Raw genomic sequence first — 288,358 nt, forward strand, 5'->3', positions numbered from 1 at the left:
CTCCTTAGTTCTTGCTTCGATGGCCACCTCCCAAGTTTGTTCTGAAGTGGACATGGGTCGTGACTGGTGACTGAGTTCTGGGAGAACTGTAGATTTAAACCCAAGAAACATTTGGGAACTGGGTGAAGAGTGGCACTATTTTGCATAATTGCATAATGCAAGGCTCATTTATCATCACTGGTGAAAGTTAAGTGTAGATGACGCAACCTCAGCCTCTTCAGCTGGCCCGGAAAGGCAGTCTAGACCATTGTGTCATCCCTGCTAATTCCTACCTTCACTGCTGGGAGAGAGAGCTTGCTGCCTTCCCTGAGTAAAGGGTCTGCATCTACGTATTTAGATTGTCCAGTCTCTAAGATGTGAGGATTCCCAAGACTCAACTCCTTTCAGAAAGACGTGCTAGGCAAAGTTTGTCTGACCGGAAGAATAGGCAGCACTCTTCACTGGGCCCTGAGAACTACAATGTTGATTGTATATTGTGCTTGTATTAAGTCTGGAAAACCCAGACTGATATTTAATGTTTGGCTATGATAAACCAGGACACTGGCAAGATCTCTTACCCTTTTTTGTTACTTCAAGTAAGAAAGAAATCATCTGGGTCCATTTGGAAATTTGCAAAGTGCATGCAGAGGTCTGTGATACTCAATATTTTCTTATTAACAGAAACTGATACATTACCTAACTCTAGCACCAGCTAAAATAAGATATTTAAACCAGTAATAACTACAAATCTGTCAGTCTATTTTACAAATATATAAGACTGTTTTTTGTTGCTATAACAAAATAACCAAGGCTGTATGTATACTTTACTTAAAAGGTTTATTTAGCTCACAGGAATTGGAGTCCAAGAGCCTGATGTCATTGGGTCTGGGGACACAGGCCTATAATCCCTCTACTGTGGAGACTGAGGGCTGGCTGGAGTCACAAGGTCAAGGCCTGTCTAGCTACTGAATGAATTCAAGGCAGTCTTGGCAATGTCTTAGAATAAAAGGAACATTGGGGATATAGCTGTGTGGTAGAGCAGTCACCTAGTATTCATGTATAGGTTCATGAGAAACTACTAAACAGTGTGTGACTTCTACTCACCTCTGGGGAGAGGCCCCATGGCTGGGTCACATGGCAGATGGCAACATAGTGGAGTATTCAAAGATAGATAATGATAACATGTTAAGGTAGGAAGTCAGAAAACAGGGAGAAAGATGTTTTGTGACTTGCTCATTTGTAACACAGTAGAGACCATGGCTGGAAGTATGCCCACCAGCCTTCATTTCCTACAGGAAAAGGTGTGTATATTGTGTGTGTGTGTGTGTGTGTGTGTGTGTGTGTGTGTGTGTGTGTGTGTGTGTGTATCTATAGGGAGAATGCATAGAGCCCAGTGTGGCAGTGTGAGAAGTAATGAAACGTAGTAAGAAGAAATTAAGTCATTAGAGAAATTGGCCTCTGGAGAAATTAATGCAGGTATGTGCAATCCTGATTAGCTCTCACAAAAGAAGATTCTCTCTCTCTCTCTCTCTCTCTCTCTCTCTCTCTCTCTATATATATATATATATATATATATATATGTGTGTGTGTGTGTGTGTGTGTGTGTGTGTGTGTGTGTGTGTGTGTATTCATTATTTTTATATATTCATATATATTCATATTCATTCTGAATCAGATTAAGGACATAGATCCTCTTCACACTGCAAAAAAAAATTGCATTAATTTTATCAATGTCTCATTTTTAGTCTTGCTACTAAATCATGGTTAAGTATGCTTCTACATTTCACCATAGGTACCAGTAAGGGTAAGAGCCTTCCCTTGTAGAAGTTTTGAAAGCAGTACATGCCTCATAATAGCTGAGATAAAGCTCTGGAAAGCACAAGTCACAGGCCAGATGTTCACAGTGTTGCTATAAGGGCTAGAATTGGCTTCCTCTGGGTGGGTCATGAGCACTGTTAGACAGCTAATTCCTGCAGGCTTCTTATATTTTTGTACTTTTCTGAGAAAGGTTTGTAATCCAAGAAAATGTCTGCAGGTGAAGATTAGGAGTGACTGAAGAACTGGTTAATTGATCTTGCCAGTTACTTGTTAACTGCTGTTAACTTGCCAGTTGCACGTTACTAAGCAGTTAAGAAGCCTACAGGCTTTCATGTACCATATAACACAATATTGCAGTTTAAAAAAGAGAGAGAGAGACTTCAGTCTAGGTTGAGAATTTCTTTCTGAGGAGCCCATGGCCTTTCCTGTCTGACCTGCTGCTATTTCCCTGACTTCCATGTGTCCATCTGAATTTGTGGAATTTATTGTCCACTGGATACATTTTTGTTAGCTTTCTTTAACTGACTGACAGCTGCACACCTTGGTGATGGAATTTCTAGAAAAATAGAAGAGTTCCTTTTGTATGTGTAGACTTGATTTTTATCACTGTCTTAAAACCTGCCACACCAGAGCAGAAGTTCAGATGTGCTATTTCCAAGTCTCATGATGACTTTGAATGGGCTGTTTCTGTGGTCACAAAGTGGGCCTCTGCCTCAGGGAATGCTGATCTTGTACAAAGTAGAGCTCTCTGGGTCTCGGTGTTCAAACTTGCCTTTTCTCAATGCTTATTTGTAGAAGAAAATGATAGATGTGTAGAATCTCAGAAAGCTTATTCATATAATTACATCCATGAGAGGAGAGAGCAGAACGATCAGTTTTCAGTCGGTGACTTTTTGCAGAGCCTACAGCAGACCTGTAACTCTTCCTGATTCACTGAAGGGAAATCCACTAAGATTCCTCCACTCAGGATCTTCAAAAGGGATTTATTTCAAGTGTATGTTCTTTACACTTGTATAGTTTCAGGAAATAGCAATCCCTCACAGTTGAGAAATTGAAGTTAATCGATATTCAACACTCAGGAATAAGAGATTGCCTTCCTGTGACAAAGGTATCTTTTCTTCAACTACCATACCGACTCACACCCTGAAAGAATTTGATGAGAAGAGTTCACACATGGAAAACTCTCTAGCCTGGCTGATGAGGTGCCCTGTCCAGATGTTCAGAGAGCAGAGACATCTGTGCAGGCAAGTCAGTTTGCAATCATGCCCTTTAGCCTGGCCCCACTGTAATTTTACCTTATGACCTATCCAAGTGGCTCATAATCATTTTCTTCCCAGGCCTCCTTGTCATTTGACTGAACTTTGTAGATACTCTTTAATTTCCTCCTCACTCATGCCTTCCAGTGTTTTTTGAAAATTTGACCCAAACCCATGATGGGAGCAGAGCCGACAGTATCCCAGAGTCCCTCACTCAGGAGTCTTTCTCTGGAGCTTCCTTTCCACAGCTTTCGCTGGGACTTTGTTCTTGCATTGTGCTGTCACACCTTTAATTTCCCATTCAGTGTAATTTTGTCTAACCTCCAGATCCCTATCATCCTATCTGCAAATACCAGCTTTGATGTCAGCACCTGTACACGTGTGTGTGTGTGTGTGTGTGTGTGTGTGTGTGTGTGTGTGTGTAAGGGGAAGTTAGTGTTTTATTTTCCCAGTGGTTCTTCCATGACTTCAACACAGAATACCAACTGGGCATAAACACTCTAATTTATATGTCCCAACAGGTATTTACTGTGCCAGCATTGTGGGAGATGCAAAGACACAGTCTGTAGGCTACGGAGTGTGCCCTTCAAAGAACAGAGGAGACACCAATTCAAGCTAAATACATATGCAACATAGAATACCACCAAATGCCACAAAACAACTGGGGATGTGTTGTTCAGGTGCCCACAATCCACGAGGGAAGCCATCTTTACATGTCTTCCTGTTCACTGATGCATCTCCAAGGGCTGTCAATAGTCTCTGAGGTCAGCTGTAGATAGCAGCTCAACAGATGTGTGGATCACAGCGTGGTCTACCCTGTGAGCACAGAACCATTGTCTACTATTGCAAGGACGTCTTCACAGTGCGTAACAAATGACTTCACCCATGACTGCTTCTACGTAGGGAGGGCTACTAATCAAATGGAGTTATAAGTGCTTCTTCATATTCAAATGTTCCTGGCACTTTCGGTGCCACCAATGGACAAGGGCCACCAAAGTGTGGGGTTGGGGTGGGGGCCTGGACTGTGTGTGGTTGTGAATACACAGTGTTAGATGCTTCGTTGTCCTTTGTGCTATTTGGAGTTGATTTGGCCAAGTGCAAAATCCTTACAGGGTTTATAGGAAGAAGGTGCAGGGTGAAAGTTTCTCTTTTTAAATTTGGTTCTGTGTTTCTTCTCAACGCAGTGACTCAAATAACTCTCCCACAATTACCTTTATATATTTATAAAAGTACAGTCTTATATTTTCTATAACATTTATTAGGAATTTAACAGTGTTCATAAACTCTGTATGCTCCTTTGAATATTTTTGTTAATTTTCTGCTTGTAATGCTACGGAGGTTTTTGAATAATTTCTTCCTAACCTGTCAGCCCTCCTGTTATTTCTAGGATGTGATTTTGCAGAATAGAGAGAACACTTAACACTCTTTTGTAGTAGACTGTCACCTTGCAAGCTTCTTTTTCAGTGAAGTCAAGGATTCTTCTATGGGAGATGTCATGGGAACAGCATCAGCATCTTCAGCATGGATACAGGCATGGGTCCTTCTAGGACCCCATCTGGACAGACCACCAACATCAAGAAGCATTCCTGCTTGCAATTGTAGTTAATTGGTGGTAACCTTTCTTTGTGAAGCATCTCAAAAGGTCTCCATTTTATTTGTATGTTTTCTTCACAATCAACAGTCACGGATGATTTAACTTATGCTATCTTCAATACTGTGAGTGGGCCAGCTGTGGGATATGGTTTCAGTAGTGGAGTTTTCCAAAGAAAAGGCAAAAAAAATTTTCTTGGCAAATGTCTCAGATACCTTCTCACGCACGAAGTGGCCTGCTGAGTGGTGTTCTAGAGCCATTAACCTGTAAGGTTGTACAGATAGGTGCAAGTGCACACAGCCAGAGATGGAAAGCAGGGGGTGTCACTGACGTGGACAAACCCAGGTGCGTTTGGAAATAGCGGGTCAAAGTGCAAAGACTCCAGGAGAGGAATCCCAAACTGACTAAGTCTGTGCCTTAGTTGATAGAAGCCTCTCAGACAATTGTCTGAGAGTTTGGGGGGAAATTTGACCGGGCTGGGGTGGGGGTGGGGACAAAGGAAGATTTCTTGGCTGAGCTCTGTCCTTACACAATCCTTATACAATGAATGCAAACAATTAAGCTCTTGGCTGTTTGACTCTGTCTTTTGCTCCTACCCCTGGGAGCGGCGAAGGTGAGGCGTTTGGGTCTTCCTCTCTGGACAAGGATCCCTTTCAGACTGGCTAAAACGCCTTCGATATCTTGAAAATTATCTTGAGTGCGGGGAGGATGTGTCTGGACCCAAGCACCTAATACTCTGGGAATACTCTGTGACTGTTTGGACTGTTTCCACAGTTTCCCCAGTTAGAGGGCAGGACCTGGAAAGTTGTGTCTCCCAACGTCCGTGGGGAAGGTACCGCAGCCCCCTCTCCAGCTTGCGGTTCTCCAGGGCCGGGCACCGAGGTTCTTCCCGCCCCGCGGGGTCCGGTCCGCGATCGGGCGCCCCAGAGACCGCTCCTCCAAAGTGAGTGAGGAGGGGACCCTCTCGCGGGGATCCCGCGTCGCCCACACCCTCCCGGCCCTGCAGGACCCTCCCCGCCGGAGGCCGGGCCTCGCCGACCCCTCCCCGCACGGCGGCCGGAGGCGGGGATGCTGAGTGGCAGCGGCCGGCCTGGGCTGCGAGCTTCGGCCGCCTCCTCCCGCTGCGCCCGCCCCTCGGCCTCCGCCCCGGCGCCGCCGACCCTCGTCTGCTCCCGCCCTCGCCCCTGCGGGTTCGCCGGGGCCAGACCGAGGCGGCAGCGAGGAGCCGGCACCGGAGAGCCCGGCTGGAGAAGGCTGGAAGCGCCCGGCCCGGAGCGTCCCCGGCCAGGTAGGCGAGGCGCGGGGAGCCCGGGAAAGGGACGGTCTCCGACAGCTCACGGGGGCGCGGCGGGACGGACGGCGGGTGCCCGGGCGGGAAGGATCCGCTGCAGCGCCCGCCGCAGACGTGGAAGAAGTGGAGCCTGGAACAGCTTCTTCTCGGGGAGCTGCAGCGGTCCCCAGCCAGACCGGGTCCGTGCCGCGTGGGTCTCACCCGCCACAGACCCCAGCTGCATCTCAGACCCGGGCTGCATTTGTTTGTGGCCAGCGCAGAGATCGGGGGTGAGGGCTGGAGAGGAGGTGGGCGGGGAGCGGGGGACACCACATCTGGGGTGGGTGAAGGACTCGGGGAGACCGGCTTTTATGCAGTCCCTACCCGCCGCCCGGCTCCCTTCTCTCTGCGTCTATTCGCGGGCTCGTGCTCTCTGAACTAAGAAAAGCGGAACGATTTTTCTCCAAGCCGGCTCAACTTTTCTGTTATTTCAGGAAGTTCAGAGGTTTCTATGGAAGACCGTGAGGAGCGAGAGGAAGGCTAAGACTCTCATCCTCACTCCCGATCCTGGGGAAATACAGGGTATTTTTGTGCCTTGATTGCGTTTGTGCTTGTAGATTACAGCTGGTGACCCATATGGAAAAGTGGAACCACTGCGGGCGAGTGTGTGGAGCCAGAGGGCGGCAAGGTGTGGGGGAGCCATAGAGTAACCCAGACTTTCTTGGAAGGGACTTGCATTCTCTGAGCGCTCTCTCCGCCCAGGTTGAAGAGAGGACGGGGAACTTATCTTGCTCTTTCTGATGCTCTCCTAATCATTTGAAAAACTCCTTTTCAAATTAAGAGAGAGAGAACACGTACACGACGATTAAAATAGTTTAAAGATAAGGAAGACAAAAACCCCTCTACAGTCAGACTGATTAGCCTATGTTGGAAATCAGATCCTGATGAAATAATAATATTCGAAAGGTTTAAAGCAATACAAAACAACATCTTATTTTATAATAGTTACCTCCAAGTGGTCACACCGAGCAGACAGTGTGGCTTGTGGTCTGTGGCAGGGTCGCATTTCATGGCGGGAGGTGGGGCATTGTGGGTTTCAGGAGAGGAGGATGGGGAGGGGGGCTGCTCATTTGTCTTGGAACCAGGCTAGTTAGCAAGAGTAATTACACTGCAATGAACATTTGTGAATATGATTTGAGTCATGATACATGATCCAGTCATTTGTCTGCGGGGAAAGAAGGATCTTTGTAGATGAGAGCAAAGCAATGCCTTATGGGAAAAATAATACAAATTGTTTAGCCATGTGCATGGCTCAGAATTGATAGCACCTGCTAACAACAGAGATATGGATGCAGGGTTTGAGCAAGGCAGAGTGGTAAATCTACAGCAGGAGATGATCACAAAACAATGAACTGAAAACTTCAAGTGTGTGTGTGTGTGTGTGTGTGTGTGTGTGCAAAAGTTGTGTCCATCTTCTGTATTATCTTTACTGCAAAGAATTGCCAAAGTAGGAGGATTAAAATTGAGGAGACTCACAGGGCTGGAGAGATGGCTTAGTGATTAAGAGTTCTTGCTGCTCTTCAGAGGTCCTGAGATCCCAGTACCCAAATCAGATAACTCAGAACTGTCTGTAACTCTAGCTCCTGGGGATCCAGTGCCTCTGGCTTCCAGGGGTACTTGCACTCACATGCACATACCAAAAGGCAAACACACCCCTAGACATAATTAAAACTCAGTCTTAGAAAAGGTCTTTAGGAGACTCAGATTCAGTCTGTTGAGTCCCCATTGGGTGAAACACTCTGTGAACATTTGGCAGGCTATTTTCTTGTTCTCAGCCTCTGTCCCCGTGTCTGTAAACTGATGGTGGGGCTGGAACAATGACCCTGATGCTAAAGAGCTCCTGTTGCTCTGTCTTGTGGACTGGGTGGGGCTCTGATCCCAGCACCTATATCGGGTGGCTCACAGATGCTTATAACTCCAACTCCAGTGGATTCCATGCTCTCTTCGGACCTCCAAAGGCATGTGTGCATGCACTTTGATACACACACACACACACACACACACACACACACACACACACACACACACACACACACAGCGATAAAAATAAACCTCTTTGATGGCTTGGCAGTTAATTGTACATACTGCTTTTCTAGAGGACTGGTGTTTGATTCCCACCAGTTGGAAGCTCCTAACTGCCAGCTCTTAGGGATTGGCTACCCTCTTCTGGCCTCTGCAGGTATTGCATTCGTATGCACAAACCCACACACTGATAGACAGATCTACTCATAATTAAATGCTAGTAGTGAAATAAAATATTCAAAAAATACTTTTGAAAATGGTGACGGCAAGGGTCCGGCTGCTGGTTCATCTCCTGGGGTGAGCTTTCCCTAGAGAGAGTCCACGGGGATCGGGACCTTCTGGGGGGCAGCACTTGCGAGGACTCCGTGTGGAGACAGATGACGTAGAGTAGTTGAATTCAGTTGAAAGGAAAACTGAACTTAAGCCTTCCAGAGAGATGTGCAACCTAGTGTTGGCTGCAGCGACAGGCAGAGAAATTGGATTTCCAGATAAATGATCAAAGAGGGCTCTTGACACAGTGGTGTCACGTGGCTATAGGGCTGCAGCCTCCCTCCCTTGCCTGGTCAGTGGAGAGCAAAGTGAACAAAGACATTCTTAACAAAACAGTTATTTCTTGATCAGGTGACTGCCTTGTGTTGCTCTTTCGAATTTGGGGGGTCTGCCCATTTATCCTCTCGTTCAGCTAATGTCCTTTTTAGTGCTGCAGGAGAGTCGTTTGTGTCCTTGCGACTGAAGCTTTTGAAATGTTGTCTCCTTTCAACAGGCCCAAGTGGGAGCGATTAAGCTCCTGACCCTTGGCCTCAGTGGCCAACCTCATACTGATGCTATCCTGCAGACTTGATGGGATCTGTTACTTTGAACTGGAAGACCTATGATCCACACAGAATGGTTCTGAGTGTGTTTTGTGTTTAGTAGTGAGGATGTGTAACTAATGAAATGGATTCCATCCCCGCACATGTATGTTGTGGCAGATGTTTGCGTGTCCCTGTATGTAGATGTTGAAGCAGGCACCATGAAGGAGGGCCTCCAGGAGGGGATCAGGTTTCAGTGAGGTGCTGAGAGTGGGTTCCCCATTCTGAGCTCTTCTTTCTGAGGACACAATGAGGAAATAGTGTGTATTTTTTTTAGAATACCAGGTCTGTGGTAGTTCTTGATAATAGCCTGAACAATCTAGCACTTGTGCGCATGCACACTCACACACAGTCACACACGATGACCTTCACAGACTATGAATATGCATTAGTTTTGTGCACATCTACACTACCCTGAACGTAATTTAAAAGGTATGTTATCTGCATGTTTTCTCAACTTAACCTTAAACCATCACCTAGGTCAGGAAGAAACACCCAGCTCCATGTTAAGGCTTGGCTGGCTGAGATGGGTGGTCTTGGCGGCGGCGGCGCATGCCTTTAATCCCAGCACTCAGGAGGCAGAGGCAGGTGGATCTTTATGAGTTCGAGGCCAACCTGGTCTACAGAGTGAGATCCAGGAAAGGCTCAAAGCTACACAGAGAAACCCTGTCTCGAAAAAAAAAAAAAAAGGCTTGGCTGGCTGAAAAAAGAACCTTGGTGAATGTTTATTATTCTTCATGTGGGTTTGCTCTGATTTTGATTCAATACTACATCTTATTGATTAGGTAGTTTTTATGGACACTAATCAAATATTCCCTGAAACTTAAAGAGGACTTGAAAGCCGTTTGCTTGGGGTGAACTTGCTAGGTTTAACAGAACTTTAAAAACTTCATGTGGTTTATGAAACAATAGGCTTGTACTTGGTTATAACACTTAAAGGATGAACATTGGGTTTTTTTTTTTTTTTTTTTTTTTTTTTTCCGAGACAGGGTTTCTCTGTGTAGCTTTGCGCCTTTCCTGGAACTCACTTGGTAGGCCAGGCTGGCCTTAAACTCACAGAGATCCACCTGCCTCTGCCTCCCAAATGCTGGGATTAAAGGCATGCGCCACCACCGCCCAGCGAACATAGGGTATTTTGAATCATTCCTAAGGAATAATGTCCAGCGTTAGCGAGGTGGTCGCAGCAGTACAAACAGTGTTTATACTTTCTTCACAAGGAGAATTTCAGCGAGGCATAACCAGACTGAGGCTTTGGAGCCCTGGCTAACATACATGGTAGTTGCATGTTGCAATGTATGTATCCCAGTGAGTGGAAGACTAAGGATTGCCAGCCACTATTTTAGAAGTGCGTTTCCCATGCCTCAGTCCCACCTGCTCTACACATCCATTCTCCTCCACATTTTCTCTCCTATGGGCAGTGCCAGAGTTCTCCAAGTCTCTTGTTCTGGAGGGGAACAAGCTTATCAACTGCTTTTGGGGGGGCGGGAGGCAATATTGCTTCCTTGGAGGGGTATTGCCGTTCATTTAAATTTCATTCGTTTTGTGGAATCATTGAAAGTGTGCCAAGTTGACCCCGATGACTGTTGGATCAGAGGCATGTACACGACCATGACTCCTCACTGCTGTAGAGTTAGGGTAAGGCCAGCAGGACCTGATAAATCATTGCCTGTCTGGGTAACCCCTGTGGCCCCTCACCTCCCTTGCTCCACTGGGTTGGTAGGATAGAGGCTAGAGTTTTAACTGGTTATCTTGGTATTTCTGTCTAATTGATAAAAAGCCCTGACTTAAGTATTTTCTGGCAAGTTAGGGGTTTTGGTGGGGGGGGGGGGTGGGGTTGTAATTGCTGTGTTTTTTTTTTTTTTTTTTTTTTTTTCAGTAGAACCTGAAGCAGCAGAGAGGGTCTGAAATAGCTTTTGCAGTGACCTCCCACATGCCTGGCAGGTTTAGAGGGGCTCCTTTTCCTCAGCTGGTTCTATTGTTCAGCATTTTCTTTCTCTCCTGTGGGGCTGTGTTGTCAGGGGCTCCTGGAGTTCAGGCTTCCTTTCTCTGGGCAGGCAGCCCTGGGCTGTGCGACCATGTTGTTTTCTAGTGTTGGGGGCAGCGAGCCAGGTGTTTAAAGAAGGCTCTGACTGCGTTGACCGTAGCCTCTTTTATCTGCAGATAAGTAGCATCTGGTACACACTGATTAAGGCCCAAACGACTTCTTCAAAAATCGGATTTTTTTTTTTTTTTTTTTTTTTCCGAGACAGGGTTTCTTTGTGTAGCTTTGCGCCTTTTCTGGAACTCACTTGGTAATCCAGTCTGGCCTCAAACTCACAGAGATCCGCCTGGCTCTGCCTCCCGAGTTCTGGGATTAAAGGCGTGCGCCACCACTGCCCGGTTAAATCAGATTTTTTTCCCTTTTGCCTATATGGATCAAGTTTTAGTAAGTGAAAAACCATACATTAGATCAGTGAGCAGTGTCTTGCATTCCTAAAGGCCTGCCATCTGTCTATATACTAAACACAACACTTTGGAAAAACATGGCTCACAACTTTGAAAATCATTTCAAATCATGCTCCTTTCCTTGAACTGGCCAACAGTCAGTCCATTTTCGAAGATGATTCCACACAGTGGGGCCCATCATGGATGTTCCTAACATCACTCTTTCTCACAGCCATCTTTCAGTCTTCCCCTGGAGTGGAGCTCCTAAGTTACTGACTATACAGATCCGTGCTGTGTGGGGCACCCTGTGCCACCTAATCAATAGGGGTCTGTAAGTCAGTTTTCATCCAAATCTTAATTTGATAAGTGGGTATGCTTCGGGTGTCGGGTCTGTTCATGTGGTTTTTCCTAGCATATATGTAGGTCCGGGGCTCTTCTCTAAATTAGTGAAGGAAGGGCATGTCAGAAGAAACAGAATGGGTGTGTGGAATACTTGATCTGTGATACAAAGTCAAGAACTGTAGGTAGAGACATAGGCAAAGAGGCCACACCAAATAACCCCGGTGGTGGTGACGGTGTCGAAGGGGGTGACTGCTCTCTGTGTGTACCTTGCGTGACTGGCTGGCCAGGGGTGGTTAGGATGGCTGATTGTCAGATGTCACTGCTGTGACAGCTTTGGCAAAGAGACTCACAGGCTCTAAGAAAATGCTGGATTTGTCACCAGCCACCTTTATCAACAAAGCTTCTGTGATTTAAAACATTCAGAAAAAAAAATTGAATTGTGGCCAAGTTAGCTTCCTTTAAGTTTAGATACATATGTTTGATTTTTAAAAATCTTGGCCAGTCGATTATGACCTAAATACATTGTTATTCATGGTTATTCAAACAAACAAATAAAAATCAAGTTTTAGAAATCTTGGCTACAAGACGTCCTATTTCTTCTCGTAAATTTTCAGGTTTCTCTGTTCTGTTATGTCTAGCCTGTGCTGATAATTGGTCTGACCTTGGCATCTTTCAAGTCAGCCTTCCCTCAGGGCTGTGTGTATTTCCTCAGTGAATGTTGCTTGTTGGTCATTGAGGTCCTTTGAGACCTCCCTTGATGCCTCTCTGGGTCATTCCATTCAAGTCCTCTTAGTAACCCAGGGGACATCAGCCCTTGCAGGCAGCCTGAGGGCAGAGGGCTGAAGTCTGTGCCAAGTTACAGAGGAAGCTAATCATACCCGTGACCTCGACCTCATTAACATTGTGCTGGAACCAAAAGACCCAGCATTCCATGGTATTGTTTGACTTTGGATTGTCTCTGCTGATTTATGGTCATGGTCTGTAGTCCTGTCTCCTGAGGGAGGCAGGGACGTAGAGCCAGAGGCCAGTGTGACAGACAGGGGGCCCTTCCTGACTCCTTTTAACTCCCCAACAATCGGACTCTGGAGTGTCATCTAGTCATTGGGCCCTACTGATGGGGATTTGGCCCCAAACAAAGCAGGAGTGACAGACCTGTAGTGAAGAATGAGGGGAACAGTGGAGGCCTGGGAGAGCTGGGTGGGCTGATAGTCCACAGGGGTGTGGGTGGGAGAGGGACAGCCCTAAAACCTCACCAGGGTACTCTCATCCCTTCAAGCCGGGCTTCTTGATGTCTTGTTGAAATATAGTCTGGCCCAGCGGGTCCAGTGGGGCCTCAGATTCTCTGCATTTCTAGCAAGTTCTCTTGGTGCTGCATATCTGATGTGGCAAACCTGAGTCTGGTAAAGGCTGCACCTTGCCTGACAGCCAATGGAGTCTGGCTTGGAACTGTTGGCCTGTTCTTAAAGCTGGCTTTTACCTCCCACCCCCACCTCCCACAAAAATAATTAAAAAATTAAAAAAAAAAAAAGCCAGGCGGTAGTGGTGCACACCTTTAATCCCAGCACTCGGGAGGCAGAGGCAGGTGGATCTCTGCGAGTTCGAGGCCAGCCTGGGCTACAGAGTGAGATCCAGGACAGGCACCAAAACTACACAGAAAAACCCTGTCTCGAAAACTTCCCCCCACCAAAATAAACAAACAGACAGACAGATAGATAGATTAAAAAAAGCTGGCTTTTACTGGCATGGGGTTGAGAATCTTTCTTTGGGGCCCTGTGGGGTGCCAGGAGTAGCTGTGTAGTAATTTGTCCTTATGGTAGGGCAGGGCAGTTCTGGGGTCTTTGTGGTATAATATGGCTACGGGGCTTGGTTCTGGCTAATCCCGTTGTGGTGCATGATGGTTGTACCTCAAGTTCAGATAAAGAAGATTCAAAGTTCCTTCAATTAAACCTGAGTCGTCCCCCCCCCCCCCACACACACACTGTAACTTTGAAGTTATGTGCTTACAAAGCTTTTAAAAAGTTGCCAATTGTTTCTCCCGAGCTTTGTTCTGAACCTTGCTGAGCTCTCCGCTGGGTGCTGGCTAGGAATTTGCGTTCCTGGGCCCTCTCCTGGGGTTCTGACCTATAGTTTTGGACTGGGTCCTGAGAATCCACGTTTTGTAAACAAAACTTCTAAATGGATTTTAGAATCTGGCAGAGCTGGTGGTGTTGGCTAGGCATTGGGCCGGCCTCACCTGCTCCTCTTCAGGTTGGGAAGAGCTGGCCTGTCCCAAGGGATCAGTTTCCGGGTTTTGTTTTGACACATTCGTCCTTATGAAGAGGCTGCTAGCTTGAGTGGTTCCAAAGCAGAGAGAGACCCCTTTGCCAGCAGTGTTAGAAGTCGGTTCCCCAAAACCTTTATTTTTTAGGAATGTTTAGGAATAGACACCGATTATAAAAGGGCTTTCAGGGCTGGGGTGGGTGCCATTCTTGGTGATAACTGAGTTGTAAGCATTGGGTCTCTACAGGCTTTGAAGATTGTCTCATTGCCGAGTGCCCCATTCCCTCCCCCATGTTGACCCAGACCCTCGAGATAACTAGCATCTCCATCTGAAGTAATGGGTGGACAGGATGGATATCAGAGGACCCTCATCCTCCATGGACCGGCTGGGATCTGATCTAAGTGGGCTGGGGGCAACTGAGACAGCAGCCTTGTCCATCGTTATAAAACACCAGCCTCCACTTCTACAGATCCATGGTACACCTCGACTGCACCTAAGGACAGCGGCAGCCTTAGGAAACATCTGAAGCGGGAAATAGTCTGTGTGGTGGGACCAGGGTGCATGGGGCAGGAAGAGTGGGTACCACAGTGATCAGTGCTGGGGGCCAGAGTCGGAGGGCCTCTGAGCTGCAGTATGCAAAGCTCCCATGGGCGGAGATCTGGGTATTAACAGCATTCATTCCTTGATGTGTCCTGGGTATCCTCGCTGCTACTACACTGCCTGTGGACCTGTAGCACACAGCGAGGTCCTTCAGCTCTGTCACCCACGTGACCAGGATGGGACAGCCATTCTGAGGAAACTGAATATCAGATCCACTCTCCTCATGGTCACTGATGATCTGAGTGTTGTGTGTATGCTTTGGATCCCATTTCCCCACTTCTCATGAAGACGAGCAAGAGCCGTGGAAAATGCAGATGCAAGCATTGGCCTCCATTTTAGAGGAGCATGCTTTGGTCATGGGTGAGACACGGTAGAAGTTTCTAGAGTGAGACAGCTAGCCTGGGCTCTTCTTGGTCCTGGAATGCTTGGTAGATCCTGGACTTTGGTGTCTTTGTCCAAGTTGTTGGAGCACTCAGATTCTGTGCCTAGGTAGAAGGAAAACCATCACCAGGGAGAAATGTCAGCTTGCTGGAAATGCAAAGGGAAGGCTTTGCTTGGGAAGGCGAAGTCCCTGCAGCCCTGCTTCTCCATGACAGGGGTGAATGGGGCTTTTCTGGGCAGTTTTTCTGCAGACCTAGGAACTGATCCAAACCTCCAGAAAACCAGAGTGTGTTTTCCTTGAAATAGAAGTGGGTTTCAAAGGCCCTGACAAGTGTGAAGTCTTGCCCTCAAAGGCTGTATTGGCTATAGACAGGCCAGCTCTGGGGCCTGCATTTAAGATACCATCCCAGCAAGCCTAAAATAGCCACGGGGGTTTTTGCATCTGCAATGCTGTTTGGTTTGTGACTCACTTGTTGCTTCCAGGGCATCCCATTTTGCCACTGTTCCTTTTGCTGGCATGCCATTGGCTTTCCTTTAGTTTCTTGGATGCTTGCTTGTCACGCCCGCCTCGGCTTAGCCCTCAGGTGCTCTGGAGAGGTTCCCCCGACCTCTCTGAATCAACTCTGCAGATTCCCGTGTCTTCACTTTGGCTTCTGTCCACTGCATCCAGGGTCCCCAGTGCTGTCTCTTCCCTTCTCTGGCTTTGTGGCCTGTGAGCTCCCTCAGGACAGGAAACCAGTTCATTTCCATGCCCTCAGTCATAGTGACAGTGAAGTGCAGATTCTATCAGAGGCCTCACTCCCTGAAACTTCAGGGAATGAAACTGAGGCACAGGTAGGCTGAGTACTAGACATTGAGCTAACATCAGGACTCTTACCTTGGTCTCTTTGATCCACCCCTTCGGTCAAGTGACACTGGCCAGATTTTCTGCTCTAAGTCCAAGAAGCCATAGCCATGAGCTGCAAGTCTCTACTGGGACCATTAAATGAGATGTGCCAAGTTAACACACGTGGCCCTTTCCACTGTTTTTCAGGTAAATGAGGAAGCAGATGCTGGAGTTCACAGCTGGCCTGGCATTTCTGCCATTAAGAGGCACTTTGTATAGATAAGCGTTGGTTCCTGGGTACACTCATGCATAGCTAGGTTGTCCCAGAATAGCATGTCAGTGTAGCTTGATAGTCACCAGAAGTTCCCATTCACTGGGAAGAAATAGTTAAAGGGAGGGTAACATGCCTGCTAAGAAAACTGGAAAGTGGTCCTCAGCCCTTTCCAGTAAGTCACCTGGTGATGCTTACCTCACTGGTTGTTATGGGTTGAAAGTAAAATGTGCCCCTCAGGCTCATGTGTTAAACAGTTGGTCTAACTAGTGGCTGGCCCTATTTTGCTAGGTTCTGGAAACATTAGGAGGTAGAACCTAGCTGGAGAAAGTAGGTCATTAGAGGTGTGTCCTTGTAGCCAGATGTTTCTTTCCTGCCTGCCAGTTCCCAAATAACCAACACAGAATCTTAATAGTGCTTGTAAATAAATGCTCAGCCCATAGCTCAGGCTTAGTACTAACTAGCTCTTACAACTTAAATTAACCCATTTCTATTAATCTATGTGCTACCATGCGGCTCGTGGCTTTACCCATTCTCCAGCATGTCTTGTTCCCTTTGCGTCTCTTGGTGACTCATCTGACTCTGCCCTTCTTCTTCCCAAAATTCCCCTAGTCTGGCTCTCTTATCCAATCTCTCCCTCCTGGCTATAGGCCACTCAGCTCTTTATTAACCAATGAGAGTAATACATATTTACAGTGTACAAAGATCGTTCCACAGCATGTCCTTGAGGGAGAAATCTTGTCATAGTCCCTTCTGTATCCCCTTCTTTCTGCTCTCTGTCTGGCATGGGTATACAGCTTCCTCCTCCATGTGTTCCCGCCACAATGGTGTTCTGCCATATCTTGGGTCCAGGATCCATGAAAACAAGGACTGTGCTCTGAAATCTCTGAAACTGTGAACCCAGCTATATCTTTCTGCTCTTACATTGTATCTGTCAGGTGTTTGGTCACAGCACCAAAGTGAAAAATAAAATGTCTAATTCACTGCTTTCTCCTTGGCTATGCCAAATTCCTCATTCTTCCCTTCGTGTGAGGCAGTGCCTTCGTTTCTACATTTAAGATGCAGTCAGAATCTGACCTACTCTCAATCAAACTGTCCAGAAAAAGGTTCTTCAGTGTGTGGCCTTCCCGAGCTGTCCAACAGAATAAGCTGGTCCTGCATCTCCATGACGCCATGCCCTTTGCGTGTGAACTCAGCTTCCTGTTCTATTTGCTGACATCATCACCTACTGTGGTTCCATGTCAGGAACCACATAAATGAGTAAGTGATAATCAGAGGAAAAACTAAGGTATAAGCACCCTACCCTACCAACTACAAGAAACAATGTGTTTTTAAAATAAATAATTTGTAGAGTGTCTTGTGGATTGATTACTTGGCTGTCTGTTCACGTCACCCTTAATTGAAAAACTACCATAATCTAGTTAAATCAGGAAGAGTTTTGAGTCTTACCCTTATTGGGAAGGATGAGAGGTTAGGATTTTGTGTATTACCTAAATAGTGTGACATTAGGTCATGGGGCAAGATGTGGCCATAAGCAGCCAGCCCTCTTAACTGACCTTGAAGAAACAACCATTGTCAGTCAAGACCCTTAAGCTCCGTCAAGCATTGACATGCAGACCACCATTCGACCCTGTGTCTGAATGTGGAGGCCAATGGGAACAAACGCTAGGCTTTCCTGTTGGCTGCCCAGGAAGACATAAAACGCCCTTCAGTGGCTCAGGCATGTTTTAAAGTATAGTTTAGATTTTGAGTGTTACCATAGAAGCATTGGGACAGAGCTTGTCAGGTCCTATACTTCTCAGTGTGTTGAATGCTCTGAGACATACAAGACACCTTGGGACTAGGCAGCTTAATCCCATGAACTGGGAGCAGAGCATTCCCAAGTGGCTCACCTGAGTGTTGGAGTCAGAATGGGACCAGCATCCTTCCAGGAGCTGGGGATGACTGAGCTCGAGGACGCGTGAAGGGGAACGTGACCTTTAGGTTTTATCCATTCTTCTGCCTTCTCATCCTGCCCTGCAGGAGCTCCACTCATGGTCCAGCTTTCCCAATTGCTTTGCTGGGTGTGTGCACCCTGAGAACAAGAAAGGAGTTATCTGCTTACTTCTGTGGGTGCCCCCCACCCCCGTACCTCCCCACTGAGCTGTCTGGCCAGTGAGTGGCAGCTGCAATAGAGCAGACATGTTGTACCCATGGCCTCCTCTACTGTACAGCACCCCGAAAGAAGTTAGTGAAAGACAAGGCAGCAGCAACAATTTGACTCCTGGCTCTTTTCTTCATGGTTTTATTGTTTTCTAGGGCCTGAAGAGGATGAGGGTTTTATCATTGCCTGGAGATTTCTAGTCTCCATGCAGTGTTTGTGTACTACATTCAAAAATATACCCAGAAAATAAATTGAAATGAAAAGGTCCGGGTGTTCAAATGTGAGTGGGTTTTGGACATCTTTGGAATTTGAGATATTGTTAAAATCTGTCCTATACTATCTCTAAAGAAGCTGTGTGCAGGGGGTGGGGGGGTGGGGAGTGGAGGGAGTGGGGGGTTGAGGGTGTGTGTTTGGGGTGCCTGGTCTCTACCCTTTGTGTCACGTGGGGAATGTTTGATAAGTTATAATGAGTAGTGAGCATCTATGGTGGGGGCTGGCTTTCAGAGACTCTTGTTGTGTTCATTAAGATTCTTAGCAGGTCAAGAAGACAATCAGCCGGGCAGTGGTGGCGTACGCCTTTAATCCCAGCACTGGGCAGGCAGAGGCAGGTGGATCTCTGTGAGTTCGAGGCCAGCCTGGTCTACCAAGCGAGATCCAGGAAAGGTGCAAAGCTACACAGAGAAACCCTGTCTCGAAAAACAAAACAACACAACAACAACAACAAGACAATCAAACAAACCAAGGCTGGGGAGATGGCTTGGGAGTTTAGAGTGTGTACTGCTCCTGCAGAGGACTGAGGTTTGGTTCCCAGCACCCATATTGGACAGCTCACAACTGCTTGTAACTTTGTCTCCAGGGGATCTGATGGCCTCTTCTGGCCTCCATGGGCATTGCACTCAAGTGCACCACCCCACACGTACACATATGGCTAAAGAAATTTAAAATCTCAAAAACAACAAAGTAGGTCAAACCTTCATATTAATGGGGCTGTCTTTCTCACAGGGCTGGCTTCTTGATGTACCTGGAGGCACACTTCAGCTAGATCGCTAGTTGACTCTCATATCATTCTGATTAGAAAGTCCAAGTAATATATCTAGTTGATTAATTTCTTGGAGTTTGCATTTGTCCTGTGTGTTTTGGACTTGTATGTACGATGGAACTGTTTGCTCACGTAGTGAAGGCTTTCAAAAGGTGGGGCTGTGGGGGCCGGGCCAGTCAGATTCGCAGGTCAGGATCCATGCATTTCTAATATGGCTGTCCTGTGCTTTGACTCAAGGATGTTGTAGTGTGGACCCTTTACTGCAGGAGAGGTGTTTGGAAACAATCAAAGCCACACTAGTTAGTAGATATAACAACTAGTCTGCTAGTCTTAGGCTCCAGTGTTACTAACTGATGGGCTCTGATGTGTGTGGGCCTGGGGGGGGGGGGTATCAGCACACACATACATTCTAGCATATGTACTATATACATACATACATACCTAAACTGTATCCCTTGCCACAATCAGACTTCATGGTTGTTTTTATTACTTTTTATAGTGTGTGTGTGTGTGTGTGTGTGTGTGTGTGTGTGTGTGAGAGAGAGAGAGAGAGAGAGAGAGAGAGAGAAGACAGAGTGTGTGTGTGTGTAAGAGAGAGAGAGATAGAGACAGAGAGTCAGAAGCAGAGAGAGAAAGAACTTTTAGAAATCGACTCTCCTTCCACTATGGGTCTTGGGACTTGAACTCAGGTGGTTAAGTGTGAAGTAAGTGCCTTACCCACTGAGTCATCTTGCTGGCCCCTTTTTAGTTTTTTTTTTGTTTTGTTTTGTTTTGGTTTGTTTTTTTGTTTGTTGTTTTAAGATATGGTTCAGGCAGAGAAAGCAGTCTCCCAAATAGCCTTTCACGAGCAGGGCAGAGCTGGCTCACTGGTTGACATCTCTGGGAATCTACATTGCCTCCATTTCCAGATCACAGTCAATGCATGCATAATTGAGGAGCACTTTTCCCTGAATCAGGTAGCTTGTCAGCTGTCATTTTTGGCTGGTGTCTTACCCACTGTTGGAGTTTGTTGTTGATTGAAAGATTTGCAGATCCTTTTTCCAGGAAAAGCCCAATATGCAATATGTTAAGCATTTTGCTTTGTAAAAGACTCAGGGATGCCACTTCTTGCTCTCTCCCCTCCTCCCTCCCTCCCTCTCTCCCTCCCTCCCTCTCTCTCTCTCTCTCTCTCTCTCTCTCTCTCTCTCTCTCTCTCTCTCTCTCTCACACACACACACACACACACACACACACTGTCTCTCTCTGTCTCTCTCCTCTTCTTTAGGGTCTTTTAAGATCCTGGACCTGAGCAGGAAAGAGGCCCTTTGGAGAACTGACTCACACCTTTTCTTGGGAGACGTGAAGAGTTTAAGGCAGCCCCAGTTACATAGCAAAACTATGTAAAAAGAAAACAATCCTAAATAATAACTTTTTCCCCCGTATCTTCTTCCACGTCAAGGAGTACACTCCTGCATTTTGTATAGTTCTTTTTCCCTGCAGAGTAGATCATTTTTCTGTGTTGTAGGTTAGAGCCCTGGCTTCTCTTGGATGGTTCTTCAAAGCAGGGAAGCCACGGGCCGTCCCAGGAGCCTTGCTGATAACTTGTGGCGCCTTGCCTTGTTTCCCTGATGGGCAGCGCTGTTGTCCACATCTACCACCAAGCTCCCTTCCCCTTGTGACTGCAGTCTGAGAAAGGGAACGGAGAGTTGGGAAACTCCTATTGCAGCCCAGCAGGCGGGGGAAAGTATTTCTCTTTCTCCTTCTTCTCCGGTTCAAAGTCCACTTGCTGTTGATGGGGGCGATCAGCCCTCCTGAGCTGCTGGCTCTAGGGGGCCTGTGATGCTGCCTGGTGGACAATTAACCACGCTGCCCCTCCTCTTGCCTTGGCCTTTCTGGCTGAGTTGACGCCAATGCTTTGAGCCAGAAGGGGGCAGCTGTGCTGGTGGGCAGAACAGCAGGCTGGGGTGGGGAACCATCTGATCTTGTTCAAAGGGGACGCCTCTGAAGCATGAAGATTGAACTGATGGTGACCCCACCCGGGGGAAGAGGAAGGTCCCTCTGGAGAGCGGCTGAGAGGACGAAGCCATCAGTTACTAATCCCATTGGCCTGTGGGTCTTCGGGGTCTCGGATCCGTGTAAAGGATAGAGAATTGGGGTTGAAAGCAATAAAGAAGGCTTAAGGGAGAGAAGCAGGGGTCATTTCTTCTAATTTTGTGGCTATTACTGAAGAATGAAAAGAGAGGTAATTTCATTAGGCCCTTTGAGATCTCTATCACAGTGAGATGGCACTTAAGGAGGCAGCAGAGCCTCCCAGACTGTCATTTCCCCCTTGTGAATCTAGAGCTGGGTCCCCACAGAGCCGCGGAGGCCTTGGGAACTACAAGATCTTTCCGGGTGCCATGGGCAGGAATGCCAGTAAGTGAGAGGTTAATGACTGTAATCCCAACGGGTGAGTGCTGGAACATGGCATGACCTGAAACTAAGTCCTGCAGGTGCCCCTTCCCTCTGAGGAAGGCTTGCTAGTCCTCCTGAGTGGACATGATTCGTCCACAGCACACTGATCACCCACCATAGACCTTTGAACTAAGCCTGTTGGAAGTTTTTGACCTACATGGCTGGGCCTCGGCTGAGCAGTGAGTGTCAAGTTGTCGGCCTGGTCTGTTCACAATGCATTTTCTTATCTGTTGCGTCTAGTGGTCTCTGATGGGTGGGCACGGGGGTTCTTCTCCACATTTTCAGAGGAAAGAATTGTGTCTGCAGGCCCCCGACGTCAGTTAATCCCTCGGAATCATCACTAGAGGGAACAGAGAAGAGGGGAGAACGTTCTGAACTCTTTCAAGAGGGGAAGAGAGAATGGTCACAGGGAGAACAGTGGACAGTTCTCTGTACCAGCCACCAGCTGGCACCATTCCCCAAGGCAGCTTGCTTTCTTCTCACGAGCTTCAGAGTGACCAAGGGGCAGGGAGAGGAGGCGAGGCAATGAGCTATGGGTGGCAGGAAAGGCTGTCTGTATGTCTGACACATTCCTAAGCAAAGTAATAGGCACTTCCTAGAGGCTGTCTGTGGTCAGAATTGACAGCAACCCTCACTGTCCACCTCACTGTAGCTACTACATTCTAGCTGTCTTGGATCTGATTGTTTTTTAGTATATCGTCAACCGTGGCCACTTCTGTTTTGTATTTGGAGTTAGGACTGAAAGAGAAGCGTGCTAATAGAAACCATAGGCCACTCACTATCAAATGCATTCAGTTGGAGCTTAGATCTGGGAGTCCCTATCAAAATCTATTGACCCAGTTAACTCGGGAGCCCTGCAAGTTGGCACTGGAGGATGAGGACACCTTCCTGTCCCGTGGGCACAGTGTCCTTGGGAACTCCCAGAAGGTGAGACAGTGGCCAGATGTTTTCCTGAAACGAAGGGCCTGCTGGGGTGAGGGTAGAGAAGGCAGGGTGTCCTTGTTGCATGAATTCTGACCACATGCCTTGGCTCTGCCGTCCTTGGAGGTGAATGTCCCCTTGCTTGGTCCATGTGCTATCCTCTCCCATCAAGACTGTGGCTCATCACAGGTTGGCGGTACTTCGGGGGCTCTTGAGAGCTTTTCTCTCTGACTGTGTTCAGGAAGTTAGAAGGGCAGTGTCAGATATGATGTGAGCTTGACGGAGATACAGACAAGACCCAGGCAGCGTGTGAGGAAGGCCTGCCCACGCTGTTCCTGTTTCGCTTCAGTTGTGACCCAGAAGGAACCAAGTTTCCTCCATGGAGAAGGGCCCCCAAGAGGTCTGAGATGTACACATCAGTGTGTCCTCCAGGCCAGGGTGCTGCTCTGTCTGATAAACCCCAGGATGAAGACAGGTCGTTCCTGGGTGGCAGGATGGAGATAAGTCACATGGCTGCAGCCTGAGCTATATGAATGTGGAGTTAAAATAGCATGTGTTCCAGGAGGCAGAACGTTCTAGAATGCTGTTTTTCTCTCTTGGCACCAGTGCTGAGTGGTAAATAGGAGAGCTGGGAGGGGTTGGTGGGCTTCTTGTCCAAGCCCTTACTTTTAATGTAAGATATCAGATGGCCAGGCATAAGCCCCTGGGGGCAGCGGTGCTTCCCTGCCCTGCTTTCTCCCCCAATCCCCGTCCCCTGCACGCCTAGGGTCTGCTAGTTGCTCAGTGGGCATTTTTAGGTGCACAGTTGCTAGAAACAAAGCTTTGACTGCTGATCAATCCAGTGCGCCAGGACGTTTATAATCTGTAAGTGGTGCCAAGTGGCTTTTATAGAGTGAGATACTGTCTTGAGAATATTTACACATTAAAAAAACGGAGACATAAGAAGATCAAAGCGGGTTGTGACTTTGAGGGGGCTTGGGAGGCAGGGCCGCCATAATGCTATGTGCCTGAGTCCCTTTACATTGGATCTGTGGGAGTGGTCTCTTTAGGATAGGGGTGATGGCCTCATGGCTTAGTGGCCCTGGAGGAGTCTGGATGACGTTAGAAATAAATAGGCTTGGAGTTCCCTTTTCTCCTTAAGTACACTTTTTGTTTTTCGAGACAGGGTTTCTCTGTGTAGCTTTGTGCCTTCCCTGGATCTCGCTTGGTAGACCAGGCTGGCCTCGAACTCACAGAGATCCTCCTGCCTCTGCCTCCCGAGTGCTGGGATTAAAGGCATGCGCCACCACCGCCCGTCCTTAAGTACACTTTTTGGCACCTGGTCATCTCATCTCTCATCTGCAGAGGGATGGGTTGCTTGTAGCATCAGGCCTGCACCAAATGCTGCAGGGTGATCAGGAGGTCAGAGAGAGAGAGAGAGAGAGAGAGAGAGAGAGAGAGAGAGAGAGAGAGAGTGAGTGTGTGTGTGTGTTGCATGCATAAATGTACACCGAAACCAGACATCACTGGGTGTCTTCCTCAGTTGTTCTCTGCCTTGTTTTTATCAAGCCAGGGTCTCTTACTGATTCGACAAGTCCAGGGGATGCATCTCTGTCTGCCTCCCCAGTGCTGAGATGGCAAGCCTATGTTACCATGCCCAGCATTCCATATGGGTTCTGGGGATCTGAACTCATGTTTGCCATTTCCTCAGCCTCCCTGGTGTGTTTGATTACTTCAGGGACAGAGCAGGGGTTACATTTTCCATAGGGTATCCACGGCTGTCCACACCCAGCTTGGGAACAGTAACCTTGCTGTTGCCGGCTGCCACCAAAGGAACCAGGTCTTGCAGGGCGCTTCAAAATCCACGGTGGTAAACCCAGCGTGGTCAGAGGGCACACCGCTGCTTTTAGGCTGGCCTCTCAGCCTGGCTGTTTGTTTATCTCCACTGTTTAACTTGGTTAACACATAAACCAGGGGAGATTTATGGTGACAGTACAAGGGAGTTACGATGTTTAGAGTGCTTATGGGAGATTAATTAAAGATGAAAGGCTGACAAAGAGAACTTGTAAAGCCAAGAAACTTCCTTTAAGTCCCTGTTGACCCCAGGGCTCATGCTTGCCTGATGCTTGGTGGGTTTCATCTGCTAACTGTCATCCGTTCTTCCAGCTAAGTTAAGTACTTGCCCCTCTAGGTTAAGCGTTAGGCGTCACTACTTGGCTGCCATGGCTAGGGACCAGTTCTTCTTTGCAACTTCTGTATTATGTGTCCTGAATATTTCCCCAAGGCTCCCATGTCAAAAGCTTGGTCCCCGACCCGTAGTGCTACTAAGAAGAGACAGAGCCTTACGAGGTGGGGCCTAGTGAGCAGTCTTAGGTCACTGGGGTGATATGGGTGGAATGCCAGGGCTCTAGCCACCCTTGTAGCTCTCTCATGTTGGCCATGAGGTGGACGGCTTGGTCTATCACATGCTACTCTCAGCACCTGCAGCCTTGCCAAAACCAAGGAGGCTAACAGCAATGCATCACAACCTCTGAAACTGTGATCCAAAATGGACGCTCTTTCTTAGTTCCTTATCGCTGGTATCTATTACAGTAATAGAAAGTTGACTCAGGCAACTGACCATGCTCATGGGGGATTTCTGTGTCACCTCAAGGGGGAGAACTCAGTTCCTCCGTCTCCAGCTACTGCCAATACTGCCTCAACAGGACTCTTCCCTCTCTCCAGGACATGTGGCTCAGAGGCCTGGTTGTACTTAGCCCTCACTGACAGCTACGGAACAAGCTTGTCTAGAGTGTAGATCACAGGGCTTGTGGAGAGGAAGCAGGCAGGCTTGCTGCAGCCCCAGAGGTGGACCTGAAAGACAGCCCTGAGAGGGGTCGTTAATGTGTTCTGGGTTATTAGAGCTTGAACAAGGAGAACAGACTTCACCTTGCTCAGCAGCATTCATTGATAGCTTCCTTCATTTAAAACCAGGCCTTGGGAGGTAATTTGATTTTTGTGATGCCATCCTTACTGCCTGGGGTTTAGACTTAGATTTATTTAGACATCCACCTACCCACCCATCCATCCATCTATCCATCCATCCATCCATCTATCTATTTATGGTTTTTAAGACTGGGTTTCTCTGTGTAGCCCTGACTGTCCAGGAACTTCCTCTGTAGACCAAGTTCCTCCTTGAACTTGGAGATCTGTCTGCCTCTGCCTCCCGAGTGCTGCAATTAAAGGCTGTGCCACCACTGCCTGGCGAGAGTTAGACTTCTTACGGGGCCTGTCATTGGCACTGAGTTGCAGTTGCTTATGATCTGTGTTTGGGAAGAGGATAGTAAATGTTTACATGATCTCCAGATAGTCTGGGTGCAAAACGAAGCAAATTAGAAACTAATTAAGAACCATGTGTGTTGATAGAAAGTTGATGTGGAAAACCTTTCATCCATTCATTCACATGTCAGGAAAGCTTGATTCTTTCCCTCAGGGTTTGTGAAAGTAATAAACAAAAACTGGGCGGGTGTTCTCAGCTTCCTCACACATGAACCCAAGCTTTAATGGAGGACATTTTATAATAGAAAGCATACATACTCTTCAGAGGAAAAGTGTTCCAGCGTTGCCTGCTCATGAAGGCACCTTTTGTTAATTTAATTACTTATTTTATTGTATATGGGGTTTCTGCACAATTCTGTCCCCTGCCCCATGCTCTTTGGGGGTCTGTAACTATAAAAAAGTGAATGGGGATTTATGTCATAGTGTATATGTTTACATAACTAAATTCTGGGGATATGACAGGGCTCTGTATTCAAGGGATCTTAACTCGTCATTCAAGATGAAGGTTGTTACATGATTGGTTTTGGATTCCATATGTAAAGGCATCAGTAGAGTTATTAATTACTTCCCAAGGAAGCTCCCAGTTTCCAGGATGCCCTCTGTAGAGAAGGCAGTCTCGAAGGTTACATATTCACATGCATTGGCTTCTACTTTCACAGCGTGGAGTCAGAGGCCCTTGCTGTGGTTCCTGCTGTCTTCCGTTTCTACCCTGTGTTTTCTCTAGATCACCTCTTATGGTGTATGTGTGGATTTTGTTTTTTCCCACAACCAGGATAAAATCCCTGATTATCACCTCAAGTTCCAGTTCCCTTTTTTCCTAAGGCTGGAACTGTTGGATCTTCATGAAAGAACCAAGTTCTTCGTCCAGTTCTTTTTCCCACGAGGCCCCCAAAGGGTCTTAGGCCATAGCTTCAGATCCTTTCCGGGGGCCCTCTGTAGCTCACAAGCAGCATGACTCTGCAGGGCATGCATTTTCTGATTGATGCTAATGACCACGTACACACAGTTAGGGGTGTGTTTGTGTGTGTTAGTTTGTGTGTGTGTGTGTGTGTGTGTGTGTGTGTGTGTGTGTGTGTGTTTACTATGTACCCCTTTAAATATTTTACCAACTAAAAAACATCAGAAAGCTTGTATCAGGGTCATTGGAGGAAAGGAATTCTTGGATAGTTCCCATCCCCTTCTCCAACCTCTGCTGGGTCAGGATACATGCAAGGCAGCAGACTGCTTCAGTCCCAGACTGTGACCTCAGGCAGGTTGGCCAAGTTCCCTCATCTGACCAGTGTGGCTAATCATTCTTGCTCTGTATAACCCTCAGGAATCAATGAAGCCAGAAGACTTACAGGTAAGAGTTGATGCCTGGAGCAGTCAGGTTAACCTGCTCCCTCTCCTCTCCCCGCCCCCCAGGGTGCATGGTAGCTGGTGTTGTTTTCAGGCATGTAGCATGTACTACATTTACATACTGTCCTGACCTGTCCTCATCAGAGTGGAGCTTGCTGCTGGCCAGTGTCCTGCTGTCCTTGTGCTGATTCTTGCTTCAGAACAGACAGAGATTCTGGAAATTGGCATGTACCAGACCTTCCTTTGCCTTTGGGATCAAGGACTTCTGCAGTGTGTACATTACTGTGGATTAAGATTAGTGACCACATAACAGATTAAATTTGCCCTGTGGTCAGATTTATTAGAGAGCGTGTGTTTCTTGGGAGAATTGCCTTCTGGTTGAGCACCAGTGTTTGTGGGCTTACTTCTTGGGCTCACATGTAAGTTGGGAAGGGTGAGACGAAGCCCCAAACCTGGGTAAGAAGTGTGTACGTTTATTTTAGGAGAACCAACACACCACATGCCATTTACAGGGCTGGTCTGCTCACCGTCCTGCACTGCAGCATGTACCAACCTAATAATGTGATTTATTTCCCTCAGGGAAATGTGGTTTTATGTGCTGTGTACTGGTGTCATTGAAACCTTCTTTTAAGAGGAAAATAGCAATTAATGTTTGGAAATAGGAAATAGCTTTACAGATTTGTAGTGGAAGAGGCCCAATAAAAATGACTATCCGACATTCCCCTGAAGGTGAGCGTTAGCGTTTATAAATGGTGTTTTCTGTCTGGGAGTCTCACAGCATCTGATGTGTAAGCATTAGCCAGTGTATGCCTGCCACAGACCGCAGGGCGTGGGAGATAGGGCTAGAGTCGGGAGCAAGCAGTCACATAGTCACACAGGCCTGCATCTGTGACTTCTCAAGGACAGGTGGCAGAGGTTGGGGGCCTGTTAGGTCAGATGAGGCCACGTCTGTGGCATTGCTGTTATTGTTCTCCTGCTGGGAGATGACAGGTGGAAAAGCCAGCTTGAGGAAGCCGCTGTTAATCTGTAACCCTGGGCTTGCTGGCTTGCCTGCACAAACATCTCAGCTCATCGTTTGAAGAGACAAAGGGCGGTGGTGGGAAGTCTCCTTTAAGATGGTGCTTGTTTTTAGCATCACTAGTGAGACTGGGTAGTCTTCACCGTGGGAGTGGGGACTTCAGGCTTTCATCGGAGATCTCTTTAAAATGAGGTATTTGTGTGGAGCCACAGCATGTACACCTTAACTCAGAACTTTGACTGTGGCCATGTGGTTCAGAAATGGAGACATGATGATGAGCCCCCTGTGGCCCTGCTTAGCTGCCCTGTTCCGGTAGAGTGTGCCTCGAAGCAGGGATTTTTCAGTGCCAGCGCTATTGGTACTAATGACATTAGCATTGGGTCACTCCTTGTTGTGGGTGCCCTCCTGTGTGCTCAGGATGTTCAGCCGTATCCCTGGCCTCTACTTACCAGAAGGCAGGAGCTTGATCCCCCAGCTGGGGCCATGTGAGGTGTCTGCAGACATTGCTGACCGAGTTTGTCCTTGAAAGGGGAGGAGAGCACACTAGTTTTCCAGGTTGAGACCCACTGTGCTGGCTTATGAAAACACAGATGACAAATTCCTACCGTATATGGATCTGGTTTTAGAAAACAACTTTCTATTAGTTGCTGGACCCTGAGGGCTTTTCCAAACGTTGTATTAGTTTGAGCCATTTGACAATGCAAGGTTTGATGCAGGAAAAGTGAAGGAATCTCTTATTTCCCTCCCACCCTCCCTTTCCTCCCTCCCTCCCCCCTCCCTCCCTCCCCCCTCCCTTCCCTCCCTCCCATTCTTCCTTTCTCTCTCACAGGGTCTCATGTAGCCAGGAGCCTTGGACTCACTATGTGGCTGAGAATGACTTTGAACTTCTGATCCTCTTGCCCCCACTTTCCAAGTACTGGGATTATGGGGATGCACCACTATGCCTGGTTTGTGCAGAGCTGAAGGTAGAACCTGGGACTTCATGTATGGTAGGCAAACTTTCTACCAGCTGAGCAGCTGAGCCACACTACCAGCCCATAATCAGGGATTTCATAGCTTTAAATGTCTTGGCATTCTTTCGTTCTCTTTTGCTATTTGTTCTGATGGTTGGGACAGGGCTGTCTCTCCTCTCGTTCTTGCTGACATCACCCCCCCCCCCAACCCCGGGACTTTTGGAAAGAGAAAGGGGACTGTAGAGTCAGGGTCCAGGAGCACACTCCCTGCACACACGTTGCTCCTGCAGTGGTTATACTGCCGTCACCCACGATGGAGGGGAGTCAAGATCCATCTGCAGCATATGCTGGAGAAAGCCTTGATCTTGATTTATAAACTGGGGCTGACTGAGATAAAACAAGCTAGTGGGATCAAGTCGCTGAAATCCCGGGCTTAGGAGCCTGACTGCTCTAACATTTGTCAGCTGAGAGCTCTCTGGGAAATGATGTAAAGTCTCCTTCTTCAGCCCCTCACCAAACACTGGAGGCTCATTGTACCCGCTGGGCCTCTATGAAGATCTTGCTGTGTGTATCTTTGCTGTTCAGCGGTTACTTCTCTTTGGGCAGACAGCACCCTAAATGGTGTCTGTGCTTTCTTCTCCCCCTATTACAAATCTTTTCATCCTTTCCACCCCCTTTTTCTCAACTTGAGCTGCAGTGATGCCCATATTTGTGGAAGCCACACAGACTCCATCATAATTTTAAGTTCGGATACAGCAATATCACTTTACCTTCTGATGACTTGAGAGGGAATGGCTAGAGTCTTTGGTATGTCCATGGACATGGCAGGTGTGTGTGTGTGCCAGGCCCTTTGAGGAACCTTTGTGTCTGTCTGAGTTGCTTTCTAGTCCCAGACACGGGGCTCAGAAGTGGATTCCTTTTCTCCAAAATGAGCGAGCTTTCCCCGAAGGCTCAGGCGCTTAGTGTATGGGTGACATCTTCCCACATTCCTGAGACCCAGTGGAGGGCCAGAGCAGGCGAGGGGAGCTGTTCTAGATTTATGTCTAGGGCATGCTTCTCAAGAGACCAGCTGGAAATGATCTTGATAAGTTTGCAAGTTCTCAGGCAGACCAGACCCAGTCAGGCTTCCCCAGGCCATTGAGGACGGCTGGCATAGATTCAAGGGCAGCATTGCACAGATGAATGGAGCCTTTTCAACTTGGAGGTAGGCATGTGAGGTGTCTCAGTGGGTAAAGCCATGTGCTGATGTCCCAAATTCAATCCTCAGAGCCTACATGGTAGAAAGAGCAAGCCCAATGCTGCATGTTACCCTGTAATCTTCACACGTGTGCTGTGGGCACACACATATGCATACACACAAAATAAGTTTTTAAAAAAGTAATAAAATGTGGAGGTAAACCCCGCCATCCACTGACAACATTGGCACTCAAATCAAACATTATTTCCAAGGCCCGTTCTTCAGTGCTGTGGGGTTCTCTCTGAAGACCAAGGGAGGGAGGTTCAATGAAGTGCCAACTGCCGAGCCCTTTTTAAAAAGGTCAGTTATTTTTCCCACTGGCCCCCAACAGTACACCCTTTGATGGAGATATTAGCTAGCCTCCACCATCACACCCATTCCTACCCTTTACAGCTGAGTCACTGGGTTGGACAACTTTCCCAAGATGATGGAGCTGATAAGTAGTGGGACCGCTTAGAACAGCTCTGCCTGATCAAAGCTGTTGAAATCGGCGTTGGCCGGGCTGGCCTTTCTCTCCAGTCTGAGAACAGTAAATAGGGATGGAAGCATCTGTTACTAGGAGGAGGCTGACTTCATGCGAACTGAAAAGAATAACCATTGGCGTCTACTTCATGCTGTGCACAGTACATTCATTAACATACCTAACCTCCCACCCACCCTAGTGGGGACTAGAACCATTCTACAGAAGAGCCAGCAGAGGCTCTGGGAGTCTGGGTAACTGTGTGAACAATGTAGCTAGCAGATGGCAGAACGGGAAGTGAAGCCGTGCTGTGGAAAGACCTCCTTGCCTGGACTCTTCCAGTTATCTGTCTCTTGGCTACGTGGGATAATAGTGGACTTAAGAACCAGGAAAAATGAGCACATGCTCCAAGCCTGTGAAGGCCTCACAGAACCAGCTTCAGCCCTCTCATCCCAGCTTCTCAGTGGCTTGAGAGAGAAGAAGGAAGCCCACAACAAAAGTAGAAGGCAGGAAAGGAGACATGACCTCTGCCCCTTGAGTGCACCTGGGAGAGGGCTGAAGAATTGATATCCTCTTCTGTGCACAGCTGCCCTCCCACAGAGACCTTTGCCCCCTGTTGCTTCTTGTCTGCAGATGTGCACATATTGGATCACTGGGGAGAGAGGTCAGTGAGTCTCCTGTCTTCGGGCTCTTTGTGACTCAGCCTGGGGCGTTATGAAGGACGGCCATCCCTCCATCCAGCCTTTTCTCATTAGATCATAATCCCTAGCACATTGCAGCCAGCCTTAGGGCTGCTTAAGTACAGGACCAAGCGCTACTGCAGCTTGAAGTCCAGTACCTTCCAGGCAGCTGCAGGCCCCAGGCCCTGGGCTCTCCTTTCCTGGGGCTGCTTTCCCAGGAGTAATTCTGGGTGTGGGGCAAGCAGAGGCAGCCTTTGTGTGGGGGAAATGTGCCACAGGTAGCTGGCTGCTGACTATTAGTTTACTCTTTCAGTCAAATTATTTTTGTTGCTGTTAAAAATTAATTTTAATAATTGCTTTTGGATCAAGCTGCTGAGTAGCCGAGCCAACTCTTCATGCCCAATGAACTTTTATAGCAAACTCTCCCCTCTTTATGGGGTAATTATGAGGATGATATTTGTAAAGCATTGTAACTACTGACAGGAAGGCTCCAGATACATGGGAGTCATATTTTCAGAGTTCTGGAGGACGGATTCCACAATGGCATTCCACATACGAAAGATGCCGGTCACGATTTGCTGTGGCAATTTGCTTTGGTGCCTAGTTGCCTGCTTTGGATTTCTTTTTTTTTTCTTTTTTTTGTTTTTCGAGACAGGGTTTCTCTGTGTAGCTTTGTGCCTTTCCTGGAACTCACTTGGTAGCCCAGGCTGGCCTCGAACTCACAGAGATCCTCCTGCCTCTGCCTCCCGAGTGCTGGGATTAAAGGCATGCGCCACCACTGCCCGGCCTGCTTTGGATTTTTAAAGAGACATTTTATGCAAAGGCTCAGTTGACTATTTTATTTTTAGACCATTATCCAATTAATTATAGGACGTCTTTGACTCTGTGGATAAGCATGTTCACAGTATTGAAGTTCAAATAGTTATGGAGGGTTGGAAATTCACTACTGTGACTCAAGAGCTAATTTGCTTAAGTTAGTAATAGATGTTACCATCTTTTATTTTAAAGTCAAATACTGCATGATTTCACTTCAAAATGTTATATATATAGGCTGGCAGCCATCTCCTCCTCTTTCTGCCTTGGCATCTTCAGCCTATCTTACTGATGTGCACCGCCACAAGTGGCCAGTCTTTTATTATAATTTTTTTTTTTTGTCTGTTCTCTTTCGTCTTTGGAGGAAAAAACCAAAGAAACTTATAAAGGAAAGAAGAGTTGCTTTGTTGTTCCAGAAAGCAGTTCATTGCCCAGAAGAGGCCCAGCCACTGTGGACTGTGGGCTTTGAGCAGTGTGTGGGGGAGTGTGTGTGTGGGGTGCAGTCTGTTGCTTTTCTGTACATGCTCTCTGCAAGCTGGGCTTTAGTGCATGTGGGAAAATGGAATCAGGAAGACTCCCTTTGTGACTCTGGCATATCCTGGATTTTTGCACTGGATTTTCAGTGAATCTTAGGGCTTGAGCTCCCACAGGATCCCTTGAATACACAGCCACTGTCAGCGTTATTAAAGAAATAAGTTAGGCTGTAAACCAGACTATAGTGACTTCCTTAAAATCTTGCAACCTTTCCCCATCACACTAGGTTGAAGTCCATGTTTCCTGTCAAGACCTACACAGCGTGATCTGATTTTGCCCACTTCCCCAGCCTTACTTGTAACCAGCCCTGTTCTCACTTGCCTCCAGTCTTGAGGCCCCTTTGTAGGTCCTTGGCCCCCCCAACTCTTCCTTCTCAGGGCCTTCACAGGGGTCTGTTTTCCTGGCATTTGGGCCTCTGGCCAGTGAGGGGAAGATTTGAGATCACCTGCTAGGACTCTTGCCAAGTTGGTTATGGAGAAAGTAGCCAGGAATGCTCATGGGCCAGATGGTGACTAACCCTGCCAGAACTCGGAGGTGGACATGGGTAGAGTTGAGGTCCAAGTGGAGTTCTGTGTTGACAGCCTTCTCTCCCATCCTTCAGCCTGTGTGGATCTTGCCTGCTCTGCTCTGTCCTTACAGCCAGGCCATAGTTCCTAGCTCTTTGTTCAAATGTGCTGCCTTGGGCTAGGTGGGCTCTCATCCTGGAAGGCAGGATAGAGACTGTTCTACCCTGCAGAGAGAGCTCTGGCATATGTGTGATTTTAGATTAGTGTCTTAAATGAATGAAAACATCTTCCATTTGTTTCAGAGAACGTCTTCCACTGAATCAGAGCTATACCTCTGTGTTGTATCACAGTTTCTTCGGAGGCTTGAAACACTCAATCCTGCCGGAAGCTTCTTAAGCAGGAAAGTAAACAACTCAAAACAGAGGCAGGAAGTTCCCAAAACTGAACAGATTAACTAGGCCCCTCCCTGCCAGAGTAAACAATAAAGCTGAGAGACCCCCTCAGACTGAAGGACGTTTAGCTGCCAAGAAGACTCTCAGAGGAGAAAGGCTGCTTGGAAGAAGCAGAAACCAGCAGAGCTGCTGAGAAGAGGTTGAGGTGCATGGAAAGGACACCCTCCAACCTGTTGAACTGCCCGCAGACTGTGCAGTGTGCTCCAGGTTCAGTGTGAGCTGTCCCCCTGTGATGGTTAACATGACACTTAAAGTTTAGACTTACTTTGCTGAGAGTTCAAAAGTCAAACGTGCCTCTAACGTGTACCTTGTACAGCCTGTACCCTCACAGCCCACTTCCCTTTGCCCCCATGAGATGTTGAAGACTGTTCTTAAATTGACTGACCTTGTAAAAACCGCTGTTCTAGCAAGATAGTAGGTCACAAGACTAACTGCTATTTCTGCTTCTGTAACCAAACTTGCTTACTCAGCTCAATGGCTTGGACAGCTCTAAGACATATATGTTAAAATTAGACCCTGCCGACATGTAAACAGAACACATGTAATCTTGTGGTTTTTGACTTTATAAGCCTTGGGCTGATACGGCCAGCTGCTGCCTCTGGGGAACGCTCTTGGTGGCAGTCCAGGTGCCATGAACATCAGGCACCAATATTTATAAATCCTCTTCTTTTAAAACTTTATTCATGGTCATAGTGAATCTCTGAATGACCCCAGACCCATAACAACCCATGTGGGGGTGGGCCTTGGTGATGCAACTGTCTTGGAGTTCCTTCTACTCCTGTAAGTAACCACATACCTATTTTCCTCTGAGTAACCCCAGTAAAACTCACTGGTGCACCAGGTTGGATTTTGGCGGTATCTGGACTTGGGTCTGTCATAGGTTCTCTCTCTATGCGTGTTGTGTCTCCCCAGGAAAAGTTCTGTCACGGAACGCTCTGCTTCTGGCATTTGAGATATACTTAGCATCCTGTTAGTGTGCACACAGTGTGCCTGTCTACTTGCTGTCTACTCCTATCTTTCCTTCACTTCATATGTCTTGGGATATCTGTGTAGACTCTGCATGTGACTTCAAACCACATTTTCAGTGTGGACAAATAATTATTCAGGAATGCACAGGGCAGGAGAGCCCAGGGCTTGGGAAGGGAGGGAGTGGGACCTGGGGGGAAGGGAAGCTGGAGGAAGGGAAGCTGGGGGGAGGGGTTAGAGTAGTGTTTTTCTCTCCTGCTTGTCTGGAGACTGGCTTTTGAGGCTCCTCTACCTCAGAGGTCTGTTGATGGTGTGCTATGCCTGCAGTGGGTTTGCGCTTAGATTATTAGTCCCTTTGCTTGGTGTCTTACTTGCTGCTGCCCCTTGTTCCTGGAATCTGGCAGGTAAAGGGGAAGGCTCCCCCCACCCCACTGTTCTGGATCTGGACCCTTTGCTACTGTGTGCTGTTGTCTGGGTGTTTGCTGGGCATGTGTGCTGGTCTCCAGATAGCCTTTCCTAACTGCCTGCTGGGTATCTTGGATTTTCTGTGAGTTTCATTCAGTAATTGTTGCCTACTCGGGGCCCTTTGTTGAGTTCAGAGGGTCCAACAGGGTTTGAGGTATGGCCTTGCTGTCCTATCCTGGTCCTCATAGAGTCCCGGAACTCACCCAAGGGAACCACCTAGGCAGGGAAGCAGGCAGGGGCCGATGTTCAGTGGGTTCAGGTAAGGTACAGGCTGGATGTCACTCTGTCTTGCTCTAACCTCTACAATCCGGGTAGGTGACTCTGGTCATGTTAGGAAGGTCAGAGGTGCTTGACAGAGCATCAGCCTGCTTCCGCTTGGGAGCTCTCAGAGGATGGTAGTAACTTTTCATAAAGAAAGGATGACCGTTGCTGGGCCAGCAAGATGGCTCAGTGGGTAAGGCAATTGGCCTCACAGGCCTGGGACTCACGGAAAGCTCGTAGGTCAGACCGGACTCACCCGCTGTCCTCTCACAGGTGTGCTGTGGCACGCACGCGCGCGCGCGCGCGCGCACACACACACACACCCATCATGTACACATGCGCTCACACACACAATAAGTGAATTGAAAAGGATGGCCGTTACTCTCTCCACAGAAAGATGATTTTACAGAAAGAAGTGCATTAGTGTTTCCCCGATGGCTTAAAAAGATCAAATATCCCCAAGTCTTAGATAATTAACTGTTTTCCTTTTCAAAGAGAGTTCAGATCAGTGAAAATTTTTGATAATTTTAAAACTCCAGTAGTAAAAAAACAAAAACAAAAACAAAAACAAAACCTCAAACTGTCTCTTATCTAGCATTCATTTTCTTTATGTTATCCTGGTGTGCAGTTTTTTGTTTTTTGTTTTTAACTTTGATTTCAACTAATTGTCCCACAAAGATTGTATGATTAAAACAATTCCCCTTCAGTCTCTGCTCTGGACAGTCTTTGCAACTCCATAGTTCCATGTTATTTCTAAACTTTACTTAAGAGAACTTCAGGTGGGAAGAGTAGCCAGTACTGCCCCTGACATTGGATGGGGATTGTAAGACCTGATGCTGCATTTTGTTGTTGTTGTTTTATTTATTATCTATACACAGTGTTCTGCTTGCTTGCATGTACCTGAACACCAGAAGAGGCACCAGATCTCATTACAGATGGTTGGGAGCCACCGTGTGGGTGCTGGGAATTGAACTCGGGACCTCTGGAAGAGCAGCCGGTGCTCTTAACCACTGAGCCATCTCTCCAGCCCCCAATGCTGCTGTGTTCTTATGGGAAGTTTCCCTAGCGCTTAGGAGGGAACACAGCTTTCATGGCCATCTCTGGCTTCTTCTAGAATGCCTTCTCCAGGCATCCCAGCCTGGGAGAGTCTGCCCAGTACTGTGTGATTAATGACCCGTTGTCCCCCTCTGTGAACTTTATCTCCTTGATCTCATCTGTCCACCCCAACCCCCATCCCTCACCCCCCCCCCATGTCACCTGACACTTTTCACCAGTTCACGGGGCCCTGCTTAACTCTCTTTGACACTTTCATCCAATGATGAGGATATCATGTATCTCCTTTAAAAGCCTTTTCACTGTGTGCTCTTTTTACTGCCCAGAGTGATTTTGTATTAACATTCGTTACGTGCTGCCTTTGTCTGGAAGTTCCATGGAGGGGCTGTGGATGGAGTTTGCCTGTTATGTCCATCGAAACAAGACTGCGGTGCCTGTCACTTTGGGAGGCAAAAACCAAAACAAACACTGCCAACTTGTTTCCATTGTCAGCTTCCTTGGAATCTGAAGTGGTGAATGGGGAATTTAAGGTAGCTATGGAGTTTTTCTTTTCTTTCTTTCGATTTAATAAAGTTTTATCTTTCCGATGTACAGCTGATTTGAACCTGTTCTTGCATCTTCGCCAGCAGCTGGGGCATCTCCGCCGTGTGTTTCTGGTGTAAATGACTTGGGCTCTGTGCTTTGAAATTAGCTTGATAAATCCCTTACTAAGTAGCTCCTGGAGGCCTGCCCTAGCCAAGGAACCGCGAATCTTCAGTCTCTCAGAGACCACAGCTGGAGTGATGAGCTTGTAGTTGGGAACTTCCTTACAGAGTTTGTCATATGTAGCTTTGTCAAACAGGACCAGTGTCGAGCTTGTCCGGATCTCTGCCTTTGGGCCACTTCTTCTTTTTGGCCTCGCCACCAGACTGATTTCCTGGGTCTTTGTCTTTTTTTGGCTGACTTTCCAGCATCTTTCTTTCTTCTTCTTCTTCTTCATCCTTGGGCGGCGTGATGAAGCTTGGAGAGAGACGACCACTGCAGCCTCCCTGAGATGGGGGGGGGGGCGGGGGGGGCGGGGCAGCTGGAGTTTTTCATTGTTTAGTCTCATCAATCAGGGAAAGCCTTCTTGGGAAGATAGATTTTTCTTAGTAAATTTTGATTGACATGACTGGGCTTTCTGTCTGGAGGGAAGGGACACAATGGCTGTGGAGAGGACATTCTGGGGTTAAATGAAAGTGGGAGGTGGAAACCAATCAGATGGAGAGAATCAAAGACACAGCAAAGACATATGGCATATTTTAATATCTGTGTGTGTGTGTGTGTGTATCTGTGTCTGTGTTGTACATCATAGGAATTCTGGGGGTACAGATATGTTCAATGATGTCTAGCTTTTAACCAGATTGTGACTTAATTTTAAATGTCCTTTGTTCATGTGTCCGAATGGCAAAAATAAATTTATGAGAGAGGATGCCCTGGACCTTTGGGTGTGATTGATACTTAAGAAAGGCCTGTGACAGGGCTGTTCCCTGTTATACCTGTAGTCGGGCAGCCTGATGAACCAGACCTCAGCAACTTCCAAGGGAGATGGTTGCATGAAGTATTTGTTCAGCTGCATAGCCAAATCCCAGACTGTGTGATGATTCACGTCCCCGGCAACAGCCAGATTTCCCCAGGGTCTGTGTTTGCTCATGGCAGGCCACATGGAAATGCCCCCGTCAGGATACCAAGGTACCATTTAATGAACTGTTCCATTAGTGCTATTTAATAACCAACAATCCTAATGCAGTGAGTGGTATTTAATTACTGACTTTTTGAGCCACCAGGGAACCATTTAGTAATTACTGCTTCATTGTCATTTAATAAATTTCACTCTTGTACATTAAATAGCACTGAGCAATAATTCACTGCCTAGTCCCCAGTGGCATAAATAAGTTAATACTTCTTGTAGAGATGTGCCTGGGAGACCAGATGGCCACTTACTCATTGATAGAGTAAAGGTGCAATTTAATCTTTGGGATCAGGGGACCCCTGACTTTCAGATTTCATAGAGCAATTTAACAAAATGCCCATAGACTGACAAAGGGGTTGTTGACTTAATTTTGTCAAGTTTTATTTCCCTTAAAAAACCTAACTCAGGAATACTTTGGGGATTGTGGCCACTGAGCAGGCATCGCCTGAATTGAACTGATCTCTGTATTTCAGGCCCAGACATTTTGCTGTTGACAGATACTTAATTTTGCTATTAATTCATAAGACTTTATCCTGGAGATGCTAATTCTGGATGTGTTACTGGATGTGGCTTCTGGAGATGTCTTACATTGTGTTGGGATTGTGAGGATTAGATTAGCAGCATAGTTCATAGCTGCAGAAGTCTGGACTAGATTGAATGGAGTCATGATTCATCCTTTGATTATATGAAATTCTGAGTGGTTTCAAGATACAGCAATGATTAACTCAAAGGTAATCAGTCTACAAGTTGTGGTGTCCTTATTACTGAGTTAACTGTTGAGACAGGTCAGAGAGACCATGGATCAGTAAGAATGATTGATTTTTACATTGATACGTTAAAGGCTGGCCTTCTCTGGTATTGTCAGGTATGTTGGAAAAGGTTTGCTGGAATTCCATTTGGTTAAGACAGAGTGGCTGTGGGAGCCATGACATGACCTAGATATCCCAAACCTCCTGGTGTATCTCTAAGCACCATAAAGGAAGAGTTGACAGTGCATGGCTGGAAGACAGAGCCCTGGGCTGGCCGATGCACCTGCCATACCATCTTTTCCTCCACTGTGTCCGGTCGGGGTGTCTGTTCTTACCTCCCTCCTGCTGCCAGATAGCTTTTAGGTTGTCTGAATCCAGAAAGGTCCCGGAGAATGCTTGCTGTTCAGCATGCAAGAAAAGTAGATCAAGTCATTGTAACATCCTTCATTTAACTGCTTCCCTATGTTAGAAATATAGCTTATACCCTGATAGCATGATTTGTATGTCTAGATTTAGGAGCTCACATGACATATTCAGACTAAAGTAGGCTGGACAATTCTTTTTAGGGCAGGAAGGGAAATTTCTCATTGTCTTCTCTGATAAAGCAAAATTTAGCAAATGACTTTTCAGGCACTGTGTGTGTGTGTGTGTGTGTGTGTGTGTGTGTGCACTGCGTGCATATGTAGAGTATGTACGTTTATATGCATGCTTGTGTGATCATGTGTGTGTGTGCATGTGGAAACCACAGTTTGACATCAGGTGTCTTTCCCAGTCTCTCTGCATCTTATTTTTTCAGGCAGGGTTGTGCCTGGAGCTCACTGGTCCAGCCAGCCTAGCTGGCCAGCAAGAGATCATTAGGCATGTGTTTGTACAGGTTAATTTAGTACCATGTTAGGCTGCAAAACTGTAAACACATTGCTCAGATGTAAAGTTAAGTTCATTCTGGTCGGAAATTCACCACATCTTTAATCCTAGCCGTTTAGTGAGATGGTTTAGGTTGGAGGGAATTAGAGCATCACTAAATGCAGGGCATAGTCAACATGAAGGATGAAGGGAACACCTCCTGAATGGTGCGGGTGCAGAGCTGTGCACTGTCTTCTCCCCCGGGGATGCAGCTGCCTCTACTTTACAGTCAGTCTTCTTGAGCTCAGAACAACAGGTATCATCTCAGTTTTCAGAGTGTGACGTTGTATTGAGTCCAAGTTTCCTTGAATTCATAGAAAACCATTTATAGTCTCTTGTGACTTTCCATCCGGCTGTTTTACTGGGCATCTTACAACTTGAACAACAGTGGACGGTGGCCATTTCCGTCATTGGTTTTGATGCTATGTCTCTGTAGGAATGAATGTTTCATCGTTTTAAGTGGTGGGTGAAATGACTGCCTGTGGTTTGCCGTGCCATATTATTAACCACATTCTGCTGACTTTGAACAGCTCAGTTAGTGTTTCATATTTTATATGTCATAGTGTGCTTAAACCACTCCCCACTTTGAACTCTTTGTAGATTGGGGCTGTCATAACATCTATAAGCCAGGTGCTTTCCCCATCCCCCTTTGGGGACCCCTTCCTGGGAATACACTTCTCCAGAGAGGAGTCTGATAAAGGGTGTGGACTCCTCTGCAACTTTTGTTCCTTTCTGCTGCCTCGTGTTTTCTTCAGGAGTCCTCTAAGGAGGTAGCGGGAAGGAGAAAAAAACATCTAGAAGGAAAACAAATTATCTTTGAGGCTTGCAACCTTTTACTGGTAAGAAAACAGGGGGATTTTAGATATCGGAATCAAGATTATGTTTGCTGTGGGCTAATCAATCATTTAAGCAGTTCTGTGTAGTGGTTAAAAGCACAGGCTGTGGAGTTCAAATCCATTATTAAATGCCCCTGAGCCTCAGTTTCCATCATTGGCAAGATGGATGTGCTGCCACATTCTGTGTGGGTGGTGTTGAGGTTTAAATAAGATAATGTACTTATAGGAATCGATTGATGGGCATGGAGTCCAGCTCTTAGTCAGATCTCATAAACTAGAGCTGAGAGGTTTGTTCTGGCCTGGGGCCCATGGCATCAGGCCTCAGAGTTTGGCTTTGCATAGGATTGGCAGCTCTGCTCCTCATTACGTCCTCTCAGTGTGTCCACTGAATTTTGGGTCTGAGTTGCTCTGCCCAGGACAAGTTCTCAGGCTTGTGTGTGAATTAATACTGATAGTTAAGGGTCTTTATGAGCCAGGCAGACTCCTCTGCAGAGAAGTACTTTTCCTTTAAGAACAAAGAAATAAGGATGAAATCTAGTAAGAGTGTCAGCCAGGTCTATGTAGCAAGCACACACCATGCTCTCTTGACACCAGGTTGTTTTATTTGGGCAAAACAGAATGGAGGCTTGAAGCCGGGTGGCAGTGGCGCACACCTTTGATCCCAGCACTCAGGAGGCAGAGGCAGAGGTAGGAAGATCTCTGAGTTCGAGGCCAGCCTGGTCTATAGAGTGAGTTCCAGGACAGCCAGGGCTACATAGAGAAACCCTGTCTGGAAAAAAAAAAAGAAAGAAAAGAAGGTTTGAGAAGTTTGTTTATGTCAACCATGTTGTTTCATTAGCTTGAATAAAATGTTTCCAGAAGGAGCCAGGGAGCTTTCTAGGGTCAAGAGACTTACTGATCTTCCAGAGGACCTGGGTTTGGTTCCCAGTACCCATGTAGGTGGCTCACAACTGCCTGTAACTCCAGGAAGATCTGACACCCTCTTCTGGCCTCCAGGCACACCTGCACACAAGTAGCACACACTCACACAAATACACACGTCTATACAAATATGAAATAAAAATAGATCTAAAAATGGTCTCTACAGAAGATGATAGGCATGAATCTTCAGTGGCTTGGGCTTTGCAAATGCTATAGTTTTTGTTTGCCTGTAACAGAAATCTGAGGACCAGATAAAATTCTGAAAAGCCAAAGAAGCCTCAATTCCTCTCCCTCACTGACAACATTGTCCCATGTAACTGTAGGTGTGTATCTACACCAGTGATTTGGTACTCCTCAGAATACAAGTCAGATGTATTTCCCTCTTTTGGAAACTTCAGTGGACCTTCTTAAATACAGCATCCCAGTTCATGAGCATTTGGGAGCGAAAAGTCTGAAGTCATGTCTGTCCTTTCCTGCAGTCACATGGGTAGTATTTATTTCTGTTTTATGTGTGATGTGTGCCTGTGTGTGTAAAAGTTCACCACATATATCCCTTCTATCTATGTAGGCCAGAGAGGGCGTCCCACCCCCTGGAGCCAGAATGGCACCTGTTTTGAGCCATCATGGTGGTGCTGAGATCTAACCTGAGTCATCTGCAAATACAATCAATGCTCTTAACTACTCACCTATCTCCCAGGCCTCAATATTAACATATTTTAAAGACCAATTTTTATTTTTATTTTTTGGCTTTGGGGAGAGTTTCTCCATATCCCCTTTTCTGTACCCATTGAGGTCTAGCCACGGTGCTTATGATTGTTGGACAGTGTTTAAGACTACAGGTGGGTTTCCATGGGCAGATGAACTTATGATCTGAGGGAAGTGACTTTCCCACAGGAAGATGGAAAGGCTGGAGGAAGCGTCTCTCAACCTCCATGCCACAACTCCTCTAGCTTCTCTTCCCTCCCAGCTGGGTAGCTATTGGCTTGATGAGAATGTGGCAAACACAGGGTTTCCTGTGTTCGGTCCAGCCCTGCTGGATGCACGTGAAGAGGTGTGTAGCTGGAGAGCTTTTCTCCAGGTCCACCAAGCCCCAGCAGTCTGGTAGCCCACTTACAAAATGAACACACAGACGCTTATATTACTTATAATATAACTGTATGACTGTGGCAGGCTTCTTGCTAGCTAGTTCTTATGTCTTAAATTAACCCATTTCTGTTAGTCTACAAGTTGCCACATGGCTGGTGGCTTACCTGTCCCTTACATCTCGCTTGTCATGGCGGCGGCTGGCTGCTCTCTCTGCCTCCGCCTTCCATTTCCCACACTTCTCTCTTTGTCCCTCCTGGACTTCCTACCTGGCTACTGGCCAGTCAGTGTTTTATTTTAACCAATCAGAGCAACACATTTGATGTAACTTCAACATCCCACAGCGGAGGTGGAAGGATTTTCTCCTCCTGTAGTGCTGCTAGGGGTTGTGTAGATTTGCTACACGTTTCATGGTCTTACTAGATGTAGTCTGTACTCGTTTACTGTGGCACATATCAATCAATCAATCAATCAATCAATCAATCATCTATCTATCTATCTATCTATCATCTATCTATCTATCAATCATCTATCTATCTATCATCTATCTATCAATCATCTATCTATCTATCAATCATCTATCTATCTATCTATCAATCATCTATCTATCTATCTATCAATCATCTATCTATCTATCAATCATCTATCTATCTATCCATCCATCCATCTATCTGTCTATCTATATATCTATCAATCATCTATCTATATCTATATATATCTATCTATCAATCATCTATCTATCTATCTACCTATCTATCTATCTATCTATCTATCAATCTATCTATCTATCTATATCTATAGATATAGATAGATATAGATCTCCCCTACTCATAGGAACCTTCACCATCATGAATTCACATTGTTAGAGAGGACCTACACCAGGTGGGGGATTCTGTCAATGCTCCATGACTCCAAATTCTTGGTCCCATCTGCCCTGAGACCTGCCTTCTCATCTGTCATTTTGTGGACATGGCAGAGTCATCTCAGCTCGGTCCATCTCCAGCCACACCACATCACCTCTTGAAGAAAAGATGATTGTTGTGTCCTCTCACAGAGAAGTCAGGGGTCCGGCTTTTAATCATTCTCCGTGACACTTCCTTTCTCCTTACATCCTTAGGTCAAATGGTCGGAGCGGTTTACTTCATTGTGTTTCTACAGTTTCTCCTCTGAGGTTTCCCTGCCTGCTGATCTCAGACTCCAGTGGCCCCCTTGGCCCGTGAGGTCATTTTGGATGCAGACTTGGAACAAATGACATGCTTGCTGGTCAAGTATTGGGCGGATTTAAATGTGATTTCCTTTTACTTTCTGGTGTTTTTGGAGTTGGAGTTGACTTTTTTTTTTTTTTTTTTTTTAAATGGCTAATTTGAGTTCACACACAGGCCAGAATAAAACCTTGGCCTGGTCATCTACTATTTTGGTTCCATTGTGGAAAGTGTTTTCTCAGTCAGAGCATGTGTTTTAGTTAGCAACTTCCTAAACTGGTAACCTCTCTGGCAGGGTAAGTGCATTGGTAGCACCGGTTAGTTATTTGCTTCCTTGAAACCTTAGGATTTGAAGCCTGAAAGTCAGTAAGGAGAGGACTTATCTTTTGACCCAGATTGTCCCCCAAGCCTGTCCTCAAATGGAGAGCTTTTGATTGGCCCTTGTGCTGAAGTTTTGCTGTGTCTGTGCCCTGGGAGGATAATATGACTTGTTACAAGTCATGTTTGATCATTTAACAAGAAAGCATGTGTATGATTTCGTTTGTCTGTTTGTATTTAAAAGATTCAAGGTGGAAAATGACTTAGGAATTTAAGAGGTACCACAATATCAACTAGAGTTGGTCATAATAATCTTCCCACATGAGCCGATGGCCGCCCCCTGCTTCCCTGGAATGGCTATTTGAAGACTGGGTTGTTTCTACCTTATTCATCTGAGTGAAAGGTGGTGGTGCAGAGGCCACAGGTCATGATTTCTGTGGTCTCTTTTGGACAGAAGTTTTGCTCAAGACAGTCACTTTATCTTGTCTCTTCCGGTTCCCCAAAGAACTCTTGTAATCACCCATAATTGGTAGGCAGTTTGAAAAGCCTTGGATCTTAAGGGAAAGGGAGCTTTTGTAATGGCTGAGATAGTTACATGTGCAGATAGTTATGTCCCATTGTGGCCGCTTTCCTCTTTCATGTCATTTCCTGTGCCAGCCACAACCAGGCAGAGTCCCAAGGCTAGGCAGGAGCCTTGATCTTGATATTCAGCGAATCTTTAAACCTATGAGCAGGACCTGTGAGGAGACATGGTAGTCTCTTACGATAAAATTCTACCAGGCTTTTATTTTCTTTTTGAGATGGTATCTCACTAAGTTGCAGAGGTTGGCCTCAAACTCCTGAGCCTCTGGTAATCCTCCTGCCTCATCTTCTTGAATAGCTGGGACTACTTATGTGTACTACTGTAACCTCTGGTCACATGGTATAGGGTCCCAGGTCTTAGACAATCTTTGTTCTGTAAGACTAAGTCAGGATGACCTCAAGGGATCCATGTGTTTATCAACATTATTCAAAAGTCGCCTTCCATTGTTATTTAGCTTGTGGTCGTCAAGGTCTAGTGAATAACTCCCTCATTAGTAAGCTGGGCATCCTGGAAGCTGATTCATTGTGTTTGGGATGAGTGGATGGAATGACAGTGTCTGTATGTTTTTAACAAGGTTGCCTGGAGATATGAATGCATCTTGAGCCTAGGGCCACTGAATTCCTCCACGGTAGGTGACTCACGGCTTCAGGTATTTGTTTTGTGTTGCTGTGGTTGAAGCATTCTGTAGGGGAAATAGAAGAGCCTGTTGTAAAAATACAATCCATCTCCAGGAAGGAGCATCCCTGTGTCCTGACTGGAGGCTGGATGTCGGCTCATGACTTTCCCCCACTCTGCCTTAGATCCTGGTTTAAAGTGGATCTGGAAAATGTCCATCAGTTCATGTTTAGATGGTGTTGCTAATTATTTGTATATTTTGAATGGCAATTCAAAAGATACCTGGTAGGGAGTTTTTTTATTTTTTCCCCCATGTCTGAGAGAGAATGGTTGGCAAGGGGGATAGGTTAGGAGGGCCTTCACCCTGCTCTGTGCTGAGGGAGAAGAAAGAGCCTAGAGTTAGACCCCGCTCAGCAGCCTGAGTTCATCAGCTGGCTTTTCTCTGCAGTTTGGATGTGACAATGCAATTTAGATTCTTTCTTTGGAGGCGGCCTGTTCTATATGTGATTTAGTAATTTTGGAATGTTTGGCCCTCTAGAATCAAACAGACTCTTGTAAAATGTCAGGTTTTTATACTGTCTTTAACTTTTGCACTGTGTTTTGAAGTGAAACGTTCTGCTAACTTGTAAATATGTCCCCTTTGTCCTTCGTGGGTCTTGTTCTTACACATGCCAGGAGAGCATTTGAACTATGGAATTCCTTCCCAGTGAAGAGGGAGACTGTTCAGGATTTGCTGGGCCTCTTTGAACTAACACTGTTTAAACTGTTACCATTATTATGTTATTAGAGAACTTTGGTTAATTTGTTAGATGGCGATTGTGTACCGGGTAGCTGGGTGAATAGTAGCTTCTAGTTATGTGTATGAGTCAGAAGGGGTTTTATTGGTTTATGCCCGGGTGCGTGCATACGTGCGTGCATGTAGGACAGAGGTAGACATCAGCTGTTTTCCTCACTCTTTTACCTCCTTATGTTTTGCAGCTGGGTCTCTCACCTGGAGCTCCCTGATTCGGTCAGACTGGCTGGCGCATGAATTGCAGCAATCCTGGCTCTGCCTCCTCAGAGTTGGATTGTAAGTGCACCCCACTGCACCTGGCCTTTGTGTAGGTGCTGGGGATCAATTTGGGTGCATGGCACGCACTTTGCTGAGCCATCCTTCATCCCCAGTTGTATTTTGTTTTCATGAATACACTGCGCAGGACATCCACACCATACAATGAAGAACTAATGCTTCATCTGATGCTTTTGTAGTTAGTAGGTGGCTGACTTAGCCTGAGTCCCTCTGACTTGCAGGACTATACTGCCCCTCCTTAGAGGGCCAGAGTTCAACTGCTCCATAGAGCTGAGGGTCTCCATCACCCCGTGGATGTCTAGGGGTGTATAAATATCCATTCTCTCAGAGAAGTAGGGTTACACAGTTGTCAAGAGCAGGGCTTGCAAGTGTCTGGCTCTCACACAGACGAGCTCTGAAGCATTGGGCAACTTTCTTGAACTCTTTTATGCCTGGTTATCTCATCGGTGGGTGAGATTGTGCCTGTGGTGGTCAGGTTTTGGTGACTTCCTGCCACCGCAGTTATGAGATGGTTCATGATAAACTCTTTGCCAGCATTTGCTGATTTTGTAGACTTTCTTGGAAAGGAATAGGGATGAGACTCACTATCTTCTTACTTCCCGGGGCCACGTGCCCTGCATCTGCCTGCGGAACAGGAAGGACTGGGGCACAGCTGTGACCAGTGTTAGAGGGTAAGCCTTGGTGGACACTAGTCCAGGTTTTCTATTTTCTCCTCTGGGCTGTGCACGGGACACCTGATTTCTACCACACACACTTGTGTGTTAGTCTTGGGTTCTCTTTCTTCTGCAGGTGTTGCTGCACACACACACACACACACACACGCACACACGCACACACCCTCCCACCCCCATCTTCACCTGTACCATATATACCACAAAGACGTCACTGCTCATTCAAACATTGATTTAATATCCTAGACCATTGCCCATATGTTTCAACTGGTGTGACCACCCTGGTATATTATGACTTGTGGAGGCGAGGACCAAGTCTGAGGGCCTTGTAGAGTGTTTTTTAAAAAGGCACTTTTAGTCCTGAACATTAAATGGGGGTGCATGCAAGGTGCCTGAGAAAAATAGCTGGTGTCTGTCACAGCCCAGGCTCAGTCTTAAAAGTATAGAGAGGAAAACAGCCGCAGGAATCTCAAGGGACTTGGCGCTTACCCTTCACACTTCCTGTTCCCTAATTCTAAGGCCCTGGAAGTCTCGCTCCTTGTCATACTACAGTAGTGGATTTTTTTTTTTTTTTTTTTAATTTCCATGAGGAAGATAGGTGAGTTCAGCCTCCTTGGTGATCATTGCTCTCCCCTCAGAAAACTTGCTGTGAGGAACAGTGGACACCCCCTTCAGTGCCCATGAGACTTATCTGCCTGGCAGGGACCCAGCATGGCCGTCGAATGATGCTTCCCAACTGGCGAACTGCAGCAGCTGAGATTATCTGTAGATGACCAAAACCAGGTGTGGAAACTACCTGCTGTCTCTTCTTCCTCCCCTCTCCCCTTCCTCTTCCCCTCCCCCTCTTCCTTCCTCTGTCTCATTATGGAGCCCAGACTTGATTTGAACTCAAGATCCTCTAGTCTGAGCCTGCCAAGGGCTGGGACGGTTTTCATTTTCAGTGGGGGTAAGGACACACGACATGTAAGCCAGCATCCTAACATTTGAAGTGTGTGGTCCAGAACTTGCAGTAGATGAACGTAAGAGTGACAAAAACGGACGATATTTTTAAAAAGAGCTCGCGGGAAACTTTGGGTGGAGACAGACGACTTAAGAGCTCTGCTTCCCCCACGAGGTGGAGACCTTAAGCAGTTTATTCTAAGCAGCAGACATCACAGGGGCAGCCAGCCTGGGTTGGCGCTAACTTTTGGCTGTCTTCATGAGGGAGAGATGGCCTCGGCAGCTCTTCTGCAGAGCGCTCTCCTGTGTCTCTGAGCAGGGTGCTGTCTGTATTGCTTGAGCTGTAGGGAAGGAATATCTTGCCATCTCTGGGAATTTCTAGACTTTTCCACAGTCCCACCACTGGGATCCTGCTACCATGCGTCTCACTGTCCTTTGGCCTGTCACTGCAGGGTCGGTGTTGCGTGTTGAAAAGAATATTGCCTTACTTGCTAATTCACTAGTATGTCTGCTTGACCACTGTGAAAAGATCCCCAGAGGGCAGTGGTCTGAAGGGAAGCATGGCTTCTGAGCTGCTTTCCAGATGCTGTGTGGGTGTTTCCTTCACAGCTGTCTTGTGTGGGCTCTCGGTCTTGGGTTCACATAGGAGTCAGCTCTCGACCCACCAGTCATGGTTCATGCCAGTGGTGTGTGCCCAACAGAACTGTAAGAAAATGCAATGCCTTCTGCCTGCTGCCTTCTGTTCCGACTGGGTTCCGCACATGCCTTGAATTTGCTTGCACTGTCTCAACTAACAAGTTTCTTTTCGCTCCAAGTCCTCAGATGGAAGGCTTCCCATTGGCGTCTTATCCTGCACAATACTCATTTTTAACAAGCCTAATTATTTCAGAGGCACATCTTATTTAAAAATCACCAGAAAGCCAGTCCCCCTAAGAGCAGGAAGACAGAGGTGGAGATGTTAGGGACTGTAGGACAAACAGGGTTGCAAACGTTTGCTTTGCCCTGGCCTTTTTATTAGTAGTTTGAACTTTCCTTTGTCTTCCTATTTCTAACCCAGCCAACACCGCCTTGCCTTTCCCAGATGATTTCATTGAAAAGCAATGGCAAATTGTGGCTTGCCTTTTCGACTAGGACCTTCACAGATAGTTTATTCCCAAACGTAAACATCTTAGTGAGCCTTCTGTTTGGTGACTCATTAGTTTGATGAGGAAAATGCCCTAATAAAGATAAAGAAACTGTAAACCGTTTCAAAAGCTGCAGAGGGAAGAATGTCGGGGCACTGGAGGTCAACCGCTTCCCTGTTCTTTGGATTTCGTTTGGTGTTTGCTCATGGGAACAGACAGATCAGTCTCGGGGGTGAGCTGTGTCTTCTTTCTCTTCCAAGCTAACCTACAATTCATGGATGCTTCGTTTCCCGAATTTCTTTCCATATAGGCAGAGGCTGCCTATGGGATTTCACAGAAATAACCATCAGATTTCCCTCTCCCTCCACAAGTGAGTACGTCACATGTGTCCCAAGGTTGGCAGTGAGGACAGTTTGATTTTCTCAGAAGTGTCCCAAACCCACAGATGTAAAGGGTCAACGATGGCCAATCAGAGACTTTCATGCCTGGGAACTCTCTAGGCTGTAAGCCTGTGGTTACATAGGCAGAATCGGTATTTTCCACTGGTACAAAAATCTCTTCGCACTAGTATGATTTTGTGTTGCTCTTCAGAGTTTTGCTAAAGCTAAATGTTCCAGCGCATTTGACCCAACTGCTTCCAGACTTGGTTAGCGTGCTTGTCAGGTAGGAAATAGCATCCAAATGTAACAGTCATTGCAGCCTATCTTTAAAAGTATTGCCCCCCTTTTATTTTTGGTTGTTGTTACTGGCTGGGTCTTGCTGAACTGGGGAAAGATAAAGAAGGCACACAGAGAGTCATAGTGAGCCACTACTTTGCATAATGATGCAATAATGTGTTATAGGAGATATGACAAGTTGTTTCATAAAGATGAAAGTATATTTCAGTTAAATAGCTGTCTGATCTCAGCCACTAATGAAACGCTTTATTTTTTTTTATTTTTATTTTTTTTTGAGACAAGGTTTCTCTGTATAATAGCATTGACTGTCCTGGAACTCACTCTGTAGACAAGGCTGGCCTCAAATTCACAGAGATCCACCTGCCTCTGCCTCCCGAGTGCTGGGATTAAAGGCGGGTGCCACCACCGCACGACCCAAAATCGCTCTTTCTAAGATGTATAATCTTGCCTGTAATACAGATCATATTCTGAAGGAACATTCTACAAGGTCCAGATGCAATTCTGGGCCCCTTTAACTTGCAGTACTTGGCAGATGAGCCTGTCCTCAGGGCAGCAGGAATGGTGTCCCAGCAGCTATCTAAGGCATTCATACATGCAGTCAGCTAATGGTCTTGTGTGTCCTGTCTGGGACACAGGAGGTGAGCCAGCACATGGTGTGTTGGTAGAGACAGGCCAGTGCTGCTCAGAGTCTGCAGAGGTTGGGAACGGAGAGGAACCTACCCATCTGTTCATGTCAGGGCAGGTTGAGGAGGGGCAGGGCAAAGAGGTCAGAAGACACCATCCAAACTGAGCCATGACTGAGTCAGTTCATGTCTGTTCGGAACCACACACCTATGTAAATTAGTGGACTTTCTAGCTTTGTGGTGGCTTGAATCCCCTCCCCTCCCCCTTAACTAGAAGCTGATTGTGGTGAGAGCCATGTCTGAGTCACTCAGACTGACTCTGAGTTCTGGTGGTCACTTAATAGCCACTTGACCTCTCTGAACAATTCTGTAAGAAAGATAATAAGATCTTCCACAAGTGGCTGACAGGAATACGTGAGATAGGTAACCACATTTATCTAATGCCCTCCCCCCTTTCTTTAGCATACTAAAGGTGATTGGCTTGAAAGTCGAGGGAACACATTTTGAAAAATACCGCTCGAAAACACAAGAAGCCAGAGTTAATCGTGGATATTGGGAAGTTGCCCTTTCTTTGTTAACAGTGCCAGCATCATCTTAAAATGCTTTCTTTCCATTTGCTCACTCACACAAACTGTGTTATTAGTTCATCCTCTCCTCATAGTTGAGAACTCCAAGGCTGCAGCGGCTGCGTAGCTTTTATTAGGCATGCCCATGTGGCGCCTTAGCTTTGAACTGTAGCTGTGGACCCCAGCAGTGATACCTCAGATTCTTAGGCCTTCGTCCTTGGGAGAACCCTGCTACCTGTCACCTTTGTTCCTCAGAAGGAAAGACAGGAGCTGGCTAGAGACTGAAGTAGAAATCCAGAGATGTGAAATTACTTGCCTGGGTTACTAACTCAGTATGTGGCCAAGTTGGTCCTCAAACTTTCCCCCCATTGACTTGTGTTTATACAGATCAGGGATCCTTCTTCTCCTTCTTCTTCTTTTTAAATGGTCTCTGCTAAAATTTGTTAATGAGAACCAGATACAAGGATGTTAGCTGTGTTGCTCAGAGTCTCAAGTCAGGCTAGTAGTAGCTGATCGGAAGGGCAGATGCAGCCCTGAGACACTTGTCTCAATTCTGATAGCTCCAAGTGAGCTGGAAAAGGACCAAGGTGTCTATTTTCTGGGCTCTTGGAGCTGGGGTCCATCTCCACAGTTCCTCCTGAGGTTCTAGAACTACCAGGGGGAAACATGAAGTGGCCAGGGCATCCTCACTTGCCTATGAAGCGCCTTTAAAGGTGGGCTGTGGAGGTCACACCTGGGAGGAAGATAATAGGATCTGCCCTGGTTCTAATTATAGGATGGTGAAAAGGTTTTTGGGATGCCTTCTTCCCAGCCTCCATTATAGGATGGTGAAGAGGTCCTGGGATGCCTTCTTCCTGGCCTCCATTATAGGATGGTGAAGAGGTCCTGGGATGCCTTCTTCCTGGCCTCCATTATAGGATGGTGAAGAGGTCCTGGGATGCCTTCTTTAGCACTAGTTGGCTCCCTGGACATTGGAAACTCAGCACAATTTTAGAGTGTGAGAGAGATGAGAAGCCAAGGTAAATATTGCCCAGTGGTCTCCTGGGGTAATGTGGTTCCTGTGATTATACCTTGCCAGCCAGCTGTCAGAGAAATTGATAAAATCTCCAAAGGCTTCAGAAGAGCATATGTGGAATTAAATTCCTACAATTACCTGCATCGGCTTACCTGCGGGCAAGAAACATTTTGGACTCAGGCCCGAGTCCCTCTATTGTTTTGGACCAGAGGTATGGAATACCCAGACAGAAGTAAAGATCAGAGGTATTGGCCTTTTCTGTGGCTCTTTTTGTTTCATTTATTCTCGGCCTCCAGGCCCTTTAAAATGATGACATTCTTCCTGAATGGTTTGGTGGCATCATCTACCCTACTTAGTAAGAAGGATTTGATTGGCTTCTTTGCCAACAGGCATCACCGTACCAGCGGAAGGAGAGAAGAAAGCAGGTCTTTGTGACCAACTTTAACTGACTGTGCGGCAGACATTTTATTTTAAACTGGTATATTGCTCGTGAAGTTCAAGGTCTTCGGGCTGGTCTTGTTTTATATGTGCTTCTTAAAATTCTTGTGTCAAGAACTTTCAATGACTATAAGAAAACACTTTCATTGCTAATAATGAAGGTCAAGGTTGAACGGAGTGGTTGCAATCATCCAGCAGTTGCTTGTTACTGAAGCAACAGCTGCTAGGTTTCTTCCCACCACAGATGAAAGAAGTAAGTTTATTGAGTTTAAAAGCCATTGAGCTCCCATTAGGTTGTGGGGAAAAAAATAAAAGAATATTCTAAGTGTTGGTGTATAGCAAAAGAATGTTCCAGTTCTTTGTATTGAGATGCCCTTTCCCGGAGCATTCTGAATAACTGCTAGAAGGTACGATGTATGCTATGTGAATAAGAGAAGACCCTAAGTGGCTGAATGTAGTAGGGCTTTGTAATGTAATAGGCCTTTCATGGAATCACTATTAGGGCACATGGGCCATGTTCAATGGTCACACGTCATCCCAGACACAGTTCTGAAGGTTGAGACTTTGTGATAACTGCAACACAGGGCAGAGGAAAGAAGTCTGTGAGGTGTGAGCTGTGTACGACAATGTTTTCATAGCCCTGGGCATTCACTACTGTGTCTGTGAAATGAACATATTACTGCCCCGTGTGCTTCTGGAAGACCTGTTCAAATAACACTCCTCTGAAGGCAAGACAGCTTGGCAGTGAAGGGTGATAAGTCAAGCTATGGTCAGTGTGTGTGGACTGCTCTGTCACCAGGAAATCTCGTTAGAGCTACCCAGTGAGGTGGCCCAGTGACCATCCCCATGTTAGACAAGACAAAAACTAGCCTGCCCAAGGAAGATAGTGTGAAATGGAGGGTTGCTGACCCACTGTGGGCCCTGGGTGCTGAGCTAGGTCATGTGATTATATTCACACAGCAAAGTGGAGAATCGGGTGCTTATTAAACCCAAGAATGTGAACTACAGGATTGGTGGTGGTCTTCATTCCCCAATCTTTTAAAGAGGTAAAGCATTTTGTGTAAAACGTGCCTTTGTCTTTCCTTCCACACTGCGCTCTGAGCTTCCTGGCCTTTTAGACCACTGGGAGGTGTGTGAATGTGAGTTATACTGCTGGTTGGTCAAGCTACTCCCCAACTCATCTCCAGCCCATAGTGTCTCCGCCTGGAAAACAGCCTGACTCGGTAAGACTTTGCTGCCTGGTCCACTTGTGTAGTCCTGGTACCTAGTAAGAGGTCAGTCCGTGCACAGTGATGAAGAAGAGGACCAGCGAAGGGGCTAGGGATGATGGATGGTGCTGACATGGTTTCCAGTGCTCTTGAGGGGTTTCACCCTGGGAGGGTCTGCTTCCCTGAACTCACGGGTGGCTGGCTAACTTCACAACTGAACACACACTCTTGAACCTCTCCTGCCCCACACTCTCTATAGCTTTCCAGAAAGACCAGCTTTGGGGGTCTCGAGTTTCACCTTTTTCTCTTTACTCCACACACTCCAGTTTAAGCTTTCACGATTATTCTGCCCCCTCAAACAGTGGAAGTCCCTGGACCTGCGCAGGCTCCATGGCCTCTGAAGGTCAGTGGCACCCCACAGCCTCTGTCTAGAGTGAGCCCTTTAAGTCATCATTTAAAGATGTATAAATGTGTGTATCCCCAGCAGAACCAAGTACTTTAACATTTAAAAGTGGTGTGTGTGTGTGTGTGTGTGTGTGTGTGTGTGTGTGTGTCTGTCTGTCTGTCTGTGTATGTATGTGTGGGTGCACGGACCATGCCAAGTGTGTGGAGATCAGAGGACAACTTGTGGGAGTCCCCTCTTTCTACCACATGAGTCCTGAGGATCTAATGAAAGTTGTTAGGCATGGTGGCAATTGCCTTCACCCACCAAGCTGAACTGCTGACCTCAAGTAGTAATAATAGTTGTTGTTGTTATTGTTGTTTGATTGTTTCTCCCCCTCCTCCCCCTCTTCTTCCTCTTCCTCCTCCTCTCCTCCTCCTCCTCTTCTTCTCCTTCCTTCTTTTTTCCTCTTCCTCCTACTTTCTTCTTTTTTGGTGTTGGGGGGCAGGATCACACATCTCTTTAGATGGCCTTAAAGTTAATACGCAGCAGGAATGACCTTGAACTTCTGACCCTCCTGCCTCTACCTCCCAAGTGCTGGACTCTAGGTATTTGCCATGCCTGTTGATGTGGTGCTAGGCATTGAAACCCAGACTTCATGCTAAGTGAGCACGCTACCAACTGAACCTTAACAGACCCAAGTACTGTCTGTCCCTCTGTGTCACTGGACCAGATGCCATCACTCTGCATTTCCTTGAAACAGGTAGAGAAGGGCTACTGAGTACTCAACACTGAAGGCTCTTCCTTCACTTGAAGTGGGTGGGATCTGCTTCCCAGCAAAGCTGTTGCTCTGTTTTCCTTTGTCTTCCCTTGGGAAGTTACCGGTGCCAGCTAACTTTCTTCCTCCGGTACCTTGTATGGAGAACTGGGGGGGAAAAAAATCTCAGGAGGCTTCTGTTAATTTAATTTTAATCAAAACTTTGTGAAAGCCACAAACCCTTCTCCCTGACTGCTATTTGAAATTTAGAAATACCACTGAGTGGTGACACCAGATAACTTCATCCTGCACTAAGATTAAAGAGCTTATTCACCATCTAGAAGTAAAACCCTTTGTACAAATCATTACCCCTTGGACAGTAAATGGCTTTGCTGTGTGAACCTGGCAACCCAAAGTTCAGTCTTCAGAACTCATGTAAAGATGGAAGGAGAGAGCCAACTCTATAGTGCTGACCTCTGACCTCCACATGTGCACTTTTCATCATGTGGATGTGAACACACAGGCAGTTAACAGCAACAACAGTAACATTTTAAAAGACATTGCTTAGCCAGTAAGACTTTGAATGGGAACAGAATACTTCTCTTATTTCATCCTGGGGCCCCTGCTTATAAAAAGTAGCCCAGGGCTAAGGAAGAATCTAGTCTGAATTGAGCTAATGGCTTGTTTGCTTCTTTACCTGTTGTGGTATTTACTTCATATTACTGCTAATCCTGTGACTTCCTCTATCGTTGCTGTCTTCCAACAGTTAACTTCTGATTCACACCGATGAGGAAACTCCAGTAATTTGTTTTTCCTTCCCCTAAAGATCCCCTTAGAGTCTTTGGTTTGAAACACTGAGCTGGAATATAAGTGAGAAGTTTTCTTAGTAAATGAAATTTCAAGGCACAGCTTTTCTGGGTTCTGATCATCCAGTCAGGTCTGTTGTCAACAGTAGTTGAGCGTTTGGTGGTGGGCACTTCCGGTTGACATGCCTCCTTCTGATGTGTTCCTGACTGGTTCGGCCATGGCCTGAGGCTGGTGGTTAACCTGTAGCTCAGGGAAAGGGCTAATTTCCCCAGGCAGAAGCCCCTTTGAGAGAAGACTGGAGTGTTTGTCTCTGTGCCTGTCTCTTCCTTTCCCTCCTCCCTGCTCCCCCCTCCCTCCTCTCCCTCCCTCCCTCTCTTCCTCCCCTTCCCCCTCCCTCCCTTCTTCCTCCCCTTCCCCTCCCTCCCTTCTTCCCTCTCTCCCCTCTCCTTCACTTCTCCCCTTCACACTTTCTCCCTCTCCACAGATGTATCTCAGCCCTTCCTAAACATGCTTAAATCCAACCATTTTAAATGAAATTGAAAAGCAAAACCTAACTCTCCACAACAGAATATTTCCTCTGGCAAGGAAAGGAAATGGTCAACTAAACTTCTTCCGAGGGTCCCTGGTAGGGAAAGCTAAGCCAGCCGCCCTTAGACTCTTGTTGGAAGAACCCCAATATTTTCATTCCTCCTTGCTCTCCCCCACTCCCCAGTACGATTGTTTTCTCTGTGCTTGTATGTTCACCCACGTGAAGGTCAGAGACGTCCTTGGGAGCTTGTCCTGCCTTTTGCCTCACGTGAGGTACCCTCTGAGCTCTCCAGCCCACACGTATCTGAGGATGCTCCTATCTCCGACCCCATCTCACCACAGGGGCGAAACATGCTATGCCATCCAGCTTTATGTGGGCGCTGGGAATCTGAACTCGGTTCCTCATAGTTGAGAGAGAGAAAGAGAGAGAGAGAGAGAGAGAGAGAGAGAGAGAGAGATCAGAAGATCCATTTATTCCTGTGATTGACACCTTGGTTTTGTCTGTCAGAAAAAAATAAAATAAATGTGCTGGCATGTCCTGTCTTTAAATCAATTCTTTCTGCAGGTGAAATGCAGCAGCCATGCCAGAGAAAGGGAGTATAATTAATACCTTTGTGAGTCTGTCCAAGTTCTGAGAAACTATTCGGACTCGGTTGTGCTGGTGTTTGCCAGCTGAGGGCCAGCCAAGCCTTGCGCTTGTCTTTCCTTCCCAGAGGGCATGACAAGGAGGAAGAGTTCAAAGAATGAACACCAGAGAACTCATTCGGGTAACATTCGGGGGTCAGGTAAACATCGCTTTCGAGTTTCATTGAAAAATTCCAGGAAGCCGAGGGCAAGGTCTCCGGAAGACTTGTTACTGGAGTGAGGCACAGTGGGGAGTTCTTCTTTTTAAAAAATGTCAGGAAAGGTACTAGAACAACACCACTTAGGGAACTGCCAGCCGAAGCAGAGAAGGATGCTAAACCCAAGGTTTCTTTCTTCATCTGAGAAATAGGGAGGATGCAGAGGAGCTCTTCCCTAGTGAGCAGAGTCCATTTCTTTCTTGCACACTGGCCGCTTTCCCTCTAGGAGCTGTGTGTAGTGTTGTTCACTGAGCTGGGGTTTAAATCCAGAGAGCACAGACCTGCCCTGGAGACAGCAGCATGCGTGTTCTTGGGAAGCCAGACACCTTTCGAGGCCCTGCCATTAAGGGTAGAGGCTACCTTCTTTCTGGCTGTTCATTTGGATGTTGTTTCATGCCCGGCTGCAGGAAACATCTCTTCCCTCAGTCAAGGGAGCCAGGGTTAAGATGATGCAGTTTCTCTGGAAAACATCTTCCAGGAACCATTTTGGTGCGTAGCTTCTGATACCACTGCATTCCACTCTGTCTGGAACTCTTTATTTCTCACTGACTTTAAAAAGAAGTTGAAACAGTCCCCATTGACGAGGAAAGAAATGAAGCCACGGGTTAAGCAACTTGAGGAAATCATGGAATTTCTGTCCTGGAGCTCTTCAAAGTAGAATATAAAAATTAGGTTACTTAAGTAAGTCTGCTTGGAGGGTGACCAGAATGGCCTTTTGCAGTGTTCCAAATGTATTAACCATGCAGGTTAGTATTCATGTATCACCAGAGAGGCGGAATGGTCAGTCAGTGGTTTGTTAACTTTAAATACTTGAGTTCTGGGGATCTAGAAATGGCCGTGCCCTCTCTCCTGCCTTGGGTCGTGGTACTGCTTTTGAACATTGAGAGGTGAGCGGGAGGGAGAAAGTAAGGGGAGTTTTCCTCTTAGAAAATGGCATGTGACCCCTTCAGAGGAGGCCATGAAGAGGATGCTTCGATTATGGGATGGAGCAGAAGGAAGCCACCAAACAGCCACATTTCAGTGTCGGGACACTACCCATGAGGAACTGTTGCTGATCATCAGGATGTTTAGATCTGTGCCACAGGGACCTCTTCACTTTAAAGAGTTAAGCAGATTATCTGGAACAAGCCTTTAAACTCAGCTGGCTCCAGTATGTGCCTAGAATGATAAAAATTGAAACGTCGCAGAAAAGGTTCTTTGAGGAATGCCAAACCACAGTGAACATACTTCTTGGTGACTTGCAGAATTCCCACTGTCCCCAGGGCCATTTCCTTCTCCTTCTGCACATTGCAGCCAGCTCTACCTCCTACCACACAGTGGCCAGCCCATCTGCCTCCCTCCCACTGACCTTAAAGAGAAACTTCCAGGGCCTCTGAGCACTCACCAAAAACCATGTGGAGGCTTTCTTAGCAGTGGAAATGGAAAGCCATGGAGGTCCTCAGCAGAGAACAGTGCAAATGGTAAACGTCTTAGTTTTTATTTTTATGTTTGTGGGTAATTTTGAGAACTCTGAAGTTTTCCCATGTTTGGGAGTATGTGTGCGTGCAGATTTTGGAATTTTATTTATATCTTTATTTTTAAGTCTTTTAAAATTTGTTTTATTTTATGTGCATGAGTGTTTTGCCTGAATGTATGTACACCACCATATGAATGCCTGGTGCCCATAGAAGTAAAAAAGAGAGGGTTGGATCCCCTGGAACTGGAGTTAGGGATGGTTGTGAGCTGTCGTGTGGGTGTTGGGAATGAAGCCCAGGTCCTCAGGAAAGAGCAACAAATGCTTTTAACCACTGAGCCTTCTTGTTTATTATTTTTGAGACTAGACCTCTCTGTGTACTCAAACTGGCCTGGGACTTTCCAACCTCCTGCCTCAGGCTTCTGAGAGGTGAGATCACAGGTGTGAACCAGTCTACCCAGAAAGATTTAGGAACTTAAATTAGGAGGTTAAATGTCCATCATGAATCTCTCTGGAAATGGCTCAGCTGATGGAGTGCATGTGCTGGACTTTCTTAGGGACCTGCTTCTATCTTTTTATTCTTTGTGTTTATTTCTCTATGTTGCTGAGGCTGGTCTTGAACTCCCAGCCTTAGACAGCTCTTCTGTTCAGCCTTTGGAGTAGTTGAGACTATAGGTCTGTATCTCTGGGCTCCACTTTCTCTGTCTTTTCCCCCTCCTTGGGCAGGTAAAAATAAAGGCGAGAACTCTTGAGCTACAACATGTGGTTTAAGTGCTGGTTTCTTTCTTTAATTCAGCTTTTTAGAGCACACTCAATAAAATGAGGCCGGGAGTTGAGTTCCTTCTCCTTTGCAACTTCCTGTTTGTTTGACGTGAGTTCTGCCATGTTGTGTTCCCACTACATGGTGTTTGTTTATTTACGGCAGGGCCTTAATTGCTTGTGTGACCCTGATATAGGAAACAAAGAAGGAGGCACCATTGTGTGCTTTGTTCTCAGGGCCCTCCTGGCCCCAGCATTCCCCAGGCACATGGGGTCCACCAGGCCCGGAGGGACCTGGCTTGTAAAGTGATGCCAGGAACACAGAATTAGGAGGATCCCAGTGACTGGCTCAGCTGGGTCAGCCACTAAGACTTTATGGCAGTTGTTGGTCAAGAGTTTGACTGTGGAGCCCAGGCTGGATTTGAATTTGTGATCTCTCTGCCTCAGTTGTTGTAGTATGGGGAGAACATGTGCACCAGCATGCCTGGCCTACGGGGATGTTTTGGGTCACCTGGGTTTCCTGGACTGCAGTTTGCTCTCTGAAGGAATGTTGTCTCCATCAGCCTCTCTCTGAGTGTGTCCTTGCTGTGACAGCAGGTTTGAGTTTGTGACGGAGAGTGCTGAGGTACTGAGGTGTGTGGTGATGGAGGACAGGCCCAGGTGGTAAGGAAGAATCGGTCCATCCTGCCACCAATGGCCTTGCTTCATTTAACAAATGGTCTGCCGTCTGAGCGGAAGGGTCTCTGAGGAAGATTTTCAGAGGCTTCAACCAAGCACCTGCAACCAACCCTCTGGCATCGAAGAAGCCTGTGGAGAAAGAGGTTTAAACCGGGTGGAGCTTATTTACCATTGACTACAGCCAATCTTCTCTAAGTCAGGAGCTATTAACAAGTGAAGATTTTTTTTCTTAGTGGGAAAAACATTGTGGCCTCTCACTCTGTTCTGTGACTGCTGATGGATGAGGAATGCATCCAAGACCTTGTTCAGGAATCTGCAGCCTGCTAACACATTTGGTCTGAGAATGGAGGTGGTCAGGCCAAACTCAGGGTTCAGCCACTGTGTGGGCTAATCAGTTGGGTGGTGGTGCTCTGTGGCCAGACTGTACTTATAACCCTGACCAGTTGCTTCTTATGTGTGCCATGGGTTGGTCACAGGAGGGGTTAGAGAGATCACGGAGGAATAGTCCAACTCAGCCTTTCTCCTCGGGACCACGGAGAGCCTGTGTCCTAATGGAGGAGGGCTTGGCATCTCCTCAGGACCATGGAGAGCCTTTGTCCTAATGGAGGAGGGCTTAGCATCTCATCTTGGTGTATGGGAGACCTATTTGGCATCTCGATACTCACTGTCAGTGGGTCTCCTCCTTTTAAAGGCAAAACTGCATCCTCTAAGTTAAAACGGAGCCCAACTGTTTCGGGCGAATAGTGCTCTACAGGTCTTGGTATGGACATACTCCTCCCCCACAGTGGGGAGTTGGAAGAGGACACACAGTTAGGAAAACAGGTTCTGTTCTTACTTCATTATGTTTTGTTCTAGTTTCTCAGTTTGTTAAATGTCATCTTATAATTAAAATTGGAGGCATTTGATTTTTTATTTGATAGCACACAATATTTAAATTTAAAAAATTCTAATTAAGTATTTTAAAATTTTCTATTATTATTTTATGGTATGTGTATGGGTGTTTTGCCTGCATACATTCCATGTTCTTCATATATCCCTGGTGCCTATGGAGGCCAGAAGAGGGTGTCCGAGCCCCTGGAACTGGAGTTACAAACTGTTGTGAGCTGCCGTGTGTGTGTGGTGGGGGGGGGGGGATTCAACCCAGGTCCTCTGGAAAGGCAGCCAGTGCATCTAACCTCTGGGCCACCTCTCCAGCCTGGCACACAGGAATTTTATGAAAATTGTTTGGAAGAAGGAAGGTACAAACAGTATGTTCAAATTTACAATGCTCAAAATTCTGCGGGAGTGGATCTTTACTGCTAACATGGGTAGTTCCTCTGTGTCTCAGCAGAAATTGTAATTACTGTATAGGGCCTCAGCAGGGTTCCATCCTTCCCTGGAATCACCTGGATTCAGTTATTTATATTATATTACATTACATTTTTTTTTCTGTGAAATTAGCAAGGATGAGTACTCTGGGGTGAACTGTCTCAAAATGAGAACAGTATTGGTGTCCTTTCCACAAAATGTGAACATTACAGAATTCTAAAGCTTGCCGATCTCTGAGCCTCTGCCCCCATGGCCCCGACCAGAACCAACTCCTAGATAATCCTCAGCCAACTGGAGAACTGACCACAAAAATTAGGATTCCATTGCGTTAATTAGTTCAAGGGCAGTGGCTTCCAAAGTCTTTAACTGTGGATATTTTCTTCAGAATTATAAGTGGAATTCTAATCCTGGGAATGGGGGAGATGAAAGCAAAACTGTCCTGGTGTCCCTCAGGAGCAGCTCTGCCTCCTCCTGTTCTTACTCAGCCAGACTCTGGTGCTGGCCACCCGAAGAGCCTCTGCCGGCACCTGCAGCGGTGGAGTGCCATTGGTGTCGGCATGGACCAGCCTGACTGCTGTAAAGGGATTTCTGTTGTGGTGTCTGCTTCCTGTCACTGAGGTCGGCCGATTGGGTGGGGGGTGTTATCATTGAGCTCTGTGGTCAGTTGCAGACTTAGAACCTCACCACCTCAGCCAACCAGCGCCTTTTCGGGCTTGAAACTTTGACCTCTACATTCAGCTCAGCCTCTGACTTTGGTTCCAGCACCACATCTGTCAATTGTGTGTGCCAGGAAGGTTTCCTTCTAGACTTGATTTGTAATAACTCATGGTGGTTTCTGCCTCACCACTGGGAGGTGTTCACATGTCCTGTAAACAGTTGGTGAATACTGGATACACAGAGTTATTGGTTCACATGTCCTGTAAACAGTTGGTGAATACTGGATACACAGAGTTACTTGTTCACATGTCATAAACAGTTGGTGAATACTAGTTACACAGAGTTGTTTGTTCATTGTGGGAGCTTGTTTTCAGGTTCCTCGTGGCTTTACCCAGCAGGTCCGCATAGAGGATGATTGGGCCACGGGCCTGAGTGCAGGGGTCTGAGATGGTCTGCACTTGGCTGTGCTGGGGGAGGAGGTCTTTTGCTCCACCCCCTTGGCATCTGTATAAATACCCTAGGGCAGAGACAGTCAGGGCTGGTTGGAATAGGTTCCAGGCCCTCTTGAGGCTATCCTTTATTTTCTGTTTATCTCTGCACTATAAATCCTTCTATCTAATATTTCCTGCTGCTCATGCTCAAGAAAACTCTGGGGAGCTGTGGGGTTAGTGGGTAGCTGCCCCACAGATCATATGTCCTGTAAACAGTTGGTGAATACTGGATACACAGAGTTATTGATTCACATGTCTTGTAAACAGTTGGTGAATACTGGATACACAGAGTTATTGGTTCACATGCCCTGTAAACAGTTGGTGAACAGTGGATACATTGAGTTATTTGGATAATAAGCCTGGAAGAGGTGAGAGGGAGCAGATTTTCACCTGTGCCCTCTCCATCAGTGAACACATCTGTGAGATTGGTACTGTTACTCTTTCTATTTACAGCTCTTGCCTTTCTTGCCTCACCCATGTCCCTTGACCCCTGGCTCAAGTCACTTCTCATGTGCTGACACATTTTCAGACAAAACTGCCTGTTCTAGACGCTTTCCTAAGTTTCAGACCAGCTGCCCACCAAAGGTCCCTTTAACAACAACAGGCTTCTACTGCCCCTCACCCTCACCTCAGCTCTGGATTTCCTGGCATCTGCCTATACACGTGCTTATTAGTTGATGCTTACTGAGAACTTGGTCCTTCTCCTGTGCTAGTCCAGGTGTGTTGGAGTCATGAATCACAGGCCAAGCACACAGAAAAGAGCATCCTAGTGGGGTTAGTGTTCCAGGAGATGGACAAGCCCCTAATCTGTGAGGTGTTATCTGTAAGAGAATCCACCTGCCCAGGCAGCTGTTTAGATCTAGCTCATTCCAGGGAGGACCAAGCAGCCAAGAGAGCAGATGTCAGAGACCCAGAGGGCCTGTGCTCTTTCAGTGGGGGGGGGGGGGGGGGGGGGGGGGAGTCGGGGGAGGAGGTGACATTTGAGTGAAAAGGGGAAATACATATGAATCTGGGTTTGTGGGATTCTGCTTCACATATGTGACTTTGGAAGGGTCTCCCTCAACCTTTGTTGATCTTGCCTCATCCACAGTTGATTTGGGGCGAATTTTGTGGTGTTTGTTGGGACAGCTCATTAATGCTGGCCAAGAGATCGATAGCCTGGGCAGGGGCAGTCAGGCAAGGGCCCAGGGTGTGCCCAGAGTGCCCAAGCTCTTGGTTACTGCACAGGGTGTGTCGGGAGGCCTGGCACAGAGGAGGCCTAGGCCCACATGGAAGAGGAAGTGCAGAGGAGTTTGCAGGAGGCTAACACTAATGTGAGTCTCGGGTGAGTTCGTTCCTCGTCAGCGTTGGGACAGATGGAGAAGCAAAGCGGTCATGGAGGAAAGGACCTGGGCCCTCAAAACCGAGGTTGGGAGAGGTCAGTGTTTGAGGTGAAAGTAGAGACCAGGAAGGCAGGGCGACCCCATGGCTTATGATGGGGAGTATCCAGCAAGCTCAGCACCAGTGAGTGGCGGCAGGCATGCTGCAGGAGGACAAACTCACTTCCCTGACTGCGAACTCCATCCTTGAGAAAGAAATGAGGGAGAAAGACCTGTTGCACGAACCCTAAATGGTCTTATAATAAAACCTCCGAGCCAGATGTTGGGGTGAATGCTGAAAGTCAGAGAGACAGAGGAACAAGCCTCAGCCACGTCTCACCTTGCCAACTCCACGAATCCTCTGACTAATGTCTCTGAGTCCTCAGCCAAAAGGCTCTAGTTCCTGTCTCCTCCGGCCTTATATGCCTTTCTCTGCCCAGCCATATCACTTCCTGTCTCAACCTTCCCAGTGCTGGGATTAATGGCGCGTGTGCTTCCCACATACTGGAGTTAAAGGTGTGTGCCACCACTGCCTGACCTCTGTGTTTAACTCTGTGGCTGGCTCTGTCCTCTGATCTTCAGGCAAGCTTTATTTCTTAGATTACAAACAATGTACCACAAAGACCAAGTATTTTCCCGGTTCCTCCTCCTGAGCTACCTCCTTGGGAGCCTCTCCACATCTCCCGTGTCCTTTTCTGATCACAGAAACAGTTGCCATAGGATTCATGTTCGGAGTGCTGTTCCAAAGCCCCTGCCATTTCACACGTTCTAGAAAAGAGTAATGGCATGTTACACTGTCAGGAAGGGACTGGACCAGGAGGCCTGCACATTTGAGGGAGAGAGGTTGGCTTTTAGTCTGTGCTGCTGACCTAAGACAAAGATGGGGGAATCTTGAAGAAGGGATGGGAAGCATTTGCTGGGACTCCATTAAGTGAAGGGATATGGGTTTAACGATGACTTGGGTACTCCAATGTGGGTGAACATTGATGTAGTATAACAGTAGTTACCTTGGAGACTGAAACATTCTATCCTGCAGGAATCTTCTTAGGCAAGGAAGGTAAACAACTCAAAATAGCTTCAGGAAGTCCCTGAAGCTGACCAGATTCACTAAGCCCCTCCCTGCCAGAGTAAACAGTAAGAGCTCAAAGTTTTTCTCAGAGAAGAGCTGAGGCTTCAAAGAGGGAAAAAAAAAGCTGCAAAGATGACTCTGAGACCAGACTCACTGCCTGGGAGAAGCAGAAACCAGCTGAGCTGCCTGGAAGACCAACTGAGGCACCCGGAAAGGACACACTCCAACCTGTTGAGCAGGCTGTGCAGTGTGCTCCGAGCTGTCACCATGCTGGGGTGACTTTGGGGATGCACCTGTCTGTGTCATTTCTGGTCCTGTAAGGGACACCAATAAAACACATTGGGTCACCAAATTGGACTTTGGTGGCATCTGTACTTTGGTCTGTTGTGGGTGCCCTATCTGGGGTTAGTAGACGTGGGTGTTGCATCTTCCAGGAAAAGTTTTGTCACACAACAATTGGGGATGAAGTGTGTGTGCTAAGGGACTCTCCAGGAAGCTCTGGTAACTTCCATGTATCCCTTGGGTGTAACTTTTTAGCTTACTTGCCTTCATTTTTTTTTCTAATTTGACATAGCCTCCTACCTACTTTTCTGCAGGAGACTGTAAATACGGTGGTTCACTGTGGTTCTGTTATGTGTTACTGGTTTTAGTTTTAAATAATACATCCTTTTCTGTGGCATGATATTCCTGGTTAGGCTGGCGAGTTGTTCCAAATGATTTTTCTGAGTAAATCCTCATTTCATTGTGTCTTTTGAAAGGGACGACAGATTTGTCTTGTTTTCTTATGGTGTGCCTGTTGTCTAAAGTGGATGTCACTGTAAGTGTCATGGCTGAGAATGGTTTTTAGGATTTATTTTTATTAATAAAGTATAGTGAAGGTTATTAATAAAAGCACTATCATGGGCTTTATAATACTGTTTAAAGGTTCAGAGGTCCTTTTTTCTGTTCTGCCGCAGGTTTTTTACTTTGTTTGAGACAATGTTTCATGTATCACAGGGGTCGGGGAAAAGGGAGTGAGGGGGTGGGAATAAGGGTCAGGGATGAGGGGGTGGGGGATATCTTCCATTCACTATGTAGGCAAGGATGACCTTGAACTACCTTTCAAGTGCTGGGATTACAGCTGTGTTGCCATGTCTTGTTTATGTGGTGCTGGGGCGTCAAACCTAGGGCTTCGTGTATGTTAGACAAGCCCTCTGCCATTGAGCCGTACCCCAAGCCCCTGTGGGACCTTCTGTATTTCTTGAGCTTTGTGCTTCTGAAAGTGGTAAAAGCTTAGTCGTAATGCTTCAGGGCAAGTGGTATGCAAAGGGATTTACTCCTCCTGACAGAGACAGTCAAAGGGTAAGGCATTTCTCAAATGGGAGCTGGTGTGTCTCCATGGTGATGGTTTATCTTGGTGATGATGGTGTGTCTCCATGGTGGTGATGGTGTGTCTTGGTGATGGTGTGTCTGGGTGGTGATGGTGTGTCTCTGTGGCGATGCCCTTGAGTGTGCTTTCCCTGGGGAAAGATCTCAGATTTCCAGGAGGAGCCATGCAGACAGCATGGTCTCTAGATAGTAGTTCATAGATTAAACGGGCTGTTCCTGGACTCCAAGATTTATACACGGCAGCCATCTTGGAAGCACCATCTCTACTTTTGGGATCTATGCCTTGGCGTATGCGTGTGTCCATAAGTCCCTGGCTTGGAAATCTTTTTAACAAGCGAATATTCTTTATTTCCACGTTTAACCTTGGCATCTGTTTTTGGAAACATTGGTCTGTTATTACTTAAAGTGTATGCCTAGGTTTGGAATGCAGACTGCTGGGAAATGTTAAACAGGGAGAACCTGTCAGCACTTACAGTCCACATGACTCACTGCGGCCACCTGTCTACCTTGGCGCGTTCCCCAGGTGCACAGCACCCACCTGTCGGCCTGTAGCAGCTTGTGTCTGTCCAGTTGAAATCACGTGTTTTGAACATGTAGTTGGCATGTTCGGTGAGGTGTGCACATGGCTGATGATGGACAGTACAACAGTTCTCATTTCAAAATGCTTCTCTATTTATAGTCGAGGATACGATGAGGCGAGGCTGTTAAATCATCACCTCTGGAGGAAGGCTTTCAGAATTACTGTGCACACTGGCCCCTGCCACTCTCCGCCCTGACACAAACTAGAAAACTGTTGGAGGATAGAAGTTCGCGGAGGCTGGTCCAGACGGACACTAGCATTGTGGAAACACGCTCATTTTAAGTTTCCCCTTACATGACTGTAGGATAGTCCTTACCCACAACCCTTTGCTGCCTGCTGGTTCCTGCCCGCCTCCTCTACCTTCTCTTTATTCCACAATTCTTGAAGTCAGCTCTGCCTCCTCATTTTCTCCACTCCTAGGAAGTCAGTCTCTCCCCCGTGCCGGCTCTTCTGTGGATTGTCTGCAGGAATTCTTACATAGTTGTAGCTGTGGTTTTTTTAATTCATGTTTCTTCTTCACAAATTTAAATATTCATGAGCTTCCTGTTCTGCTCCATGTGCTGTATTGTATGTGAGAAACAGAGAGAATGCCAGCGGGAGGCAGAGGCAGGTGGCTCTTAGTGAGTTCGAAGCCAGCCTGGTCTACAAAGAGGGTTCCAGGACAGCTAAGACTGTGTAACTACAGAGAAACCCTGTCTCACAGAAAAAAAAAAAATAAAAAGAAACAGAGAAGTCAGAATTGTTATATTCTCATGCATTTATAGCCAAATATTAGAAAAGGAGTCACAGCCATGTGTGTGAACATGATCCCACCTATGTGTAAACAACTGTGGTGTGATGCCCAAACCTGATGTACTAAGCCACAGTCTGAGTGAGTCTCACTTGCTGCTGCGAGTGGGTAGACTGTTCTGAGGTATCCAGAGCTGGATGCAGACATACTCTCTTGCAGGTCCATGCTGATACCGAATGCAGACATACTCTCTCTCAGCTCCGTGCTGACATTACCACACTTGCTCCAAGGAGCTGCCCACCTTTAAGGGTAAAAGGAAGTGTTCATGATTTCCAGACTTGACTTGGAGTCCACAAGGTCTTGAAATTGAGTCATCCAGCACTGAGCCTGAGTGGCAGGGCAGGCGCTGTGGAGGTTCAAGTTCCCAGCATTTCACTTGAGTGAACACAGCCAGCCCTGGGCAGCCTGCCACCTGCTGTGTTTGGTAGACAGGTTCCTGAAACTTGACACTTCCGTGCTTTTCTGTAAAAACCCTGCAAGCTTCAACATCCCTCCAGTGACTGACCCATTTCTTCTCTTTTCTTTTCTTTGCTTTCTCTCTCTCCCCCTCTCCCTCCCTCTCCCTCTCCCTCTTTTCTTTTTAGACACTACATGTCAGACACAGGTGTGAGTTTGTTGCGGACTAGTCGGAGAACACACTTGACTAGTGGAGAACACACTTGAACAACTCCCCGCCTACTCTCTTCTTTAATAACTACCAGGCTGAGCTTTGAACCACAGTTTATGCTTTGGACACAGAACTGGGGCACTGTTCTATGTGTTTGTTATGCTGAACTGCCCTTAAAATGTGGAGAAACTTCCCCAAGCATTTGTTTTACCAACAAAGCCCAGTAAAGTAGACTTTGGATAATTATCCCTTGAGTTGACTTGTGTAAACAGAACTGTAGAGAACTTTGCCGCTGGGAATATAATGAGCCCTTCTTTGTTAGGGAGAAAGGGTAGCCTTTGAGAGTTTAGGAACCCTTAGTGTGTTCTGCTGTTAGCTACACGCCTTCAGTATTCCCTTCCATGCTATGTGTCATCCCGGTACATGTGAATATGTGTGGTGACTTTAAGTATCACATCCTGGTTGTTGAAGAATTGTCTCACTGAAAATTGACTGGGCTTGGTGTCAGAAAGTTCTAGACTGAGGGCTGGGGAGCTGGGTCAGTGGGCAAAACTCATGCCATGCCAGTATATAAGGACCTGACTTCACACCCCAGAGCCTGTGGAAAGCCAGGCATGGCAGTGAACCTCTGGAACCCTGAGTTCCTTTAGTGAGATGGGAGGTGGAGATGAGAGAATCCTTGGAAATATGCAGGCCATCTAGTGGACAAGAGTCCTTGTACCAAGGTGGAAGGTGGAGACTGGCACCAAGGTTGTCAGGTATAAATACACACACACACACACACACACACACAAACATACACACAAACACACAAACATACACACACACAAACATACACACAAACATACACACAAACATACACACAAACATACACACACACAAACATACACACACACACACAAACACACAAACATACACACAAACATACACACACAAACATACACACACACAACATACACACACACACACACACACACACACACACACACAGATTTTTTTTTTTCAAGACAGGGTTTCTCTGTGTAGCTTTGGGCCTTTCCTGGAACTCACTCTGTAGTCCAGGCTGGCCTCGAACTCACAGAGATCCACCTGCCTCTGCCTCCCCAGTGCTGGGATTAAAGGTGCGCACCACCACTGCCTGGCATTTTTTTTTTTTTTTTAATGTAAAGAGAATGTCCTATTTTGAAGCCCAAATTGTTCCATGTAATAGTTTTGTGACCCAGTTTAAACTGCTCACCTCCCTACTCTGAGAGGTAGGAAGGAATAATAAGTGATGTGCGTCTCCACCCACACCACAATCCCCTTTTAAACATAGCCTGGTTCAAATGAGAAACTGCGCTGGACGGGGCCCTGATTGTCTGCAGTGGAACACCCGCCCTTGCCAGGGTGGATGGAGTGAATTAGCTCAGGTTTCAGGAAAAGACTCCCTGTTCAAGGACAGTTACTCAGACCTTCCCTCTCTGTGGCTTCTGGGATCACAAACAGCTGCCTCTTAGCCGCCCCCGAGCCAGACAAGCTGGACCACTGTGGGAAGCTGTTCCTCACTGAGTTCCTTTCTCATCAGGCTGAAATGTATTCCTTGGGACCGCCCGGGCAGCTTGCACTGTTCAGTTCTGGTTTTACAGAGTAACATGAAGCAGTTTGGAGTCGGGGCATTTCAAGTCTTAGCAATCTGTGCGTGAGAGAGGGGCCCTACAACGCCGCTTCTCACAGTTCACTACGGTCAGTGAGTGCTGGTGCCTGGCTCAGGAGGCCTCTGCATGGGCACACAGGGCAACTCCTGTCTCTCCTTCTGATGCCCGGAAGTGGAACAGGGGGCCACGCAGCCCAGATGGAGATGAGTGAAAGTACTAGCCTTTTAACTCCTAATGTGAATAACCATGGTGGTTTTCATGTTATTTACGATGCCTTCTGGTGTAAATGGTGCCCACATTTATTGGGCTATAAATAGTTTAAATGGTTGACCAGACTAATAACATAGAACAATGTAGGTAAGAGAATGGTAACTAATGAAGACGGATATTTTCACTTCCTATGAGAACCTGTGTGGTTAATAGCCTGTAAGTGAACAGACATAGTTGCATGTGGAATAATGAAAAAATGGTGACGTGCAGGGTGTCCGTGCCTTGGTGTGATGGTAAACTGTGAGAGGGTTTCAGTGTCTTCCCAGTGAGCGAAGGCATCAAGTACTCGCCACATGGAGTTGCATCTTAATTCATAGAATGTGCACAGAGGTCAGCTGCTGGAGAGCCCGTGCTGGCCGTGGTGTACAGTGCCCTGTGAGCTGGTCTGACTCTTGCTGCCAGTCAGCAGCGTGACCTGGAGGATCGGACTGTGCTACTCAGAACCATTATTTCCCTCCACTTGAAAATGAGCCTAAACTTTTCTCCCCTTGCCTATGTGAGTTTTTTAGGATTAAAGGTGAAAATTGGTTTGGATCTGAGTCTTTTTGGTTTTTTTTTTTGTTGTTGTTGTTGTTGTTGTTTTGTTTTTGTTTTTCGAGACAGGGTTTCTCTGTAGCTTTGGAGCCTCTCCTGGACTAGCTCTGTAGACCAGGCTGGCCTCGAACTCACAGAGATCCACCTGCCTCTGCCTCCCGAGTGCTGGGATTACAGGTGTGCGCCACTACCGCCTGGCTGGATCTGAGTCTTAACGCTGCTGCTTTGGGGTCATATAACTTTTGGAAGGTTCCATAAGCCTCTCTGTTCCTCATCTAGAAGGTAGAGGTGGTACCAGTGCCTCTCCCAGGGTTTTTGTAAGAAGTTAATGAGTTAATTCCCATGTAGGATGTAGAACTGTGACTGGCTGTTAATGCCTAAGTATTCAATATCTATTGTGAGCTTTTTTTTTTTTTTTTCTTTTGGTTTTTCCAGAAAGGGTTTCTCTGTGTAGCTTTGCACCTTTCCTGGAACTCACTTGGTAGCCCAGGCTGGCCTCAAACTCACAGAGATCTGCCTGGCTCCGCCTGCCGAGTGCTGGGATTAAAGGTGTTCGCCGCCATCGCCCGACACTATTGTGAATTTTTGAATACTACATGACAATGTGTATTTATAGTGTCCTGTGTGTTTTTGTTTTGTATCTATAACTTATTCATAAAGGATAAAAATATCACCTTCAGGAGCTGAAGCAATGGCGTGTCAGTTAGCAAATGCGTACTGCTCTTGCAGAGGAACTGACTTTGCTTCCCAGCACCCACGTCAGCCTCCAGGGATCTCTTCTGGCCTCAAGAGAACAGCACTCAATGCACAGAAACTTACACACAGAAACACACATACACATATAACTTAATAAAATATTTTTTAAAAGAGAGAGATACACATAGACATGTGACCACTAAATAGTCACACAGGACACACACACACACACACACACACATACATACACGTACACACATACATACACATAGACACATGTACACACATATACACATATAAATACACACACATACATACATGTACACACATGTACACACACACATGCACACACATACACACACATGCACTCTAACTCTTTAAATAATATCAGCATTTTATTTACCAACAAAGAATTAATTGGCTTGACTAATACTTCTGAGCCCCTTGACTGGTTAAACATATGTGACTTTACCATGAGAACTGAGTTAGAACACTGAGGACTTACTCCTAATTACCTTCTGTCTTTGGAGCTTTGGGTTGAATGGATTTCTTCTAGGGATGCTCCTTACCAGCTCTGTGAGTTTAGGAAGCTGTGGGTGGGGATCATTGACCCATCCAGTCTTCTCTAGCAAGTACTACTGTGGTCTTGAAACTTTGTCCTGAGCTTGGCTAGTATCATATTAAAAAGAGGGAATTCAAAAAATGCATTTGAGTTTTCAAGGTACTAAGATTGTAGTACTTCTGTGTCTCATTTAGATTTTAAGGAGCATAAAATGCTGATGAAGGCCTCTGCTTATCAATGGCCCATTCATAATAGCTGTAGTGGTTTGTTTCACAGAAGGCATATCCAGATAAACATACTGGTGATGACTTACCATGACTTCCCCTAATAAAGTGGTGGGGAATGCTTAGAATGTAGCTAGCAATTAGCTTACAAAGAGCCATTGAGTAAAGAAAAAACTTAAAATCTATTATAGCTAAGGACTTTATAGATGCAAAATTATTTTATGCATTTATTGTTTTACTAAATCTAGGTTACTGTACAGTATCTTCATTTCTTAGCTAAAATTAATTTTTTTCTTTTGAAGAGCAATTTATTTGCCTTTTCTGTATTTTACTTGCATGTATGTTTGTGCAATACCTGTAGATGCCAGAAGAGGGCAGTGCATCCCCTGGAACTGGCGTTGCAGGAAGCTGTGAGCTGCTGGGAATTTAACCCTGATTCCCTGAAGAGCAGCCCGTGCTCTTAACTGTTGAATCATAGTAGTGCTCCAGCCCACTACCAAGAGGCCTTTGAGTCACTGGTTCTTCGGGCTCAGGAACAATTTGGATTAACATGGGCTTTGCTGATATTCATCTACAGCTGGATATAAGCATGGGTGTTTATAGCTTACTATTACAGATTCTCATTACCAACCCCATTTGAAAGTTTGATTATAGAAGGGCATATGGACTTCCTGTTTCCTTGTTCAGTGGTACAGTTGAGGTGGTGGAATATTTTGTTTGAATACCCCATATGGAATTCAGTGTATTTCTTCACTTCTGGTTATATATTAAATATTTCTTGAACTCTAAATTCTTAGTTTCTAAATTTTTACTTTTATATAATATTATAGTCCTATGTAACCTTTTCATTTTCAGATGGAAAAATGACTTGTAACTATGCAAAGAGAAGAAATGAATGCGGCCCGCTAGCCATTTGATTTTATGGAAGTTTTGCATTAAGGAATGCCAGGTTTCTGTCCAGGGATGTGATACATGTGCTTTACAGAGTAGAGAGGAACGTGTCAAGAGTAAAACAGTCTGTGACGGGCACGACTCCTTGACCCTGGGTCTGTGTGATGCAGGGAAGCGCTTTGCTTTAACAACAGATTCCTCATTTGTTAGTGGGCATAGTTGCCTGGGAGGTTGTAATATGGTAACAGCATAAGAGGTATAATACATTTTCTAAATCTATATTTTATTTTACAATTTCTTCCATTTATGTTTAATGTGTCCGAGCAATGCTGGACAGATATTTGGAGAATCTAGGTTTTCTAAATGTATTTCTAGACATACCGTTTTCTAAGGGTTACCTAAAGGACATTAAAATGATCGGAAGGAATATTCGCTTTCTGAATTTAAATATTTCCTCCCAGTATCTTGCTGTTATGGTTTTACTGTTCCTTTTCCCATTTTCCTAGTTTTTTTCTTTTTAATATTTTTGTGAATTTAGCTTTAAAATAAGTTAGAGTAGCTGGTTAGAATAGGTAACTCATGATTTCATATTCCTTAGTTAGAGTAGCTGGTTAGGAGAGGTAACTGACAGTTTCATATTCCTTTTGCTTGTTTCTGCCTGCCTTGTCTTGCATATAAAGTGGTCTTCTTTGCACATGCATTTTGAGGTTTGAGGGGAGGGTTGTGACTTGGTGCCTGGGAACTGCACATCTCCCACTGCCCCCTCCCCACCCAGGATGAAGGGGCTGTGTCTAATTCTAGCTGCACTGTTGATGTGGGGATCAGTATTTGAAGAAGCATCGTACCTCATAATGAGATATAAAGTTGCATGGCGGGTTTTCTTGGTACTTTAAACAGATATCTAATGTTTTGTTCAACTCATTTGGTTTGTCTCTGGAGGTGGTGTTCTTCTGAAGTTGCTCATCAAGACTTCTCAGCATCGCTGCAGAGAGAAATAGGTAAATGACCTCAAAGGTCCTTATCCTTTGCTTCTCTTTGTTTTCCTTTTCAAGGCAGTGTCTTGTTCTGTAGCCCGTGTAGTCTTGAAACTCACAGCAATCCTCCTGCCCCAGCCCTCTGTGTGCTAGGTGTGGGCCGTTGTCCCCAGCTTGATACTATTATTGTTGGAAGTGTTTTCCAGGTGGGAAGCATTTTTGAGAAAGGTATAGCTTTTTACATTTTGGGATCTTGCCTGGTGTCTTAGTGACTTTTCTGTTACTGTGATAAAACACCGTGACCCAAGTGACTTAGAAGAGCTTATTGGCTTACAGTTTCAGGGGGTTAGAGTCCAGGCTGGTGCAGGGAAGACATGGCAGCCAAAACACCTGAGTGCTCACATCCGGATCTGCAAGTTCGAGGCAGAGACACAAATGGGCCTGGCACGAGCTTTTGAAACCTCAAAGCCCCAGGGACACATGTCCTCCAACAAGGCCACGCCTCCCAATCCTTCCTAAACAGTTCCACCAACTAGGGGCCAAGCCTTTAAACATACGCGGCGATGGGGAGCATCCTCATTCAGCGCTCCATGCCCGCTAAGCACTAGTTCATTAGGCTCGCTGTACCACTTGGGTAGCATCAATCATTATTACGATGGACTCACTTCCTGAAGTTGAATAAACGGCATTGAATTGAATTATTCTAATTTTTTTCTCCAGTTTTGATCTGCTTTGTTCTGTTCCTGCTCGGGAACAAGTTTCAGAGATCTGCATTGTGGGGACAGCCTTTCCTTTTTAGCCTCTCTGTAGACCATCTCGACTTTTCTGTATCATTTCTCCCAGAAAGGGGAAGTAGATGTGGCCAATTTAAATAACCCAGATTTATTACTTGATGATCACTCACACAGAGGGATTGCCAGAAAGAAAGTTGGATATGATTCAGTCGCAAGTGATTAAAGATTGAGTAGATTTTAATTTATGAAGGTCACCTTTGGAAAATGTTAGCAGTGGAGGTTGAATATTACCTCCTGCAGTATGCATTCAGGAAAATCAAGGCAACTCACTAAAGATTGCTCCAGCTATGTTTCTCAAACCAGAGAGGCCTATTCACCTCTGTTCTCCAGGGCCCTGTTAGTGTTATAACCTTGGCAGTGAGCTTAGATCAAAGGAGCCAGGGCATGGTCCAGATTCTCGTCCTACTGACAACTGTCCAGTAGGGTCTGCTGCACACAGAAGGTTTAGGCAGTGCATCCCCACAAATACCATCCCATTTGTAGAAAAGCCGTTGTTTTGGTTTAAAGATTTTGAGACCAGAAATATTTTCCCATGTTCCCTTTTGGGATACTGACTTCTCAACCGTTCCTCGGTTCTACCAGTAGTGCTGTTCGGGAGACTTGGACTCTTTAATGAGAACTTCAAACACTTGTGAGTTACGAAACAATTTGAGCAGCAGCCTTCTCATGGGAAAACAAGGGCTAGGTGGTATCCTGGGCAGGGTAATGTTTGCACCTTATCAAACTGCTAATCTTTAAATATATCTGTACCGTATTTGTTTAGTGGAGATGAGAGAAGCTGATTTTTCTATTAACAAAAATTATTAAACCAGGCATGTTAGTAGATATGAGTAATCATAGGAGGTAGAGGCAGGGAAGAAGAGAAGTTCAAGGTCATCCCTGACTACAATGACTTAGAAGCTAGCCTGGGCTACTTGAGAGCATACCTCAAAATGTGTGTGTGTGTGTACACACACACACACACACACACACACACATTTTGTACACACACATACACATATATAACATGCTTTCCTGTGTGTTAAAGAGATTTATTGTACAGAATTTCATTCATAAACCTTAGAATTTATCTAGTGATGCCAGTCTGCCATGTGTTGTTCAGATCCAGAGTGTCACATTAGCCAGGTGATGGGAGCAGGGTGGGGATGGGCAGTGAGGCCTGTGTTCACTCATAACATTCCAGAGGAAAATATGCTCACCAGGAGGGGGTTCTGTGCTGTGAGGAACCCGTATGTTTTCACTCTCTTCAGAGGGACCATCTGCTTGAGTTCTCAGGAGCGGGAGCCAGGCCGCGCTGCCTACGACGCAAGGCGTCATGTGAAAACCCTGGCTAGGTGCCCCACATTTTCTGTGTGTTCTGAGGTGGTTTGGTTTCCCCACTGTGGGATGTCACCCTGGATCACTGCCGGGCTGGCCTGTTTAATCCCGCTTTGGGGAAAAGCCAGTTCTATTTGAGGAGTCAAGTCCTGTTCGCCCTTGAGACCCCCTCTAAACCAGCCTCCTCTGTGTCCTTCATGTTAGTTTTAGCCGTGAATTCATCTGAGACCAGCAGGTGCAAACGTGATCAGTCAGATGAGAACAGCCATTCGGGTCAAAAGGACATCTGAATTGAGGAGAAATGCAGCCCTCCTTCCTGTTTCCTACAGTATGTCTATGTGGTAGCAGGCTTCTCTTGAGCAGAGAGAACAATTGTAGTTTGAGGTGACTCTAGGCAATCAGCTGTCCTCAACATATATATCCCCCTGCACGGGACACACATGGGCTGGAGTCCCAGCTGAGGGGCCAGGTGGCTCTGTACCCAAGGCAGGATTCTAACCTCCTGAACTCCACCTCTGTGCTTGGGGATGGCTTCTTCCTTGTCACTGATGGAAGTAAATATGGGGTGGCATGTGTCGAGACAGTCAAACAGTGTGTCCTACCTGGCTCCCTGCCATTGTGGAGAGTTGCTTGGGTTGGAATCTGAGAACCGACTTTCCCAGCCTCTGACTGACTCTTTGGACAAACTTTTCACCCCCCCCACACCTCCTTGGTAGGGAGGCAAGGTATCCCTGCTCTGCTCCTGCCCTGCGGGAATTGTGGCAAGGCTTTAAAGAGGACAAGTTCAAGTATGTGGTTAACATCTGAGAACTTCTGTTGGCAGCCCTTAAAAAATAAAAGAAAGGAAGTCACACTTTCTGGGCTTGAATCCCTATTTATAATTAGCTGTGTAACCTTGACCGAGTTGTATCTCAGGCTGCTAGAAAGGCGTCCAGGTACTATATGTGTGCCGAGCGGGATGTAGGGAACTGACGGACACCTAGTGAATCTTTTTTTAAAAAAGATTTATTTATTATGTATACAGCATGTATGACTGCAGGCCAGAAGATTTATTTATTATGTATACAGCATGTATGACTGCAGGCCAGAAGAGGGCACCAGATCTTGTTACAGATGGTTGTGAGCCACCATGTGGATGCTGGGAATTGAACTCAGGACCTCTGGAAGAGCAGCCAGTGCTCTTAACCTCTGAGCCATCTCTCCAGCCCCAACCTAGTGACTCTTAAGAACCATGCTCATAGCGACATGGAGGCGCAGGAAGGAGGAGGAGTTGTGAAGTATCCTCAGTTTAAAGTCCCTTGCAGCACCTGGTCGTGCTCGCTTGGCCCAGGGAAGACAATCACATGGGGAGCCGCTGTCTCTGGAAACGGTACGGTACGGTGAGACTTGGTTTTCTTCCTGATTGGAACTGAGTTAACCATCCAAGAGAAAGTGACAGCCTGGTGTGGCCCCCATGGTAGCCACACCCCACACTCAGCCACTGAGCCCTTGAAAATGGCCAGTGGCACTGAGGCACTGAATTTTAAAAATTTTATTCAGTTTTCATTATTTTAGAAGTTAGATAACTGGTGGTTCTTATTGAGAAATCGTTCAGTGCCTTTAGAACAACTTGGGAACCTGGGTCTGGTTTCTCGACTGTAAATTTTGTGATGAATGTTTCCTTGGCTGGAAGGGTGTTTTTTCCTTGTGTGCTTTTAGCTGTTAGACTACTGATGCCGTCCCACAATGTAGAACTCATTTACATAATCAATCTGGAAGTAGTTAAAGGGAGTAGAGACGTGTTTATTTAGTGAGCGAGGGTATGACAAATTCCTTCCTTTACTAAGTGTGAACTAAACCAAATATATCATTTCCATGATAATGACAGCCATCTTCATGGTTTGAAAAAGGCCATCAAAATCATGAAATACATAGGAGTTTTAAAGTTCTGATTTCTCTTTTATTCTTTTCATAATTTAATTCTAAAAAATTTAATTATTTTATATTGCATGGGTTTTTTGAATTGCATATAGATCTGTGCACCATTTTTGTGCCTGGTACCCAAGGAGGCTGGAAGTGGGCATCAGGGCCCCTAGAACTGGAGTTACGAACATTTTTGAGCCTCCATGTAGGTGCTGGGGATCAAACCTGGGTCCTCTGGAAGAGAAGCCAGTGCTCTTAACTGCTGAGCCATCTCTCCAGCCCCTCCCCCACCTTTGTTGAGTTTGAGTTAACAACTTGGTTTTCTTTTGATAAGGACCTCTGGCTACAAAAACCTCCTAGGAACTCTCCCTTCTTTCCATGACAAGCTTTCCTGGACAAACTATAACTTTTAAGAGGAAGGCCTGAACCTTGTACAGTGGCCCTCAACCTTCCTAATGCCTGCGACCCTTTAATACAGTTCTTCATGTTGTGGTGACCCCGGAGCATACAAGCATTTTCATTGTTACTTCATTACTGTAATGCTGCTACTGTTACAAATCATAATTAAATTTCTGATATGCAGGGTATCTAATATGTCACCCCTGTGATGAGAGCATAAGACCCTCAAAGAGGTCACAACTGATGAGGTTGAAACTTGAGAAAGGCTGTTTTAGGGTATCCTCAGCGATGTAGGTGCCTGATGAATGTCAGCCGAATGACGGAGGGGTGGTGGTATCGGTACATTGTAGGGTACCCAACATTATTGCTGGATGCGTAATATGTGTTCGGTGAATGCTGAGAAACGGAGGGGTGAGTGTGGACTTGATGTGAGTTCCAATTCATAAAAGAGTTTTACATTGTTTTGCATTGTATTGTGGTGCTAGAGAATCAAATCCAGGGCCTCATGCATGCGAAGCAGATACCAAGGGACCTGTATCCCCAGCCCTTTAAAATGAGTTTTAGAGAATGACTCACTTAAAACTTGGGGAACCATAAAGGTTTTCTTAAGCTGAGAAGGAAGCTCAACTCTAGCTGTCTAGCTAAAAGCCATGATGTCTTTGTGTGGTTGAGGTACCAATGGGAGTATCCGCTGTTGGAGCCCAATCCAGAAGGCAGGAAAACAGGCAGGAAGATGCTCATGGCTAGAGACAGAGGGTCCAGAGGGCAGGCAGGGTGGGCAGGGCCTCAGCTAACTGCTGAGCACAGGCTGAGGAGGCAGGAGCCCATGGGTTAGCAGAGATAGGCGCAGAGGTAGGCGTGTAGCATGAGGAGAGCTGGATGGCCAGATGCTTCAAGTGCAGTGGACAGATGTTAAGAAGAAACTCATGTGTGACCTCAGATCTTGTGAGGAGTAGTAGGGACAGCAGCTGCTCTGAGGAGAGGAGGTGAAGCTGGAGGATTAAGAGGAACCCTGTGTCAGTGAAAGAGTCTCATCTTCCTACCGCCATCGCAGAGTGCCCATCCTCCTGTGCTCTGGGTCTGATGGATTGTTCATAGGGGACCATGCCCTCCCTCCCATGGGATTATTCACAGGGACACTGTGGATCTCACCGAAGGATAAAACGGCATGGTTTTCTTGTGGTTGAACCTTGAATTCTTTTTTTTTTTTTTTTTTTTTGTTTCTCTGTGTAGCTTTGCGCCTTTCCTGGAACTCACTCTGTAGACCAGGCTGGCCTCAAACTCACAGAGACCCACCTGGCTCTGCCTCCCGAGTGCTGGGATTAAAGGCGTGCGCCACCACGTACCCACCCCCCTCTTTTTTTAAATCACTATCTGCAGGCATTGCAGCAGGCAAATCTGGCTCTAGTTGATGGGTTTGCTGTCTCTCATCTACATAAAGGACCACCCCTCCGCCCCTCTGCCCCTCATGTTCACGACCTGGAAAGCTCGCTTTTTCTTTCTTTCTTTTGTGAGACCAGGGGTTTATGTAGCCCTGGCTAGCCTGGAAATGACTGTAGCCCAGGCTGGCCTCACAGGCAAAGAGATCTGCCTGCCTCTGCCTCCCATGTGCTAGACTTAAAGTCATTTGCCACCACACTGAGCTCTAGAAAGCTTTTCACTTCACTGGTCCACTTTTTCAGTTGCTCCGTGAAAGGAAAGTATGTTAGTTCCTTTCTCATCATTATAACCAAAATACCAGCAGGAGCATCCTCAGGGAACAAAGGCCCTTGATTCCAGTCCAATGTGGTGGGGAAGACCTGACGACATGTCACAGAAGTGTGAGGCAGCTGGTTTGTAGCAAACACAGAGAAAGCAGGCTGGGCAGGCGTGTCCTTCAGACCACCTTTACTGACCGACCTCCTATTGCCAGGCCCTGCCTCCTTCTGGCTCTGGAGCCTTCCAGATGGTACTGAGGATCAGGCACTCAAAACATGAGCCTGTTGGGGACACTTCAGATCCAAACTGTAACAGAAGGAGGTAACCAGATTGAGTGGAATGAGCATGCACAGGGCCCGGGGAGAGACAGCTTCTCATAGTGACCATAAAACGTATGAATGATTTCATATGAAAGCCATTACCATTGCCAGATTCTTAATTTGTGGCCATACACTGGAAAGACACAGTGGAGGGTGGTGTATCTGTAGGTGCTTTTCTTTTTTTTTCTTTAAAGAAATCACGTTTTTATGCCAAACCACAGCAGTCCCCATTCACCACTACAGAGGGCAATAGCATGCATCTCAAGTTCCTAGATCCTGCCCCATAAATCCCCTCTCTGCTCATTGGAGATTAGTTGTGACTCCCTAAGTGAAACTGGCTTCTTCTGAATTAAATATTGATCTCACCTGCATCTCCATTTGGACCAGTTCCATCACCACCATAATGTTTTTATAATCTCTCCCTCTCTAGGGCTCCATGCTGGGTAAACCACAAGTCATTCATTCAATGGTACTATCTTTCCAGGTATGCCCAGCACCAGCATTCCCCAATCCACAGACCAGCCACTCAACTGCATGTCACAAGCAAGGATGTCAGACACTGTAAGGAAAACTCTTCAGGCCAATCGGCAATCTTGGGTGTACTGTTCGGTTTACATGATTTTGATGCAAGTTACTTGGTACACAGCCAAATTGTGTCAGGCATCCAATTCCTATCCCCAGGTCAGGTCATCTCGGCTCTCCGTGTTAGGAATCCAGTGTGATTCCTGTGAAAGAGCTGGCCCCCTTGTTCTTTTTACCCGAGTTATCTATCGTTCCATTTTATCAGTAAAGACTCGGGAGCCAGATGCTGGGGTGAGAACCTGCTAGCTCAGAGAGGCAGAGGAAGCACCTAGCTGACCTCCTCTGTGTCATCCCAGAAAGAATTTTCTACAAAAATTCCTCCAACTGGATGTCCCTCCCTTCTACTTCCTGTGCATCTCTCCCTGTCCTTCTGACTCCCTCTTACTCCCCATGGGTTTTTTTCTTAATAATCTTATGTTCACTTCTAGTCAACTGGCTGCTTGCTCTTCCTCTAGACCTACGGTTGACTTTATTTAATCCTGTTTAGAACAGAAAGTTCTTTGGATTAAAGGCACGTGCTAGGATCCCCACCACAGCTAGAAGCAGGTTTCTCCAGTAAACAGTGCAATCTCTGGTTCACAGTGTGATCACATATCTCACAACATCTTGTTGTCTCTGAAACTCAGAAGTCTTGTCTATGCACAGACTGTTCCAGTGATACAGAAGAGTGTACTTCCAGTCAGTTTTCTCTTAATATTTATGGAGCACCCATGGATTGGAAAGACAGTGTAGAGTAGTGATCACATGGTCCATGGACTCCTCATTTTTCAGCCAGAGTCACCAGTTTGGGGTTGTATATATCCCTCCATCAGGTATTTTGAAGACTGCATTTGGACATTAATAAGTATTTGAGTAAAGGGGGGCATTGCATGTGGCAAACCCTACAGATACGTTGTTTTCTAACTGCTGTGATTTTCTGTGTCATGTGACTGCATGTTTACAACATTTCTACATCTCGAAGTAAAGATAGATTTAACCTCACCTTTCAGTTTCCTTTTTGTCACAGAACACTGAGGTTCACTCTTGAAGCCCAGCAGCAACCTTACACTGTTCCTGTTATGGTTGGACTAGAACTTCCAGGAGATATTGTGTGTGTCTGTCCCCACCTTTCCAGATAACCTGTGTTCATGCAGAAAAGCAAAAACGTGGGGCAAGACAATCCCATGGTTTTTAGGGGTTGCTGTTAATGGCCAAGTTCCTAAGAATATCTTTTCTTTCTTTCTTTTTTTTTTTTTAAAGACTTTATTTTTATTTTGTGTGTACATGTGTGGGTGTGTGCACATGAATGCAGTACTCACAGAGGTACTCAGAAGAGGCTACCAAATCCCCTGGACCTGGGGCTGTGGGCATTTGTGGGGGGAGCTGAGCTCAGGTCCTCTGACAGAGCAGAAAGCTCTCTTGACCACCAAGCCGTCTCTCCAGCCCAAGTGTCTCCTCTCTTGTCAGAATGTTGCATATTTTTTTGTCAACATAAGTTAATGTCATCCGAGAGGAGGGAACCTCAATTAAGAAGAAAACTTCCATAAGATGGGACTGTAGGTAAGCCTGTAGGGCATTTTCTTAATTAGTGATTGATGGGGAGGGCCTAGTTCATTGTGGGTGGAGTCAACCCTGGGCTGGTGGTCCTGGATTCTATAAGAAAGCAGGCTGAGCAAGCCATGAGGAGTAAGCCAGTACACAGCACCCCTCCATGGCCTCTGCATCAGCTCCTGCCTCCAGGATCCTGCCCTGTTTGAGTTCCTGTCCTGACGTCCTCAGTGATGAACAGTGATGTGGAACTGTAAGCCGGGTAAAGCCTTTCCTCCACAAGTTGTTTTTGGCCATGGCATTTCATCACAGCAGTAGTGACCCAAACTAAGGTAGGCGTATAGTTGAGCCCTTAATCTGTGTACAACTTTACATTTAGTTACTTTGGGGAGGAGGAGGGTACATGGTTAGTGTTTTTCCATATCATAAAAACTTTCTTATTTTAAAAAAGCATTTTAAGCTGGGCGGTGGTGGTGGTGCACACCTTTAATCCCAGCACTCAAGAGGCAGAGGCAGGTGAATTCTCTGAGTTTGAGGCTAGTGTGGTCTGTTCCAGGACAGAGTGAGTTCCAGAGCTGTTACACAGAGAAACTCCGTCTTGAAACACAAAAAACAAACAAACAAAAAAGGCATTTTACTAACTTACTCTTCCATCCTATAGATTTAAATCAGTGTAAGCTTCTTTTTGACATTTGCATGTTTTTTGCTTTCTAGCCATTAATTATAAGTTGAATATCTTTTTAAAAGTAGCATCGTTCAGTTGTGAAAATGTTTCCAGGAAAAACTAGGCCTTAGTTGGTAGTATAAAAGAGGGTTTGTTTTATGACACACTGATCAATAAGACATTGAAGGTGAGAATGGTATTTTAATTTTTGCATGTGTGTTTTCAATAAAACTATGTTCAAAATGGGCAGCATCTGGGTCTGGCCCATGAGCCATAATTGGCAATCTCCCATTGGGTAACAGGCAGAAGGGTGGGGATGCTGGAGAACACAGGTGATAGCTATCATTAATACCTCTCCCTTCTCTTCACCTGGCTTCCTGGCTGCACAAACTTCTGGGTTTTTTTTAAAGATATACTTATTTATTATGTATACACTGTTCTGCCTGCATGTGTGCCTGAAGGCCAGAATGAGGGTCGTGAGCCACCATGTGGTTGCTGGGAATTGAACTCAGGACCTCTGGAAGAGCAGCCAGTGCTCTTAACCCCTGAGCCATCTCTCCAGCCCCAACTTTTTGTCTTTAATGACGATCAGCATTAACTTGCTTTTCATAAACTGAATAGCCCCTTGTATTTTCTCTTTTATAAATGGTTCATGTTCTTTCAACCGTGTGCTACTGTCATTTAGGATAGTGATAACTATGACACTTGAGACCTGATCGTATTTTCCTAAGATCTATAGCTTGGTTTATATTGCCTCTCAGAAATTGTTAGTGGCATATAAAATTGTCCTGTATTCAGGGGGAACTCTGGTGTGGACAGGTTAGAGAGACCAGAGTTCTTGTGTAGTTTCTTGGTTGTAACTACTAGCGTAGGGAAAGTCACCCAGGAAACACCCCTGTCCCATCTCATAGACCTCATGAGTACCTGTTCTACTGTCACCTGCCCTCATATTTGTAACTGCTGTGTTTCCGGGCAGATGGGTGTAACTGAATAAATGTAACATGCTGACTCTCTGGAAGGACGTGTTCATAGACTGTAAAGCCCTTACCGGCTTTCTCCCGATTTCTCTCTCCGGTCCGCTTGGATGGCTCCTTGACTCCTTGGCCTTTGGCCCCGTCTCTCTGTGGTCCCCTGGCATTCTCCGATGTAGCCCACCCTGTGGCTTGAGCTGCCACCTGCAGTCTGGCCCTTCCCATACCAAATCTCTCTTCCGGACTCTGGACGTATAAAGCCAACTGTGTGTGTTCTGTCTCCCCGCCCCCCGAATCTTCCACTGCCTCTTCTAATGCAGTGTGCCCCCAAATTAACCTCCTCTGCCACCTGCACCCCCATTCCTCCACCTTGCTTCATTTTCCTGAAGAAATGAACAAAAGTATGTTTTCCCAATTAAATGTATTCTAACCAAACAGGTACATTGGATTTCTCCAAATATACTGAAGCTGGAACTTTGCAAGTTGTACTATTTCAATGGAATCTGTGAATTTGGTATACACACACACACACACACACACACACACACACACACTAGGAGGATAGTAGTTTGATGTTGGGTATCTTTCTTCCTTGATTTTTTTCCTGCCTTAATTTTTTTTGAGACAGGGTCTCTCATTGATCCTGGAACTCATTGACTTGGATAGACAAATGACTGGTAAGTCTCAAGAGTTCCCCATCTATGCTTCCTCAATGGTGGAGTTATAGGTACAAACTGCCACACCCAGCTTTTTATGTGAGCAGTGGAATCAGATTATACTGGGGTCTCCAGGTTGAGTGGCAAGTACTTCATAGACTGAGTCATCCTGCCCCAGGCCCTATTTATGAAATCTTTATATGAAGTAAATCCTTAACTACTAATTTACCATTTATAGAAACTTGGATTTTTTTTTTTTTTAAAGCAACTTGCTTAGTTTAAAACCGAATACACCCTGAAGTGAATCTGGTGCACATTAGTGAAGTGAGAGCCATCTCGGCGCTTTCTGGTTAGAAGGCTTTTGCCTTGAGGGCTTAACAATTTTTTTCTTTGAGTCTTAATTATTTCCATATTCCAGTGTGTATTGTTTTGGTCATACTGGAATTATCCCTTATTAGCTAGGTTTTTTTTTCTTTCTACAGTTTACCTCCCAGGGATCTCAGACAAGAAATACAAATATTTTCATAAGATTCTTTGAGGGAATAAGATTAATAGTTTTGAGAATGAAAATATGGTGACTTGTCTCCTAAGGATTGGAAGACTTTATTAAGATAGTAAAATATCCCTCCCTGGGGTAAAGGGTTTTTTTTATTTCTTAAAGGGCTTATTGGCAATATGGTGCTGGAAAGAATGAATGGAAATTTAATCCCACAAAGTTGGAAACGGCCTCTGAAATCCAATCTGCTTTAGAACACACAGAGCAGGCTCATTCCCAGAGGTTTGAGATCGTTCATTTCTTTTCCTAATGCTGCCAGGATCATTATAATGGTGACACAGAAAGGTGCCTCCAAGGGGACACGGTGTGGCAGTTTTCATGAATGAGACTGTTTTCTGTGCCTCAAGGTAGGGTATCTCTCTTGTAGGCAGCCTTCCTCACTGTATCAAGTGGCTTGAGTTCTTTAAATTGAAGTCTACTGGTCCCCAAATGGGAAGGATGCTCTAAGGATTCTTAGGAGAATTTCTAAGAGGTAGTGTTTTAGTTAGGATTTCTATTGCTGTGAAGAGACACTCTGACCATCGCAACTCTTAAAAAGAAAATATTTAATTGGGGTGGCTCACTTGCACTTTCAGAGGTTCAGTCCATTATCATCATGGCAGGGAGCATGGTGGTGTGCAGGCAGGCGTGGTGTTGGAGCTGAGAGTGCTCCATCCTGCAGGCAACAGGAAGTCAACTGACTCACTGGGCCGTATCCTGAGCATAAGAAACCTCAAAGCCCACCCACACCTTGACACACTTCCTCTAACCAAGCCACACCCACTCCAACAAGGCCACACCTCCTCATAGGGCCACTCCCTATGAGATTATGGGGGCCAGTTACATTCAAACTACCACAGGTGGCCAAATGATGTTCCCAGATGACTCTGTAGCACATGGGGACACAGGCTGAGCCTAACAGGTAGAGAACACTGCAGTGACAAGGCTGAGGGGGGGGGTTCATGTTTCCTCAGCCCTAAGCAGCCTTCAGAGAGATAACAAGACCCGCAAGGAAATTACAGCATTTTTCCAAGCACTCAGATCTGGAAGAAAACAAAAATCTGTCGGAAATGTGTGGCCAGCCAAGTCTCAAACACAGACTTTTGATGACTTTGGGGAATTCCTAGGGAGCAGAGACCGTGAGTGGACCTTAAAAGGGATCTCCTGTGCTGTATGTTTAGCCCTGCTATTACAGTCATGTGCAGGCATTGTAGATGCATCTTAACGTAGATGGTGTCTCCCAGTAGCCTGTTGGTTACTTTCCTTCCTGTCATTTAGAGGACGAGGATGAGATTGTGGCTGTAGATACCTAGTCATTTTAGCCTGTGGTGTGATTCTGGGGTAACAGACAGTAGAGTGTCCTTGTCCTTAAAGAGCTCCTGATCTAGCCAAGGGTGGGTAAGCCGAGATGTCACCGTGGTAAACCAGTTGTACTGAGGACAGAGGACAGATGACAGATGGATGAATTCTTCTTTAAGACACTCCAGACCCGTGATGTATAAATTGGGTCTTGAATATTTCCACTAGGAGAAGTCAGGTAAGAAATGCGTATGGGTGGCAGGTCACAGGGGGTGGAAGTTTGGAGTGTGACAAGGAAGCAGGGTTTGGAGGGACTTTGATAGGATGTGGGGGGGGGGCAGCTGAAGTCGGTCGTGATTGTCCTGAGCACCATGCATGTCCCGCTTTCACTCTCTGCTGTGCACGTGTCCACGTAAATATGTGCTATGTTTGTGGCTGAACTGTTTGTGTTGACTGATAAGCAAGTCTCCAACAAACGTTCTGCCATTGTTGTGACAACTTAGGTGCGTGGTGATGATGGCTCATAGAGCATCTACTGGGGTTACCAGTGAAACCTTTTGGTGGTGATATGTTTTGTACCTGGTGGCTGGTGAGTGATCTGTATGGCTGTGGGTGCCTTCCTGAAGGCATGTTCATGAAGGTGGCCAATATTAGATAGAAACTATCACAGTGTACATTTCCCATGTGATTTCTGTCTCTACAGCAAATCTCAGCTGTTTAATATTTTGTTGGTATTCAGCTATATTGAAAGACCTATTGTTTATTAAATTTATGTGTATGTATATGAGCCTGCATGACTTTACAAGTACCATATGTGTGCAGGAACCTGAAGAGGCTGTTAGATCCCCTGAAACTGGAATTACAGACTGTTTCGAGTCCCCCAATACAGGTGCGAAGAACGGAACTGGAGTCCTCCGCAAGAGCAGCAGACTGTACACTTTTAATGGCTGAGCCCCATATTCACCTGCATTTAATAGCACGTAGGCTTAATTGCTGGTTTTTCTTAACTCCTCAGCTGTAGCTGTGTCTCACCCTTGATGTTGGTGCTGTTGGATCTCTGAATCTCATAGTGTATGGATTGGGGAAGGGAACAGAACCATACACCAGCATTAAGTGTTCCCTCATAATTCACTACCCAGCTCAGCCCCTTTCCCTTGTCTCTTTATACCTTTTTGTACCTGACACAATAGCTAGATACCTTAGGGTTGGAGGCTCAATATGTGGTGTCCAGGATGTGGGGCCGTTGCTAGAAATCATGAGGAGCAGGAGCTGAAAGGGACCTCTAGATCCCTTTCTAGGCTCCTTAAGAATGGTAGATCACATCCCATCACTCCAACACTTGGGCTGACAGAACTCTTGCTACTTAGATTAAAAACTACCCATTAGGTCTGGGGATGTAGCCCAGTGGCAAAGCGCTTGCTTAGCACACACCAGTCCCTGGACTCTGTCCAGGAACCAGAGCAAACAAACCACTGCACAGATGTTGTGTTCATCCAGTCTCACAAAGGCTCTCAAGTGACTACTGTAGAGCAGCCACCTTGTTTATGTCCTGGCCGGACCAGGGCACTCAGCGGTGCTTCCCCTCACCGGACTCCCGACTTCCGCTTTTCTCGTTGGCAGAGTGTTGTTTGCCATGGAATTCCCCATTCCCCTTCAGATTCACTTTTATCCCAGCTTTTGAAATTGCAGTTCGGCTTTCAGGATATGATTTCACAACACAAGATTGTGAAGTCTTAAGACTGTTTTACACCAAAAAAAAAGTAAGTGTGAAAAATGCCTTGAGGAATGTGGCCACTGACCATTGTGTCTTGGAATGAATCACTGTCAGTTACAGAATGAATACGAGAATAGTTAATTCTAATAAACGGCTCCATCAGCCAGATGTGATGAGGTCCATCTCTGTACTATTCCCAGTCACTCTCTTGAATGTAAGAGTAAGTGCCAAAGTAAACACGATACTTCCTCAGCCTTGGATTTGGCACCCAATAATTCAGTGTGCTTTTTGGCCGTGTACAGCCTCCTCCGAGCACAGGGACATGGCCCTTGAATTTGAGGTGACTGCCCTTCACCGTTCTGGCCCTCAGTGCTCTTGTGACAACAACCCAAGGCTTGATTTGATTTAACTCTCTCTACCATGGTCTCATGACGGGTATAGTAATCATTTCTTCCAACAGCATGGTGGTTCTTGAAGGGTGTACCAACTGAGAAACCTGGTTCTGAAGATGGACAAGAATTTTCTTTTCATTTTGGGGTGAAATGTATGGGAAATACAGGCTGGCAGCCAGCGGGCTGGTAAGGAATACAGTGGTCCTTTAGTGGCTGGTTATCCCTTTTAGGAAAACTGTCGTTGGTTTCAGGCTCTGCTCTTGGCTGTATGATTGTCCTTGGGTTTTTAAACTTAGGAAAGTTAACCATGGAGAATTTTAATATTCACTCTTTAAGAATCAGTACTTCTCTCGGTATTTAGAAATATTATACCCAAGAGAAAAGGCCTGGAATCATTGTGAATACAAATTTAGCAACAGTTTTTTTCCTAAGTACCTGAGAGAGAGAGAGAGAGAGAGAGAGAGAGAGAGAGAGAGAGAGAGAGAGAGAGATCGATCTGTGTGGAGAACTCTACTTGAGGATTTGCCAGAATCAAGGTCACCTCCCTGCAGTAGAAGGTACTTTTAAACACACACATGTGATGTTGACAATGTTTTACAAAAGAGCATGACAAAGTTAGCTCAACTAGAACTGTTCTAAAAGTCTAAAATTTCTGACCAAGCTTTCCAAACGGGATTCTAGGACAGTGTCTTTCTCTGCACCATATGTATGTCTGTTAGTGATTGCACAGAGTGGATGGATTTATCTTTATTTTAGGACTGTACAGGGACTTCAGCATGTGTGTAGTGTCTCTTTGAGGGTCAGATACAGGACTTGGTTTTTGAACTGAGATCCCTTTGGTCACAGAGGGACCATGGCCACATCCCACAACTCATGTCATTTGGACACAGTCAGGGAATACTGACATAAGGTGATTTAAAATGCTAACAGATTCTTTTTCAGCTCTTCCCATCTCCAACTAGCTAGTCTTATGTCCCCATCCCTGGAGTCTGGACTAGCCTTCTGACCTCATGGATGGATGTGACAGAAGTACCGTGTGAATGCCACAGTCACAGTCTCCATGTCGTTGACAAATTCTGCTTTTACCCTCTTGAAGCACAGCTGAGACCATGTGACAAGGATGCTGGCCTAGACCCAAGAGGATGAGGAGAACATATTAAGAGACTACCTGTGGGTACAGGATTGAAGCTTCCATGGGCCTTCTAGAACAGTGGACCTGCCTGATGGTAGGCCCCAAGCAAGTCTAGGTCAGACCAGCAGCCAACCAAGAGAACCATGATAAAGCATTGCTCTCTGAAGCCACTGTGGCTAGAGGTACTTTGCCATATACCAACAGTTAATGGATACCTAACATAAGTAATAACATTCACTAAGAGCTCTGAAACCAGACAGAGGGAAAAAATATGTTTCAAAAATCTAATCTGATCCTTTCTAGACTTCTCTGGTTTTAAACTAAATTTCTAGACAGGGGTTTTCCTAAGTCTAGTGAATAGTTAACAAGAACATAATATGTTTGGCATGTAATGAACAATGCAAGAAAATGGTGCTTAAATCCAGAGTGAGTGACCCAGCATAGCTGAGCTCATACTGCCTGGGAAAGGTGGGAGGGGACTTCCCAAGGCCTGTGTGACAGCTACCTGTGAGGGTGACCAGTGTCATTTACAGCTCATTCATACAGCTTGATAATAGGACTTCAGCGGACATCTGACCCACTGGAATCTACCCCATCCGCTGTCCAGCTGTCGGATATGAGCCTTTCCCAATGTTCCCGCCAAGAGCAAGAGCAGGCTTCATTATCCCTGACTCCAAAGGAGCAGAGCTGATTAGCAGATGTGGGGGCGGGGGGGGGGACGGGGGGGGGGGGGAACGGGACTGTTTTTAGTAGGCACCTGGTGAGATGGAGATAAGAGCATAGATGGGTAGCCAAGCCTGGCTAACCAGGGTCTGGGCCAGCAGCACCAGGTCCTTGGGCATGACCTCTGCTGTTTTCCTTGGTGCCTGAGGCCAGGTAGAGCTGGCTAACATGGAAGTCAGGCTATGGCTGAGTCTCCTCAACCTGAGGTCCATAAACGGTTATATCGAGGCCCGGAAGCAGTCAAGCCAGAGGACCCTGACAGTTGTACTCAGACCAAGCTGTCTGGGGGTGAGTTGGGAAGAAGCAAGGAAGAACCGGGAATCATGGGAGTTGGAACTGGAAAAGGCTCACTTGGTCTTGAATCATCTTCTGTCAGTGACCAGACCTTCCCCCTGGGAGCCCCCTGTAGCACTCTGTAAAATGTGTTTTCAAATGACTCAGGCTGGGAGTCTTCCAGTCATCCCTGGGGAAAGAGAGCAGCCTTTTCTGAGAAGGAAATATTTTCCTCACAATTGGTTGGGATTTTTTGTCAGTTGGCTCCAGCCCCATCACTCCTGGCTGGTCTCCCTCAGACCACCCTGAACAAGTCCGTCCTCTACCTCTTAGATTCCCACACTTAAACCCATGACATGCTTCCGCTGAGCCGCAATTAAGCCGGGAGGAGGGGCCTGCTTCCTGGCCTTGTGTTTTCTGGAGTACTGACTTTCCCCAGCTGCCTCGGCTGTCTGCTCCCCGCACCACTTCATGTGTGTGGAGGCTCTACTGGGTTGATGCCTCACCAGCAGCATTGTAAGGGGTGGATCTTCCCCCAGGAAAATGCATTTTTCCTGAAAACTATTTGGATTTCTTCTGTGAGCTTTTGATAGACTCTGTTGACCTTGGTTCATATGCCATTCATTACCCAGTGTTGACAAGGGACCATCAGTGGAATATGGCTCCTCAAGAAGCCAATAATGATGACATTGTAAGCCATATCTCCCATCTTACAGAATGGGAAAACAGTTTACCAAGTAGACATCTGGTAGATGGTTTCTATTTAGAATATACAAAGAATTCAAAAAACAAAAACAAACAAAAAGAACAAAATGGAACATCGAGAGAACAACCCAATAGGCAGATCGTTCTTAGAAGATGAAATTCAAATGGCTGAGAAATGCTTTAAGAAAATGTTCAGCAGCCTTAGCCGTCAGGGAAATACAACTTTAAATTGCTTTAAGATTTCATCGTACCCTAGCCCAAATGGCCACAATTAATAAAATAAAGGGCAGCAGGTTCTGGTGAGGACATGGGAAAGGGGGACACTCTTGCATTGCTGGAAATCAGTGTGGAGTTTCCTCAGAAATCTGAAGATCCAGCTATACGACTCTTGGACATACATTCAAAAGGACTATATCTTACTACAGAGAAGCCTGCTCATCATGCTGATTGCATGTTCTAATGTCATCTTTCTCTCTCTCTCTCTCTCTCTCTCTCTCTCTCTCTCTCTCTCTCTCACACACACACACACACACACACACCACACACACACACCCACACACACACACACACACACACACACACACACACACACCTCTTTCCCTTATGGTTTTTAGCCTCTAAGGATAGTAAGACTGAAACAGTGTCCTTCTTGCCATATCCCATACATGCAAAGATTGCTCAGATAAAGCTGAGATCTCACACTGTGTAAATGGTCTTCCCTAACAGAAAACCGCTGGAGAAAGGGAGCCAGCAGCATAACCTCACAGTGTATACAAGCAGCCAGTGAGCAGCTCTGAGAGTGTGCATGTCTGACATCACTGGCCCTCTGCCACTCTAGAGCCTATCCTGGCACAGAAGTTAACAACTTCTGATGCCTCAACAGCAGATGATATTGTCAAAAGGGATGAATATAACTGTGTGTAGGCTTTGAGTTTGTAGAACACGGGTGTCTCTTTTTCCATTTCTGTTTTGCTTTTTGATTTTTTTGAGACAGGGTTTCTCTGTGTAGTTTTGGTGCCTGTCCTAGATCAGGCTCTATAGACCAGGCTGGCCTCGAACTCACAGAGATCCTCCTGGCTCTGCCTCCCGAGTGCTGGGATTAAAGGCGTGCGCCACCACTGCCAGCTTTTTTCTCCCATTTCTGCCTTAGCGTCTGTGATGCGTTCTCTCCCATGGACCTCAACAAACACTGATGAGTTAAGACACACCTGCATCTCAGAGTCCACCCTGACTGACTCCAGACCCTCCCACTCTACTCTTGCATTCTCTTGGCCAGTTGCCTCTACTGGAGCAAAGTAGGTCTCGAAGGAAGTAAGTTGAGCAGGGCCCGGGTTTGTTTCTGTAGGTGCATTTGGAAAAGTTGGGGCTGTTTGAGAGAGACTGTCACAGAACACCCAGGTGACTTCCGTGATCTGCCCGCACACACCTGGGCACCATTTTCAGCAAGATTTAAGTGTGTCGTGTGGGGAGTTTCTCTCAGGGAGCAAGAAGGCCCCGTGGAAATGTGAACCGATGTGGGTGTTTGGGAAGTGTTGAGTAATCAATTACTCGTAAGCCATGAGGACCTTATCTGCCAGACAGACACTTATGAATGGTACCCTGGTAGCTTGAAAGAGGTCTTGTTCCTTTCCAGGGGCCTGTCTCACTTCCTGCAAGTAATGTTTTTATCAAAGGGTTGACAATACTGGAGTTTTACAGAGAAACTCATGCACGGGAACTCCCATCTTGATTCTGTAGCGGATGATGTGTTGGTTAAGGAGTCACTGTGAAGGGTTGCTAAACAATTGCTGCCTGGGGACTTAAGTTGGTTTACAGAAGGGAATTCACACACACGCACGCACGCACACACGCACATGCACGCGAATGAGTGTTCTCTCTCTACCTCCCTCTCCCTTCTCGCTCCCTGTCTCCCCCCAAGTGCATGCACATAGACACACATTCACAAGCACACACTCCAGGCACAGGCAGCCACAGACCCAGAGGCAGGGAGGCTAGAGAGCATATGTTATCCGCATCACCGGGACAAGCAGCTTTCCAAGACATCTGTCTCCATGAGGCTGTTGGAATTCCTACCAGGGGGGTGTCTCCACTCATTGTCCCTGAGAAACGAGAGTGAGTGGGAGGAAGCAGCCATACACAGAGAGGAAATGAATCCACTCTCCACTTGGGATTGCAATGCAGATGAATTCCATATTTTCGTTAGGGATTTTTTTTTTTTTCTTCAAGGGGAAAGCAAGGCTAAGTGACTGACCTAGTTTCTGGGACGCAGACTGACATACAGCTACAGCCTGCTGGGGTGCTCAGTTTGTTGCTTGTTTTTAGTTTGCGTGCATGCATGCATGCGTGCATGCATGTGTTTAAGAAAATGGCCCAGAACCTACTGGGTTGCCTCTTTGTCTGTGGCTTGACTCTCCTGCTAAGGTGGTCAGAGCTGCTGACGGGCTGCTTCAAGACTGCTGAGATCAGCAGAGCTGTGGACCTTTGCTGCATCTATGTGGACCCCTCACTTGAGGGTCCCAGCAGATGCAACAAGCCTCCCCTGCTAACAGCTGCAACAAGTGCCGTGGGGCTGCATTTCACTGTGAAAATGCTCATCTGTTTTTTTGTTTTGTTTGCTTTTGGTTTTTTGAGACAGGGTTTCTCTGTGTAGCTTTGCGCCTTTCCTGGATCTCGCTCTGTAGGCCAGGCTGGCCTCGAACTCACAGAGATCCACCTGCCTCTGCCTCCCGAGTGCTGGGATTAAAGGCGTGCGCCACCACCGCCCGGCACTCATCCGTTTTATATACCTTCCCCTGTTTCCTACCGTGTAAGCCTAGGAATGGGAAGGCTGATGCTGTCTATTCAAAATGGACTCTTTTCCTCTGAAGTCCCATTCAGCCACACTCATAGCAGTACAAGGACATGGTGTGTGGATAGGACCACACAGTCTCGGCCTTTGTGAGTTTATTGCCCATAGCTGCCAGAGCAGTGGCGCTCCCACAGCCTGGAATCCAAAATAAGGGAGTCCACTCCCCCCCCCCCCGGGGGGGGGCTGCTGTGGAGGGAGACTGAGCTGGCAGGTCAGGCCTGTTCATCCTGTCTGGGCACTAAAGTGTCCTCAGCTCTCCTCAACATTCTTCCCACGAAGCAGAGAGGGAGAGCATCTGCCCGATTCTCCCACCTGGCCCACTGGAAGTAGACCAGCCTCCAGCATCTGAGCCCCTTCCATTTTAGGTATGAAACAAAGGCTCTGAGTCCCCTGGCTCCTCCCCAAGCTACCCTCGGTTTGTCTTTATGACCATGGCCATATCTCACTGTGACCCTTGAGTCCTCCAGTTCTTTGTAGCAGAATGTGACCTGACTACATGAAAAATGCCTTTTCTATGTTTCTGCCTGGACCTTGCTGTCCCCTGGAACTCCTGCCCCCGGTGGCAGCTGCCTTGGGCATTCCAGCTCTGTACCCGCACCCAGGAAGCTGTGCTCTTGAGTCTGAGGATTGGTTCTGGGGGCAGGACTCTCCCACTGGACTGCACGCGCGCGCGCGCGCGCGCACACACACACACACACACACACACACACACACACACAAGCCGAACAGAGCTCTAGGGAGATTCTTTAAGAAGCTGTCCCTGGGTGCTTGTAGGCAGCATGGAAATATGAGGGTGAGTCCAAAAGGACTTGGCCCTTGAGGGGTATGTGTACTCCTGTGAAGTGAGGGAGAAGAGGCCTGCTCTTAAGTCCGCTAGACTGGGAAGGAGTCATGGTACTGAAGTGGATTGGGTAAAGACCAGGTCCTCCTCAGAAGAGCAGTAGTATAGAAGGAAAGTTCCATGGCTGTGAGCTTGATCTCAAAAGGACAGTTAGGGGGTAGACATGGGGATACCAGGATAGAGGCACCAGTGTGAGCTAAGCAAAGGATGGGCCCAGCCAGGATCTCAGCTTGGCTGGAGAGCAGAAGGAAGGATCAGGTAGGTATGGTCAGGATGCACACAGAGCAGCCATGGCTAGGAGGAACCATCTAGGGGTCCCCGGGAGCCCCAGATATCAACTCACAAGTGCCCTTTTTGGTGGATTGGAGGGAGGGATCAGGGCACCTGTAAGGAGCAGTGGCTGTATCTGACCCAGTTCCTGATGGCCACAGCACATTTCCCATTCTGAAACCTGAGCCTCCCGGGGCGTCTGTGGGAGAAAGCAGGCTGGGGTGATGGGAGGCCTGTTAGGAACTGCTACCTTCTCTCCTTAGGATGAGGCGGAGCCATCACAGTGGTGTGGAATTGACTTCAGAAGAGCGTGGGAGTAATTGGACACAAGCTTAATGACAATAGCCATTTAAAACAATCGAAAAGTGGCAGAATTACATCTTTCTGAAACTTCAGGATTCTGGGAATTGCAGAGTGTCTCCCCCATTTTTCCAACTCAGGAATATATTTTTAAAAGAAAGGTGCTTTGGACAGCTTAAACACAGTGGTCTGGTTTCTTCCCCATGCATCCTAGGCAGGCAGGAGCTGAAAGACAATGCCCATGGGTCCTGTTGTCCAAGCTTTTTTGGGGGGGTGGGAGGTACTAGGCTCAAATCCAGGGCCTTGTGCATGAAAGACAAGCTTGCACCACTGAGCCCCATCCCCAGGCAATGAAAGCTGTTTTGTTTTTTTGTTTTTTAATGGGTTTTTAACAGTCATTTATGTGTTTATTTCCTATTTCTCCCTTTCTTGTGTGTCCCTGAATCCCCCACTCTTGGAGGGCTGGGAACCTGTTTTAGTAACTCATTTATCTGGTACCTCACTGCAAAAGCACATGTAGGGGACCCCGCTTCCTCCCAGAGCTTTGCCACTTACAGAGGCAGGGAGCCTCGGACGGAGCGGACAGGCCACAGCAGAGTATGTCTGACATGGCTTCTCACATTTAAAACGGGAGCTTTCTGGCCTCCCAGAGCCACCAGGGTAAGTCAGGAGTGAGGGGGAAACAGGAGGCTTTGCTCACTGGGCCCTGGCCCTGGTGGGTGTGTTCTGGTTGGTTAGTCAAGGAATAGTTGGGAAATGCTATCTCCCACCACCCCCAGGCATTCTGCCTCAGGGTACCCACTCCTCCCCACCCAGGGGCCCTGCCAAATGCCTGTTTTCAAGGCAGGTCCTGGGAAAAGGCACATACACAGAGCTGAGGTGAAGCTGGGGTGCAGGGGTGGCTGAGAGGCAAGATTGCAGACTCAGGGGTGATATATCAAGCAGTTAGTTAAGGGTCAGGCTTCCAGCTTGCTCTAAGTGGGAGGCTGAGAGTTTTCTGTTGCTTTGTTCTTCATGCCAATATTGGTGCTATTTCCCCTCACGGAGACCTCAGGCTCTGCCCAGACATTTCTGTAACTCTGTTTGCTGCTGCTAGGGGTCGGCGATGTGCCTTTCCCAAGGCCATAGGACCATCACAGACGTTGGAGGATTCTTGTTGCGAATGGCTAAGAATATGGAATAAAAGGCGGGAGAGAGCCTGTCTGGTGGGACTGCCCACCCTTGAGAACCCCTCTAATAAGGCTGTGTCCAACCCATAGAGCGGAGTTGATTGCTGTGATAAGATACCATGACCAAGGTAACTTACAAAAGAAAGCATTTCATTGGGGGCTGCCTTACTGTTTCAGAGGGTGAGTCCTTGACCGTCATGGTGGGGAGCATGGCAGCCAGACCAGACATGGTGCTGGAGCAGTAGCTGGGAGTAGTTGTTCCATATTGGGACAACAACCATGAAGATGGGGTTGGGGGCATGAACCAGTACACTAACTCGGGGTGGTAGGGGGCTTTTGAAAGCTCAGAGTGATGGCAGTGAATGAATGCTTAAAGAGGTACTCCAGACAAGAGCTCTCCTTTTTTTTGGGGGGGGGGGGCTGAGAATTGAACCCAGGGCCTTGCGCTTGTTAGGCAAGTGCTCTACCACTGAGCTAAATCCCCAACCCGACAAGAGCTCTCCTAAACACCTCAGAGCCCAGAGATGCCAAATGACATGCTGCTGTTGGCCTTGTGCATTTTGAAAAGGACAGCGGAGGCCTGTTGAAATCAGTGACGGACATTTGGAACCGAGAGGAGGAACTTGCACGGAAACCATTTGGGAAAGGCTTGTCATCTTCCTTCTGTCGGCTTTTTGCAGTGTTGGCAGATAAAATTCTGCAGCCTCAGGATCACCAGTCAGTTCCTTTTTAAGGAAGGAAACAAAACAGTGACCTGGTTCCATCCCTTTTCATTTATAATACTGTGCGTGGATCAAACATTACCAAAGACGACTGGAAACTTTCCATGTTGTGGTTTAGTTAACATAAAATGTGACTCTTAGCACATGGGCATCGGGCATTAATGTGGATTATGTTTGTCCCATTGCTTAGCATTTGCTGGTATAAAATGAATGCCCAAAATGGGGGGGGGGGTCTGTTTTACCTAAAATAAAGTGAGGAGTAATGTTCATCTGTGCATTTTAAAGATCACCTGTGCTAACCATCTTTGGGCCGCTCACAGTTTTTCTGGAAAGTCACTCAGTATGTGTGAAATCCCGAGAGTTCATTCACTGCTGAGCTGTGTGGTCCTGACCAAGTGCTGTGTGAGATCACAGAAGGGAGAGGCCTGTGTGGGCCAACACGGAATGAAAAGTACTCACTAACAATGAAGAGAGACAGATGAAAACTGTAACTTAAAAAATAACAACAAGGAAGTGTTTGGCAGGTTCTTAAAGAAGCTCAGAGGGGTGGGGTGGGGGAGCACCAAGCATGGATGTAGCAGCTGGAGGGTTTTACAACTTACTGCTCTAGTCTGTATCCTTGGCTGCTGATGTGCACAACCTGGCCAGAGCCCACCACAGGCAAAGGAACTTTATTTTCTGCGGCAGATAATGAACATATGGCAGACCTTTTTCAGAGAGGCTGAGGGCAGTAGCCAAAGGTGAGAGAAAAGTAGGTTCAGTAATGAATATATTCCCTAAACCAACTGTCCCAATGAGTTCCATCTTCATTGAGCACATTCTAACTGTCCATGGTGCCAAGCCCTCCTTTACTTTGATTTCTTATAACTCAGTGAAGGAATAGGTTAACTGATACGGAGTTCTCTCTGTTTTAATGTTGTTACTATAAAAATATACCTTAGCGCCGGAGGTGGTGGGGGTGGGGTGGTGGTGGTGGCGCACGCCTGTAATCCCAGCACTTGGGAGGCAGAGGCAGGTGGATCTCTGTGAGTTCAAGGCCAGCCTGGTCTACAGAGCTAGTCCAGGACAGACTCCAAAGCTACAGAGAAACCCTGTCTCGAAACCCCCACCCCCAAATCTATATATACACACACAGCTTAGGACTGGTGATGTAGCTCAGTGGTCACATGGTTACCTAGCATGCCTAAGGCTCTGGATTCAATCCCTACCATTGTAAATCCTCCTCCTCCTCCTCCTCCTCCTCCTCCTCATCATCATCATCATCATCATCATCATCAAATGAACAAAGGCTTTAGCCTACCTACATAACAGATAAAGGACAGAAAAATATTCCCACAGCTCTGAACACTGGCAAGTTCAAGATCTAGGTGGCAACAATGGTACCTCCTGTGGCTGTGTCTCTGCTTCCAGGACAGGACCTTACCATTGTGTCCTCACTTGGTAGAAGGTGGCTGTGGAAGAGAGCTCCCTTCCACCTGGAGCCCTTTTAGAAGAGGATTAATCCACGTATGAGAGCAGAGCCCTGTGTGGTCATTCAAACCATGGTAGAGGTCTAACGGCATCCCGTTGTCATTAATGACAGGGCTAGACATCTGAAGTAGGATGGGGATGGCTAGCGCCTGCTCTGAAGGCCTTGGCTTGCTGGGGTAAGTCTCAGGTTGGGGCTGATGGAGAATAGGTGGCTTCTCCTACAAGTTTTCCTCTCCCCAGATATGTCCCCTCAATCGGGAACCACAGCCAGTACAGGTGTGGCTGCTAAGAGAGGAGGGTGATGGTGGTGTGAGCAAGGAGGTACCAGTGGTTTTGGGGAGCAGCTGTAGTCTGCTGTGGGGGAGTCATATGTTCAGGCAGTCAGAGGAGCACAGGCTATGTAAGGCTGACAAGAGGGGTGGCTGCTGGGAGGGCCAGTGTCCTCTCCAAATAGGTGACCGCTTCTTAGCTGCCCATTGTCATGTGCAAATAAGGGTTTGGTTCTGTGTGGGAAAGGCTGTCTTTCAGCCTGAAATCTGGATTTTTCATATTGTCTTCTGTTTTTGAACGTTTATTACTAATGTAAGCTGTTTTAATGGGTCAGTTGTATAAGGAGCCTCCAACTTGGAGTCTCTGGAATAAGTAGAAACTGGTGTGTAAAGGTTGGATAGCTCCAAACAGTAGCCCAGGACAGCTTTGTGGATCCACATCAGTGACAGCAGTCCACTTGGTATGTGTATGTGCTCATGAGCTCACACGCGCACTCCCACATCCTGTGCTGTGGGCTCACGTTCGTGTGCACGCAGAGGGCAAAGGATAACAACCTCAGTTACCATTCATCCTCAGGTACTGTCCTGGTGTCCACAGATATAGGTCAGTCATCCAGCAAGCCTCAGGGATCGACTGTCCTGCTTCCTCAGTGATGTGAGTACACCCTGCCTCTCCTCTTCAGTGATGAGATTACAGGCATGCTCCACACCTGGGTTTTTTCACTTGGGTTCTGGCCATCAAAGCTGGTCCTCTTGCTCACATAGTGAGTATAGACTGCGCTCTCTCTGGTCCACCAGCCCACTTCTTAGTGCACAAATGAATGAATTGTCTCAGGAGTTTGAAAATGTGGACCCTGATTGCGGGGTTCAGGATGGATTTGGTATCCTGCAGGGACTAATCAGTAGGTCTTAAGTGAGGAGTCTTAGAGCAGCTGGGAGGCTCAGTGGGGAAAGTATGGTGATGGATGAGTGCCCTCTACTGTGAGAAAAGAAATGGCCACTCAGGCTACCATCCCTAAAGTATGGTTTGGTGACAAGGTAAACTCCCCTTAACAGGCAGAATTCAAGAATGCAGCATGTGAGAAACTTCTTTATATCCATTGTTTCATACCCCTCCACATTAAAAAAAAAAAAAAAAAGCATAGATATAAAGTCTCCGTATCATCTGGAAAATTGGGGTCATTCTGTTAAGCCTTCAACTTGGGTGGGATAATAGAGTTAATGGGTGGCTGTCCCTTTCTCCTGCTGTATTGTGGGGGTGAAAATAAGTGTCACATACATTGGTGCTACTTCCACGAGGCTTTGGCATCCCTTCAGCATGGGGTCTGTGGTGGGAGGAAAGGGTGGGTGCTGAGGAAATTGCTTTGAGCAGAAATCATCTTGTTTCCATTCTCTAAGAGCTGTTTTTGGAGTCCTTCTCCTGGTCCCCTGCTTGTGTTCAGAAGCCCTTGGAATTGTATGCCAGGAAACAATATGATCTTTCTAATTGGGCAAGTGGGAGGAGAAGGACCCCATGAGCCAGGATGTGCTGGCAATTGATGCCTAAAAATAGGTTGTTTTCCTTATGAATAAACATTTTGGGCGGAGCAAAAAAAAAAAAAAAGCTTGCCCATTTAAAACCCTCCTGGACTAAACTGGCCTTGAAAGCCAAGGAAGGGGGCCGAGGAGGCCGGGCACAGCCAGGTGGGTGTAATGCCACTCAGATTGAGATTGCGTGGCAACTGGACTCTTTGGAGAAAGCTACCTGGCCTCCAAGGGAGGGTGATGTAAGAGATGAGTGAGACAGTCCAGGAGCAGGGCTCCTTAAACTTGACCGTCCATGCCAGTGAATGTGCAAGATCCTGATTCAGTGGGTCTGAGCTGGAACCCGGCTCCGAGGTGATAGCTGTGGGCTAGTCCGGGGCCTGGAGTGCATCTGTGAATTAATCTTCTCTGTTCTATGAAACACTCTGAGGGTGTTTTTGTTGCATGGTGGTAATGAAACTATCATGTACTGACTGAGATTCTGAGCATTGCACATTGGTAAAAAGGCCTACAGAACTGGACAGAATCTGAACATTGTAAATATGATGACCAGCTAAAGAAAACACAGCCCTGGGCTGATCAGTAGTTGAGGTTCTTGTAACATTATGGAGTAGACATCACCAAAACCATAAGGATAAAGACTAGCCCAGACAAGATGTCGAAGCCATGAGATTAAAATTTCCTTTGATCATTTTTCAAGCTTTCTTGAGGATATAGATAGTTTGAAACTTGGGGAATTGAAAAAGCATTCCCTTGGAGGCCAGCGTCCTTCTTGGGCTCTGGATCTCCTGGTTGACAGAGCAGCCTAATTTTGTGCTGATGAAGTGTTGGCAAGTTATTCTGGGGCACTGTAGATGCTTCTCTGGTGGTGGTGGGGGGGTAATTTTTCATTCCAGCAAAGGACTGTGTGTGAACGGTAATGGCAACAGCTGTGTGCAGTGTTCTGGCCAGATGCCACTGTGTCACAGCACCCTCCCCACTCACCCACTGAGCTCTTCCCCCACGTGCAGTCTTTGATTCTTTCCACCCTCCATGTTGTCAGCTTTGGTCGCCATCCTGTTTTCAAAGCCTGAAAGGGTTTCTGACAAACTTGAGCTTATCTGGGTGATCTCACAGGGGAACCCCAGCCAGCTCTATTTTCACAGATCTCCAACATCCCGGAAGGGCTCTGGCACCTCTGAGGAGAAATGTTGAAGTCCCTCCGAGGGTATGGGTAGCCAGTCCGATTTTACAACTCTGACACCAGAAGGTTCCAGCATGTGACTCTAATTATACCAGAGATATTTATCATGCCATGTCAGAATCTGGTGCTTGCTGTCATGTGCACATGTACTGTTTGCAATATGCAGGAGCTTGCAGATGACCCACCCCTGAGGTAACATAGCCCTGTGATCATGCAATATCAACAGTATGTCTGGTTGACGCTCAAGAGTTCCAGAGACAACCAAAGCCCAAGGCTTGTCCCAGGAGTAAGGCTACAGCCTCCACAACTTCAAAGCATGGAGCCTGGGAGGCATCGGCCGAGTGGGGAGGCCATGGGTTAGAAGCAGGTGTGCGGGCCTGGGGAGGTGAGAGCTGTCCTTGCTATGATGGATTTACCGTTCGGTCTGGCACCTCTCCTCAGCCTTGGATGAGCAAATTTTGTATGGCTGTGGTTGGGAAATCATCTTTGCTTTCCTTTACCCTTCCCTGTCACGTGACCACCAGGGACAGTGCCCTCTTCCCTCTGGGGAGCACTGTGAACAAGAGACAAGAGAATGCAGGAAGTGGATCCGGAAGAGAGGTTCAAATGAGGATCCAAGTGTCAACCATATCTATTTCTCCAACAGTTAGTGTCGTGGGTGAGAGGTCTATGGAAGGTCAGGGCCCATCTGCCCTTATGCTGAATGGGATGCCTCGGTGTAGGACTATCTCCATAATGTTTTGGCAGGCTATCATTTCCTACCGGGTCACTCCTGTGTCTGAACCCTGTGGTGTGTCCTTGGGGTCAGATGAAGCCTCACTTCCTTTTGTGAGATCCAAACAATAGAAGTAGAACAGTAACTGTTCCTGGACATGACGATGGGCTTTTCTTCTCCGCCCAAGGAGTCTGTAGTTTTTCTTCTGATAGCCTAATAAACTTGTTCAACTTTCAGTGAGATGCCACAGAAGATTTTAAGCTTGTTGTCATGGTTTTATAGGAGAGAGTAAAACCTCTTTGGGGGACCTGAGACGCTGCTGTGGTGGCAGCTGTGGATTTGATGCTGTTTTCTCCTTGGGTCTTACCCCACCCTCTCCCTCCTGCCCCTGTGTGTCAGGTTTGTGGACAGTAGAAGTATTTTATGGCACCATTTACTGCTCATGAAAACTCCTGACGAAACACAGCCTGGGCAAAGGCTGCCCTAGGCCTTGGGTGGCCACCTGGGAACTAAAGCTTAGGTTGTGGCTTGCCCTAGATGTCTGAATCCATTTTAGTGACATGAGGAACGGGCATGATGGGACCTCATCTGGAGTTTGGCTTTTCCATTCCTGGTTTGCTTTGAATCAAAAGGATGGTCAGGAAAAGAAGTCACCAAGCAGTCACCAAGTGGTGGGGTGAGTCAATGCCACAGATGGGTGAGGCTCTAGAACACAGTCATAGTCATGGCTTAAGAGTCAGAGCTCTTAGGCCCCTCAACAGTGCCCTTGCGGATGGATGGCCTCATTATTTGTGGTGGGACTCCCTGAGCTCCCAGGGAAGGAAAGTGGTCTCATCCAGGACCTACAGCTGGTTTCTGGATTCCTAGTCTGGACTTCCCCGCTCCACAGATAGCTATTCTCAGGGATGCTTCCCACTTCTGGTTGTAGCCAGTGAGCTCCTGCTGAGCCCAGGCATGGAGAAACTAGCCTGTTCTAGCCTCTTAGCCTTTGACCTGCCAGCCTCAGTGAAGGATCCCAGTGCTTTTGAGCCAGGCATCTGGTTCCCAGAGAGAGTCCACTCATGCATTGGAGGGCCCGGGCCCTTATATATTGTCCCCTCTACCACAGTTCTTTATCCCTCAGTTGGATTGACCACAGCCCCCAGCTTCTCATTCCCAGAATGATTCCTGCTCTCCTGATTTCCCAGAAGGCCATGGAGGTTCCCAGCTACAGCGTTTCTTGTCTCCACCTCCACCTGGCCTGGGGATAGATTGCTGTATGAATTCAGTGCCTTCATTTATTCTTTCTTTAAAGCAGTGGTTTAAATTGGAGGTCTGGGAAGAAGCTATGGACCCAAGGCTTAAAGTTTTTAATAAGGCTGCTTGCTCTCTGGGAATGAAAAAACCATTTTCAGGTGTTGATAAGCAGTTAGCCGAGTTCTCGCCTGCCTTCCAGAGCTGATGCTGCAGAGTAGGGTTTTGACACACGGTTTATTACTTAACCTACATGCAGGTGATGCCTGCTCTCATGCTGCTGAAAAGAGGGCTCTGCCCTTTGCTCAGGAGGCTTAGTTCAAGCATTCACATTGGCTGGACCATAAAGGGCCCTGCCCCCTCTGTGTAAGGGCCTGAGAAGCTCTGAGTGTGCTCATCTTTCTGCTCACACACTGTGCCTCCATTTCCCGCTCCCTCAGGGTCAGCAGCACAGAGCACACCCTATGGTGCTTGTTGATTATGCTTGGTCTCACGTGTGTCTGTCACAGGTCTTCTAAGGAAATGCACCAGGCGGCATTTTGTTCATATGGTTTGCATTATTCTTGTAGGGCATAGAACAAAGCTTCATTTGTTCAAACATATCCCACAGTGAAGGCTTAGTGCTCAACACTCTGGAGAATATCCTAATACAGGGCCATTCCTCTGTTTCAGGAAAGTATCAGGAATGGGAAAGATGACATCTAGATACTTTATCTTGACCTAGACTTAAGTGCTTGCCCTAGTCCAGCGGTGGGCCCTAGTGTGCTAGGCAGAGGAGTCCAGTCAACTTGGCTCATGGGTACAGCTGTGAATGACAGAGATATAAAATGCAAGCCCCTGTGATCAGCTGACACACCATCCGGCCTGCACCAGAATGGCTGTCTGGTACCTTGGCGTGAAGTGATGCACCCATATTGTCAGTACATAGCAGGCATTAGTGCTCCTTGCCACTGGCCAGAGGACATTTCTAATTGCTGGCCTTCCAGTAATTGTCTCTGTCCCTCTTTGGAAAGGAAATGAGATGGACTTGGTGGTAATACGTTGACTTGGTTTCCATTTGTAAGAAGAGAAGCACTGGAATGTGCCGTCTCTAGGACAGCCCTGTTTAAAGTGGTGACTTCATCATTGTGTTTGGGCTTTTTGATATTTATGTATCCATGAAGAACTGCACTAATCAATTATTAACTAAAGCCCAGCTGCCATGCTTTTAGCAATTTAAGTGTGTATTGCTTTTAGTTAACAAGAAATCCTGCAGAATCTGGACCAAGATCTTAGTTCTTTGATGTCACCAGGCTCCTTGTGTCTCTAAAATACCCACCATGGTTAGAACGGGGTTTGCATTTCCTCTGTCCTCCATCATCATGAGACAGGCCCTGGGGCCATTATGGTCCCGGAGGAAAAAGAAGGCCAGTGTGAGCATTGAGTCATGTTCTAATTAAGAGCTTTCCCAGAAGCCCCTTCTCAACTCTTCTAGTGAAATCTCATTGACTGCCCACCTGCAGAAGAGCTATGGAGAGCTCAGCTGGGCCCATTGCTCCTTCCCCCCAAAACCAAGACTAACACAAAGGTATCAAGTTCAAAGGGTGCCAGAAATGGCCAGTGTTCAGTGCCTTTCACAGTGCCATGTTGGAGGCTGAGATAAAAGCAAACATTGAAAATGAGAGTCCTGTCTTCATTTACAATTTTGATATTTCGTTCATTGTCGATATTTAAAATTTTATTTTTAGGAATACTGTATTGAGATATTTATCACGATCAATCCATCTTGTACCCCCTTACATTGTGTCTTAGCTAAGTTACCTCGCTCTTAGCCAAAAAGAGGAGAATGAATTGGATGGGAATGTCGGAGTCTGTGCCAAGGAATTGTCACCTTGAGTCACCAAGACCTTATTCATGGCTGGTTATGAAACGAGTGACCGTAAGGCCGAGGGAACACCATGGGGAGGCCAGCAACTATAGGACATTATTCTTAAGGACTGGTCAGAGGCAGTCATAGCTCTCCAAGAGTATACTCATTCTTACACCACCCCCACCCCCACCCCCAAGCTATGAGGAATACATCCCAGACTCCAAGTGAATGTCCAAAACCTCAGATAGTACCAGAACTTCTATGGAGCTCTTTTTTTTTTCTTCTGTGTACAGACATGTATGTATTTAATTTACAAATTAGGCCCAGGGAAAGGTTAACAATAATGAACAGTCAAATAGAACACTGGAAAGACATCGTAATGAAAATCATGTGTCTCTCTCTCTCAACATTACATTGTATACTCTGTCAGGAAGGCACCATATATACTATACATACCCCAGACAAAGGGAAGTCCCCCTCTTCTGGTAGAGACAGAGTAGGCTGACATGACATTCCATCATGCCACTCAGAATGGCACACAAATTAAAGCTTGGGAGTTATTTCTGGAACTTTCCATTGAATGCTTTCAGGCCATGATTGACCACAGTTAACTGAAACCACCAAAAGCAGAACCAAGGCTGTGGAAACAACTGTGTTTGCATACGGGATTCTAGGCAGGCAGAGTGCTGTCGGAGACCAGGGGTGAGTTGCTGTGGCTTAAGTGTTGTGGTCAGTTTGAGGTTCGTGCTATAAAAGTAACAATAAAGTCTGACCCGGTAGGTTCAGAGTCAGTAGCCATGGAGTATGAAAGGTCTAGGGAGGTCCACTGACTTAGAACACCTGATTAGTTGCATAAAACTCAGGGCAAATGATCTTACTACATAATAGAGTCGTATTAGGAAGTGAATAAATAAATCCCATGTGGCAGGGAGGTGATCTTCAGCTCCCTGTGACACATACAGACTGACTCCTGGAATGAGCGTTCATGGGTATCTTTGACTTCCTGTAGACTTTCTTAGAAGTTATGGCCATTTACATAACACGTTGAAGAACAACAACAGAATAAAAGCTGCCAGTAGACACCAAACATAGCCACTGATATGATTACTAGAGACTGCATGTGGGGCTTCGGTTCATAACTTAATTCAGAGAAGCACATGTTTTAAAATTTCAAATAGTTTCTAACTTATTGCTAAAATTGTTTATAATCTTGGCAATATTGTGCTAGTGGTATTTGGTTTTATGTTGGGTTGTCCTTGAATAATTTTTTTTTTTTTTCAAATCAGGGTTTCTCTGTATAGCTTTGGAGCCTGTCCTGGATCTCACTCTGTAGCCCAGGCTGGCCTCAAACTCACAGAGATTCGCCCAGCTCTGCCTCCAGAGTGCTGGGATTAAAGGCAAGTGCCACCATGCCCAGCTTGAATAATTATATTAAAAATAGCATGTGTGGTGGCTCTTGTGACTTAGGCTGCTCTGGGAAAAGTGGTTCTCTCTTGTGTTTTCTTACTTTCACCCAGTAAATTTTGTAGATTTGCTTATTTTTTTATTTTAATTTTTGCTTTTTTTTTTTTTTTTTTGAGACAGGGGCTCATTATGTAGTCCTGCTTTGCCTGGAACTCACTGAGACTTGCCTGCCTCTGCTTCTGCCTCTAGCGTGGTGCTGGGATTAAAGGCATGCCCCCACAAGGTCTGGTCTAAATTTTGTAATGTCTTAAATCAAACTGTTCAATGAGCTAATATTGAAATGAATGACTAGCGCTTTTGGAAGAGCTGCCGCATTCATGAGGTTGGGTTTTGCAGAGACAGCCAAAGAGAGCAGCATTTTGTGGCGATGACTCACACCTCGACGGTCTTGTAAACGCTTGCATTTTGCTAAGCCATGATTCAGTCCGTCAGATGATTTCCCCTCCTGAGACTGTAGCGTTGCAAAAGTCCAGCCGTTTGTTTCACAAGTCCTTCCTTCTGCGTCTTCACACAGGACCTCCTGTTTCCAAAGCTGCGCGCTTTGCCCAGCCAGCTCCATGCCAGTCTTTCTGCATGGCCTAGCTTCATGCTACACTAACCCCCATTGCCTTCAAGATGGAAGAACTCTCCAGAGGCCTCGTGTGGTTTTCTGCTTCAGGGAGCAGCGCTGCACTTCATCACTTTTATCTCAGTCTGTCACAGGAGTGCTGCGCCATACAGATGAGGTCACCTTTTAGTTTTATGAAGACACCTGCCCCAGAATTCCAGGTGTTGACACTGGTAAATGCTTACTTTTGAAGAACAGGGACACTTGCCTGTCTGCGGGCCTCTGCCAGTCAGAGTGAGGCTGGTTGCTTCCAGTCAGAGAATGAGTTTCTGAAAAGTATGTCATCATTGGTTAACATTAAACTGGCAGAAATGGAAGTATCTTGGTTGCCAGTATTCATCAGCGTCTTTGAAAAGGATGCTGTATCTTGGGTGCTGGGAGAGAATGTTCGGTATTTATTGATTCACTTATATGGCCAGCACTTAAGGTCTCTCCTTTTTGGTTTTTCAAGACAGGGTTTCTCTGGTAACAGCCCTGGATGTCCTTGAACTCTCTTTGTAGACCAGGCTGTCCTGGAACTCAGAGAAATCCACCTGCCTCTGCCTCCCAAGTGCTGGGTAAAGTGTGTACCACCGCCGCCTGGCAAGTCTTCCGTTTTTTGACACATGATAACAACAGGTATCTGGAAGCTGTGAGGGATTTTGCATTTAGGACAGTCTGAGGGAGTAGATGGGCAGTGTGGGCACAGGGCTTAGCTGGGGCAAAGGAGACCATCTTGGAAGGAGAAGCCCACAGCAGGTACAGTTTGGTAGTTAATTGCTCACGGGAAACGTGCTGGTCTTAACACATTTCTGTGCTGTTCTCTGTGTGTCTGAGGACACAGTTACCCTGAGGAGTGCCCACTTTGGGACTGATGAGAGGGAAAGTCCCTGGCAGCTTCAGGGTCAAGAAGGAAGGGGGATGGTCATGGCAGAGGACAGAGGAGTGGACAGTGGAGCTGGATAGCCCTGGACACTGTGCTCCACCTCCACCGTTCCAGAGCCCATCCCTGTGCTCAGGAGTACAGCGGTGTTCTCTAGGCAGTTCAGTGAACAAAGTGCATCTGAATAGACAAGACTCAGGGCAGGCACCGGAAGGGGGATCATTTCTAGTGGTTGGATCTCCCTTCTGATAGGCTAGAAGCTTATAATATTAAAATTTGAAAATTTGACAGTCTTTTCTCACTGTTTTGGTATGAATGAAGTAATAGCTAAAACCCATCATCCCTGGCAGGGCACCCAGAAGGGTGATGAATTTGGCCTATTACGCTTATTTCCAGGCAGAGGACATGCTCTCCCACATGTTCAAACACAGGAGAGCCAGGTCCAAGGACATTTCTGACCCTTTTGGGTGAAATACTCTTCCCAAGCAGCGGGAGGGTAGACCAGGCTATCCAAAGTCATGTTGCCATCTCCTCCTTTCTCTCTAGGCTCTCTGGGGCTTTTCGTTTGAACTTCTGAGGTGGGAGGGCGCGCCACATGGAGAGCTTCCCCAAAGCACCATCATCAGGCTCGTTTCCTGATTTTCAGACAGAATTGAGTTAAACCAGAGTAACAGAGTCCATTTGTTTGTATTGGTCTCCAAGATGCCTGGCCCCATGGTAATCCTCCCAGCCAGGGTGGGAGAGAAGCCGTTGGTTACTCACGCTGAATGCCAATGTGAACTCAGTGCAGACATTGACTTGGCAGAGGGCTGGGGATGTGCACTGTGCTCAAAGCCGCCAAGGGCTTCCCAAATTGATCCTGACAAAGTGAGCTCAACACCCAGCCTTCTGGAGTTTCTCAGAATAGCTCAAGAGGTTTTCTGGTCAACTACCTATGTGTTGCCTTGCTTTTCAAATTTCTAACCTCTGTTAACCGATTACATTTACTTTTACCTGTTCCTTTACATCAGATATTTTGCTTTCCTAACTTGTGTTGAGGAGGTTTTCATCTTGTGAAGATTACCCTGGAAAGTCAGTGTCAGAGTGATGTCCTTGATTTGGGGTCGGGGTCCCCTAGAGAAAAGAATGCTGGGTTGTCTTATTTCCATCCCTTGGTTTTTAAGACCACATTCCGCAACACGTGAGCGTGAATGGAGCAAAAGGTCACTTGCCTCCAGTGGGATTTTGCAAAAGCACGACGTGGCCTTATTATTTCGTTGCTACTTCCTAACTGTGGTTTTGCTACCATCATGAATCATAATGTAAATATCTGATATGCAGGCTATCTGATCAGCGACTCCTTTGAAAGGGCTGTTTGACCCAAAGGGGTCGTGACCCACAGGTTGAGAACCACTGACTTAGATGCTTTGTCTTACAAAGATTTGGGTAATTTTTGGAAAGATTCATTTGGGTATTGCATTAAGACAGAAATTCTAGGTGGTGTTTTGGTTTTTTAAACAGTTGCAGACTCTAGCTGAAGTCATTGGGGAAGTCACAGAGTGTTTTCCAAGCCCAAGGTCTGGGTACTGATACTTCCAGCACCCGTTCTGATGATTCTGTCCGTGTCCAGCCTGTACATGAAGCAGGGCTGAGGAAGGTGTTATCCTGGTGTCCTGAGGAAGTGTCCTGGGTCTGGTTCTTGACAGTGGATGGACCCTGGCTGTCTGCCACTTCTGTAGATTCTGCTGTGTTGACAGGAGGAAACTGGGGACGACTGTTGGCCAGAGTCTCCACAGCCCCATTCTCCTCCGCCTCTGATAGTTGGCTGTTTTATTTTCCCCTCTTGGCTATATCAAGAACGTGCTATTGGAGTAGCAGTCTCTAGCTCTTCAGATGCTCACCATTTTCTGTTGTCCTAGCTGCTCTTTGGATCCAGACTGGTTAGTTTAGCTAGTAGCTGTAAGAACGCTTTACAGAGTATACAATTTGACCTTTTTTTTTTCCCTTTGCATCAGGATATTTTTCCTTGGTCTATAGCTAGTTTTTCCACTTATTAATTTTCTTTTACTCCTGTTTCCCCTTCAAGGAATTAAAAGAACTTGATTTCTATCAAGCTTAATATTAATGGGTGCTATGTGTCTAAAACATGAGCCTTGGTACCAGCCCTAGAGACAGGAACTAGGTGAGCTGTTTGCTTGGTGGTTGGCTGGCTAAAGGTTTGCTCAACTCTGTCTCCTAGGGGCACAGGTCTAGGACTCTCTTCTTTAATCCATTTCATTGCTACCATGCACTAAATGCCTACTGTGTGCCAGGCTGTCTACAAAGCATTGGCCTGTACCTTCTGAGTATCTTCAGATCATTATGTGCAGTTGGCAGTGTTATTCCTGTTTTGCAGCCGGGGAGATGGGGGCATGGGAAAGTTGACTGGCTTTGCTGTGTTAGTGGGAAGCATCGCCAAGTGTTGAACTCTCCACTCACCCCAGCTTCTGTATCTTTCCTGTCCTCAAGTGGAACCTTCTGGAGTGGATGTGGTTTCCAGGGGCTTAGTGCAATGCTAAAGACTTTTGTTTCTTTTTTATACATCTGGGAGGGCACTACTGGCATAGAGTGGACAGCAGCTCGAGGTTCTGCACACTGGACACTTTGATGACAAGCCCCACAGCCAAGCATTATCCAGCTGCTTGTGTTTAAAGTAGCAGTGTTGGGGCACTGTTGTATAGAGTACAGCCGAGCATTTGTGTTTAACAGTCAAGTGGTGCACCATCCACACAGTGTCTTCATCTTAATTGCTTCAAGAAATACTCTGTATTTGCATAGTCATAAAAAATACATTAAACTACTTATCGGGGAAGACATGTAACTATAAAATTAGAAAAAATTTTATGTGACTTTTAATTCTTGAAATTCATAGGAATCCAAACGGCCCTGCCACCTCTGGTGTGATATGTTTATTGGGACAAGGCATGCCATTTGGGTAATTGTGCCAGCTGGGCTTTCTTTGGTTCCTACTGAGAGGCTGCATATGCATAACTCCTTGTTAGATGTCAGCAGGAAATTTTAGAATTGTGAAATTTGCTCCTTTGGCCTTGTTTGGGTCCCATGAGTGGATGTCACTCTTATGGTCCCACAGACCATGTGCCCCCCCCCCCCCCCCCCCCAGTGAACAGCCTGGAGAGAGGCCTGGAGGCTGAGGAGCATAATGAGGAGCAGGACCCAGCCCCTGGGGAGCCAGGCTTATGGTTTTCTGCAGAGGAGGCTGGATGGAGGTTTTGTGTGGAGTGGTTCTTGCAGCCTTAATCACAACCTTCTGTCTCTGTGCTCCAGTCATGTGCTCGGCCCCTCTGCTCATCGGGCAGAACGGAGCTTTCCCAGTTGGAGAAGTTGAAGGTCTTCCTGTTTGTCTGAACTCCTGGCTGCGAAAATGGAGACATCTGTGCGTTTTCCTGCTGGCTTCCTTCCCCGCAGCCCTCCGAGCCCCTGGCAGTATCTGTGCTATTGTACCGTTCCCATTCCTCCTCATCTTGACCTTGCGATGCCTGTTTACTGGAATGGCGCCTCAGATAAAGCACTCCTTGGGACTTTTTTTTTGGTCCACTACTTGGAGGTGAAAGACTGAGGGGTCAAGCTAAAATGCTGCACAAGACATTTTGAAGCCGTTCCCAGGCCCCTTTGAGCCTGGCTTTGATTCTTGCTTATCATTCACATTGACCCTTCTTAGGGTAAAGTGTTTTTGTTTTATAGGACACAGATGTCGGGGTGGCCTCTGGTCTCTGCTACTCATTGCTGCACACCCCTCCCTTACCCCACTTTGCCTTCTCCTTCCAAAATACACCACACTCCCCTCATTCTTTCCCTTAGGTCTCCTTGGTCTCCCCGGCAGGTCCCTTGCCTGTCCTGAGCTGGTGCTACAGAGGGTCCATCACTAGCCCTCTGTCATCTTACAACACACCATCACTGTGGCTGAGCTCCAATCCCTTGGTTTTCCTCGTTCCCATAGTTCCCATCTTTCCTGAGTGTTTAACACATGTCTATAAGACTCTCAAGTTCCTGTTGACATGAACCATGACCTATGTAAATGTTGCTTATTTAGAAGTAGTCACATACGAAATCTGGGCATGATCCTTGACTCCTAGCTCAACGACTTCTGTGGGAAGAAGATCTCAAGTCTGACTGCCCATCCCAAATGTTTCTTGAGCCTCCCTCTCTGCGGTAGTGACCAAATTACTTAGCTTTCCTTCCCTGGACCACAGTAGGAGCTTCTTGACCCTCCAGGGTACTCCTTGTTGTTGGTAGGTATCCTGAATCTGGTTCCACAGCCTTGAGCTACCTCTTGATTATGGCTCTCCCTGACATCTGGCTATCTCTTGCATGCTTGGTGCTATGGAGGTCAGGAAAAGGTGTCAGAGACCCTGGAACTATGATTATAGATGGTTGTGAACCACTATGTGGGAGCTGGGAACCCAGCCTGGGTCCTCAGCAAGAGTAACACACGTTCTTAACCACTGAGCCTTCTCTCCAGCTCGGATCTAGTCACTTTTATACAGGAAAGTATTATAGTCCCTCCCATCATAATATAAGACAACATCAACAATCCTAAACACATATCCAGCCCCCTTCACTATGGCGGCTCCTTCTCCTTTCTCCTCCTCCTCCTCCTCCTGCTCCTCCTCCACAGGTCTTGCTTCCCAGCTCCTAACAGAGTGTGTGCTCACCATTTGCTGTCCATGGTGTCTGCTTTCTCCTACCCAGGTAGCACAGAGCATAGACAGCTCTGGTCTATAACCAGCCCTGCTGCCTTATCTATGGTCCCACTATGCCTGGGACCCCTTTGAGGATGGAGAGCTGTCATTTTGCTGTCTAACCCTTGCCTCAGAACCAGGCACGTGACCAGACTCTAGCGGCTCCTGTGTGTGGTATATGAACGTGGTCTACCAAACACTGTCCAGGGCCAGAGCTGAGATCTCAGTCTGCGCTTCACACACACAGCTGGCCACGTGGTTTCTGGAGATGGTGAGAGGCCACTTGAACTTTGCTTTAATTATGATGGAGGAATAGAGTGCCTATGGTGAGAGCTGAGTGTTCAGTGGGAAGGGACTGACCACAAAAGGACTTTACAGTCACAAATTCATTCCCTGGTAGGGCCATTTGCCTGAGCCATGTATAGTGAGTCTCTGTTGTACCAGGTGTAAACCTTTTTGGATGATTACAGGTTCAGTCTGTACCAGCTTCCAGTCACTCTGCTGTGTGTCCTGGGGTCACTCTACCTTCCCAGTCCACCCACATTCAGGCCCCATGGCCCACAGGGTGTGTTCTCTCTTCAGACTGCCTGACACCCCACCCCCTGCACTGCTTCCTGGGAGTTTTTTCCTTCACAGGATTTGGATCAGAACTCAGGACTCGTGTAAAGGCTACCCTGATTGCTTGAAAAACAGTGAAGAGAGTTCACAAGTGATTCCATGAGTTAAAAAGTGAATTTGTGGGGCTGGAGAGATGGCTCAATGGTTAAGAGTACTGGCTGCTCTTCCAGAGGTCCTGAGTTTGAGTCCCAGCAACCATATGCTGGCAAACAATCATCTATAATTAGGGTCTGTTTCCCTCATCTGGCATACAGGTATACATGCAGAGCACTCATACATAAAAAGTAAGTAAATAGGATGTTTTAAAGAGTTGAAAAAGTGAATGTGAATAGGTAAAAAGAGCTTTAGGAACACACAGTTTTAATTTCATTTAAAACTCATCATGCTAAATAGCTAGCAAATATGCCCTGACTATACCTTTCTCTCTCTCTCTCTCTCTCTCTCTCTCTCTCTCTCTCTGTCTCTCTCTCTCTCTCACACACACACACACACACACACACACACACACACACACACACAGAGTGCAATTTATTCTACCTAGAGCATAAGCCATGTGGGCATAACCTATTCCTTCCAACTTGTTTTAGAAAGGGTTTACCTAGCCTTCAGGGTTGCTCAGTAGGAGCTGGAAAACACCCTCCTTCCTCCTGAATATAACTCCCTGCTGCAATTAGCCATCTCTTGACTTCCCATCAAGTATGCTCCTAGCAAGACTCCATCATGTTCTCCTTGGGATTCTCACCCATTCCACCCAGAGTTCGCAGGGGCCTGCTCAGGCCCTGGCGCATTCCTGATTCCAATCCTCCTGGCTGCTCCCCAGGTGTAGTGCAGTAGGAGGATAGAGCTGTCTCCTCCCACCCATCTGCCCCATTGCCCACACTCTTTTCTTTGGATTTGAACAGTCCCAGTGTGTAAGGGATTTCAGGTTGCCCAAGGTTTGTGCCAGGCCTCGCCTCCGTAGAACCTTGGGGTGTGGCTCAGAGTAAGCTGTGGTACTCACTGTACAAAGGTCAACAAAGGCTCAGTAATATAATTCTCTCTTTGGGATCACTGCACCAAGAGACTTCCTTTCCAATGATTTTGTTTGAGGAGATGCTTGATGAGCAGGATTCTCAGGAAGAGTAGGAGTTAGTGAGGAGAGGAAATGGTCAGATATGGTGGACGTGGAGAGTTCTTTCGCAGTGATAGTGTGGTTTTATTCCTTGCCTCAGACGTCCATTACCTGCACTGTCTGGAGGAATCTGAGCACCTCGATTCTTCAGGTAGAAGTAGGACCAGTTATTGCTCCCTGCACATAGCAATTCAGCAAGGCCCCCATTCTCATCCCGCCATCCCATGACATCATGAAACCTAATATGGTTGGTTGGCTCTTGCTATTATAAGTGCCACCCAAACCAAAGGGCAGGTTGGGACAGAGGCCAGGAGGTTAGGCGACATGAAACTAAACAGGATGGGAACAGAGTTTGATTTTCCCAGCTCCAGCACATGGCCCTCCTACGTAGCTGACCACAAATACTTGGTCTTGCCAGAGCCTGTATCCTCTGGCCTTTGCTGTCCAGGATCATCATGTTGACAATCAACTTTACCAAATTGTAAAATATTGCCTTTGACCAAAATTTTAAAAGCAAAAATTTAAAGCCTACCCACGATCTCACTGATAATGCCAAATAAAGGTGAAAAATTACATTAAAGTCAGCTGGGTAGCCTCACCCCCCAGAATGTTGGGTTTTTAAGTGGCATTTGAATCATATGGCTGATTATAACTAAGATGTTTCATTAGATTATTAATAAAAATAATTAGAGGTGTATTCTGCTGGATAGATGTAAATGAACCTTGGGATATTTATGACCAATGAGAGAATTGCACTGCTTGATTTTAATAATTTACCAAGGAACTGGAATAAATAGCAAGCATTAATTTTACAGGACAGTTTCATATGGTAATGCTGTGAGATTAAAAAACAACAACAACAACAACTTGACTCTTGCTGGAAACCAAAGGATTTAAAAAGGAGTCCCCCTTATTGTTGATCTATTGTCTGGAATGTCTTAATATGCATTTATCCATTATTCCTTATCTTTTGTGACATAAGATGAGACCAATACACTTTTTTATTGTTTGTTTGTTTGTTTTTTGAGACAGGGTTTCTCTGTTCAACAGTCCTAGCTGTCCTGGATCTTGCTCTGTAGACCAGGCTGGCCTTGAGCTCACAGAGATCTGCCTGCTTCTGCCTCTCGAGTGCTGGAATCAAAAGCATGTGTCACCAATGCCTGGCCACACTTTAAAACAAAAATAGGTGAAACTTTTATGTTCTGTCCTGCTCTGTGGCATTTAGCTGTCTTCATAATTCCATGCATTTTGCTTTCTGGAAGATGCAAAAGTGCATCAAGAAGGAAGGAACCTTTTAGGACCAAGGCTTTTCAGAACCGAGGAGCTGCAGGTCTTGTCTTTGATGCTTACGTGCAAAGGGGGCCTTGCCTTTAGCTGTTAGCCCAAAGCCTGGGCTGTTGGGTCTGTTTTACTGTATTCTCAAGAGTGAGAGTTAGAATTAGGTCTCTCACCCCAAAAAACAATCAGAAAGGGGAGCTGGTCTTGTCTACGTCCTTTGGCCATGGCCCTTGGACAGTTTCTGTGTAGCATCCTGCACCTTGTCTACTCAGCTCCAGTGTTCAGATGTGACCTTTGCTGCTTATACTGTCATGCCTCTGCCATTTACATTACATTCATGCCTTATAACCTGCATGAACCCTCCCCAGCCTGATGACTCCTGTCTTCAGAGCAGTGGATCTTTATGAGCCTTTTGCTCCAGGAGGGACTGTATCCTGGGAGAAGGTGGTCGGAGGTAATCATGTGCTTGACATAAGTTAAAAGTGGGAGGGATGGCACCTTCACTTTGTACCTGAGAGACTAAAGCCAGGGTCGTTAAGAGAGTGGTACAAAGTCACATGCCAGTTAGTCAGGAGCCTAAGACTGGATGAGTTTCCCTGGATTCCCACCTAGTCTTCGGCCACAGTTACTTTGCCATGAGATAGATTTCTGTGAGCTGCTCATGAGAGAAGATGATTTTTGCCTCATTGATATAAGTCACTGAAAAATAAATGTTGACCAGTATGTAATGCTGACTCCTACTGTGGGGTGATACCCACAGTTATCCCTGCCTCAGTCTGCCCAGTGTTTACATTGAAGTGAGCTGGGTACTTCCTTCATCCTCATTTCCTTGGGGATGAGGAAATAATTCTTATCAAGGTAAATAAAGTTCACTGAAACACAAAACTAGTTAATGATAGGGCCTGGATTATAGAGTTGAAACAGGGTTGGCTCCACACCATACCTTCCCAGTCATATGACTTTGTTGACACAGGAAATCAGTATTTGGATATGAAACTAGGTACCTACAGACCAATGGGCCCACAGGAGGATGCCTTGGCATGACCACAGAAATGGCCTTATAGATACTGGGTGGAGGCATGGTAGCTGTGATAAGAAGCCCCTGTTCCCAGAAAGAGGATACTGGGTCATGTGAACAAGTACATGGATTTCAGGTTTCCAAAGGGAGGAACTGAGAGGGGTGTGTGCACTGTGACCTTTTGAACTGGCCTTGCAGTGATTTCACCTGGGCTGTCCTGGGGAAGGTGGGAACTGGGCCGCCTCTTTCCAGTGGTGCATTCCTGAGCCATTAAGCCAGCCAGTGTTTAAGGCCAAGGACGCTGCGTGAGCTTGAGGATCGCTCTGGGTAAGCAAGTTTCCTGAAGCTTCTGAAGCCATGCTTAGTGTTTGCTCAAAAAGTGGGTATCCTTTCAAAGTTGCAGTTGAGACCTGTTTTTAAAATATAACTTGAATCCTAACTCTCTGGTGGATCCTTTTTTAGTTAGTAAAGACAACTTAAACTTTCTTTGTTGATGGTTTTGGATTTGGTGTTATCATTAGTGAAGAATGCTGGATAGACTGGCCACTAGTTATGCAGTCATTGAAACACATCTTGTTTAATAAGCTTGGCGTGGATGAGATTTACACATCTGTTGTACATCACGAATATTTGTATATGCATGGCCAACATCCTAGTGACGATATCTAGTGGATTCTAATATGACATTTATGTTGATATATATCATTGTACAGGATCACTGAATTTTTTATTGATTTTTTTTTTCTAACAGAGATGAATTAGGAGAGAGGAGGTTTGTAATACATAAATAAGAGCCTTTTGTGAACACTTTTGTGTGTGGTGTTCTTTATTGCATTTGTGTTCAGCACATTAGACTTGGGCTATTTTCAAAAGCTTCACAAAGCTTGCTGGCTCTTAGCAGTACGGACATGTGAGGCAGGCCTCTGCAATCTGAGGCTGGAGCCTTGTGTCTTTGGAGGTACAAAGCCAGTATCCATGTGAATGAGAAATAAAAGACAGAGCGTTTATTTCAACAACACACTCAGAAGTGGGTACCAAGCTGAGACTAGGCTTCAGCCCTTTGCACTGTGTTATTCCTTTTCCCCCACATTCTACTACTTGCTACTGAGAAACAGAAATGACTTCAGACAGAGAATCAAAGGGTTTTAAAGAAAAAGTAGATAGCCACTAGCGTTGTCCCTGGGTAAATCCCAGTTAGGCTCTGGGCCTTACTAATATGGGTGGTTATCTTACTTCGTTAGGTCCAGTTTGTTGATACTGTCTTTGAGCAAGCAGGTGATTAGAAATGTGCCACTCTACAAAGAGTTTGTAAGTGAACCTGAGTAAGATTGGTGGCTTTGGAATATGCTTGGAGTGTTTGCTCAATGGGGTCCAGGTCAAGGCCTCTGCTGTGTTGTAGGCTGCCTCCCAGGAAACTTCTGACATGAGCTAGAAAGTTGTAGGTCCTCTCTGTGGGTCATGCTGATAGTCTACCCGCTTTACCACTTTCTTTCTTTCTTCTTTTTCCTTTCCTCCTTTGGTTTTTTTGAGACAGGGTTTCTCTGTGTATCCTTGGCTGTCCTGGAACTTGCTCTGTAGATCAGGCTAACCTCAAACTCAGAACCATCTGCTTCTGCCTCAGGAGTACTGGGATTAAAGACATGGGCCATCACTGCCCGGCCCCCTTTACCACTTTAGAAAGAGATTTCTGCCTATTTCTTTCATACCCGGTCCCCTTTTTCATGGCCACCAGGGACCTGGGCCCTCATGCCGAGCTGCATATTAACTACTTCAGCTTGCTTTTGTCCAGTATCAGGCAGGGAAGACAGAAGGAAGGAATTTTCATTTTTGCTATATTTTAACTATCTGTGTATACTTCCAAATTAACATTTCTTCCTATTAGCAATTTTGAGCTAATAAAGTGATATCAATTACTGCCGTAAGCAAACAAAGGACTGTGTATAAGGAGGCAATTGTTTGCGGTGTAGTAACCTTTGGAGTTGATGAAAGTTGTCTGACGGAACCCGCCATTTCCAGGCACATTCTTCCCCTGACCTCTGAAATAACCGTGCTCTCACAGGGATTATTAGGATTTTATGATGGAGGTGGAGACGCAGGGAGTGTAGCCGTAGTTAACCTCTACCTAGGGCTCAACATTCAGTCTCTGAATGCTGCTGTGTGGTTGGCTCCCCTTTCTACAGTCTACATTGTCTTTACAACTCCCTTGGTGGCTTCTCATCTCCCTCTGTTAGCTGTTGACCTAGGTGTCTCCGATCCTTAGAAAGACACAGCCTGCTTTATGTTAGAGGCTGGCCTCTGGGACATCCAGTCTTGTTCTGTGCTGACACGTGGTACCAAATGGTCCCTGAGTTGTCTTTGGAGCTGTTCTCTTGGGGTGTGTGTGTGTGTGTGTGTGTGGTGGGGGACAGGGGAGAGGAACCCTTGCCCTTCAGACAGAGCACACAGCACCCAGACTAGGGCACTAGAAGCAAACTTCTTAGTGGTATCCCTGACTGCAAGAGCAGGAGGTGGCCGTCACTGATCCACTGATATCTTGGAAGAATGGGGAGTGAAAGGAAAAGCAGCCTGTCAAGGAGGTGGCCTTTGCAGTGACTCTAAAAATGTCAGCATTGGTGACAGCTGAGGTTGGCCTTTGTTACCATTGCTGTTCACTTGATTGGTGTTGCTGGGGACACAGCAGATAGAGGAGCCTCTGATACCATAGCCGAGGGCAGGGAGAGACTGTAAACTATAGATTAGGACTGATATGTGCCACTTGTCACCGTTAGAAGGCCAAAGCAAACCCTGTACTCAGTCAATAGGGTGGAAAAATACCATCCTCGGGAGACAAGGATGCATGAAAAAACAGTGTCACCTTCTATGGGAACTGTTTGAGAAGCTTCCAGACAGGGAGTGCCTCTTGTTATAGCTGATCCTTAGATTTTCTGGTGTTTGATGGGGTTGTATTGAGAGTCTCAGAAACAACAGATGGCATAATCCTCTCTGTTTATCTTGTTTGGGGCTTGTGGAGTATCTGGGAGGGACCCGGCTGCTGGCATTGTGTCTGAACAAGTGGTATTTCTTTCTGCCTGTGCACAGAAGAGGCCACAAAGCCTGCAGTTGCTCTGCAGATGATGTCAGTGTTCCCTGGGCACAGAGCTGCCCAGCTGTCCCCTTAGACTGTTCTTTTGGGGTCATTTATTCTGGAGCGCAGCAGCTTGAACAGGGGTACATGGAGCATGCCCTCTGCTGCGCCTCAGAGTTGCTTTCCAAGTTCTTGTTTTTCCTGCCCATGGGACCTTTTTGCTGTTTCTTTCCTATCAATCCAGGAATGACACCTGAGGTCACATTAAGACTTTGGCCTGATACAGAATGCATTATACAGTAGAAAAATACCTGTGGTTTAAAGTGATACAAAGCAGTGGCATAAAAAAAGGCAATCCTTGGAATTCACTTTTGACTTCATTAACAAACCCAAAGTAGCTTTGGACCCATGGAGGACAAGGGCGGCCATGGTGCCTCTAGCTCAGGCTACTTGCCTGCAAGGTTGGCTTGCTCAGTCGTGTGTGCCCTGGACAGACACAGCTGGGAACTCCCTGAGGAAGACCCACCTTCTTAAGAGTTTAAATGGACATCCGTAAAAAGGAAAGTTCAAAATATGCAAGTGATCTTCAAGAAAGAATCATTCAGAAAATAGGCTAGGTGAGAGGCCCTGCTTTCTGGGGCCATCCTGCCTAAGGGACAGTGTGCCATCCTGAAAGAGGAGTTAGAGAAGCAGGCTGCACGTGAGAGGGCTTGAGTCTGGGCTTCTAGAAAGGTCTGGGGTTAGCCAGGGCTGGTGAGTTTTAAAAAAAAAAAACAAAGGTCAAGAGAGCTCCCGGGTGCTCTGTACCCAAGAGAATGAGGCTGTTTGGAACTTCTGGAGAGAGTGACTTCTAGACGGCCGAAACCACGAGAAGTATTGCAGGCAGTGAAAGCCTCTTGTACAGAGGAGAACTGAGCTGGGTTCACAGAGGCCCAGGCCAGGATGCAGGAAAATCACGTAGCCATCGCCTACTGGTCCGTCCTGACACGTGGAGGTGTCCATGCATGTACCAAGTGGCCCACCCCAAGAGGCAAAGATAGTTTGATAAAGGCGCCACAGGCAAAGTTTAGGGGTGTGTGTGTGTGTGTGTGTGTGTGTGTGTGTGTGTGTGTGTGTGTAAAGGCCTGTGGCCACACTTGCAGGGCTCAGAGGCAAAGTTTAGGTGTGTGTGTGTGTGTATGCTCCAGCCTCCCAGTTTCTGGGATTATAAACATGTGAGCCATGCTTGGCTTAGGGTCATGGTTACTGAAAACAAAAGCTAACTTCAGTGCATTTCCCAGGGGAAGCAGAGGCAGGGTGCAGAGCCCTGTCCCTGGACAGTCCTTTCTGGCAAGACAGTTTCTACCCTCCTGTCATCCTGTTTCTCAAACATGCAGACTAGCTAAAACGGCATCGATTGTAATACATGTCGTGTCTGTCCAGATTGTGGGACAGGAGATGATACCACTGGAAGTGGATGGCAGAAATCTATTTTAAGTTGCGCCTATACATTTGAAACTGTGAGAAGCCGCCAGAGCAAGGGTCCTCTAGATCCAAACCTCTGACATCACAGGACAATTCTTTATTGTCCTTGCTATCTTTGTATGACAGCCAATGGCATCTTTGAGTCATGAGAAGTGAGTAGTGTGTATACCTCTCTTCCCAAAGATGTGACAGGCAATAGTGCCTCCCGACATGGGCACGCATCCGTGCGTGGGTGGGGCACAATCTTCAGGTGAAATGAGACTCCAGCTCCCGTGTCTTCCCAGAGGGTCAGAGATGGGAGGAGGAGATGCTGTCCCAGGGACTGAAGAAGTTTGTTGGCCAAAGCAGATAGGTGCTGAGCACATTCAGCTCCAAGAAAATGCACTTGCTGATGCGTTTGACCCTCCAAGGAAGTCAGGATGCCTGTTTTTCTGTAACCAGTATGTTTTAGGGGGTCATCAGAACAAAAGTTTGAAACACCTCCTCTGATAGGCTATTTTAAAATCCTAGACAACAGCAGCCTTATGCAAGGTGCTTTGCATTTCACTCCAGCATTGACCTTGGATCTGAAGGCCATGTTTGTGCTCTGAGGAAAAAGTCCTAAACTGTCAGGGAGTTCGCTTGCTACCCCAGGATTTGCTGGAGAACAGCTGCTTGGCTGACAGAATCCCTTGTTCCCCTTAGCTTGGGAGCTTGAGAGCTAGGCAGAGGACAGGTGGCTGGCCACTGGCTGTGTCCTGATCACACTGGGTCACACACCCGCTTGTCTTTTCGGTGGTCAGCCTTCACTAACTCTGACAGGATCTGGTGGGAGCTGGTTAGAGATGCAAGCTTCCTGCACTTTGCCTCAGGAGCTTAGGCTCCTGTTCCCCTCTAGGAGATGGGGACTGAGCCATCCTTCAGGAAGTGGCACTGGAGGATCTCTGTCACTTTCAGAAACAAAATCACATGCAGTTGGCTTCATCCAACTGTCCTATGTTTGCAGAAGACCTGGAGATGAAGGCCAATTTGCCCAGTCCTTGTGGGCTTCCTGTGTCTAGGGGAGATAGCAAAAATACAGAGATGGACCAAGAAACAAATACAATCTTCTCAGAGGCACCTGGTTAGATGTGCCCCCAGATTACTGTAGTAAATTTATTAATTGGGGCTTATATTTTTAATTTAGTACTTTATTCTTCCACACTTACAGAAAAGCATCTTTGGTATTTCCAATGTGAACTACTTAGGCTTTGTGCTTGGCAACCTGCATGGCATGGTATATCTTTTTCTGTGAGGCTCCTGAAGGACCACCCTGACCATACATCTTCAGTCCCTCAGAGACGAAAGCTGGAGTTGGGAACATCCTTACAGAGTCTGCCCTAAGTAGGTTCATCAGCTGAGACTGGGTCAGTCATCTTGTCCAGAGCTCTGGCCCCAGATCTTGTCCAGAGCTCTGACCTGGGGCCTCTTCTCTTTGGCCCACTGACTTGCCACTTTCTGGAGTCCTTTCTCTTATCCTTGGGCTGAGTCACAAAACTGGAGCCCGAGGGACCCTGGAATCTCAGTAGGACATAGAACAAAAGGAAACACATCTTACTAATAGACACAAAATCCCTCCCCCACCCCCAGCTAATATTTTCGAGTACTCCCTGTGCCCCCAGCATTGGGCTGATCTCATGGTTGAGTGAGTAATAGCCGGCACTGTGGGTTGGATGGTGTGCTGGTCATCATTGGGATGCCCACATCTTATTCCTCCTTACTGTGCCTGTGGGGAGCAGGGTACTCTTCTGTTTTGGGGCTGTGGGAACTTGCAGAGGCTAAATACTAACAGCCTGTCTGAGACCCCAGCTTTTCATTGACAGAGCTGAGTTGGTCTCAAGCCTGTGTATGATCCTTTGAAAAGCACTGGACCACCCCAGTCACATGGTCCCAGTATGGCATTGCTTGCTGAGGGGCAGGAGTGGTGGGCAGAATGTCAATGTCAGAGGACACCAAGTTTGTCCCTTCCCAAAAGTCTCTGGATGGCCTGAGCTCCCCCTCCCCCCTGTTCATTTATGACCTTCCTGGTTGCAAGAAAGCTTTTCTCTATGTGACTTGTGTCTTCTCAATTCAAGCTCATTCCCCAGGGAGGGGCCATTTGGGGTTTATCCCCCTTCTTAGGTCTGCAGGTCCTAAATTAAATTTGTATAGGTTATATATAAAACATGATTGTGTTACAAGGAGAAACAAAACTCATTTCTGAGAAGCGGCATTCCCTTCAGAGTGCTGTCTTAGAACTGTGACATCAGGGTCCACCAGGGGCACCTCAAACCCGAGGAGCCAGCCTCCCATCTCTAATACAGATTCAGGTTCCATATTGGCCTAGAGAGAACCCTGGGCACCGTGCGTACGTGTGTGTCTGAGTGCATGCGGCACATGGATAGGCATAAAGTGGTTCTGGTTCTGAGATCTGGTGCTAGTACTTCTCTCCCAGAGAGGCAAAACGGGGATCGGAGGGCGTCACCTCCAAAGAATGCTCACTGCAAGTGCTTAAGCTGAACTCCTGAGGGCAAACGTCCCATTTCTGTGAAGCAGACAATGGAAAACAAGGGTACGTGACATGAAGGAGGAGTCAAACCCAGGTTGTTGGGTACTCAGTAACAGCCCAAGTGTCTTCAGGGGGAAAGTGGGAGTGGGTAGGGAGTCATGGAGGAAAGACAGTCCCTGTATAGAAACTAGCCAAATGCAATTTATGAGCGTTGATTGAGTCATGGCTTTAAGGGAGGAAAGGACTGTAAAAATGGAGCAGGCTTGGCAAAGTATAGACGAGGCACTAGATATAAGGGGACTTTTTCTTGGGTGGATTAATTGTCTTGTCACTAGTTGGGAAATAGCCCTATTAGGAGGTGCATACTAAAGCATTTAGGGATGTAATATTGGGATATCTCATTTGCAAATGGCTCAAAAAAACAACAACAAACAAACCCTTGTGTGTGTGCTTTAGATCAGGAAAACAATAAGTGGGGATGTTAACAGCAAATGTTGAATCTTGGTGTTGGGTACACAGATGCTCCTTGCCTATTCTTGCCCATGTATGTCTGTGTTCAACATTATCATCATAAAATTGGAGAGCAGATGCAAGGTGGGTAAGTGCCCTGCCCTCACCTCATTCTCCTGCCTGCCTCTCTGCCAAGCCAAGGGTATAGGCTAATGCAGCATTGATTGACATCCCGGCTTCCAGCCGCCTTCTGGGTGGAGGTGAACTTTGTTCCAGGGTATGTGTTCTGGTAATTGAAGAAAGCGGGCCAGCGGGCACCACCTGGATCTGGTTTTGTGTGTACTTTGTTCTCCTGATGATAGGAACTTGGAAAAGATGGAGACCTCATATTCTAAAGTGCACACCCCTGAGCTCTGCACCTCTTTCTTGTACAGTTAGAGCTTGGCGAAGACTATATACAGGATGTAACGCCCTGCGACTGTAAGTCCTTCCCAGATCTCTGTTTGGATGATGAGATTATTGTCACTTTCCAAGTCAGTCATTCTCCTCTTGTGCCCCCCAGAGACTTTTGTTGGGGGTCTTCATGACAACTTTGTAACATTATTTTCTGTAAGAGGTCCCACCTCAGGTTATTGTGCCTGTGACAGTGAGGTTGGGTTCCTAGACAGGAGATGTATTATTTAGTGGCTTCTTTCCCAGGTGGTTTATGAGGAAGTGTGGGAACAGAAATGGCAGTTAATAGCAGAAAGTGTCCCTGCTGAGGAGTAGTGAGCCTGGGCCCTGTGGTTAACAAAGATCTATAGTGAAGATCTATTTCCCCTTTGACAGGGAGGCTGTCTCAGCAGGTGGCTGCCTTTCCGTGCAGTTAGCCAAATGGGGACATTTCACAGAACACAACCTACTCAAGACCCCTGCTGCGTTCCCAGATTGTCCCTTGCCCAGCTATCCTGACTCTTGCTTGGAGCTAGGGAAGCCGCCTTGTTAGTCAGCCTAGAATATCATGGCAGTTCACTGTTAGCAGCAGTTAGGGAACTTGCTGGGAGCCCACTCTCACCTCATGGTTCAAAACAAGAAAGGCAGCCTCATCTCAGCCGTCCTGTTATGAGCCTGGGACCTTGTTGGGGGAGGCGGGGAGAGGAAGTGTTCTTTGGGTACAGATGGAGAAAGTGCTTTCTTTTCTAAGCTGAAGCATGTGGATCCATAAATAATCCTGCCTTGAACTTGGCATGGACCATTGTCCTAAGCCTTCAGGCCTGAAGTTTTACAGTATTTCTCTTCAGAGATCACAGCCTCATCGCACTCCTGACCCAGAGCACAGCTTGTGGGGCAGCACAGCTGACCCTTGGCATTACCACTGAGGTACAAGCCCTCTGAGAGCTCACGAGAGAGCCCTGCAGTTCAGCCAGGGAACAAATATATTCTGAAAAGCCATTTTAAATAGAAGAGGGACAAGGTCGAGGATGGGCTGGACGTAATAGCAAGTTGGTTTTCCAATCAGCGGGTGTGTGTGTTTGTCCAGAGGGCTCTCTACTTAACAGGCTGGACAGGTGCAGCCTCCCAGGGCCTCCAGGGAGTCCTCCTGGCTCCTTTTCCAATTCTCATTCAGCATGATCGTTTTCATTATAAACAATCTCCCGCGAGACTCCCTTGTTTCTCCGAAGGCTTTTCAGTTCTGCAGTATTTATTTGGTAAGAAGTGCTTGGGAGCGACACCTGTTTGTGTTTCACGCTAGTCTTCTCTCTCCAGTTGAATTGGGAAGTCTGGCTTAGACAGGGCAGAAGCACCAAGTGAGATCATCCCCAGGCAGGCTCTGACATGAGTGACAGCTCCGTCATCTCTAAATGGCCTGTGATCAGTCTCTCTATCATGACGTCTGGCCTATAGAGCACCTCTGCTGGGTCAGCTCTTATCAGACCTGTGGCCTTGGAGAAAAGCTGCTGGGCTGGGGGTGGGGGGTGGAGTTGGTGCTTTCACAGGCTCCTGTTCACCTCTTAAAACTGTCTCATGAGGGAGAGGAAGCCTTGCAGTTTCCATGTAGGTTATTGTTTTAGTCAGGGGTTTGTTTCTATTGCTGTGACGAAACACCATGACCAAAAAGCAAGTTGGGGAGCAAAGGGTTTATTTGGCTTACACTTCAGCATTGCTGTTTATCACTGAAGGAAGTCAGGACAGGAACTCAAACAGGGCAGGATCCCAGAGGCAGGAGCTGATGCAGAGGCCATGGAGGGGAGATGCTTACTAACGTGCTTCCCCTGGCTTGCTCAGCCTGCTTGCTTTTTTTTTTTTTTTTTTTTTTTTTTGCCAGAGCTGAGGACCGAACTCAGGGCCTTATGTTGCTAGGCAAGTGCTCTACCACTGAGCTAAATCCCCAACCCCTCAGCCTGCTTTCTTATAGAATCCAGTACCACAGCGCAGGGATGGCACCACCCACAATGGGCCGGACCCTCCCCCATTGATTATTACTAAATGAGAAAATGCCTTACAGCTGGATCTCATGGAGGCATTTCCTCAGCTGAGGCTCCTTCCTCTGATGCCTCTAGCTTGTGTCAAGTTGATACACAAAAGCAGCCAGTACAGTTTGTAGATGAAGACACACTGGGAAGTTACTTATCCACATGGCCAGGCAGTATAGAGCCCAGATCTGAGGAATTCCAAAAAGGTTTTAGCAAAACACACTACCTCTCCCTTAACCAAGCACAGCACAGCCTGGCAGTTTACACACATATATCCTTAGTATTATGCAGACAGTGTCTTAGGAATATCATCCCATATAACTATTGTGACTCATCCTATGAAACAGGAAGTATATAAGTTAAGTACAGTCTCTGCTCACTGGAGTGTCAGCCAGCAAGCAGAGTGCTGGTGTGTGGCATACCAACCGCCATTTTAAGCTTTGACAGTGGACTTTGTTATTTCCCCATTTCCCTTCCTCTCCCACAATCGCCTGCCTCCCCCAAGCCCAGTGTTTCAAGGGGGCTCTTTGTAGTTCTCATGGCGTTGACATGACCTCGGTTAATGAGATGCAATCATTCAGAGAGGGCCATACACCCAGAAGTCAGATTGGAGCTGTGTGATCCTGCCTGACCTTGGAGAGGGGACAGAGAACTGGGGCTGCAGACCAGCAGTGCCAACCCCTGAATGAGGGAGCGTTCAATCTCTGAAGGAAGGTTGAGTCACTGGGGCAAAAGTCCTCTGGTAATGAAGTCATGTGTCCTCAGGAGCAAGAATGAGCTCTCTGTGATATCAGAAACAATGAGCATGTTGAGTCTAAGACCTGGGGTGAATGGGAACTCAGGCCAGTTCAAGAGATGCATTCTTCATGGACAACTTTATGTTGTCAACAAGTGGACCCAGTTGTAATGATGCCCAGTTAATGGCCATCAGTCACCATTTTGAATGACTTTTCTCACATCATGACCTCTTTAAGGCTTTTTAAAAAAGTTTTAACTAGCATAAATTAACTTCTGTAAAACAATGTGAGGAGTGGATGGGAAATCAGCTCGGGTAGCAATGTCTTGTCTGTTCTTTCTCCTGGGAACATTTCCCTTTACATTCTTACTCAGCTAGGAACTGAATACTTCCGCTGGTGATCTGATTTGCAGGTTGTTGTTGAAGGTCGTTACTCTCTGCCATCACATAGCCAAAAAAACCAAAACAAAACAAAAAGAAAAAAAACACAAAAAGCAAAAACCAAAAACGAACAAACAAAAAACCCCACCAAAAACCCAAACCTGGTGGTGGTTTAGAGAACTAGGGGTATGTGATAGCACAGCCCTGGTCACTGCCCCACAAACTCTACAAGGGGCTGCCAGGACATCGACAAAGTTCCCTGCCGCCGGTCCTGCCTGCATCCATCTGTGATGCTTGGCTGCCGGGGCCGTGTCCCGGGTTGCGGGTTGCGAGTGCCCGAGCAGAAGGTTGGTGGGAGCCAGATAGGATTCCCCACGGCCCGGCACTCAGTGTTGCCACAAAGAACGAGAAACAATGGCATCCAGAAAGTGCCCTGGGCTGGGAGCTGAGCGCTGAGCGCGGGAAGGTGGGCGGGAAGGTGGCGGGCGTCCCGGGTGGAGGCGGCGCAGGACGGGGCGGGGCCTGGCCGGCCGCTCACCCTCCTTCTCTCTGGACGTAGGTGAGGCCGCTGGCCGCCAGGACTTCCCACTCCGCATGAATGCCGCCAGCCCGGGACCGGGACCTCACTCCTTCTGCCTCCTTGGACCGCGGGACTAAGAGACCCTTGCTGCGACTTCCTTCCCGGACCCCCGCGCATCTCACCGCTGTCTGTCTGGATTGACCCCGTGGACTCCTGCCTCGCTTTCCCACCGTGATCATCAATATGTGTCATGTCATTGTCACCTGCCGCTCGATGCTCTGGACCCTCCTGAGTATCGTAGTGGCCTTTGCCGAGCTCGTCGCCTTCATGAGCGCAGACTGGCTGATCGGGAAAGGCAAGACCCGCGGCGCCGAGCCGGTAGGCACCGACTCGGAGCCCCACTACCTGGGCATCCTCTGCATGCGCACGCGGGGCATGCAGCAAGTCCCTCGGGACACACTGTGCGGGACCTACGCCAAGAGCTTCGGGGACATCGCCAGCGGCTTCTGGCAGGCTACTGCTATTTTCCTGGCCGTGGGGATCTTCATTCTCTGCGTGGTGGCCTTGGTGTCCCTCTTCACCATGTGCGTGCAAAGCATCATGAAGAAAAGCATTTTCAACGTCTGTGGGTTCCTGCAGGGAATCGCAGGTGAGTGCTGGGGTGAGGGGAGGAGCCTGAGCTGGGGACTCCCTGCTCCCGTTGCCCGCCTCCGCTGAAGAGGGCTGGCGGGAGTCCCTTTACCTTGGGGTCACTCTTTCAGCTGTAAGCCCCAGGCTTGCAATCTGGCATTGCATGCCCACTTCTCCCAGCTTGTTTCTTCCAGATCTGAATTGTTGGGTTTTATTTGAGTGACTGTTCCTACTTTTCGCTTTTCCCACTTAATTAAAACTGTGCCGGGTTGGGGAGTGGCATGTGTGAGGAGGGGTTTGATCAGCTTTAGTCTCAGCTGCTGCTAACACAGAAAGTCATTGCTTTGGTTCCCCTGTCTACTTAGAGGCAGAGAGGTTTTATCCTCTCACCCCGGTGAGTTCAGCGTTGGGCCTGGAAGACTCCAGCGGGGAAGGGATTAGCATCAGCTGCTCTGGGTTTAATGATGGTTCCACTTAAATTGTCTCCTGGAGCCTGACACAATGTTCTGTGCAGTCAGATCAGAAGATGCAAACTAACTTCCATTTTTCTGGGCATTTCTCACTAATGAGCTTGTTGGAAATGGGTGGAAAGTCTGAGTTCTTGACAATGGTCCAGGAGGGAAGGCTGTAAGGTCTGTGGGCCCTGGTTTCTCCAAAGGGTTGACCAAGGCAGCAGCCATTAGCCCAGGCAGGAGGAACTGCCTCTGTGCAGTTGAGTTAGAAAGCAACCCCCAAATGTAGACCAAACAGGGGAGCACTACCATTTTAAACCAACCGGGTACTGCATTTCAGCCTTGGTGGCAGGGAGCAGGAGTTACCTCAGCCTTGTTGAAGAGCACAGGTGTTTCCCTCTTAGCACCCCACAAGCCAGGCCAGCAGTGGAGACCAGCTGAGCCCTGGAGCCAGAGAGGTGGAGAACCAGCAAACCCTATGTGAACTACCTCCACTCAGCCTCCCAGCAAACTCTTGAGTTCAGCAAGGCTGCTTCCAAATAAGCAGATCAAATGACAGGGCCTTTTCCAAACAGCTGATAAGATAGCATTATCTGTTCTTCAGATCGTGGGGAAGCACTGCAGGTTGTGATTAAGGCTGAGGTAATGGGCTGAGAGATGACAGAATCTTCTCCTCAGCCTGACCTGGCCATCTTCAGGCACTTACTTACCTGACAGGATCTGCTGTGCCAGGAATGGCCCAGGCAGATGTGTGTAGACACTCAGAATCTGCTAGATCAAGTTTCAATGGTCTATCTTTGCTACTAGCTAAGAGATCCACTTTTGGGCAGAGTACCACCTCTCCGTGCAAAGTGGGGAGACTAGACCATGAAGTCACCTTAGTGTGTGTTTGTTTTAATCTTGGGGTGTAATTCTGAGGAGCTCTCTGCCTTTAGACTCATGTCTGAAATCTGAAGTCTGTTCTTTCTGTCTCACCTCCCAGAAACATTAAAGGCCGAGGGCTTGGGTCCTTTCTCTTTTTAGCTTCTTCTCCTCGGACATAGTGCCTCAGGTATCTGACTTAAAACATTCCTGAAGTATTCCCAAAGGGTTTTAAAAAGTCATTCTAAACACATAGCCTGTACCCAGGATTCACTCATCCTCTTGAAGAGCCCTGGTTAGCCAGAAAGGAAGGGTTGACATTCCAACCAGGTCTGAGAGACCCTCCATGCTGAGAGATTCATGATGTGTCGTCCCTGGGAGAGCTTGTCCCCTGAGAAGCTCACAGAAATATCTGTGCTCTGGAAAAAAGGGAGGAAGGGAGGGAGGGAGGAAGGAAGGAAGGAAGGAAGGAAAGAAGGAAGGAAGGAAGGAAGGGGAGAGAGAAGAAGGAGGGAGGGAGAGAAGGAAAAGAAAGGAAAGGGAAAAAGTGGCTATTTACAGCATGGGGTGAGACATCTGGGCCCCAACACATGTCTTTTGTAGTTTGGGATGCAAAGTAGAGGCATCCTTTACCTTTTTTTTTTTTTTTTTGGTCTTGAAGACTATTCCCATGCAGCTTATTTTGTGTTTCTGTTTCTGTTTCAAAAACTTCCTTGAACACAGGCAATCCTCCTGCCTCAGTTTCTAGGTGCTGGCATTATAGGCGTGGGCCATGACATACAGCTTCACGTGTGGTTTTTCACAAGGGTCATTCCAGTACACTCCCTCCCTGAGGATGAGTTAGCCCAACACATCTTTTTATGCCCTCGTCTGCTGCTTCTCCCAATTGGCAAAGAAACATCTTTTGCAGAGTTCAGTGTGTTTTCACACCAGTGAATTTTTATGACCTCTCTCCCCGCATGGAGTGGTTGAGAAGAGTTAAGAAAGAACACCTCATGGGCCAGCCTGCTAGAGATGGCAGTTCCAAAAGTCTGAGCTTTCTAAAGAAATCTGAATTTTCTGTCCACCCCCGTGACTTGGGCACATTTCAGAAATTCTGAGGTTACTCACAGTTTTAAGTTGGCAAGCGGCAGAAGGCCTTCCTGTCTCTAGCACTCTGCTCTCTAGGGGGCACAGGCTTACGGTGATGGTCTGAAATACAGAAAAGGCAAGCTTCTTTGTCCGTAGCCGGGCTAACAGTGCACCACAGATGGCTATGGATGAGTTATTCTTCCCATGTCCCCATGTCTGCCAGAGGAGCTCAGGGGCTCCTCCTCCTAGGATGGAGGTCCACACCAAGCAATTCAACCCGGTGTAGGCGGCAGCCCTGGTCCTGGAATATCTGGCTACCAAAGTAGCCACACTAGTGTGGAAGATACTGGCTGTCATTCCCTCCACCAGCCTCTCTCTCTCTGTATTAGCATCAGAGGATGGCTGCCCTGAGGCGTTCCTCTACTACGCCCCCTTGTGGTCAGGCTACATTGAAGCAAATGGAGATCAAGGAAGCCAGTGCTGGGGTAGAATTTCTACTTACCTGTGGCAAAATGACACTTTAAGAAGTGACTGACTGGACATAAAACTATGAGATGATGTAAGCATATTCCCTAGGTCTCCCTAATTTTAAAAAATAAATATAGAAATAGAAACCGTGAACTGGATGTGGTGGCATGTCTGTAATCTGAGCACTTGGGAACGGGAGGCAGAAGGATGGCTCATAAGCTCAAGCCTAGCCTGGGCTACATATCAAGACCCTCTCTCAGAACAAAGCATACCTTTAAAATACTGATGTCTGGGCTTTAGAGTTACGTGTGGAAGATTCCACCTCAGTAGAAATTTCTACCTGGTACTTTAAAAGCAACAACTCCAGAGAACTGAAAATGCAGGCTTTGTTTCAAGGCTTGACCTAATGGTAGCCAGGAAGCTGATCATTTCCTACCTTCACGCAGAAGACCTGGTGTTCAGTAGTTGCCGCAGGCTATCACTAGAGTTAGGATTTACCTTAGGACTGTGAAACACTGGCCAGTTTAGCCCACTTCTCTGAGCTCCAGGTTTGCTCACTTGGAAACTGGTGTAATCATAGTGCACAGCTCAAAGCTGTTTGAGAATTAAAGGAGACAATATGTTAGCAAGACAAGCATGATGTTTGGTGTTTAGGAAATCATGGTAGCTCTGTGGTGGCTATGAACATGTTTCTGCTCTCTTGCCAAGTTTTAGGATGTTTTTTGTGTTTCTGAGAATTGCTGTGTTCTGAGGAACAGGGCATCTTTTACAAACCTTTGGAATTGGCCTATTGTCTTCAAGGCCTGTATTTTCTGCATGCTGCTGTGCTCTGCTTCCTTGATTGCCTGCCTGGGAGGAGGTTGCAGGGCACAGGTGCAGAGCCGACCTGAGGTCTTGGACCCTTAGCCCTTTCTTAGACCACAGTTCCCAGGAACAGAGGAGTGCAGATCCTTGTCTTCCTCTCTCCCACACGTACACTTCCCTAGGCTCTCTTCCTGGGAGGCAGTGTCCACACTTGTGGACTGCAGGTGGCTCAGAAACTCCAGACTAGCCTGCACTAGAGGAGAGCATGGCCGGGACTTGGCAGAGCCAGCAGCACACATGCGTTCAGAGTCCTCTGGGATTCATTACAAAAGCTGAGTAACCAGCCAGCAGGCCTGGGTTTTTCCAGCTGTCTTCCTTAGGTTGTGACCTGGATGTAATCCATATTGAAACCGTAGAATGCAAAGATCCAGGTTTTCCATGACAGCATCAAGCAGTTTGTTTTTGGAAATGCATAGAGGGTGAACGTTGAAGTCCATGGAATCCCCAGTGACTCAGGTTTGGGACAGAAGCCATTCAAATGAGCTCAGGACTTGGCTCGGTTGTGTTGGCAGGGACCATTCTACTGAGATTTGCCATGGGGGTTGCTGGGCCTGTCTGTCTGCTGTCCTCTGGTCCTTTCTCACAAGCCTCTCTGTCGGCTCTCATACTCTTGGTTCCCTCCAGCTCTGTCTGTCTGTCTGTGTGATCTCAGCCTAGCAGGGCATCCTCAGTGACCTGTCCCACCATTCTGACCAGACAGACTACTATGGGCTAGCCTCTGCCTCTGCATGTCTGCTGTGGAGGGTGTCAGTCATGTAGGGCCTGATATGTGTGAAGGGCCTGGTATGTATGGTTCTGCTTCCTTAAAGGTGAATGGAATAGTCAAGAGCAAGGGAAGACTGGGGAAAATGAAAAGGGGGTAAAAGAATGTGAGGGGACCAGGAAGGCTTGGCTTCGGTAACTGTGACACCGCCTTTGTCATGAATCTGAGTGTGAATGGTGACGGGCGGGTACAGCACCAGCTGCCACCCAGGCTTTGTATTCATAAATATGAGCGTGTGTAGAGGGAGGTGTGGGCATGTAAAACACCACCATTGCAAGCCAGGCAGCCTGCCTTCATGAATCCAAATGTGCGTAGCGCTGTGAAGGGTATGCCAGGATTGACCTTCTGGAACCAGGCTCTGGGAGGAATGAGTGAGTGGGTGTGAGGTGCACCGTGACTGCTGTCTGGGATGGGTTTCGCTGCTTTTCTTCCATAGGGTGAAATATAACAGCAGCATTGGGATGAAGTCCCTAGCACAGCTTAGTCCCGGGCGCCATGTATACTTTTCTCCCTGTGCATTCATTCAAGGTCAGAAAGATGAACTCACTAAGGAAGAGGAGAGAAATGAAATCAGGGACTTGGGAAAGCAAAAGAGCCTGGCCATAATTTTACCCCTGAGGCAGTCACCTCCTTATCCCAAGAAGGTACACTGACCTTGATGAGCCATTCCAAATCTCACCAAAGAGAGGAGAATTGTGGGTACATGCCAGCTTTCCGTCTTGGTGAAAGCCAGGCACTGAGGACTTCCGGCCATCAATGGGGGGCTCTTGATTTCTCTAAGTGGATAGCATCTCTATTGTCAGTTTCATGCTTGAATCAATTTAAGAATGTCACAGATTGGGCCTGCAGAGATGACTCAGCAGTTAAGAGCATGTGCTGCTCTTTGAGAGGACCCAAGTTCTGTTACCAGAACCAGAACCTGTTTTAGGTGGCTTACAACCACCTGTGACTCCAGCTCCAAGGGGAATTCAACATCTCTCATCTCTCCAAAGGCACCAGTACACGTACACACACACACACACACACACACACACACACACACACACACACACTTTTAAGAAGTAAAAATAAAAATGAATGTCACCAATGGACACATTTACAGATTGACCAGCCTTTAGTAATCCCTTGATAGGAAGTAGAGAATGTGTTATGAAACATCAATCCAAGGAGATGTCATTAGATACATACTAAGTACACATAGTTCTAGACTGGGATCTACAAGTTTCTTGAATTTCTGCTTCCAAGATGTATTAGAGGGTTACCATTTCATAAATTGTACTCTAAAGAAGCATAAAGATGTATAAACGTATATCATCATATATAAAGGAAACCAAGAACCCAACCCACAGTCGTAAACACAAATAGACCAAGCAGCCATTGATGTGAGGTGATCAGAGACTAGGATGTAGTGTTTAAAGGATCCTTTGTAAGGTCCTGAAGAAAATTGCAAACTCTCTTAAAAGTCAGATACAGTGTTGGATCTGCAAGTAAAATGTGGAAATGGTTTGCCATGGCAACTACTTCATTGTAGACATAAATTATCCTGGAGCCATTGATGATCTGTGTTCAACCTACATTAACAAATAATGGCCTAAACGTGGTTCTGAATATTTGCTTGAATAGTTGGGGAACTCTGTTTTAAGAGCGTAAGGCAATGGTGGTACTCGCCTAAGCTGTAAAACCACTTTAAAAACAATCTACATCTCTGTGCTATAGCACAAATATGAATTCTTCATTTAATAGTGCTCTTCCAAGTAGCTTTAGCAAACGGCCAGCGCACGTGCGCATACACACACACACACACACACACACACACACACACACACACACACCCTTCCTCATAGTACACATATTGAGAATTTAAAGCCAGTATTAAAACACTGCACATACTTGTAATCCTAGTACTCAGGCAGGAAAATGGCAAGTTCGAGGCCAGTGTAGGCTGCATGGTCAGATCATGTCTAAGAAAACCGAGGGAGGGCCCTAGAGCCCAGTGGTTGTGAAGCTTGTTTGGTATGTATGAGGCCCTTTGTTCTGTCCCCAGCACTGGGAAAACAGAGGAAAGAAAGACAAAACGGTGCCTGTCTGTGTCCACACACTCAAGTCAGAGTGCAGAGTGGCTGTGTTGGCAGGCCCATCCCAGTGGCCCGGTGTTGAGAGGTGACATCTGGTGTGTCGTGGGAATGATTTAACATCTGCGCCTGGAGACCTTAGTGGGCACAAGTTCACTTACTGTCTGGAAGTTCTCACTCTCAATCACATAAGGGGTTTTGGATCTTTTTAAGTGTCTTTTAGGGATGGGGGTGGATGGGTATAGCTCCCGAGAGTCCATGCTTAGTGTGCATGGAGCCCTGGGGTCAATCTCTAGCACTAAGGAGGAAAAAAAGTATCTTTTAGAACGACACGCTATTTCTTTTTATATGTTTGTGAATGTGCCTAGGTGTGCATATGTCGACCACATGTGTGCAGAGGTTAGAAGAGGGCATCGGACACCCTGGAACTGGAGTTCTAGGCAGTTGTGAGTTGTCTCCTGTGGGTCCTGGGAACCAAACTCAGGCAACAGCAGCAAGTGCTCTAACCACTGACCCATCTCTCCAGCACCATGCAAGCTTATCTTGAATTGTCAAACAGGAGCTGACTTTCATGACTGATGAGTAAAATATTGATTAAATACTTTGTAAAGTTCTCCCAGTTACCTGCCCGCAGTTGACAAGCAGGTTCTCTCTCTGAATGGGAAATACTCCCCATCACTGGGAGGGAATACAAAGTAAACTGGTGTGTGGGATGAATTTCCCCAGCTGGGAGTGATCTAGGGAGGCATGGACTGTGGAGAGACCCCCATCTTCCTTCACATCTCCACATACTCCAAGGGCATCCGATAACTCTTAATTAGTAGCCATTAGTTCTCATAATTACAACAGCAGCTTCCTCGGGGGCTTACTGTGGTGCCCTGATTGTCATCCAGAGAATTCGGTGTCGGTTCCTGTGTTCTCCCGTCCCTCCTCTGACACTCCATTTTCCTTGCCGATTACTCTACCATGGGAGTTCTGTTAGTAGAAAGAGCTAGCCTCCTGGACACCTCTGGGGAGATAGGGTAAGCAATACTTACAAGCCCTTTTGTTATTGTTTTTAATTATTAACATCTGAAGTATCACCCAGTTCCTCTTTTCCTCCCCCTCCCCTGTTATTAATCATATACCGACTTGACAGGCAGACAGTACTGTCCCACAAAGGCCCGCCAGCCATCAGCTGACAGCCCGTTTCCTTACTGGTAACCTCTGACCTCCCACCCCCTGCTTCGGTTCGTGAGGCTATTACTGAACATCAAAACCAGGCCCTGGCCTGCCTTCATCCATAAACTCTCAAAAGCTTTCAAAAGCATGCAACTGTAGGAGGTTTGCAGCTAGACAGTGAGAGGGCAGAAACCTCAAAAGCAGCCTCTTTCCTTCTTACCCTGTAACTGCCCGGGCTCCTTAAGCACCCCCTGACACAGGTTCCTCAGCACATCCCCCAGAGGATTCCTGAAGAACTCTAGACCCACAGTTGCTGCCTGGGAACAGGTACCAGTGTACTCTGCTAAGATCCCCACCTGTCCACAGCAGAACCCAAAGCCGAGGCCGGTGTAGTGAGGATTCATAGAACCAGATATATTCATTTAAAAGAATAATCCTTTATTTTCAGATTATAGCCTTTACCATTTTTTGTGTTATTCCCAGGGTCCTCAGTTGAGCAAAATAAATACATTGGCCTCCCATTAGTTGGCCACCCATTTGCTCCTAACTTTTATTCCAAGCTTTTGCCCTTGGATTGCTTTTCAAATTCTGCCATGTCTGCCTCTTCTTCCCAAGGCAGACTAGACACAGCCTCCTCAGGGCCTGGGCCTGGTGGCGGGCGATCTTAATGAAGAATATTCCAAAGGCACTGCCCGTGAGATGTGTACAGGTCACTCCTGTGTCTGCAGGAGGACAAATCTCAGTGGCTTGGGAGCCAGCTGTGGTCAGTTATGGTGGGCCTTTGTCAGTCTTTGTAATGTGCACCCGGAACTGACCCTCGGAAATGGCCCCGCCTAACAGCGAGAGCTCCTGGGGACTGCTGAATGACTCCTGGCCGTTGACATGCAAGATAACTTGAGAAAAAAAAAATTAAAAAGGGGAAGCATAGAGGTAAATGATAACTGGTACAGGGGTGCTCTTAACACCAGCGTGAGTGAAGTAGACGGTCCCTAAATCACTAAACATGATCTTCCTCTGCTGTGTACACACACACACACACACACACACACACACACACACACCCCTGTGCATTGCACTGTCCTCAGGCTGCTGAGCAGAGGTGATCTTTTGCTCTTGCCTGGCCCCCTGGGAAGTCTTTCTGACCCCAAGCTCGTGCTATTCCTTGGGACCCCTCCCCTGCCCCTTCTTATCGCCCCATCTTTCTGCCCTGTCATTTGCCCCCCAGCTCCCCCTGCCCCGCCCCCCTCTGAGTGCCCTGACCCTCCTGAGGCAGCCAGGCCAGGCATAGCTAGAAAGTTTCTGAGTTTTGTGGTTAACGTGAGACTGGCATCTGGATAACTGAAAATCAATTCCTTTTAACTAACTGCCTTTTTCTGTGTGCCTCTCAACAAAGAACCTTTTCCTGTAGTCAGGAAAAAGGACTTCAGTGCACAAGAAAGAGGCCAGCCAGTGGTTTTTTGGTCCTGACACAGGCTTCCTTTTGGCCCAAACTGCCCACCTCCGGGGTTCATGTTATCAACGGAAAAAGTCTTCCTCCAACTATTTCAAGAACTTGGCAAGAACTTTCCATGTTACATGGCTTCATGTAACATCACAGTGAAATCTTATCATTCTACTTTTCATTCATCCATTCAGCAAGCAAATACTCACTAAGCCTATATTACACATCACATATTGTTTCAGGCCACGGGGACACAAGACAGTTCTCACCCATGTGGGATTGGTATTCAAGCTGGTAGAGACGGGAAATAAACAACGTAAATAAATTGTGTAGGATGCTAATGGCTGTAATGGGAAAAACAGCCTAGGCTTGGTGGAAAAGCCAGGTGCATTCTGGAGTAGTAAGGAGAAACTGCCTAGGTCAGATAGGTCATCAAGTAGGAGTCACTGAGGAGATAAGGCTAGCTAATGCCTTGGAGAGGAAGAGAAAATCGACCAAGAGGTCATTCAGAGAAAGCCCTCCAGGCAATCAGCAAGGCTAAAGTAAGGTCAGCGGGTGTTCCTGAGAGATTCCGGAAACGAATATATGAGTGACAAAGATGAGTCAGTGACACCAAGGTTTCTGCGCTGAGCAGGCCTAAGAGTTGAATTTGAGTTTGTGCAGGTGAAGTTGGTAAGTTGAGGCACAAGAGTTCAGGTTCGGTTAGTAGTCTCACGTTCCTTATCAAATGTCCACACCTGCAGCAGGATGTGCAGAGCTGTAGCCGAGACCTGGAGGCGGGAGGCATGGGCAGTACTTAGAGTCACAGGACCACATGGCATTCAGCATGTGGATTTGGGGAAGGCCTGAAGGGAAGTATAGCGTCCTGGAAGAGAAAAGCCAGAGCAACTTCTAGTGTGGACTCAGTTACAGGTGAGCATTCCAGTCCTGTCTTGGTTGGCTCCTTAATTAGTACTGACACACTTGCTGAATTTGGTGGCTGAAGGGAACACCTCTCACAGGCTTAGGACAACTTCTGAGCAGTGTCCCAGAACGGAACAGGTTTCTAGAGGTCAGTCACTTCCTTGGTTGACTTGATTCGTGCTTGATGGTCACATGGGGTGAGGAACCCAGAGTGACAGGCCTCTGCTGTTGTGTGGTGGTAGTCTGAGCTGAGTCAGCATACACCAGGCCTGAAGCTTTCTTTAGGTCTCAAGTCCAGACAGGGAAAATGCCACAGAGTAGATCCCCACCACACCTCTGTTTCTTCAGAGACACTGGTCAGGGAATGGTTGTTTGATGGTATTAGATGGTCTGCGGTGTTCCAGCTGAAGACTGTTTCAGAGTCTGAAATACCATGAACTTTTGACCACGGTTACTCAGTGTTAACCATGATACACTCAGCAGGTTTATTTATGATGGGAACCCAATTATGATGTCTTATTAAGACATTGAGTCAGTTAACAAACATTTAAGAGTATGTGTCACTTGTGTGCAAGACATGGACATGGACGGTTCCAGAAGATTCCTTTATATACTCAAGCAGCTCAGAGGCCTACACCAGAGACTGCGCTCTCTCCAGAGCTGAGAGTAATGACTTACAGTTGGTAACTTGGTATGTAGCAGTTGGATAATTGAAAATAACTGTGAGAAAGGGCTGAAAAGAAAGGTCCACAGGGCAGCGGAGAGTAGAGAAGTCGTCCTAACCGGAAGTAGTGACATTTGGAGTAAGATCATGGGGACATTTCTAGGCAGATGTTGAGTGCAGTTGGCACAAGTTCCTTGTTTGGGAAATGGCAGCCTACATGGTCTGATCCAGTTCTTGACGGTCTCTGGCCCGGAGGTGCTGAAAGACTGTGAAATGCAGTGATACCTGCTACACACACACAGGCATATGCGTTCTCTCTCTCTCTCTCTCTCTCTCTACACACACACACACACACACACACACACACACACACACACACACACACACGACAAGCCCACAGTGTGCAATCACTGGCATCCCTTTGTCCACCCTTCTCCGGGGACTTTCGGGTGCCCCATAGCTCCACAGTAGGTCTCTGGATTGTGACTTAGAGGAAGTGGTCAGTGTTCTGTCTCACTGTGATGCTCCTGTTCTTAGAAAATTTACTCTGCAAACAGGTCTCTAGACAGTTTGTGGTGTTCCGTGTGGAGGCCACCTGAGGAGCAGGGAATGTCACGTGGAGATCCAGCTTGCACAGACAGACATTCCAGAGGGCAGGACTGCAGTGTTCACTGTTGGGCGGCGGGGGTGGGGGATGGGGGGATTGCCCCTGTGTAAAGCAGTGGGTGATCCCCAAAGAGAAGGCTGGGCCTGGCTCCATGACCTGCCACTGGTGAGGCAGTGTGGCATTATGTGACTGGTTGGAAGGGAGGTGTCAAAGAGGTGAAGGAGAGGCTGTAAGATCGCCACCAAGCCTCGCCTTCCTCCGCTGCGCTCCATACTCTGGTCCCCTGTGCCTTGCACTCCATACTCACCAGGCCTGAGTGGTTGTCTTCAGACTTGGTGCAGCAGTGTCCAGTCTTTCCACAGTCAAGTATGGGAAAGGCTGAAAGCCATTTCCCTCCCACCCCAGGGGTTTGATTGAAATTTACACTCGACAGCCCGTGCTCAGTTCCAGGCAGACGTAAAGAAATTTCCTAAGACGTGACTCTGCAGCTGGTCCTCTCTCAGCCAGTGTTGATGAGGATGCAGGACTGTGGCTTTACACTTCTTGTGTGTTTCATTTGATTTTAGCACCTTCTGTACCTTGGGCAGTGTTAAGGCACAGGTGGTACTTTCATGGGGCCCACACTCTAATTGAGTTTAAACCCAGTAAAACTGCCAAGAAGATGTGACTAAGACAGACAGCTGAGGGTATAGTGGAGGATGGGGTCACACTGCGGTGTCCCATCAGGACAGCCACCAGTGAGGTGGTTAGGACTCTGCCTCCAGCCTGAGGTGTGGCATCTGAGTAGTTGTTCAAGGAACTAGCCACCACTTCCTCTCCACTTTTATTGCCTCCCAGCACGAAGACTGAGTCATGCACTGTGGTGACCAGTGGTCAGCAGATGCCACCATCTTCTTACCCTCTTGTCCAGTGGACTGGGAGGCTGTTAGCAAGAAAGGAGACAGGATGAAGATTTCCTTTAGTTATCATGAAAATGGAACCTTCTAGGACACTTGTCCTGTTAGGTCTAGCCACAGCACAGATCCCCAGCAGGTGAGAGCTTTCCATGCTGGCCACGGTCTTCAGCTGCTGGTTACGTTCTCTCTGCCACTTCTTCCTGGCCTTGCCACAGCCCAACCAGGTACCGTGTTAAGGTTCTAGGCAGAAGAAAGCAAGTGGACATCCTCCATTGCCCCTCACAAGGGCTCCAAACATGCTGTGACTGAGTGACACTTGCGAGGGCCCAGGGACCATTGCCACAGCAGCTGCTCTCATCCTGAGGACAGTGGGAACCCAGGGCTATGCTCACCACACTTGCTCTTGTGGGGAACAGCCAAGTGTGGCATTCATGTGACAGGGCCACTACCAGAAGCACCAACTTTCTGGAATTTCTTGGTATAAAGGGCCTTACAGAAACCCAGAGAAAGGACAATTGGGTTGGTGTTTTTTTTTGTTGTTTTTTTTTTGGGGGTGGGGGGGCTTTTTTTTTTTTTTTTTTGAGACAGGGTTTCTCTGTGTAACAGTCCTGGCTGTCCTGGAACTCACTCTGTGGACCAGGCTCAAACTGGCCTCAAAATCACAGAGAGCCACCTGCCTCTGCAAGCAAGTGTTAGGATTAAAGGTGTGCACTACCACACACAGCTGACAATTGGGGTTTTAAAAGTGTGTGTGTGTGTGTGTGTGTGTGAGAGTGAGAGAGAGAGAGAGAGAGAGAGAGAGAGAGACAGAGACAAAGAGAGACAGACAGAGAGACAGAGAGAGAGACAGAATGTATGAATGAGTGTATGTTAGGAGTTACCTGAAGGACAATTGTCCCTCAAGCAGACCTAATTCCTCTTTTTCATAGCCCTGGCCGTGTTACTGATGATTCTGCTGAGCCAGGGCAGAGTGGTCCCTTCCACTGGCATGCTGAGGAGCCCCACTCTGGGCTTGCCACAACCCAGCCAGGCACCAGGCCTCTCTGAGCCAGGCTCGGGGGAAGAGGTGGTCGCTGCTGCCGCTGCACACTTCAAGTGCTTCCGGTGGATATACCCAGCCCACTTTAAATCACCCTCCCGTGTAGACTCTTCTTTGATCCTATATCCTAGTTGAGGCTTTGATAGATTCGAGCCTGACACCCTTCTGTGATAAGGTTTCCTGTCACCTTTATTGGTAAATTAAGTCAGTAGCAACCACAAGGCTCTCAAATGGTCTATAGTGAAAGGGACCGCACCTGCACTAGGAACGGAAAGACACATTTCCTGGCTGGGCTTGGCAGGCTGCAAAAGGGGGCTTTGATGCTATTAAAGGAAAGATATCTTTAAAAATAATTTATTTACTGTGTATACAGTGTTCTGTCTGCATGTATGCCTGCACATCAGAAGAGGGCAACAGATCTCATTATAGATGGTTGTGAACCACCATGTGGTTGCTGGGAATCAAACCTAAGACCTCTGGAAGAACAGCCAGTGCTCTTAGCCTCTGAGCCATCTCTCCAGCCCGGAAAGCTATCTTTTAAAACTATATTCCTAATAGGATCCCATCAGCCACATTGATACATTGTGTATGCTTTCCAGGAGTCTGAGCCTAGAACAGGGTGCCAAATGCAATGTGCAATTGATGGTTAATCGGAACACTTCAGCCTTCTGTGGGGAAGAGCAGCCTGCACCTGGAGCCTGCCAGAGCATACCTGCTGGGACCATAAAAGGTTCAGCAGCTGTGTGGCTTCTCAGGGTGGCCACTTAGGACCTGGAGGGAGGAAACTGTCAAGATGATCTCGGTGTCTTGTGGGAGGCTTCCTTAAGTAAACAGCGAGTTTCTTCGGGATTAACTGGGGTTAGTCGCTTTGGAAGCATTTAAGAACTAGGAAAGTGATGTTAGGTCTCCACCAAGCAAAGCTCTATTTGAATGGAGACTATCCTTTCAAAGGTCTAAACTTTATCTCTGAGCCAGAATCTTTTTTTCTCCCCACATTATTATAACTTTTTAAATACACCAGTTGGAGGTGACCCTTTTATGAAAGGTGACTGTCCTCCAGCTGTGCGTGTGTTTGTAGTTGGAGAGCTGATGGCTTTACCCTGGCATCCAGCTGTTGGTCTTGTTCCCTGTGTTTAATGCAGACTTTTTTTTTTTTTTCTAAAATAACGGCTTCGTTATAACACTTCATACGTGTATCATACTTTGGTCACATCCCCACACCACCTTGTTCACCTCTGTTCCATTATGTAGCCCTGGCTGGCTTGGAACTCATGGAACCACCTACCTTGGCCTCCTGAGTGCTGGAATTAAAGGTGCGTGCCACTGTGCCCCACCTCCTTTTCCCAAACTGTCCCCCGCTTATACGTTCATGTCATCTGTGGGTATGTCCAGTTTTAATCTAGATTCCAGGTGGGGAAACATGGGATATTTGTATTTCTGAATGTGGCTTATTTCACTTTATATAATCTTTAGTTCAAGCCGTTTTCCTGCATATGATGATGCATTTAATTCTTTATATACATATCACTTTTTGTATCCATTCATCTGATGCCATCCAACCTGGCTACAGTGAATAGTGTAGTGAATAGTGACACCCGGATGGTATCACTGGGTCATATGTAGTTGTTTCTGGTTCTTTTGCAAAACTTGCATGCCGATTTCATGTCTTCAGTACTTTACACTCCCACCAGAGGATCTCCCCAGCTCTAACCAGCATTCTCTTTCTTAGACAGCCACTCTGAGTTGAGATAGAACCTCAAAGTGTAGTTTTGGATTGCACTGAACCTTTTGTGTGTGGTGCGCATGCGCATGCATGTGCAAAGGTCTGCGAGGACATTGGGGGCCCTACTCTATCACGCTCTAGTTCAGGGTGTCTCACTGAACCTGGACCTAGGCTGGCAGCCAGCAAGCCCCAGTGGTCCTCCTGTCTGTCCCGGACAGTGCTGGAGTTACAAGGGCGCAGGAGCAGCCACACCTGGCTTCTCACGTGGGTGCTGGCCCCCACACTTGAGTCCTCATGCTCAGCAAGCACCTTTACCCATGCCAACTCTCCAGCCCCTTTTTTGAAAATTCATTTGCTCATTTATTGACACATTATTTGGTATTTAATCTTTTGAGCGCCTTACATTATGATCTGGGATCGATCTTCTGTCCGTCCACTGAATACCAGGAGGAAATGGTCTCCCATCTGCAAGCTGTCCTTTGCTGTGGAAAAGCTTTTTAACTGCAAGTAATCCTATCGATCAGTTCTTGCTGTTGGAGTTCTCAGAAAAGTCTAGACTTGCGCCTGTATCTTGAAGTGTTCCCCTTCTGGTCTCATGCCTTACATTAAGGTTTCTGATCCCCTTTGAAGTAACTTTTGTATGAGGTGAGATGAGAGACAGAGATGGACTTTTCATTCTTCCACGTGTGGGTGTCCAGTGTCCACACATTTGTGGACGAGAACAACTTTTCTCTGTGTTTTTGACAGCTTTGTTGAAACTGAGTAGCTGTAGTGTGGGTTTGTCTCTGCATCCTCTACCCTGGTCTCTGCATGCTGTTAGTGTTAGTCCAGCCCTGCAGAATAACTGGAAATGGGGTGCTGTGGTGCCTCTCTCAGTGCCCTGCAGTAACTAGAAATGGGGTGCTGTGGTGCCTCCCACCTCGCTCCTTCTTGAGTGCTCTGGCTAGTTGGAGTCATTTGTGCATTCATTTGAATTATAGGATTATTTTTTTCTAACTCTGTGAAGAATGCCTTTGGAATCTGGATGGAATTCAAGCACTTATCAGTTCTGAGAATTTTCTGGTGAGGACTTAGGGTGTTAGCATAGGATTGTGTCTTTGCAAACAGGGGCAGCTGTGATTCCTCTTTTTCTATCTGCACCTTCCCTGATTCTACTGCCTTATTGCTCTGAGACTCAAGCATAGTGAATAAAACTGTAGCAGACCTTTGTCTCTATCCCCAACTTTGGAGGTAATTTCCCCATTTACTACGCTTGCTAGAAGCTTGTCATGAGTAGCCTATTTGAAGTGTGTCTGTTCAAGAAGTTTAGCATGAAGGGATGTTAAAATCCTTCAGAGGTCTTTTCTGTATCACTTGAGATGGTATAGATGTTTGTACCTGTATCTTATTTATATATTGTTGACATTTGTTGAGCTATCCACGCAGCCCCGGATTAAACCAAAATGACCATGGTCTTGATGCCTTGGATCTGCAGATGTGTTGAGAACTTTTACATCTGTGTCCATCAAAGAGTTTGGTCTATGGTTTCATTTATGTGCATGTTCTCATATCTGGTTTGGGAATCAAAGTGATCCTAGCTTTTAAAAATGAAATTGGTAATCATCGTTCCCTTTGTAATTTACAGAACAGTTTGAAGAATCCTACTAGTTCGGATTTAGCAAATAGCAAGCATAGTAAATGGGGAAATTACCTCCAGAGTTGGGGATAGAGACAAAGGTCTGCTACAGTTTTATTCACTATTGTGCTTGAGTCTCAGAGCAATAAGGCAGTAGAATCAGGGAAGGTGCAGATAGAAAAAGGAATTAATGTTGTCCGTTTGCAAAGATACAATCCTATGCTAACACCCTAAGCCCTCACCAGAACATTCTCAGAACTGATAAATGCTTGAATTCCATCCAGATTCCAAAGGCATTCTTCATAGAGAAAAATATCCTATAATAGTTAATAGTTAATAGTTAAAGGGTTAGTTCATCTGTAAACATCTAGTAGAATTCAGCAGTAAATTCATACAGCGCTGGCTCTTCTCTGTTGGGAGACTATTAGTCTCACTGCTCACTAGAGATTTCTTTGCTTATATCCTCTTTATCCATTTTCTTCTAGATTTTTCCAGTCTCCTAGTGACCCTTCAATTTCACTGGCAACTGTTTTTTTATTTTCTTTCAATTTGGCCTAAAGGTTTTTCCGTTTTGTTTAATTAAGAAAGTACTGTTTACAGACTTTAAAAATTATACCCACCTTCTGGGTTGAAGATTAGTACACTCTATGATGAAGAATCAGGTCAAGGCCTGGAGTCCAGCTCATAGAGGACAGATCCTGACTCAAACCTTACCTTATTCCAAAGTCAGGGCTCCCAACAAATGAGCTTTTCTGTATCCGCTTGTGAGCTTTGGAATTGAATCCAGACCCTGCTCATGACTGCCCGTCCCCACTCAGCCTTCCATCCACAGTGGACTAGTGCCATGGCATGTCCACATCTTCCTTCCAAAGAACTCTCTCCCTGGTACTGACTGCATCTCCTCCGCTACAGCACTGGAGCTCTGGCCTGGGCATAGAATAAGCCAGCCTTCCCTTCCAGCACGGGGCTGTCAGCTGAAATGAAAGATGCTGATAAACGTTGTATAGGGAGTTCTACTAAGTAAAATCAAAGGCCCCGCTGTCCTTGGTGACTTCAGATCCCCTTCTTCGTGAGCAGCTTGTACTTGGGAGTGACCAGGCCTGGGGTGAGGCCAGTGGGCACCAGCACACAGATGACACCTACAAGTGAAAATCTTGTACCTAAAGCTGCCTCTCCAGTCCTAGCCTAGGTTAGACCAGGCAGAAACACAGTGACCCATGACCACGCAGCAGTGAGGGACAGAAGGGTTCTGGCCAGGTGGAGCCCAAGCATGTTGGTCTCTACGCAAGGCAGGGTTCACTTCAAATCAGACTTATTTCCAAATAGGCTTGGACATACCTCTCCCCTTGGCATGCAGTTCAAACAACACTTTTAATGGGTGTAGTTTAGGATATAGTCTCCATGAAGGCTCCTGTCTTTTGTCTATAACCAAGTGGAGGCCACAAGGTTCTGGGTGAATTACTTTACACCAGTGGTTGGCAAACTCTGACCGAAGCCAGATAGTAAATATTTTGTGTTTTGGCGGGCACATGTTCTAAAGCAACCCCATTCTGTTTTTTCATCACCGACACAGTCGTGGGAAGTCTGTAAAAAAATAAGCATGGCTCTGTTCTAATAAAGCCTTATTTTTAGGTATTTATTATGGTGTTTTGCTTGTGTGTATGTGCACCACATCGCATGCCTGGTACCTGTGGAGGTCAGAAGAGGGTGTCCTGTCCTGTGGAACTGGCATTAAGGACAGTTGTGAGCCACCGTGGGGGTGCTGGTAGCTAAACCCAGGTCCTCTGCAAGAGCACCAAGTACTCTTAACTGCTGAGCCATCTCTCCAGACCCTAATGTGTTGTTTATAAAGCTACGTTTGGCTTTAGTAAGCAGCCCCTTATGCAAAGAAATTCACTTTTCTAGAAATCATTGGTAGAGTCACATTCCTACGTGTACAAACTGGCTGAAACATTTCTAGGCAAGCTCTCTCCTCCCAAGCTCCACGATGGCATTGGGTATTCGGAGTCAGGCTTACATACAGATGACACAACCACTCTATTGCGGAGTGACTGTGGGCATGTGGAGCAGGTACTGAAGGCTCTCCGGGCACCGAGGGGCTTCATGTGTTTTTCTCTTCTGTCCCTCAGGTCTGTTCCTTATCCTTGGCCTGATACTCTACCCTGCGGGCTGGGGCTGCCAGAAAGCCATAGACTGTGGACGGCATGCATCTCCCTACAAACCTGGAGACTGCTCCCTGGGTTGGGCCTTTTACACGGCCACAGGGGGCACGGTCCTCACGTTCATCTGCGCCGTCTTCTCGGCACAGGCGGAGATTGCCACCTCCAGTGACAAAGTACAGGAAGAAATCGAAGAGGGGAAGAACCTGATCTGCCTCCTTTAGTCCGGAAGACAAGACCGCTGCTACCTTTCTTTATGACTCGTGACACAGTGAAGAGCCAGTCTTGACCTACCAGAGCCACATTCCACAGCCCCAGGCCTTCGTGGGACCCGTGAGGAGCACCGCCCACCAAGCAGAGTTCTGGGACCCGCAGGCTACAGTGCACATGCCAAGAGCAGACAAGGACATGCTTTAGCCCCTGACTGTGGAGTTCTGACACACTCCGTAGCCCCAGGGCTCAATGAAGGATGGTGTTCTCACCCAGCAAGGCAGGTGACAATCTCCCCGGCATCGGAGGAGAGGCCAGCCAGCCTCAGGGTGCTTTGAGGCCAGTTTCTGGCCCCCAGCTATGTGTCTGTGAACATCTCAGAATGTGGGCAGCAGGTGGGGTCGTGGTTTTCTTCCTACTTCAGGTTGTTTCAGCTGAAAGGAAGATTACAGAGTTACTGATGACAGGTTGTATGCCAAGATACCCGGTATTGCTTGGCAGACCAAAGGGCTCATCGGGGACAGTGTAGAATCCCGCTGTGGAACTACGCCTGCTTGAGTTCCAGGGCAAGCGACATCAATGGAACCCTCCTCAGGATCTGAGTGAAGACAGACAATCATCCCCTGGCAGTCGGGCAGATGCTTTCCTGCTCCCTGCAGCCAGCCTAGTGCCTAAGCTGTCTCCTTGTAGTTAGTTTGCTCCTGGGGTTGGGGTTGTGCCTGGCCGCCCAGGGAAACCTCGGTGTTTCCTCCTTCCGGGATGGCAGCCTCCAGACCAGCTGTAGCAGCACACAGATGTTCACAGGGAGGGGCTGCCAGAAGCCCAGCCTTGGCAGGGTGACTTTCTGTTGGATGACTGCTGTCAAGTCGGCTGGTGCCCAGTCCTATTGGTATTCTTCACAGAGAGGCAGGAGCTCGTCATGGCAGCTTCTAAAGCTTTTGGTGTTGATCCTGGGTGACTGGGTGACGCCAAATCACTGCCACAGCCGACTTACATCAAATCCCATCCCCAGGGTGGCACAGACTAAAAAATGCAAACACAGGCGCAGGACCAAGCTCAGCACACCTGCCCAAGCAAAACCCACCAAATACCACTACTAAAAAGGACTCAGGGCTTTGAACCCAGTTTCCATAAATTATCCATATAACCAAAGCAGCCAGAAATACCAGCGTCTGGCAGTATATAATAAGCCTTGCAGATAGGGACCCTACCTGTAGCAGTGTACATGGAGTGCAGGACCCACTTGGTTTTAGAGCTATGTTCCACTAAGGGCTTTGTCTTAAAAGGTAAATATTTAAGCACCTTCTACTGGCAAGTATTTGCTAAGTCCAACCAGGTACACACCCTGATTCAGAGTTTACAAGCCTGCCCCGGGAAACACTTAAAGCGATGTCAGTTTAGAACCAAGCCTTGGTTCAGAGTAACTGCCTTACATGGAGACAGGCTAGGCCCACTGGGGTTTAATTATAGTTTATTTGCCCTTTGGCCTATACCAGAAACCATCTTCTCTTATCTCCCATGAAGAGAAAGGTTAGGGAAGAAGGGTGTTGAATCAGATCTTAAATTCAGTTTTGAACTAGTATTCAAACTAAACAAGGTAGAGATCCTGTGGCTTCTTTAGAAGAGAGAAGGGGAGGCCCCTAAGCAACCTTAGGAAGACTCAGGAAACAGGAACAGATCACTAAGCGCATGGGCCATCCAGCATGTGGAAAAGGCTCTCGTCCTTCACTGTGTATTTACCATGTCCTAACCATGTACTTCTGCCTGCACAGTAACCGTGTTTCCAACCGGGGCAATACTTGGCATGAAACATAGTTTTACTCATAGGAAAACTGACAAGAATACTTTAGTTTTCCTTGAACCAGATTAATTTTTAAGTATTTTTTACATACAATCTTAGCCCGTTCTTCACAAACTAGTCCTAAGCTAGGGACCCTGTTCTTTGGGTAAGGTGAAGTGGACTATGTCAGCCTGCTAACAGTCAAAAATGAAAATGTGACCTCTCTGCCAGATTACTTAACAGTGTTTTTTTTTACTAATTTAAACATTAGAGAAGACCCCCCCCCAAAAAAAAAGGGTCACAAATGAAATGCCACACTATTGAAAACTACCTAAGTGTTGCCTTAATGGAACAGAGAGAGCGAAGGGGAGGGAGTTCAACATTTGAGACCTTCAAACCAATCTACAGACTTGTACAGGGAATGAAGGGGCCACCCACAATCATGCTAGTGGAGAATGAGACTTGACTTATGGCTCGTCAGACCCTTGTTGGCCTGTACCCATTTCACTAGAACCATCACTACTGCAGGAAAAGTCTTATTTGCCTGCATTTGTACCAGCTTCTCAAGGAACGCTAAAGCAGAAATACTTGGAGTCTGTGGATTCTTTAAACCTGTGTGGTAATTCAACAATATTACATTAACTGTGGAAGGTTTCTGTAGAGTTCTGGAGCATCTGTGGTGTAATCAATGGTCTTTGTTAAACATGTATTCTGTAAAGTGCCATAGTCTTTATGTGTAGCATATTTAAATATATATCACACATACACAAGTTTGAAAGATGTGCAATAACAAAGGTGTATGTATGTTTTGTTTGGGGAAACTGGACACACTTCAAAACAGGGATGTTTCTGTTTTGCAAAGGAGAGTTAGACATATTTGCCTTCATGGCAACAATTTTAATGCTACACAAGCCTTATTGTGAAGAAAAGACTGGTATAAAGTCAGCTTTCCTGGGTCTAAATGGAAGTGATCACTATATTTATGGCAGACTCGGTCCAGCAAGCCAGGCCCAGTCAATGCTAGTCTTTCATGTGAAATGTGAAGCTGCCATGTTGCCTTTTCTCTTAGCCTGATAACTAGCAGCTGGTGTCGACTGAAGAGCTATTCTTTGTGAGCTTTGGTAGACTGTGTTAATGCTAGGCCACTATAATAAGGGCTAGTCTCCCGCTTTCTTAGCCGTAAGAGTCTGGCTTAGGACAGACCATTCTGTGCAATAACATGTGGCTGCCGGGAACCCCGGGCCTGCATTTGTGTTTCGGGAGCGAAGACTCCCAAGGCCAAAGGAATTCAAGGGATGAGTGAGGGGACTTCTGAGACCGTGGGGAGACTCCTTCGATAGCCGAGGGAGTCCTTCGGTGCAGTGAAGGAACTCGGCGCCATTTGATGTTCAATAACCACTTGAGCCAAATACGAAGATGTACTTAGAGCCGACGACTCAATTGGAGCCTTCCTGTGTGTGGTCGTCCTGTTATACTGTAAACTAATACATTGTTTGTCTAGCATTGATTAGCATTCTGTACATAAGATTTTCTGCTTGAGATCTGAATTAAATCAGATTTTGCAAACTCAATTCTTTCAAGTTTGACTATGTTGGCTTCAATACAGTGCACATAATTTGATTAAAAAAAATACCAATCAGACAAAATTTAAAGACTACCTTATCGTAACACTGACATCAGGAAAAATATCCAGGCATTTTCTACTGCCGATTCTTAACTTATCCCCATCATGGGTTGCGTTTAATTTCTTACTTGGAGAAGTACTAACACAATTATAGGCATCTTAACTTCAAAGCTGCAAGACAGGAAAGTGCTTTAGAGCATTTGCTAACCAAAGGGTATGTCCTCTCCTCTCAAAAAAAAAAAAAAAAAACTCAAAAGAAAAGCCAGTCCTATGGAGCCTTCACCCACGTCCCTACAGGGACCCCTGACCAAGAAGTCAGAACACCTGGCTTTTGATCTATAAAGTCAATGATGCTAAACACCATTTCCATAAACTTGTTCAATGCTGCACCTTCCCGGGAGCACTGTCAGGATGAGCCGGAGCGGCTGTCCCCTACCTAGCTGCTGTTTGGCGGATGCTTTGGTTGCTGAGCAGAAATGACCACCAGGTTTCCAACTGAAATCAGTTAAAAGTTAGGACGGCCCCAACCACTGGAGGAAATGCTTTTAAGACAAAAGGAGCTTTTCTGGTGCCTTTTTAGGCATTACTATATTGTACTCAAAAGTCAACCTGCAGAAAAAACACCAGGACTTCAGTTTGAGCAGAGGCCAGGGCGTAGTCTCATGTGCTTGCCGTCCTCAGTCTGTGTGTGTGTGTATGTGTGTGTGTGTGTGTGTGAGTGTGAGAGAGAGAGAGAGAGAGAGAGAGAGAGAGAGAGAGAGAGAGAGATCACATGCCGAGGCCAGTGAAGGGCACTGGGTATCTCTTTCTAGCACTATCTTTATTTAGGTTTTGGGTAGGCTGGCTGGCTGGCTGGGAGCTCCAGGATCTGCCTGTCTCCACCCAGTTAATGCAGGTGAGAAGCAGTTGTGCCCGGTTTTCACATGAGGATTCAAACAGAGGTCCCCGCTGCTTATATAGAACTCTACCCAGGGAGCCTTCTCACCAAGGCCAGTCTTTAGTTTTTACAGGGAAGTGCTGCCGCTCCATGTCCTGGACAACATGGTCAACTTCCTTTGGTAGAGCCCCTAAAGTCTTCTTTACCCCGGGCCTTCCTGTGTGTGGACAGTTTCAGATACCTCAGCATGAATGAAGAGCCAGCAGCAAACAGGACCGCTCCAGAAAGCAAGCACAGGACCCGCCTCAGCAGTTCAGTCATTTGGTGAGGCTGTCCCCTCTGCCCCTACCGTCTTCTTCCTTCAGCTTCTACCTCAGCCTAAAGACTTCTCCAGAATCTCTTCAAGACATGAGTTGCTAACTTTGCTCAGTGTGTACAAAGGATACAGATAAAAGCACAAATAGAGGAAGTAGGAAAATTCAAACCATGCGGAAAGGAGAGTCAATCAAGTAGCAGACATGCGGCCATTGGCAGGCAGCTTCTTGGATTTGATAGTCAAACTTCCTAAAAAGAGCCGACATCTACCGGCAGGCAGTCCCTGAATTCAGGGCCGGTATTTGGAAGAAACCTCCAGTTTACTCCTTTCTTACAGAAAAGTAGGGCCGGGTTACAGCAGTTAGGAGAAAGGCATTGGGATGAGTTCCGGGCATCACAGGGAAGAGTGGACAGCAGGGGATGGAGAGGAGTCTGGATACCTGCAGGCATTTAGTGTGGACGCTGGGTGGGGCATGATGTGCCCAAGACGGAGAGGCCAGAAGAGTCAGGGACAAAGGCTGTCACTTGCGGCCACTTGTATGTAGCCAGGAACAGACCCAGAGAGGGAGATTGGGAATCCAAGGCACATGGAAAAAGGAGAGCTAGCTTTGATTAGTGAGCACATTCTGTGCTCGGCACTTCGTGTGGGTCGTCAGAGCCTTTCTATAGATAAGTTCCTGCCATTGATGTAACTTTAGTGAAGTTAAGCTAGGAAGTGGCAAACCCACACCAAACGTCTGTGCTACATACACTTCCTTCCTGATGAGGGAAAGGGTAGCTGAGCGCACTGCCTCGCTGTGGCGAACATCAGCCGTACCTCCACAAGGGTCGCATCTGCTCCCTCCTCCCTCTCAGGAATCCAGCCAATCTTCACATTTGAAGATGACATCTTATATTTTAATTTACTAATCATAACCCAGCTCAATCCTGAAAATACGTCAGCAACTCCTCAGATCCACAGCAGTGGTAAAACTAACAGCGGGCTTGGACTTTCATCCTACCTTAGTGATGGAAGGCCTAAGTCACAGGTCATCTCATGGCCAAGGAAAGAAACCCTTAGCATCGCATAAGTATAAGTAACCTAATGTGTACAGATTTGTCCTCCACTTTCTCCAAACACAAATGCCAAAGACCACTTACTCCACCACATTGCTAAGAACAGGAAGCAGGAATTTGCCTGCTCACTGAAGTAGGAGCTTGGTCAAGGGATGTCAAGAAACGGTGTCATGTTTTTGTCTTGGGTAATGATCCTTTTCCTAACGTCCACTGTTTCTAAAGATGGACACAAATTACCAGAGATGTGGAAGGGCGAGAGGGAACTCAGCCTGGAGAGAAGCAATCCTGGCCAGTCAGAAGTCAGAGGACCTGGAGTCCGCCCTTCCTTAGACATTCACATCTTTACTCACAGTTGCCTTGTGGTAATTTCCTAATCCTCTACAGAAATGGTAACAGTCAGCAATTACATCATAGGTTTGGGGCAAGGATTAAGGAATTTACAGAAAGCACTTAGTGTAATCTCTTCTAAGTCCTTAATACAGTAAGAAAACCAAGAGACTCCTGTCTTTCCAAACAAATACTTGAAGTTTGTTTTGTTTACCTTTTTTTGAACAGGGTCTCTGTGTAGCCTTTGATGTTCTGGAACTTGATATGTAGACCAGGCTGGCCTTGAACTCACAGAGATCCTCCTGCCTCTGCTTCTTCAGTGCTGGGATTTTAGTAGTCACACTGTGTGAAGGGCAGTATAACCTGTTGTCAAAAATGATCACATTTTACTATTACTATAGAATAAGATTGAAGCCAATGTTCGTTCCTTCCTTCGTTCCTTCGTTCCTTCGTTCCTTCCTTCCTTCCTTCCTTCCTTTCTTCCTTCCTTCCTTCCTTTCTCTGTAGAGCCTGGTTGTCATGGAACTTGCTCTGTAGACCAGGCTGGCCTCAAACTCAGAGATCCACCTGCCTCTGCTGTGTGCTGCCTTCCGAGTGCAGGGATAATGGGATTAAATGTGTGCACCACCACTGTTCAGCGAGGCCACTGTTTCTTTGCATCTTGTAATAATAGAGCACTCAGCTAATCAGCTTTATCTTACAGCTTCCAGCAGTGGGAGGGTCCTCTGTGGATGCAGAATATACTGTTATTCTTATATAGAGAAACAACAACCAATTGGGTGAGCAAGTCCACAGGCCTGGGAAACCAGAATGCTTAAACAACAGACCTCTTGGTTACTTACCCAATCCTATGGGAATAAAAGATCTTTGGAAAAGGAAAACTTAGTGTTGGCTAGGACTCCAACTGATGGAAGTATAAATTGATAAATTCTTTCTGGAGAGCCATTTGACAATTAACATCATTTTTTTAAAAAACACACACAACTTTCAACTCAGCAATTTTTCCTAAGAACAAAAACTTGAGCCCCAAGATTTAGCAACAACATATTTGTTGACAAATGATTTCTAATAAAAAAAACCCTGAAAATCAGAATCTAAGACTGATTCAAATCTAATAAGATTTGATGATAGTTACATATATTCAGAAATATAAAAAGGCATTTATTGTGTGTGTGTGTGTGTGTGTGTGTGTGTGTGTGTGTATGTATGTGTGTATCCCCTAGGATTCCTCCTTAATTGTTATTATTTTTTGTGGGCTGTGACTCAAAATGATGGTCGAAGTCACTATAATATATATATATATATTCACTGAAAAAAGGCAACAAACCATCATGTGAGTTAAGATTCTTTGGTTCAGAGCGAAAGGAGAATAATCCAGGGTAGGTCAGGGGAAATGGAAGTAAGAATATGGCGAATGGCATGAGCCAAGACAAGCGGAGAGGCCTCTTAACTGAAATGAAAGCTCTGGAGGTCTGCCCCCAGTCTACACACCAGCCGCCGAGTGCTTGATCTCACTCACATCAGCTCTGCTGGTTGCTGGTTCCTTCTCCACGGCACAGCATGGCCCCCATACATTCAGTTCCAATACATCCACATCAGGAATAAAGACGTGATGAGGTGGACTCACCCAGTGTGCACACACCCTACTTGACAGCATTCAGCACCAATGCAGTCTGGGGGGGCCCAAAGGAGAGGGGCTTGCCACAGCGAGAGAAGCAGCCATGAAGGCTTGTGCAAGGCCCAGCTACAGGATGTGCAGAGCAATCGCAACTGCCTGGTTTCCGGAAGAGACTTATTTTCCGAAAGTTTAATAGAAAAAATACATACCAGACCTTTAAAAAGGGCTATCTATATGAATAAAACTGAGACATTTTCATTACCTTCTTTTGCTTATATTGTCTGTAACTTACACTGAAGTGTGTAATAAACTTTAAATGTTACTGTTGTAATTATTGGGTCAGTATGTGGTAATACTAAATGAGGGGAAAATAGAATTTTGAGAATGTGTATTCATTCTACTGCTTAAAATATACGAAATACACACAGAGAGAGAAAGAATGGAAGAAAGCACAAATAAACCGCTAGCAGAGCATCCCTAGGTGATGGAAGTGAGGGCTCATCTGTCTCCCCATTTATCAGGTTTTCCATTTTCCACACGTTCTATAGCCAGGATGCATGTATGGCTCTCGCACTAGGGAAATGACTTTAAGGATATGTGTGCGTCTCTGTGAAGGAGGCTGGGCTACTGCAGACAAAAGTACTGTGATGGAACAGGGGCAGTGGTTCTAGTTGCTATTCTCTGGGACCCAGACACCTGGATCCAACGCATGGCAATAACAATGACTTCGACCGTCATTTTGTGTCACAGCCCACAAAAAAAAAAATAATAACAATTAAGGAGGAATCCTAGGATTATATTCAAATAAGTAGGGCTCAAAAAAATAAAACCTGCATGGTAGGACATGAGAGAGAGAGAGAGAGAGAGAGAGAGAGAGAGAGAGAGAACACGAGCTGTGTTAATGTAGAGGGTAATCCTCAGAATGACCTTATAGGAATATGTATTACTGGTATTAAAAGAAAATGAATTCTTTTCTGACTCCCCTGGGTGGAGGGATGACACAGGTTTTAGCAGGAGGAATCTTTCACTACACCAGGAAGTCATGGCAGCCCAGAAATAGCTAAAAGAAAAGCACACTTGGAGAAACACAAGCTGTAGCTCTCTGCGTGGCCCCTGTGCTCCCACACTCCCATCTGAAAATATCAACCACTCTAGTGGAGACTGCAGGCTGGACCAAGGCTTTGTCCTACCCACACCTCAGAGCTAATGGTAAATACAAAGTCCACGGAAGGGGGAGAAATTAGAGAAGAGCCATCCCCTATTTTCCAAGAACCTTCAAATTGGTGATATGTGCCTATCCCAGCACTTGGCAAGATTTGTGGTGATGCCCGGCATGGAATGCTTTCACAGAAGGCCTAGTTCCCTAGAAACTGTGGAAAAGTCTGAAATAAGGTTTTCAAAATCCTCCAATGCAACATTCATATTGTTTTATAAAGTGTACCCAAACTTCTTATAGAACTATTTTCATTTTTACTAATCGTGGAAGTACAGTTTACTAGTCTAATAAAGAATATTTTAAAAAATAAAAACATGTATATGCTAACCTAAAAATGAACAAGAAACATTTTAAAGCAGCTCCAGTATTTTAAACCATAATATTCTACTATAATTTATAATATGATGTTTAAAAAAGCTACCAAGGTAAGGTCTGACTAACTGGAGCCAACCTTAGTCGGTTTAAATTCAACACCCACTCATCTCCAAAGGGCTCATGGAATCACTTGGGACTGCAGGTCTCTTTAAGGATTTTTCCTTCAGGGAAAATGGAAGGGAACACAGAAAAAGTAGGTCCCAAACGTGGGACACTGTGACATAAGCACAGATGTGACTAAGAAGACAGGATTGGACATTAATATCAGTGTTTTAGAACAGGACACAGTGAGTACAGAGCAGTCCCCATAATGGATTTGCAGGGACTGTTATGATATATTGCATGGGGGACCCCGAGGGTATCCCGCGTGTGCAGGGTACCATGCTGGCAGGCGTGGGGCTGCAGTAGACAATCATTCATGACCCAGATGCTGCATCGGCGCGGAAATGGTTTATTATAATAGAGAGGAAGAAGTGAGAAGAGAGAGGAAGAGAGGAAGAGGGGGGTTGAGGGCCCACACCTGATGGGAGAAAAGCAGAAGAGGGAGAGGAAGGGGTGGGGCCTTTCCCCAAAATGAGGCTTTTATATAAGGAGCAGGGCGGCGCCAAGGTCAGAATATTAACACTAACAACACCTGAAATTCCCATGCAGTATAAACCACCTCCACACTGTGTTTCTAGTAAACTGTGAAAATCCAAACTTACTTTTTAAAATGAAAAATGGAAAATAGCGTTTCTTATTTTAATTCAACGTGTATTTCTCAAAATAAGATTCGCTGTGAACATGACTTTAGGTTAAACTTTACATCATCTTTAGTTTCCAGGTGAGAAATCCAGTACACAAAATAGAAGGCCCATCCGTCACAGAGCAGCAGTAAGCGTGGCCAGGGAACGGAGCACAGGGTTTAGCAGACCCATACAGTCCTGGTACAGAGGCACCCATCTGAACCCATGAAGACAATCCTAGGCCAAAGCTAATGGACTTCTAGGTGATCTTGCCTACCTCAAAATAGTCATCATATTTAATGTAGTAAAGCTCACATTCAACAACCTATAGAGGTCTAATGCAATGGAGAAATTGCCAATGTGTATTGCTGAGGGCTTAAAATCTTTTATACTGTGTTGTACATAATAAAATGTTACAAAGATTGTTTTTAAAAATCTAATGTGAGGGGGCTTGACAGCTGGCTCAGCAGTTGTGAGCAGCTCCTCTTCCAGAGGACCCAGGTTCAATTCCCAGCACCCACACGGCAGTTCACACAGGGTTTGCCTTAGACTTAAGACAATTCCTCTTCTTCCTCCTCAGTAACTCCAGTTCCAAGGATCCAAAACCCTCACACAGACATGCATGCAGGCAGAACACCAATGCACGTGATAAAAATAAAATAAATCACTTTAAAAGAAACAAATGTAAAATATCTATATTAAAGCTGTAAGTATAATTTCTGCCTCTCAACTGCTAATACAGTGTTTAAAATTATGCAAACAAACATCCAGTAAACATTATTTTATTTTATGACACTCTGCATTAATACAATAAATATACAAAACTTCCAAACCACTGAAAACATGCAACATGAGAGGGACACACGGAGGGCATTTACACAGAACCGTGACATTTGCCATGACGGCAGCGCAGCATTACACACCAACGAAATATACAAACATCCCTAGAGAAAGAAACCGAGCCCCAAATCACAAATCACCAAGCAATGATTTTCCAGTGTTCAGACCCTAGTTTTAAATAAAATAGTCACCATTTAAAATCAAAAACTGAAAAGTGACATGGATGCCTGTTCCACATGAAGTCACTTCATGGCTGTGGCGCCAGGTGACATTGGGATTCAACAGGAAGCACTAACCATCTCTCACCAAAGGAAACTGCGCTGCTGGGTGGCTGGTGAGAGAACAGTAAACCAAGAGGTCCAAGATGCTTTCCACACTTGGCCTAGCCCAGGCGCTGCCATCTTTTGATGCGCCTTTGTGTTTCCAAACAACATAATCTCTTTCAAATCTGTATTAACCCAAACAACTGGATTGAACAGCAGCATTTTCCTCTTCATACACAAAAACATAATGTGCTACAACTGTTCTTTGCCACTTAATAACGCCACCTCTGGGGACCTCCACAGCATGGAGAGGGAATGTTCCCATTTTTGAAGGAAAGTATTTTTTAAATCTCTGATGTATCCTTTATTTGTACTTCAAAGACAAATAAGCATGAATTTGGAATATAAGTACATGTATATATGTGCACTTTCATAGTCTTAGTGATTTCAGTGCTTATAAAATCCATACTTGATAAAAACAAGCTCCTCCAGGTCTGAGACCTCAGGCTCTCAACTCCAGCTGAGCTGGGTAAGAATGAAGGGAGATAACACTAATCAGAAGTGTTCATAAAAACAACTTCAAATTCATATTCGGAATCCGACTTCCTTCTAAAGAAAATAACTATCTTCAGTAGTCAGTGAATTCCCAGTATCCCACAGACCTTCTTCATAAAGCCCAAGAACCATGCCCCAGCCTAGCACGAAACTCCCTGACTCCAGATTTGGGGAAAGAATAAAGTGTCTCAACCATGTAAGCCCATTTTTAAAAGATATCCTGTCTTGGTGACCATCCTTACTTAAAATCAACTTGGATAAATCACAACCTATTATTCTGTAGTCTAAAACTAGTAAGACTTTCAAAATAAGAGTGTGACTTACAAATGTTCTTGAGACATTTAATCATTGTTAAAAATGATTAAAAGTCTGAACCCACATCGGCCTGTGCTGTATAATAACAATGTCAATATGATTATATTAATAATGAACACATTTAACTGTACTTGTACTTTCTTGCTTGGTGCAATGTTTTAAATGTATTTAGTTTGTCTCAAAAAGTAAACGACAGGGACATTAAAAACCAAGTGTATTAGAAGTGCTAGGGTCTTTTATTTTTAATGCAACTAAAAGTGAGAAGCTAAAAGAGAAATCCCTTAAATACTGTATGTTCTTTTTATTCAAGGGTTAAGCTAGCCTTTAATACCTGTGCCAAGATTTCATCTCTTCTCTCTCTCTCTCTCTCTCTCTCTCTCTCTCTCTCTCTCTCTCTCTCACACACACACACACACACACACACACACACACACACACACACACACACACAAAGCTGCCAAATACAATCCCAGATGAATTAAAAGATTAGCCAGAAGAATATACCCAAGTTTCCATACAGTAAAATTTTACTATATGAATACTGAAAATGAAGAGGGCAGAAAGGAATTATCACTACATCCTATTGCATCAATTCACTACCTTCTCTTTTGGATAATGCACTGCACATTATATTAAAGTCTTTATACGCCAGTAAATTTTTTTACTTAAAAGAAACTATTACAGAAAATGATTTCTGATTCTATAAAGAGCCCCAGCTCCTACCACTATAAGCAGTACAGAACCCAAAATACTAATTCATTTCACTTAAGAGACATGGTACCCATGCAAGATACGAGATTGTTATCAAAATATTAACTAGTCTAAAAATAAAGTAAAAGAAGATAAAATATACATTATCTACAACAAAGCACACAGGCTCTTCACTGGTGACCGAACCTCATAGAAAGCAAGCCCATTTAAAAACACTCAAGTCTTTGCTGGCCTTATTCCTGCAATATTAATAGAGAAAAAAAAAAAAAGAAAAGAAAAGAAACAAACGTGGTCTCATTTCCAACGTATAATCCTTAGCTCTACTGACACTTGGAAGAACTACTGTGGTTAGTATCGAGTGTTTTTTAAATCTTAAGTCACATACTCATTTCAGTGTGTCATCACTGAAATAATCTGAGGAACACCATCCCCCAAAAATATGGAGAATATTTATTTAGCAGATAATAGTTTTCTTCTGTGAGGGGCGTGGAAATATTAAGAAACTATTAGGCAAAGTAATAAGACGAGGAAGTTTCTCTGGTTTTGGACCATGCACATGTGAACAGGAACTACCCATGCTGTGTGTACTGTGTGTTTCCAACATAAAAATATCTGTAGAATACAGTAACCGGAGGGAAAATACAGTCCAAGGTACGGTGTGCTGCTGCGAGGCTCTCTACATCTGGTTACCCTTGAAGGCATTCTGCGCCGCACTGGTTGCCGCTGTGGAAGCTGCGTTTGCAGCCGCAGTCTGGACAGTCTTGTTGGACATCACGCCCGTTGCAAACTCTTGCTGGGCCTTCTCAAAGCTGGCACCTGTTGTACGGTACAGTCCATGGACCTGCAGAGGCAGACACCAACGCGAGAGGTGAGCAGGGATCCATGCGCGCTGCCTGCCAGCGGAAGTTAACCTCACCGTCTCGCACAGTGTCAAGAGCAGATGGAGGGCAGAGGGCAAATGGGAGAAAAAAAGAAAAACCATGAAATAACAGAGCAGGAGAGATGAACAGACTGGGACGAACTGCAGCTATAGTAGACTACCCTTTACAGACAAGAGTATCTTCACAAGCATTTGCTCTAAAACGCCAAGCTAGCGGCTTAGTGGGACTCAGGCATCACTATTCTGAATCACATGCTCCCAACTCCACACTCCCCACAATTGAAAAGAACATCTGAAGATAAGACATTGCAGTACGTTTTAAAAATTACAGCACTTAGATAAAGCTTATTTTTTTTTTTTACATAAACTTGGTTTTTAAAGTGAAATAACGTCAAAAACTCTCTTGAAATGCAAAAAGTCCTTAGTAACTAGCATATTTATGTGGACATGAATATCTATGAACAAGTTCCCAAATTCCATAGAAAAGACGATGGAAACAGGTTCCCAGAAGAATACAAATCGTGTTCTATTTGTTGTTTCAACATTAAGTAATTCCAACTAATTCGGAAGCTAAGGAAGGGCAGTGTCTGGAGGTTCTGACGGCTTTCTGCCCTTCGTAGCTTGCTGTCAGACTCCTTCAGAACACTAGCCAGAGCTTTCTAATAGTTCACTGTGGAAACAGAACATTTACAAACAGTTGATAGGGCCAGGCGGTGGTGGTGCACACCTTTGATCCCTGCACTCCAGAGGCAAAGGCAGGCGGATCCCTGAGTTCGGGGCCAGCCTGGTCTATAGAGTGAGTCCTAGGACAGCCAGGACTACACAGAGAAACTCTGTCTCAAAAATACCAAAAGAAGAAGGAGGAGGAGGAAGAAAAGAAGAAAAAGGAGGAGGAGGAGGAGGAGGAGGAGGAGGAGGAAGAAAACGAGAAAGAGGAGGAGGAGGAAACACACACACACACACACACACACACACACACACACACGCAAACATTGATAGAAATCTGGCCTATCTGTGGAAGCTAAGGGTTTCTGCCCATAAAGCAGCTCAGGAGATAGAAATTCTTTCAACATCCCAAATCTGGACTAAGAAACACCGGCACAGCAGAAACGAAAGCACAATGAGCATCCCCAAACCAACAATGACCAACTCTAACTGTGTAAGGTTTCAGACTAATAACGAGTTCTCAACAGTGCATTCATTTTCATCCAAACAAATACTGACAGCGTATCTAGTGGGGGGTGAAGGGAGGAAAAGCCTGGCCAAGCCACTAGTCTAGGCGGGAATCACATACACAGGCCTTCCCCAGGGCACGCACCATCATGAAGAGCCTGACCCCTAGTGGTGATAAACTAGGGCTGCATACTCCAACAAGGGTTTTTGTTTGTTTTCTGGTTGTTTATTTTTGATAATTTGTTATTAGTTTTTAAGTCAGTGTTGAAGAATCAGTTGTTCTCAAGTCTCAGTTTATATCAGAGTCAGAGAAGATATAAGGACTGCTGATTGGTTCAAATTATAATTTAGTTTATACCGCCATTTATTACACTTCAGGACATCATACAGAAAATCATTCATCTGAGCTCCTCACTTCATAGGTAAGAATGACAGAGCACCGACTGACGGTGAACACATCGAAGAGTCGACTAGTAACTTTAAAATGAGCTGAAAAATTAACTAAGATATCAGAGTATGCACATGATGCTGACAAATACTTTTATCTTATTTGGGAAATAAATATATTTATTTTGAATGCTTGGCATGTGAATATAAGCTCCATTATGCAACTACCCCTTTCATAGAAAATAGTCAAAACAGAAGGGAAGGAACTCCTGAGTGCAGTTCAGAGCCTGCACAGGACTGTCTGAGACAGCCCCGTGGATGAGAGCTTCCTCCAGGCCCCGCCTCCTACTCTCTTCCCATGTTGGAGAGGGCTGGAGTGTTCTGCCCTCGGCCCTCTTCTGGCTCTGTGCTTCTATAGGCTCTTTCAGGCTTCATTCTCCTTGGGAAGCCAAACCTTCCCAATCTGAAAACCCAGCTTGAATTTCTGTGCTTACTTCTTTCTCCTTGTCTGTCTGGAAGTCTACCACATGTATTCATACTAGGACTTCAAACACCCCACAAAACCTGAGATCACTTTGACCTCCACACCTGCTCTTTTTATTTTATTTTGTGTATGTGGGGGTGTATGCCATCAGCACTTGAGGTCAGAGGGCAACTTGCAGGTCTCCCTCCACTGGGTCAGTTACAAGTGGCTGAGCTCAACAGTAAGTACCTCTGCCCACTGAGCCATCTCACCAGCCCCAAACCTGTGCTTCCTAAGTGGCCCATCCTCTAAAACATACCCTTGAGTAGAGTCCAAATAGAATGAGGCTAGCCTTCTCATAATGATTAACTCAGGCTACCATCTCTCTTGGCTTCCTGTCTTATTTTTAAGTCCTCCACTCTAGTCCACAAATCCTGTATCTACTTCAAGATAACTCTGCCAAAACCTGTCACACCAACCCAATTTCTTTGTGCCTTCTTTTGTGATCCACCACTGTTTGGAGAAGATTAAAACTTCTTAACAAGGTCTAGTTTTCAAGGCCCTGCAGGATCTAAGGATACAGAGGTATTCAAGTTCATCTCTACCCTCCACTGAGTATTTTCTCGGCTTCACCCTATGCTCCAACTGCTCCCCAGCCCATGCTAGCCCTTTCCAAACCCTTGAACTTGTAACATTGTATCCTCACAACTGGACCCTGCTTATCCTCTATGCTCCCCCACTTTTCTTATTCCCTTATGAAGACAACGGTAATGAGGGGCAGTCATCACTGTATCTCAGCTAAGGCTTTATCTTGGCATGCTGGCACCTGTCTGTATTCCCAGCTACCCCAAGGCTGGGAGGGAGGGGACAGCTAAAACCCAGGAATTGAGGCTAACTTAGATTATATAGCAAGAACTTAATTTTCAAAGCCAAACACTAAAAGAAAAATGAACCTAGACTCCCAAATCTTGGTTATGCATTCCCTAGGTCCCTGTACTTCCTTCTGTGACAGCCCTGAAATGCCTGGATTGTGGTACACATTCTCCCAACCACAAGGTGAACCAAGGGGCTCATGCCTGGCATAGTGCTTGGCACTGTTACGTATTTGACCACTGGTTTTACAGGAAAGAAGTGCACAGACTACCTCGAAGCCTCTACAAGACTCTAAACTTGCTGTATTTCCAGTTTTAGACAACATACCCAATAGTAGGTGTTACCTAGAAAGGACGAAGCCCTGGGTAAAAACTGAGTGTGGCCATGCACACCTATAGTGCCAGCACTTGGTGGGGAACACAGAAGGATCAAGAGTTCTTATAGATCTGAAACAATAAAGGTATTAATGGTGGCTAGGCCATAGTTCCCAATTATTGAACCAAATGAAGGCATTTTGTAGATGAGAACCCACTGTTTGTTAATATAAGTACAGAGCATTCTAGATAATCTGTATCTGACTAGACCTAAGAAAGGCAGTAAGTAGGGCTGGAGAGATGGCAGTTCAGAGTGCTTGTTGTCTTTCGAAGAAGCAGATTTGGGTTCCCAGCACCCATGTCGGACAGCACCAGGGGTCTGATGCCCTCCACTGGTCTCTATAGGCAATCCTCCACACTTTTTTTTTTCTTTTTTAAGCAGGCAAGGCTCCTCTAAGGAAGGAGGTCTGGCCTGTGGCACAGGGCTACGGCTTCCTTCTGCAGCTCCAGGCTTCCTCTCTCAGTGCTAGTGAGATTTTACTGTCAACTTAACACAACCTGGATCAGACTGTTGAGTGATGATTGATATAAAGAAGGCCCAGCCCACTGTGGGCAGCACTATCCATAGGCAGGTGGCTCCGGGTTAACTGAGAAAGCTAGCTGAATGAACCAGAAAGCAGCATTCCTCTGTGGCAGTGGTTCTCAGCCTTCCTAATGCTGCCACCCTTTCATACAGCTCTTCATGTAGTGCTGACCCCACCATAAAATTATATCATTGCTACTCCAAACCTGTGATTTTGCTACTGTTACGAATCATAATGTAAATATCTGATCTGCAAGGTTTCTGATATGTGGCCCCAAAGGGGTCTCGACCCACAGGTTGAGAACTGCTGCTCTATGGTTTCTTCCCTCAGTGGTGGGCTGTGACCTGGAAGTCCACGCTGAAAGGAGCCCCGTCCTTCCCCGAGTTGCTTTGATCATGGTGCTTAGGGTGGGACTGGAAAAGCAAACTCAAACCCCTTCTAAGAGTTTGCCCTCCACATGTGGACTCGCCTCAGCAGCCCTCACAACCAGATACGCCAGTCCCTGCCAGCAGTGCCCTCCTTCTGGTCTGTTCTCTGATGGGCTGAACCGAAAGAGCAGACCCCAAATCAGACTCAGTATTAAAGGGTCAAGATTAAACAATCCAAGCTATGGTAACTGTCGGGGGCTCTTGCGATTTACATTACTTTATCCTCACGCCAACCCTGTGAAAGTGGTTACTCCTACCTCTTGTTCCCTTCAGGAAGAATTTACATGCTCATCCTACAGTAACTGTACCTGTTACTGCCGGTGTGAGGCTACAAATGAAGGAACACAGGTCCCTGGGCACAGGCAGACAGTGAACCAGGCGGTTAGAGAACCCTGTCTGGGGCCACAGCAGTATGGCAAGGTGTTCGTTTCAATATGAGCTGCATGGTGCAAAGCCAGGTCCCGGGCCCTCTTGTTTGAGGACACTTACCAAACCAGGCACCATGTGAACCATGAGGCCTGTATCCTGGCACATACCCCAGGCCCCTGAGATCCTACAGAGAACAATAAAAACCCCAAGTTCCACAAGAAAACAGAGAACTGCCCCCAGACACATGGGTAACAAGCACGACTGTGAAATGGTCGGGATGGTCTGAGCAAAGGCTTGAAAAGGCCTGACTGGGTCTTCAAGCGGCAGAAAGATGAAATCACATAGCACAGCAAACAGACAGGAAATGGCAGAGCAGTCGGAAGAGAGTGCAAGCCCTTCTTCACACCACGACCCACTCCTCAGCCCCAGTCCACACCAGCATGCTGCAAAAGGCAGGTTTGCGGCAGCGGTGGTGGTGGTGGTGGTGGTGGTGGCGGCGGCTGCTGTCCTTAGATTAATGCACAGAACATTCCAAATGTGCCAATGTCAGGGAGGAGTGAGTGAACTGTAAAAATTTTCTGGTTGTCAGAGGTTAGGAATGGAAGAAAAAGACAGAAAAAACAAACAAACAACAGCAAAAACCCACATCCATAATCTAAAAAGGCCACTGAGAGCAACCTAAGCCAAGTCGCCTTCAGAAGTCATGCAACAGCAGTGACAGTGCCGGCCGTGTAAAGGGAATGCGAGATCTCCTTCCCCACCTCAGGCCCGCGTGTGCTCTGAGAGTTTTTACAAAAGCTTCGTTGACAGAAACTGTATACTACATCATGCACCCCAGTAAACTGCGAAGATGTCTGGGTTTGTACGAAACATCCTCTCTGCTAGTCCAAGACTCTCAGCCATCGAGGTGTAGAAGATGGAAATGATGCCAGAAGGTGAAATGCCTAAGCAAGCTGCAGACAGCTCAGGACAGGAGCCGACAGGAGAAACGGGGGGGGGGGGGGGGGCGGAGCCTCGGAAGAACCTGCTCCCCGAGGCCTGGGGGGTCAGAGTGTGTGACTAGACATAAAACAGGCTGGGGAGTCAGGGCTTCACAGAGTTTCAGCTGCCCCTATGCTTGGTGCAGAAAGTTCAAAGCTTCCAGGAACGGGACAGGAGGAGCAGAGGTAAGGACATGGGCCCAGACGGGACACAGCGAGCAGGAATCGGACTTCAAGTGCACTCTTCAATAGAGTGGCCAAAGTAGCCATTTCCTTCTTCCCTTTTTTTTTTCTTCTGTTTTTTTCAAGACAGGGTTTCTCTGTGTAGCCTTGGCTGTTCTGGAACTACCTCTAAACCAGGCTGGCCTCACACTCACAGAGACCTTCCTGCCTCGGCCTCCCCAGTGCTGGGATTAAAGGCGCACACCACCACCACCAACTGGCCCAAAGTGATTTCTACATGTATTACTTGTACATGTTCTGAAACTACCAGGCAGTATAAAGAAAATGGTGAGAGATATCTAATGCTTAAATAGTTTAGTGTCTTTAAATATGGACAAAAATATGTACCTGGTGCAATAATTTCACTTGTATTCATTCTCAAGCTAATAAGCTTCATACTGAAAAAGCACTCAAAGGTCCGATTTCAAAACTGACTTTCAGGCTTTAATTCACATTGAAGCTTTCACTGACTATATTTAAAAGTACACGCTCAGGAGCTTCCTCCGACCCACTTGGCACCAAAGACATTCTGATTTCTGAATATTGCACGCATGTCATGAGATGCCCTCAGATGGGACTCAAGTCTAAACATAAAGTTCATTCTTTACACATACTGTATACATATACCTCTGTGTAGTTTTACAACATTTTAATGTGTTTGCCTTCCAAACTATAATCTATAATCTCTCTGTGGGGTCAGGTAGGAATTTTCCTCGTATGGTACCAAGTCCATGCTCAAAGAGTTTCTTATTGTTGAGCACATTGAGGTCTAGATTTTCAAATCAGGGATGTTTTCACTTTTTATGTGAATCTTAAAATAGGATACAATTTTTAATGTGTCTATATATAACCATAAATCCTAATCCTTGGACAGCAAGCATGCAGAACCCCAGAAATGAGCTAGGGTCCCAGTGGCCTAACAGCAGCACAGGCTGACGGGACCTGACACCGGGTCGCTGTACCATGTCCACTTACTTTTTTAAACATGACGAGTGAAATTACTGCGGATACTGTGAAGAGCGCTGCAATGATGATCATCATGATTCCAACTGGAATGTTCTTATTGAGACCAGTAAGGGATGAGATCCAACCACTGCGGAACAGCAGAAATGTGATTAGGCCAGTAAGTTAATGCACCTCTCAAAAACAACAACAGGGAACGCAAGTCAGCACTTCCGAAGCCAGGCGATGTGAACGTTCTTTAGACAGGATCATTTTCTCAGCCTCCCATAGGACACTGCTTATTCCACAGGTAAGGGACTAACTTAGAGCCTTAGTGCCCAGATCACACAGCTGAGAACATCAGTCTGAATCTGCCAGCAAACCCCACCCCGAGCCCAAGAGTTCACCAGATTATTGTATTTTTAAATACTATCGGTATTAAAAGTGTGGGCTCTTTATTTTATATTTTTTTTAAATGCTCATTTTCAATTAAGGAAGAAAATATATGCAGACCACATATCCAACAAGTGATTCATTTTTAGAATACAGACTGAAATCTTACAGTTCAGCATTAAGGCTCCAATGTCACATGTTTGAGCACTGAGGCCCAGCAGGTGACAGTTTTGGAAGGTCGCAGACATCTTAGGAGCAGGGATCTAGTAGGAGGAAGTAGGTCCCAGGTCCCAGGGGCTGGAGGTTCATTACTCCTGGCTGCCTCCGACCCATCCCCCACCTCCTTGTCAGCCATCCACGGGAACCATGCTCTGTGCTCTATGCTCTGGGACTGACAGACCGAGGACTCCATGCTCTGCCTTCCCTGCCAGATGGACTGAAATTCCCTGAAACCACGACCTATGACCTCAAAGAAATGTTCCCTCCCTTAAAGTGCTTTTGGGCATTTTCTCACATTGATGAGAAAATACATTCAGTCACATCAAAAACCAAAACAACAAAAAAGTACAACCCAACAAGTCATTTAGAAAATAGGCAAACCATGTGAGACATTTGAACAAGGGGATAGATCAATTAGGTAAATAAGCAATAAAAAGATGTCAACATATTGGTCATTAGGTAAAAGTAAATTCAAACCACACACACACACACACACACACACACACACACACACACACACACACGCACCCCTATCAAAGTGGCTAAGATAAAAGACAGTGGTCATACCCACTGTACTGCTTACAAGGATGTGGAGGCTAAATCACTCACAATTGCTGGAGGGAATATAAAATAGAACATCCAATCCAGAAAGTTTGTCACTTTCTTTAAAAAGCTTAATATGCAGGCGGCAGTGGCGCACGCCTTTAATCCCAGCACTCGGGAGGCAGAGCCAGGCAGATCTCTGTGAGTTCGAGGCCAGCCTGGTCTACAGAGCTAGTTCTAGGACAGGCTCCAAAACTACAAATAAACCCTGTCTCAAAAAAACAAAAACAAAACAAAAAAACAAAAAGCTTAATATATGATTTCTAAATGAATTAACAAATTATAAATATAGTGTTAATCATAGGGGTGAAAACTATGTACCCATGAAAACCTGGCCCCAATGCTCATGGTCATTTTATTTCTAATAGCTCCCAAACAAAAACAATTCAGGCATCCTTCAACTGGTAAGTGGTTAGGCAAACTGTGTTACATCCATTCGAGAATAAAAAGATAGTTCTGGAAAGATGCTCAGTGATCAAGAGCACTGGTTGTTCTTCCACAGGACCTGGCTTCAATTCCCGCACCTACATGGGAGTTCTCAACCTTGTTAACTCCAGTCTCAAGGGTCTGATGCCCTCTTCTGGCCTCCACATGCACATGGTACACAGACACAGACACAGACTCAGGCAAACACTCATACACAGAAATAAAAATTAAAATGCAAAAAAGAATAATAATAAAAAGAAATTAGGGCTACATGGAGCTGAAGGGAAAGCCTGTATTTGTAGACTATGTGATTCCATTTACACAAGCATCTTACACTGTCACAGTAACAGAAGGGACAGGTAGCTTAGGGTTGCCAAGGGTGAAGGAGTGGGGACAGGGGAGCACAAGTGTGGCCATGCAAACAGCAACATGCATCTTTCAGTCATGGAGATGCTCTGTCAACAACATCAAGGTCCTTGTTTTTATAGTTTACTGTATTTTATACTCTTGGGGACACTGGGTGAAGGATGCCTGGGAATTCCCTGTAGTCTTACAACATGTCAATCTACAATTACCTTCATTTTAATTATGATTAAAAATACCCAAAGTATACAAGGTACAGCTGAAAAGAGTATTTGTCCCCATCATCAGACTCTGTGGTACCTAGGGACAGACTGCTAAGTTCGACTTTACATTGCTCCCTATGTTTATATTAAGAAGCTGGTGAAATGACTAACTTCTAAAGAATTATACACACACACACACACACACACACACACACACACACACACACTCCATTTCCATTACAGCAGTGCATTTTAAAAACATTTAAAGCATTTCCTCTCCTTCACATGCCAGACTAAGCACTATCTAAAATAATAATGAAAATAGCTTTTCCAGGAACTAATGGAATCTGCCAGGAGCAGTCTGTCAGCCAGTCACCCCCAGTTAGAGGCAGGGCACTAAACTCAAGTCCTCACCCACTCTAGTCCTCTGCTCACTGCAATTTCAGTTAAGGACACATGGCAAACAGCAATGCCATGCATGCTTGTGCATGCAGAAGCCGGAAGGAAGGCAGCTCACTATGAAGAAAGACTCTCCTGAGGCAAGTCTGTTAAAGACACCTCCTCTTCCACCCACCCTCTCACTGGGGATGTGCCCTCCATGGAGAAAGAAAATAACAGGCCTCAGTTACCTTCTAGCCAACTAAATGAGCATCCCCCCATGGTGAGAATGATTTTACTGTTGAAAGGCATGTGTGCCTATACATACACTCACTCTCACACATTTCCAAACGCGCGCGCGCGCGCGCGCGCGCGTGTGTGTGTGTGTGTGTGTGTGTGTGTGTGTGTGTGTGTACACAACAATGCTTTACACTTAACCTGGACCCTTTTCCTTCAGATTCTTGAAGCTCTTCCCTCCAGACACTGACTGGGTCCTCTCTCTGATCTCTTTGGTCTCCTTTACACAACTCCTTCCAGTGTCCATTGTACACATGTTTTATTAAAATAGATACCTAGTGTGCTGATTTTTAAAATGGGAGCCTAATCTTTGAAGAGAATAGCTTTTCCAAAGTTATGTTTTAGAGTGTTTTAAGGTGGTTTTTTAAAGCACTTTTGTTTTTCTGTGTTTGCTTTTACCAATCTGATTTATTCTGTGTTTAACTCACTAGGATATGCAAAATTTGTTACACAGATTTTAAATTAACAACTTAATAATAGTAAATAACTTACCAGTTTCCCCAGTTATGAAATCCTGCAGCCTGGAGCACATGTACAGCAAACTGACAGATGTACACAAAGAAGAACACAAAGAACCTGAAGGAACTGTCACTCCTTTAAAAGAAAAGGGGAGAATGTCATCACGACCACAGCCACAAGCAGACTGACACCAAACCATCGCCATCCCCTGAAGACCCTCCACTCCAGCATCACCCTGCTAACAGCCATCACCATCCCCTGAAGACCCTCCACTCCAGCATCATCCTAACAGCCATCACCATCCCCTGAAGACCCTCCACTCCAGCATCATCCTAACAGCCATCACCATCCCCTGAAGACCCTCCACTCCAGCATCATCCTAACAGCCATCACCATCCCCTGAAGACCCTCCACTCCAGCATCACCCTAACAGCATCACCATCCCCTGAAGACCCTCCACTCCAGCATCACCCTAACAGCCATCACTATCCCCTGAAGACCCTCCACTCCAGCATCACCCTAACAGCCATCACCATCCCCTGAAGACCCTCCACTCCAGCATCACCCTAACAGCATCACCATCCCCTGAAGACCCTCCACTCCAGCATCACCCTAACAGCCATCACTATCCCCTGAAGACCCTCCACTCCAGCATCACCCTAACAGCATCACCATCCCCTGAAGACCCTCCACTCCAGCATCACCCTGCTAACAGCCATCACTATCCCCACCTTACTCTGTTTAACTTCTAGCTGCACCAGAATTCACCCTGACAGAAAATTCAGTTTTCCATTTTTAAAAAATGTTTTCCTTGGTTTTGTGTGTGTTTGTTTTGCCTGCATGTATGTCTGACACCATGTGTATGCAGTGCCCTTGGAAGCCAGAAGAGAGGATCGGATCCCCTGGGACTCAAGTTACAAATGGATTTGGGAGCTGGAAATCAAACATGGGTCCTGTGGAAGAGCAGCCAGTGCTCTTAGCCACTGAGCCGTCTCTTTCAGGCCCCAGTTTTCCTTTTTTAATGAACTACTTTGTAGAATTAGCACAACTACTTAAAATATAGAATTTGAGGGGCTGGAGAGATGGCTCAGCCGTTAAGAGCACTGGCTGCTCTTCCAGAGGTCCTGAGTTCAATTCCCAGCAACTACATGGTGGCTCACAACCATCTATAATGGTATCTGATGCCTTCTTCTGGCATATAGGCATACATGCAGATAGAGCACTCATACACAAAATAAATAAATAGACATAAATAAAAAATATATAAAACAGAGAATTTGTAAGTGTCTTTGGACTTCACCCTTTTGATACTGAGAACTTGTCGAGAGCTCTCCTCCCTCCCCGTCTCCTGCCATCCTGGCTGGCTGCCTTGAGGATTACAACTGGATGAGCAGTCCACACCCTTTCTCGCCTGCTTCCTTCATTCAGCAGTTCTTCAGTCACCTGAGTGCAGGACCCCAGCTCCTCCCTGTCGGGTACCGTTCACTGGTGGAGGGCAGGGTGCTGTTCCCAGCTTTTTGCTATTACAAATCAGGCTGCTGGGAGTCTTCATAAAGACACAGACTTCCTTTTAAGGTGGGTAAATACCTTTAAGTGGAATGGCTAGTGTATGTGGTAAATATACATGAACTGTTTGATAAAGCTGCTCATTTTACACCCCTCCTGGCAGTGAGTCTTTCGGGTCCTCTGCATTTCATTAACACTTGCTGTGGTCATGTTTACAATGCTAGCCATCCTAATTAACATGTGGGGCTGTACCAGTTACCTTCTTGTTTACTGGGGAGAGACTAGTAAAGCAGACCTCTGAGGCATTTCCAGAGCAATTAGACTGTGAGGGCTCTGAGCCAATGAGCAGTTTAAGTCGGGGCTGGATTCAAAATCTGAGTGGACTGTTGGGTGGGGAGGGGGCAGAACTGTAGAACGCGAGGCTTGGTTGGAGGAAGCAGGTCACAGGGCCTGGTGAGGGCTTTATCCTGCCTTTCCTGTTTCCGATCCACTCTGCTTCCTGGCTGCCATGATGGGGACTGCCCCCTCACACCCACCATCATTGAACCCAAACTACCAAAACCAAAATCAGAACAAACCTTTCTCTTCAGCTGCCGCCTGGCATTGCATTACAGCAACAACAAAGTTAACAATACTTGTCACGTTCTTAGTAAGGAATGCTGTTCAGAGACTGGTTATTTTATTCATAGATCTTCGTTTGACTGTGAAAATCCTGTTCTGGTGTTTTAAATAGATTTCCTCTTTTATTCTTGATTTTTGAGAGTTTAAAAAAATATATATTCTGGATAGACAAATCCTTACTTAGATACATGCTTGGCAAAGATCTTGCAGCATGGGACTTGTCTTTTCAGTCTGTGCATATTTGTGTATAAAAGCACATGTGCGTTCAGAGCATCATAAGGGTGTCTTCTCAATCTGTGCATACACATATATGGACACGTGTGCGTTCAGGCATTGTAAGAGTGTCGTTCCAATCTGTGTGTATTTGTATATGGAAGCATGTGTATGTTTGGGGCATCTTAAGAGTGTCTTCTGGGGAAAAGTTTTGCCTTTTTATGAATTCCAGTTTGTATATTCATTTTTAATTTTTATTTTAGTATTGAATTAAAACAAACAAAAAAACCACTTCACCAAAGCCAAAAAGATGAAGACCTTCCCTTGGCTGGCAGTTCTGCACCTGTCACATGCTATCTGAACTGACTTTCTGAAAACACAGTATAAGGTAAGGGATAGCCAAGCATCCTAGAGAGGTTTCTTCAACAACAGTCTGAGCTGCACTGCCCTTGGATCTTTCTCAAACATCAGATGCCCAGGCAATGCCCTTGTAGAGATTCAGTTCCCAACACTCACATGAGAGCTCACAACCATCTGTAACTCCAGTTCCATAGGAACCAGTGCCCCCTTCTGGCCTTTGCTAGCACTGCAGGCACATGGTGCACATACATACAAACACTCACTCATAAATAAAAGTAAATAACTTTTGGATTTTTTAAATTTGTTTTTCAATATTCTAAGGCTCTGATATTTCCATTCATCTTTGGAAGAACCATGCCATATTTCTAGAAAACAGCCTGCTGGAATTTTGATTGGGGTTATGCTGCAGACCTGCAGAGTCATTTTGAGAAAGTTCACACCTTAGTAATATTGAGTCTTCTAATCCATAACAAGGATATATGTCTCCATTTATATTTTCTACAGAGATGATTTGGGGTCTATAAATATAGTTTTGCTTCTTTCCCTTACCTAATTATACTGGTCAGAACTCCCAACACAATTCTGAACAGGAATGTTAAGAATGAATGTCTTAGCACATTCCTGACCCCGGACAGAAAGCTCTCAGCCTCCAGCACGGCCTGTGTCAGCTGTGAGCTAGTTCTCAGCTTTACAGTCGAGGAAGCCTCTCTTCCACTCCACGTTAATTCACTTTTCTAACGAAAGACCCTGGATTTTGTTGAATGTTTTTACTGTATTAGTTAAGATGGTCATACTATTGTTAACTTTTAGATTATAATGTGGTGGACTACCCCTAACTTTCTAATATAAAACCAATCACGTAAGTCAGGCGTTGAGTCACGTGTCTGTAAATGAGTACTCAGGAAGCTGAAGCAAGAGGATGCCGAGTTCAAAGCCAGCCTGGGGTCAAATAGTGAGTCTCTTGGAAAAAGCTCAACTTGCATTTTTGGAAGAAGCTCCATCCACCTGGCACTGTTTTAATTGCCCTAAATTTATCACAGGTCTTCTCAGCACAGCCATTTTCCACGGCCTGTATCATTTTACTTGCTAAACTCAACCCCAACTGTTACCAGAAAGGAAACAAGAGATGGATGGGAGTGAATCCCTTCAAGTTCTATGATGGCGCACTTCCTCCTTCCTGGGACTCTTCAGCCCGCCACCCCACCCCGAGGCCACCCCACCCCTCGGCCACCCCACACCGAGGCAAGGAGGCCCACCCACCTAAGTGTTTCCTTGTCTTCTGCCCCATGAATCTTCACTCCTGCAGCAGGGGCTCCACGTGTGTTTACACATACGTGTGTTTACACATACATCACACGTTCTTCTCTTACACTCCTCAGAAAGAATGCTGCAGGTCGGTGTTTTCTCTCCTGCCACTGACTTAACGGCTGCGGGCGCTCTGGGTGGTCAGTGTCAAGACAAGACACCGGGCAAGGCCTTGCCACTCAAAGACGGAGATTTCCTGTTGTCAGCTGAGGGGCTTGGCTTCCGAAGCTCAGCGTGTTCAGAAGCTGGGAGGGTCTGGGTGGTCCACGGCGTCAGGAGGATTTGAAGACATTTCCCATCCTCAGCCCTGCCCACATCGCCCTGCAGCTGCATCTCGTGCTCCGGTCAGTCTGGGGATCCTCTAAGGGCACTCCCGAGGAGCCACAGAGTTTGGCCTTTACTTTTTCCATTGCTAACTTGAGTTTCAGTTTCCTCTAGATCAGTTACTGCTCCCGTGCCCATGGCTGGTTTCGTTACTTGTTGTTCTAGAGATGGAACTCAGGGCCTAGTGCAGGCTAGACTGACCCTGTGCTTTTTTGACTCCCAACAGGAATAAACATGTCCTTCCCACATATGTATGTGAGTATACTATCGAGTACAAGTCGCTAGTCCTTGATATTCTTTTTTAAAAAAGATTTATTTATCTACTTATTATGTACACAGTGTTCTGCCTGCATGTATCCCTGCACACCAGAAGAGGGCACCAAATCTCATTACAGATGGTTGTGAGCCACCATGTGGTTGCTGGGAATTGAACTCAGGACCTCTGGAAGAGCAGCCAGTGCTCTTAACATCTGAGCCATCTCTCCATCCCAGTCCTTGATATTCTTAAGGCTCTACAATCTTTTTAAAGGTCATACAGACCAGAGTGTCAACACATTCCTACAGATTATGCGCTCAGATCTTCTGTACATTTCTACCTTATTACAGTTTTGCTATTTCACTGTGGGTCCTGGTAGTTCAGAGACCCTCTCACTGATTTAACCTACATTGGCATATTTACTTGTGTAATTTGTTGTTTATCTCTTGAATAGTTGTATAAGTAATACATTTGATGTTATTACAAAGTTCTGTGCCAGCTAAGGGTGGGCAAAATGGATCCTGTTGTTCCAGTGGGCGTGGTAACTATTTTGAAAAGCAACACATTGTCCAGGAACAAAGAGGGCTGTTAGGATTTCTTGGCAGAGCATATGTTAGGACATGACAGTAACAAGATGGTTATAGTTTAAGGCAGCTGTAGCAGAGGGTGGGGATATAACCCCAGTCCTCCGGCCCATCCTCCATGGAGGATGAAGTCCATAGATGCACAAGCCACTGTACATTATTAGGACTTTTTCCTGTAGCAGATAACCCTCAAACCTTAGAAGATCATCGGGTCCTGTCCCATAAGTGAGCTTTACAGAATGGAGGAGATAGAATACAGGGGGAAAGACAGGAAGTTGAGAAACCGTCTAAACCAGAGATAGGACAGAAATGAAGTGACTACCACTGTGGCCTCCAGCAGCAAGGAGTGTTTAAAGAAGGATCTTCAAGCCGGGCATGGTGGGGCACACCTTTAATCCCAGCACTCAGGAGGCACTCTGAGTTTGAGGCCAGCCTGGTCTACAAAGCTTCCAGGACATCCAGGGCTACTCAGAGAAACACTGTCTCAACCTCCCCTCCAAAAAAGGATCTAAGTCAGAAAGAAGCAGGAAAAAAAATGAAGGCAGAAAATTGGTTTAGAAATTCAAAGATTTCTTGAGATTTAAGAGTTGTGTAGAGAAGGGTAAGGTGTGTGTAGAGAAGCCAGTGACAAGTGGGAGGTAGAGGGACTGAGTGAGAGATGGTTCTTTGACTCTGTCTTCAAAGGGAAGCAGAAAGGTAGAGGTACTGGTACTGTGCCAGAAACACAGCAACGAGGTGGCCCCGCTACATGACATGACTTCCTTATTGTGGGTCCTGCTCTACCCACCAATGTGCCTTTCAGTCTGTACTTTAAAACTAGTTTGATTTTTTCTAAAGTGATACACACTAGTTGAAAGTCATAGAATGGTGCGTGGGAATTCTGTAAAGACAGTAATCTCTGCCTCATCACAGCCCCGCCACAGCTGCGGCCCAGGCACCACCATGGTCGCTCGGGTCCCTTTGGCAGTCACACCCTTAGCTTAGCTTGTCCTGCTGCTTCCTAACACTGCAGGGACTGGGTGAGGGCTGCTATTCCAGTAAAAGGAGACCCAGCTCTCCTTTCAAGTCTTCCCAGCTTCTGCCCCCGCCCCCCAGTCTAACATATCCTTGGGGTTATCACTTAATAGGCCGGACTGTGAGATTCCTGAATATGACGAACTATTCACAGCTGAAGCATAGTGATGTGCTGTTAACAAGATTCCTAGCGTGCATTTTTGTTTCCCTGAAGTTAGAAATTATCTTTTGTTGATGGCTTTTATACATACTTATCAGTACTTGACCACTAATTCTCTCCTTAATGTGTATAAAATCCTTTTTAACCTATTCAAAAATTTTATCTTCAAGGAACTGTTTCTCTTAAAGCCTAACCAGTTGGGGTTTCTATTGCTGTGAAGAGACACCATGACCACAGCAACTCTTATAAGGAAAACATTTCATTGGGGCTGGCTTACAGTTTCAGAGGTTCAGTCCATTATCATCATGGTGGGGAGCATGGCAGTGTGCAGGCAGACATGCTGCCTACATCTTGATCAGAAATAGACTGTGACACTGAACGAACCTTAAGCAAAGAGACTTCAAAGCCTACCCCCACAATGACATGCTTCCTTCAACAAGGCCACACCTCCCATACCACTGCCTATGGGCTTGTGGAGGCCAAATACATTCAAAACTAATGTCATTCTGATTTATAAGTTATTCTGAAAATAAGTTCAAGAAGTTTTCCACTTTATAGAGGAAAAAACAAAGGGATGGAAACAATAGGAAAAAACTGATTCCTCTTATTATTTTCATTTAGAGTTTCATTTAAAAGATTAGAAACAAAGCAGAAAGAAATAATCAAAGATTGATACAATTTGATACAATGAACTTTCTCAGAACTGAGGGACCTAAGGCTACACCGGGCAGAGCATTCCAAGTAAGACAGACAGTCTGAAGATGAGCTCCTGGCTACAGCTCCTGAGGAGACTAACATGCCCAAGGGGATGATGAGTGGGGTAAATGGAAAGTTGGTTTCACATATAAAAGGGGTTTATGACTCACCAGATTAGAATAAAGGGGAAACAATCACATGATCGTGTCAACAGACACAGAAAAGCATCTAGAAAGCTCTAGCACCATTCATGATAAAAATTCCCATCAAGCTAAAAACAGAGTCCTCAAACCAACAAAGGGTATTTGCAAAACAAGTCTGCAGCCGACGTCACAGCTGATGCTGATTCCTTCCCCAACACCTGAAACAAGACATGGCCACCACCCCACCTTCACTCTCACTATTCCAGAAACTGCAGCCCGTTACCAAGGCGACAGGAAGAGAGCAACACCACAGAACCGTTAAAGTCTGGAGGAAATGGGAGAAGCTATGTTACACAGGGCAACCTGGACCTCCGGGCTCAAGGGATGCTGCTGCCCACCCCATCCCCTCAAGCAACTGGGATGAAGGGATGCACCATCTGCCCTGGTCCACGTTCTCTTCTTAAAGCCATGGTCACACGGGGCTCCACAGAAAAGAACAGTTTCACAATCACATCACATGGCACACTAGGCACTTAGAGTCTAAAATGAAGGAGTCTGCCTAACTTTATTAACTAGCTATTCTAAAACTAAGCTAATGAACATTTTCCCCAATACCAATTAACATCCCACAGAACATTCACTTAGAAAATGCATTACCCAATGCATTACCCAGAATGTTTAAATAGTGATTAATATTATGTAAAATAGTATTCTTCATTTTATAGCCCAAATAGGTTTTTAAATGTCACTGTCTTTGGAAAAACTAAGATGAATATACACAAAAAGTATTACCCGCTACTGAGTAAAACTGTTTCATATGTGTTCACCTTTCCTGGATTTATCCTAAATTATGCTATAACAACCAGTAATAATTCATAACAATTTAGACATGTAAGGGAGAGGGGAGAAAACAGCAAAGATTTTCCTAAAGTCAGTTATGATGCATGGCATAAGATGTTGCATGTTTAAATTTAAGAATGTTAATTTTCCTTTATTAACTTTCATATTTGATTTTTTTTTTTTTTGGAGCTGAGGACCGAACCCAGGGCCTTGCGCTTGCTAGGCAAGCACTTTACTACTGAGCTAAATCCCCAACCCCTGATTTTCAAATGAAACAATGCTTGTGAATTTTATGGTCCAATGAATATATAGGCAAGCTACAGTAGATGTTTCAGAAGGTATGTTCTATTAACACTTTAATTTTATAGTATGTTTCTATTAATCTTACTGGGGAAGGGGTGTGCTTGGCATGGTGTCCACGTGGAGGGCAGAGGACAACCTGCAAACGTCAGTCTCTCCTTCTACTCTACAGGACCTGGGGTCAAACTCAGGACGCCGTGTTTGGCAGCAGCACCATTATCGACTGAGCCATCTCATGGGCTCAGATTACAAAATATAATGAAAATATACCAGCCTTCCCTTTGGGGTATAATATAGATGATTCATCTCATGGGGTGTCTGTTTGTGGCAGGGTCTTGCTTGCTCTGTAGGCCAGCCTGATACACACTGTGTAGCCCAGGCTGGCCTAGAGCCATCCTCCTACTTCAGTCTCCCGGGTGCTGAGACTCCAGGAGTGAGCCACCATCCACACTTCCCAGGTTTTAAAGCACACACATTAAATAGACACACTTACCTGAAAGCTCCGTACAGCGGTCTGTACCAACAGACAAATGAACAGGGGGTAAAAAGCAAGAACCACAGGATGCTCAGTCCAAAGTCAACTGCTCTCGAAGAATCGACACAGAACCAAGCCAGGCATCCGAAGATGTTTAGAAACAGCGTTACCGCGTGGACTGTGGGATCGAAGACAGAACGGGCTGGTTACATCAAGTCACCATCCCACCAGAGTTACAAGTGGAAACACTTCTAAGAGCACGCGTTCTCCCTGCGTTTCCATGGCGTGCGCTTCAATCACTGCTGCTTCTTACACAGGATTTGGAAGCAGAGCGCACACAGCAGAGCATTTTGGGAAAGAACCCTGCGGGCTCTCTCTTCCTCCTAGGGCAGCTACATTTGCTAAGCCCAACCCTTAGGTTGGCTTTCCTGAGAAGAAAATGGACCCGAGAAGAGAAGCAGTGCTTGTTAAAGAGAAAAGCAAACAAACCAAACGCAGAGGTGGGGTCCTCAGAACACTACTGTAAGGAGGGGACGGCAGCCGAGAACTGTAGGACAACTGAAAAACAGCCGCAGTTCTGTGACTGAGGCCATCTGTGAGGACGGCTTCGTCTTCAGGAGTGAGCCAGGTTTTTAATGGGGAATACTCGGAGAGATTCTCGTTATTCCCTCCACCCACTGAGGCAACCCAGTGATCTCACTAGCAGCAGGACTTCCCTACGCTGTCAGCATGCTGCTCTCGCTGACAAACTGAAACCGGAATCTGAGTAACATCCAGCAATGCTGTGACTGCAAAGAGCCACGCTTACCAGGTATAACTTTTGTTTACATTTATTTTTATGCATTTGGATGTCTGCCCGCATGCATGTATATGCATCATGTGTGCAGGACATGTGGAGGCCTGAAGAGGGCACTGAACTGGGGATAGAGATGTTGTGAGCCACCACGTGGGTACCAAGAACTAGTCCTGGGTCCTCTGCAAGAGCAGCAAGGCTCCCAACCCCGGAACCTTCTCTCCAGACACCTACAGCTACAAGTTTTTTTTAAATGATTCTGTAAAAATATATTCATGGGTAGAATTTCATTATGAGAAATAAATTCCCATAAAATTAAAATACTGTAAAATGTATATTATCAATAAAAATGTCAACTATGACTTAGATTAGAAAAAATTAATTAAAAGATTATTAAATCTACTACAAACTCAATATGCATTAAAAACCAATTTTAAGTCTCTTTCCAAATTAAAATCAAAAACTTATGGAGCAGGATAGAACCACTCCCCCTGGGTGCCCTGATGTGCTCTCACCTAAACACTACATAAGTCAACTATGGTGATACAGCTACAGGGCCTGAAAGCAAATCTGCTGTGGTCTTTGAGGCCTTTGATTTAAAATTCCATTCCTTTCTGTCACAAAGGGAAAACTATCCTAATTACTCAATTACTACTGGGAGATTAATCCTCAGGAAAGCTGGCTTACTAATGAAATGCCTCCAAATCCCTTTTCCTCAAAATTAAGATTTTTGAGGGCTTAAAAACAGAACTAAAATTCCTGCGAAATGGGAAATTATTTTGTTGTTCTAAAGGACTCTGGCTGTCTTAAGATTGGTGTTTTGTGTGTGTGTGTGTGTGTGTGTGTGTCTGTGTGTGTGTCTGTGTGTCTGTGTGTTTTAATGTTAGCACATTCTAACTTAAATTCTTCACAAGAATAATTTTTTAAAGTTTATTTTCTATTTCACTTACAAAAAACGAGGATATGTGTATATAAATGTAAAAATTCTTCAAAGTACAGAAAAATCAACCTAACTTTTTGTAGTATGTTAGATTTTTCCTAGATGTTTTTAAAGTGACCATGATCACTGAGTCACCATCTTGCTCTCCATAAAAACCAGCTGTCTAGGGTACCTGGTGATGAAGCTATCCACCTGTGCAGGGGTCAGAAAGCAGGCAAGGGTGATGGCCTCTGCCATCTGTGCTGTAAATTACAGTGTGTCTATGCTGGTGGATGCTGAGTACAGGCCAAACACTGAACAAATCTTTAAGCCATTTTGTTCCCGAGATTTGCAAGAGAAGTTACACTTTCTTATGTGAAAGCTTTATTTGCTTTAGAGGCACTCAAACCTGCTATCCGGTGGCCTGAATTTGCAACTGCCAGTGTCATGTGATTCTTGATAAATATGATACAAAAGAGATGGTGACAGTGCACACATTTCCACCTGGTGGATGGTGGCCATGCCTTTTTTTTTTCTTAAATTCAAAAGCACATTCAAAAAGGTCAAGGTTCATTTCACAGTGACAATTCTAATTGCTTTGGTTCATCTGCAGTTTATATTACCTGCTTCCATTGAGGAACCTTTGAAAACACATCTTCATAGTATTCATTAAAATAGAAATCACTTCTTCATCTTGGTATTTTGTAGATGGCATACCATGGAATCTAACCCTGGGCTTGAGAGCCCAGCTACCCGAATAGCTGTCTAATGTTGGACAATGTTGGACAGGTACCCAATTCTCAAAGCTTCGCTTCTCTAAGACTAAATAATGTAGAACCCACTTGAGGATGCGATTAGGACCCTTACCTACCCGCCACAAAGTCTATCGCCAACAAATGCTAGCTCTCACTAGGACGACAAGTATCAAACCTTCAGTCAGCCCTGAAATCCACACCAGGTCGACACTTTCGAAAGCACCCACTAAAACAGTCTCTACTCTTCAGGTGTGGGCAAATTCTGGAACTGCTCACACTTCATTTCAAGCAATGCTTCTTTGAAACAGAACCCTAACAAGAATCTTGAGTCCTTTTTTAAAACAGACTGGCAAACTAAACAAGATTGCATTACTTCTGAGAGACTCTGAAAGTTATGCTTCTTAAAACCAAGCAACTGATTCTGAACCCATCAGGGTTGGTCGTTAACAATTAAATTAACCTTTCCCATTCAACCTCCACTTACTAAATCTGTGGTGGAATTTTATTTCTACCCCTTTACCATAAAAAAAATTTAAGTTAAATAACTTACGCCTAAAATACTATGCCTACTTTTAAAATTCATATACAAGAGACACAAATGCATATATGACAGAGAAATATACTAATTCAATAAAACATAGAAACTGGTTAACATACACATATATAGAATTATACTTTAAGTATCAAACATATATAATACTACAGACAGCAAGGCCAAATCTCAACAAGAAACTAAGAGTCTGAACATAATAACCAGCTGGGTGTGGTGGTGCACACCTTCAATCCTAGCACTAAGGAGGCAGACACAGGTAGATCTCTGAGGTTCAAGGCCAGAGTGGTCTATGTAGTGAATTCCTGGACAGCCAGGGCTACATAAAAAAGACCCTATCTCAAAAAAATTTTTAAGTAATAGCCACTATGATTTTTGACTATGAGAGCAAATGTTCTTTTTTAAAACTATGACCAAAGTAATGTCCATAAAGAACTGCTTCTCGCATGCCAACACGAAAAATGTTCCTAAGAGAGTTTGAAGAAAATTACCATATCCTCTTAGAGAAGGTGGGCCCTAAAGCCTCACTAAACATACAGTAAAACCCACACACTTTCATTGCCTACAAATTACCTACTACCCCATCTGTCCAGCCTTCCCTCCTGACAGAATGGTGTCACACAGGGCTGAGACTATTTGAAATACAAATCAGAGAGTAAGTGGGAAGTCTGTGTATACACAGCGAACCTTTAGCAGTTGACATTCATTTAGTATCTCAGAGTTGTGATTATACTTAAAACGCCATGCACATCCCCCAGCTGAAAATACACTCTAATACTATTTAATGAGACAGTCCTATATTAAGCAATTTCAAAAATAAAAGTATTCACAGCCACTTGAAAATGAAAGTACACTGTGCCCACAGATTTTTAAGGTGACAGTCACATTATGGTATGTCCTGTCTCTAAAACCAGCCGTAGTATGACATTTAACAGAATCAAAGCGATACTCCTTTGCATAAAAGTAGTATGCATAATTTTGCCAAAACAAGTCATGCCTAGATAACGTTCTTCTAAGGAAAAGGATCTTTACAAAAGTAATACCCACGTGACAGACAAGATACCTTCTCAATCAGTCAGGGCTGGCATTCCACGTGCAGGCTTCTCTCAACCAAAAACTTGGATTGCTATCTGTTACACAGTTTTTGTATCTAAATATGATGTTCAATTCTGAAACTATGACTACTAAGATCTATGTGAAAAGACAGTTAATATGCATTTTAATATATCACTTTCAAAAAGGTGTCTATCAATGAAAATATTAACTCAAAATGCATTTATAGGTATATAAAGATCATTTTTTGATACTCACACATCCATAAGTAGTACATAAGCTTTACTGTCTTTTGAAATTCTACAGGAATGTCTACAGAAAAGTCTTGATAGAAACAAGGTCCCACAGGAAAATTGCTAGGAAGAGGTGGCCAGTTATTTTTTCTCCCTGTAAGTTAAAAAAAGTTAGTGCAACAAATACATTGTAGTCTCCCTTTTGTCTCAAAGCACGGCGCGTTGATTTGGTAGATGACACTTAAAACCCTAACACTGCCCCTCTCTGCACCCCTACAGCTTACGCTTTTTAAGACTTTTTCAGACTAACATTTTAGAAACAATAAATGGTAAAATAATTTTCCATTGTCATATCAAACCATGTTTATTTAACATGTCTATGTATAGGAGAACAAACCCGGAGACAAACCCTGAGAGCGGCCTGAAACAGGTTTATTTCAGAGTCCCAGGACTGGCTACCGGGGGAAGCCATTCAGGCCTGAAGCTCCCATTCTCTCCTCAGTGGCCCGAGGCTTTCAGTAGACTTCTGCTAAATTCCTAACTGACGTGCAGACGGAACCAAGGTTCCCGACATACAGACCAAAGAATCACATCTGGGGTGAGGGACAGGCGGATTCCAGTACCCGGAAACCAAGTGGGGTGTGAGGAGGGAATGTGTGTACACAAACAATGACTGAAAGACAGCAAGACTGGGAAATTGGAGGCAGTAACAAAAATCAAACAAAGCACAAATCCAGACAAAAATACAAGTAAAAATAACAACAGAAGTCACTTTCTAATATTAAATATCTCATACAACTTTCAACCTTCCATTATACATATTTTTACCTGTCTGGACATTTCTCATAAAGAGAAGTGTGATCTGCTGTTTCTCCTCAACATACGCTCTCAGTTCCACTAATTATAATATTAAAATTGGGGACTGGAATGTAACTCGGAGGCAGAGCACTTGCCCAGCACAGGTGGGTCCTCAGGAGCACACCTGCTACATCACACTATGTAAGAAGTAGCAAACCGCGAACAGTGAGGACCCGAGGCTCTGGAGCCACAAGTACCCAAGCCATTCGCTGACTGTGTGCTCTTAAGAAACGTAACCGGGCTGGAGAGAGGGCTCAGTGGTTAACAGCACCAACTGCTCTTCCTGAGGTCCTGAGTTCAATTCCCAGCAACCACATGGTGGCTCACAACCATCTGTAATGAGATCTGGCGCCCTCTTCTGGCAGAACACTGTATGCATACTAAATAAATCTTTTTTTAAAAAAAAGAAAAGAAAAAAGAAATGTAACCTTCATTTCTTCAGAAAGTTAACAACTGGGTCACACTTCCCAGGACAGTGCTGAAGGTCTACTATTAATTAAAAGGTAAAATGTACTACAATGTACTAGTAAACTGCGAAATTTAACTATTAAAGTCTGTCCCTTTGTTACGATCTTTACCAAAGCATTTTTCATCTCTCATAGAAGAATCAATGTCAGTCAGCACTAAGAAAATAAGAGATTATCATTAGTGATCTCTCTCTCCCATAGAGGCTATCTCTGATGCTGTAAGCAAGGAAATGATCAGGATAAACATGTCCTTCAGAGGCCCAAGTCCTAACCATGGTATGGGAAGGAAGAAATATTGAGTATTATTGTTGTCCTTGTTTGGGGTTGTATCACCATTCCAGCCACCTAGCAACACCTCTCTGACTCCCCTCCTCCTCCTGAGGCTGTTAACTTTCCCTCACAGGTTCTTAGAATCATCTTGAGCACTCAGAGCCTGAACAGATTCCACAACAAGTAATTAATCATACGAATACTTTCTTAACATTTTTTGATAAGTATGATGTACCTGTGAGGATAAGACCAAGAATCTGAACAGGTCAGAGTCCAAGGTAGAGCACACTCAAAGGTTCACTGGACCTATTGAGAAGCCCACACCCATGCTCTCAGGTGACCTTCCTTTCTTTGGAGGGCCTCTCACGTCTACATTAAGACATTTCTTTTATGTCCCAGCTCTTTTTCAAAGAAAGAAAGAAAAGATTCGTAGAGCCAAGTGCAGAATCAAAGGCTCCTGGCTTGAAATGGAGCAAATGTACCAGATCTGTGTCTCACTTTCTCTGTGAGGAAGCCAACACTCTTCTAGTCTATCAAAAGACTGTGCTATCAGGTAGGATCAGAGAGCTGCAGGGATCAAGTAAGCTATCTGCTGCGTCTGACCTCTCTGCTAGACTCCGAAAACAAGGCAGAGGTTTATCACCAAACCCTGTGACTCAGACCCAGGCCAGATAGTTTCATCCCAACCCTCGGGGTACTACCATGCTGACTCAGGCTCTGCATCTCCCGTTCCCGGCGGTCTAACTCTGCAGCCTTTCTCTCCAGCTCTTCCTGACGCTTGAGAAGTTCAGCTTGCGCCAAGGCATGTTCCTAAACAAAATGACCAACACACACAGGTTATCAGACAGTCGAAATAGTCTGCCATTTACATGCCCACTCTTACCTTCACCAGGAGAGAAACCTCAGTTAAATCCATTTTCAAAATACAGGAAGGCTATAGTTCTGGAAAAACACTAAAGAGATACTTGATTCATTTTGCTCCTTTAGTTATGGAAGCCCTCAGAGGCAGCTGAGTCCACAGGGAAGGAGAGAACAGCCAGAGCCTGGGCACAGAGAGATGCCTCAGCAATTAAGCACGTGTGCTGTTCTTGCAGAGGACCTAGGTTCAGTTCCCAGCATCCACATGAGGCGGCTCATAACCCCTCCGCACTCTTGTGCACACATCTACACGTAGGAACACAAGTAAATGGCAGTGAAAACAGTGAAAATCAGCCTTTTAAAGACAGAGTAGCTAGAGTCTAGGTAAGCCTGTGCCGAGAGGAGAGCGAGAGTGGAGGTGAGGGAGGAGCTGAGGAGAGATGAACGGGATAAAGGACAACTGAATTAGCTCGGATAAACAGAGTCAAACGGTGCAGTAGGCTCCAGAAATACAAGACTAGTTCAAAATACCTTAAATGTCCTACGATGCCAAGGGGCCAGGGATGTGCTTACGACACTCTGCTCTCTAACTCCGTGTGTTCAAGCTGTCAGACTTGCTGGCTTTCCTGGACATTTGCCATCTCCTGCTTCCTCACACTGCCCACTGAGTAGTCACTGAGCTCTCCCCCAGTCATATTTATTATCCTATTATTGCTACTTCAGTGGTATTATGCATTGAATCAAGGGCAATAAAAATTTCACTATATAAACTGTACATCAAGATGATATATGAACTTCCAGATCAATTTACACAGTTAACACGCACTAACCTTTGTGATCTGTGTGTAAGCTGGATGTTCCTCTGTTGGCTTCATTATCGCTGGCTGGGTGTTGGGTACATTAGGCATTTTCACACTGCCTGGTGGAGGCTAAAAAGGTAAAGACAAATAATTAACACAAAGAGCCAACCTTTACTTACTTCAAAAGTATCACACACAGCAAAATCCCAAGACCTGCCAGTCTCCACAGCCTCTCACGGCCGTGTTGTAAAACGCTGCTTAAGCTTTGCAGCTCTACTTCCTAGGACACTAAGAGTTGCACAGTGCTCAACAGTCCGCCACGGAAGAAACAGAGCACCACTGTTTCTTTACCGTAAAGCACAGACACCACCAGACTACACAGAATGGTGGGTAGAGGGCCATCTGCTTGTACTCGGGAGGCTAAGGCAGGAGCCCAAAGGCTCAGGAGCCTGAGAACAGAAGGGGATCAGAGGAAGGGAGAGAGAGAAAGGAGGAGGGCAGGAGGGAAGGGAAGGGAAGGGGAGACAGGAAGTTTGCGGTTAGCTCTTCCCTCTTCAGACAGACACATGTCCGCGGCCTGAAGACGTTACACTAGGAACCTGCAGCCAAACTCACTAACAAGTCCACTCTGCCGGGGAAGAGCAGCCACACTGAAGGAGATAGACACACAGAGGAGATAGACACCGGTAGGTCCATCTATGAGGAGCTGGTAAACTACTATATTACACCTAGTGTGGACTTCAAAGAGAATGAGTCAACATTGTAGAAGAACGTGGAAAATGCTCAGTACAGAGCAGAATGATATCAGTCAAGATGAACACAGATCTATACAGCAACTCTTATCGAAGGAATTTTATATACTTCTCTATTATTTGCTTCCCCCAACAGATACATCATACAGCACATTTCTCTTTTTTGTTTTTGAGGCAGGGTCTCCTATGTAGCCCTAGATGGGCTGGAACTAGCTTTAAACTCAGAGATCTGCCCGCCTCTGCCTTCCAGGTCATGCACCACCATAAAGGGTATGCTCCACCATACCCTGCAATGTTACTTTTAAAAGTTAAAAAGCAATCTGGGACCAGGTGTCAAGCACAAGCCTATATCCTCATCCCTCAGGGGGCAGAAGAATTGCTGTAAATTCAAAGATGGCCTGATCTACAAATTGAAGTCCAGGCTAGAGTGTCCTAGAGAGTGAGAGATTCTCTTGAAAGAGAACAGAACAAAACAGTGTGTGAGATGCCAGCACTCAAAAGGATCACAAGGTTGAGGCTAACCTGGGCTAAGTACATAACACGACTTACAAGTGAGCGAGAGAACAGGAGCACGAGAGCAAGCAGCTTGACAGCACAATTCAGGACCACACAGAATCACCCTGGAACTCGACCCGCGGAGACCCTTATCAGCACTCTGCTGCCTTAAACACCACCCAGTGCCAAGTGATAAGTCTGGAGCGAGGGTGAGATGGGGCGTGAGCCAGAAGGCCGACACATCCAAGTCAGAGGTACTGAGACAGGCCCTGCTCACCAACACTAGGATGTGCAAGCCACCTTCACTCACAGATGTTAGCTAACTCTCAACCCAGCTTTCGACCCAGTGTATCTTCAACTGCAGCACACGTGGTCACCTCATGCCAAGCACAACTCTGGAGAAAGACCTTTCGCCTAATTGCTATGACAGCGGTTCCAAATTCTCCTACATCTTCATCTCTGATGCAAGAGCAGTAAAGCAATAAACCACTCTTGCATGTATATATGTGAGTATATATACACGTGTGTGAGTGCCCATGGAGGCCAGAAGAGGGGGTGTGTATGTGAGTATATGTACACATGTATGTGAATGCCTATGGGGCCAGAAGAAGGTGTCAGATCTCTCAAAATGCAGTTACAGGCATTTGTGAGCTACCCACACAGGTGTTGGGGTGCAAATTCTGGTTCTCATGATTGAGCAGCAAGTGGTCTTAACCACTGAGCCCCTCTCCAGACCAAGACTGCCATTTCAGCCACATGGCAGACCATACATTTGTAGGGAACCATAGTAACAGTATCTAAAAGGCTAGTTCAATGTTCATGTGAAGAACATGCCAAATACACAGCTAAGACACCTGAAGGGCAGAAGGAAGAAAAGCTAAGGTCCAAGAAGAAGAGCTCTGCCGGGCAGCCGTTCTCCAGCTCGCGGGGTTAGAGACAGAGGCTGGCACTGGCGCAAAGAAAGACAGACAGACAGACAGACAGAAACCTTGCAGAGAGTCAGGGCAGCTGAAAGCAATACTCTCGGTCAATGTGGGAGAAGAAAAAATAAAAACAAACCACACAGAGATGTGGGAGTATTTACATGTCCTGTCCTGACTCCTCAATACAGAAGGAGGGAAAAGACGACATCCCAGAAAATCCCTGAGCATAAAGCTACCAAGTAAAGCTCTGGGGCAGAATCCATACTATTCACCCAGACAAACTACCCTATGGTTAAATTTTCACTGCAGGGGATCCCATGCCTCCCCAGTCAAAGTAAAGTAATGTGCCTTAAAATGAGGCTTCCTAGAATTCTCACAGAGTTCTAAGAAGTAACTGGGTCATGACTTAAGCATATTAAAAAAACCCAAGCCACCCTTAGCCAGGACCATAATTAAAACAACTGTTTAAGACCTGAAGACACAGAAATAAACAAATACAAAATAAGGATGTTTAATAAATATGAGGTTAGGAAAAGCTTAACTAGGGTAATGATGGTCAAAACTTATCAGACTGGTCTTTAGATGATTTGGGAAGCCAGAAATACCTTGAGTGGATAAGCAAAGGGTGGGTGAAGAAGTCCTGAGTGGATGTATACAGGGTAGATGTGTCCTGAGGGAAGGTGTGCTGATGGCATGGGCATGTTAAGGACCCAATGCTTCAGTCCATGGGAAGGGCAAAGCCTTCCCTGGATGATGGAGAGCTGTAGCTGGAATTTTCTCTCCGGGTCCCGCCAAGCCATGCAGTTCAACAGCCCACTTATAAAATAAACACACAGATGCTTATATTGTTTAAACTGTGTGGCCTAATGGATCAGGCTTCTTGCTAGCTGTTCTTCTATCTTAAATTAACCCATTTCTATTAATCTGTAAGTTGCCACGTGGCTCATGGCTTACCGGTACCTTACATCTCACTTGTCATGGTGGCGGCTGGCAGTGTCTCTTTGCCTCAGCCTTACACTTCCCAGAATTCTCCTCTCTCCTTGTCCCACCTATACTTCCTGCCTGGCTGCTGACCAGCCAGTGTTTTACTTATTAACCAGAGCAACACATTTGACACACAGACCATCCCGCAGCAGAAAGCCTTCCTCTGGTGTTGAATGCCTCCTCCTCCTCCATCCTCCACTCCTCCTACAGAGACTAACTCCCTCCCGGTCTGCACTCAGTAGACTAGCCGAGGTTACAGGCTGTTTCACACAGCATGGCCCACATGACCCTAGCATCTCTGTACGTTTGTCTTGGTGTCTGTTCTTTCTTCGTCCCCTCGTAGTCCCAGTGAGGGCTCCAGGGCTGAGCTGTGCTGGACTAGAAAAATGATGCAAGTGGAAACCTCTAGAACTTCCCTCGGGGAAAGTGTTGGGTATGGCAACAAGTTAGCTACAGACAATATGGAGATGAAGGCATAACGAAGGAAACGGAGGTGGGTCTGAGAAGACACACCACAGTGCAGAGAAACAAAACACAGACTACAAGAACGGCTGTAAGCTTGAGGACAGGGCCCAGGGATCTGACAACTACCACCCAGGGAAGGAGACCAGAGAATATGAGTCCGTGTCCACCAGGATGGGAAGACAATGGACTTCACCCTGAAAACTCCAAAACACAAACCGGGTTTTAAGAAAGTTAATGGAGGCATCGCATCAAGAGACCAAACCTAAAAATAGGGGGGAGGGGAGACATCCAGGGGTGGGAGAGACAATTCTTAAAGAAAGGAATGCCAGGGAGAGTGTGAAATACTTCCTGGCTGTAGACAGGGGAGTTCAGACACAGTGTGACAAAGAGATCCAGTGCTCATGTAGAGGTGTGAGTCCAGCCTCATCTGAGCTAGCATCTGAGAACCGTTCAGGTCAAGAGCACTGCATCTTGGAACACTGAGTATCAGCAGGACTGAGAAGCATGGCCTCTCTGTTCCCTGCAGCCAAGCCAGAAAAGTCCCCTCCCTCTGTGAAGTCCTGACTCACACCCAGAAGGGCCCAGAAAGAGGAAAGCACACAGAAAGGCCAAGAAATATCTCAACACCTGGCTGGCTCCCCACTAAGTAATGCCCTGCATATCACCGTCCACTCTGTACCACAAAGGTCTCCCCTGCAGTGTGGGGTCGACATTTCTGAAAGCTTCGTGTGGCATAAACTTTGGTGAAGTACATTAGCTATGTTTCGCTCTTGTTAACCTTTGTCTCGGGAATGCCAACCATGAGAAAGAACTGTACCCACCACCTCCTCTCGAGCCTCCTCTCACTAACTCTCACTAAAGAATTCCTGCCTGAGAAACAAGAGAAAGTGAAGTCGTGAGGAAAATGTGAGAGTCAAGAACAGATCTCCCACAGTATCTCATCTTCATTTTGTATTCCACAAAACTCTCGATACAAAGGAACACTAGCCTGCCTGTATGAAAAGTGGGCACAAGCGTGTGCCTAGTGGAAGGTGAGTTCTACCCTGGACAAACCACTGGCAGCCCTGGAAAACCTCAAGCACTAAGAAAATCAGGTGAGCCAGGCGGTGGGGCGCACATCTTTCGACCCCAGCACTCAGGAGGCAGAGGCCAGCCAGAGCTACATAGAGAGGCCTTGTCTGGGGGGGCGGGGGGACCAACAAAATAGAGAATGGCATGGTGCAGAGACCAACAGAACAGGCTGGAGAGGCCAAGAGGATGAGAACAGACAAGACTGTCCAGCAGAACCACAGTCTGAAGGAGCAGGCTCTACATCCTTCTCTGTGAAAGGTGAGATTTCATCTCTGAGATACTTTTAATCGTCTCTGGGAAAGTCAGGGGCTATCATTCTTTAATGCTTTAGGGCACTTTTAGTGTTTTATATTTGTACATTCTGCGGGGATTTTGAAAACTCAACAAGAACCAGTCAAAAAATTACATAATGATCTACACTGCCTCGGTAGACTTAAGGACATTATAATAATCACAGTTATATATAATTATAGATTGACTGTTCTATAATATATTGAGCTTTCTGCTCACTGGAAACCCCAAGGTCATTTCACACACAATAGATAACATTCAAATTCTCTTCCTTCCAGGCATGAGCGATCTAAGGATTGTCTATGTTACATAAAAATTTACGTCCTCCTAGGTGATAAGACCCTTTTACTGAAGATGCTACCAACATGATCACAGGACATAACAAACCAAGCTGGAACTGGGCTGGAAGCTTCCTCCTGGCTAGCTAGCTCTCACAGTGCTGGTAAGCACCACTCTGGCGGAGAAAAGTCATCCATGGTCTTACGGCTATGGGCCCTGTGTGCTGACTTCCAGCAAAGATTCTGCACAAGCCTGGTCCCATCACCACCCTGCCATGGAAGTGGGAGGACGCGTGGGGCCCAACCACTCCCAGTAGTTGATGGGAGGGAGAAACACGTTCATCAGTGATACAGCCACTGGCAAGGTACACCCGCTCATGCGCACAATCAATGCTCATGTTTCTATAAACAACCCTAATGAAACCACTGGCCACACACAAAATATGTAACAGTAAAAAGAGGGCTAGCTGGGAAAAGGATGGAGATGATCAGGGCTGGAGGAAGATAAAAGAGGGTATTGGGGTAATGAGCGAAATGCATCATGTACACATATTGAAAATGGCATCATTAAATCCACTGGCATGAATAGTCAATAGATACAAATAAAACATTTAAAACTGTATGTTTTCCTTCCCCAGGTAATTCTATAGTTTAATCTCTAATCCCAAAAGCAGCCCCATGTTTTCTCATGCTCAGGGTCTATGGGATGTTCTTTTGCCATTCATCATATGTTCTGGCTTAGAAACCTTAGACACTTAGAAATGTAGAATCTAGGCCTCACCAGAGACAACCTAGGGACTGAAAAAGAAGGAATGTGCATTTCTAACTGGCCAACATGTTAAACAACCTTCTCAGTGATCCTCACACAAGCCCACTTGGATTTCCCGAGGCAGCAGCCATAACCCTATAGTATGCCTCCCAACTGCCCCAAGGAATCCTGGACCTTTTTAGATCTCCCTCTTTCACAGGCAGCGGCTAACTGCAGCTATGCTTACATGGACTCCCTTGGTACTGAGAACAAGGACAGATATACACACTACCTAAGAACCAGGACAGACAGAATTGTCACAGTCAAAGGTGACACTCGAGGTTGTCCTGTGGCCTTCATGTGCATTTAAGACAAACAATCACAGGACTCACCTCTGCACGCTTTTGCTCTACCTTCCATCAAGGGAAGAGAAATGATTCTGGAACACACTAGAGAACACTAGCACACCTGACTGGTGTCTACTCTGCTGACCTTTAACCCGGCTGGGAGCCCCTGCTCGGACACTAGCCACTCTGCCCCATCTCGAGAGACACTCAGGAACACAAAGTTCATAGCGCAGAGGAACAACTATAAAATAGCCTCAGCTGCTTACCACCAGGTGACTGGAAGCCAATTAATGGCAGTTCCTGTGACCAAGTATATCATTGCCTGTCAAGAAAATATTGTGAGGGATACCAAAAAGCCAAAGTCAATGGAAGAAACACCATGCCAGGCCACCCAGTGGTGTCAGACCCGTCAGGACAAGAATTTAAAGAACTATGACTGGTATTCTGAGGTCCTGAGGGGTAAAGTGGATGCCACAGGAGCACAGGTGCATGTGTAAGCACAGACAGAACTCCGAAGAGCTAAAAGGAACGCTTGTGTCAAACCCAGGGAATGGAGAAGGTCTGTGATGGGTTTATCGGTATACTAGATAGAGGGTGAAGGTTGAGAAACCTGAAAGAGGAGGGAGAGGGGAGGAGGGAGAGGGAAGGGGAGGGGGAGAGGGAAGGGGAGGAGGGAGAGGGAAGGGGAGGAGGGAGAGGGAAGGGGAGGGGGAGAGGGAAGGGGAGGGGGAGAGGGAAGGGGAGGGGGGAGAGGGAAGGGGAGGGGGGAGAGGAAAGGGAAGGAGGGAGGGGAGGAGGGAGAGGAGGAAGGAGAGGAGGAGGGAGAAGAGGGAGAGGGAAGGGGAGGGGGAGAGGGAAGGGGAGGGGGAGAGGGAAGGGGAGGAGGGAGAGAAAAGGGGAGGAAGGAGAGGAAAGGGGAGGAGGGAGAGGAAAGGGGAGGAGGGAGGGGAGGAGGGAGAGGAAAAGGGAGGAGGGAGAGGAAAAGGGAGGAGGGAGGGAAAGGGGAGGAGGGAGAGGGAAGGGGAGGGGGAGAGGGAAGGGGAGGGGGAGAGGGAAGGGGAGGGGGAGAGGGAAGGGGAGGGGGAGAGGGAAGGGGAGGGGGAGAGGGAAGGGGAGGAGGGAGAGGAAAGAAGAAGGAAAAGGGAGAGAGGAGAAAGGGAGGGGATGTGCAAAAACCGCAGGCCAGCCACAAACTGTGCGATGTAATGAATACACTGGAGGAAGAGTTGGTCAAAGGGAACAGGTATTTGAAAGAAAAAAGGATCGACCAAGACTGTCTTCAAGTTAATGTCAGACATCAAATCAGAGATCCAGGAAGCCCACACAATACAGAGAAAAATAATAAAATAACATCCTACATATACACAGACATACTATGTTCAAACTACAGAAAACCAGAAAGAAAAACAACCAGACAAAGGACAAAAACCCAACTTCCCTGAGAGTAACAAAGATAAACGTATCTTGAAGGCTCAGCAGTTAAGAGCACTGGCTGCTCTTACAGAGGTCCTGAGTTCAATTCCCAGCAACTACATGGTGGCTCACAACCATCTCTAACTCCAGTTCCAGAGGATCTGATGCCTTCTAAGGGCACCTGCAAGTACCAGCATGCATGCGGTACACAAACACATATGTTTTTAAAAATAATATTTATCTCTGACCTCTCAGAGACCAAAGGATAGTGTCATCAAAAATAATAAATTGAAGAGAAAATAAAGTCATGAGCCTAGACTCCTGTATCCTGTGACACTATTCCTCAAAGTTGAAGAACATAAGGACTTCTCACACATACCAAGGTGCTTGTAGATGTGTCTCAGGAAAGAAGGAAATAATGTGGGTCAGAATCTGTGATCTACTGAGAGGAAGAAGATCTGAGGGCAAAGCCAAAACTTTTTTCACGTCATCAACTGACACAAAACAGCTGGTTTAAAATGCCAACATCAGCAGCCCTGAGTATGGGTCACATGTATACTATACTCATGCATGTCTATGTGTTTATATACCCTGAGTATGGGTCACATGTATACACTCATACATGTCTATGTGTTTATATACCCTGAGTATGGGTCACATGTATACACTCATGCATGTCTATGTGTTCATATACCCTGAGTATGGGTCACATGTATACACTCATGCATGTCTATGTGTTCATATACCCTGAGTATGGGTCATATGTATACACCTCCTGAATGTCTGTTTATATACATAAATATATTAGTGAGATGAATGACAGAAATAATACATGGACCACCGGTGGATCTATGAATCCTGTTGTTATAAGGTATTTCCACTGCCCATGAAGAGATAGTTAATTGTGTTCACTTGGATTTAAGAGTATTTGCAAACTCTAAGAAGTTAAAAACAAGAAACTAACTGATTTGTTAAGAAAGAAGAGAAGAACAGGTTTATACAAGATGCTTAATTAAAAATACCAAGAATTGGCCAGGTGGCGGTGGCGCACACCTTTAATCCCAGCACTTGGGAGGCAGAGCAAGGTGGATCTCTGAGTTCGAGGCCAGCCTGGACTACAGAGTGAGTTCCAGGAAAGGCGCAAAGCTACACAGAGAAACCCTGTCTCGGAAAAAAAAACAAAAAACAAAAAAAAACAAACAAACAAAACAAACAAAAAACAACCAAGAATCACAGACCAAAATGGGAGACAACAAATAGGAATCAGCATAAATATAGGAGACATCAACCCAATACATTATTTCTTTGATTGCAATGGCTTAAATGCACCAAGTAAAACAAAGAAGCTTTCAAGATGGATCAAAACCCTAATGAAAGAACATCATCCTCTGCTGCTGTCCTGCAAGATGAGAACTGAATGAGCCAGCTACTAAAGAAACCAATGCCAGTCAGTTCCAAGGACTAATGCTCAGGCTAGCAATCCCAGGAGCCAAGCCCCACAGTAGCTGAAACACAACAGGGAGTCCTTGGCTGCTGGACTGTGAACTGAAAAGAAAGAGGACACTCTCTTTGCAACACTGGTGATGACAAGAATGACCGTGCCCAGGTAGCTGAGCACTGTAAAATGCCTTGGTGCTGGGTTACTCAAGAGGGAGCTCAAAAGCCATTAAACCACAGCAAGATTTAAAAAATAAAAACAAAACAACAACCAACAACCTCCAGTCAGCAGGTAAAAGGACTATAATGGCACATTACTCTCAAGACGACTAGCATCCTCACTGGGTACCACAGAGGCAAGAGGGTAGATTGTCCAGGCAGCTGAGCAGAAGCAAGTCCCTGTGACAGGCTCTATTTCCTCCATGCAAGTTCCTCTACATAGACACACTAGAAATATGTCTGCCTAATACATACACGCACACAGCATTACTGGCAACATGAACCCTTCCCCCAGGCTCACTGATACTTAGTTCAGGAAGCAGCATCTTCAAGAGCTGTCAGGACACCAGGAAGTGAGGAAGGACTCCCACACACAGGACGGATTGCAGAATAGCCCAAGGGTCATCAAAATCGGCAAAAGGAAGCAAGGAACCCCAAAACAGAAGTAAACACAATAGAAAAACTACAGATTTCATATGGAAACTATAGATGTAATTAATTAAGCTATGAAAATATGCAGAGTTTGTCATCCTTAGGTGGCATAACACCAGAGATAACTCAAAACTTAAAAAATAAAAAGGAAATTACCACAGATGCCAGAAAAGTTAAGAGAATTATAGGACGTTCCTATAAACAACTCAACTCCACTGACAGTGGCTAGTCTAGAGGAAAGTCTGGACAAACTCCTAGATCCACAGAACGCACAAGACTGAGGCAGTAAGAAACAGAAAGCTTCAATAGACGATGATAAAGATGGAGAAATCATGCAGAACTTTCCAGCAAAGAGCAGCACAGGGCAAAGAATCTCACACCTGAGTCCACCAAGCACTCAAGAGAAACAGGTTTTCTTTTCCTTGGTGGTTGTTTTGTTTTGAGACAAAGTCTCTCTATACCCCAGGCCAGCCTTAAACTCCTGACCCTGAGCCTCCCCCAGAGTGGGCCACTAGGCCCAGACTGTCAGTGTTCCTTGACTTTCCCGAAATTGAGCTAAAGGGAATATTTACAAACATTTTATGAATTTAATTGTTACTTTGACAACCAAGACACCTTAAGGAAAGAAAAGCAGGAATAGAAGACAGGGCTCAGTGGTCAAGAGCTCAGTCCTAGTTCTACAGCTGTGAGAAAACATGTGACCAAAGCAACCTGGGGAGAAGAGGGTTTATTTCAGCTTCCAGGGAAGCCAGGGCAGGAGCTGATGCAGAGGCCATGGAGGAACGCTGCTCACCAGCTTGCTCCCCAGGCTTGCTCAGCCTGCTTTCTTACACAGCCCAGGACCAGCTGCTGCCCAGGGTGGTCTCATCCACAGCAGGCTGGACCCCCCACATCACTCACTAATTAAGAAAACGCCCCACAGACTTGCTTACAGGCCAATGTTATAGAGGTGTTTCCTCAATTGTGTTCCTTCTCTGCAGATAACTCCAGCTAGTGTCAAGTTGACAAAAAACTAACCAGGACAAGCTCATTCCATTTTTGTAAAGAACCTGAACTCAGTGCCCAGCACATGCTTAGCAGCTGACAATCACCTTAACAGCAGCTCCAGAGAAGCAGATGCTTCTTCTCTTCCAAGGGCACTACACTCACATGTTAACACACACACACACACACACACACACACACACACACACACACACTACACCACACACATACTACACATACCACATATACACACATAAACATGCACATACACAACACACATACAACATACCACATACATATATACACACAACATACCACACACATCACACATACCATACACACAACACACACATAAAACACCACACATACACTACACATACCACTCACACAAAACACCACACACATAGACAACACACACAACATAACACACATACACACAACACACAACACAATACCATACAGACAACACACACACATACAACACAAAACACATATATGCAACCACTCACATAATACAACACAAACTATACAACACACACACACAACATACAGACAACACACATAACACACCACATACACAGACAACACACACATATACAGTCCACACGTACATCCTACATCCCACATACACCCATATACACCCACACACACCACACACGCAACAACACAAAACACACAACACATACACACAAGCATTCACACAATACAACACACATACCACACAACACAAAACACAGACAACACACCCACAACACACATACAATACACAGACAACACACACCACTCAACACACACACACACACACACACACACACACACACATACAAATCTTACAGAAAAAAAAAAAAAAAAAACTAAAGAGAACCAAACTACAGGCAAAGTTCTCTAAGGAGAATTTATGCCAAAACCCTCAACTAGCAAAGTTCAACAACATATTTTTAAAAATTACACCTCATGACCAAATGGGATTTATCCTTGACCCATTAAGGCTGGTTCAGTACATAAAATAGCCAACATGACACACTGTGTCAACAGAACAGAAACCCACATGACCATCTCAGTTGACAGAGAAAACAAAGAATTGTTGACAAACAATTTTAGGCAAAACCTCTCCACAGTCATGCTGAAGGTTCAGTATACACAGACTATTTACAAAATCTCCATAGCATTCATGGGGAGAGTACAAGACAAGGAAAGAGGCTTAACTCCTGCTGCTTTCATTCAGTTAGCACTAGAAGAACAAGTAGAGTCATTAGACATGGGGGTGGGGGAGCGCAAGACTATGGATCCAAATAAAAGATGCAAAATTACCCTTTATACAGACAGCAAGATTCTGTATGTTGAAGCCACTATAAAACTATTAGAACCAGAAGATGAACACAGTACGGTTGTGGGTACAGTACTAACTGGAAAAGAAACCAAAACCATGATTCTATTTATGATAGCATTAAGAAAATAAAATAATAAACTGAATTTAAAAGGTGAAGGTATGGCTTTGTGGAAACTATTCAGTTTACTTGCATATGTGGCAGAGGATGGGGTTGCTTGGAGGAGATGATGGGACACAAACCTGTTTCCTGTCACCTCCCAGCTGTGTGGTTTGGTCCTAGCATGATATGCTGCCTTGCCATAGGCCCAAAGCAACAGGCCAACCAACTACAGCTGGACCCTCCAAGCTAAGAGCCTAAAAAAACTTTTCTCAGCATACAGTGATCATCTTGGGTATTTGTTATAATGACAAAAAAACTAATGCTACAAAACACTGATGAAAAAATGGAAGAAAACACAATTGAAAAGATGGGTCCACACTCAAGGTTCATAATGATATTGTTAAAGTGTCCATCCTACCCAAAGCAGTATACAGTCCAATGTAAGCCCTATAAAATTCACTGATATTCTTCATAGAAGTGGGGAAAAAAAATCCTGATGCTCAAATAGAACAGCATAAATGGATAAAGAAATGGCAGTATGCAATCATTTAGCTCTAAAAAACAATGCAGTCTTGCCATTTGCCATATTAATAAGACCACATGACATTATGCTAAGTGAAATAAGCCAGACACAGGAAGAAAACTATTGCATGATCTCATTTACATATAAAATGTAAAAAGAAAGTTCACAGGGAGTACAAAGTGATGATTACAGGAGACGGGGAGACGGGTAGCAAAGGGGGAGATGCAGGCCAGAGAACACCAAGTAGTCAATTCACAAGGCACACAGTCTACTGTTGTGATGTACAGCACAAGATTGCAGGTAAAATGCAAGCTGTACACGGAATGCATGCTGGGTAGGTTTTAGCTGCTTTGCTAAAAAAACAAGAGTAATTATATAAACAGATGGTTAAGTTGCTTTACCATTTTACTATCTCTATATTTCATTAAATCATTTTGTGAACTTTAAATATATACATTAAAAAACAAACATACAGTTACTGCATGATATAGCGATCACATCCCTTAGTATTTACCCAAATGGGCTGAAAACTTACGCTCATGGTAAAAGCTACACAGATATTTATAGCACCTTTATTCATCACAGGAGGGCCTTGGAAGTAAGCACTCTTTGTTCAGTAGGTGATGGATCCATACATGGAGTAGACCCAGAATAAAATAGTATGCAGTGGCAAAAAGAAATGAACCATCAAACTATGAAGACATGGAGGATCCTTAACCTCACACCTGGTGAAGAAGCTGACCTGAGGAGGCTGCCTAATGCACAGTCCCAGTGGTGTGGTGACGGGTGGGACAGGCAAAGCTACACAAAGGCAAACAAAGAAAAGCAAAAACTGAAACACCAGTGGTTGCTGCTGAGGCCAGAACTGGGAGGAGCAGGGGTGGGTTAGGGCAGTGAAGCTCCGCTACAGTTACAATGACTGGCCCAGGTCAGTACACAGTTATTCACACCATGGCATGTACGTACCCAGCTAGAGCTACATGTCAGTACAGGCTCAGTAACTGTGACCAACTGTGTCAATCTAGGGGTAAAGTGGATCAGGAGGCTATGTCTGTGTGGATAGGGTAGGTGGGAATCTGTGAACCTAACACTGTTCTACAAAAACAAATGGCTGGTTGTACTTGAGACCCATGCTAAGAGACGGTGCCCACAGGCCTGACACTGCCTGGAGGGCCAGGAACCAAAGGCTGGACAGCCAGAGAACTGAATAAGAAGCAGACACAACTGGAAAAAGTCAATGAAATTGACTAATAATAATGACTAACTGATTCCTATTGATACTTTGCTATATTCATAGACAGAAGCCTGGCATAATCGTCAGCAGAGAGGCTTCATCCAGCAACTGATGGGAGCAGATGCAGAGACCCACAGCCAACATTAGGTGTAGCTCAGGGAATCCTGCAGAAGAGGCGGGGAAGGACTGTAGAACAGAATCAACTAACCTGGGCTCATAGGGGCCCACAGAGACTGAATCGCCAGTGAACCTGCATGGGACTGACCTAGGCCCTCTGCATATATGTTATGATTGTTAGCTTGGTCCTCCTGTGGGACTCCTAACAGTGGGACCAGGAGCTATCTCTGAACCTGCTACCTGCTTTCAGGACCCTTTCCTCCTACTGGGTGCCTTGTCCAATCTTAATATGAGGGGATGTGCCCATTCTTATTGCAACTTGATATACCATGTTTGGAAACAGAGGAGGAATAGATCTGGAGGGAAGTGGGGAGGTGAGGGTGAGGGTGAGGAGCTGGGAGGGGAGGAGGGAGGGTAAACTGCTGTGGGATTTCCTGTATGCTGTGAATATATGTTGCTATGATTGACTGATAAATAAAATGTTGATTGGCCAGTAGCCAGGCAGGAAGTATAGTGTAGGCGGGACAAGCAGGGAAGAGAATGTTGGGTAGAAGAAGGCTGAGTAAAGAGATGCTGCCAGCCACTCTGATGAATAGCAAGATATAAGTTACCAGTAAGCCACGAGCCATGTGGCAAGGTATAGATTTCTAGAAATGGGTTAATTTAAGATATAAGAACAGATGGCAAGAAGCCTGCCATGGCCATACAGTTTATAAGTAATATAATATAAGTTTTTGTGTGTTTACTTGGGGGACGCTAGTGGGAGAGATTTGTCCCAACTGCCAGGACACAGGAAGACTTCAGCTACAGTAAACTGTGGCGGGGATGTAATATTTGAGAGAAGAATAAATAACTAAAATTTAAGAAAATCAGAAGCAAAGCAGGGTTGGAGAGACACTCACCAGTGCAGAGTACAGCAGTTCAGCTCCCAGCACTCACGTGCCTGCAACTCCAGCTCCAGGGACCTGACGCCCTCTCCCCTGGCCTCCATAGGCATGCATGTGTGTGCATCACACACTCACTCACACACACACACACACACACACACACACACACACACAAAAGAATAAATACATAAATTTTTTTTTTTAATGTAAAGCTAGTGAGAGCTCCTGAGCAGGGGACTGATGAGATCAACTCCCTTTTTTGTTTTGTTTTGTTTTTTGAGACAGTTTCTCTGTGTAGCTTTGGAGCCTGTCCTGGAACTCGCTTTTTCTCAAGGGATCACTCTGGGTACTAAGTTGAAAACAGACTGAAAAGCAACAGAAAAAGATGGTGAGCTAAGGGGTTCTATCAAAGTGAGGGAAATGGGGAGACAGTTTCTAACTGCTCCCTTGAATGTAGCCTCAATATAGAATGTGATGAGAGGAAAGAACATGGAGTGATTGAAAACCAGAAAGGGAATAGTAGGACTGACATACTGGAGGTCCGAGGGGACTGCGCCAACAGGAGAAGAGACTGAAGGACAGAAGACAGGAGACAGCAGTCATAGACACATGAACTCCAGTCACAGAGGAAGCAATCCTAGAGCTCAGGTGCAGTCTGGTAGAACCTGGACCCTGCAGAAGAGTCCCTAGCCCAGCTAGTGTCTACCTATTTGGTATAAATATATTACTGTAAGGGGCTAGCTTCCCAGCGACACTGCCACTGTCTGCACGGGACCATCCATCACAACCAGTCCTGTGGACCGCTGACATTCCCTCACAGAAGGGAATGAGAAGGTCGTTAGGTCCTGATATATAGTCCAGCCACTCCGCCCAGTCACCAGTATGCAATTCTGCTCTAATTGCGTGTGGCAGTGGAGTCTTGGGGAAGTGGTAGGGTACACATGCTGGGAAGACTGGAGGAAGAGGGCTATGGGATGCTATCATTCATGCTGGCTCAAGATTCACCAGTGCAGCTGCTTTGGGGCCACTCAGACGCCTCCTGTCCCTCATCCCTCACCTAAGCTCTGTAAGAAAGCCCTTTAAACTCACTGGTTCCCCCAGGTGACCGGTGATAGATTTGGGCTTTGGTTCCTCATTAGGACCTCAGGAGGGGGTAAATATTCACATCTCCCTTAGAGAAGGAATATTAGCAACAGTTGCTTTATAACCTTCTTAGGTCTATGACTGTAAAAGATCACATAACCTACTGCATATATAACATGTCATTTGGGGTGCTTTGAATTTATGTTTCCAGGCCATAGTCATTTATTATTTGGCTTATAATAAACAACATTTTTTTAAAAGATTTTATTTATTTATTATATATACAGTGTTCTGCCTGCATATATGCCTGCAGGACAGAAGAGGGCACCAGATCTCATTAGGGATGGTTGTGAGCCACCATGTGGTTGCTGGGAATTGAACTCAGGACCTCTGGAAGACCAGTCAGTACACTTAACCTCTGAGCCATCTCTCCAGCACTAAACAACATTTTATTTGCCGTTAAAAACAATCCTATTATGAGCTGGGTGTAGTGGCTCACACCTTTAATCCCAGCACTCAGAAGGTAGAGGCAGACAAGATCTCTCAGTTCGAGGCCAGCATGGTCTACACAATGAGTTCCAGTACAGCCAGAGCTACAGAGACCCTGTCTCAGAAAAAAACGAAAACAACAAAACTTTCCTGGAGCTGGGCTATCACTCAATGGCAGAGTGCCTGCCCAGCCTGTGCAAGGCCTACACTCAGTTCCTAGTACCAAAAATTTACACACAAAAACTGTAAATGTACATATTATGAAACAGCTAGTGACTACCACACAGGCACCAGGAAGGAGGCCCTCATCAGATACTGAATCTTCCTGGATCTGCACCTTGGAATTTCCAGCCTCCAGAACTGTGAGCCATCGATCTCTGTTGTCTATAAATTATCTAGTATAAGGCCAAACATGCCCAGAGGATAAGACATGATTCTCACAGTGTGCTGTGTTTCCAGCTTGAAAACAGGCGGGACTTGTGTAGCACATAGGCATTTGAAGACTGGCAGAAGAATACCAGAGAAGCAGAACAAAGGCTATGCAAAGAGCTGTGAGGATTAGACACCAGCAGAGGAGAACGACCCCAGGAATCTTGTGTTTCTCCTTGAGATTGACAGAATGGCATCAGCTTGGGAGACTCAAGCAGCGAGTGTTAAGAGCAGGCAGGGGTAGGTTATCCTCGGGGCTCCACTCTGACCCTTATAAAAACTGAGATGAACAGGTAGGAGCCAGGCAGTTTTAGTCCTAACATACTATCTTATTCCCAGCGTGGCACTCAGACTCTAAAGTGAACCCTGATGATTCTCCAACACTGGCGTTCACTTCTTTGAAGTAGAATCCTCCTCCCGGAAGCATTGCAGGGCCTTTAACAAGCTTCTAACCGATACACTACTGAAGCACGGTAATGCGACAGATGGCCACCTGTCTTGTTTCCACTAGTCTTTAAGAATTTAACTTAGCAGACTGGAGTAAGAGGCTCTGGGGACTGACAAAATGGTCCTGTTGGGAGGTGCCCAAGTACCTCCTGGGAAACGCAGGCGACACTTAAGCCCAAAGGTAAGGCACCAATTAATTACCTGAAAATTCCTAAGACTCTCAGTCATATATACCACTGAATATTATCTTTGCCAGTAACCTCAATGAACTTAGCAGAGATTCTTCCTTAGTCAAATCCCCAGATAAGAAGATAGCATAGTGGGCTAGAGAGATGGCTAACCAGTTAAGAGTACTTACTGCTCTTTAAGAGGACCCAAATGTGGTTCCCAGTATCCACATAGCAGTTCAGAACTGCCTGAAACTCCAGCTCCAAAGGATGATGCCCTCTTCTGGCACCTATGGGTACCTGCACTCATATGCACATAGCCACACATATACATATAATTAAATATCTTTTAAAAAACAAAACAAAACATGGACAATACCTTGAACACAGCTTATTTAGATTGAGTAGAGTTAGCTCTGTTGAGCCCAGACTTTTGACCCACAGTAATCCATGTATTGCTTCACGCACTGAGTTTGTGCTATTTTGTCAAACGATAGAAAATCTGTGTGCATAACTGTGTGACTTGCTAAAGGGTGAGGATAACCTAGGGGACCCAGGCATTGTGATCACACAGTTTCTTGACTCCACTGAACAACAATGGTAGGCCAAGTGGGGGGTAGTCTCAGTAAGGTTTAAGCTTTGGTTTGTGGGAAGATGGCTTTGGCTAAAGCCAATGGCACATTGGACTAGAATAAAAAGCAAGACTAGAGGAAGTAACTTGGAACATACCGGACTTCCTTCTCAATTTTTTCTAGAAGCTGAACAATTATATATATATATATATATAGTCCACTGCTCCTGACCCCTCCAGCAGTAGCCAGACTCTCTTGCCATGAACTTGATCTTTCCCCGACTCTGCTAGCCATCATGGGCATGGGGAAAGGAGAATGCTTGGGGCTTGCTGGCAAGCAAGGAGCCATGCCCACTCTGCCGTCCCATATTGACAGCTAGACATGTGACCCAGGACCTTGACCTTTCTTGTAGGCCCTCTAGAAATAGGGTAGCTTCGGACACCCACGTAAACCAGGAGTGCTGACCTGTGTAGAAATCATATATATATGACAGACTAAGTTCAAGTCTGCTGACCCCCCATGTCATGCCTCTAAGTATAGAATATATAACCACCTCTAAGTAGGTGAGCCAATCTGACCTCTAAGAAAACAACAACATAACAGTGCACAAAGTAGTCTGAAGACAAACTAGAGACCTTGCATCCCTGGAAGGCTACTGGGCCACTTTGTAAGTTTCTGAACTAAGACAATTTGATTTCAGTTGAAAGAACAGACAGGTAAAGCTCTCCAGGGAGTGAGTGACAGGATGTGGCCATGGATTAGATAGAAAAAGAAGCTACGTGAGCTCAAGAACGTTTGTTACTTCTAGCCACTAAGAAACCAGGAGAATAGAAGCACCAGTGTCATGAAATGAGATGGGAAACAAAGTCTGGGTCTAGAGGGGAAAGGAGTGAGTTCCCAGAATGCCCAAACTGGGAGGTGCAGAGAGACAAGGAAATGCACAGCAAGGGACAGATGGGTGTTAAGACGAAGAAAAGGCTTGCACAGTGTTAGAAACAAAACCTGCTCTGTGCAATCATACAGTCAGTCCTGCACTTCAGAAGAGACTGACGGAAGCTATCTAACTCAACCTTTTCCTCCTTGCTTCTTTGTAAGATGTGAAGAAAAACCAAAGGGGTTCAGATGCTTGTCCAAAGTTCCAGCTAAGCAGTACTCAGAGCTGGGCTAAATTGCAGGTCTTCAGGCCCTCCAACTGCATGGCCTGTGTAGTGGATGTCAGAGGCAGTTCTTTCTTAGACAAGCCAATCACTCACGTCCTGTATGGTTAGAGACGCCAGCCTGGCAAGGTCCCTGAATACTACCAGGACTTGCAATCTCCTTCTCATGATTCTTCTTTCTGAAGGCACAGGTCTGTGAGAAAAACTACACATGGTACAAGGAACAAACTAGAAGGTGCCAGACCAGCCCTCCATGAGGAATGGAGATGTGACAGCAGTGTCTCCTAGGATTTCTACCACAGCCATGGACACCAATCGCCAATGGCTACCATGAGTGTGAATCACTCTACTAATCGTGACCATTCCCTAGTTCGAGGTGAGCATTTCTGCTGCACGCATCAGTTCTCAAGGATCCACTCGTTGCTCTAAGTGAACCACCCATAATCTCCCTAAGAAAATGCACCTTATACTCAAGCAATATAGAAGATTTCATAACTCAAGATGAGCATATTTATAGCACATTTCAGTTCAGACTAGGCCCATTGCAGGTGCTCAGTAGTTTTCCGTGATAGCAGACACTCTGTGAACATGATAAGGCATCTTGTGAGAACTCTTGAATTTATAACTATGTGAATTATAAAAGTATTCACCTTTTCATTTTGTAGGCTTTATCTTCCTTTAAGTTTCCTTCTTTTGAGATTATAATTACATCATCCCCTCCCTTCCCACCCTCCAAACCCTGCCTTGTACTTCTCCTTGATCTCTTTCCAATTCATGGCCAAAGTGCTGGCTAGTGACAACAGAGACTAAAGTCATCAGAGAGGAGGGAGCCTTAATTAAGACAATGACTCAAGAAGGAGGTGGTAGCACACGCCTTTAATTCCAGCACTCAGGAAGCAGAAGCAGGCAGACCTCTGTGAGTTCAAGGCCAGCCTGGACTACAGAGCAAGTTTCAGGGAAGCCAGGGCCACACAGAGAAACCTTGTCTTGAAAAATGAATAAGCAAACAAACAAACAAATGAGACTCCATAAGATCAGGCTGTAGGCAAGCCTGTAGGGCACTATCTTAATTAGTGATTGATGTGGGAGGGCCCAGACCACTGAGGATGGTGCAATTCCTAGGCTGGTGGTCCTGGTGGTCCTGGGTTCTATAAGAAAGCAGGTTGAGCAAGCCATGAGGAGCAAGCCAGTAAGCAGCACCCCCCACAGCCTCTGCATCAGCTTCTGCCTCCAGGTTCCTGTCCTGACTTCCTTCAGTAATGAACAGCAATGCTGAAGTGTAAGCCTATAAACCCTTTCCTCCCCACATTGCTATGGTCATGGTGTGTCGTCACAGCAATAGTAACCCTGACTAGGCAGCCTCTTTTTTCATTGTTGTTACATGCCTGTTCAGTCCCTATAACGTTACATGTTTGTTATATTTTCAGGGCTGGTGTCTGACATTGGATAGCCAGTTGGTATGCTCTTCCCTGCAGACTCTCTCTCTCGCACTCTGAGCATCTGGGTTGCCTGTAGATCTTTGTGTAGGGTTGAGGCCTCCTGGCTTTTCACTATCCACTTTGGCTTGTTTATTGTTGCTGTCCTTGTTTAGACAGTTATGTCAATGAGACTTTATAGATGTAGCTTCTGACACTCCTAGGGGACACAGTCTCACAGCAAACTCCCTGATCCTCTGGCTCTTACAATCTTTACACCTCCTGTTCTGAAATGTTCCGTGAGCCTTAGGTATGGGAGTTGTTCTGTAAATGTATCCATTGGAACTGGGTTCCACAGAACAGGGCCTCACTGTGTATCCCTGGCTGGTCTGAACTCCCTACATGGACAGACTAGCCCTGAACTCACACAGATCCACCTGCCTCTGGCTTCTGAGTGTTAGTACTAAAGGCATGCACCACAATGCCCTACTTAAAATCTTTAAGAAATTTTTTTACGTGTATGAGTAGTGACGGGGGGGTGGGGTGGGGGGGGTGGCTGCAGGTGTTGGGACTGAGCCCAAGTCTTCTTCGAGAGCAGCCAGTATTCCTAAAGGCTGACCCAGCTCCCTAGCCCTGGGAAACCTACTTTTAATATAAGAATGTGAAGTGTTTAAGTCTTAGCAAGGTATACACTCAGCCACCCTGCTGTAGGATCTGCCTACTAGACCTTGAGTAACTCATCACATCCCTATGGAATAATCTAGAAGGTTCCATTTCACAAATGCCTTTCTAAAACAAATGTGAATGCAACCAATCAACTAAAACAGTGTTTGGACTCAAGACAAACACTTCATTTAATTCAATTAGTCAAGGGTATTTAAATATTTATAGAATCACTTTTTAAAGCAGTAATTTTATGGGGCTGGGAGAGCTCAGTGGTTAAGGGCACTTGGTGCTCTTGCGAAGGACCTAGGCTTGGTTTCCAGCTCCCATACAGCAGCTTGCCATGCTCAATACACTCCCGTTCCAGGGGCTCCAGGACCTCTTCTGCCCTCCACCTACGCTGCATGCACATGGCACAAGACATGTGTGCAAGCAAAACACCCATACACGTAAAACAAATCTAAAATCATAAAAATAAAAATGCGAGGGTTGGGGATTTAGCTCAGTGGTAGAGCACTTGCCTAGCAAGCATAAGGCCCTGGGTTCGATCCTCAGCTCTGAAAAAAATAAAATAAAAATGCTACACAAGCTGCCCCGGGTTCTTTGATAACATGAAGCAGTGCTCCTGCTCAGAAAATCCAGAATTACTTAATTTTAAACAGACTCTCATTATGGCCACCACCCTACTCACAGATACCCTCTTTCAAATACCCTTTCTGGGACTGTAGAGTCTCAACACCTGGACCATAATTTACAATTTTATGTTTCATTTGTCCTGTATATATCTTCTTTGTATGTATGTGGAATTTTTTAAAATCCCATTTGGGTGACAAATTTTCCAAAGGCAAGGACTTCCAATCCTTAGTCATCTGTCTCTAAAGAGAATAGAGTGTGTGCTGGATAGTTTTATGTCAACTTGACACAAGCTAAAGTCACCTGAGAGGAGGGGGCCACGATTGAGAAAACGCCTCCATAAGATCAGGCTATAGGCAAGCCTAAGGGCATTTTCCTAGTGATCGATGGGAAAGGGCCCAGCCCACTGTGGGTGGTGCCATCTCTGGGCTGGTGGTCCTGGGTTCTATAAGAAGGCAGGCTGAACAAGCCATGAGGAGCAAGGCAGTAAGCAGCACTCCTCCATGGACTCTGCATCAGTTCCTGCCTCCAGGTTCCTGTCCTGTTTGAGTTCTGGTCCTGACTTCCTTCAGTGATGAACAGCAATGCTGAAGTGTAAGCCTAATAAACCCTTTCCTCCTCAACTTGCCTTTTGGGTCATGGTGTTTCATCAATAGTAATTCTAACTAAGGGAGGGTGAAAGGCAAAAACTTGACAAAAAACAGATGAGTCACTGCCACTTCCAAACTAGAAGGCCTGTGTCTCAGATGCAAAACAAACAAACAAACAAACAAACAAACTTAAAATACCTATTTGGAACATCGCTGTGAGAATTTGATAAGGTAAAGCAGAGAACGTGAGTTTCACAACACAAAGCAGACACATGAAAGAGAATACTACCAATTAGAACAATCTAGGGCTGGCAAGATGGCTCAGTAGGGAAAGGTGCCTTCTGCTAAGCCTGAAGACCCAACTTTGATAAGCAGGATCTGACTCTGACAAGCTGTCTTCTGACTGTCAAGCACACACCAAAGTACACACACAATAAAATGTAATAAAAGTTTATAAATAAGCTAAAGCTACTTCTTTAGGAAGGGTGAACATGTCTTGCTAATAAAGTTGTTTAAACAGCAAGTTTGTTATCATTCTATATCAACAAATGTGAACGACCTCAGCAGCCATCTCCTTCCTCAGAAGTTACAGCAGAACCACAGGTGACCACGCAGTTTGCTCTCATTCACCAGACTAGACTACTGCACACTCAAAGCCCTGTGACAAGGTAAATTACAGTGTCACAGGAAACCACTAGCCTTTTCCATCATCCAAACAATTACTTCCATGCCAATAAGCATAACCCTGGGACACAGATACTACACTGAAGCAAAGGCTGATAAGCAAAGGGTTGAAATAAGATGAAATTATTTTGTTTCTTTTCTTTTCTGTTTAAGACAGGGTTTCTTTGTGTAGCCTTGCCTGTCCTAGAAATAGCTCTGTAGACCAGACTGGCCTCAAACTCACAGAGATTTGCCTGCCTCTGCCTCCCACATGCTGAGATTAAAGGTGTGTGCCCCACCACCACCCAGTAACAAAATGAAATTTTCAAGCTTTTCTTTCCTTTTTGTGGAGCTGAAAATGGAACCTAGTATCACCCATACTGTGAAGAAATAGTGCCACTAAGCTAAACACCCAGCTCCCAATGTTCATTTTATTTGCATCTTTTACTGATCCACTATGTGAGGCATCCCCCTACATCTATTTAACCCATTTTCCAACTGTCTGGACAACCACTGAGTGCTCTACAATTCAGTTCAGTTCTGGTACTGCCACACCTTCCCCCGGCAGGTGGATTTCAAAGGTTAAGAGTTCAATAGATGTCTGTCCCCACTTCAGATGCTATTCCTAAGCTCCAAGCTACAGATTGTACTTTTGACTACCTAGTTATAAATGGGGGATTTTCCATGATTTCCCCTCCCTTGGATTTCATAACTTTCTGGAAGGAAAAGTCACAGAACTAATTAATACTAGTTTGTTATAAAGGATGCAATTCAGGACCAACCACTGGAAGGGCTGCATGGCTAGACTATGGAGAAGTGACCCAGATTCCCATGCTCTTTCTAGACCCACCACCCTTCTGGCACCTTGATGGGTGGACTCACTGTATAGAAATGATGGGGTATACCAGTGGCCACTGCAGTGATTAACTCAACCCAGTTCCTCTGTACTAATTTGCTTCTCTGCTGCCACAATGAAACACTGACCAGAAAGCAAGCTTGGGAGAAAAGGGTTATTTACTTACTACTGGTGCACCATCACAGGAAGCTAGGGCAGCAACCTGTGGGGGCCCACAGAGGTTTCCTAGTGAGCTCTGAGCTTGCTTTACCCAGCAGGGCTGCAAAGGAGATAGACTTGGAAAAGAGATGTTAGGGGTATCATGGGTGTAAGGCATGCCCATAGGGAACTGACAGAAGTGATGGTGTTTTATTCTTGGGAGCCAAGTTAGGCGATGGGATGTTGAAACTGAAAACTGCAACCACTGTGTCTCTCTCTCTCTCTAGCGCGCGCTCGCTCGCTCTCTCTCTCTCTCTCTCTCAATTTCTATCTATAGGAATATAGTGTAGGGAGAAATTTAGAGTAAGGTAGAATTTACAAATATTGGGTTAGAAATATAGTTTAAAAAATTAGGATAAGATAAACAACAAGAGAGAGAAACTGTGTCCTTGATTTTCCAACTATGGGGCTATGAACACACAATCCTGGGGAAGAATCAGAAAAAAAAAAATCTATCAAAGATGAGAAAAAGCAGGCAGAAAAAGATTCCTATGGAAGCTTTTGGTCTGGAGATAGCTTAAAATCAAACCCTGAGAGGCAGAGAAAGGAATTTCCCCTGAGGTGGACTCAGGAGAGATAAAACCTTCTGCTCTGCCAGCAGTGCCTGAGAACACTTTTACAACACCATTCAAACAGAGTCAGTTTCCTCTTGAGAATCAAGTCAAAATTTAGGGAACAGAAATTTTGGGAAAGACTTGGTAAAACGTCTCTCTAAAAAACTAAAAGCTTTTCAGACTTTTCCTCTTTCTGTAAGGACAAAAATTTAACTCACCTGGAAATATTATCTATTGCTATGGGAAAATCACCTGTAATTGCTCTAAGAAAAAAGAAAAAACCTCTTAGAATATGGCAAATCCTTTCTGCTAGTCCCGACTCCCCTTCAAGCCAGTATTTTAAAAAAGCAGCTAAGAGCAGAGCATTCACAGAGGTACAGAGGAGGTACAACTGTGCAAGATGCTTGGTTGAGCCAGGCTGCAAAAAAGCATGGGTCCTAAGCTGTGGCAGCATCAAGGGACTCAGCATCAGGGGGGAAGGGGGAGAGGACAAGCAGGAACAAAAGACATCTATCGGGGAGAAAATCTTTCTGAAAAAGCTGGTGTTTCAAGAACTTTCATTTTCCTTCACTAACCCAGTAAGGCAGAAGAGCAAGTCTCAAAGGGTCTTTGCTTCTGGCACCAAAATGCCTGTTCAAATATGCACAAGTGGCATGACTCTGCTCCAGGGAAAATGTCAAGTGAAGGAAACACATCTATTAATACCAGCTCAAGGAGAACAGAAATCTCCCATGATAAAAGAGCAAAAACTTGACTCAAAAACCTCCTGTGGTAAAAGCAAAAGCATGAAAACAAACCATGAAAGTGGAAATGGAAGTGTGGTGGACCCGAAAGGCATCCTGGGAAATGTAGTTTGAAAAGCAGCCTGAGAAATGTAGTAATAGTATGATACTATAGAGAAAAGCAGTCTGGGAAATGTAGTTTTTCAGCTCAAAATGGCAGTACTGCCCAGAAATGTTTTTTCAGCTTCAAATGCAGTTTCTTTTCCAAGCAATATTAGAAAGCTTAATCTTACCTCTTCAGAACTAAGAACAGGTGAACAGCTTGCTTTTCTGGAGATAATTAAAATGCTAATAATGTTTGTCAACAAGCTACTTTGAAATCTTTTAAAAGACAAGGGAAAACAGTCCATACACTGGGAAATTGCTTCAGGTGTGAAAATAAAACAAAACAAACTTAAGATACAAGAGGGAACCATTGATATCATTTAAAATGCTCATGGTGATCTATAAAAACAGCTTTAAAAAATTAAAAGGAGGGAAAGTTGTGCCCTTAGAAAATTGTACCTTAGTCACCAAATGAGGCTTGCTGGCTACCCACAGGAGTCTCATATCAAAGTTGATCATGAATTCCAAACTTAGAAATAAAGCAGTGTTGAGTTCACTTGTAATTTTTACTATATTAACTTATGATTTGTGTACTCTCTATCTTGTTGAAAGAAAATAAGTTAGTTCTGTTGAGAAATTCTAGTGTAAGTTAGTTCTGTTAAGAGATTCTTTCTAGATGTCTATAAAATAATTCTATAGAGTTTCCTCTTGAATATAAGTTTAGTAAATAGTTCTTCTAAGAAATCTCTTCTAGATATGTGCTAAAGTTTGTAAAATAGTTTCCTTAGGAATATGTTTCTAAAATAGTTCTATAGAGTTTCCTTTTGAATGTTTGTAAGAAATATAAATAATTATATGTTGAATATGAGTTTGTGAAAAGTGTAGTAAGTCTAAATGTTTAATGTAAGTTTGTAAAAAGTATAAATATGTATAGTGATAATAGTTCAGTTAAGAGATCTCTTCTAGATGTTTGCTAAGGTTTATAAAGTAGTCCTATAGAATGTAAGTTTGTAAGCAGTATAAATGCATATAGTAAATAGTCATGCTAGTTGCAACTATGTATAGTAATATTCATACAAGAATTATGTTGATATTAATGAACCAGAGTTTGGTGAAGCTAAGCAAATCAAGTTTGATGCAGTTCATTTGATGCAGTTTGCATCAAGAGTTTATTGATTTAAAAAGGGCTTGGCATACCTAAGTCTTTAGATAGCTTAAGATCCATTCAAAAACGAACATTCCATCTTGGTCATCCTCTACTCCTTTACTGGGGGATGTGGCAGACTAGGGATCACTAGGTTGTTCAAACTACTTGCAAGCTCCTGAGTCAGAGTTGAGTTAAACTCTCTACCCCCTCCTGCCAGAGGCTAGAGGTCAGAGATGGGCAACTTTCTTTTTGATAGTTTCCATCCTAAGTATGTTTGATGGAAAGTATATCTCCATGACGGGTAAGGAAGGTCAATCAAGGAGGGCAACCTAAGACAGGCACAGTCTATCTGAGGGGCCTAAGGGGCTCTTTAAAAAATTAAGAGGAGGGACCTGTGGGAGCCCACAAAGTTTTCCTAGGGAGATCTGAGCTTGCTTTACCCAGCGGGGCTGCATAAGGGGGTGGACTGACCATGTGTGTGGTTACTAGGTGTTTGGAAGGGTCTGCACTTGGCTGTGCTAGGGGAAGGTCTTTTGCTCCAGCCCTTGGCATTCCTTTAAAAAGCCCTTTAGTAGAGACAAAAGCGAGGCTGGTGGATTAGGACCCATGCCCTCCTGAGGCTATCCTATGTTTCTATCAGTCTCTCTCTCTCCTCTATATTTCTATCTAAATCTCTTATCCCTCACTCCTCAGGAGTACCCTGGGGGGAAATGGTATGGATAGGCTCCCCAGAAGAACCTGGAGCAGAAACTGAAGCAGTAACCTCAAAGGAAGGCTGCTTACTGTCTTGCTTCTAAGTTCACATTTCATTTGTTTGTTTTGAGACATGGTATCTCTATGTAGCCTTGGCTGACCTTAAATTCACAAAGATCATTTGCTTCTGCCTTTCCAGTACTGGGATTGAAGGCATGCAGCACCAGGCTTCACTACCCTTTTTTGACAGCCCAGGTCCAACTGACTAGAAATGGTGGCACCTACAGTGGGCTAGGCCCTACTACATAAATTAGCAATAAGGAAAGTGTACCATAGTCATGCCACAGGCCAATGTGACAGACGCAATTCCTCAACTGAGGTTCTCTCTTCTCAGGGGACTCTAAGCATATGTCACATTTATAGCTGAACCTAACTATGACACCTTCTGACCCTGGAAGGCAAGCTTAAATGTCTGCCATCTAGCCATGCTTAGATGCTCTGTTGACAACTACCCATCCTGAAGTGTATAGGGACCAAAGCCACCAGTTACCTCATTAGCACATATCAGACTCTCATCTGTCTAGAAATAACACACGTTTTAGGATCTATATGCCCAGGACTGGGGACAAGGACCAAATACATTTTCCTTTTTATTCACAACTTTGTACAAAGCTCTCCTCAAACTAACAGGCCAATAAAAGAGACACTGAAGAAACTCCCAAGCAAAACCTACATCTTCACTATGAAAAATATCCACCAGGAAGAGGTGATCACCAGTTAAGGGTCATTACAGAGTGGTGAAAATCCACATGTATAACTCAAGTATTCATGGGGTGACTAAAACATTTCCAGAGTCACAAATGTCTACAACTGGGGACCTGGTGAGGACAATGTCTAAGATACTAACACAAAGATAACATTCAGAAGATAACATTTTATGGAGAGAGATACTTCAATAGTTTTAAAATCTGGGTCAAAATTATCAAAGACTTTAATAAAAAGCCCTAACTGTAACTGGTTATGACCTTAATGGACAACAGAAGACAGTCCTTTATACCCTCTTAATGTGCATGCAGAGTAGAACAACACTGTTCAGTGGAGATTTTCTCATAACCCTAAGCAACACTAAATTTTGAGAGGAAAAATATTCTTTCCTAGAGCAAGTGGATTTCCTGACGGAAACTGCTACAGAAGGTGAGTCCTGCTCGAAACACTGTGACTCAAATGACAAGCAACTTACTTAGAATATTACAGTAAGTCCCAGACACAATCCCCATCGCAAGAAAGTGTCTCCCAGGGCTGGAGAGATAGCTCAGTGGTTAAGAGCACTGACTGCTCCTCCAGAGGACCTGGGTTCGATTCCAAGCACCCACATGACAGCTCACAACTATCTATAACTCCAGATTCAGGGGACCTGAAACTTCCCATGGCAAAACACTAATTAATGAACATAAAATAAAATTAAAAAACACCTCCCCACATTACCACAAAGACAACACAACATCAAAAGGCACACTCCTACTTCCCAATGTTTCAAGTACTGTAGGGAGGCTCGTAGAACACAGGTTAGCACTTTACTGAGTGGAAGAGGGAACCTGAGGAATTTCTCTAGAACCATCCTGGTAATTTTTGGTTACCACCAATGCCCTTTGCATAGAGAAATAATCCTAACTTGCTGAATTCTAAATAACACACTCATTCACACAGCTTGTTTTACATTCACTTACTACATCAGCTGAAAAGAAACATAATTAAAATATAATTCCCTATTTAATTTCCATTTAAACATTTAAAAGAAGTGCAAGTAAAAATACTCTTACCGTTCTAGAATCTGAGAAAGGGTTATATTCATCAAGGCCTGGTGGAACATTTCTGGTCACCTGTGTAACAGATGGGTCCTAGAATATAATTTGGAAAAAAAAAAAAAAAAAAAAATATGTGTTATCTATTAAGACACATTTTGATATTTACATGGTATTTGCTTTATGTGAACCTTTGGTCACTCCACAAAACAGTGCAAACTTACAGTACTGTCAAATGCATCCCACATTTCAACAAAGGTAATATTTAAACCCACAGCCCTCACACCCTCAAAGAAAAACAAATATAACTTGGGTTTGGCACAAGACAGCTGCTAGTCTGTCTATAATGACAGAAGCAGGTCCCTCTTACTGCTGTGAGGTGCTGACGGCCCAAGTCGCTCAGATTAAACCCACCATCTTTAAGACCCACCCAAGTGAGTGCACACCTCTTACCTCCTTATGACACAGGGTCTCACTCTGTAGTCCAGGCTGGCTTTGAACTCTGAGTGCTGGTCATTACATTCATAAGCCACCATACCTAGCTTCACGGTCTCCTTTTTATTTTTGTAATGTTTTATTATTTTGAGAATTTCATACATGAGTAATTATCTACATCACTCCCATCCCCTCCCCCCAAACCCTCCCATGTTCTACCTCCCAAACACATGATCTCTTCTTTTTTTATTGTCACATGTGTATGTTTACATGTTTATATGTGTGTGTGTATACACACAGGTATGCATATATACACATACATACACACACAGGTATATATAGAGAGATATATACACACACATATACATAATCTACTGAGTCCATGTGCTCGTGTGTGTGTGTGTGTGTGTGTGTGTGTGTGTGTGTGTGTGCGCGCGCGCATCCAAGGCTGACCACCTAAGATCAGACAACCTCTGGGGAAGCTCATCCCTGAGGGAAACTGACTCTCCCTCTCAGCAGTCACTGACCACCTAGAGCTCTTTTTATAGAAGTGGATGGTTCCCTTTTTAAAACAGTACCTTCAACAGTTGGGGACCCGCCACCCAGCTCCCAAATAAATAAACACAGATACTTATTATTACTTATGAATGCCTGGCTGGCCTTAACTTGGTTTATTTCTAGCCAGATTTTCTTAATTTAAATTATCCTGTCTTTCTTTTGCCTGGGCTTTTATCTTTCTCTATTCTGTGTGCCTTTCTTCTTTCTCCATGACTTACTGTATAGCTGGATGGATGGTCCCTGGAGTCCTCCTCTCCTCCTCTTTCTTGCTTCTGAATCTTCTTTTCCCAGATTTCTCCTATTTATACTCTCTGCCTGCCAGCCCCGCCTATCCTTTCTCCTGCCTTGCTATTGGCCGTTCAGCTCTTTATTAGACCAATCAATTGTTTTAGACAGGCACAGTAACACAGCTTCACAGAGTTAAACAAATGCAACATAAAAGAATGCAACACATCTTTGCATCATTAAACAAATTTTCCAGAGCATAAAAAAATGTAACACATCTTAAATATTCCACAACATCTATGAGTTCAAGACCAGCCTGGTCTACATAGTGAATTCCAGGCTAGTGGGATTAAATAATGAGACCCTGTCTCAAACAACAACAATAAACAACTGGGTCTTTCTTTTGGTCAGCCAGGTGTGGTGGCACAAGACTATTCAGGACTAATTCAAAACTCAGGAAGCTGAGACAGGAAAAATTCAGAGTTCAAGGCTAACCTGGGCTAAACAGGGACAGCCTGTGAGGAAAAGAAGGGAAAGGAAAAGCAGAATAAGGAAGGGGAGGGGAAGGAAGGGACTAGGGAAGGAAGAATGGGGAAGGGGAATGAAGCAAAGAAAAAGATGAGGGAGAAAAGGAAAGAGAGGGGAAGGAAGGGGAGGAAAGGGAAACAGAAGAGGAAGGAGGGAGGAAGAAGATGAAAAAGGGAAAGGGAGGAAAGGTAAAGAGGAAGGAAGAGAAAAAGGAGGGAAGTGGGTAGGAGAAGGGAGGGGAAGAGGAAGGAGGGGAAGAGGAAGGAGGGGAGGGAAGACGGAGGGATGGGCAGAACAGAGGCAGAAGAGCCACAGCGTCTCAGATTCCCAAGGAGCACCTAGAATGACAACCGAGGACACCAGCCGTCATCTAGTGGAGAAACAGGATGGGAAGGAAGGAAAAGAGCTGTGAGAGGGCGACACCTTCAGTGAAGTCCTCCAGCATCTCAGTCTCCAATCAAATGCCAGGGACATACATGGCGCTTTTACTGGTCTCCACCCCAGGACTGCTGTCAAACCACTGTTACTGCATACTGTTACTGTTTCCCTCCAAACAGCAGCAGGGAATATGAACGTTTCCAAGCAAGGACAACCCTCATCAGGAAGGGCTCACATCAAACAAACTAAAATGGGGAAAAGGAAGAACTAGAGGACACAGCCACACACACCCCAAATACACACAACCCAACAAATACACACAAAGAAGGGAAGGGAGGGAGGGAAAGAGGGAGAGAGGGAGGGAGGGAGGGAGGAAGGCAGGAAGGCACTGCAACATTTCCACAACTCCATACTGAAACCAAAGATAATGAGACAGTCAAAATGCCAGAAAAGGAGCTCAGGGTCCTATTTTTAAAAAGATCAATGACTACATAGGGGACTCATGTAAGTAGATGAAAAAAATCAAGGTCTGAATAAGAAAGTAAGGTAGATAAAAAGGGCCATTAGTTCAAAAATGAGGAAAAATCAGCAAGGAAACTGAGATTCTGAAAAAGAACCAAGTTAGAAATGCTGGAAATAAGAATCTATCAGCCAAACGAAACGCGGCAGGAAGCATCATCAACAGACAAAGACAGAAGAAGAATTATCATCTGTGCAGAGGGACAGGCTTAAGGCAATGATACACTCAGATATACACAAAGAAAAACAGGTGAGCATGGACAAACAAACCTCCACGAACTCTGAGGACGGTCAAGAAGCCATACCCGAGGAGAAGGACTAAGATAAATCTGAAGGCCTAAGTGGTCATTCCACAAAACCATTCCAAGAATTTCCCAAACGGAGAGGAGGAATGGGCCCCAAACACAGGGGTCATTAGACTCCAACCAGACACCTCCAGAGAATGTCCAGCCTTCTCACAGTCAGTGTGCTGAAAACACAAAGCAAAGAAACACTACTACAGATGTAAAAGGGTCTAAGGTGCCGCTCAGAGGGAGGGCATTCTCCTGCTATGCACAGCACTGGTTCAGCCTCCAGCATCTGAAGAAAAATAAGCTTTAAGGGGAAAATACCAACACATCTACAAAGACAAACACACCCCATCTCCCATTAGCAACCCAAATCAGCACAAGAGCATGGGGCATGCACTTCACCCCAAAAGTAAACAAATACCAATCAGAAGCACTTTAGACAGCAAAGCCACCTTTTATAATGGAGAGACAAGGACATTTCAAGACAGTACAAACTTAAGCAACTTGTGACAACCAAGCTACCATCATGTATAAAATGCAATACACAGAAGACAAAGACAGTCTTCATCACAAGAGCCCAGGAACGTATTATTCTCCTGCGAGGAAGAGATGACCAAAGGGACATAGGAATGAGTCAGTCGTGGTCAACAAGGAAACCAGCAAGACCATAGGACTAACAAGGTGGAACAGTGATCCAACAAAACCATCAACAAAACCTTAAGCAGCAGCAAATCCCTCTCGATATCTTCTTCAAATGGAAACCTTAATTTATGCAGAGGAGAGCTGACATGGTTAAAAACAGATGGAGGCAGGTGAGACAGCTCAGTGGATAAAGGCACTCGGTGGCCTGTGTTTGATTGATCCCTGGAAATCACATAGAGGTAGGAGGAGAGGATGAATGTCACACAAGGTTATCCTTTGACCTCCACATGCACAGCATGTCATGTGCGCTCACACACAAATAATAAAAGTTTATAAAAACAAGATTCAGTTATCTTGGTCTTAGCTAGAAGAATAAGACAAAATAAACAAAAGAGCTCAAAGTATCCCTACCTATACTTAAAAGAGCCTGGGGCTGCACTAGAAAATTTCCTAGACCTGATAAACACTTTCAGCAATGAAACAAGATTAAAAAAAAAAAAAAATCAGTAGTATTTCTACTACCAGAAACAAATTTGATAAGCAAATCATCTTAATAAAAATCTCATTCACAATGTATCCAAAAACATAAAATACCCAGGAATAAACCTCACCAACGAGGTGAAAGGTCTCTATAATGAAAACTTGAAAACACTGAAGAATGAAATTGAAGAGGACCAGGCAATTGGACAGACTTCCTATGCTCACGGATTGGCAGAATAAACAGTATAAAAGAGTAATATCAAAAATGATGTATCTATTCAATGCAATCTCCATCAAAATTCCAGGGACACTCACAGAACTAAAAAACAATCTTTTAAATTCACAAGGAAGGACAAGGGGTCCCGACGCTATAGAAATCCTAAACAGAAGAAGCAATGTTGGATGTGTCACACTTCCTCATCTCAAATCATACTACAGCAATAAAAACTATGCGACTTCACAAAAGAAACATAGACAGCAGTGGGTACAATGGAGGTCCCGGAAAGCAGCCCGCACAGCTGTGGGCACCTTGTTTTTTGAGGACGCTGCCTTTTAGAAGCACACACTGGGAATGAGAGCTGCCTTGACCAGTGCTGCTATTTGGGGAAATGGAGTGGCCTCACACCTTGCCCTTTTATGCAGAGGACAATTGGATTAAAATTGGATCAAAGACACTAACGTAGACCTAAAACTTTGAAACAGGAGGGAAACACATATAGAACACTTCAAGATCCAGGTACAGGCAAGGTATCTCTAAAAAAGATTATTAGCACAGAAAACATCAAGAATTGGCAAGGAGTTTCACAAAATAAAAGGTTTCTGCACAGCCAAGGAAACAGGTAGCAGAATGAGGGGGTAGATTTTTTCCCATAGGAAACTTCTGCTATCTACATCAGACAGTGGATTAAAATAAAAATGAAATACAACTCCCACAAATTAATCAATAAATGGTGCCCCAATAACCCCCACAAGTCATTCAATCAATAAATGGGGTCCAATGAACTAAATGAAGGTGTTCAAAGCAGGAATACAAATGGCCAAGAAGTATTGTAACGCGTCTTCAGCATCCTTCATCACCAGGGAAATGCAAATTAAAACTACTTGAGAACACCTTGCTCCCCAGTCACAATGGCCACCATTAGCAAAACCCAATGATAATAAACGCTAAAGGCACAGAGGGACGGACCCTCGTGTCTGCTGCTGCTGGTGAGAACGCCAACTGCACTGCCACTCTGGACAGATCCCTCAAAAGACTGAAAGCAGAACTACCAGAAGAGCCCGCCACAGCACCCCTGCAGGAATACAAGGACTCTGAGTCAACTTCCACACGTGTAGTTGCACGGTCTCTTTTACTGCTGCACTATTCACAGTGACAAGCTACAAAACCAACCTACACAGCCATCAACGGATGAAGGAGAAGGACAGTGTGATGGAGCTAAATTCAGCCATAAAGAAAGTGAAATCACAACATTTGCAAGAAAATAGACAGAACTGGACATCATCATGTTATCAAAATAAGCAAGACACAAATACCTTACATGTCTCTCATACATGAAATCTAGATTTAAATTTATATACATGTACATGTACATGTACATGCACATGTACAGCTCATGAATCGAGAGGGGGACCAGGAGACGGGGAAGAGAACTCAAGGAAGGGGCAGGAGGGAAGGAGGGAACAGAAGACACATGGCATGAAAACAAAGCGACATTTGGGAAACGGGGACGGACCCTCAGGAGATGGCATGGAAGAGGAGAAACAAGAACACAGCAGATCATGGTGGATGTGTGAAAATGCCACGATAGTGCCCTGTCCTGTGTAACCTAAAAAGTATTAAGAAATACTTCAAAAAAGTAAAGAGAAAAAACAGCAGGCCTTCTGGGTTTGCTGCATTTAATCAGACATGCCTGATGATCCTGTCCTCCTTAAGTATTGTAACTCCGAAACAGAAACCCTCAAGGAATTCTTCTGCAGTAATAACCCAAACCACGTCCTCAGAAGCGTAAAACTACAAAGATCATTCAGAAATGTAGATGAAAAGGTATTTCATCCCATTCACCAGAGAAAACCAATGAAAAGCATACTGACAGAATCCTCACCTCCCACCTCTCAGGCACAGTCTCACCAAGCCACAAAGGAAGCAGGGATTCTCAGACCCAGGGCAATAGGAATAGAAATTGTAACTAACCACTGCAATATGAGGCCAAGTTACATCTACATTTGTCCTGTGAGCTACAGTTTCACTTCTAAGAATCCAGTCCCAGTGTACACTGGCTAACTATTAGTCATAATAGCAAAAAGCTGGATGAGGCTGCTTTCTTCTGTCAAGAGGAGAAGGCCCGTGTACATGAAGAGGTCTGGACAGTTCTGAAAAGGTCTATGCAAACTGCTGTAACATGAGGGGAAAGGAACAGTACAAGCAAAATGCCGACTTTGAGAATGAAAATAAAAATGATTATGTATCTTTTTCAAGAAAAAATAACCCAAAACTAGTATCAGTGATTCCCCTAAAGGAGGAGGAAGGGACCCTCAGTGTCCCAGGCTCAGAAGCCGATTTCACTGCGCAGACCTCCTTTACAGCCTTTATTTTGGAGCCATGAAATATTTATCATTATTAGATAACAAAATCAGTTGAAAACAAAAGGACAAAGGCAGACTGTACCTGGCGTGGGTATTCTCATCCACCATTTCTGCCGTCGGGCCCCCTGAATGCCACTGGAATACAATGACTTCCAACTCTGAGTTTTTAAATGTACACACCTAGATTTTTCAACTACTCCACAATTCACCTTTGTTGTTGTTTTTGCTCTTTGGGGGGGCCACCAGCCAGCTCCCAAATAAATCACACATAGAGGCTTATTCTTAATTATGAATGCCTGGCCTTAGCTTGGCTTGTTTCTTGCCAGCTTTTCTTAACTTAAATTATCCTGCCTGACTTTTGCCTCTGGGCTTTTCCTGTTCTCTTACTTCTGTAAATCTTACTCCATGGCTTGCTGGGTGGCTGGCCCCTGACAAGCTCCTCCTTCTCTGGCTACTTTCTCTCTCCTCCCATATTTTCTCCTTCTACACATTCTCTCTGCCTACCAGCCCCGCCTATCCTTTCTCCTGCCTTGCTATTGGCCATTCAGTTCTTTATTAGACCATCAGGTGTTTTACACAGGCACAGTAACACAGCTTCACAAAGTTGAACAAATGCCACATAAATAAAAGTAACACAGCTTAAAATAATATTCCCCAACATACCTTAAATTCTTAAAAAGAAAAATCAAGTATAAATGTATAACTTGTCAAAGAGACTCGGGTAAAAAATTTCCTTCCAGTTAGCTACTTTCAGTTACTGACCAAAACATACATGTTTCCTTCTACAATAATCCAGGTCAAAGTTGACTGGCAACCTGACAGAACTGTCTCATGCAAACAAACGCCCCCTAGCCTCTTTGGAACCTTCCCTAATGTAGTATTAATGACAAAGCAGCAGCCTGTGTATAGGCTACAGCAGAGATGAGAGGAGACTCAATAAAAGATAAAGAACTCACAGCTCTCAATTACCACATAATTCATCTTTCCGACTTGTTTGGCTGGTTTTATACTTGTTTGGGAATTTTATTGTTTCTTTCCTCAGACAAGGTTTTACTAAGTTCTCCACCTAAGCTGACCTCAGGGCCTCTTGCCCTCAGCTGCCTGACTTCTGGGACTGATTACAGGTATGTGCTACCAAGTCCAACTTCAGATTCACTTTAATAACCATGAGTAGTGTAGAGACGCCCATAAAGCGGAAGCTTTACATAACAATGCTCTTTTAATACCTGCTGTGTGGCCAGCACCTGCTCAGAGGACTCCCAATGCCCAGACAGTCTGCTCAGAAACTGGATCAAGAGCATGCTGGCCATATCAGAACACGCCTTTAGTCCCAGCACTCCAGAAGCAGATGGTTTCTGAGTTCAAGGCCCAGCTGGTCCACACAGCTATTTAAGCTCTGCCATGTGAAACACAGTGAAACCCTGGATTTCAAAACAACTTTAGACTCTGGCAATAATAATTAGGATCCTCAATACTTAGGGGAAGAAAATGCTTCCCTCAACATCATGAAAATGAAACTGTTTCCATTGAAGACATGGTTTCATCTATGTCACTGGATTTCAAGCTTCATAAACACAGGAACCATCTAGGAAGGTTGTTATTAATAAAATCCATACTAGTGAGTGCCACTCTGAGTGTCTGTCACCTGTTTCTGATTCAGATGGAGACAGAGAACCGATTCCTAAAAAGGAACTCTGGGACAGCATTATCCTCTTGACCAAAAGGAACACCCGGGCTTCTTACACATTATTAACTCCATATAACGACATATTCAGAGTTGAACCAGCACTGCACAGACACTCAAAGCTGTTGCTTAACTGCTCAAGTACAGCCAAGACTATTCTACCAAACCTGTTGATGCCACTGAACTTTAGTTAGTAGTCACTTAAACCCAAGATGCAACATGAAAACAGGAGTTCCCGCCAGTCACAGGATCTTACACCTAATACAATTAGCTTTGTGATGTCTTGACTTTCTGGGCAGTGTGCCTTCACCGTACACAGTGCTGCTCGCCCGGGGAGCTTAGTCCTTCAATGAGTCCCCCCCACCCCCATTCTCCAAAGCTCTCGCTTTCCTCAAAAAGTCTCCTCTGCCAGGCGTTTGTTTTGGGCATCTCTCAGGGTCCTGAATCACCTGGAGGACCACAGTCTGGCAGAGTACTTCCCCTTCGGTTGCCAGGGTGGGGCCTGACCCAGCAGACAATCTCCCTGGCTGACAGAGCCAGGCACTGCTCCTTGTCTCTGTAGGTCATAAGTAGTCCAACATAAAAGCCCACATTGATGACTGTCACAGCCATGTACTGTGTGCCTCTAACACAGGACATGTCAACACTTGGGTGCTGCTCTCTAGCAGGCAAGAGCATTAGAAAAGAGTCCAGTAGCCAAGCGGTGGTGGTGCACCCTTTTAATCCCAGCACTCAGGAGGCAGAGGCAGATGGATCTCTGTGAGTTCAAGGCCAGCCTGGTCTACAGAGTGAGATCCAGGACTGGCACCAAAACTACACAGAGAAACCCTGTCTCAGGGGGGTGGGGATAGGGGGAAGGAAAGAAAAAAGAAGAGTCCAGACCTGGTCCTGACAATACCTAGCTCTGCACCCTTACTCAAGTCCCTAAGGAAATCTGACCATCACTCTGCCCTGCTGTAGCCCTGGCACTGCCGTGCTATGGACTTTGTCTCCACTGTTTGGAAAGCGAGCTAGCTGACTGCTCAGATTCCATTTAGAAAACAGGAACGTGGTATAGCTGTAAGTTTCTCTGGTCCCACCCAGCCCTGCGGTCCCAAGGTCCTGAAGCTGCATATAAAATAATCACTCAGAGGCTTAATATTAATTGCAAATTGTATGGCCTATGGCTCAGGCTTCTTACTAGCTAGCTCTTATAACTTAACTCAACCCATAACTATTAATCTATGTATTGCCACATATTTCATGGCTTTACGTCCCATTCCATGCTGCTCCCTGGACAGCGGTTTGGCGTCCCCTCCCACTCTCCACTCTCCTCTCACTGTCTCTCTTGGATTTTCCTGTCTAGCTCCATTCTGCCCTACAATAGGCCAATGCAGCTTTATTTTTCAACCAATCTGAGCCACACATATTCACAGCATACAGAAAGACATCCCACAGCAACCTGGAACAGAGCACTTCATGCTTGGGTTTTCACCAGTAAAGGGAATCATACTGCTCATGTGTTGCTACATGCTAACCCAATTCTTGCACATGAAATGTGCTCAGTCATAACCTTGGCTGCTATCATTATCACCACAAAGGTAACAAAATAAAAGCTCTCCCTTATTTACTGACAATTTCCTACAATATAGTATGTCTTAGGGAAATCGGCCAAATCGCCCACAACCACCTTCTGAGGCAGACTACCAGAAGTTGTTCTTTGCTGAACCTTGGTGCTGTGTGAGCCTATTGCCTTAGCTACACAAGAAAAGAGGAGGCGGTCTCCTCCCTGCCAAATGAAACAATCTTCAGACCTAGAAGTGAGGGTGCTTGGCAGGCCCAACTGAAGAAATTGTAGATTTAATAACTGCTCATCAATCCAACTAGATTCTATGTCTTTTTTGTTTTTTTAATATTTATTTATTATGTATACAATGTTCTGCCTGCATATATGGCTGCAGGCCAGAAGAGGGCACCAGATCTCATTACAGATGGTTGTGAGCCACCATGTGGTTGCTGGGAATTGAACTCAGGACCTTTGGAAGAGCAGTCAGTACTCTTAACCACTGAGCCATCTCTCCAGCCCTAGATTCTATTTCTTAAGGAGACCGAATAGAAACCACAGACATGATCAATGAGCAAAGAACACCAAGAGCTGATGTCAGTCAAAGGAAGAGATCCTGTCGTAATAAAGTGTCCACAGGGCTAGGGAGATGGCTCAGCGCGTAAGAGAACTGGCTGACCTGTAGAGACACAGGTTTGGTTCGCAGCACCTACATGGCAGCCCACAACCACAAGCATCTTTAACTCCAGTTCTGAAGGATCCAATGCCCTTTCTTTCTGTCTTTCTTTCTTTCTTTTTTTTTTTTTTTTTTCCGGGTTTTTCGAGGCAGGGTTTCTCTGTGTAGCTTTGCACCTTTCCTGGAACTCACTCAGTAGCCCAGGCTGGCCTCGAACTCACAGAGATCCACCTGCCTCTGCCTCCCGAGTGCTGGGATTACAGGCGTGCGTCACCATCGCCCGGCCCAATGCCCTTTCTGCACATAGGGCTCTTACATACATGCAAACATTCATACACATAAAGTAAAAATAAATAAATCTTCTAGGCAACCAAGTGCAACTGCTTTAGTACTGAATGTGAAGGGAGATTTTGTTGTTGTTGTTGTTGTTTTTAATATTATTATTACAGAGCTGGAGAAATAGTTTCATGGTTAAGAGCAAACACTGCTTTTCCGGAAAACTGGAATTCAGTTCCCAGCATGCAGCTCACAACCACTTGCAACTCCAGCTCCAGGGAGTTCCAAACCCTAGGCCTCCGCCTGCACACACATGCACCTTCCCACACACAGGCAGATGTGATCAAAAATTAATAGAAATAAATCTTCAAGTGACCAGTAAAGGAGCAGAGAGCAGCAGCCAGGACCTCTGAGGGGAATTCCAACTGTATACAGTTGCCAGTGACTCACCAGAGCAGGGAAAGGGAAAGTGAGCGTGTCCCACTGCTCCCATGAGCAATGACACTTTCCCCAGTCTTAGGAAGGTGGGGGCTGTGTGAGAGGAGAGAGAGAGAGGCAGCCATCAATCTCCACTTGAATTAAGGCAGCTCTACTTCTGTGGTTTATAAACGTTGAATTCACCGAACATGGCTTACACTGCTTCAGGGAAAGGCATGGAGTATGGAGGATTAGGGACTCTGTAGCACCATAAAACTGCCCCGTAGTCAAAGGCTGTTTTTATTATTGTTGTTGTCACCATTATCATGGTATGGATTGTTTGTATGAATGTGCAACACCTGGTGCCTACAGAGGCCAGAAGAGGGCATCAGATCCCCTGGAACTGGAGTTACAGACTGTTGTGCACCACCAAGTGGGTGCTGGGAATCAAACCCAGGTCCTCTGCAAGAGCAGTGAGTGCTCTTAACCACTGAGCTGGCTCTCCAGTATAGGCTGTATCTTTACAATTATAGACAAGGACTGTGTTGAGCTTCCCTCTCTCTCCTAAGACTCATTATAATAAAGTCTCATCACCTGAGGGGGTGTCTCTATGGCAGAAAATGAGAACAGATGGAACAAAATGTTTTCACCATTCTGCATCCCATTAAAACTCTATGGAAAAAGTTAACTTCCATGAGTATATTTATACAAAATCTGCCCTGATAGACTTTAATAAGCATGAATATCTATTGACTCCTAATATATACACTGATCACCCAGCATAATTACTGACCCACAGTTGCTCCTAATCATTGCTAGTTTCAAGCCCATCACCCAATTTAGAGACTAAAAAAGACAGGAAATACAAATATAACTCTATAGTCTTTTGTCGTCTCCAGTGTTGATATCCCCTGAAATTTTTGTAACAATTTGACAAAGCCTGCATGAGGAAAAAAGAAAAATCCATCCTCCTCAGATCTAAGCTTTCTCTTTTCCTTTCTCAGAAACATGCCACTAATTATTCTTGTATCTCACATGTTCAATTGCTCCCTCCCAGTGGGACACCTCACATCTGTATTTCAAGGTTCGATCATCTTTAAAAGAGACATAAGCTAACAAAAACAAAAACACTGATTGCATCAACTATGTTGGCCCTGAAACTATGCCACTGAGCCCCCAACTTTTACTCTACACCTCATGATTCCCTGGAACCCCACACAAAGCTACAGTAGTTCTCACTGTTAACTCCAACAGCCTCCCTACTCTCTGCTCTCCCACCCTCAGATCTGCTCTTCAGAATGAGGCCGCAGGAACCTCTCAATGCACAAGCCTGTTGACACCATGCCTAGAGATTTGATTGACGTGAGCTGGAGAAACTTTAGGCATCTGAAAATTTCAGAATAATTGGAACTAAAAACTTGCTTATGGGCCAGAAGTGACAAAGATAAAGGAATCTTCAGCATTTACACAAATGACAGATAAGGAATGGAGACGTTGGATTGCCATATTACCATTCTTTAACCACATGCACCATAACTAACTACAGTGAGCCAAGGCTGCTATGCTTGACAAAAGGTCAATCCCAAATTGAATCATTTTACAGGCTGAAAGATGGAAAGGTAGGGGAAGTTGGTCAGTTAATAATAATGGGTCAAACTAAAACACACACACACACACACACACACACACACACACACACACACACACCCTGTCCCACATTCCTTAATGGAAAATCCTAGATAGATTACCATGAACTCAAACCAAATAGAAGCCACCAGTACTTACTGCTTCTGAGAGACTGTTTGCCTCTCTCAAAACTTTCCTGTTCTTTGTGACCCTGCTCTTCATATCTATAGCCAATGTAGACTCAATGTAAACAATCTGGTAAAATGCCTTTGGCTTACACATAAGCCACGGACATATTTCCAACTGTAAGCCTGGCTGCACACCTGGCTGCTGGCACTGCAGGAACTTGTCCTGGGACCCGCCCTTCGCTAGCTAGTGTCTTTTACTTCAGACATCTCTGCTCTGGAGTCTGGCTTTAACACAGCACTGCTTTCATTCAGACCGTGCTGCACTGTGGGGTGATCATTAGCCACATGCAGCTCTTGAGAAGTCACTGGTCCAACTGAGAGGTGCCGAAGGGATAACACACCAGATTCTCCCCTGCAGAGACAGCACTTGTTACAGCAGTCCCCCGTGACACATCTAGTCAAAGTTCTGTCAACCCTGAGTTAACTTAGAAAAATTAGTGTCTGACTAAATTTCCCTGTCTGTATACGAAGAGGTGAACTATGAGATCATAGAGGCCATGGGTCCAAGACTTTGCATTTAGTGGCAGGGCGCTGGAGAGTAATCAATTCCTTAATTATCCTCACTGTCATTTAAGACAGCCTAGGAAACACCTCAGAACATATTGCTCCTGCAATGAAAAATATGTTGTTTCCTTCTTGAAATAAATAGTGTATTTCCCAAATGAAGGATGGATACTCTGATATCAGGGATCTCACTCATCTTTTTATCTCTAGCAACTATACACGTATCTGGCTAGTCTTGGACACTCTGTACAAGTCTGCACAGTCCCTTACTCTTGTTCCACTTGGGTGGTAATGACCTTGAGGAGAAAAGCAGAAAGTATGGGCACTTTTACCCCAATGCAGTTGCACCCATAGCTCTGCGTAACTTGGAAGACTGAAGCCCGGAGGCTTCATCTCATGTTAGATTAAAAACTGAGCATATCCTGGGGGGGCATTCACCAACCTAAGACAGAACGCCTGTGTGGCCTGGACAGGTATCTCCAGGTGACCTGCTGACATCCCAAGCAACCTAAGTCAGAAGCTCATTTTTTAGTTAAATGGGGGGGGGGGACCTGTAGGGTCCTGGCCCCCGTTTTGGGTAACTGTTGCCTTGCTTGCTGACCTTGACTTTGATATCCTCCCTATGCTAATTCCCTTCGAGATTCCACCCTCCTGAATGTTTAAGGGATGTTCCTTGTCGGTGTATCCAGCATATTGGGCATTAACAGCTTAGATGCAAGATTGTAAAACATCAGAAGCGGGGTTGGGGATTTAGCTCAGTGGTACAGCCCTTGCCTAGCAAGCACAAGGCCCGGGGTTCGATCCTCAGCTCCAAAAAACAAAAATCAGAAGTGAACTTCTGCCCTCTGGGGTTCTCCCATTGTGCTGTAAGCCTGTATTTAAGACCTCCTCCCTCCTTCAATAAAAGGCATTTGGCATTCAAACAAACAAACAAACAAAAATTGAGTATATATATATACTTTACTTGTCATTGCCACAATGTGCCACCGAGTCCACGCAAGTCATGTTAACTGTGCCTAAAACAACAGGGACTGGCCAAGGGATTTCCAATGATGATGCACTGGCCAATGGGAGATGTCACTGAAGTAAAGGAGTTTTGTCACTCAAAAAAAAAAAAAAAAAAGACAGGGTTTCCTCAAGCAGTTCTGGCTGTCCTGAACTCTCTCTGTAGACCAGGCTGGCCTCTGCTTCATGAGTGCTAGGATTAAAGGTGTTGAGCCACCATATCCAGCAGCCACCATTCCAAATTTGACAGCCTGTTTTGCAGCACCGTATGTAAACGACCTGAACTTCCATCAAAACAGACAGCACTGTCTAGAGCCAGGCCAAGCAGCACTTGGAGTCTCAGCTACTCGGGAGGCTGAGGAGCCCCGGAGTTCAGGCCAATCTGACCAGCACAGCACAACCCCATCATAAAAAGAAAGAAAAGGGGAGGGTGGAATAGAAAGGATGTCTAAACTACATCAAAAGCAAACCAAATACTTCCTACGGAGATAAGTAGCCTAGTAACTGTTTATACTGCATCAATTGTCTGTCAGTTCCAGTGAAACCTTCAGAAGTATTTTATTTATATGTATGTTTGGTTGGTTGAGTTTTGGATTTTTGGTTTTTTGTTTGTTTTGGTTTTCGTTTTCGTTTTTTGTTTTTAGGGTTTCTCTGTATAGCCCTGGCTGTCCTGGAACTCTGTAGACCAGGCTGGCCTCGAACTCACAGAGATCCACCTGCCTCTGCCTCCTGAGTGCTGAGGATAAAGGAATGGGCTGCCACAGTCCAGCTGTATGTATGTTTGTATTGCACCACATGCAGACTTGTACATGCCCTCACAGGTCAGAAGAGAGTGTCAGACCTCCTGGAATCAGAGTTACTGACAGTTGTGAGTCATCATGTGGGTGCTGGGAATCCAAGCCAGGTCCTCTGCAAGAGCAACAAGTGTTCTAAACTACTGAGCATCTTTCCAGCCCCATCATTTGAGGCAGGCACTTTACCCTGTCGCCCAAGCTACTTATCCTGGAACTCCCAGTGGCACTCCCAAGCCTCCCAAGCACTGGGATTACAGGCATGATCCACACACCTGGCTAAACACTTCACAAAGTAATTTTAAACATACAATGTCTCTAATAAAGACTGTTAACTCACAATGAATCAAAGACCCAGTGCACACATTCAAACTGTAAAACACAAGAGAATGTAGACATACTCTTCATTACACTGGGTTGAGCAATAATTTCTTATTTCTGACAGCAAAGTACGAACAACAAAGAAAAAAATGAAAGATCATTGGACTTCACCAAAATTCTGAAAATCCATGCTGCAAATACCATCAAAATTGAAAAAAAGAAAAAAAAGAAAAGGAAGGAAGGAAGGAAGGAAGGAAGGAAGGAAGGAAGGAAGGAAGGAAGGAAGGAAATACATAGAACTGGGGGGAAAGTTGCAAATCATTTATGTGATCTGTGCCTGTGTGTCTAGAATATATAAAGAACTCACACAGTTCCACAATTAAAAGAACACAGGCATGGGATCTTAATGGACATTCTTTAAGAAGGTAAATAAACAGTAATAGACAAGGACCCGAGAAAATGCCTAGCATCATCAGGCATCAGGGAAATACAAGCGAAGGTTATGATCACTGCACAGCTTCTAAACATAAAAAGACAAGCACTGCAAAGGATACAGAAAAAACTAGAATCCTCCTTCTCTACTACAGATAATACAATGCAACCATTTCAAAAACATAATTTGTTAGTTACTCTGTGACCTAGAATACTTACTTACTCCTAGATACATACCAAACAGCATGAAGGCATGTATCCAATGTGGAGAAAAATATTCACAATCCCCAGCAGCATTATCCATAAAAATATTGTATTTATGAATAGACAAGCAGCAAAACTACACAATCCAGTAATGTGTGGCAGTGAGTAGAAATGATACATGCCTTGGGAAGAGGAGATAACTCCATCTTGCTGCACACACACAGAGACCTGAGGGTATGTCTGACCCTAAGCTGACATGGTGGGCACACCTGCAATCCCTGTGCTGTGGACGTGGACACAGAAGACCCCTGGGGCTTGCCAGAGAGCCAGCCTAGGCAAACTGGTCAGTCTTGGGCTATCAAGGCCTGGTCTCAAAAAACAAGGTGAATGGCTCCCAAGATAAAATATCTAAGGTTGTTCTCTGGCTTCTACAAATACATGCACACACTTGTACGCATACCTACGCACATGTACTTGTACACATTATACATATTTGTGTTCTTGTACATATCACACGCACACCAAAGAAAAGTAGAAAAGTCTTGACCAATACCACAACACGGATAATCAATATATCATGTTAAGGAAAAGAAACCAGTCACGAAAGAGTACATAGTTCATTATTTCATCCATATGAAATGTCCAGAGAGTGTACCAGAGGTCACCTAGACCTGGCAGGCTTGGGAGAAATACAAAGTGACTGTTACAGGACATAGGCTTCTTTTTGGAGTGATGAAAATTTTTGTAATATACTTAAGTGACCCCTATACAACTGCAAGTGTGTTAAAACAGTCAAGTTTGCCTTTTAGATGCCTTAGAAATTACATTTCAAGATTGGTTTGGCGGGTTTTTCTTTTTTGGTTTGTTTTGCGGGGTACAGAGAGAAATGGAGACAGAATGACAGCAGAGACAGACAGAGAATAGGAGCTAGTATCAGAGATGATATTTCGTGGAAGAAACACAGCCAGCAGTTAGCTACAGATCTTCATAATGTGAACCACTCAGTGCCCCATTAAAGACATAGATGTGCTCATTAGAAAACTAGTGAAGGATGGGGGGTAGCAACAGGGGATTACATCGGCCCCCAATTTGAACACTTAATTAGTACAGGCTTCAGCATTCTACTACATAAAATCACCAAAATTCCTTCTAAATTTGATAAAGTGGGTAGCAAATAGAGTTAAGTGCCCTCAGATTCCGCACAGACACGAAAAAGGCTGGTCACAGAACAGGAAAACACTGGGTCACATGTCTGTTCCTGTGGCACCTTTCACTGTGAGAGTGACTGAACTCTTCAGTATGGAGAGAGAACAGCAGAGCCTTCCCATGCAAGCACCCTTTGTGGTACTCAACTGTTAAAGAGTTTTCTTTCCCACAAAGAAATGTGTTTCTCATGCATAATGGCTCCCTGTCAAAATTAACTGTGTTTCATCACTGTCTTTTCATCTACTAAATACTGTAGAATACCATGTTAACTTTCTACCTTCATACCCGCAGAACCACTGGAATGCTTTCTAGACTATTTCTATATGTCAGTGGGACTGTGTAATATGCAGCCTCTTATACTGGGCCCCTTTCACTTAACATAATGTGTTTAAGGACCCAATAAATGTGGCAAGCAGAGATATGTGAAGGGGTTTTACAAGTTCTTAATAGCTTCCTCATATTATATTCAATCAACTTTTTAACTATAATTTTTCCTCTTGGGTGTAAGTATATGATTCATGTAACGGTTTCATATAAATTAACTGATAGTTAAGCTCCAGGTCCAGTACAGAGAATCCTAGCACCACCCACCTTGACCATTCCCTACCACAATGTATCCATGGGGGTAATTGCGAAACCAGGATTTATCGCCTGCTGGCCTCCCATGACTTTGAGGGTAATCATAACTTGAAAAATATGTTCATGCAAATGTAATGGAAAGAGCGCAGGATGTTCTTTTCAAAGACCTGTAACATTAAACAGTCAAGATCACGACTCCTGTCAGGAAAGCCTCCATCTCGAGGTAAATGGTCGCAAAGATAAAAGAGCTTGCCGTCCTCACTCTCAGCTCCACGTTGTGATACATAATAGCTTCTAAAAAGCCCTAGAGCTTTGGAAAGCAACCAATAATTTACACGTTTGGTTTTCACTGCCATCTCTGTTGCTACCAGAAAGCTTAAAAGTTAATAAATATTAGAGTGTGCCTAGAAAAGACGCAATTTGCAGTTAGGCAAGAAATAATCACATGTTGCAACCAAAGATAATCTTTACCCTTTCTTTCCTCACCTGATACCTTAAGACGCTCCATCTTTATGTCAAAAGGAACTATAACAAGTCCAGGAGTATAAGTGCCACGCACATTCTGAGGGTAGAAATTCAAGTAGTGTGTCTAAGATCAAGTAGTGTGTGTGTCTAAGGCGCCTAAGCAACTTGGTTCTTACCAAGGACCAAGAAGACAAATGTCTTCAAAGTTTCTTTCCTTCCCTCAAGTTCACCTAACACTAGGCTTATGAATGTGTACCGTTCAAAGTAAATTCTCTTATAAAATCAACTGTAAATGCTTAACTCCCCACGACATAAATCTAAACATTTCCATTAAAAAAATAATTAAATAGAAACGTCATCCATTACACTTGTATTAAGCTTAGGGTGTTAATTTGCGCTTTATAATTGCTACACTTAGAAGAAATTCACTAAAATCCAAGGGTATTTAAGATGCCAAAATTAGGACTATATAAACCATAAATCAGTTTAAAACAAGCCATGGGAGCCGGGCAGTGGTGGTGCACACCTTGGGAGGCAGAGGCAGGTGGATCTGTGTGAGTTGAGTTCGAGGCCAGCCTGGTCTACAGAGCTAGTCCAGGACAGGCTCCAAAGCTACAGAGAAACCCTGTCTGGAAAAACAAAACAAAACAAAACAAAACAAAACAAAAAAGCCATGAGAAACATTGTCAATCCAATTGCAGCTAGCATACTGTCGCTAGCACCCACTGGTGATTTGTTCCCTGTCACCTAACATGTCCAGTTTGTCACCATTTAGCATTTGTTCCAAATGTCCATGAGGATTATCACTGCCATTGGAGGATTCTCGAAGGTGAACACTGCCTGCCACTGGCATGGCCACTGACCTCTCAAGCCTGCTCCACGTTCTGTGACAGGGAGGAAGGGGCCATGCCCACCTCTCTGAGGATACAAATGCAGTGAGTGGTTGCTGGGGCAGAGCGACTCCTTCTCCTCAGTCACTGGTAAGGTGCCCATGGTCCTGAACACAATCTGTACCCATGCTCTTATAAGCAACACGTACTGAACTCAGAAGGTCACAAGGAAGAAAGGGGGAGGGGAGAAGAGGAGAGGAGAGGAGGGACAGACAGACAAGAGATAACAATGAAGGGGAACCCCCAGGAAGAAAAAGGGAGCAGCAGGAGTTGGGGGAGAGGACAGGAAAGGACTATAAGGACATGCCAATATAACCAAAACACATGAAAATGTCCTAATAAAACCCATTGATAGGTATAATTAATATATGCTGATAAAAAAAACTTTAAAACACAAATATCTGATTGTGTTTTTCATTTTCCTTTTTTTTTTTTTTCCTTTGTTTTCCAAGACAGGGTTTCTCTGTGTAGTTTTGGTGGCTGTCCTGGAACTCACTCTGTAGACCAGGCTGGCCTTGAACTCACAGAGATCCACCTGCCTCTGCCTCCCGAGTGCTGGGATTAAAGGTGTGCACCACCGGCGCCTGGCTGTATTTCTTATTCTTAAAGGTAAGATTACTAGTTCATCAGTATCACACACGCCCCCTTTGTGCTGCGAGCTCACCAACACCCCATGCTGGACCCCACTAATGCTGGAAATGCACAACACTCCATAGGCCGTGCTCTGACTCTATGAGCCCCGGCAGTGCCAGGGTTCCAGCTTCTAAGAAGAAATGTATTCCTAATTCATCTATAGTCTACAGAGCAAACGGAAGCTTTCCTTTTAAGGGAGTACTTAAGGAAAAGGTCACCTATCAAGTTGGTAGCCGTGGTATAATATTCATAATGACAATATAATAGCAGGTTAAAAAAAGCCCACTGTGCGGGTTTAAGTGTTGACATATGCGAGAGTTAGCGGCATCACAACACTAGTGCTGTCACGTTGAGAAGCTGGGCAAGAACAGCACACTCTGGAGATGCCAGGTGACTCCGGCATCTTTGCATGAAACAGGAGGCTATTGTAAATAAAGTATTTATTCTTCTTTGTAAGAACAGACAGTAAGAAAGGGCTCCGTGGTGTTCAGCCAGGTGCCACGGTCACTGGACAAAGAACAGTGTTTTCAGCAAGTGGCAGGGAACAACTGATGTGCAAACGCCAAAGGATGAGTTTGGCCCTTACCTCACACCGTACATAAAAATGAACTAAAAGTGATTCTTGAAACTAACACAAGTGCTAGATGGAACTATGAAATTCTTAAGGGAAAACATAAGGGTAAAACCTCCTCACCTTAGATTTAACAATGAATTTTTTAGATATGACACCAAAGCACCAACAACTAAAATCGATGTGGTGGTACACCTGTAATCACACCACCTATGAGATGGAGATAAGGGGATCATGAGGGCCAAGCCAGCTTTGGCTACATATAAAGTTCAAAATATGTCAGAGACTATATAAAAGTTGAAAATAATAAAAACTGAACTTTATCAAGATAAGAAGCTGATGTGCACACACACACACACACACACACACACACACACACACACACACACACACGAATGCATGTGTATGTCTGAGCATGTGTGCAAGGGCTCCAACAAGCAGAGCCCCCCTGCAATTTCTGTTTGAAGCTCAAAGGACATCCAGAAAATAAAAATGGGAGAAAATGTTTCCAAGACAAATAACTGATAAAGGACTCATATCTAGAATATACTTGAAATCTCTTAGAGCTGGCTCAGTTTCTAAAACAGCTAAATAGCCCAATCTCAAAACAGACAAAGGATGTAAACAGACACAATGGCTGATATGTACACAAAACCATCCCCAACACAAAGCGACTACGAATCAAAACCACATGTCTCAAGACGGCCACAGTGGTGCAGGCCTGGAATCCCCAGCACTCAGAGCCTGAAGCGGAAGGATTAATAGCTAAGACAGTTAGACTAAAAACCAGACAGCAAGAAACACTGCCACCACACAGGGAAATGCGCGTCCCCCAGCAGCCATGGTGGAAAATGGTTTCACAGTTCCTCTGATGAGAGTTGCCATATGACCTGAGTACATACTCAAGTGATCTAAAAAGAAGCATTCAAAGGAAAGTCTGTACGAGTACAGCAGCATTATTCAGAACAGCCTAAATAGGAGGAAAATGGCCCAAGTGTCTAACAGCTGACCAACTGACATTAATTGGGGAGCAGAGCGAGGGCCAGCTATGGCGTGAACCAGGCCCTTGTGCATGCTAAGCAGCAGCTCTCCCAGAGCTCCACCAGCTCAAAAGTCTCCATTCTTAAACAGACCTAGGGCCAAGTGCCACGGAGGTGACTCTGACTTGTCTCTGGGCGGCTGTGACACAGGAAAGGGAACAGCACTTGACCCCAGCACAGATGTGACGTTAGAAACAGCAGAGAGAGCCCACCTCCACGGGACAATGACAGTGAATGAAAGTGGTGAGTGCACTTGTTCCAAGGTCAAACCCACCCCTTCCTGCTTTACAGTCCACACTTACCGCTATAGCTCCCCTGGTAATTTAGAGACAAACTTTGGATCTGCACTATTCCAGTATAATATTAAAGATTACATATAAATACAGCTTTTATTCACCATAGTTTTGAGGGGAAAAGTCATGCTGCATTTACTGTTGGTCAATTTTCACTGAAATAAACAGATGCTGAGGGAGGGATGTTTAAACACACACACAAAGGACACAAGCTTTCGAAGACACTGGCTTCTCCAACATCCTTGTAGTTCAGGAGCAGCTAGACTGCATGTCAGTTAGTCTAAATGGTCCTCAGAAGCCCCAGAGAGATGGCTCCTGCTGAAGGGCTTCCCTTGGCCAAGCACCTGATAAGCTCAGTCATGTGAGGCCAACGTCACTCAGCAGAGGCCTTGATTAAGCAACTGTATTATGAACAACTATTGAGGCCAGCTCCTTCATCAGGAGCTGCACTCAGAGCATAGCAGTCTCCAAGAACGTGAAGCCTCTTCTCCTGCTTACATGATCAGTGTCAACCCCAATATCTACTGGGGTAGAACATCAGGGAATGTGTGAGCTCACAAAATCCTACAGTTATAGAAGTGGAGCATCTACAGAGTCTCAAAGTGGAGACGGCTCAGACACAGAAATCTCTCCCTTAGCATCTCTACAGACCATGCAGCCTCTGCCGGAATAATCCCATCGAGTATTGGAAGACCTACTTCTACAAAAAGCATTGCCAGGCTGGGCTCACTGATTAAATAATCTCTGTGTTGGGACAAAGTCCACCTTGATACAGAAAGCCAATAAGCTTTGGATTCTTTATCTAAAGCAACAAATAATAAGTTTGCTCACTTAAGCAAGCAAGAGACGTCAAGTACCTGATTGCTGCTTGCTTCCCTTAGCCTGCGTGCGGTCAGTCAATTAAATGCTCACAGAGTGCTTTGGGGCTGCCTTTGACTTGCTTCTAGACCCAGGTCCTTCCTGGCTGCTCTCACTGGGCACACGTTTAACCATGTTCAAATCACTCTGACCATGTATTTGGCTAATGAAACAGTAACTAAGTGATTACCCCGAGCAAAAGATAGTAGGATTATTAATTGTTTAGAATTGTCCCTCATTTCATTAATCCAATACATAGATTTTAAAAACTGTATCAAAGTGGTGGTTTGTCACAATAAGAAACAATGAGGGGCTGGGACAAGATCTCCGTGGTACAGCACTTGTCAAAGGGAGGCCCTGACTTTGGATGTCCTGAATCCGTGTAAGGCCAGGGACAGTGCACCGATCTGTAATCCCATTGCTTCTACGGCAGGAGTGGGGTGGACGCAGGGGAACCCCTGGACACTGATGTGCACAGCAGTGAACAACATGCAACTGTCTCCAACAAGGTGGAGAGCAAGGACCCACACCAAAGGTTGTCCTCTGACCTCCACAATAATGATGTAGCACATCCTGTCCACCCATATTCACACAGACATCATTTGCACACACTCACAAACATACAAAGAACAGAATCACTAAATTTATTGAATATGCATCCAGTGCTACAAAATATTAACCATATTTAAGCATGTTTAATAATAGTAAGTAATAGTATTTAATAATAATATTGGCTGAAGGATAATTTCACGTTTTGTCCCCAATCATCACCTCAAGCATGACTGTTGTTAAAGCCATGAGCATGTTCGGGTTTGCTTTCCCGCTGCTGCGAGAGAACAGCCTGGCCAAAACCACTGAGGGAGGAAAGTGTTGAAAGTGTAACTTAATGGCACAGCCCATCATCAAGGGACCAAGGTAGGAACTCCAGCAGGAACCCCAAGACAGTAATTGTTGAAGTAGAGACCGCAGGAAAACACTCCTCACTGACCTGCTTCCTCGGGGAGCTCAACCACCTTCCTTATACAACCCAGCACCACCTGCTCAGGGTGGGGGCTGCCCACAGGGGTCTGGGATCTCCTGCACCAATTGGGATCTGCTCCCAGGCCAATCAGATTGAGCAGCTCCTCAAGTGAGGTTCTCTTTGAAGGCATGTTAAACTGACAACTGGCACTAACTGTTGCAGATCCCTAAGTAAGACTGTGCCTTAATACTGGTTTAAAAGGCACAGCGGCTGCCCACTGGACCCCAGTGGCCTGGAGATGCCCAACTGGACTGAAGCATTTCTAAGCAGGGCTGATCCGGAACACCTGACACTAATGAGCATCCAAGCACAGGTTTGTCTCAAGCCAATTAGAGATGTTTTTAAGGCATGGTTTGGACTTGAATAATACTAATGAAAATCATTAAGAGCCTGAACCAGGGACTGGAAGGAGGAGTTCCTTCAAAATGAGACACTCTGCTGGCCTCCAGTGTTCACCAGGGGAGGAGACCTCTTGAGAAGGTGCACTGGAAACCAGAACAAAGTGGAGCTCGGTCTGAAGCAAGGAACCCGCTCCTCCTCCTCTGCACAGGGATGCTGCTACCAGGTACCAACTGCTGAATGCCGCCCACTCCTCCTCCATTTTAATGGCAGTCTACCTCAAGCCTTCACCACTGTCTCACCATTTTTATGCCTGGTACAGCTCTGCAGTTCACAGGTCTCTGTCAGAACAGGCAGCCATTCTTGTGAAGAAATGGAGTCCGATTCCCAACTCACCTCTTTTTTAAAATCTAGGATAACTTGTGGCTTATTTTGACCAACGGTAGGAGTGGCATATGACCCCAAAACCCTTAAAGCTTTGGCTCTCGCTCTCCTTCAACACTGCTGCCTTTGTGTTTGCAAAGTGCAGGCTGTGCCCAGCAAAGACACCACACGGGGAAAAAACACCCCAACACCTGCCTGCACCGACATCTCCAGGTAACAGGCAGTGAACAGAAGACACCTTAAACCAGGCGTTCAAGCTGTCAGATAACTGAAGACACATTAAAAAAAAAAAAAAAAAAAAAGCCAGCAACTCTAGCTCAAACATCAGGATCAGCAGCAAGCAACTGTGTTTGGACATTGTTCATACTAAACGGATCATTGAGACAGTGGTAAATAATGCTGCATTTTAATGGGCAGCGCCTAATTCAAATATAATCAATAGCTCAGTACGTGCTTTTTAAAAGTGCTAACGGAGGACAATAGAACGTGGATTCAGGCAGTTGACAAGGATGAATCACTGTGTCCCTAAGTAAGACTGAAAGATAAGGGTTTCAAAATGTAACTATTACAGAAAAAAACACTAGAGCATTTTCCTAATGCTATCCAGTCTCTAGACTCTGAATTTTAAAAGGGTGGAGGAGAGAGATCAACTCACTGTAGATGGCACTGTAAAAACAGACAAGACAGATGACACTGTCCACGTCACAAAATGAGCACAAGTGGCCCTGGAATCTGAATTTTTCTATCTCCCCACACACCCACCCAAGATAAATATGTTAAAACCTAAAGCTGAGGTGATACCACTACAAGGAAGAGCCCTTCAGAGGTGGCGAAGTCACAGGGCTGTGGCCTCCCAGTCTGAATTAATGTCCTTAGACGAGAGGACCCAGGAGGTGCCTTTCCCTGTGAGACTGCTCTGGTGTGCCATCTATAGAATTACTGATTCAGATGCAACACTGTTTGCTAATGTCTCCTCTTGGACTTGCCAGCTTCTGGAATTGTGAGCAATAAACGTCTTGTTTATAAACAATCCAGTGTGATCCATTTCATCATGGCAGGCTGAATACTGATTAGCAACCTTGAATTATGGGAAACAGTGACAAAGTTCTTTTCCAGGGGTCTTTCTAAAAACCCCAGGCTGGCCAAAGTCGTGATTTCCCAGTCTTTCCCTCCCAAGAGAAGGGGTGACAGCTGTGGGCTACCCCACCAGGTTCAAGCAAATTCTTCAGATACCACTAAAATTACTGTAAGGAAGAAGTTAGGCAGGCGAGAATACTACTGTGCAGGCTGCTTTTCTTAAAAGATTACAGAGTCAGAGAACAGGGCACATCTCTGCAAGGGAGTGCTTTGCTCAACATATGTTCAAGGCCTTGGGCGCATCCTTGGAACTGCAACAAAAGAAAAACACCCGAAAAGATGACAGTGGTAGCTGAGAAATTCTGCAAGGCATTATAAATCACATCGCATCTAATCTATTATTTTCTTCTACACATACATACCCGTAATGAAATTTAATTTATAAATTAGATACTATAAGAGATCAACAACTAGATCATAACACATGCTATAAAACTTATAAACTATTTCTGAGAACTAGAGAGATGGCTCAGTAGATAAATAAAGTGCTTGACAAACAAGCATGAAAACCTGAATTCAGGGCTGCTGAGATGGCTCAGAGGTTAAGAGCACTGGCTGTTCTTCCAAAGGTCCTGAGTTCAATTCCCAGCAACCAGATGGTAGCTCCTAACCATCTATAATAAGATCTTGTGCCTTCTTCTGGCATGCAGGCAGTACACTGTATAAATAAATAAATAAACAAACCCTGAATTCAGATCCTGTCCACTCCCATAAACAGCCAGGCATGATGCCACACTGGAGAGGCAGAGACAGAAAGACCCCTGGGGCTTATGGCCAGCTAGTCTACCCAATTAGCAGTTCCAGGTTCATCGAGAGACCATGTCTCCAAACATAAGACAGCTCAACCTGCAAACGTCCTTACCACACAAACCTGAGCACCTGAGTTTGATCCCTGTAACCCACCCAAACATGAAAGGAGAAAGCCAAAGTTGTCCTCTGACCACCATACATACACCATCAGGTGCACACATGTGCATACATTCATGGTAGTGATAAATAATAATACTTTTTAAATAAGGTAGAGAATGATAGAGAAAGACACTGGTGGAAAAACACTAATATCAGATAACCTTGGCCTAGACTCTAGAGTCTATTGGGTGAACAAGGACTTGGTACTAGTAATGAACTAAACACTAGCACCTTATTAAAGCCACCACACATTGTCTACATGCTTCCATATCGTCCTATGAGTGCCCCTACGGGGCAGATATGTCCTAGGTAGGGTCACTACTGCTGTGATGAAACGCCATGACCTAAGAAACAACTTGGGGAGGGAAGGGTTTATTTCAACTTACACTTCCAGGTTACAGTCCATCGCTGAGGGAAGTCAGGACAGGAAGTCAACAGCGCAGGAACCTGGAGGCAGGAGCTGATGCAGAGGCCATGAGGGGAGCTGCTTACTGGCTTGCTCCTCATGGCGTGCACAGCCTGCTTTCTTATAGAACCCAGGGCCACCAGCCCAGGGATGGCACCACCCACAATGGTCTGGGCCCTCTCCCACCAATCACTAATTAAGAAAATGCTCTACAGCAGTGGTCCTCAACCTTCCTAATGCTTCAACCCTTTAATACAGTTCCTCATAGTGTGGAGACTACCCCAATCATAAAATTACTTTTGTTTCTACTTCACAACTGTAATTTTGTTACTGTTACGGATCGTAATATACATATATGACATTCAGGATATCCGATATGTGACCCCAAAGGGGTCGTGACCCACATGCTGAGAACCGCTACTCCACAAGCTTGCCTACAGCCCAGTCTTATGGAGGCATTTTCTGTTGGGGCTCCCTCCTCTCAGATGACTCTAGCCTGTGTTAAGCGGACATAAAATCAGCCAGCACAAGACATCTGCTCCTATTTTAGAGACTAGTAAGCTGAGGCTGAAAGAAGCTGAGTGGCTTTCCTAGGCCCCAGCTGGTGAGAGATAGACCGGGATCAACTCAAGGCCTTCTGTAAGCCCACACTCAGTCCTCACCTCTGCTACCACGCCATAGAGCCTCAAGTCTAAGCCCCACATAAACACAGAGCAGAGCTGATGCAATGGCTCCACCTGCAAAGGTGCTTGCTGTGCAAACCCAGGGCCTGATCTTGATCCCCAGGAACCCACAGGAAGTGCAAGAAGAAAACTGACCCCACAGATGTACCCTCTGACCGCCGCTCGCACACTGTAAGGCTGGCATCCCACACCCTACACACAACGATCATCAGCTGAGGAATCTGGACACACACACAGTCTGACAGCAATCTACACGGAAGGAAAAAACCCGCCCCCCTTTTTTACTTCCATAGATGAGATCTGACGGATTGTATCTGAGGACGGAGACTTCCAAGCTCTGAATTCTGATTCACCCTGTGTTCTGAAAATGAATTCATTTGAATGTTATTTCCATGATTTATCTCCTTCAATTACATTAAGAGACAAAAACATACTAGAAGGCCTAAAGATATCCGGCCCCCTGTTAATATCCCCCTCCTAGGAACAACTGGCACCCCCTCCAGCATTAATCATTTGTTTTTAGGTCAGCGGCGGGAGTCTAGATCGGCCTCTTCGGGTTATTAAAGCCGTCTCCTACTTCCCAGGCATGCCTGCCCTCGGCGTCAAACCAAGGCCCACGAAATTAGAGGTCTGCTTCAGATCTGCTGGGTAAGTGACAACTGAACAGAATACGGAACACTTAGCAACTGTTCAAAAGCTTCAGACTGAGTATGTAGAGAATATTTTTCCCTTATTTTACTTTTGGGGCAGGGTCTCCCAGTGTTGGCCCTGGCTGTCCTACAACTCACTACATCAACCATGCTGGCCTCAAACTTGTAGTAATCCTCCTGCCTCTACTTCTTGGGTGCTGGGACTCAGGCATTAAAGCCACATTTTGACAACTCCTAAGCAGATTTTGAGAAATTTCCCAAAATTAGTATTTTGTTTTGGATTACCATAGAGGTTTGTTGTTGTGTTGTTTTGTTTTGGTTTTTTGTTTTGTTTTGTTATTTTTGAGACAGGGTTTCCCTATGTAGCTTTGCGCCTTTCCTGGAACTCACTCTGGTAGCCCAGGCTGGCCTCAAACTCACAGAGATCCAGCTGGCTCTGCCTCCCAAGTGCTGGGATTACAGGCATGCACCACCACTGTCCAGCTACCATAGAGTTTTGATTACTTCAACTTTCTTATGCACACTAAAGGACACTGAAATTTCATAATGCCATTCACTAGGGCTACCATAACCACTGGAATAAAGCAGGTGCTCAAAGAAGACATATGAACTGAATTCAGCAAAGAATTTTACCACAGTCAACAGAATGGAGTAAGCCACTGTGCTTCTATCATCGAAGGTGATTCTATTCTGAAATGATTTTTCATGACATGGCTCAAATAAAGAAGTTCACAAAAGTGTCCTGACACAACAGTGCAGGGAAAGAACCCCTAAGAAACAACATCCATGAGGTCACAAGTTCAAGGCCAGTTTTTACTGCAAGAGTTTCAAAAGCCAAACACACATAAACCAACATCAAGTAGGAGATAACTAAGGACTGTGGGTAACAAATGCCAAAAACAAGATTTAAAAAGATAAGTGACCACAAGAAAACAGTAAGAATTCTGGGAACTTTGTAAATAAGGGTATGAAAGAAAACACTATTTCAAAAGCTGCTTCCACATAAAATGAAGCAAAGGCAGCAGATATAAGGGTTACTTTGAGACACAGGAGGGTGGCTAGCAAAAGTGGAACAAACCATAGAGTCAGAGACACTGAAAGTGGTGTGGCAGCCCCCACAAATGAAGAAACACGGCATGTTTGAAGTCAACAAAACCTTCCTTAGACGTCAATTACCCCCCTTTGAAGCATTTTATGGACTTGAATCATTGTCCTGAATGCATCCACTTACAGAAAACGTTAATCATTTTCTACCATGATTAATAGCTAAAAACTATTTTGTGCTTAGAATTATCACAGCAACCTTATGCCTGGCAGAAGAGGAAGGAGTCACGGCAACATTACAAGTCACAAAATAGCAGTCTGTGATAAGAAGCCAGGATCTCTTCCTAACAAGGGACTCATATGAAAGGAACCGTGAAATGGGTGACCAGATGTAAAACCAACAGCCACGTGGGCAGATGCATAGTAAACAGTATCGATGAATTATCAGAGCTAGGAGAGGCAAATGGGTTCTTAACGTTTCACCTTTAAATGTTTTTAAATGACACTCAATTGACAAATTATGAAATGGTTTCTTTGGGATATCCATAGTTTAAGAACAGCCCAATTTTTCACTACGCAGGAGTGAGTCCAATACTAAATAAAACTTGGGGTGGGGGGGGGGGCGCACAGAACTTCCTGTAAAATGCACCTGAGTGCCTTATCTAATCACAGCATTTGGGAGGCTGAGGCAGGAAGGTAGAAAGTGCAAGTCCGGCTACACTACATAGGGAGACCCTGCCTCAAAACAATGAAAAACAAAGACCGGAGCAAATGAATGAGAGGAGGGGGTTAGAAAGGTATAGTCAACTGGACGATGACAAGTTTTCTCTGCAGTTTTGCGAAATGAGTCCAGCTTTCAAGTATAAGCCGGATCACTTCATTAAAATAATCCTTCATGAAGTCATGAGGTTAAACCATCATCAGAACAGGGGTGCTTTTTCCTTTAATAATGCCAGTAAGCCACAAAAGGACTAAAAAGAGGGAAACCCAACAGGCCAGAAGCCGCACTTTGGGTGGCCACCAATTAGTTCCTATTTCACATTTGTAACTACCAATTAAAGTTTGCACCGCACACGGTCAGGAAGATTAAGAAACGACTAACCAAGCTAACAGTTGGAAGAAATTGCCTTGCTATGCCTCACAGTCATTAAGAGACCCAAAGTACTTTTCAAGGCAGAGTTCCGTCGCGGCATTAATTTGAGAGCAGATGACCAAGATCCAAACGGCCTGCCTGGCCATTTCTGTGCCAAGCCCGTCGGAGGCTAGGGATCATGTCTACTCCAAGAGGGAAAGCAACTCACGTGAGGAACCGAATCCTCAAACAGCCTTGGTGACGCACTCCCAGCTTGGAAAATGGCCCAGGGTCCTCCTCGCTAACAGCAGCTAGGTGGGGAGATGCCCGCGTACACTATTGTTTCCAGATGTTTATTTATTTTTAACTTCTGTCTGATGCCAGTTCCCCTAAACTGGGCCCGGTGGGGAAGGGGGCCTCTGGCAGCGCCACTGGTGGCTCCGGGCGCAACCGAATTTCGATCATTAAAACACCCCCCTTTATCTTCTTATCGCAGCGTCCGCGTACCCGCGCCTCTCACCCGTACACCTCTGCCATCACCGCACGCAGCACCGGTGCCAGGTCCCCATGACAACCCCAACCCGGGCGCCCCGGCCTCCGGGCCCCCGGCCCGCGGCCCGCCGTGCCGGCCAGCCGGAATAGTGGCGGCCACACCTGCCCGGCTCCGCTCCCGACCGGGCTCCGGGTCCCCGCGGGTCCGGGGCCCGGCTCGACCCTCCAGGTTAGTGGCGGATCCGGTGACGCTGCGACCCGAGCGAGACCCTCCGGGCAGGGCCTCCGCGGCCACCGCGACGCCCAGCGCGGGCTAGGGCCGCGGCCCTGCGCTCACCTTGAACGGATTGTTGAGATCTGGATCCGCAAACGGGTTGCTGTCAAAATCCGACATCGCCCCGGCTCTGCGCGTCACCCACCCGAGCCCGGCGCCGAGACACAGACGAGGCGAGGCCGCCGCCCCCCTGCGCGCTCACGTCGCCGCCGCCGCCGCCGCGCAGATCCGGGTGCAGCTCGCGGGCCACCTCGCCGGCCGTGCCACTGAGCATGCCCGGTGCGGCGGCGGCCCGCGGCGCCCAGCCATCCGGCCGTCCCTTCCCGCCTGGATCTGCGCTCCGGGCTCTGCCTCCGACCGAAGGGCGAGCGCAGGCGGAGCGCAGGTTCCAGGCCCGCGGTCCCTGGGACCCACCTAGCGCGGCTTGGGGAAGGGGAGGTGTTCGGTGGAGGGAGAGTGGTGCGCGCCGGTCGCACGTGGCAACTAGGGAGAGGCAACACCTGGAGAGCGAGTTGCAAAGGGGGGAGAAACATCCGCTCCAGGTGCCAAAGAGTACAGCCCCCCAAGAGCGGAGAAAGGGGGGTCCTAAAGCAATGTAAAACACCCTGGCCCCCACCTGGGGAGCCCAGCCAGTCCCTCCAGTCCTTGGGTTACTGCGAAGTCACGGAGAGCGGCTTCGCGCAGAGGATCCGGACTTGCTCCAAGAAAAAGCAAGATTCAGTGCCGAGCCCAGCCCCCGCCTCCATCCTCCCTCCCTACTCGTAATCGCTGGGGGCGTGGGGAGGCGGAGCAGGTGGCGGAGTCAAGCGATCCAGGCCCTCAAGTTAATAATAGTGGAAGAGAAATTGTTGACTTTTCTTTTCAGGCATTTGGATGCAGAATACACACCTCTTGGCTTTTCCAGTGCCGGGAATGACTATCGAAAACGGATCTTGTAAATGACTGACACATTATATCAGTCATTGCTCTTTGCGCCACCCCGGAACTTGTTGAGAAGGCATGGCTTTCCCAGCTCTAACCTTCCTTCCATTCTTAACCGAACGGCGCTTGGATGAAGCTATGAAAACCCAGACTTTTTTTTTTTTTTTTTTAAAGTGGGGGCCTAAGATCTGGGAGAACCTAGATTTAATTATCCATAGCTTTTTGAGGGCCTTGCAGTATGCAAAGTCACCTCGGCAAAAATAACTTTTCTTCGATGTGAATGAAAGCACACGCGCGCGCGGACACACACACACACACACACACACACACACACACACACACACACACACCTTGCTGTAATCTGGTAGAATCCAGGTTGGGATGACAAAGCATCTGCTTCCACCCAGCCAACTAACAACACCAACTAATTAGGAAGCAGGCACCCAACAGTGATCACCCCTAGATTTTGGGGTGGCGAGGGGGGCGGCAATCTGTTCGACTCACAATCAGATCCTCAGCAGCTGCCCCCGTACCTGGTTTCTGACTCAGTGTTCAACACCTGTTGAAATCCAAGCTCAATTTTGATAGTTACATTGTGCTGCTGTGTTAGAGGCTAAAGAATAAACATGAAATACCGAGTTAAAAAAACGTGTCCTGCATGTCTTCAGAGCCAAATAAATAAACACTGGCTGGATGTGTGTAAACAGCAAGACCCCTGCTCTGTGGCTTACCTTGCCTCTTCTGAACTCAGTATCTATTATACTTATCTTCTATATTCCAAGGTAATAAGGGTCAGCTGAGCAGGCACTGCAGGGTGGAAATTTCCAACTGTGCTCTCTTTTTAGCTAAAGATGCACTCTGTACAAAAGTCTAAGATTTCACTGCTACAGTCCCTTGGAATATACAGGCAGTCCCCCGCGTCTGCACAGCTCCCAACCCCAAGGTTTTACTTTAAGAGTTCTCGGGTAGGAGCCCTGCATCGGCATTGTAAAAAATGTTTAAACACCTTTATATAAACATGTTATTGTATAGGAATGCCTAAAAGAAGGTTAATAATGTAATTATGGGAGGTTATAATTTTGTTTCCTAGTACTGTGATATAAAAATTCCCTGGCAAAAGTGATCTTAAAGTTGGCCCATATTTTCAAGTTATAGTCTATTATTTCCGGGAAGACAAGGCAGGAACTTGAAGCAGCTAGTGACCCAAATGAAGGGAATGATGTTGCGCACTATGGGCTGTGTTTTCCCACATCAGTACAGAAGCGAGCCACTTTTGCACAGCATGCCCATAAACCAAACTAATCTAGACAAGCCTCGCCCCCCTCCAAGCCTCTCCTTCCAAGTGTCATGTCAGACTGATAAATAAAGCAAACTAGCACATGGATTGGACTTGTATTTTGTTTTCACTTTTTAAATTTTATTTATTCTAATTAATTTATTTATTTTATGTGCAGTGGTGTTTGGCCTGCATGTATGTCTGGGTGAGGGTGTCAGGTACCCTGGAACTGGAGTTATGAGCCGCCATGTGGATGCTGGGAATTGAACCTGGGTCCTCAGGACGGGCAGCAGTGCTCTTAACTGCTGAACCATCTCTCCAGCCCCTTGTTTTCAGTTTTTAAAGAAAAATGTGTGTCTTCTTTTAGCAACCTAGTATTCTCAATTTTCTTTTTTTTTTTTTTTTCTTTACGAGACAAGGTCAATAGTCTTATACTAGTATTATCTGTATTCAGATACTATCCCAGTCACACAATCCTGCAAACACAGAGATCTCGTGCTGTCTGGACGGTGTGGAATCAGGGTGTTATCCATATTTTCCTCCAACTTGTCTTCCTCACTGATACATGTGAAGGGTTTCTACGCAAGATGTATATTGTCAAGGAGACAGCCTAGGTTTTCTTCACTGAGACACAGAAATATTGTCACTTTTTCTATGCATGGTCATGATAGAGGGGGAGGGGCTCAGAAGCAAGCCTAATGGAAGCCCTGCAAGTCAACTATGATTCTAGAGCATTAGTTCTTAAAACTGCAAGACTCAGCCTATTTCTAGCTTCCCACCGACCCAGGTGATCCTGACAATGCTGATGTGCTGAACACTTCAAGAGCAGGCATGTTAGGATAGTCAAGCCTGTGGGCTGGGCAGGACCTTGTTCATTCATTAATAGTCAGGAAACTAGGACATGGGAAGAATCTTAGCCTTTCTCATGGCCAATGAAGGAAATGAATCTAGACAAGTTTAGTAACTTAGTGATGTAATTTAGTCATTTTAGTGATGGAGGAATTGGGGATCAGGAAACAGACTTCGTTTTCTAGGATCTGTCTCCTAAATTGGGCAGGCTAAAAAAAAAATGAAGCATCAAAATTGGTTCCAGGTCTCAGCTCTTCCATACATCAGCCATTTGTGACCTTGATCATAGCAGTTTGCCTTTCCCATCTGAGTTTCCAAGGCTAATTCACCACCAGTCAACAATTCTTTCTTTCTTTTTTTTGGGGGGGGGGTGGAGTTTCCTATGGCCCAGTTTGGTCTCATTATATAACCAAGAATGTCCTTGAACTCCTGAGCCTTCTTCTTCCACCTCCCAAGTGCTAGGATGTCTGGCTTGCACCACCACACCCTGTGTAACAGGTATTTCCTGAACACTACTAAGAAGCAAGCCATGTTCTAGATACTGTGGATAACACAGTTTCTCAGATAGAAGAGTAGCCAGTGAGATGGCTCAGCAGATAAAGGTACTTGCCATACAAGCCTGGCGCCCTGAGCCCAGTCACCAGAAACCACAGAAAGGTGGGAGAAGAGAACCAATTCCTCAGAGCTGTTCTTTGACCTCTACGTGGTTGCCCTGGCATGACAGAGACAGAGAGAGAGAATGAGAATAATAAAGTAAAATCACTCCCCCCACACACACAGTACAGAACTAGCATGCACACGAGAAATAAAGAAATAAATGTCATGAGTTTTTTAAAGTAGGGTATCACTGAGAGTACCTACCCACTCAGAACAAATGGACGATACTCATTTCTCTTCTTGGGCCCCATTTGCATTTTTTTTTTCTCCTTGAGCTGCTGAAAGATCTGCTCTTCAGAAATTTCCTCAGAATGACAGTCTCTCCCCTTCCTTCACCTTTCCACACAAAAGCTATACAATCACCCCCCATGACCCCCACTGCCACCCCAGAGTCTGCCATGGTTCTACCAAAGCACATGTATACATGTAGAGGTCAAAGGACAGGCTTCGGGAGTTGGTCCTCTTTTCCCACCATGTGGGTCCCAAGGATTAAGTCCAGGTTATCAGCCCTGGTGACAGGCAAATTTACCTGCTGAGCCATCTCACTGGCCTCTTATTCCCAACTTTTACCAGGCCTGTAGAACTGGAGTGGCATTATTTTGAAAAGCATATATAAACCAGCTCTGTTTGACTTTGGAATTAGTGTCTGTTTGTTTGTTTGTTTTGTGTGTATGAGTATTTTTAAGCACGTATGTATATGTGCACCGTGTTTGTGCTTGGAGGCCAGGAAAAAAGTGTTGAGTCCCCTGGAACTGGAGTTAGAGATGTTTGTAAGCTGTCATGTGGGTGTTGGGAACCAAGCTGGTCCTCTACAAGAGCAGCAAGTGCTCTTAACAGCTGAGCCATCTTTCCAGTTCCTTCCTTATTTATGTGTTTGTTTGTTTACTTATTTATTTATTGAGACAAGATCTCACTACATAGCCCTGGCTGGCCTGGAAATCCCTATGTAGACCAGGCTGACTTCAAACTGAGAGATCTCTCTGCCTCCTGAGTGCCGGGATTAAAGGTATGTACCACCATACTTGAACTTTTTTTTTTTTTTTTTTAACAGATCCTCTGCTTGTACGCAGAGTTTTCCTGTGCCATGGCTGTTTCCCAAATAACCAACTTGGAGACTCAATATTAAATAAAATGTTCGGCTCACAGCTCAGGCTTGTTAACTAGCTAACTCTTACATTTAAATTAACCCATATTCTTTTTTTTTTTTTTTTTCCGAGACAGGGTTTCTCTGTGTAGCTTTGCGCCTTTCCTGGATCTCACTCTGTAGTCTAGGCTGGCCTTGAACTCACAGAGATCTGCCTGGCTCTGCCTCCTGAGTGCTGGGATTAAAGGCATATGCCACCACCACCCGGCTCATATTTCTTATCTATGCTTTGCCACGTGGCTTGGTACCTTTTCTCAGTACAGCGTGCCTATCTTGCTCTCTATGTGTCTGTTGGCGACTCTCTGACCCCGCCTTTCTTCATCCCAGTAAACTAATTTTGATTGTCCCACCTAACTTTATCCTGCCTTGCTATAGGCCAATCAGCTTCCTTATTCACTAATGAGAGTAATACATATTTACATTGTACAGAGGATTATTCCGCAGTGTCTGGTCTTCCCTTTTTACACAGAAAAGCCAACCAGTAGTCAAGAATAGAATTTATCATTACTTAGGTCTGGCTCCTTCTCTGTGCTTACTCTGTTCCAGGAAGCTTCCTCATCTAACTCTCTATTTCACCAACAAATTCGATAAAATACTGTCTGGATATTTACTTCCCTGCCCATAGCTGATATCTTCGTTTTGTATCTCCCCCACTGGACCACAGCCCCTTGAAATCAGGAGTAGCATGGTTTTCATCATTCTGTCTCTATCATCAGGCACAATGCTACCAAGAGTGGGTAGATGGGAGGGAGGGGAGAGAGGAAAGAGGGAAGAAGAGATAGAAGGAGGAGAGAGGAGAGAGCCACAGTTCCATCTGGGCATCGTCATCTTCGCTGCCATTATGGAAATGCCTTTTGTGTAGCTATCCCATTACAAATGTCCTTAATTAGGATTGCTTCCTTGCCCAACACCTTTCCCAGTCTTGGTGGCTATGAGCAAGGTAACAAGTTCACCCCATCTCTTAAAGGCCTTCCTGATGTGGCCTCGATCTGTGCTTCCAGCCTCATGCCTGTCTATGAGCATCTCCTCCTCCTCCTCCTCCTCCTCCTCCTCCTCCATCTCCTCCTCCATCTCCTCCTCCTCCTCCTCCTCCTCCTCCTCTTCTTTCTCCTCCTCTCTTTTTCTTCTTCTTCTTTTTTTTTTCAAACTCCAGGTCTTGAAGTCCAGCCCAACAGAGGATCAAAAAAAAAAAGTTGAAAGGGAAATACCAGCACATTTAAAAAAAAAAAAAAAATCTAAGCATATGGTTTACAATAAGCATAAGTTCACAAAACTTGTTCCAGTTGTGTGTTTCTGGGTGTCACACTTAAAATTTGTTTCTCATGTGGGAACTGCTCCAAACTGAGAGCTTCTCATTGATAGATTGATGCTTTATTTCATTATTGCTACCGTTTTTGTTTTGTTTTTTGTTTTTTTTTTTTTACTCCCAGTACTCATTACAGTATCTGGCAAAACAATTATTTTATTTGTCAAATGAATTAGACTGAATGAAAGGCATTTTGGAATTGAAGACTGTGTGGAATCCGCCAAGAGCACATAAACAAGGTTTGCCTCCATCCGCACGGCATCACACCGCTAGCATGGGGCTTTGAATGCCAAGGTCATGCTGTTCCCTCCTGACTGGCACATGAATCCGTATAGAAAAGTGCTGGGTTAATTTCTTGCCAGAGTTAAGAAGAGCCAATGACACACTCTTGGATCTGTGGACTAAATGAACCTCCTTCCTTTACAAATTATATAACCTTGGGCATTTTCTTACAGCAGTGGAAAACAGACCAAAACAGCTGCCTTCTAGTTTGTGTGTTCTCAGTCAAGCTAGTCATCCTCCTACTGGGCAGTCCGCTCTCCTCTCCATCACCACCTATCCTCTCAGGCGGCTCAAGAACAGAAGACTTGGTCCTCATGAGTAACACTCACCCATGGGCCTTGGGGGAAATGAATGGACCGTGAGACGCTCTTCCTTCATCGGCATTTTGTTGATGGATTCAGATTTTGAAAGGGCTCTCGGGAGCTGATAAAACTGTGGAAGATGTGACTCAGCTGGAGAAGTGGATCACTGGAGGCCACTCCCTTCTTGTCTGTCACACTCTCTGTTTCTTATACACCATGAAATACATGACTTCACTCCAAAGCATCCTCTATGCCCTGATGGTCAGCTTCATAGAGACCCTCAGCAATGGAACCTGCTGCCCATGGACTAGGACTTTGAGTCAAAACTGGTTTTCCTCCTTTTAATTTTTTCAGGTATTTGTAATAATGGCCACTAAATATCCATCTCTCTCACTTTGATCAATGCAGAAGCCTCTTAACTAGTTAGTGTCCAGATTCTGCCCTTGTCCCCCTAAAACTTGTCAAGACAGTGACAAATGGTTTCATGTAAAATCTCAATTAAGCCATGTCACTCAACCACTGTGATCCCCTCGAGATCACAGCAAACACTGGCTGATTAGCCTGGAGAGGTGGCTCGGTGGTTAAAATGGTTTTTGTACAAGAGTGAGAACCAGAGTTTGCATCCCCAGACCCCACAAGACTGCCCAGCAAGCTCAGCAGTCCAGCCCTGGAGTGAGAAGACCAGGATCCCCAGAGCAAGTTGGCTAGCAAAACTTGCTGTGTTGGCAAGCTATGGGTTTGACCGAGAGATCCTGCTTTAGTGAAAGTGTAGAAATGCTACTTAAACCTGCACAGCTCTGGGGCTGACCGGACAGGGGCGATGGGAAGTGAAGAAATGATAGATACACCTAGGGAAAGGCTGTAATGGGTAGGCTGTGGGTTCTGATGGAGATGCACCAGCAGCCCAGACACTCAGTGGGTTTATTATATATGACTGAGGGAGGAAGCAGGTCTTTGTTGATCTTGGTAGGGATCTTCGTAGGGGAGCAGTCTCGGGCTGTTGTCATCCAGGCAGAGGAAACTGTGGTTGACACTTTCTGCACACATTGTCAATACGCTCATATCAAAAATGCACATTCACTCAGGACTTCATCTGTTCCCCATAGAAGAGCGAGAAAGGATGATTCTCAACATCAACCCTAGACCTCCACATGCACATGCACCCACAGATATGTACAGCCCCCTACACACACACACACACACACACACACACACACACACACACACACACACGTAGGCAGAAGTTTCTGTCCTGCAAGCCACTCTCAAGTAACCACACAGAGCCTTAATATTGATTAATTATAAATGCTCAGCCAATAGCTTAGGCTTGTTACTAGCTAACTCTTACATTTTAAATTAACTCATTTTTTATCTATGTTTTGTCATATGGCTTGGTATCTTTTCTCATTATGGCATGCCTATCTTGCTTCTCTCTGTGATTTCACACTCTGCCCTTCCTCTTCTCAGCATCCTCTTAGTCTGGCTCTCCTGCCCAATCTCTTCCTGCTTAGCTATAGGCCAATCAGTTCTTTATTAACAAATGAGAGTAATACATATTTATAGTGTACAGAAGGATTATGCCACAGCATACACATCATACACAAACACAAAAATATGGGAGTTGGCGTCCTTACAGTGGGTCTTGCAAGGGTTATGGGGTCTGTGCCCTATTAGTCTTCTGAGATCTTTCTGGCTCAACTACCCTGATCTCTTCATGATGTGGCATCTACTCTGAACATGGTATGGGTCAATAAGAACAAAAATAGCACTCACTTCACTCTAGCTGTCATGACAAAACACCTCATGTTAGGTTATTTATAAACAACAGGACTTCCTGCTCACAATTCCAGAGAAGTCGAAGATCAAGGAATTTGTGAGTTTAGACTCTGTTGAGGTCTCATTCTGCTTTGTAGATGTTTCTAATTTTGTTATGTTTGGGGTTTGCTTTGTTTTGATTTTTGATTTTTTTGGTCCAGGGTCTCAGGTAGCCCAGGTTGGCCTCAAACCAAATACAAAAACAACGGTGACTTTGAACTTCTGATCTTCCTACCTCCACTTCCATAAAGCTGGGATCCCAGGCATGCCATCACTGCACCAGGTTTATGCAATGCTGAGGATTGAGTCCATGATTTTTGGTTCGGCATGTGGGACGAGAATTCTACACCAAGAGAACTATGTCCCAGCCCTCTGCTTTGGGGATAGTGCCTTCTTGCTCCACTTTTGTTTTGTTTTGTTTTGTTTTTCTGTTTTGTTTTTCACAGATTATAGAGGTAGAGTCTTAAGATCTGCCCTCATGACTTCTTTGTGTCCTAATGTTCCATCTCTCAAAGTGAATACATTGTGAGTGGGTTCAACACATGAGCTTTGAAGGACACTGAATCTACACCATAGCCCCAACCACAGAGCTCATTGTATTTTCTAGACTGGTTTGCATAAACATTTTATGGTGACAATATCCCCATCTTGCCCAACAGACATTATTGGCATCTATGTACATAAATGCATGTATACTGTATTAGTCAAGGTTCTCTAGAGGAACAGAACATCTATATGTGGGGTGAGAGGGCTTATTAGACCAGCTTACAGGCTGTGGTCAGCTAGTCCATTGTTGAATGGATGCTTACCAACAAAAGGTCCAGAAATCCAGTAGTTGTTCAGTCCACATAGCTGGGTATCTTAACTGACCTCCAGTATCTATCAGAATCCCCAAGAAGTAGGCTCTAATGCCAGTGAAGGAATGGACTTGCCAGCAAGAGTGAGAGCCAGCAGACAAAGATCGAAAGCTTCCTTCTTCCATGTTCTTTATGTAGGCTGCCACCAGTAGATGTGTCCCAGATTAAAGGTGGATTTCACACCTCAAAAGATCCAGATTAAAAGTGGATCTTCCCTTTTCAAACGCTTTAATTTTTAAAAAATCTCTCACAGGTATACTCAGCTACTTGGGTTTTAGTTAATTCCAGATGTAGTCAATTTGACAACCAAGAAGCCATCATGTATGCTTACACATAAATATTAAGAAGTCGTTTGACTAATGATTGTTTTTAGCATATTTTAAGATTTATACATGTGACAGTCTTTGGATTCTAGTTATTGCAGTAGTTAGCCTGTATGCATACCCCACTTTATTTAGATGTAGAGGGTCAGAAATGAGGATTATGGACATTTTTATCTAAGTGTTTTTATTCAGTTTCAGAAACTGCATTTTGGTTTTTTTTAATTAATTAGAAATTACATAATCATACTTTATATTCCTTAATATAGCTGCAATTTCATTTTTAAAATCTTTGAAGTAAGGGTGGCTTACAATTCTGAAAGTGTGAATTAGGTATAACTCTTCAGGGAACTTTATAAGACAGAAAATAATCAAGAAACCTAACTCATCTACTGATTTCCCAAAAGATAGACTCCCAAATCTGATTCTTTTTTAAGGAGGAAAAAAAAAATGGATACTTTCAGGTTCTCCCTACTGATGAATGCTCAGAATTTAAAAAGAAAAATCAGTGTGTATTGGTGAAATTATTAAGGCCACTCCACATAGGTAAAAGGGAGGTTTATTTTGTGGGGTAACTTACAAATGAAGGGATAGGTTGCAGGGTCTGGCAAAGGTATAGCGCAGTCCGGAGGTGTTCTCTGGAGAACTCTGCTCGGTCTACCTCCAGCGTCCAGGGTCCCGGAACCAAGAGAGAGACCTCCTCCCGATCCTTCATCTTCTGCTTCCTCCTCCGCCCTGCCTTGTGGGCGTGACCATTACCGAAGCCTCAATGGGGGTTGGAACTTCCAGGCCAATGCTGGGATGGCTATCCACTACAAGTGTGGGTTTCTTTGGTATGGCCAGTGTCTTCCCTATCTCACTGGAGGGGAAACAGCTAACGTTCCTTCACTGTTTGGAACATGTCAGCACTCAGGAACTGGGGCCTTACAGAACATTTTCTCCTACAACCATATGCCTTGAGGAGGTGAGTATTATTGGCTTCATTTTAGAAATGGGAAAACAAGAAAGCAAAGTAAAGCTGAGTTATTTTTAGAATTCTGAGAAACAGAGGCTGCATTTTTGTACTGCTTGTTCTTACATTCCTCATTAATGGTTTGTTTGGCTGTTTCCTCATTTTGAGAAAAGGTATCTTGAAGCCCAAGATAGCCTCAGATTCACCAAAGGGATGAGCAGTACCTGGGCCAGCTGCTGTTTCCCTATATTCATGCCTCAGGAAAACCCACCACTCTGCCTACCTCGTGGCATGATTTTGGTCCCTTGTTCACATTCTCAGTACGTGGTACAACATCACACATAGGGTAGACGCTAAATGATTCCTTGGACAGGTGGATGGACAAATGAATGGATAGAGCTAAAAACTAAAGCAAGTTTGTCTGTGTGTGACAGAGAGACAGAGACAGAGAGACAGAGAGATAGAGTGAGAGATTGTATGAATGTATAGGTGTGCTTTACTGGTTACACTCAGCTCTGTGTGTGTGTGTGTGTGTGTGTGTGTGTGTGTGTCTGTCTGTCTGTCTGTCTGTCTGTCTGCCTGCCTGTCCAGGGATCGACTTTGGTTATGTTCCTCTATTGCGCCTGGTCTTTCTTAGGGTTTCTATTGTGATAAAAGAGGATGACCAAAGGCAACTTTGTGAAATGTCTATCATCTTACAGCTTGCACATCTTCTAGTGAAGTCAGGGCAGGAACTCAAGATGGGAGCCTGGAAGCAGGAAGTTTACTAACTTGCACCTCATGTTTTGCTCAGTTTGCTTTCTTATACAGCCCACAACTACCTGCCCAGGAGTGGCCCCATCCAGAATGGGCTGGGCCCTCACACGCCAATCACTGATTAAGGAAATACCCCACAGACTTTCCTACACGGCAGTCTTATGGAGGCATTTTCTCAGTTAAGATTCCCTCTTTCCAGATATGTCTAAGTTTGTGCCACATTAAAAAACCAAACAAATAAACAAAACAACAACAAAAACAACCACTCCCCTGTTGGAGTTCACTAGATTCCCTAGTGGCTGTACCCAGTGGGACTGCATAAGAGGTTGATTAGACCATGGGCCTGGGTACCAGGTGTCTGAGATAGTCTACACTTGCCTGTAACTAGCAAGGGGGAGGTCTTTTGCTCCACTCCTTGGCATTGTTATAAATATCCCTTTGGAGTAAAGTTCTGGCTGGTGGATAAGGATACAGGCCCACCCAAGGCTGTTATGTGTTTCTATCTGTTTCTCTCCCCTCTTTATTTCTACCTGAGTCTCTTTATCCCTCATTCCTCATGAGTCCCTGGGGTAAATAAATGTGGAGGCTGGTCCCCCACACTCCCCATCTTATGTATTTCATTTTTTTGAAATAGAGTCTCTCGGTGAGCCTGGAGTTCACTGTTTGGCTAAACTGTCCGGCTGTTAGACTCCAGGGATCTGTCTGCCTCTGCTCCCAAGGCATGCACAAATGCCCAACTTCTTACACGAGTACTGGGAATCAGAACTCAGCTCTTCATGTTCATGCAGCAAGTACTTTACCGGCCGAGGCCTCTTCTCAGTATTAAAATTAAATTTTCTTTCACATAAGATTACTACTCACCTCACAGGTTTTCTAATTTCTTTTTATGACCTGTCTGACTAATTGTAATTTTAACCATGTATTCTGAATTTTTGTCATGTAGTAGTACATCTTCATAGAATACATAAAAGATAGTGAAAGTTTCTTAAAGTTTTTATAAATGACGAAATTCTGTACAGAAGACAAAGTCATGAAATAATTTCTCTTCTCCTTGCTTTCTTCGCTACTGACTTGCTCCAGAAAACACATCCAGAAGACCATCAAGTAGAAATTAAGAGGCAGAATTTTGTCCGGAGGTTCCAAAGAAATTAATCACATTTTCACACGGGCATTAGACAGGTTTTCTGATTAAAAAGTAATCTATTACACAAATAGTTTTGAAAGATAAAACTCTGTAGAGATTTAGTGATGTGAGACTTGAAGATGGATGTTCACACACACACACACAAAATAATAATTCAGTTCAATAATTCCTAACTAGCTAGTCTCAGAACATTAGCTGAAGTTGAGAGCTCGGACAGCCTTAAACATGTCAGAGCGGTCTGTAGACAGGCTCGTCATACCATCACTTTAGGAGAGCCGCACAGCATCATGGGAGGGACCATGGGGGATGCAGACAGCCTCCAAGGGAGTTCTAGACTTGAAGCCACCAAGAAACAAGGAACTCTTGGCTTCTATCACTGGCGATGTGGCTGATAGAAAGAGTTCAAAGTAGGACCGAAAGCTCAGGCTTGCTCTTGTGTGCCACACCGGGGTCCAAGAGGGAGGGCAGCTCTTAGTGCCTCGTGATCGCATCCGGATGGCTTCCGGTCAGGCCCTCAAAACCGCAAGCCAAATTCCTAGGGAGAGAAAAGCTGCAGCCGAGAGGAAGTTAGCTAAAGAAAGAGCTGTGGTCGCGGGAGCCCTGGGAGGCACTGAGAAGGGAGAGCTGTGCCTGGGGTGGGGAGATCCTTCACTTTCGAGCAGATAACTCTGCCAGCTCTCGGGAGAGTGGAAGGGGTTCGGCTGCTCCTGTGGGGACCACGGTAGGGAGGAGAAGGGAGTGGGAACCAGACAACCAGCAAAGATGAGCCTTAAAGCCTGAGAAGATGGGCATCCAGGCTATCAGCCAAGAGGCAGGGCTGAGAAGAAAACCACACTTTCCATCTGTGGTCATCAGCATCCAGAGGCACACTGGCCTTCTCTGCCACGTGACTGCCCATCCCTCGCCAAACCTGCTGCTCTCACTCGCTCTAGGGAACAACACTTGGACGTTGCTTTCTGGAAACTTCATTTCACTAAACATGCAAATGAAGCTTGGTGTGGTGGTGCTCCTGGAAGAGGCATCAACGAGAGCTTCCCTGGAGCCTGGGAGTCCAAAGTCAGCCTGGGCAACATACAGAGATCCTGTCTAGATAAACAGATAGACAATAGTTTAGTTTTTTTGAAACACACACACACACACACACACACACACACACACACACACGAGACAGTATTGAATATTTCTTGGTGTTTGTCAAGGTAGAGGCAATTATAAAGTTATTTGACTTGAATATTAAATCTCTTTCCTATGTAATGAACTGCAGATGTTTTACAACAAAATCGACAGACAGCAATTAGATGGATGGCTCCGCAGCAGGCTATCAGGTTCATTAATTGAGAAATAGCAGACTAGCAGGCTGGAGTATTACTCCAACAAGCCAGAATATTTTTTGAGGAAAAATATAAAAACTAGACACAGCCAAATGATGAATCCAATAATAATTCCAAGGATATTTTAGGACTTGTAGAAAGTGTGGAATATGGAAAATGTGTACTACTAAAGGGGGAAAGAGCAAGACAAGAGGAGTGACGGTCACTGCTGAAAGACATTCTCATGCAGAGGGGTGTGTGTGTGTGTGTGGTGTGTGTGTGAGCGTGTGTGTGCGCGTGTGTGTGTATGTGTGCGTGTGCATGTGTGTGCGTGCATGTGTGTGCGTGCATGTGTGTGTGTGTGTGTGTGTGTGATGCTCAAGCACACGTAAGCACATGAGTTTTTTTTTTTTTTTACAGGTGATCTATATAGCATAAAGAGCAGAAATAAAGGTTGATTAAAAAACCTAAATTAGGGATTGGAGAGATGGTTTGGCAATTTCATGCACTTGTGGCTCTTCCAGAGGATCCAAGTTCAGTTACCAATACCCACATTGGGCAGTTCACAAACACCTATAACTCCAGCTCCAGATCTGATGCCTCTGGCCCCTAAGAACATCTGCAGACAGACAGACACACACACACACACCAAAATAATTTTTTTTTTACATTTTTTAAGTTAGAAAAGAAGGTAAATAAGACAAAGAATTATTTTTTCTTCTTTGATTTCTATTTACTTACATAAATTTACCCTACTTAGATTTATTCTAATTTACTGTGTGAGTGTGTGTGTGTGTGTGTGAGAGAGAGAGAGAAAGAGAGAGAGAGAGAGAGAGAGAGAGAGAGAGAGAGAGGAGAGTTCTTTATAATAAACCACTCTTCTGTCTCTGGCTCAAGGAAGTTTCTGCCTTAGCCTGTAAACCATATGGTATGAAACAGATATGTTAAAGTTCAGAGATTGGAGCTGGACATGGTAGCACACACCTGTAATCTGAGCACTAGGAGACAGAGGCAGGAGGATTACTACAAATTCAAGACCAACCAGCTACAGGGTAAGATCCTGTCTTAAAAGAAACAAAAAACATACACCACCACCCCCAAAAACAAACAAAAACAAACAAAAAAACCAGAATGGTGTACTTGGCTGTTACTTTTTTTGCTAAGCAAAACTTAACAAAAAAACAAAAAGAAAAAAATTTAAAAATAAAAAGGTATAGGAGACTCTGTACATTTGTACACTTGATCCTTTTAGACATTAGAATCATCTACTCATGATAAGTGTAGGAATAAACATTACTATGTTCCTGGCATTATTCTTTGAAATTTGTGTCTTTTTTGATTCAACAGGTTCAAAGCACTTCAGAACAGCAATCCCTGTCATATCTTTCGAGAATGTCTTTACTTGAGGTGTGAGCTGGCCAAGCCTGAAAGGTCAAGCATGATGTACTTTAGCTGGCTTGGTAGGACTGTGTCACGTGGTATCAACTGACATAGGGACTGAGACAGGCAATCAATCAGCTGCTAAATCGGGTCTACAGAATGAAACTCCAGTGTAAAACTGTGGACGTCAAAACTCAAATGATATCCCTGGGTAGTGATACCCCACAGGTATGGTCCCATACCAGAGCAGCAGGTCAGTGGGTCAGTCTTTCCATGGGAGGAGATCCTGAAGGCTCATTGTTAGAATCCTTCCAGACTGCCCTGTTTGTGTCCTCTTCTGGCTGATAGAGACCCATGGCATGTCCCTGTTATAAATAGTAACCAGAACATAGTAGCTGTCAGGAAATTCAATAAAATGTAGCAAGCCAGGCTGCCGGTGGCACATGCCTTTAATCCCAGCACTCGGGAGGCAGAGCCAGGCAGATCTCTGTGAGTTCAAGGCTAGCCTGGTCTACAGAGCGAGATCCAGGACAGGCACCGAAACTACACAGAGAAACCCTATCTCAGATAGATAGACAGATAGATAGATAGATAGATAGATAGATAGATAGACAGACAGATAAATGTAGCAAATTATCAAATCTCATTTCTTGGGAATCACCCCTAACCTGATTTCAGAAGTGAGACCAGTCATGAGCAAACAGTGTGGCCAAATCTGTTCCACCAGTCATAGTTTGCCAACCTCTACTCTAGCTCATTAATGTATCTGTGTGTGCAACAATCATGCTTGGGTTCATAACCACCATAGTCCACCAATCAAAAGGGATCTATATACATATACATATGTGTATGTATAACAGGGCAAATGAACATTCAATGATAAAGAGGATGTTAGAGACACACACATGTATGTGGATATGTGGATATGCACACATAGGAAATTAGTATGTGCATGCTCCTAGGATGCCCATTTCCATTTATATTTTTAATGCCTCTGAAGAGCTCTAACGTTCTGCCAATCAACTCAAGTTTCCCACAGTGCTATTGTAGAAAGCAAATTGCCCATTGGCACATGATTAGGACTATTCAATAGCATAATAAGAATCCCGGCATACTAAAACATTTTTAAAATCTCTTAGAAAATACTGCAGAATTTTCCTAGGAAACAGAAGGAATTTGTACCTTTGGAGCACAGGCAAAGAAACTCCAAATATTTGTTTTAATGTATAAATATTTGGCTACATGTCTTAGTGGGTAGCATGTCCTTCCAATCTTGTCAATGAGAGCAGAATGATGGACAATTGTTAGGAGCGCTACCATAACCACCCCCCAGAGGCTCCAACTCTAAGCCCCAAAGCTGGGCTGACTTTCTACCCTCTTCTGAGATAGCTTGAGCTTAGACGTGACCTGACTGGGGTGATGAAGAAATGAAGGACAGACAGACACACAAACACATGGACAGAAAAGCTGGGATCAGGGGAGGCATTGCTCTATGGAGACACAGCAGCACAGTCCAGAATCTCACTCCATTTATTTGACACAGCTCATCTCAATAGGGGTTGAGTCTCAGGCTGCCAACATCTGGGGGGAGGAAGGTGTGGTCGATAGTTTCTGCATACTCTGGTTTTAGCGAGAGGTCAATCATTCCTAACCTCCGTACTTGGACCAGAGGAAGGTGTTGCCATTTCCCCGAGCCTGACCTGCAAAGGTTTTGCCTTTCCTGTGGGTCTCAGACACTGGGTGCTTCACACGATTGTACTTGTGTCAATAATACATTCACTCAGGACTTCCTCCACTCCCCACATACTGCCTCACACTGGGGCATATATTTCAACATAGTTAGCCCTAGGGAACACACTCAGGACATAGTTAAGCCAATAGTCAATCATGTATCCCACCCCTTCACCAGTTTCATCTCCTAGACTATTATGAGGTAATTGTTTTACATCAGCAATAATGCCTATCTGTATTTCAGCTATTGACGGGCATACAGACTCTCCATGTAGCCACGGTGTCCACTCACCTTTGTGACAACTCCCACTAGCCTGACCCCAGGGGAAGAAGTGGGACAGGAACCCACACCTACTCTGTTCCAGCTGTGAGCACAGGCCCATTCCTTCCCTTGTTCCCCACACCATAGATAACATTTGCTTCACTGAGAACTTGAAAAATATATTTTCTTCTTCGATTTTCATATATGTAGGTGTGTGTGTGTGTGTGTGTGTGTGTGTGTGTGTGTGTGTGTGTGTGTGTGTGTGTGTGTGTGTGTGTTGAGGGTGGCAGGGCATGTGTAGGTCTGAGGTTTGTGTCAGGCAGGAATCATCCTCAGTCTTCTACTTATCCAGTGTGGCAGAATTTCAATCAAACTCTGAGGTCATCATCTCCAGCGAAGCTCACTAGCCAGCTTGTTCTGTGGGCCCTTGCCCTGACTTGTGCAGCTGGAAACATAGCCAGTCCTCACGCTTGTGAAGCATGTGATTTAACTATTGAGCCATAGCCTCAGTCTCCTGCATGAAAATTACTAAAGGGGCACTGGAACATATAAAAAGAAGAACTAGCCAGGCAGTGGTGGCGCATGCCTGTAATCACAGCACTCGGGAGGCAGAGCCAGGTGGATCTCTGTGAGTTCAAGGCCAGCCTGGTCTACCAAGTGAGTTCCAGGACACGTTTGCTCTGGAGCCAATCAGCTCTTGGCCTTGCACAGAGAATTTCCCAGAACTCATTCTCCTCTCTAGACTTTGCAATGCCACAGATGGCCAAGGTCATCTGATCTTCCACAGGCCTGTACAGAGCAGAAGAGAAACTGAGGATGGAGTCCTCTGTTCCCTAGCCCAAACATTCCCTGTTTCTTTCTCTGGGAATTGATAACAGTTCTACAGCTCCTTTCAGAAAAGATTTCTCCACTTTTGTCCCCAGGAACCCCACTGCAGACTTTAACCACACAGCTCATAGTAGGTTGCAGCAATCCAGGGCAGTTTGACTTGAGACTTTCTTCCTTCAATGTGCATCGGGAGGAAACTGGATCGACATATTTCCCGTGGCATGGTCCAGTCTCGTGATTTCCTGTGGGGAAATAACTGAATAAAAAGGCATCTCTCAGAAACAATTCTTTCTGAGTCAGCAGGAAGGTTCCCTATTTTGCTCTGTGGCAACATCATTCCAGAAAGAACAATACAATGTGGACTGCTAAACAAAGCACTCAACCAGAAACCCAGTGTTTGTACAATGGCCAAGTATTGTTAATAACATGACAAAGTCTGATAACTCAACCAGAAACTCTGTGTTCATGCAATGCTCAAGTATTGTTAATAACATGACTTTCAAAGTTTACAAAGGGCAGAAGAGATGGCCCAGCAGTTAAAAGCATTCACTCCACTTGGAGGAGACTTATTCCCAGCACCCACATGGTAGCTCACCACTATTCTGGACTCCAGTTCTAGGGAATTTGGCCTCCATGGGCACTAAAGTGCCTACATGGTACACAGACCTACAATGGAGGCAAAACATTCACATAAAATAAAAATAAACAAATCTTAATAAATAAATAAATAAATAAATAAATAAATAAATAAATAAAAGTTGTGAAAAAACCCATACCTAGAACAAACCTGCATGACTCTAGGATGAAGGAAAAACTCCAGTTCCCACAAATGTACACACTACTCACCGCCATCCCTAGTGGTTTCAGACTTCAGTGGGTTCCTCCTCTCATCCCCCATTCCCCCCACCCCGCCCCCGAGGCACAGATTACACTGGTGTGTGGTACAGCTGTTGAGTCTTGACTAAGCAGATTCTTTGCTGGTTTAGATGCCCAGAAAGTCAGTTAATTCTTCAGGGTCCAAACTCCAGAAACCCTGTGAAAACCTGGTCTTATTTCCTATTCAAATACTACATGCCTCTCTCTTTCTCCTGGGCAATATTTTATTTTTATTTATTCTACAGTAGAAATATACTTCCACCCTCCAGTTTTCTGAAAATGCAAACACATCAATATTGCAGGAGTTATGCAAACAAAAACATAGATGAACCGAAATACCACAAAATAGATTATTGAGTATTAAGCATTGTTATCTTATGAAAACAATTTAAGCAGCATGGAGTGAGGCCTGAGATATGGTCTATTTTATCTATGGAACAGTTACTTTAACCACAGTATATGTAGTTAATTAACATTTATGAAAAAACCATGATCAAGACCAAGACAAGACAGAAATTTAAAACATATTTTATGGTTTATAAATTATCTCTTTTCTAATGCATTAGTGTCTATAGCTTTTATTAATCTTAAGATTATTTTACGATTGTTTTCAGAGATTCTTTTTAAAAAATATTTTATTAATTCTTTGAGAATTGCATACAATGTATTTTAAAAACATTCATCTCCCCTCTCCAAGCCCCTCCCACCACTCTCTCTATCCTTCCATGCCTTCCCTCCTAACTCTGAGTTTTCTTTCTTTCTTTTTTCTTCCATCAAGTCCAATTAGTCTTGGAAATGATGTCCACCCTGGGATGCTGTCAACTTACCAGGGTCACATCATTAAAGGAAGTTAACTTGTCCTCTCTCAGCTATCAAATGCCAACAGATCCTCAGGGTAAGATTTTATAACCACCTACCCCCTGTGGTAGTTTGGTTATAATGGCCACTGTAGGTTCATATATTTTAATGCTTGGTCCCAGTTGGTGGGACTATTTTGGGAAGGACTTGGAGGTGAGGCCTTGTTGGAGGAGATGTATTGTTGGTCTTTTTTTTTTTTTTTTTAACTCTTTGCTCTTTGGGGGCCTGCCACCCAGCTCCCAAATAAACACACAGAGACTTATTCTTATTTATGAATGCCTGGCCTTAGCTTGGCTTGTTTCTAGCCAGCTTTTCTTAAATCATCCCATCTCCCTTAAGCCTCTGGGCTTTTACCTTTCTCTATTTCTGTATATCTTTTCTTTCCTTCTTACACCATGTCTGGCTGTGTGGCTGAGTGGCTGGCCCCTTGCATCCTCCTCTCCTCCTTTTCTTGCTCCTCTTCCTCTTTTCTATTTATTCTCTCTGCCTGACAGCCTCGCCTATCCCTCTTTGGCCTTGCTCTTGTCCAGTCTGCTCTTTAGTAGGCCAATCAGGTGTTTTAGGCAGACAAAGTAACACAGCTTCACAGAGATAAACAAATGTAACACATCTTTGCATCATTAAACAAGTATTCCACAACATAAAAGAATGTAACACATCTTCAACTAATATTCCACAACAGAGATAATTCTCTGGGGGCAGGCTTTGAGGCTTCAAAAGCCCACACTACTCCTTGTGCTTACAGATCAAGATGTGAGTTCTCAACTACTGCGCTAGCACCATGCCTGCCTGCCTGCCTCCATGCTCCCCACCACAAAGGTCACAGACTCTAACCCTCTGAAACTGTAAGATGCAAATAAACTCTTCCTTCTATAAGTTGTCTTGGCCATAATGTCTTCTCACAGCAATAGAAAATGACTAATACACCTCTCATACTGGAATGTGTCTGGCTTGAGCCTGTCCAGGTCTCCTGTGTGAGCCTTGCTGTTACAATCACTGGGAGCCCAGATGTCCAATGCCCTGCTGAGCTGGGAAACATTGTTTCCTTGATGTTATCCACTCTGGGGATCTCACAGTCTTTCCACTTCCTCTTCTTTGAGCACCCTGAACCTTTGGGGAGAAGGATGCTGTGTATGTCCATTCAGGGTTGGGCACCCCACAGTCTCAGATCCAGAGATTCTTACGATGGATGCAACTTTAAAATTTTGTTTTGATGAGGGATTGGGAAGACACCTCAGTGAGTGAAAGTACTTGCTGTGAAAGCAAGAGGGTCTGAGTTCGAATCACTAACAATCACGTAACTACCAAGCATGGCCACACATGCCTGAAACCTCTGAACTGGAGCATGGAGAAAGGTGGAGAAATTAGAAGGAGGGAAAAAGAAAAGCCTTTGATTTCTCATTAATTCTGCCTGTATCTCAGTGTAGTTTCCCTTTCATAAAAGATGTATTTCTATAAATAAAGTGCAATCAGAATAAAAATCAACAAAAGCAAATCATTAAACCCTCTATAGCTCCTTCTCAGGTGGCTCCACCAATGATGTTAACTTATAGGAGACGCACGTTCAGACTTTTTCTTTTCTTTTTTCTTAAATTTTTTTAGATTTATTTTGATTGTTTTGTGTGTATGAGTGTTTTATGTGCATGTACATCTGTGCATTGAATGTGTGCCTGGTGTATGAGGAGGCAGAGAGTCTCCATGTGGGTGCTGGAAACTGAACTTTGGTCCTTTGCAAGAACAACATGAGTGCTTAACCACTGAGCTGACTTTCCAACCCAGAATTTTTGTTTTCTTTAGAAGTTGTGAAGATCAACCGTCCAAACCTCCACCCGGAAAAGACTTAGTGCTTGGCACTGGGTAAGCAATCTCGAGTCTTTTTTGTTGTTTTGTTTGCTTGTTTGTTTATTTTCTGAGGTGGTTTTGCCTAAAGGCTCCCTCTCCCCTAGGGTTTTGGACATTTAATGGCAGTATTTAACAGAGGTGTGAATTTGATCCATTTAGGATATTATTCTCCTAGAATTCTGTGTTAGAGCAGATAAAGCCTCTTGGACATTCCTCTGCCCAGCCAGCGACCTGCTCTTACCTTTCATAAGCGGTCATCCCTAGTCAACTATCTTGCCCAGAGCTCCGCCTCTGCTTAAGCTTCTAGAGAATGGGACCTGTCCTACCAACATTTCTCCTTTTGCCTTCATGCAAATGTGAGGGTTAGGACTGAGGCCAAGCCTCCTCTGTCTACAAAGAAAATTCACAAATACTTATGTTTTCTAGAAAAACAAGAATGCCAATTCACATATTCATCTCCAGGACAGCACAGTATTAAATATGACTACCAGTTTACACCCTGTCAAGGATTAATGGTTGTTTTCCAGGTCACAGCAATGATTTCTGTGGATTCATATGTCTATCAAGAGTTAAAGCCAACAGAAAGGAAAGCAACCTGCTGCCCTCAACCTCCTGGGCTTTATTTATTTCTAAGTAACAGTTTACTGGAACATGGCTACCCTGGCTTGTTTACCTGTTATCTGTAGCATGAATCCTAAATGGTCTTTTAATAAAAAACCCAGAGCCAGATATTGAGGTAAATGCTGAAAGATCAGAGAGACAAAGGAGTAAGCCACTAAAGAAACTTCTCACCACTACCGAATCCTCAGGCCAAATGGAAGGCGAGATCTTATCTCCACAAATGCTCTGACTGCATGCCTCTGAGTCCTCAGCCAAAAAGCTCTAGTTCCTATCTCCTCATGCCTTATGTACCTTTCTCTGCCCAGCCATATCACTTCCTTCCTAGTGCTGGGATTAAAGGCATGTGTGCTTCCCAAATACTGGTAGCAAAGTCATGAGATCTCAGGTGCTGGGATTAAAGGTGTGTGACTTCCAAGTACTGTGATTAAAGGTGTGTGCCACCACTGCCTGCTTCTGTTTCTCCCCTAGACTGAATCAATCTCATGTAGTCCAGGGTGGCTTTGAACTCATAGAGATCCAGATGGATCTTTGCCTACTGAATGCTAAGATTAAAGGTGTATGCCACCACTGCCTGACCTCTATGTCTAATTTAGTGGCTGGCTCTGTCTCTGATCCTCAGGCAAGCTTTATTTGATACACACTATATCACCACAGTTGTCCATATCTGCTTCCATCCTACCACAGCAGAACTGAGCAGTTACAAGAGAAACCACACAGCCTGAAAACTTGAAACATCCTTTCAATAACTCACCAAGGATGGTTTTAGGGCTCAGAATACTATTCTGCTTTTCTAGAAAACTGTAGAGAGAGGAACTGTCTTAGAACTGAGGAACTGTCTTCAAGTTAGAACATGAACACATATCTTAGTTAGACCATGAAGAACTGTCTTCATGCCGCGAAGAGACACCACAACCATGGCAACTCTTACAAAAGAAAACATTTAAGGAGGTGGCTTACAGTTTCAGAGGTTTAGTCCATTATGATCATGGTGGGACATGGCAGCATGCAGGCAGACACGGTGCAGGAGAAGAAGCTGAGAGTCCTCCGTCTTGATCTTCAGGCAGCAGAAGGAGACTGTGTGCCACACTGTGAAGCTTGAGCACATATGAGACCTCAAAACCTGCCTTCACAGTGACACACTTCCTCCAACAAGGCCACACCTCCTAATAGTGCCGCTCCCTATGGGTCAAACATGCAAACACGTGAGGCCATGAGGGCTGTAACCATTCAAACCACCACAGGGACAGTTAGAATTGTCCCCAGATTTCAAAAGCCAAGTCCTGGGGTTCCATTAATTGGCTCTGAGGAGGAAATGACAAAACCAAGACCATTAGGAACAGAGAAAGAAATGTAGTAAGAAACAGAGTAAGAGGCAGAGAGCTTAAATCTGCACTAGTCACAGACGGAAAGTAAGGCCAGAGTCTATGTCTCTGGCTAAGTCTGAGAAGATTGGGCTTGGCACTAGAAAAGTACATGGAATGTGCAAGCTGTGACTGATTCTATCATAACTTTTGTGGCAAAAGAAAAAGAAAGATAAACAGCATAGATGATAGAGTCTACGTGCCGAGGTGGAGACACCAGCAGAGTGAAATTCTCTAGGTTTATGGATCCTGACAAAGGAACCCTATGCAGACTTATGCCGGAGCCATATGGGGCCCAGAAGTCTCTTAACCCACAAGGCTGCAACTCAACAAGCTTCGTCACCCAGGCTCCATGACTCAGCCCCCTCACCTCCGAAATTCTTACCCTTCGTTGTAGTGGGTAGCCATCCCAGCCTTGGCCTGGAAGTTCCAACCCCCATTGAGGCTTCGGTAATGGTCACGCCCACAAGGCGGGCTGAGGGAGGAAGCAGAAGACCAAGGATCGACAGGAGGTCTCTCTCCTGGTTCTGGGACCCTGGACACTGGAGGTAGACCAAGCAGAGTTCTACAGAGAACACCGCCGGACTGCACTGTACCTTTCCCAGACCCTGCAACCTATCCCTTCATTTGTAAGTTACCCCACAAAATAAACCTCCCTTTTAACTATGTGGAGTGGCCTCAATAATTTCACCAATACTTCATTTTTACAGTGCCTCGTGGACCAGAGAATATAAAGTTTTCAGTGTGAGCCATGGCCACGAACCACAGGAAGAGGACATGAGGGCCGGCAGCATGTTCTGGAATCTCTGCCTCAGAAACTTGTGTCGGGTTGGGGATTTAGTTCAGTGGTAGAGTGCTTGCCTAGCAAGCGCAAGGCCCTGGGTTCGATCCTCAGCTTCAAAAAAAAAAAAAAAAAAAAAAAAAGAAAGAAAGAAAGAAAGAAAGAAACTTGTGCCCTCAGATGCTGTCTTTAACTGCTGTCCCTTGTCGGTTCCCAAGCTCCGCAGGCTGCTTAGGACCTGGTGACCTGCGCTTGTGATGGTCCTCTACAGTGCAGGCGAGAGAAATGTCCAGGTGGCCTTTCTTCCTTTCTCCCTCTGGCAGGCACTGCAGACAAACTGCAGCCTGACTGTCTCCCCAGGGCTTTGGAATCTTTGAAATTCATATGCAGAGATGTCCCTGCCTCTTGTCCCGAGACTATCAGTAGCAACTGTGCCCTGGTGGGAGCAAAGCAGTTTCCCAAAAACCACATCTTATGAGCGTGTGTTCTTCCCATGAAATAGTAAGACAGTACGAGCAGCCAGCAATTTGCCACATGACCCGTGCCCTTTGGTGCTATGCGATAGCTCCCTGGCACTGTCCCTTTGGCTCCTTGGAAAGAGTGCTTAGCCACCATTTATAATGATTACATTTTTAAAACCTTATACCTTTATTTCCCAAAACCTATTTATACGCCACTAAAATGAGCTGCCATACGACACCACGTTTTCATTCGCTTCCAACCCTACATAATAATTTACCACTGGAAACAGCAATTATTTGATCAAGCAGTAACAGCTGCAAACACGGCATTCCCTCTGAACCATTAACTGAATGCTCCCTGCTGTCAAGGCAGATGTTGAGCTCTGAATATTAAGCTCTCTGTTTGCTGGTGCAAGAAGCAGGGAGATGAGCAGCCTGGATGCTGGGCCCTGAGGTGGGCTGGCCCTTCTGCTGGGTGCTCCAGTGATGGAGACAGAGTGCTTACCAGTCATTCCCTGCCTTTGACCCTGCTCTCCCCAGACCTCCTGCTCTCACTTAGGAAATTCTCAAAAGCCAATTGTCTCATCTGAGTTGGACTGTCCATGTCTATCATCCTAGAAAATTCCAGACTTAGAAAAATCAGAGCATCGATATTGTTTGGTATGAGCGGTCACAGCTTCTTTTCCTGTGCTGATGACCTCAGCAACAATCTGGAGTTGTCCCTCTTTAGGTAGTTTCCCACTTACCTTTTCCTTAGGGGGGTGGAGTGGGGGCTTATGAGAGACAGGGATGAGCAGGAAGTCGACAGCTGTCAGCACTGGGCTGTGGTAGTAATTTGGGGTGAGGAGTTGATGGAGAACAGAGAGACATTTCAGGAGTAGTTACTTTCCACTAAAAAAAAATTACTGAGAATGGCTGTGATGTAGATAGAGGATTGTTTAATACATCAGCGTTGCCCATGAAGAGTATATGAATTATAATGATAGAACAAAAGGTACCGTTTTAAAACTGGGGGGTGGGGGATGAGATGAGTAGGAGTGTGGGGCGCTACTGTTCGCGTCTCTCAAAATAGCCAGTTGCTGACAATAAATATGATCAGAATGGGGGGTTCTTTATACAGACACAAGGAGGGGGCCACAGTAATTAAGTGCTGCTATGCATGCACGGGAAACTGAGTTCAGACCCCACCCCAGCACCCACATAAAACCCCAAACAGTATATACATACATGATCTCAACACCAGAGAAGTGGAGACAGGGGGATCCATGAGTTTCACTGGAAGGCCCGTTTAGCCAAATTGGCAAGCTCTAGGTTCTGTGGGAGATTGTCTTCAACAGGAGGGTGGAGCGCAAATGTGGAAGATAACAGACATTGTCCTATTGCCTTGGTGCCTGCGTGCACACAGGTAAACATGCCCCACCCCAGTAGAGGGCGTCCAGGCTTTTAGCATTTCAGCATATTTGGTTTTTCTTTTTCTTCTTCTTCTTTTTTTTTTTTAATGGTTGTGAGCCACCATGTGGTTGCTGGGAATTGAACTCAGGACCTCTGGAAGAGCAGTCATTGAGTGCTCTTAACCTCTGAGCCATCTCTCCAGCCCAGCATTTCAGCATATTTGAACTCTTTAGAAAACAATCTATCTTGCGCTAGAAAACTTTTTTTGAAGTTCAACAGCTCCCCAGTTCTTTGCAATTTCCCCCTCTTATGTCTAATTCCAAAAAGTCTTAGCGTAAGAAGCGCGACCCACATCGCTAGACGTGCCAGCTCCCACTATTATGCACCCTCTTTGTTCCTATGGTTCCTTCCATGGCAGCTTTACGACAATGCCGGCGACAGTAAAACATTCAGATGGACAGCTGGTCAACCGAAGATGCTTTGTACACTCACACCATAAAGAATGAGACAATGGACCAAGGCACCGCTGTTAGTCCAAAATGCAGCCTAGAGAGATTTAGAGAAATTGCAGCAATTACCACTGTGTCTAAAGAAAAAACAAACACCAGGAGAGAGAACAAATGGTCCAGGGAGGAGAGAAATGGAGCATCAGGGAGCCGTGTGACTTCCATGGAATTATCCTCGGTACTAAAAAGGCGAAATGACTAACCAAATGAACTACCAACTGGAAACACACACACACATGACCTTTCTTCCGCCTCAGATCTCTGTTCTGTAGAAGAGGAACAATGATGCTTTCTAGATTAAATAACATCAGAAGGTTAAAAGACACTGCACAGCCAAGTTCAGGTTCTCAAGTCAAGGGTGTAATTATTTAAGAAAAGGGATATAATTAGTAACTGTCACTTTGAAATTATCACATGCATGGCTCAGAATCTATTGCTCCATGCATTAACATTCTATGTATTGAATATATTATTTTCAGGAAATAATGTTGATGTGTGTAAAAATTAAGCAGAAATAGATAAATACCCTTAATTTTCCTTTTTTCCTGTATTTTGGGAATCAACCCCAGGATCCACCTTTATTAAGTAATCACTCTATTACTGAGCTACATCCCCAGAGCTCGGCTAAGTAAGCACTCTGTTTCACTATTATAATGGCAACGTAATATTACCATTACAAGTCTCTCTGGAGTAGTTCTGTGCCTGGGCCAGTAGCCACAGTCAGCATACCTGGGGACAGTAGGGGAGGACAATGATGTTCCAGCCTTCCTTTCTGCCACATGTTTATTTCACATGCTGATTGTGTGGCCCTTGTGAAGGCTCCCCTGGTTCTCTGTAGTGGGTAGCCATCCCAGCCTTGGCCTGGAAGTTCCAACCCCCATTGAGGCTTCCGTAATGGTCACGCCCACAAGGCGGGGCTGAGGGAGGAAGCTGAAGACCCAGGATCTAGAGGAGAGGTCTCTCTTGGGTCTGGGACCCTGGACGCTGGAGGTAGACCAAGCAGAGTTCTCCAGAGAACACTGCCGGACTGCGCCATACCTTTGCCAGACCCTACAACCTATCCCTTCATTTGTAAGTTACCCTACACAATAACTTCCCTTTTAACTTCATGGAGTGGCCTTAATAATTTCACCAGTAGATTTTTTTTTTTTTTTTTTTGAAACAGGGTTTCTCTGTGTAGCCCTGACTTTCCTGGAACTCACTTGGTAGACCCAGCTGGCCTTGAACTCAGAGATCTGCCTGCCTCTGCCTCCCAAGTTCTGGAATTAGAGACATGTGCCACCACCACCTGGCTCAGTGTTAGTTTCATTACTTTGCTTTGTTTTTGCCTTTTTAAGAGCGACTATGCAGAGGTTTTTCTCTAGGACCAGTCCCAGGGTGGTGGAGTGGGACAGTCACTGATGGTCACCTCCTAGGCACCCTCAAGGAAACTCAGAATTACAAGTAACTCTTGGATGAATATTTTTCCCTGCCACTTTGGGGCTGGGGGCCGGCAGAGCTAGACAAAGTATTTTTACTCCATGCAGAAGGAGCTAGTCCTTATTAACACTGAATGATTATCTCTCTTAATAAGGTCTAGTATGATGTTTTCTTTACAAAATATTGCTGTCCTACAAAATTTTCTTCCCTGAAGCCCTACTGCATTAATATAAGATTCCAGTGAAAATGAAAATACAGGGCCCACCAACCAAAAGTTATTTGGATTTCATTTTGTTTTGTTTTTGATGCAGAGTCTCATGTATCCTGGCTGGCCTTGAACTCCTGATCCTCCTGTCTCTACCCCCACCCCAGTGCACCGCCACACTCACTCGTTTACAAAGTGCTGAAGGATTGAACTCAGGAATTTATGCATGCCAGAGAAGCATACTACCAACAGAACTGCACTGCCAGTCCCCACATTTCTATAACTTTCAAGACAGCAACAGCAAGGCATGTGGTGATATTTTGTTTATGTTCTAACAAACAAAGCTTGCCTGAAGATCAGAGTGTGGAGCTAAGCCACTAGTTAGCCACAGAGGCCAGGCAGTGGTGGCACATACCTTTAATCCCAGCACTCAGGAGGCAGAGGCAGACAGATCTCTGGAGTTCAAGGCCACCCTGGTCTACACAAGATTGATCCAGTCTAAAGAGAAACAGAGCCAGGCAGTGGTGGCTCACACCTTTTGATCCCAGCTCTTGGGATCTCATGCCTTTAACTCCATAACTAGAGAGGTGGAGACAGGAAGTGATGTGGCTGGGCAGAGAGAGAAATATAAGGTGGGAAGGAGACAGGAGCTCAGTCTCTTTCAGTCTGAGACGTTGGTGAGGTAAGAGGTGGTAGCTATGGTTTGCTCTTTTGTCTCTCTGATCTTTCAGTATTTACCCCTATATCTGACTTTGGGTTTTTATTACTAAGAACAATTAGGATTCATACTACAAAGGCATTAAGCTGAACATGGGCCTCTCTAAGCTTAGGTCACATACTCCCGAAGCTGGTCCTACCAGCAATGACGGGAATATACTTGATGCAATGTCCAATAGGGTAGCCACCAGTCACATGTAGGTATTGAAAACTTGAAATATGGCTTGTAATAGTGAAACTGAATATTTTTCTCATTTTAATTGAAATATCACATTCTGTTAGTGACTACCACATCAAACAGTATACACCAAACAGACTATACACTGTTGTGAGAATATCTTTTAATTTTGCTTGTTTAGGTTTCATCCTGTATGAAACAGGTGCACATACCTAAAAGAATTGTTTTAATAATTGGTCAGTCAACTATATGAAGTTCTTATAATTTAGTCAGTCAACAAATATAAAGTATTTATAATAGTGCCTGGTGTGCGATGATTGTTTGCCTTTAACACTTATAATAATAAAACCCCACTTTTTCACATAATCAATCTTCTAGGATAAATTCAGTAAATGATGGTGTCTTAGTTGGGTTTTATTGCTGTGAAGACACACCATGACCATGGCAACTCTTCTAAAGGAAAACATTTCATTGTGGTGACTTACAGTTTTAGAGCTTTAGTCCAGTATCACCACGGTAGAACATGGTGGCATGCAGGCAGACGTGGTGCTGGAGAAGGAGCTGAGAGATCTACATCTTGGTCCATAGGTAACGGGAAGTGAACTGTGTACCACACTGGATGTAGCTTGAACATAGGAGACCTCAAAGCCCATCCTCCACAGTGACACACTTCCTCCAACAAGGCTGTACCTTCTAATAGTGCCACTTCCTATGAGCTTATGGGGCCAATTACATTCAAACTATCACTCTCCTATTATATTTGCCAAAGACTAGTATGACCATGGGCATATATTAAATTTTATAGTAGGTCTAGAGAAAGGTTCAAGAATGTTGGTAACTGTAAATGATTCAAAGGATGCAGAAAAGTACAAAGCAAAACTAGAAATGCCTTCCACACACACACCACGTCTCTTCCTTCTAATGGATGTAGAATTTCCAGATAAAATACAAGACCCTCCAATAAACTGGAAATTAAGATGAACAATGGATACTTTTGTATATATTCGTGTATGTGCAGATACATGTTTGTACACATACAAGTAAAGGCCAGTCATCAACCTTCTGCGTCATTCTTTAGGGAGTGGCAACAGTGTTTTTTGAGGCAAGGCCTCTCACTGGTCTAGAACTTATCCAGTAGTCTAGGCTAGGGCAATGAAGTCTCAGGGGTCTGCTTGTCTCTGCCTCCACAGTGCTGGGTGCTGGGATTACAAGTGGTAGATTGACACACCCAGCTCTTTTTTTTTTTTTTTAAACCTGAGTTCTAGGAGTCTAGCTCGGGGCCTCAAACTTCAAGGCAAACACTTTACTGACTTAACAAGCTGTTTCCCCAGCCTGCCAATAAAGGATGTCTACACATTACATGGAACATCTACTAAAATATTGTTAGCAAAATAACTGTATTGGTATTTTTCTGAACTTAGCCAGATTGGCTTGATTCTTAATCATTGAAGACTTGGTGCAAGGGTTAGGGCTTTTCTCTCTCTCTCTTTCTCTCTCTCTCTCTCTCTCTCTCTCTCTCTCTCTCTCTCGTTTTTGAAGACAGGTTTTCTCTGTGGAACTGGCTGTCTTGGAATTCTCTGTAGATCATGATGGCCTTGAACTCATGGGGATCTGCCTGCCTCTGCCTCCCAAATGCTCAGATTAAAGGCATGGGCTACCATGCCCAACTCATTCCTCTCTCTATTAAGTAGTATTATACTAAGAACAGGCACATGATGTTTCTGAAATGGATGCTGGAGGATGTGGTGGTTCTAGTCTGGCATGCTTTAAGCATTTTTGAAATTTGAAGGTATTTTTAAAAATTATTTTATGCATTTGAGCATTTTATTTCATGATTTGGCCTTAAAAGCCAGAAGAGTGTGTCGGCTCCCCTGGGACTAGAGTTATAGATGGTTGTGAACCATCTCACCTGGTTGCTGGGCATCAAGCCTCTGCCCTAACAACCAGTGCTCTTAACCACCTAGCCATCAGTGCTCTGGCCTCTTGAAGCCTTTATGTAGTTGGATTCCAAGGTCATAGAAATTTAATCTATGAATGAATAATAACATAGATTTTGCATCAGATTGTCCCAGAGGTTTCACATGGAGTAGTGTTAGGAGCACAGTGAACATACTCAGACATTTGGGGTTGCACTCCTGTCATCAGCTAGCTGGATGACCTTGGGCAAGGTGCTTGACCTCTGAAGTTTTGCTTTCTTCATCTGTTCAAAGGGAGTAATTATAAACCACACCCCACAGGCTGCTGGGAAAAATTAATGAGATGGCATCCTTCATGTCGTTAGAATGGAGTCTGGCAAATGGTCATGCTTCAGAAGTGTGGCTTTCGACACTATTCTAGTTCTGTCTTCCATGGTTCCTACAGTCCTGAACAACCTCTCTAAGACTCAGGGATGGAAAACCTCAGATCCAGGCAGAGAAAAAGCCACTAGAAAGACATAGGGGCAAAACACAGCTCAACTGTGAAGACACATATCTGCTCAGAAATTAATTTCACTGGCAGTACGTCAGAAATTGCATTTCAACTGTTTAGTTTTAAAGTCTAGAGCCGAGAAAGTATTGCTACTGGAAACTGGGCTATGCCATACATTCATGGCAGGCAGCCTGGCCATTGATGTCAGCTTGGGACTCTCATCAGAATCTGGTTTTCTCCCCGAGAAAAATGGGCATATTTGCCATCCAAGCTATTATACAGATGGAGGATTAATCTTCGGTGACGGAAGGAGCTGCCCGAATAAATGTATTTAAAGAATGAATCCAGTTCATATGGTCTATTTTTGACTAGAAGAAAAAAAGCTACAAGCCATTAACTTAACTCTGGAAAAACATCAGATGCGAGGAAATTGTTGTGTAAATCAGTAATTTGGAGAGGCTCTGGCCTTTTGTTTGGTTTTTCAAAAGCCCAGATTGATTCGAAGGCTAAAAATTCAGCTTCTATTTTCTTTTTATGGCTCTTGGTTCATTTTCTGCAGAGGTTCAATTTGTTGCCAAAGAGATTCATCACTAATTTGAATAATTATACACTAAACTGGAGGGTAGAGACAAAATTGGGGTTGATTGAGAGGGCTGGAAACAAGGCAAATTCCTTCCTGGTCCTAGGAATGATAGATTCTACTTAGCAAAACATGACAGTTACCAAGCAGCATTTCCAATTGATTTAGTTTTGTTTTTTTGTTTTTTTGTTTTTTTTGTTTTAAATAGGAAATAGGAAAAAGAAAAAAAAAGCTTAATTTCACTCATGAGAATAACAAATTAAAACTACAGCATGATCCTACTTTTTTATTATTTTGACAAAACTCTAAAAAAATTGAAAAGCCTGTGAAGAACATGCCCTCTCCCATTTGTTCGTGGGAGTGTAAATCGGTACAAAATATGAGAAAAAAAATGAACAAAATCCAGGACAATTACAAATGGAAAGTCCGTACGACCTTTGACCCAGTCATCTAATTTCGGGATCTTAGTCTACGCTTAAAAGTGAACAAGAGTCAGTACTCTAAAATGCACAACAGTGCTCTCTGGTCTCCACCCCAGGCAGCGTGGGCTTCTGAAAGAGAAGACTCCAGGATCAGTCAAGAGTTCATTAAGAGCTAGGAGTTGAGACACAGGATACATACAGTATTTAGAAGAAGAATGGGGGGCTGGGACGACCTGGATCTAGACAAGCACCTGCTTGTATGTTTCTTCTGCCTGTTGTATAGCAGGGGGAGCACTTCTTGGAAAGGATCATGCTTTGCTCAGAAGCCAGTTTTACCCAGAACCCAGTGTGTTGCAGGTAGATGTATAAGAACCAAAAATGCACATGGGGCTTAAGTGGCCTTAAAAAGTCAGAAGTTCACTAGTTGGGGGAGGTAACTGTGCACGCTCCCCTGGGCAGCTGCTCTGATCAGATCCATCTGACATTGACCAGTACCACACCCATCATCCTCTGTGTCTTATTTTGGGGTCGCTAAACTGGTCCCTCTAGAGTGGACCACCACCACTGTCTTTACAACGTGAGTACCAGTGTACCACTACCTTTGTCTTCACATTCCCTTACAGAACCTTGATCAGACTTAACCATTGTTCTTTTTAATTTTTTTTAAAATTATTATTATTTTACTGTATGTGTACCAGTGTTTTGCCTGCATGTATGGGTGCACCATGTGTATGCCTGGTGTCTGTAGAGGCCAGAAGAGGGCATTGGATCCTCCAGAACTGGACTTAGAGACAGTTGTGAGAATCTATGCAAGAGCAGTCTGTGCCCATAACCAGTAAGGATCTCTCCAGCCCCATGTGCTAATTTTTTGTGTGACTATGTCTTCGGTTTTCTTAGGCATATGCCTATGAGTAGGATTTTGTGTCATAAAGTAACTTTGCTTAACTAGAAGCTTATTTCTCACAGCTCATATGTTTGAATGCATGGTCCCCAAGTGGTAGAACTGTTTGGGAAGGATTAGGAGGTGTGGCCTGCTTTGAAGGAGGTGTGCCACCAGGGGTGGGCTTTGAGGTTTCAAAAACCCACTCCAGCCACAGTCTCTTTCTTTCTGCTTCCTGCTTTGGGCCAGATGTAAGCACTCAGATATTACTCCAGAGCCATGCCTTCCTGCCTGCTGCCGTGTTCCCCACCATGATGGTTATAGACTCCAGCCCTTTGAATTGTAAGCACCCCATAAACTCTCTCTTCTATTAATTGTCTTGGTCATGTTGTTTCATCACAGTGGTAGAAAAGTAGCTAAGAAAAGCATACATATTACACATGGTGAAGTGAGTGTGGGAACCCAAGCTGGGAAACCGTTTCAACATTTATGACTCAGAGTAACAGCCTTTGAAAAGATTGTATAATCCGTGTGTGTGTGTGTGTGTGTGTGTGTGTGTGTGTGTGTGTGTGCATGCATGTGAGGTCAAAGGACAATTTATGGGAGTCAATTCTCTCCTTTTATCATGTGGTTCCCAAGGAATAAACTCAGATCCTTAGGCTTGGCAGCAAGTCCCTTTACCTGTTGAACTATCTTGACAGTCCATAACTAGAAGCCTATTAAAAAAACAGTAATATAGGTATTTATAAATACCCAGTAACTTGTTTGAAATTAACCATGGAGAGAGATAAAGTTGTGGCCAGGGAATGCTTTAGAGACAAGTTAGAATTTAAACTAAATTTTATGTAACAGACATCAAAGAAGATTTAGAGTGTCAGGGAGTGGGAATCAATTTGAATTACACACAAAAAAAAACATTGAGCACAATACACTGTGTCAAACAGAGGGCTCAAAGAGATGGCAGTTTGTTTCATATGAATATAAAAGAAGTCCTAGAATAGGAAGACCAGAATTAGTGTGTTATCTCTGTGATGTCAATAGACAACATCAGAATATGCTCTTCTACCTCATACCTGGCATCTACCCTCTAGGCCATCTGTTACCCAAATGTCTGGTAGAGCCACAGCATTACATCTGCATTATGGAAAGCAGGAAAAGTGTTGGGAGAGGGGCGTTCCATCAACACTTCTACCTCAAATTATATGTTTCTCACTTCCTAGTCATGTGCTCATCCTTAGCTGCAAGAGAAGCTAAAAAGTCGCATCAGCTATGCAGTGGGCTTAGCTAAAATCCAGCATTCTGTTGCAATAAGGAAGGAGAGAATGGGGATTTGACAGGGGAAAGAACAGGCCCTACAACACTGTGATACTAGGAAGTGGGGGATTACATGTATGAGAGCTGGATATAGCCACAGAAGCAAGACTTGGGATTAAGCCCTACAACTTACTAGTCACAAGACCTTGGGAAAGTAGTAAAACACTTTTTAATCAGTATTCATCTAAACATAAAAAGGATTTGTTAACAAGTTAAAATATGTGTAAAGAGCCTGGCATGGTAGAGGTGTTCAGGACTGTCATTTTTCTTGTGGTTTGTTGTTTAATGACACATGTGCATGGATGCATGCATGTGTGTGTGGGGGGCATGTGTGTGTGATGTATGTGTGTTTGTACAGGTATGTATGGAAACCAGAGGAGTGTAGTAGGTAGCTGTTCCAGCTTTGCCCTGGAAGTACTACCCCCATTGAGGCTTCTGGTAACTGTCATGCCTATGAGGAAGGGCCAAGAGAGGAGCCCTTAAGACCCGAGATCTGGATGTGCCAGCTCTCTTGGTTCCTGGATCCTGGATGCTGGAGGTAGACCGAGCAGAGTTCTCCAGAGAACAACACCGGACTGCACTACACCTTTCCTGGACCCTGTAACCTACCCCTTTACTTGTAAGTTATCCCACAAAATAAACCTCCCTTTTAACTACGTGGAGTTGCCTTGCTACTTCCACAAATATAGAAGAATACCGTATGTCTTTCTCTTTCTCTCTCCCTCTCGCTGCCTTTTCACCTTAAGACAGCAGCAGCTCACTGAACCTGATTGCCATTCTGGCTAGCCAACAAGCTGCATCTCAGAATGCTGGGGTGACAGGCACTTGCAGCCATGTCTGCATTTTATGCTGGGGCTGAGGATTCCAACTCAGGTCCTTATGCTGAAGCAATCTCCCTGAATTTGGTGATTTTTTTTTATTAAAAAGATTTTCTCCTTCTTGAAAGAATTTTTTGGAATTTATTTTTTATGTGTATAAAATATTTTTATATTGTAGGTGTGTTGTCTGCATGTCAGTGTGCCATGTGTGTGCAGTGTCCTCAGAGGCCAGAAGAGGACATCAGATCCCTGGGGACTGGAGCTGTAAGTGGTGGTTGAAAGCCAGCATGTGCGCACTGGGAACTGAACCTGGGTGCTCTTAACTGCTGAGCCATCTTTCCAGCCCTCAAAGGAATGTTTAACCTATTGTATTAGAGGAAGAAAAAATATAGACCCTGATAAAAGTTAACAAAATTACAAATTCATTGTTTTTCAACTTCACAAATATAAAACTAACACAAATGTCTGCAATGTTATCTTGAATTGCAAAATAAAGTAGTGGTTTATTTTAGTATTTATTTTTCGGCAACATTTTAAGCACATAATCTATAGACGTGAACAGATTTTGAGTCAAATTCCATTCCCTTTCAACTTACCTGTCCAAGTAAAGGAGACTTGCCTGTTACCTGTGAGTTTACGAATGAGGTTTCCAAGATGTAATCTTTTGAGAAACCATACAATAAATCCCAAGAGAGCACACTACTCTAGATTACAATAAATGTGTGTGGGAGGAGGAGACGTATCTCTAATTTATCTCTTTATTTGATGGAAGTGTGGGGGTGCCAAGAACAAATTCAACTTTTTCTATTAGGAGTTTAGAAGAGAACAAGCTGAGCTGTAGGAGAAATCCCATCGTAATGAGTTTTGCGCCTGTCTCCCCTCGGTGAGCCGACTAGTCAAGCTGCTGACTTTTCCATGGTGTTTCTCCGCCATGGCTCCCCTTTATAGATTTGCTTCATATGAATTCATTTCTGAAAATGAAAGAGGACAGGGGAGAAAGGGAATGCTAAAGCAATGACAAAATCTGTGCTTTTTATTGGATTTAACTTATCATAAGCCAGATTTAATTTTCTCTCCTGAGTTGTGATGACTATCATGGTGGGTTTTATTAAGGGAAGAATTAATCTTAGATTCTCCACACTAAAGTAAATTCAGATATTGTAAAGTCTAGCTGTTCTTCTGAAGCAGGAAACCATCTCCAGGTGATTATTCACCCTGCTCTGGCCCTGACCTCTTTCTCAGCCCAGGACCACACAAGCCCCAGGACACCTGCCTGTGATGAGCCTTTTGTACATTGAGAATTGTGGTGATATTATTGTGTACCCCAATAAAGCTTACTTGGGGATCAGAGGACAAAGCCAGCCACTAAATTAGATGTAGAGGTGAGGCAGTGGTGGCACATACCTTTAATCCTATCACTCAGGAGACAGAGATCCATCTGGATCTCTGTGAGTTCAAGGCCACACTGGGCTACATGAGAGAAACAGAACCAGGCAGTGGTGAGACATGGCTTTAATCCCAGGAAGTAATATAACAGGACGCAGAAAGGTATAGAAGGTGTGAGGAAACAGGAACTCACTCTCTTGAGGCTGAGGATTTTGTAGAGGTAAGCTAGTGGCTGGCCGTTCTGCTTCTTTGATCCCCAGGCAAGCTTTACTGGGGTATGCAATATATCAACACAGGAAATCAGAAAGCTCATTGCTGAATCTAAGGCTCCCTACACAAAAGTCTAATCCCTTTCTATCAGGAAGCCTTTAGAAATCTTTAAAAACATAGTTTCGTTGCCCAAGGTCTCCAAACCTCCTGACTGAAGATGTGTAGTGCTTGTTTTCCTAACCTTTATTCTAGAGCCCTTCACTTTCCAGGTAGTTTCCCAGATAATCATGCCCATAGCTGCTTCTCTTTTGCTTAGCGTGCAGTATCTCAAGGCGCTTTGGGTATCAGTATGATAGAGCAATTATATTACTTATTGTCTTAGTCGCTGTGAAGAGACACCATGACCACAGCAACTCTTATAAAGAAATATTTAATTGGGGTGGCTCACTTACAGTTTCAGAGGTTCAGTCCACTGACATCACGGCCGGTGGTGTGCAGGCAGATGTGGTGCTGGAGCTGAGAGTGCTACATCCTGTAGGCAACAGGAAGTCGACTGACTGTCACACTGAGGGAAGCTTGAGCCAAAGAGACCTCAAAGCCCTGCCTCCCACAGTGACACACTTCCTCCAACAAGGCCACACCGCCTAATAGTGTGTTATGCCCAGATCTCAGGGACCCCCAAAAGACCACCATGGAGACCTAATCACATATGTAAAAGCAAAAAGCCTTTATTTCCAAGCTCAGAGCTCAGAGTCTCTGTCCAATGCAGTGGTGAGAGCAGAGCCCTGAGCTCAGGTGGGGGCGGGGTTTTTAATCATAGCAGAGGGGAGGGGATTTCCAGGGTTCAGGACCCTGACTGGCTGACATTTGTCCAGGAATATAGGGAATGTTTGGAATGTCAGGTATTTCCCCTTAGATGTGGGCCCTCCCTGTGTGGGGTCAGCTAATGGCTTTTCCTGGGTCCAGGTGTTACCTGCCAGAAGCAATGTCTGGGCCTCTAAGCCTGTCATGGCAGCTGTGTGGTCAAGCTGTTTTGGGGTCCCTCTACAAGTGCCACTCCCTTTGGGGGCCACTATCTTTCAAACCACACACTTATTTCATTTGGATAATTTATTTACATGCCAGCCAGGTTTTCATGGTCACCCCTCTCTCTTCCTCTCGGAAAATCCTGTTTCTGATTGGTCAACACACTGGGCAACCCATTGGGCTTCCTTTCCAGTGTAGGTCATTCTGTGGGATATCATCCACCTGTCTCTAGCCCCACTCTTCACAGCTCTCTGACTGAGGAGGATAGATGTGGACTTCTGTGCCCTCTATCTTCCCTTTGAGTTTGTTATTTGAAGAGTGTCTTAGACTTTCTGTGGCTGTGATAAACACCATGACCATAAGCAGCCTGGGGAGGAAAGGGTTAATTTCACCTTATAGCTTATAATCCTTCAATGAGGGAAGCTAGGGAGGAGACCTGTTATAGAGAACAGGAGCAGAGGCCATGGAGGTTGCTAGCTTGCCCAGTCTGCTTTCTCCTAGCTTCCAGGAGCTGTCGCTCAAGGGTGGGACCACCCACAGTGAGTTAGGCCCTCCCACATCAGTCACTGATTAAGAAAATGTACTACAGACTTGCCT

At 45.4% G+C, this 288,358-nt stretch overlaps 2 protein-coding genes and 1 pseudogene across 7 annotated transcripts; 2 read left to right on the top strand and 1 right to left on the bottom strand.

Moving 5' to 3' along the window:
- The first annotated feature begins 5,713 nt into the window (after window positions 1-5,713).
- Window positions 5,714-152,186, top strand: Lhfpl2 (LHFPL tetraspan subfamily member 2). Of its 6 annotated transcripts, none has more exons than XM_036207331.1 (3): window positions 5,714-5,932; window positions 129,276-129,885; window positions 148,596-152,186. In XM_036207331.1, exons 2-3 carry the CDS (start codon window positions 129,480-129,482, stop codon window positions 148,847-148,849), a joined length of 660 nt encoding a protein of 219 aa, XP_036063224.1. In that variant the 5' UTR covers window positions 5,714-5,932; window positions 129,276-129,479; the 3' UTR covers window positions 148,850-152,186. The 6 variants fall into 6 exon arrangements, with proteins under 6 accessions (XP_036063224.1, XP_036063226.1, XP_036063225.1 ...); XM_036207333.1 differs by lacking the exon at window positions 5,714-5,932 and adding an exon at window positions 47,869-47,964; XM_036207332.1 differs by lacking the exon at window positions 5,714-5,932 and adding an exon at window positions 58,371-58,547.
- Window positions 152,187-161,126: 8,940 nt separating this feature from the next.
- On the bottom strand, window positions 161,127-249,616 carry Scamp1 (secretory carrier membrane protein 1). Its single transcript, XM_036207055.1, has 9 exons — window positions 249,471-249,616; window positions 218,175-218,252; window positions 188,772-188,870; window positions 187,785-187,893; window positions 185,514-185,642; window positions 181,204-181,363; window positions 172,422-172,523; window positions 169,081-169,198; window positions 161,127-162,273 (listed from the first exon to the last, which is right to left on the bottom strand). Exons 1-9 carry the CDS (start codon window positions 249,525-249,527, stop codon window positions 162,109-162,111), a joined length of 1,017 nt encoding a protein of 338 aa, XP_036062948.1. The 5' UTR covers window positions 249,528-249,616; the 3' UTR covers window positions 161,127-162,108.
- Window positions 249,617-276,119: 26,503 nt separating this feature from the next.
- LOC118596564 overlaps window positions 276,120-288,358 on the top strand; it is a 32,118-nt pseudogene continuing 19,879 nt past the window's right edge.

This window comes from Onychomys torridus, chromosome 15, assembly GCF_903995425.1.
Source record: "Onychomys torridus chromosome 15, mOncTor1.1, whole genome shotgun sequence".
NCBI classification, from domain to species: Eukaryota; Metazoa; Chordata; class Mammalia; order Rodentia; family Cricetidae; genus Onychomys; species Onychomys torridus.

Coding starts and splice junctions, on each gene's coding strand:
- Lhfpl2 (XM_036207331.1), top strand. CDS start 129,480: ATGTGTCATGTCATTGTCACCTGCCGCTCGATGCTCTGGACCCTCCTG. Junction 129,886..148,595: donor GTTCCTGCAGGGAATCGCAG/GTGAGTGCTGGG, acceptor TCTGTCCCTCAG/GTCTGTTCCTTATCCTTGGC.
- Scamp1 (XM_036207055.1), bottom strand. CDS start 249,527: ATGTCGGATTTTGACAGCAACCCGTTTGCGGATCCAGATCTCAACAAT. Junction 187,894..188,771: donor CTTACACACAGATCACAAAG/GTTAGTGCGTGT, acceptor CATTTTGTTTAG/GAACATGCCTTGGCGCAAGC. Junction 185,643..187,784: donor GCAGAGCCTGAGTCAGCATG/GTAGTACCCCGA, acceptor TTTAACTTACAG/GGAGAAAAAATAACTGGCCA.